The 262965-nt window shown below is 43.7% G+C and overlaps 3 protein-coding genes and 4 non-coding genes across 13 annotated transcripts; 4 read left to right on the plus strand and 3 right to left on the minus strand.

The window, feature by feature from the left end:
• Nucleotides 1-1762: 1762 nt before the first annotated feature.
• Nucleotides 1763-32125, plus strand: LOC118920853 (lipopolysaccharide-binding protein-like). The gene is made up of 15 exons (XM_036902301.2): nt 1763-2000; nt 2689-2803; nt 5046-5174; nt 5586-5741; nt 13892-13955; nt 16377-16440; nt 17518-17609; nt 19075-19251; nt 23330-23389; nt 24247-24417; nt 27475-27542; nt 29186-29231; nt 30122-30185; nt 31038-31114; nt 31992-32125. The coding sequence occupies exons 1-15, from the start codon at nt 1880-1882 to the stop codon at nt 32022-32024; spliced, it is 1437 nt and encodes a 478-aa protein (XP_036758196.2). The 5' UTR covers nt 1763-1879; the 3' UTR covers nt 32025-32125.
• Nucleotides 32126-37538: 5413 nt separating this feature from the next.
• On the minus strand, nt 37539-37672 carry LOC118920972 (small nucleolar RNA SNORA71). Its single transcript, XR_005028131.2, has one exon. It is a non-coding gene; the product is annotated as a small nucleolar RNA SNORA71 (small nucleolar RNA).
• A 1606-nt stretch (nt 37673-39278) lies between these two features.
• Nucleotides 39279-39410, minus strand: LOC118920974 (small nucleolar RNA SNORA71). Its single transcript, XR_005028133.2, has one exon. It is a non-coding gene; the product is annotated as a small nucleolar RNA SNORA71 (small nucleolar RNA).
• A 1015-nt stretch (nt 39411-40425) lies between these two features.
• Nucleotides 40426-40558, minus strand: LOC118920971 (small nucleolar RNA SNORA71). Its single transcript, XR_005028130.1, has one exon. It is a non-coding gene; the product is annotated as a small nucleolar RNA SNORA71 (small nucleolar RNA).
• A 12719-nt stretch (nt 40559-53277) lies between these two features.
• On the plus strand, nt 53278-53410 carry LOC118920973 (small nucleolar RNA SNORA71). Its single transcript, XR_005028132.1, has one exon. It is a non-coding gene; the product is annotated as a small nucleolar RNA SNORA71 (small nucleolar RNA).
• A 13381-nt stretch (nt 53411-66791) lies between these two features.
• Nucleotides 66792-175676, plus strand: RALGAPB (Ral GTPase activating protein non-catalytic subunit beta). 6 transcript variants are annotated; one of them, XM_036902295.2, is made up of 31 exons: nt 66792-67053; nt 80979-81194; nt 86811-87013; nt 90015-90178; nt 91767-91953; nt 94069-94200; nt 105941-106119; nt 107232-107380; nt 107510-107726; nt 109999-110034; nt 111274-111475; nt 114722-114889; nt 115404-115518; nt 115896-116043; nt 117913-117977; nt 119196-119325; nt 121102-121235; nt 138934-139116; nt 139896-140047; nt 145088-145275; nt 147122-147228; nt 148877-149029; nt 150710-150919; nt 154707-154865; nt 158024-158189; nt 160645-160767; nt 162281-162417; nt 165082-165190; nt 165984-166062; nt 170954-171102; nt 171585-175676. In XM_036902295.2, the coding sequence occupies exons 2-31, from the start codon at nt 81009-81011 to the stop codon at nt 171776-171778; spliced, it is 4524 nt and encodes a 1507-aa protein (XP_036758190.2). In that variant the 5' UTR covers nt 66792-67053; nt 80979-81008; the 3' UTR covers nt 171779-175676. The 6 variants fall into 6 exon arrangements, with proteins under 6 accessions (XP_036758190.2, XP_036758192.2, XP_036758193.2 ...); XM_036902297.2 differs by having other exon boundaries at nt 121114-121235; XM_057502988.1 differs by lacking the exon at nt 66792-67053 and adding an exon at nt 67070-67428.
• A 2206-nt stretch (nt 175677-177882) lies between these two features.
• Nucleotides 177883-210722, plus strand: ADIG (adipogenin). Of its 2 annotated transcripts, XM_036902294.2 has the most exons (6): nt 177883-178123; nt 181820-181952; nt 204273-204492; nt 207946-208163; nt 210163-210238; nt 210593-210722. In XM_036902294.2, the coding sequence occupies exons 1-2, from the start codon at nt 177988-177990 to the stop codon at nt 181936-181938; spliced, it is 255 nt and encodes an 84-aa protein (XP_036758189.2). In that variant the 5' UTR covers nt 177883-177987; the 3' UTR covers nt 181939-181952; nt 204273-204492; nt 207946-208163; nt 210163-210238; nt 210593-210722. The 2 variants fall into 2 exon arrangements, 1 of the variants encoding a protein (XP_036758189.2); XR_008997946.1 differs by lacking the exons at nt 177883-178123; nt 181820-181952 and adding an exon at nt 187320-187456.
• The last annotated feature ends 52243 nt before the right edge of the window (nt 210723-262965 follow it).

Genomic DNA, 262965 nt, shown 5'->3' on the forward strand with positions numbered 1-262965 from the left:
ATAATTAATTAAGATGAGTCAATAGGGCGGGCCTCTAATCCAATAATGATTGGCATCCTTATAAAAGGGGGAAATTTGGAGGCAGACGTGCACACGGGGAGACTGCCGTGTGAAGATGAAAACAGAATTCAGGGTGACACACATACGAGCCAAAGAATGCAAAGATGGTCAGCAGACCACCAGAGGTGAAGGGTAGAGGGAAACATTAAGTAGAATATGAGATTAAGGTTTTACAAGCACAGGGCCAAGTCTTAAATTAAACCAAATGTGACTGAAATGTCTGAATAAGGACTGGGATGTCATGAAGAGAGCCCCTGTCCAGGGAAAAAGGAGAATTTAACACAGCATGGGGATTATCAACTCTTGTAAAATTAAAGCTCTTCCATGTTCATACTTCCACAAGGACTAGTTAACAGGCCCTTCAGGAGGAGATGCCTGCCCGTGGCTGGGCCTCATCTCACATTCTCTCCTCCATCCCCACTCCTTCCTCTCTACTCTCCCACAATTCTCTGTGCCTTCCGGAATGTGCAGCGCTCTCTCAGGTTTCCATGCCTCGGTTCATGCTACTGTCTGCCCAGGATAACTTTCTTCTCTATGTCTGATTTGTCAAACTCCTACACATGCTTCAAAACCAAGCTCAAGCACCTCTACTGTCTTGATTGCTCCCTCTCTGTGTTAGGCCCTAGAATGTCAGCTATCAAAGCATTTTCTGTGTCTCCTGCCACTTACCACAGAAGGATTTGATGTTGATTTGATGGGGTAGAGATAGAAACTGGGAATCTGCAGAAGAGGGAGAGAGCAAGAGTGTTCACTGTGCATCCTTTTTTATTGATTGATTTTTTAAATCATGTGACTGTATTTTCTATTTGAAGAAAATTAAAAACTAATACAATGAAAGGATTGATTTAGCTACCATGCAGAGCTCTACTCCGCAATAAAAAAGAATGAATTACTGATACACAAAATAACATGGATTAATCTCAAGAACACAATGCAGCATGAAAGAAGCCAGTCAGTAAAGCATGTGTGCCATTCAGTTCCATTTATATGGAGTCCTAGAATTGGCAAAATGAATTGATGGGGATACCAAGAAGATCAGTGGTTTTCTGATAGGAGGAGTGGAGAAGGAGATTGACTGGGAAGAGGCACGAAGGAGCTTCCTAGTGTGACAGAAATCTCCATTACAATGTGGTTACAAGTGTCAAGACTCATTGAACACTGAAATGCACACTTAAAATGTGTGCATTGTATTGCACATAAATGATACCTTCATAAAGTTAATTAAAAAACAATGTAGACAAAAGATAATCCAAAAGTGTCTGGAGCCTAGAGTTGTGGTTTCCATTTGTCATATTTGTGGCCCACCTTGAGGTGGCCTTGTGTGATCTAAGTGGAAAATAGCGGATTCCAGCAGAGGGCAGGCTCCCCAGGCTGGGGTAGCGGAAAGTCTGGCTGGAGAGGTGCGTCACACCCAAGTTGTGGTGGCCTTCACTGCCGGGCTGTAAATAATGAGGAATGAATGGAGGTGTTCAGCTCGAGAGAGGTGTGTGGGGTGGGGGGGCTCCTCTAGCAGCACTGAGCAGCAGAGCTTGAAAGAGAAAGAGGTTGGAGGCTGGGGCACCACTTCCCCTACCCTCAGGCCAGAAATAAACCTCAAACAGTTTCACAAGCAACCTTTTCCCTATCCTGAGTTGCTGGAAATTGAGCTGCCCCAAAGCCTTGAGTCTTCCCCGCCCTCCCTCCCGGCCGGTTCAGTTCCTCATCCGGCCCCTGGCTTTATAAGCACCTCAGCCTCAGCTGTCACCTTCAGTAAGGAGGCTCTCACGAAGAAACTCTGATCACCTCCACCTCTGCCCAGGAAGCAGCTGAAGACAGGCTGATGGCCAGACTATACTGCATAGCTGTGGCCCTACTGCTGCTCGCAGAGGTCTCCAGGTTTGGAGAAGGGGCATCTAATCCTGGTTTTGTGGTCAGGATCACCAGAAAAGGCCTAGAATATGGTAAGGGGCGTTGGTTGGTCCTCGGGCCCCCATTGTTGCCCTCCAAAGTGGTGTGGTAAGCAGGACAGGGAATCACAGGCTGGGTTCTGCCACTGTCTGGCTTCGAAGCCCTGGATGTGTCACCATCTGCACTTCAGTTTCCTCATCTTGAATATCAGAGGCTAAGGATGGGACTAGATCAGTATTTTTCCTAGGGTGGTCTGCGGCCCATCCACCTGACAATTGTCGGGACACGTATTAAAATACAGATTCTGGAGATCCACCCAAGACCGACTGAAGCTGGGCTTGAGAATCTGCATTGTTAACATACGGCCCAAGCAGTAGCGAAAGGCCTCTGGTTTGACCAGACTGCAGTAAATGATTCCTCAAAAGCTTCACTGTATTCCATCACTGCTTCCATGTTCTTGTCAAATGAATAAATAACAAGGATTGATACTTAGCTGGCACTTTCAGTTCATGATCCAATTTAATTCTCAGGCTCAGGTTGGCATTATTATTATTATTATTATCATCATCATTTTACAGATGGGAAAACTGAGACTTGGGGAATTTAAGGGACTTGCTTGGGATTACATGAATTGTAAGTGGCAAATCCTGCGTCGAATCCTATCCTTGTGATTCCAACCCAGCCACCCAACCGGGGGGGTTCCTCCCGCCGAATGAGCTGACTCCCTCTATTTCCCCCCAGCCCGCCAGTATGGAGTAGCCATTCTGAAGAAGGAGCTGTCCACCATGGAGTTGCCCAATTTCTCAGGAAGCTACAAAGTTTCTTGGATTCTAACAGTGAGCTATGAATTTAACTGGTAAGGTTTCCATTCTCAGCCACAGCAGCAGCAGAGGAAGAAGAACAGGGACCTAGAACCTGGGGGAGGAGGATAAACATGGGATCATCACTTGGACTAAAATCGAAAGGTTCATGGCCAACTCTTGGGAAGCTTCTGGAAGATGTTATGTGTTTCTTGAATCATCACGTTGGGAGGAGACCCTTAGAAACCATTCCCCAGCCCCTAGATCAGTCCTGAAGAGACTAGCCCTGGATGTTTGCTCTCTTAGGAACCCCTGGCTTCTCTCCACATTGCCTGGAACCAGCTTGAGACATACCATCCATTCCTTCAAAGCCTGTTAGGAGTCTGTAATCAAGGACCTTAAGTCTTTCCAGAATTTATTCACATTTTATATACAGACTACCTCTTGAGGACAGCATCCGCACATACCCTCAGTGACGAATAGAGCAGAGAGCCTTCTGGTTCCTGGTAAACAGGCTCTGGTTTGTCATCTCCCTCCTGCGAGACTTAACTGACCTTGATCTCCCTCCATCTTTTACACATTTAGTCTCAGAGTCCTCACCCCTATTCTCTCTCATCCATTTCTTCATTGATTGGATTTTCCTTCTCCAGCCCCCTACATGTCCAGAATAGGTCTTTTGGGATCATTTATCCACCACTGATAAAAAAATCCTGCATCTCAGAATCCTCCCCAGGTCTAACAAGATAATTTCCTAAAATCAGTGGACAAAGAGGAGCTATCTTAAATTTGCTCATGCAATATGCAGGCCGTGGCACTTAGAAGACAGTGCCCCTTCCCCAGCCCTAGAGCACCCCTTGCACCTGGTTTTCTCCATAGGCTATAGGCTACTGTGGCCAGTAAACACATCCAGACCCACTACCAACTGTGAGTTCTTCAAGGGCAGAGACTGAGTTTTGAAACTCTGTGACCCCTGTGTCTGGAGTCAGGTCTGACAGAGCAGAATCTCAATGAGTGTTTGTTGAGTGAACTTAATGAGTGTTGATCTAACAAGAGCCACAAACTCAATGGCCGCAGATGAGTGGGTAATGCAGATGAGTATACCAGGAAGGGTGGTATTATCCGTCACGGCCCAGCCAGGAAAGCAGAACCCACACCAGAAACTTCAAGGGAGGGAATGTAATATAGGGAGTTTACTTTAGAGATGTTAGAAGAGGTGAAAAGCCAAATAGGGATGGTGAAGCAACCCAAAAATCAGCAACAAAAAGTCATTAACATTAACATCCCCAGAGCTGGGCAAAGAGGAGGCATTTCACAGAATGCAGGAGCTGGGGCCTCTATTCAAGAGCTGGGATCATGTAGGAAGGGGTTGCCTGTCTGGACCCAATGTGGGGATGTACCTACTGCCAAAGACAACTTGAGGCAGAAAGAGAAGAAGAAATATTCTGGCTTCTCCATTTTTCCTATTATTTCATCTCCCCCTACTGCTTCCATTGGTCGATCCTAACTAGAAGCCAGTTGCAAATGATCCTGGGAAATATAGTTTGCACTGGTCAGCCTCATCCAGCATGGGTCTGAGCAAGGAAAGGTCAGGGAATGGGCTTGAGAATAAAGAGGCAAATGACCAGTGAGACATTTACCTGAAGGGCACCTGCCCCATTTAAAGGGACGCAGCTGCTACTCACCTGCAGCTGATGGATGCTACAAGGGAATATGAATGTTGCCTTTTGACTTTTTCAGCAGGTTTTTTTCCTTCACATTTTAAGTTTGAAATTTCCCAGCTTTAAAATGTGGGCAACTGATTCAAATTTTGTAAAATATGATAGGAAAAGAAAAGAAAATCTATAGCGTATTTATCATACATGGCCCACAGGTCACCAGCAGGTGATCTCAGATCTAAATTGCAAGCCCTTATTTGTACCTGAGTGGGGTGGGCAGGGAAGGCTGCTTCCTGGAGAAGCCCAGGCTCCAGCTGTGGAGCCAAGACACGTAACGCAGAGCCAGCTCACGGGGGCCTCACACTGGTGACAGTCGAGTGAGAAGGATGGACAGGAACAACTAACGAGGATGGGTATCAAAGAAGAAAGGAAGGTGTTGGTCTTGGAAGGTTGGGGGAGGCTTCCTGGAGGAGGTAGAGCCTGCACAGACCTTGAAGGAAGTGAACGAGATGGTTTGACTGTCCTTTGTAACTTAGGTCAGTAAGTTTGGAAGAGTGTGAGAATCCGGAAGGGACTCCGAGGACTCATTCAGAGGACTCATGTGCCTCTAGTTTTTCTGGGCCTGATACTCTTCTTTCCCTAGGCTGAAGATAAAGCGCTTTGAACTCCGGGACACGGATTTGAGCTTACACCCAGGGCAGGGTGTCAGAGCTTCCCTGTCCAACAGCTACATGTCTGTCAGAGGAAACTGGAAGGTGAAAAAGGCTTTCATGTGAGTAGTATGTAGGTTAGAATGTCTCGCTACTTTGGGCAAAGGCATGTCCTCCCATCCTGGTCTCCCATTTCTGGTTCTTCAACATCCGATCTGTAAAGAACCTGGATCTGACTATCCCTAAGCCTGTTTCTTTTTCTGTAAAATGGAGTTAATAATAACCCACCTCATAGACTCAAATGTGGATTAAATAAAACAACAGGTGTAAGGCATTTATGTGCCTGGCACATAGCAAATAATAAATGCTTTTTAAATAAAACATTACTATTTTAGTTCATGGTAAGTTGAGGCTCAGTCAGGGTAACACTAGTTAGCAGGGAACTGGGAGACAAAACTGGATCTACATGCTTCGGCTCCTTTTCCTGGAGGTGACTGATTATTCACCATTTGCTTCTCATTTCTCCCAACCAGCACCCTAGAAGGTACTTTTGATCTGAGTGTGGATGGAATTTCCATCTCAGTTTCTCTGAACCTGGGCAAGCACCAGTCTGGGCAACCCACTGCCTCTGTGGCCCACTGCAGCAACTCCATTGGCCAAGTCAGGATTGCTATCTCTGGACACCTAAGGTAAGGGACCCCCTACACTGGCTGGAGACTGTCAGAGCTGCCTCAGCATTCAGTTCATCCAGGGGACATCCCTGATGGGGCATAAGAGCAAGAATTAAGATACACCAAGATCAGAGGTCAGTGGACTAAGACTGGACAGCCAAATCCAATCTGCCACCTGTTTTTGCAAATAAAGTTTCATTGAAACACAGCCACACTCATTTATTTACATTTTATCTACGGCTGTGTTAGTAATACAAAGGCATGGTTGAGTAGTTGTAACAGAGACCATATGGTGTGCGACGCCAAAAATATTTACTCTCTGGCCCTTTAAGAAAAAGTTGCCTGAGCCCTGGGCAAGACTGTCTTTAAGTGCAATGTAATATTCCAAAGCCACTTGCCGGGAAGCTTGGTGACTATCAAATGATGGTAATCTCCAGGGTGACCGCTTTCTCACTCTGTTTTGGTTGGCCCTGCTTCACTCAGACACTGGCAGAAAGCAGAGGGCAACTGGAAGGCTTAACTGCTAAGAATCTCCTGAAGAGAATATTAACTGGAGTGTGAGCAGGGTTAAGGGCTCCCAAAGCACCCAGAGACAAGTGACCTCAGGGACATAGTATCACTGCTAGGGTTAAAGGTAAGAGGGCAGGGAAGGATGTCCATAGCTTAGAAAAATCTGGAACCTAGCAGAAGAGGCCATGGGACAGGACTGTTGTAGCAGAGCCAGGAGGCATCTGGGTATAAATACTCCAGCTCTTCTCTCCTTCCTGCCTGTGCCTCCCAGTAGCCCAAACAACCAAAGCCAGAGAGCAAGAGAGCTTGAATCTGTAGATGTCAGCCCCCCAGGACACAGAGAAGAGCAGAATGGAACTGGTGGGGGTGGGTGGGGACAGTGGCGAACAATAAATAGCCCATTACCTCTTCGCTGGAAATTTATTCGTTGGGTGACCATGTTGAGGGAAACAAAATGTCAACAGAAACGTGGGGTCCTCTTGTCAGTTTATATTTATGTTTGGGGAAACTCAGAGACTGTTAGTTGTTCACTTATGCAACTGACAAATATTTTCTGCACAAATATAGAGGATTTGAACTTCAGGTGCCATTTGGGAAAGGAAATTTTAGTTGAGCCTATATAGCTTCAAACCATTGTGTTGTTTTAATTGGGTGGACATAATACCCCATTTCTCAGGAGCAAAGCCATGAAATTCTATATGGTTTTCATACCCAAAAAAAGTGGAAAGGGACACAGTGGGATCAGCAAAATGTTTTAGCTGTTTTGTTTCAGTGGTGATAGCTGCATGTTTGGGGTACTATTGATATGGACACAGAAAACGTGAATATACATGTTCTTCGCAAAAATGGGAAGTTAGTAGCTTTACTCATTCAAACAAATATTTATTGATGCCCTATTATTTATCAGATCCTACAAGATGATACAAAATAGAGTCCCACCTTGCTTCAATTTATATTACAGTAGGGAAAGAAAAAATATTTTAATATAAATTGAATTACCTTCAACATAGCTGTGTTAACAGGCCCAACAGAGAGTACAGATACTATGTACATAGAAGGACTTACCTCGCCTTTGAAGCAAAGACAGTTTCTTCAAGGAAACGACACCTGAAAGGAGCTTTGAATTCTAATGAAAGAGGAGGAGGAGAGAGCTTTTCTGGCTGAGGGAGAAGTATGTGCAAAGATCCTGAGGTATGAAAAGCCTCTGCTTTCCAGGAAGTAAAAGGAGGTCAGTGTACCTCGAGGAGGGTTGATTAATTAGAAGAACTGAAGGGAATAAGTGGAGCCAAAATCTAGCCTTTATCCTGAAGTTAGGCAACAGGAAGTCACTGGAGGATTTTAAGAAGGACAGTGATACAATCACACAAAAAAAATTTTGCTTTTTTTTGAAGATTATCTTCCTTTAGAAATAGTAGAGCAGGACAGAGTGGATGGAGGGAAACCAGAGAGGAGGCAGAGGCAGTTGTCTGGGAAAGACGAAACCCCAGGCACTGATGGGTAGTGGAGGTGGGGAAAGAGTACTTCTAGGCATATTTAGGACGCTGGATTGAATTTGGGCAACGAGAAGAGGAATGGGTGCAGGATGACTGTATGTAATCTGTGATGCATGGAAAGTCTCTTACTGCTTCAATCTTTTGTACTTTGACTCAGAGTTGGAAGGGTACCCATAGATGTTGAAGGGGGCAGGCTTTTTTTTTTTTTAATTGAAGGGTAGTTGACACACAGTATTACATTAGTTTCAGGTGTACAACACAGTGATTCAACATTTATATACATGAGAATTCTAGGTACCAGCTATCACCATACCAAGTTGTTACAATATTTTGACTATATTCCTTATGCTATACATTACATTCCGGTTACTTATTTATTTTACAATTGGAAGTGCGTATATATATATATATATATATATATATATTGTGTGTGTGTGTGTGTGAGGGCATCTCTCATATTTATTGATCAAATGGTTGTTGATAACAATAAAATTCTGTATAGGGGAGTCAATGCTCAATGCACAATCATTAATCCACCCCAAGCCTAATTTTCATCAGTCTCCAATCTTTTGAAGCTTAACGAACAAGTTCTTACATGGAGAACAAATTCTTACATAGTGAATAAGTTACATGGTGAACAGTACAAGGGCAGTCATCACAGAAACTTTCGGTTTTGTTCATGCATTATGAACTATAAACAGTCAGTTCAAATATGAATATTCATTTGATTTTTATACTTGATTTATATGTAGATACCACATTTCTCTCTTTATTATTATTATTTTTAATAAAATGCTGAAGTGGTAGGTAGATACAAGATAAAGGTAGAAAACATAGTTTAGTGTTGTAAGAGAGCAAATGTAGATGATCAGGTGTGTGCCTGTAGCCTATGTGTTAATCCAAGCTAGACCAGGGCAATAAAACATCCACGTATGCGGAAGATTTCTCTCAGAACAGGTGGGGGGAGGTTCTAAGCCTCACCTCTGTTGATCCCCATTTTCTCACCTGATGGCCCCCCTGCGACTGTGCCTGTCTTAGGTTGTTCCTCCCTTGAGGAATCTTACCCGTCTCTGGCTAACCAGTCATCTTCTGGGGCCATACAGGGAAATGTTAAGTTGGTAAGTGAGAGAGAAGCCTTATTGTTTGAAAAGGTTAGCTTTTTACTTCTTTGCATATTTATGCCCTGTGGCTTCTATGCCCAGTATTTGTCTTGAGGTATCTTTACCACTTGGAAGAATTATGATACTCGGTAAATTCGATATGTGGCACGAATTCTATTTAAGGGTTGTAATTAGGAAGGAAGGAGGAAAGCTATAGAAGTAGCAGGCGGAAGAAAACATGGGGAGATTGATTATTTCTTTGACATATCTTCTTGTAGAGTAACTTCAGCATATATAGTCTTTAAACTACTAAGTAAATTGTGCACACACATTAACATAATAGGAGTACAGTTATGTAACCAAAGCATACCTGTAATTACCAGCCATCTCCAGTGAAACCAAGAAAACCAGTTAGGCACCTTAGGCATTTGTGAAAACTTATCTATGATATGGTGGATATTGTCCAACTGAACTTGAACAGTCTGAGAGAATTCAGACAAATTAAAACAACCCATTCCTGGGGACTGTTCACATCCCATATGTTCTTTTAACAGTAAATAGTCTGTAGTTGTAAGATTTTGGAGTGCTACAATTTGCACTTCTCCTAATTCTTGGTTGAGTTCCAACCATATAGATCCAGTCAAATTTGTTGTTTTACTGTATGCACAGGCCAGCTTAGATATCTCCTTCTTCATTCCCATGGCAAGTCCAGGAATTGGTGGGATGAGTGCATCTACACCTGTAGCAGTGCGTGGATCTTTGTTGGGGTTTTTTTGATGATCATCTTCTGGCATGAGTCTTCCCGAGAGTGCTGATGTTGAAAGTTCTTTTTCATATCGTATCTTAGTTCATTTTTGGGGTAGCCAAAAGGGGGCAGGCTTTTATGGAAGCAACACCCTCACCACAGCTATTGGGGACCCCAGCCATGGTCTCTAGGGCAGAGTATCTCAGGCCCATCCAGGGGCCAAGGTTCAACGAGGGTATGGGTCCCTGGCTTGCTCAGGGCACAGAGTCCCAGAAAATACAAAATGCTTTTTTCAGAACCCCAGCAAACACTTGTGTCCAATTTTACCACATGAATTTAATGTGCATACATTTATAACACACATCACAATCAGCACACATCAAATGGTACAGAAAGTTTTATGGGAGAAAAAAATTTACCAGAAGTAATTCCACTAACTTAGTTCACTTACTTCCCGCACCATCTTTCCCTCACCCCCAGGTGAGAACGGTGTCTGCAGTTGGAAGGGGCTCTTTCTAGGCAGCTTTACCTGAAGTGAATTTGTCTCACACTATGAGCTCCACAAGGTTATTCACCAATGTCCCAGCAACAGCTAACTCAGTGCTTAGCCCATGGGAGGGGCTCAGCAAACATTTGTTGAATGAATGAGTGAGTGACTAATTGCTAAATGGCCAAGTAAGCTGTTTGGTGGATTTTGGAGGCTATAAAGAATAGGCCTTACTTCCTTTTTTTGAGATATAATTAACACACATTATATTAGTTTCAGGTATACAACACAATGATCTGATATTTGTAGACATCACAAAATAATAAGTCTAGTTAACATCTGTCACCAGACATTGTTATGGAATTTTTTTTTTCTTGTGATGAGAAATTTTAATATATACTCTCTCAGCAACTTTCAAATATACAAATCATCACCATGCTGTGTCACATGATATCCCCATAACTTACTTATTTTCTAACTAGAAGTTTATACCTTTTGACCACCCTTACCCATTTCATCCACCCCTATCCCCTGCCTCTGGCAACCACCCAGATGTTCTCTGTATCTATGAGCTTGTTTTGTTTTTTGTTCTGGGGTGTTTATTTTTAGCTTCACATTAAAGTGAGACCATACACTTTCTCCATCTGACATTTCGCTTAGCATAATGCCCTCAAGATCTATCCATGTTGTCACAAATGGCAAGATTTCTTCCTTTTTATGGCTGAGTAATATTCTTTTATATACACATATTTTCTTTATCCAGTTATCCACTGATGGACACTTAGATTGTTTCCATTTTGGGCCATTGTAAATAATGCTGCTATGAATGTGAGAGTGCAGATATCTTTTTGAGTCAGTGTTTTCATTTTCTTTGGAAAAATACCCAGAAGTGGGATTACAGAATCAGATAGTAGTTCTAGTTTTAAGTTTCTGAGGCAACTCCTTACTGTTTTCTGCCTTACTTCCCCTTCTTTTTTTTTTTTTTTTTTGTAGATAATTATTTTTTATTGAAGGGTAGTTGACACACAGTATTACATTACATTAGTTTCAGGTGTACAACACAGTGATTCAACATTTATATACATGATAATTCTAGGTACCAGCTATCACCATACCAAGTTGTTACAATATTTTGACTATATTCCTTATGCTATACATTACATCCCAGTTACTTATTTATTTTACAATTGGAAGTGTGTACTTTTTGTTGTTGTTGTTGTTGTTGTTGTGAGGGCATCTCTCATATTTATTGATCAAATGGTTGTTAACAACAATAAAATTCTGTATAGGGGAGTCAATGCTCAATGCACAATCATTAATCCACCCCAAGCCTAATTTTCATCAGTCTCCAATCTTCTGAAGCATAACGAACAAGTTCTTACATGGAGAACAAATTCTTACATAGTGAATAAGTTACATGGTGAACAGTACAAGGGCAGTCATCACAGAAACTTTCGGTTTTGCTCATGCATTATGAACTATAAACAGTCAGTTCAAATATGAATATTCATTTGATTTTTATACTTGATTTATATGTGGATACCACATTTCTCTCTTTATTATTTTTATTTTTAATAAAATGCTGAAGTGGTAGGTAGATACAAGATAAAGGTAGAAAACATAGTTTAGTGTTGTAAGAGAGCAAATGTAGATGATCAGGTGTGTGCCTGCAGACTATGTGTTAATCCAAGCTAGACAAGGGCAATAAAACATCCACGTATGCAGAAGATTTCTCTCAGAATGGGGGGGTGAGGTTCTAAGCCTCACCTCTGTTGATCCCCAATTTCTCACCTGATGGCCCCCCTGCGACTGTGCCTGTCTTAGGTTGTTCCTCCCTTGAGGAATCTTACCCGTCTCTGGCTAACCAGTCATCTTCCGGGGCCATACAGGGAAATGTTAAGTTGGTAAGTGAGAGAGAAGCCTTATTGTTTGAAAAGGTTAGCTTTTTACTTCTTTGCATATTTATGCCCTGTGGCTTCGATGCCCAGCATTTGTCTTGAGGTATCTTTACCACTTGGAAGAATTATGATACTCGGTAAATTTGATATGAGGCACGAATTCTATTTAAGGCTTGTAATTAGGCTTACTTCCCCTTCTTAAACCTCAAAAAAGTGTAAATGTTTTTGTGGTTAATTCATCGCATAGTTCAAAATTTCAAAAAAAAAACCTAAAAGGGTGCAGAATTAAAAAATGTCTCTCCAGTCTGGTACCCTACCAAATGGTTCTCCTTGCCGGAAGCAACCAACGGTAACAGTGTCTTACGTATCATTCCTGAGAGAGCCCGGGCCTGCACATTTAGGTATTTTATTCTTTTATTTTTCACACAAATGGTAGCATGCTACATACAGTATTATGTCCCTAACTTTCCTCACTTTTTTAAAAATATTTTCAGTGAAGCATCCCCTGGATCACATTATTTTTTTAAGATGTCACTGATATACAACCTTATGACGGTTTCTCACGAGCAACACTGTGGTTACTACATTCACTCATGTTATCAAGTCCCCCCCACACACCCCATTGCAGTGAGTGTCCATCAGCGTAGTAAGATGCTAGCTTTTCTTACTTAACAATGTATTTGTAAGCCCTTCCACACCAGAACACAAGAATTTCCTTTTCAAAGTACTCCATTATATGTAGACAGTAAAATGTATAGTTAGTCCTCAATCGTTAGACTTTTAGTTGGGAGAGTAGGGATGGTTTCTTCCAGTCTTTTGCTATTACAAACAATGTTACCAAGGATAACCTTGTACATCATATTATTTTGCATCTGGGCAAATTGTAGGATAAATTCTTAAACTAGTATGTGCATTCTGTAATTTAAATATACACTAAAAAATTGCCTTCCAAGAGGTTTAGCAGTTCCCACTTCCACTAGGAAGGTAGAAAGTCTGCTTCTTCACACTATCACCAGCACAGGGTGCTATCAAAGATTTAGCTTTTTGCCAGTCTGAACAGTGAGGGCATCTCAGGTTTAATTAGTGTTTATCTTAAGAGCCACGTATTTCATTTTCTCTAAACAGTCTAATTCATAGCTATTCCTATCCTTCTTAGTCCATTTTGCACCCTCCCCAGTCTTCAAGACTTTTGACCTCTAAATTCACCAGGCTCCTTTAAGTTGCAAGTTACAAAAATTCAATTCAGATATTTAGGCATTAAGAATGGATTTGACTGGCTCACATATATGTGAAAAGCCCATGGATGTATCCAAAGCTATGATGGGATCCAGGTGTTCGACCAATGTCACCAGGAATCTCTCTGTACCTCGGGGCTGCTTCATTCTCAGGCAGAGTTCCCCACCCTTGCAGTAGTAGACATGGTCACCGGAAGCTCTGGTCCTCCTCTGTTCTCAGGGCCCATGATCTCAGCAAGTGGGAGCAGCCTTTCCTACAGCGCCTGGGAAAACTGGGGGAAGCTCTCAGTGGGCAGTGTGGGGTCACGTGCCCATCTCTGGACCAATCTTTATGGACTCTTACTAGCTGAGCCGGAGTCTAGGACCGCCGCCCCTTAGATCCAGGAATAGAAGTTGGTTTAGTCCCACTGAACCACAAAGACTAGAAATGGGGAAGGAGTGGGTTTTAAGGAAGGAAAAGGATGCCGGAGAGGCTAAAACCACAGATATACATGATTAACACCCCAACCGTGATTTAGCCTCTCCCACTTCCATTTCTGATTCAGGAGAATACTATGGGTCACCTTCCCTTGGACTAAACTCATCTGGCTGGGTGCCTCCTTGGGTTAACATGGGGAAAGATCAGGTCCATGGGTGCCCCACCTCTTGTAAATCCTAATTAATCACAAAGTAGATCCTGACCCTCTACTCTTTTCTCCAGCTGGATCCTGAAACTCTTCCATGAAAAAATCGAAAATAGTGTCAAAAATATATTGGAACAAAAGGTAAACAGAAGGATAAGTAGATCTGTAGTTAGCACAAGTAGCTTAGCACAAGTATGCTCAGAAACGACTTTGTCTCTTAAGTACGCTGTCATTTGAATTTCCTTAGCAAGTCCTTCAATCATAGTGAAAAGGCAAACTTCAAGGCTTTCTCAGGTTTGTACGACCACATATGCTGAATGGAACTGATTTCTAGCTGTAGATAATATTAGAGTTATGGAGAAGTGACTTTAGATCCTTCCCTCACACCATACACAAAAAGCAACTCCAGATGGTCTACAGATTTAAATGCCTAAAGAGATCTAAAACTTTAAAGGAGAAAAACTAGGATAGCTTTCTCACCTTGAGTGGAGGAAACCATTTATTAAATAAGACTTCCCCACCAAAACAAAGGCACCGTACTGAGAATAGAAGTGGGGTTTGCCCTCCGTGTCTCCCATCTCTGGAAAAAGCCTTGGTCTTGGAGGCAAAGAGGTGCCTCTTCCATTTACCCTCCGTGTATCTTTGGGCAAGTGGATGCCTTCTACCCCCAGAACCTCAGTCTCTTTCTTCATTTATAAAATGGGAACAATGGCCCCTATCTTGAAGGGGGATGGCAAGGATTTGCTTAGATAACCACAGAGAGAGCCGGGTACAAGGGATATGTTCAGAGCACTTGACATTATTACCACCACAGAGTCATTTCTCAACTGGGTTTCATCTCCTTGAATCTTTACTTTTGAGCCCTGCAGACAATTAGGGTTTAAATCCCAGCTCTGTCACTTTGCGGACCATGATGCCTCAGTGACTGGCTTAATCTGTCTGACCCTTACAATTCTTGTCTATTAAAAGGAATAATCATAGCATCTACTTTGCAGGGCTGTTGTGAGGCCCGTATAACATATACACAAGCACTCCCTGGTGCCTGGTACAGAGCGAGAGGTGGGTAAATGGGGCGAGGTGATTTTCTTTGCCACGTGTGCTCCCAGTAGTCTTGTGCAGCAGCAGGCAAGTTGTGCTCTCTGCCCTACAAATACAGGAAACATAGCCCACAAAACCCTGGTACCATGTGTCCAGGGATGAATGGGGCCAGTGCTAGAGGCTGAGCCCAAGGAATGGACAGTTTCAGGGGATATGGTCACTGGCTTCAGCCTCCAAAGGGCCATGATTGCCAAGTCCCAGGTAGCTCCACAGAGAGAGGACCTCTGACCAAGGGACATGGGGTGGACGGATTCAGGCCTCAGAAGGGCGGGCTGCCTGGGTAGCACCCCTTTTACCCACTGTTCCAGGAGAGGCCAAGCCAGGCCCACCTGACACAGGCTACGGTGGCTTGGAGTTTGCACAAAACAAAGGTTCTCAAAGTGGAGAAACTTCCTCCAAATGGAGAGTTGTTTTAAGTGATGTGAAGCCTCCATATTAAACTATGCAGAATGATAGAATGAACAAGCGATTCCCTCTATAGTCTTTCTCTTTCTTCTTCATGTCAAAGGGGAAGCCTCAGCCTGGGGTTAATATACCATAGCACTTTTGTTTAACAATAAAGAGGCTTTATCTAATAGGCAACAGTATCTAGCCAGACTTCCAGAGAGTTTTTTCAATCCCTTGTATTCTTTGTCCCTGTTATATCCTGTTTATGCCAAGGGATACTGGTTTTCCCTTGACATGAGTGATACCAAATGTCCAGTGTTAATGCAATCTTTAAATGGCCACGTGGTATAAAGAAAATATTAAGTAAATTAGTAAGTGAGAAAGGCAAAGTCACAGGGATAGTGTAGGAATAGCTGAAGTTAAGAAATCACAAAACTAGAGACTTCTAAGATCTCCCAAACTGGAATTCCTGACTTGTTGAGAACATTCCTGGCTGACGGGAATACAATGCTCCAAACAACCTTCTTTCTGGCTTTGCTTTGGGGCCATCTGGTGGCTCCACTCAGTACTGCTTGCAGACCAGGCACCATGCTCCTTAGGATCCCTTATTCCCAGATGGCCAGGCATCTGAGCAGGAAGAGGCAAGGAGGCTGGGGAATGGGGCGACGGGGCCTCTGATGCCACATCTCCCTCTTGTACCTAGAAGCTCTCTGCTTTATCCCCTCTGCTCTCTAATAGATGCAGTTTTGTACTGCACTTCTTTCCACTTAGCTGCCAAGACACTGAATGGAGGGCAGTGACAGTAGAGCAGTGCCAGCCTGACTGCCATCCACTTTTAATGTGAGTTCCAGGGCAGTTAGGAATTTAAGCTGGCCCACCTGTGTGACAGTCCAGCCCCAATGGGATGGTGACCAAGTGTTGTGCGTTGTGGGGGTAGTGCTCTCTGCTCCCTTTCATCATATGCCTACCTACAGGGTGAGATATAAGCCCCAGTCCCTGGAGTGGTGGGAGGGAGGGGGCAGGGGCATTGCCAGGTGGAGGGAGGGCTCACCAGGCTTTCTCATCCACTTTCGACAGATCTGCGAAATGGTCAGGAAGTCAACAGTCTCATACTTGGAGCCCTATCTGCGGACTCTGCCAGGTTTGGAGTCCCCCTCACTTCTCTGGGTGCCATCAGGTTCCATGGTGCCCAGTTACCCAGGAGCCATCACCATCATCTCCCAAGGGCCCTGGGAGGATCTTCCCCCACTGAGTACCTCTCCATCCACCAGAGTCGGATATGGGATGACCACCTCTCTTGGAGGTCTGTTCTCTGGGGGTGGGGGAAAGTGACCAGGGCGGTGACTCAGAATCCTGCTGGGAGTATGAGGAGGGCAGAGGATGACAAATATGTAGCCGAATCAGGTGTTGGCTCTGTACTGGCTGCTACAACAAAACAGAGGAGCTCTGAGCTGCATGTGCAGTGCTGGGGTTGGGCCCTGCCAGCCCTGCCAGCCCTGCCCCTCTGGCTGCCACAGGACCTTTCACATCACACATCAGGTCAGGACCCCTCTTCTTGAAATCCACCAGAGACTCCTCTGGCTCAGAGTACAGAGCCAAGCTGCTGTGACAAGGCCTTGCATGGTCTGGTAACTTGCCCAGACACAGGTCCCTGTAGCTCCTCTAATAGACGATGCTCTGTACTCTGCAAGATCTTCGTAGATGTCATTCCCTCAGCCGGGAATGCCCCTCCTCCACATTCACCCCCTCACCCATCAACACCTACTCCTACTTCAGATCTCAGCCTGAGCAACACCTCTTCTCACCCCATCCAAATCAAGTTTCCAACCCTCACTTTACTTTACTCCGTTATATGGCTGGTGTCATCCTATGGATATATCTACCTAACAGTTGCAATTGTACATTTACTTGATTATCTTTTTCCCCTTCTGGACAGTCAGTCCATGAGGACAGGGACTTTGACTCACTCAGCTGTTCATCAGCCCCTTGCATTGTGCCTGGCATGTAGCAGGTGCTCAATAAATACTGAATGAATGAATGAGTGAATGCATGCATAAATAAATCACTTTTTGTGACTGAAGGTACTGTGGGTCAGCCCCAGGCCCATTTCCATTCAACAGTCTATGTGAAAGGAACTCCCTGAAATTGTGCAATGCACAATTGGCACAACTGTGTTTGGCTACCCTGTTCATAGCACTCTCTCTTTCCTGTTCCACAGTTACGTTGATGATCGACCAGGTTGCTGGTATTGACTACAGTTTAGTAGGAGCTCCCCAGGTGACCTCTCAATTCCTGGACACATCCTTCAAGGTAAGGGGCTATGGAGAAAGGGCCTTAGAGCTGAGGGCTGGCAGAAAATTAGTTCTGCATCCCAGAATGCACTCCCTACCCCACTTCTCCAGACATTTGCCTGTCAGTATACATGCCTGGCCAGTGCCCACAGTGGGCAGGTGTGGTACTCAGCACTGCAGAGCAAAACCAAAGACAAAGTCTCAGAACCAACACAGTAAATCTGTCTGGAGTCCAAATCCTGGCTCTACCACTTATGTACTGGGGAATCTTGTGAGAATTACTTAACCTCTCTGAGCCTTTTTTGAATTGGAATAGTAATAGCCTTATCTTATAAAGTTGCTGTAGGAGTTAAGTTAGATACATTTGAAGTGCTCAGCAAGGCCTGGCACGTAGAACCTGTATAAGGTAACACTGCTGTTACCACCCTCCTGACCCACAGAGTAGACTAAAGAATGGCTCCCTAGAATGTCCGTGTTCTAATCTTTGGAATCTGTAAATGTTACCTTACATGGCAAAACAGACTTTGCACACATCACTAGATTAAGGATCTTGAGAAGGGGAGATTATCCTGGGCTAATGGGCCAGGCTCACTGTAATCACAGGGGTCCTTATAAAAGGGAGGCAAGAGATAATGGACAGAAGGCAACGTGATGATGGAAGCAAGAGGTTGAAGTGCAGCGAGGGAACACAAGCCAAGGAGAGCAGGTGGCCCCTAGAAGGTAGAAAAATAAGGAAGCAGACTTGCCTTTGGAGCCTCTAGGGTTATAGGCTGGTGACATTTAAAATGTAGGCTTCTGACCACCAGAAATGTAAGGGAATAAATCTGGGTTGTTTCAAGCCACTAAGATGATGGGTATCTGTTACAGCAGGGATAGGAAACTCTACGGTGCCCTTTCATTCCTGTCTCTTCCACAGCTCCCCTGTGGGTTGAGCCTCCCCCTTCAATGTTATTTATTGAACCATCACTTATTTGCTTCTTACTATGTGCCAGACACTGTCCTAAGTAGCTGTACAAATATTAACTTACTGAAGATTCGTGCTTCCTCTACGAAGTAGGAACCATCAGCATCATCCTCATTTTACAGGCGAAGAGTTGAGGCACAAGCAAGTTGGAGACTTGCCCAAGACCCCAGAGCTAGTGAGTGACAGGCCAGGATTCAAACCTACACAGTCAAGCTCTGCAGCTCATGCTCTTCGCTACCGGGCTGTGCTTCCTGTCCTATCCCAGCCTGGGAGAACACAGGACATGACATACCTCCACACCCAAAGGAATGACTCTCTAATGGGGGAGTTCAGGCAGCTGTCTGGGCCTGGTTGTTGTGGGCCCAGAAGGAATCTTTCAGGACCCCTGACCCCACATTTGGGAGAGGATCTACCACCACCCAGGATACAGAAGGCCTCCCCCAGACAGGATTTAAACCCTTCTGCCTGATACCCTCTCTGGTACAAACCTTAGAAGGCTGATAGGTTCTTCTGTCTCCAGGGTGAATTCTTTGGCCAAAGCCTGCACTCCCCAGTCCTCTTCGATGCTCCGCCCATCAGGATGCCCCAGAAATATGACCACATGGTCTACTTTGCAGTCTCTGAATATGTCTTCAACACAGCCAGCCAGGTTTATTACCAGGCTGGGCGCATGAACTTTACCATAAAAAATGAACATGTAAGTAAGGGAGGGAGGAGGCTGGGGGTTCCAGGAGAAAGCCTCAAATGGGCTGTAGGCCCGCTGTGGGTGTTCTAGGGAGCCAGGGGAAGAATGTGGAATTTGGAGCCTGCCAAATATGGGTTCAGAGCCAGGCTGTGCCTCAGTTTCCCTGTTTGTGCATGTGGATCCTAACAGTGTCTGTTCCCTGGTGATTATATGAGAGATTGTGCCTGATGTACAATACCTATTAGCTATTATTGGTAGTACTTTTACAAAATAAGAGACACATCTGGTGTGTGATGTCATACAAGGTGAGGTCGTCTGAGCAGCAGATGCCAAGACAGCAGTAGGCTTGGGGGAGATGAGGGAATGCCAGGGAAGGAGAAAGGAGGGAGGAGGGAGCAGGGATGGGGAGCGCTCAGGCTGCAGGGCCGTTCTGATGCCTGTGCCGCAGAGGGGGAGGGCCGGCAGGCTGGGCAGGCAAAGTCCTGCTGTGCAGCTCTGAGAAGTCTGGGCTAAGCGGGTGAGGAGCCACAGAGCAAAGCTTGCTTCTTAGAGGAGCACCATCTGGGGCAGAAACTTGAGAGTCTGGCTCTGGGCTAAAATCCAACGTGATCTTCCAGGCCAACCACCACCTGTAGGTCACGCCAGACCAAACTTGGTACATGGCCAGGGCTTGTCAGTCCCTGGAGGAGCTGCGGTCAGGGACTCCAGGGCCTGCCTCCACCTCCACCCCATCTTACGCATAGGTGCAGTATCGGCCTAGACACTTCCGTTCGGAGGCCTCCTGAGGGACTGGGCGCATTCTGTTCAGGTGGCTCTGCGGAGACTCCTTACTGAGGGCCTCGAAGAGAGTTTTCTCCAGTCTACTCAGTACTCAGTACTTTTGTACTCTGGGCCCTTCCCCTCCCCTCCACTCCTCCCCCTGGGTCCATAAAACAGCAGGAGCCTTTTTTTTTTTAATTTTTAAATTTTTTACTTATTTATTGGAATAAAATTGATATGCAATATTATATTGGTTTTAGATGTACAACATAGTGACTTCATAATTATATATGCTACATGCTCACCATAAGTGTAGTTACCCCATTATCATACCAAGATACTAGTGTGATCGGTTATAGTCTCTGGTTTTACTTCCATTCCTATGTCTAATGTATTTTGCAGTTTGCAGTTTGTCCCTCCAAACCACTTCACCTATTTCACCCATTCCCCCACCCCACTCACATACACTCTTTTTTTGGTCATTTATTTATTTATTTATTTATTTTGAGAGGGCATCTCTCATATTTATTGATCAAATGGTTGTTAACAACAATAAAATTCTGTATAGGGGACTCAATGCACAATCATTAATCAATCCCAAGCCTAATTCTCAACAGTCTCCAATCTTCTGAAGCATAACGAACAAGTTCTTACATGGTGAACAAGTTCTTACATAGTGAATAAGTTCTTACGTGGTGAACAGTGTAAGGGCAGTCATCACAGAAACTTTCGGTTTTGATCACGCATCATGAACTATAAACAATTAAGTCAGATATGATTATTCATTTGATTTTTATACTTGATTTATATGTGAATCCCACATTTCTCCCTTATTATTATTTTTTTTAAATAAAATGCTGAAGTGGTAGGTAGATGCAAGATAAAGGTAGAAAACATATTAGTGCTGTAAGAAGGCAAATGTAGATGATCAGGTCTGTGCTTACAGACTAACTATTAATCCAAGCTAGACAAGGGCAACAAAACATCCACAGATGCAGAAGATTTCTCTCAAAACAGGGGGCTGAGGTTCTAAGCCTCACCTCTGTTGATCCCCAATTTCTCACCTGATGGACCCCTGCGACTGTGCCTGTCTTAGGTTGTTCCTCCCTTGAGGAATCTTGCCCGTCTCTGACTAACCAGTCATCTTCCAGGGCCATACAGGGAAATGTAAAGTTGGTAAGTGAGAGAGAAGCAATATTCTTTGAAAAGGTTAGCTTTTTACTTCTTTGCAGATTTATATCCTGTGGCTTCTATGCCCAGCATTTGTCTTGAGGTATCTTTACCACTTGGAAGTATTATGATACTCGGTAATTTCCTATATGAGGCACAAATTCTACTAAAGGGTTGTAATTAGGAAGGAAGAAGAAAAGCTATAGAAGTAGCAGACGGAAGAAAACATGGGAAGATTGATTATTTCTTTGACATATCTTCTTGTAGAGTAACATAAGCATGTATAGGTTTTAACAAATTACTAATTAAATTGCATACACACATTAACAGAATAGGAATACAGATACATAACAAAAGCAGACCTACAATTACCAGCCATATCCAGTGAAACCAAGAAAACCAATTAGGTACCCTAGGCATTTGTGAAAACCTATCAATGATATGATGGATATTGTCTAACTGAATTTGAATAGTTTGAGAAAAATCAGACAAATTAAAACAACACATTTCTGGGAACTGTTCACATCCCATATGTTCTTTTAACAGTAGATAGTCTATAGTCGCACGATTTTGGAGCACTGCAACTTGCACTTCTCCTAATTCTTGGTTGAGTTCCAACAGTATAGATCCAGTCAAATTTGTTGTTTTACTGTCTGCACAGGCCAGCTTAGATATCTCCTTCTTCATTCCAATGGCAAGTCCAGGAACCGGTGGGATGAATGCAGCTACAACTGCAACAGCGCCAGGATCTGTTGAAGTTTTTTGATGATCATCTTCTGGAGTGACTCTTCCAGAGGATGTTGATGTTGGAAGTTCTTCTTCATATCGTATCTTAATTCGTTTCCTGGGTAGCCAAATTAGGCTTTGATCCTCTGTATAAACACAAACAAACCCTTTGCCCACACTTTGCTATGACCTTTATACCATTGTGAAGAACCTATTGGAGATCACCACACAGGAACTGCTTTTTTTTTTTTTTTTAAGAGAAAGAAATATTATCAGAAAAATGTACTTCCATAGCTGATCATCCAATACCCACCTTCACAAGACGCTGGGTTCTTGCAGGTGTGGATGTGGTCTGGCTGTTGTCCTGTGTCTTCTGATCTCTCTTTTAGGAAGAGTTGTCTTTGTTGTATTTTCAAAAATATATGTGGTTTTGGGAGATTTCCGCCGCTCTACTCACGCCGCCATCTTGAAACAGTCTCCAGCAGGAGGCTTTTTGTTCAGGGCTCCCTTGGCAATAAGGTCCCTCACCTATCCTGGTACACTGGACCCTGCAGGTACCATGCCACTGGGGAAAACAGAACACTGTGGGGGCCAGCACCCTGTCCTGTTTGGCCTCTTGCTTCTGCTACTGCAGTCAGTGCACACAGGCTTACTTCTAAGTTTCAGTTTGGGTCATTGTCTTAATTAACCATCTCAAATCTTATCTGTGATCTGACAAAATTCTCCAGCTCTACCACCCTGGATGTGCTCAGCCAGGGGCTGGGAGCTGTCTGGGACAGTGTGGCCTCGTCATGAATGGTGCAGGGCCTGAATGTGAGGCAGCTGGGGCTGTCGCCAACTGCCCTCCTCCAGCTGATCCCCTTGAAAGGAGGTCTGAGCAGTGCACCTCCCAGCCAAGCACTAAGATAAGTGTTATAGGAATGGCCCACGTGAAGAGTGAGGATGTTGAGGGAGGAGAGATCAAGAAAGGTGGGCTACGGACAGGTGTAGGCAGGGCTCATCAGGCTGAAAAATCAGCAAGTCAAAGGTGTGGGTAGAGAATAGCACCATGAGAAATGGCTAGACAAGGAGTTTGGGGGAGGTCATACCTGAAGCACATTGAATCCCGATGGTGGTGGTTATCAGCTCTTGCTGGCACTTTAGGGCAACATCCTGAGAAATAATAATTAACAATAACAGAAACAGACATTTATTAGTACTTACTATGTTCCAGGCACTGCACTTAGCATTTCACTCATTTTTCTCTCATTTAATCCTCGCACACCCTGTACAGTGAATGCTATTATCATCACCCCCGTTTTCAGCTGCAGAACCTAACAAAGCTTGCCAAGGAGCAGTCAGCTAAGGAATGGCGGAAGCAGTATGTGAAGCCAGGCTGTCTGACCGCCAAGGCCATGCCTCTAAGTACTGTCGCCTCCTGCTTCTCTTGTCGCAGATTCCCTTGGACTCTCCAGTCCACTTGCACACCAGCTCATTCCAGACCATTGTTCCTCAGGTAAGATCTCTGCCCACTCACCAGAGGACGAGACTAGCCTAATGTGAAGATTGTATCTGGACACTGATGAACGGTGCATAGATTCTCTCCAAACAGCTTATGTAGTAGAACAGTGGATAAAGATAAAAGTTATTAAGTGAATCTTTTTGTACAAAATTCCTGGCATTGTCTGACACCTTGTGGCATAAAGATGCAGGATCTAGATTCAGACTGCCTGTGTTTGAATCCTGGGTCTGCCGTTTTCCCTCTTTGGAACTCAATCTTCTTGGGCCTCAGTTTCTTTACTTATCAAATGGAAATGACAATAGTACCTACCTCACTTGCTGGAGGATCACATAGGAGATAACAGGATTCACCCAGTGCAAATATGCAGGATCCTTCCAGGGCACAAATGGGAGCATATTAATCAGGCTAATAATCTGGGACTAGGCCAATCACCAATATGCATTTGATGCTTACATAGGGCATAGCTGACACATGGCAGAAGCAGAATGGAGAAGAGCACACAGCCTCCCCTCTCTTGAACCAGGCAGTTCAGTGCCAGCCCCAGACTGCATACTAGTCAACACGAGCTGCGTAGGAGGCAGTATGGTGGTCATCACTGTCATGGGAGCATGTCTACTGGGGTGTCTCTTCCATCCCAGACACTTTATTTGTGTGCCCTTCCTACCACAACAGGCATCTATTGGCAGGGAATTCAGAAAAATACAATTCCCTCCATCCTGAGATATTTCTACTCCTGGTTTAGGGCCTTTGGAAATTTGAGTCTTGGGGATCTGCCCATCTGGCCTTCCCTGATACAGGTCAGGGTTCCTCTGGGTCTTGTCATCCCCTGAGTCTCTGCATTCTTTCTCCAGCTGACCAGGTTGTACCCCAATATGGAGCTTGAGCTTGAGATGTCACCCGAATCAGCTCCATTCCTGATGTTCATCCCTGGAAACATGACCCTCATGCCAGTGGTAGACATCCAGGCCTTTGTCCTCCTGCCCAACCCCTCGGACCGCAAGCCACTCTTCCAGCTCAGGGTGGTAAGTCTGATCCTGGCCAGGGCAGCAAAGGGGACGTACCATGCTTTCCATGAGTGTAAGACCCTCCCTTAGCTGAAGGACTGGGAGACTACACAGCTGATAGGTGCTGGCAGCCATTTATTTCTGCCAGAGGTCTGAGTGGACCTTGCATTCCTGACCTGAACTTCCACACTTCCCAAGAGTGTAGTTAATAAAATCATACACTGTCATATTTGCAAGAAATCCTAAAAATCTTTCACTCCAGCTAAGTTGGAAGATTTTAGCTTTCTTAGTGTTACATATGCTATAAAAATTTGCTTTATTTAAGCATAACCCTATTTAAATTGTTGTAAGTAAAAATCAAATTCCCTTTTTAAAGAAGGTATAAAATTTAAAGAACTATTACAATGGCAATATTCTCCAAACTAGTTTACAGATTCAATGCAGTCCCTACCAAAATCCCAGCTGGCATTTTTGCCAGCTGACAAGGTGATCTTAAAATTCATACGTAAATTCAAGGGATCCAGAGATCCAAAACAATATTGAAAAAGAAAAATAAAGTTGTAAAACTCATACTGCCCTATATCAAAACTTACTGTAAGGCTATAGTAATCAAAATAGTGTGGTACTAGTGCAAAGATAGACATCAATGGAATAGAATTGAGAATCCAGAAATAAGTCCCCATATTTATAGTCAACTGATTTTCAACAAGGGGAACAAGATAACTCAATGGGGAAGAATAAAATTTCAAGAGACTGGATATCCACATGCAAAAGAATGAAACTGGACCCCTTCCTTATACAGACACAAAAATTAACTCCAAATGGATCAGAAACCTAAATGTGAGAGCTAAAACTATAAAAACCTCAGGAAAAACAGTCATGAATATTCATGACTCTGAGTTAGGCAAAGCCTTCTTAGATATGACTCAAAAGCCAAGCAACAAAATAGAAAATGAATAAATTGGACTTCAACAAAATGAAAAACTTTTGTGCTTCAAAGGGCCCCATTCAAGAAAGTGAGAGACAATCCACTGTATGAGAGAAAATATTTGCAAATCACATATCTGATAAGGGAATGTGTATACAGAATATATAAGGAAGTCTTATAATTCAGTAATAAAAGAAAAGACCAATAATCCAATTAAAAAATAGGCAAAGCATTTCCACTTCTGTGAAGATGTAGGGGATGCACATTTTGCTGCTAAGTACAACTAAAAACCCTGGACATTATATGTAAAACAAACATCAGAAGACTGAAAAGCAGGGAGGAGGTGGATCAGCTAGGGACCTCAGAACCTAAGGAACAGCAGATGATAAATTCCCTGGGTTTTCTTTTGCTTTGTACATTCCAATTTGGGGCTGAAGAAGTCAACAACTGAGCAATACCAACAGACACAGACAAAAAAAAAATACAGCTCCCACAGAAGCTTTCTCTCTCAAGTCAAAGGATCAGAAAAAGGGCAGCCTACTAAGAAAACTTTAGAGATAATAACTGCTCTACTGAAGCCAAACACCAGAGAAAAAACTGTGGCCCTAACCTGTGGATCTGCCAGCAAGGCTGATGAGGGAGCCCAGACTTCCCCTCTCATGAGGCTGGAGCAACGCGGGCCAGCACCCCCGCTGGGGCAGTGTCAATGGAACAGAGGAAAAATTAAGTGAACTAGAAGATAGAACAATAGGTATTACCCAATCTGAACAACAGAGAAAATAATGGACTGGGAAAGAAAAAAAAAGACCCTCAGGACGTGTGGGTCAGTAACAAATGAATCATTTTCACATTATCAGAGTCTCAGAAAAGAAGAAAGTGGGAGGGGCTGAAAAAAATACTCAGAGAAACTGTGGCAGAAAATGTCCCAAATTTAGCAAGACATAAAACTACAGCACACTCCAAATAGGATAATCCCAAAGAAATCTATGCCAAGACACATATTAAATTTCTGGAAACTAAGGACAAAGAAAAAAATCTTGAAAGCATCCAGGGGGAGATGGCACCTTATCTATAGGAGAAAAACGATTCCAATGGCAGCATGTTTTTCATCAGAAACCACGGAGTCCAAAAGAAAGTGGCACCATATTTTTCAGTTGCTGCCTTAACTCAGGTTGCCATTAACAAAATACTGTAGACTTGGGGGCTTAAACAACAGAAATTTGTTTCTCACAGTTCTGGAAGCTGTGAAATCCAAGACCAGGTCTGGAAGCAACATCACTTATGCCCACATTCCACTGACCAGAACTCATTGACATGGCCACACCTAACTGCAAAGGATGCTGGGAAATATCCACCTGGGTGGCCAGGTAATAAAGGAAATGTCTTGGTAAACACATAGCAGGACCTTCCTTGTCCATTTTCAGTACTTCTTGGTCACTGTTCCAGCTGATGTTGTTCTTGTCCATGCCTGAGTAGAAGCCAGCCTTCTGTCCTCTGATGGGATACAAATAATCCTTCCTTTTTCTCATCACAAGCCCCTGGGACATCAGTTAGGTTTCCAAGTGGAGCTGTTCAGGGATGCCACCACAAACACTCACTCAGGTGTTGCAGACAAGAACCCACCTCCTGGTAAGAGGAAGTGGACTCAGAACAATTAGTCATCATAGATGGGAATAGGGCTTTATGGAGCCTCCAGGTACAGTCACCTGGTTCAACCCCACCCTTCAACAGGCCAGGCTTCATCCTCAACTCTGCCTCAAACACAAATATGCCAGCTGGTGGTATCTTTAAAGGTCCTTAGGTATCAGGGACTCTGAACTTCCCATGGTAGCCTGCTGCACAGCTCAGTCATGTTGACAGGCAGATGATCTCCTTATTCGAATACTCTGTGTCTTTAGTTTGGGCTCATTCCTTCTTGATGCTTCCATGCGGATGGAGACCTCTTAAACCTCTGCTCACCTTTCTTTAAGTCAGCTGTGGAGTCACCAACATCCCACATCCTCAGTCCATGATCCTTGGGTAGCTATTTTTCACCTGAGTCCCACATGTGGCTGTGGTTTCCATTTCTGGAGGTTTGTCTCCTGGACTGGGAGCCAACAGGATGCCTGTGTAGGCTGAGTCTAGGTCATCCCCTTTCACTTTTCTAGAGAACCAACATCTCTGCCACCATCAGTGTGAGCTCCGGAAGGATCACTGGTTCAGTGACTACAGGAAGGTAAGAGGCCACAGGTCGGGGGGGAGATAAGGGGGCAGGATGGGGATACCCAGACAGTGGCCAGAGCATCTAGTCTGGTTCACTGGTGGGGCTGGGGTAGACCCTTGGACACAGAGACCTCCACTGGGGCTGGCTCATTCTCTAATTCAGGTATCCCTCTGGAAAAGGCATACTGACAATACCTCAGGGTAAAAGCCAGAAGCTGAGAAAAGTTGCCCAGGAGCACAGGCTACTTCAGGTCCTCTACCAGTTTGGATTTTCACTCCCCCCCACCCCCACCCCCGTCTCAGGCATCAGGAGCTGGGATTTCTACAGAGGGAGGACTTCAAAATGATAACCTAGTTGGAAGTGGGACTTGAAGCTGTGTTAGTTAAGGAATTTACATATAGATAGAAAAAAACTGTCAGTATTACACATCAAAAAGTGGAGATTTTGGATGCAGGATTAAAGGCACCCCCAAACCACTCACTTATTAGTCCACTGCCCATATAAGCAATCAATAGGCAAGACTTTATTTGACCAGTGAGTCAGTGGGGAGTCCAGGCTTTGAGCAGGAGGGACTGTACCGCCTGCTGGGACCAGCACCTGCTCTAGTGATGTCCTCTGTCCGTGCCCCACTTCTCCCCCACTCTGGGTGCGGCTCCCTGCTGAGGTACGGGCACAAAATGTTCATCAAGGAATTCATTTCTGGCCTCTAATAAAGTTAGATGCTTATGGGCTGACAGAAGGCCCTGACACCATCAAAATGAACCTCTCCTTAAGGAATCTTTAAAAAGAGAAGCAAATGGTGAGCATTTGGGGTTTTTGGAGGTCCCAGAATTTGATTTGATGCATTGACATGGCTTGGGGGCTTCTGCAATATAAGGAAGGATAGCAAAGTGAGGATTTGAGAGGATCTTTTACAATTATCTTATCAAGGAATTATCAAAGCTACTCTGACCTATGAGCAGAAACAAAGAGATCTGCCCAGGGCAATTAGAATCCGTGACCAAGGGAACTAGGTCAGCAGCCCAGAGGAAAGCCTGTTACCAGGGGCTCTGTGGGGAAGCTGGGCTTGGCTTCTACAGTGACAGCAATCGTGGTACCCTTGGTCCCTTGGCTTCCTTTACCTTCTTGGGTGCCAGCCGCCTGCCAGCAGCCTTGTGGTGCCTCTTTGTCGTGTTATTGTCTATTCCCATACTGTAAAACGAATGCATAGTCATGGCAAGAAAAAACTGGAAATTACAAAAGCATATAAAAATAAAATCACCCATAACCTTGCCTCCTAGAAACTATGACCATTAATAGTTCCATGTTTCCTACAGTTTTAATACATTTTTTACACAGCTTACATACAGTATACAAGTTTGTACATACAGTGCATCACTTTTTGGATTTCACTTTTTCCAGTTAATATTTATATCAGAATTTCTTCAAGTTATTCAAAATGCTCAGCAAACATTACTTCTAACAATGCTATTCTTCCTCATTCACAGTGCACGCTTAGAGCCTTAAACCCACAAGCACCACATTGCAGAGGAACCCTTGGGTGTCCAGCCCCCAGAAATGCCGTTGTCCCTAGGCACTGCACACCCCACTGGGGACACTGCAAGAAAGTACCAGCCATGGCTTGGGGTGACCTGATCTTCTCTTTCTCTCTACAGTAAGCTGAAACTGGAACTGAAACACTCCAATGTCCGTTTATTCAGTGTGAGTTGTTTCCTCTCAGCATTTCTTCCATGTCTCCTCCCAGCAGGACTTCAGGGGCACCAGGAAAAATGACAAGGTCCCAGATAAAGATGCATTGCAGGCTTGCAGGAAATGACACCCCATCTGAAATTTAAGCCTCCTAGGGCAGTGCCTGAGGGCTACAGGGGCGACAGGGCATGGCCAGTAAGAGCATGAGCTTTGGAGCTAGACAGACCTGGGCTCTTAGACCAGCCCTGCCCCTTGTTACTGTGTGACCTTGGGCAAATCCCTTAACCTTTCTGAGCCTGTTTCCTTAACTAAAATAGGAATGACAGCATCCATCTCAAAGGAGGGCTGTAATATGAAATGAGGCAATGAATTCAATAAGACAAAATATTTCACACATAGTGAGCTCTCAGTGTATGTTCATTATTGTATTAACAGTGGCCCAGGTGCACAATCCCTCATCCAAAGCCTTAGGACTGGTGGGTTTCAGAATTGAGAATTTTTGAGAGGTCATAGGGGGTATGTACCATGGAATGGAACTCTTCCAGCAGGATCTGGGGCAGCACTCTATAATCAAACACATTAATATTTCAACAAGTTTTTAAAACATTCACTGAAAGTGGGATAAAGAAGCACTAAATGCCCCCATGACAGTTCAGGTCATGTTTTGCCATAAAATGAGGCTGCACCCCTTACGGACAATGAATTTCAGAGATTTGGGGTTTGGGGGGTTGTGAACAAGAGCTGCTTATCTGTAATGGTGATAGTAATGGCCAACCTCCATTTTGTAAATGGGATGACACATCAATGTTCCCAGAGGTGGGGGTCAGATGTTCCTCCCTTAGACTATTGTTTTTATTCATGTTTTATTTGATCCCTTTGCTCTGGCCCCTTCCCTGCTACAGGTGCAGCTGATGGAAGCCGTCCTCAATTACTACGCACTCCACACTATATACCCCTATCTCAACGGTATGAATAGCTACTACTGATTGTCCCATGCAAAGGTTAAAGCTATCGTTTCTGTAGGATTCACAGTTCATTCAGTCATTGCATAAGTTGAACCCCTCTTCTGTGCTGGCTGGGGTACTGGCAATCCATGACCCTTGCCTCACGGAGTTCACATTTTGTTGGGAAGGCAGTTGTGTAACAGGCAATGACAACATAGTGTGATAAATGCCACAGAAGGTAGCACAGGAGGCCATGGGAACTAGGAGGCACTGAACATGACTCACAGGTCAATCTAAACTTCCAGGACGTGAGGACCAAGTTGAATCCCAAAACACAAGAAGTTGGGGCCAAGAGAGGCAGGGCATTGCAGTTGGCTCATGGAGAACACCTGGAGTCAGCACACCTGGGTTCTGGGCCAGGTCAGGTCACTGACATGCTGGGTGACCTTGATGGAAGTAGCGACTAGGACAGGGGCTGCCTGAGAACACAACAGGCCTCCTCCCATGCCACTGCCCTCTCCAAGTGGCCTCAGGATCTCCCTTTTATGACTGAGATAAGAGCAGCAGAAATGGCCTGGAAGAGAAAGTTGGGGGATGGACGGTGGTCCTTGGGATATAAACACTGCATGCCCCAGCCCTGGCCACTTGATGAGGGAAGGCTTGGAAAAGGGCTAAGGGAAGCCCAAGGCTGTCCACATCTGTCCACTCCTGCAGAGGCTGCATTCACCAGGCATTTCCCAACACATCAACCTGAATCCAATAACCTACCACATTTCCGTTGCCCCCACCCTGTCCAGCTGCAAATGCAATGGGCTACTCGTTCACCTCCCCAGTCTTCCCTGCCCAGCCCACCTCTCTGCTGTTTGTCTTCCAGCAAAGCTTGAAGCGGGCTTCCCACTCCCTCTGCCAAGGGACACCACCCTCAACAGCTTGGAGCTCCAAATCCACAAGGTCAGTGAAAAGTGGGGTCTACGATCTCCTGGGAGGGCTGCTTCTGAGCTGATGGACACTAGGGGGAGCCCCTGACTGCTACTTATATCATGGACATAATTTTTATAGAAAAAATATTTTCATTTCAAATTTTGGAGTATAAATGTCAGGTTTTGATTATCTGGAGCCTTGGCTTCATTAGAGTATCTCAGTTCCCAATACTTCACTTCAAGCACATTGAGCATCTACAATGTGCCAGGCCCATTAGCCAGACAGGGCAGGAGAGTGTGCAAAGGGGTCAGATTAGACGCACCACTTCTGGGTTGATGAGGGGCCACCTGAACAAGCGCAGATCTTCTCAGTGGTGTGGAAGCCACAGTGGGCCACCAGCCTTCCCTACAGCAGCAAGGAATGGTCCTGCAGGAAAACTGGCCAGGCCTTCAAGAGGACGACACCTGTCAGGGGCAGGAACAGGGACAATCCTAATACACTTTATGATATAAATCCAGAGTTACTGGTTTGCCAATGGCTTCACTGTTCATAAAATATTACTCCAAGGTAATCCTGGACTGCATCCTCCTAAATTGTCCTGTGAGGGGAATAAACTTAGGCAGCACCCAGGTGTGCATTGTTTTCTTGGGAAAAAAAATTTTGGAGGAAAGTGACATTTATGATGTCTTCCAGACATCTGATTGGGAAATGCAGATAAACTCCTCAGGGTAGACAGCTGATGGAACAGTGTTTTTAAAAGGCTCCAAGGCCTAAGGACTTGGTTTTTTGCACTGACCTGGTTTTTGGGTGAGGACTTGCCTCTCCCAGTAAAGGTCTCCCTTTCAGGAAGCTCCTATCCTATGCAGCTCAGAAAATGATCTCATCTGCCCTTTTGCCTTCTCTCCAGGACTTCCTGCTCTTAGGGGCCAACATTGATTAGGCTGAAGATTCAGGAGCAGCAGCTGTAGCTGGAAGGGTGGATAACACAACAGCTGGACCTGCCCCTGCCCTTATGAGGGTCCAGAAGCTGCCACTCAGCCGTGACTCCCAGTAACACCCCCTCTCCAAAGTCACCAGGGAGCCTGTGGCACCTGAAGACATGCCTGACCCTGGAACACCTTCCCCACCTTTCTTCTTTCTCCTTCCCATGTCCTTACACGCTCTCTCTGCAGCTGTCCTCAGCCTGCGGGGAGCACAACCCCGTCTCCTTGTCTGCTGCTAGAAACAACTTCAGTAAAGGAAAAAGCATGAACAGTGTCTGGGCACCACGTAGCCAAGGCATCCTGGTCAACATTACACATGTAGAGCAACTATGTTGTACATGTCATCTGATGTCATGGTTGTGGAAGCAAGTCAGACAGCAGTGGGCCCAAGCCTTGTTCTGCCACTTCCTTGGTGTGTAACACTGAGAGGGGAACACAGACCGCCCAGCCTCCACAGCTGAACAAAGGGGTTGGGGTGCCGACCCTGTGCGGTTGAAAATCTGCTTATAACATCTGCTCCCCTAGGATTTTACTAATAGCCTATAGTTGGCCAAAAGCCTTTCTGTTAACACATATTTTGAATAATACTATAAACTGTACTGTTACAATAAAGCTAGAGAAAAATTTTCGAATTGCTGCAGAGCTCCAAAAGCTTTTTCATATATTTATTGAAAAAAAATCCACATATATGTGGACCCACACAATTCAAACCCCTTTGTTCAAGAGTCAACCATATACGATTTACACATTTATTCAACAAACCTTGATTTCCATTTTCTGGGAATTTGCCTGCACTGGCTTCTGTCTCTGGGATTGGTGCTTTAGGAGGAATAGAGTTAAGAGAAAAATATATAGCCTCTGTCTTCATCAAGCTACAGCCAAAACCAGGGGCCAGCAAACATTTTCTGTAAAGGTCCAGAGAGTAAATCTTTTAGGCTTTGACACCCATTTCATCTCTGTTGAAACTATTCAACATTATCACTGTTGCAGAGAACAGCCCCCAACAGTAAATGAGTGTGGTTGCATTCCAGTAAAATTTTATTTACAAAAAGAGGCAGCAGGCCAGATCTGAGTGGTAGACCATAGTTTGCCAACACTGGTCCAAAAGAATATTCTATCAGGAACAAATAGGATTGATGCGAGTCTGGCTTACAATTAGGAAATTACTAAAATACCACACCTTGTCATAGAGTAATAAAGCGGTCTTGGGGCCAGTGATGAATCTTGCCTCTCACCCAGCTGGGTTAGACCCCAGGTTTATGACCCCAAAACTGGCCGTCTCGCACCAGCAGCAGATTGCCTCCCCAGCTTTACCCACCCCACAAACTCGTAACAGCCCTAACCTGCAGGGATGGAGCTCCAGCCCTCTTTGGACTCCTTCAAATAGCCTTTCCGGAAAGATGTCCCAGCAATGCTCTTCAAATAATTAGCCTTCAACTCCTTATCTTCTACACCAGTGCTGCCTGAGCTGCTTTCGATGATGGAAACACTCCATGTGCACCGACATAGCAGCCACCTGTGGCTATCGAGATTTGAAAAATGGCTGGTGCAGCTCAAGTCCTGGGTTTTAAAATTGTATTTAAATCAATTTAAATGGCCACTTGTGGCCCACCACAATGGACGGCAATTCTAAAGCTCTGAGGTACTCTGTTCATTTTGTTCAGAGCTGTATGCCCAACACCTACCGCAGTGGCACATGGTCCGTCAACACACAGCACAGCATCTCTATACTTAACAGTGACCACCTTGAGGACATAAACTGCCTTATTCACCACTGTATGCCTATTTCTAGCATAGTGTTTGCCTCATAAATGCTCAATACTTCCTTATGAATGAACCTTCGACCCTATTCAGCTCTCCAGGTTTGTGGGCTGATTCTGCTAAGAAATCCATCATCAGGGGTTCCATCAGGCTTTCTAGCAAACTGGCACATTTCCTGCAAGGATCAAGCCTCCTTGACCATAAGCCTGGTTCACCTTGGTTGTAAGCTCTTCGCAGATTTCCTCAGGCCCTAAAGACCTGGGACAGTCCCTGCTTCACACACTGCAGTGGAGCGAGACAGGCATAATGACCTGCCTGGTGGGGCACGGCTGGTGCTGCCAGGCACTTAAGCACTGGTCCATGTTCTACTGCAGCCCCTTCACAGCGAAGCTTCACAGCTTTCTCAAGTGGACCCTGATTCCTTCTTGTGGCATCTTTTCAGGCCGTTACAACCAGCTGACTCAAGGTGGCAAACAGAAGTCAGAGGATAGTCCTTGGGGCAAGGCAGAAAAAGGATTGTGGACTTCTGGATGCCTCTGCCCGGAACTGGCTGGCAGAGTGACCACTGTAGCCATGAAAATTGCCCAACCCTGCTGAGACCATCAAGGTGTCAAACTCATCAAGGCAGGCTTGACAGCTAAAACTGTCTCAGCTTAGCCAAGGTAGTTTCAATTTCAAATGCAGAAATTATACAGTAACTCCAGCCTTTCATCACAGCTTCTGGGACGTTATTTCCTCATACAGACTCCTCCATGTATAAAACGGAGATTAAAAAGTTCACGCATATACATCCTTAGCACATCGTCATGCTGTCGCAGTTACTGGTTTTAGCCCAATTAGCTCTAAAAAGCTGACCTTGAGGATACCACCAAGGATCACAAATGGCAGCTGCTCCACGTTCCCCCTGCTCCCACCTTTTATTCAGTTACCTGTCCTCTCAAGCTGACACCATGTGCTTTACATTCCAGGTAAGTTGACAACTTATCCTAGTTTGCCCGGGTCTTTACTGTTTTTAGCAATCAGAGGCCCATGTCCTAGGAAACCCTTCAACTCCAGGCAAACTAGGTCAGGTCACACATTTACTCTTAAGCCAGGCCCAGAACTCCAGTCCAGCCCTGCTTCTTCAATGACATCAGCACCTGTCTCACCATCACCTTCAACCCTCCCAAAGCTCTGCCCTGACTGTTCCTCAACACCCTCAACTCCCATGGGTTCTAAATCTGAGTCAACAGCAGGCACTCAGTGCCTATCCACCTGTCCTAACCGAACACCTTGAACAGCAGCCTGTGTGCCAAGCCTCAGGAGAGGCTCAAGGAGTGAACAAAGGTCCAGCTTGTGACCCACCTTCTCCATGCCCAGCCTTGCTGGCACATAGCTTATTACCGATGTAAAAGGCAGGCAGTACAAGTCTCAAAGGTTTATTGAATGGGTGGGTGGGTGGGAGGGAGGGAAAGTGATGAGCAGCCTCCAATTCAAGAGAAAAATCACTCTTGGTTATTAAATCATTCCAGACATGGCAGAAGACATGGGGCTGGCCTTCTCTGTCCATGGCCCAGAGGTGTGGAGACTCAGAGCCAGCTGAAGTGGCCCCGAGGTCCCCAGGCCCTGCGCCTTCCCTCTGCTGTCCTGTGCAGGGTGAGCAGTGGCTCCATGACGCTCCGAGCAGATGGTGGGAGGAGCCTTGGTGACGCATCACTCTTCACTCTCTGCCCCCAGGGTCCATGAACAGCCCCAAGAGAATCTAAAAGAAAGGACAGATAAGACCAATGGTTTGGAATCCCTAACAAACCAGCTCACTCTCTGGCTGTGGGTCCCCAGCTCCTGGCATTAACTCACCTGGGGGGAATTATCAGCAAACCCATATCCCAAGTCACCCTGAGGGTCACTGACCCATGGCCTTGGGACTCCCTTCAACAGTCTCTGGCTCTCAGGCTGACCTAGGAGGGAGAGGAAGCACACAAGCATTTAGTCTCCTGCATCATCTTTATCCCAAAGGACATCACTAAGAGGGTCCCAATCAACCAGGTTATGAATGCCAAACTAGATAACCACTACAACAGAAAGGGTAATAAAGGAAACACATCTTTAAAAAGTCCAGGTTTTAAAGTAAATTATTTTCTTTTAAGCGGTTCATGTTCACGGCAATTAACCAGATAAGAGCATTCCACAGGAAATCAGCAGAGTGATCACAGTCAGGGGCTCTGGCCCTGAGGTCCTGCTGTACCTTGATCACAGAGATGGACCACCATCCTCAGGGGCTCTCCCACCATATTGTCATTTCTTGTCCGACCCACTGAATATGACCCAGCCAAGAAAGACAAGTCAAAGATTAACTTCCAGCAAGACTTGTTAGGGGCCCAGTTCTTTGAAGCCCAAGACTGGCAGGTCCATTTGAAGGATAAAAATGAGAAAACATCACCAATGCCTGAGGACATTACACAAGTGCACCCCAACTCAGTTCAGAGGACTCTGTACCCAGAGGTGTGAGCTACCACATTCACATGGTTCACGTTCCCTACACATAAACTGTGTTTTCAAAATGGTCGCCACTGTTCATTAAATCCTCCCACCTGAGGAGCCCCTGGACCAGGAGCCAGGCTGTGAAACAGGACGAGCTTCTAACGCAAGAAGGGCTCAGGGCAGTTTATCAGATGGCCCTGAGTGCCAGGTGGCTCACAAACTAGTCTCACCGCCTTCTCATCCCCATGAGGTGGGAGCACGAACATCTGGGACACAGGGGCCCATCCTCAAACACGAGACACCTGAATCCAGACAGAAGAGGACTTGGGAACTAGACAGCAGCCCTCAGACTCAAAGTGGGGGATCACTGGGATGGGTACCTTGGCCTCACCTCACCTGTTCCCTGGGGGCCAAGACAAGCCTCTCAGGGGCACCGTGCTGCAGCTTCTGAGTCTACAACGTGAAGGCGCCATCACAGGATCTCTGCTGCCCATGGAACAAATCTACAGCACACAGAATGCAGGCAGGTCAGCCCACCTGCTGCTGGCTGGGCACAGACAGCGACACAATATTCTAACTTGAACCAGAAGGCAAGCCAGCATGGCTTCAGTCAACAAACACAGATTTCAAGATGCATAGACCTCAGAATTTCTTCTCTAGGAAACCTCTGGGGCCACCCCTTCCAAGAGAAGCCCCAAAGCACAGATTAGAAGTCGTGAAAGGAAGGCTACAAACTGGTTGATCGGTCGCGTACTCTTCTTACGGTGACTGACAAGAACACTCCCCAGGCTCATGGCACATCACAAATGGAGACCTTACTGATTCAGATTTGTCAGAACCCCTCTTTATCCCTTCATCTCGACTTCAACTTTATCTTCCTCTCTCCATCTGTTCAACATTACCGATGGCTCTGGAGAAGTAACACTGTGTGCTCCAGAAAGAGCAGAGGAAGCACACCAATGAGCACCTGGGTTACACTGCCCTGGACAGTGGACCCCCCTGGACCTGCCCCCACTCCTATGAGCCCACGAAGCAGAATCCACGCTCCACAATTCCCCCGTGTGCCCTTCAGCACTACCTGATCATATTCCAGTGTGAGGTCCAAACATACATGCAGACAGGATTCTGACAATATCCTTAACTTGAAAAGACTAGGTGAACCCCCACAATCAGAGGCTGGCCCAGTCACAGTAGCCCTGGGGCCAAGAAGGACCCCAGCTCTGAGGGGAACAGCAGGAGAAGAAAACTCGTGTGTGAAAGCTCCAGGGTTTGGAAGGGACAGCTGGACCCTTCAAACACGGGGAAAACTGCTTTCAGCGACTCCTCTCCCTGCACTATCGATGACCAGGGCACAGGCAGCCCACGGTCACTTTCGGATGCAGGGGCAGAAAAGATGGGAGGCTGGTGCCAGGGACCCAGGAAGTGGCCTGAGTTGGGGAGAGCAGCCCAGCCAAGCACAGAGCCCCAGCACTTCTGTTGGTCCCCGCCATGGGGAGTCAAGACACACCCAACATTTAAAAAATTGGAAATGCTTTTGATTTGGAAAAGGTCAGGACCATGTGGTCATACCAACATGAAAAAAAATTTTTAAACCTTCACATTAGCCCAGCCTTGCTTTTCAGATGAAGTGGAGGCTGAGAACAAGTCAGACAGTTAGACAGGCTCAGAGATGGGACCAGAGTCTCTAGTGCCTAAATTCACACAATTTCCAACCTAGTACACACTGCTGACACTCCAGTACTCGGAAGGGAGACGTCCCAGGGAGCCCTCTACCCACGCAGGTTTCTAGAGACGCCTCTCCTGTAGGCATATAAGGGACTGCCCCACAGCAGGGACACAAATGGGAACTCATGGGAGCCCCCTTTACCCCGCTCCCCCTTACATTATCATCCAAGCCCCAGGGAACATGCACATGACTTTACAGACACACAAAAATACAAAATTTCAAAGAATGGTCCAAAACCTTACCTCAGGGGACCCTGGTCTACTGCCTGCCTAATTGATGAGAAGACACTTCCCATGGAGCCTCTGCAGCTGCAGACCCACCTGTAAGAGACAAGCCGTGAATGGCGGCTCACAGCAGGCCCTGCTGGGCACTGAGCACCTGGCACGGGGGCTGGCAGATTTCAGATCCCACAACGCAGGCTGTTATTATAGTTAATGCCTGAAAGGCTGCACTAGTGTCTCAGGAGTAAGAGCAATTTAACTCAAGGAAGGGGTCTGCAGATGGTCTGTGACAGGAGTAACACCTGTTCTATGTGCCAACTATGGTCCATCTGCTGCTAATCAATCTGTTAATAGGATGCTGCAGCCCAGCAGTGATCAGCAAAGACCACAAAGGGTAACAGGTGGTGGGACAGCCCCACATCTTTATCATCTAGCATCTAAGGGCTGCTTACAGATATAACCTCAACTGTACTGTGCTTTGCCCAGCTAGCTTACTACTCTAGTCCCTGCCCTTCAATCTAACCACCCCTGGCGGACCACGGGACCTGCCACAGCCAGGACTAAAGGCAGACTGCACTAAGCCTACTTTTCAACGAAGAAATACCGCCGCCAGTGGGAGAAGAAAAAGAGAATGCCTCAGCCCCGGGCAGGCTGGCGTGCCCAAGGGCATCGCTCCTCCCACACAGCACAGTGGGATGAGCCCTGTCACATTAAAAGATTGTCATGAGTCATCTCCATCTCATTTTGCCTTTGTTGTCCAGGTGCCACATCAGGCACCAGGCACAATGTGAAACAAGGCGGAGGCACTGCTCTCAGCACAACACAGGAGGCAAGACAAGACAATCGCTAATTACCCAGTGTGGTAAGTGCTGAGATGGGGCTGAGGGTGCAACAGGGAAAGGGTGCGATGGGGAGGCGGAGGAGGAGGGGAACCCCTATGGTGGCTCCACCACCAGCCCATAAACAGAACCTCCGAGGCCGGGCTCTGCACAGCAAAGGGACACACGGCACCAGGTGCCAGGAACGAAACTGTTGGGAAGACGTGTAGGAAAGCTCTAGAGTTTGCAAAGGACAGGATGGGCCCTCCAAACACGGGGAAACGCTTTCAGCGACTCCTCTCCCTGCACTATCAGTGACCAGGGCACAGGCAGCCACGGTCACTTTCGGATGCAGGAGCAGAGAAGGGCAGAAGGTGAGCTGAGAAGGGAAGCCCATGCCTGGGAAATGGCCTGAACCACAGGAACAGACAGACCTGCAAGAAAGTCAATGATGACTTACAGCCTAAGATTACAGAAGCTACTCCTGATTCTCAGAAGACTAACATAAGGAGAAACCCTTGGATTTATAATACTGAACGTTTGACAGGATTCTTACTCAGGCTACAAGGGAGGCTCAGCTGGTTGCTGGATAAGAACCTAGGTTTGACTCTAAAACGCAGCCCTCTGTCCATCCAACCTGCCGATCTCCTCTCAGTGTAACAGCCGCCTTCATCAGGGGCTCTCGGGAGCAGAAAAGGGCTCAGGCCTGTGCCCACCGGCTCGGGGGAAACAAAGGTGGAGCACCAGGGAGCACCCTTCACCACACTCCCTCAGACACCCAGACACCTCTGACCTCCCAGTCTGCACTGAACTGAACCAAACCAGGCAGAACACCACTCACCCAGGCCTCACAATCCAGGCTCTCCCTGAGGATGCCGCTCACGCCCACGAACAGCCAACACACAACACTCCTGCAGGGGACAAAAAGTCAGCACGTGATCGGCCCACTTGGACCTGCTTACAACATGTTCCAGAAACAACTATGCTCAGCAGGAAATCACCAGGGGAAGCCAGGCCTTAGGAGGTGAATGCACTGACAGCCTGTCTCCCACGTCCTCAGGCCCCCTCGTGCTCGGTCACTGCCACAGTCACTAGGGCTGTCCCCTTTCAAAGGACAAGCATGGAGTCTTCTGAACATGAGGAAAACCTTGCAGCTTCTTGCCTGTATTACCAATTCCACGACACAGGCAGCCTGTCATAATCCCAACACAGCGGCAGAAAGGGACACAAGCTGCTGAAATCGCAGGCCACTGTCAGAAGACCTCGGCTGTGGCTCCACAGGAGCCCACACATTCACTGAGGCGTGTGTAGACAGCACTCAGCAAGACACGAGGGGCCACAAGGCATCTGAAGGGTGGTGGAAGAGGGCACGTGTGGGAAGGCTCCAGAGTTTGGAAGGGACGGGGTGGACCCTCCAAACACGGGGAACTGCTTTCCACAATTCCTCTCCCTGCACTATCAATGACCAGGGCACCTGCAGCCCACAGTCACTTTCGAATGCAGGAGCAGAAAAGGACAGGTGAGCCAGGAAGAGAAGCCCATGTGGGCAGCCTGCTGTCCACCCAGGCAGGGCAAAGCTGCCCAGCCAGGCCCAGAACCCCAGCACCATCACCACTTCATGTATACATTCATCTCCCTCATAAACAGGGTCCACAGGGAAACCATCTGCTGGTAAAAATGTGCAAATTGTTTCCTCATCCTACAAGGACAGACTGCGTACTGAGTATGAGGCAGACACTGTGGGTTCAGAAACAGAAAAACACAGAGCCTCTGCCCTCCCAGAGCTGTTGCAGTAAAGCTCAGGACAATGAAGGCACACCCGAGGTTTCCCAGCTGATGAGGGGCTGAGTCGGAACCTCTCTGGCCCCCAAATCCAGCCCCATCCACTACACGAGGCCTCCTCCTGCACAAGGGCTTTGCAAGGTGGTTCTCAGAACCCCCCCAAGCTCCCCGACCACCCCTCGGGTGGAAGGCAGGCCACAAGCCCCGTGCTCAAGGGGCTCACCAACAGTGCCACTTACCCAGGGAACAGCCTCACCCCAGGTCGCCGCGGGGGCGCATCAGGGCCCGGCAGGACACAAGGGGTGCCGGCTGATGCGGAGTCCGCGAAGCCGTCCAGGGAACTTTCCATCTGTCTCCAACAGGGCGCGCAGCCCGCAAGGCATAGGTAGGGAAAAGCGTGCGGAGGGGCTTCAGTGCAAAGCAGGGAGGCAGGAATCCAGACTCTGGCCCTTTGGGGTCCTGGAAAAGCCCTCAATTTAAAACTCACACAACCAACTGGTCAGTGAAATGGAGATGTTAACACTTTCCTTTAAAGGTGAGGGATGCGAAATGGGCTAAAGGTCAGAAGGGCACTGTGGGCCTCCGACGAGTGGCTTTGGGGGATTAAACGCCTGTGTCCCAGGTCGGGGAGGAAGAGGGGGTAAGGTAGGGAGTTAAAAGTTCCGATGCTCAGGCGCCCCTCGGGCCTGGGGTTACACCGGGCTCCGCACGACTCGCTGCGGGACACGGTTCCCGCCACCAAGCGGGGCGCAAGCTCCCATGTGGCTGGAGGCCCGCACCGGCCAGCTCCGCAGCAGTGGGCCGACGGCGCGGCCGGCCCCAGACCCCTCTCCGGCGGACACGAACCCCTAGAGGTCCACACCAGCGGAGAGACGGGCGCGAAACCGCGGGCAGGGCCTGGCCTCGGGGCTGACCTCCGGGCTGCTCTCCCTGAGCCCTAGGGGACTCGGTTTCCCCTTGTTGGAGAGGAGGCCGCAGATCACACGCCCAGCGCTCCTCTCAATGTAGCCACCTGGGGCGCCGCGACCGACGGCGCAGAACAGCGGAGGAGAAAGAGACGACAGCGCAGGGCGAGGCGGATGTCTGCGGATTTGGAAGACCGCACGGACCTGAGCAGCACCCACACCCCATGAGCTGCAAACGGCACTTCCCGCCAGAGCTGGCGGAAACGTACCTACGGCGCGGCCTGCGGCCTAGAGCGCCGTCTCTCCGGGACGTATCCCGCGCAAGCTGTCCCTTCGCGCCCCCTGGTGGAGTGGAGCTCACATTCGGACTCGGGAATGCTTGGGGTAATTTCCAAAAGGATTCTGGAATTTTGAAATAAACTTCCCTCGCTTGTTTTGCTTTATTCTTTGTTCTGTTTATTTTCACTGATTTGCCAACAACCTGTAGGAATGCTTACTCTTCCACGTGAGAAGCTGTTACTAGCAAAAGCTCACGTTGACTGTGTTCAGTTTGGACAATAGGGATCTGGTCTGTTTGATGGTGGTATTCATAGTACCTAATTGAGTGGCTGGAACAGTTGAACTTACGAATGAATTCTGGCCATGTATTTATTTGAACATAGCCAGAGTAAAATACTGTTTCGATGACCTGAAACTGGAACATGAAGGTGGTAAAGAGATGAGCCTGGAGAGGTGGGCAGGAGCTTCACTAAACTTTGCTAAAACTTAAAGTAAATGAGTCCTTGAAGCATAAGAGACAGATTAGCACAGTGGCAGAGAGGACAGAGCCCATACTCCCGACAGCATACTGTAGACAGACTGGAGAGGGGTCTCACAGCCCCCTAATCTCGCAAGCACTAACACTGCCTGCATCCTGGGCAAAGGGGTACCTCTAGGACCTGAAGCAACCCTGCCACTGACTCGGCCCACATTTTCAAGTGTAAACAGCCCACCCTTGTACCTGAGGAGGGTCTCCCCGTCAGATTCCTGGGGCTCACTAGGTCAGCACAGGTGGAAATCCAGGCCTGACTGCTGAACCAAGAGGGAAATGGGGATCTCTAAGGGTGAGAGCACTCCCTGCTCTGTACCTAGGGGGAGCCCCCATGGGAGCCTGAGACTGTGACAATGTTGGGGATCTCTGTCATGGGAGGGTCCATGGGATGCGGTAGCTTTGAGAATGCTGGACAAGGACGTCAGGGGCCACACAGCCCTAGTGTCCTCTCCTGCCTCCTGCTCTTGCTCTTACTGTCCATGTGACCTTGGCTAAGTGGCCTAACTTCTCTGCCCAGTCTTAGTTTTCCTTTTCTGCAAAATGGGTGGAGTCATAACACCCTGCTCCTAGCCTTGCTGTGAGAATTAAGTGAAATGATTGATATCAACAGCATAGCACAGAGCAAATTGCCAAGGCCTGATAGTTGCTATACTTCAGTAGTTCCAAGAAAGCTGAGCACTTCTGTGACTCTGAGGACACTGTGAAATTGTGAGATAGAGTGCACTGGATTTGGAAAGTCTAAGGCTGGGCTGTCCAGTAAAAATCTCATGCCAGCCACATATATAATTTAAGATTTTTTAGGAGCCACATTAAGAAGATACCAAAAAAGGTGAAATTATTATTATTTTTTTGAGCAGTGAAAAAGCTTTATTTAAAAGAACACTTAAAGGAAAGAAAGTGCAAGCAACCTCAGAGAGAAGGCATGCTGAAAGTCTGGGGGTTCCATCTTTTAAGGATTTTCAGGAATGTGACAAAGGGCCAGGGGTGATAGACTTGTAAAGTGGTCTCAAAATGCTTATCTCCAGTGAAAGACATTTTGTCTCCTCTCTTCTATTATCAGTCCTGAACTAATTCTGCAAAATAAACTTAACAGAAGAAATTGGTTGATCCTGTTCCTCCCCAGGATAGTGGCTTTCCTCTGGGAACGTATTAGTTAAGACTGCTTGCCTTGCTTTTAAGGTGCATTGAGTTACTGTCTGTTTACCAAAGAATGCAAGAGAAATCTTGCTTTTTCTTTAGAGTGGAATCTTCAGCCTTAAGATGGAATTTCTCCTGTTCTTACTATACTGTTCATATCTCAGCTTTTTGGAAAACTAATCATGATGTCTGTCTCCTGTCTCTGCCCTGTCTCAGAACTGTCACTTCATAATGCACTGGAGGTTGAGCTGGGGTCTCCTGCATGTTTAGAGAAGGTTCAGCCTCTATAGTGGCTTCTGGAGTTATGGTAAGCTCCAGGTCCAAAGGTAGAACTGTGACCTCAGCCAAGGTTGGAAGCTGAACCTGAACCTGAACCTGATCTGGATGTGGAAGTGTCACCTCAGGATAATTTGGAGGAGCTGCAGACAGCTGTAGGACTGTAGAATGGTCAACCTCCACAGCAGTTTCTGGATAAGCCCCAGGTTCAAAGGTTGGACTGTGATATTGAATGTTGGAGGATACCGAGCACAATCCTGATACAGAGTTGGAGGTTCTGGAGTTATGGTGAGCTCCAGGTCAGCAGGTTTAACAATGACATTGAACAAGTCTGAATGCTGAGCTTGATTCTGTCCTAGAGATGGAACTGTCACCTCATCGAGGACTGGAGGTTGTGCTACAACTTCAAGTGGGTCTAGAGGCCAAGCTGGAGACTCCTATTGGGTTGGAGAAGATTCTGCCCTGTTCGGTAGAGGGCTCTGGAGGCTGAGGTGGGGCTCCCTGCTGGATTGAACATACAGGGGACTCTGAAAGCTGAGAGTGGAGCTCGTGCTGTGTGGAAGGTGTCACCTCCTTTCGGGGCTCGGGAGATGTAGCTGACTCCTCTTGGGGGACTGGAGACAGAGCTGGGTCCTCCTGCTGGGTTGGAGGTGTTTTGACCTCTTCAGTGGACTTTGGAGGATAGGCTGAGACCTCCTGCTCAGTTCCACATGATTCAATGTCCTTCAGGGGTTTTAATGGCTCAGCTAGGGGTTGCTGGATTGGAGAAGGTTTCGTATTTTCAGGAGGGATGATGATCTGGAACCTCTTGCTGGACTGACAAAGGTTCCAACTGCTCAGGAGATACTGGAGGCTGTTGTTGGGATGGAGAAGGTTCAGCCTCACTAGTGAACTCTGGAGTTCTGGTAAGTGTCAGAGCCACAGGTTTAATAGTAGGCAACATCAGAAGCTGAGCTTGATCCTGACCTACAGGAGGAACTGTTACCATATGATGCTCTGGAGAGTGAGCTACACCTTCATTGGAGGGCTCTGGAGACTGATCTGGGGCTTCCTGTTGGGTTATAGAAGGTTCAACCTCTTTAGAGGCCTGTGGGTGCTGATCCAGGGCCTCCTGCTGGGGTGGAGCAGGTCCACCCCCCTCAGGGGTCTCTGATTGCTGAGCTGGGGTCTCCTGTTGTGTGGTGTCTCATGAGCAGTAGGTTCCGAAGATGGAGCTGGAGCCTCCTGTTGATCTGACAAAGGTTCAGCCTTCTCAGGGAGTTATAGAGACAGAGCTGGGGGCCTCATGCTGGGTGTAGAAGGTCCTACATTACTAAGGGGCACAGAGGGCTGAGCTGTAGCCTCATGCTGAACTGGAGAAGGGTACACCTCTGCAGTCGATTCTGTCATGGTCATCTGCACATCTGCAGCTTGGATGGGGACCTGGGGAAAGTTTGACTGCTGAGCATGATGGTGACCTGGAGACAAAACTGGAGGCTGGGCTGGGTCTTCCTGCGGTGTTGGAAAACGTTCCATCTCCCAGAAGAAGGCTCTGGAGCCTGAGCTGAATTACTCCTGTAGGATTGCAGATGGTTCTACCTTCTCTGGAAAATTAGCTGGGGTCTCCTGCTGGGTTGAAGATTCTGTTTCATTAAGGGGGCCCTGGAGGCTGAGCTGAGGCCTCCTCCTGGGTTGGAGAAGGTTCAGGTTCCCCATGAGGCTCAAAAGGCTGAGCTGGTTGTTCCTGTTCTCTTGGAGAAGGCTCAGTCTCTGCAAGAGGCTCTGAGGCTTAGCTGAGGTCTCTTGCTGAGCTGGAGAAGGTTCTGCTCCCTTGGGAGGTGGGGCCTCCTGCTGGGCTATTGGAAATTCAACAGCAGGCTCTGGAGTTATCTTAAGTTCTACATCCACAGGTTTGAATGTAACACTGGGTAAGTTTGAATGAGCTTGATACTGATCCAAAGGTCCAGCTCCCATCTCATCACTCACTGGAATTTGAGTTATGTCCCCAAGCAGGGAACTCTGGGGCTTGAGTTGGGGCTTCGTGCTGAACTGGTAAAGCTTCAACTTCTTCAGGGAGCTGTGCAGCCTGAGTGGGAACCTCCTGCTGGATTGGAGGAGGCTCGGCCTCTTCAGGGCTCTCTAGAGGCTGAGCCAGGGCCTCTTGCTGGGCTGGAGAAGGGTCAACCTCATTAGTGACCTCTGGAGTTAGGGTAACTGCCAGATGCACAGGTTTCATGGTGACACTGTGCAAGTTTGACTGTCGAGCTTCATTTTGACTTGGAGATGGGATATTTACCTCATTTTGTGCTAATGGTGGAGCTACAACCTCCTTAGGTGAATGTGGAGGCTGAGCTGGGGCTTCTTCCTGGATGGAAGGTGCCTGTGGGTTTGCAGAATTTTCATCCTCCTTAGGGGGCTCTGGAGGCTGAGATGAAGCCTCCTACTGAAATGGGAGTGGTTCTGTCTCTTCAGGGGCTCTGGAAGCTTATCCTGGGAATCTGCCTGGGGTGAGAAAGATTCAGTCTCCTCAATTTTCTGTCCACGATGAGTGGGGATTTTTTTTCTGGGAAAAAGATTCAACAACTTCAGGAGTCTCGGGAGATTGATGTGGGTCCCCCAAAAATTCTATAGGTAGCTTCTCCTCAGGAGAGAAGATATCCATACTGGGATCTAAATAATCATCCTGCAACTGTTGTTCTAAATATTTTTTTTTGCAAATTGGCCCGGAGTTCCAATAAGAACTTTGGCAAGCCATTGACGCTGAGCTAGATCTTCAGTTTTAAAGGTGAAACAAGAAACCTTGCTGGTTTTGAACTATGACTACCCAGAGGTGGAACAACTTTGGACCTTCCTTGCTAAGTAACTGAGATATTTGTGACTAATTACTTCAACTTTCCTGGCTTGAGAATTATTAACTTTCTTGCCTGAATACTTGGACATTCCAGAAAGTGATATTTGACTTCGGCTCACTTTCTGTCACCATGCTAGCTGACCACATCAGTTCTTCAGTCATAAGACCTTGGGGTTCCCTGGCCAAGGGCTTCAGACATCCCTAGCTATTTTTCTGAGACTTACAGTATAAAAATAGAAGATTACTTGTATGATTTACAAGGTATTTTCTATTTCTAGAATTCTAAGAATTTTTTAAAGTTATAAATGCAATTAATTATTATCAAATGACCATGATATGATAATTAGAAAGTATTAAAGTAGCTTACTATAAGCCAACTACTTTTGCAAAAAGCGCCTATGGTACTGCATTTCAATGTATTAGATTGCCTATATTTGAAATTTTTTATTGTGGTGAAATACACATGAAATTTACCATCTTAACCATTTTTAAATATTCAGTTCAGTGGTTTCAAGTACACTCACATTGTTGTGCAAACAATCTCCACAACACTTTTCATCTTGCAATACAAACTCTGTACCCACTAGATAACTACCCATCCCTCCCTTTCCTAGTCCCTGGCAACCCCCATTCTCCTTTTTGTCTCTGAGTTTGGCTACTCTAGTACTTCATGGAAGTGGAATCAGACAGTACTTATCCTTTTGTGTCTGGCTTATTATACTTAGCATAACGTCCTCAAGGCTCATCCATGTCAGAGGAGCAGGTGCCAGAATTTCCTTCCTTTTTTAAGGCTGAATAATATTCCATTGTACATACATGCCACATTTTGTTTTCTGTCCATCTGTCAATGGATTCTTGGGTTGCTTCCACCTTTTGGCCATTGTGAATGCTGCTGTTATGAACATGGTGGACAAATATCTCTTTAAGATCCTGCTTTCACTTGTTTCAGGTGTATACCCTAAGTGGAACTGCTGGATCATATGGTGATTCTATTTTTAATTTTTTGAACAACCACCAAACTATTTTCCATAGCAGCTCTACCATTTTGCAGTTTTTAAATCTATTTTAAAGTTGAAAAATTGAGGTTCAGAAAAATTAAGTAAGTTGCTAATACAGCTAATATGTGGTAGAGAAAAATTATAGTATGTCTGTTATATTCATTTTCTAGGGCTGTCATAACAAAGTACCACAAATTGGGTGGCTTAAAACCCCAGAAGTTTATTCTCGCACTATTCTGGAGGCTAGAAGTCCAAAATCAATGGTCAAAGGCATTCACAAGGCAGGAACATAATTCCTGCCTTCAAGGGCACTGGTGACTGCTTCCACCTAGAAATTTGCCTCTGTTTTTTTAAAGAAACATTTGCATCTACATTTACTAGTGAATTGGCCTGTAATTTACTTTTGTTTTATTGACCTTGTCTAATTTGGGGATCATGTTTATTATGTGAACTGAGAATTCCCTCTCTCTTTTTTAATCATCTGGAAGACTATAAGACTGAAAAAGTTTTGTAGAGCTTACCGATAAAGACACCCAGGTATGGTGTTTTCTTTGTGGAAAGATTGTGAACCACTGATTCAATTTTTAAAAGTATTATAAGATTATTCGGCTTTTCTATTTTTCCTTAAGGCAACTTTGTTAATTATTTTTCAGGAATGTGTCCATTTTATGTAAGTTTTAAATGTTATTGTTCTCTGACTATACTATGACCCCTTTGTCTTTCCTAAAATTGTTTGGCTATATTGCTCTAAATATGGTTATGCTCATTTCCTGCCATTTTAGTTTCTGTTCTTATCTTGTTGGTTTTACTTTATTTGGATCAATTAAGAATTTTTAAAAGTTATAAAAGTTATTACCCCATCCAGTTTCTAACTTCATCATTTACTGACTCATACATCCACTCCCCTACTCCTCATCTCTCCCCTCAGTATCCTCTTCTTCCTCTTCCTTCCTAGTCCCCCTTTCTGTGGAAGTCCTTCAAAAACCCACCAAGGCACACCACCTTTATTTGTACACTAATAGAGGGACAACTCTATTCATGGCCCCACAGCCAGCCTCCAAGCTCCTTGTAGGATCCACGCTTTCTCTCACTTTGAAATGCAAAATTAAAAAAAAAAGTATGATTGTTCCAGATTGGGTTGACATCCAACACCTTGTCAGATGAGGGCAAGACATCATAATTGACATTCCCCACAAGACAGAGTTTAACAGGAAAAGTGAATGCACAAGAAAATCAGGGAAAAACGAGTAGATAGGTCAAAACCACAGATATCTTAGCCATTCAATATCCAGATTCATATGAAAACAGGCAGTTTGTTGGTTCTAGTTTTTCTGAAAATGCTGCCAAAGTTTCACTTTGAAATATGTTGTTGGCTGGTGATGGTCTGTATCACATGATGAAAATACCCTTTTAGTCCAAGTTTCATTTACATAATATACTTTTCTAATCAGTAACAGAAATTAAATATTATAAAATATATTTTCAAGCCCCGATTAAATTGAGCTTAGATTGCTGAGTTCAAATTTTGACTCTGATACCTACTTCTAGATACCTATCAGCCATGGGCCCTGTGCCTCTAGGCACATTCTTGCGGGTTATGCCGGAATGCAAGGCCTTGACTGTTCTTTACCTGAGCCGTTTCTTAGAGCTGTGTTTTGCAGTGTCCAACCTTGAAGGATGAGAAAAAATCCCCTCCCAGACTAAACGCAGGCTGACTTCCATTTGCTATGAGAATGGTGAATCCCCCAGGATCTGTGTTCCTCTCCTGTAACACTGTGACACACTGTGTGTGGAGTCACCCATCATAGGCTCTGCACCACGCCATGGGACTTGTGAGGCATGGGAACCCACATGAACATAAAGCTCTCTCTGTTTTGCCATGGGTAATGAAGTCCTTAGATGCTGGTTCAGGAATTTCATGAACTCTGCCAGCATCCACAAAACAATGACAGACTAACTTCTTAGCTCATAAGGGTTACTGCTCAGACCATGCACAGTTCTTAACACATGTTAACTGCATGACCTTGGACAAATTAAACTTTCTGAGCTTTTGTTTCCTCATCAGCAAAATGGATAATAATACCATTTACCTTATAGGACTGTTATGACAATCAAATCGATCAAAATGCTTGAAATATTGTACGTGCTTAAAAAACATTAATCATTACTTGACATTATAATTGTACTCCTCTGAGTGTTGATGGGGGTGGAGGGGATAAACACTACAGTGACAGATATACTTTGAAAAGAATTGTTGTGCTGCCTCTGTGAACTGTACACCTTCACATTGTTTTATTTTTTATATATATCCATGAATATAATCTGCTCATCTTCTCATGATTGACTCCTTTTCCGTCAGGTTTTAGATTAAATATCATTTCCTCAGAGAGGCCTTTTCTATCCACCCTGGCTCAGTAGCTCCCCGCTCTTATTGTCTGTTATACCATCCAGCTCATTTCCTTTGTAGCATTTGTCATGATTTTTAGTTATTGAGTTTGCTGGCGTAGTTGCTTTATTCTCTCCACTAGAATATAACCAACAAAGTCAGGGGATACATTTGCCTTTGTTGTATTCCCAGTGCTTAGTCCAGTACTTGTTATGAACTAACTAGCTGCTCAGTAGATTTTCTGGATGAACAGGAGTTTAGATGAGCAGATTGATGAGAAAAAGAAAGAGAGGGAGGAAGGGGGAAGGGAGGAAGGAAGGAAGGATAAGTGGGTGGATAGATGGGTGGACGGATGAGGAAGGTGGTGTTCCATAAATGTTTTCTGGATAAATGGATGGATGGATAGGAAGATTGGAGGGATGTTTGGAGGGATGTACTTGGCGAGAACGATTTTCAGCTCCCGTCCACAAGGAAGCGCTAAGAGACTGCTTGCCGGTGTCCGCCAGGGGAGACGCCGCTCTAGGCTCAGCCTGCGCCCCAGCTGCATTTCCGCCGACGCCGGGCTGGTGGCGGGCGTGTCCTGGTTCTGTCCGCAACAGTCCCCGCACCGTCTAGCGCCGTGTTTTGGAACCAGGCGCCCGTGGTGAGACACTGCGGGCAGCGCTGCACGGAGACCCCCTTCGGTCTCCAAGGCTGGTGTGTGTCTCCCTGTCCCGACGGGAAACGAAACTGAGGCCCCGAGGGCGTGGGGAGAGCCGCGCGGAGGTCAGCCGCGAGCCCAGGCTCCGCCCGCGTTCCGAGCCCGTGCCTCCGCGGGTGTGGACCGCCCGAGCTCGTGTCCTCGGGAGAGGGGTCTCGGGACCGCCGCGTCATCGGCCCACGCTGCTGCGGAACCGGCCCGTGCGGGCGGTCAGCCGCTTGCTCCTCGCCGTGAGAGCTTGCGCCCGCTGATGGAGGGAAGCAGCGGGGTGGGGGGTCGGCAGTGAGGGGAGAGCCCGTTGTGACCACGGGCCTGAGGGGCACCTGAGCACCGGGACTTTCATTACCCCCACCTCAGACACTGGCATATAATCCCCCAAAGCCACTCGTCGGAGGCCTACAGTGCCCTTCTGACCTTTAGCCCATTTCGCATCCCTCACCTTTAAAGGAAAGTGTTAACATCTCCATTTCACTGACCAGTTGGTTGTGTGAGTTTTAAATTGAGGGCTTTTCCAGGACCCCAAAGGGCCAGAGTGGATTCCTGCCTCCCTGCTTTGCACTGAAGCCCCTCCGCACGCTTTTCCCTACCTAGAACTTGCGGGCTGCGCGGCCCTGTTGGAGATAGATGGACAGTTCCCTGGACGGCTTCGCGGGCTCCGCATCAGCCGGCACCCCTTGTGTCCTGCTGGGCCCTAATGCGTCCCCGCGGCGCCCTGGGGGCGAGGCTGTTCCCTGGGTAAGTGGCGCTGCTGGTGAGCGCCTTGAGCACGGGGCTTGTGGCCTGCCTTCCACCCGAGGGGTGGTCCTGGAACTTGCCCCATACTCGGTACACAGTCTGTACTTGTAGGGTGAGTAAGCACTTTGGGCATTTTTACCAGCAGGTGGTTTCCTTTGGACTCTGTTGATGAGGGAAATCAATGTATGCATGAAGTGATGATGGTACTGGGGGTTCTGGGCCTGGCTGGGCAGCTTTCCCCTGTCTGGTTGGACAGCAGGCTACCCACAAGGGCAGGGAAAAGAATATGGAAAGTGGCAACCCGTGTTTGGACAGTCTGCCCTGTCCCTTCCAAATCCTGGAGTTTGGAATCATGTCCTCCTTCCCACTGCCTTTTAAATACCCCTGTCACCTGATGCCCATGTCCTCATTGGTAGTGCCAGCAGAGGAAATGTGGGAAAGGCTGTCCCATGTTTAGGGGTCCACATGCTCACCTGGTTCCAGGAGCTTTCCCACCCTCCTGCTTTTCCTCTGCAGACGCCTTGGGCCTTCAGGGCCTTGGAGGCTGTTGTGTGTGCATTTGTATCATTGTTGGGCCTTTCACTTCCTGCCCTTGCTGCTGGGAGCCAGGCTATGTATGTGACTTAAGTTCCCCTCGATGCCCAGCCTAGTTACTGCCAGATAGCCATGGCACACACCCGTAAGCCTGGCCTTACCATCCTTTTCAGCTTATCACTGATTAGTTACATGTTAATCAGCACTGGCTACCGTGCCGTAAACCATACCGTCTCCCTCTTTAGAGTTAACCACTGTCCTTGTTATGAGGAAATAGTATGTCTGCTCAGGCAACTAGTCAACATTTGTGGAATGCTTGCTATCTGGTGACTGCTGTGCTAAGCCCTTTCCTGATGCCTGTGAACAGGGACTAGTCGGCGCTCATTCGTGGCTTCTTGTCTGTTGCAGGTGAGTCCACTGTGTGCAGAGGCTTCATGGGAGTTGTCATGTCAGGAACATTCTAGATCCCCATGTCTTTGAGGTAAGATCTCTGAAGGATGCCTTCTCTGAAGCTGTGGTTTCTTGAATCCAGTATGGTCATGTGCATGTTCCCAGGGGCTCTGGGTAAAGATACAGGGGAGCTGAGAGGCGGGAAGAAGATGACATGCATGAGTCCCTGGATTTGCTCTGCACCTCAGCCACAAGAAACCTAAATCACATCTGGCCCTACGCTTTCAGTGGCTGCTGACTGGAGGCCCCACTTGGGGTATGTGAGAGGTCTCTAGGGTTTCTGCCCTCCCACGCTGGAATGTGGGCAGAAGCATGTTGTAGTGGAAAGTGGGTGCAGCCAGGCAGCAGAGACTCCTGTCCCTGGGTTTGGATCCCCTTCAGCTGCTCTCTCAGTCTATTCAGAACCTTATTTGATAAACAAAGCTATGATAGAGGTGACTTCTGTGGACATTTGTGGATATGATTCCTGTCATTTCCAGCCCTAGTATTTTCCCAGTGTTTTTGCCCTGGGTGACTTCTCTTTGATCCTCCTTGGCAGGGAGATTTTCTGTGGAGCTTTTACAGGAAACAGTGGCCACTCCTGGGGTCCTGCACAGGACTGGGTGGTTTTCCCAGATTCAGCCTCTTCCACAGGCCACTGATACCTGCTCTCTTTCTGGATCTTTCTCTGCCCTGTATGAACCTGCATTCAAAGTGATCATGAGCTGTCTGTGCTCTGGTCGTTCCTAGTGCAGGGAGAGGAATTGTTGAAAGCAGTTTCCCGTGTTTGGAGGGTCCACACCTGTCCCTTTCAAATGCTGGCGCTTTCACACACCCCTTCTCTCCAGCCCTTCTGGTCTCAGGCATCGTGGGCTGCCGTGGGAGAGTCAATGACAGGAAACTTTAGGACTTAGCCCCCTGTTGCCAGAAACCAGGCTATGTCTCTGTCAAAGTTTAAATACTCTAGAGGATTTATGGAGTCAGGATGAATTACACATAATAAATAAGTGTGATACTGGGTCGTATATAGTGATCGCCGTAAGATTTTCAAAGGGAAGTGGCTTTTTGGAGGTGGTGGACGTGGGTGAGCCTTTGAAGGGGTGGGATGTGATGGGGAATGGGAAGTATTCAAGGGGAGGACTGTGAGGCTGCAGTGAGCATAAGCTCCTGGGGAGACATGCACAGGCGGGTAACAACAGTGAGGGGATGGCTGCCGTGGCGTGGCCTCCACTCCCAGCTCACTGCGGCAGGCCTCAGTGGGGGGATCCCCTGAGCTATAGCTCCCCAGCTGTCTCTCTGTCAGTTACTACATCTGCTCTGTTGCCCTGAAAAGGCCTTTTTCAGACAGTGTGCATTTTGACTTCTCTGGAGCACTGAGATTCCCCGTGAGTTGGGTTTGGAGTGAAACCAGCAGCTCACCCCTGACTGATCAGGGGCACTCCCACTGACGTCCCCTTGAAAGATGAGATAACGGGGAAGCCAAATGCTCTCGTGACCTCCTGCTCTGTGGCCTCCTTGCTGTAGGGGTGCTGTCTCACACCTGGAGATTGCTGGATACCCCAAGAGAGTGGAGGCACTGGCCCTCTCAGCATGGCGACCAGAGTGGCGGCCCCCTCGAGGCGCCTCTCCACGGTGAGTCAGTGCCAAGGGGCTCAGCCAGCCTGTGTTTCTGAGATGGAAATTCCAAGCTGCTGACCTCATTTGACTTTATCCTTTAGATGATTTGGGGTTGGCGGTGGACACTATTGTAGCAGAGTGAAGCATGATGTTGCCACATGACACAGGGCCAGACCTTCAGACCCTTTGCCTCAGCACAGTGTGGAAGGATGATCTGGGCCAGCTCATCCAGGGGCCACCATGCCCCCCTGCCTACTCCCTGTGTAACTTTTTAGAACCTAGGGTTTTCTGTTCTGTACATCCTTGTCCTCTCATCCGCCCAATAAATCTGGAAACTGCCTTGCTGTTTGGTTTTCTTCTGTTTTGATTCGTTCCGTTTGAATCAATGTCTCCACCTGCCAGCAGGGCTAGGTATAGAGAAAGGGGATTCCAGAGGCACAGCTTCTGGTTCTCACTCATTGAGACTTGCCACCTAGTCCCTGCCTAAGGTGTGCCCTGGGGGATGGGAGATGGGAAGGAGAATTTGGACTAGAAGTTGAACCATCCTGACTGAGCTGGGGGGCTCAGGTTTAGAGCAGGAAACTGCTAGAAATGAATCGGCTGAGGGACATTTGGGCCAGAGCTTAGGAAAAAAGGGTGATGATGGAGTGGACTTAGAGACAGTCGGGCTGAAGTCCTCGAGGAAGGCAGGAGCACCTGAGCTCTGGGTGGCGAAAGGCCACTGGGTGAAGTGAGGGAGGTGTTCTGAGCAGGAGCTGGGTTACAAGGAGCAGCCACCCTTTGGGAGAACTCTGGGGCTCTAGTAGGCAAAGGCCAGGTGTTGGGGTTTCAGTCACTATTACCACAAGGCGCTGAGCATGCATGGCTCCATACTCCACGGGTAGGTGTACTCTGTCCTCATTTTTCAGATACAGGCCACGTAGAGGAACTCTCCCAAAGGCTGTGGTAGAAAGGGGGGAATTGATGGTCCGTTCCTCCCATTGAAATTGAAATCAATTCAACTGGGGCCAAGGCAGAAGCCAGGTGTTCAGGCCAGCACTTTGATAGCTCCATCATCCAAAAACATTCCTGGGGCTAAAGGGCCTGCTCAGGCAGCCTTTCTGGCAGAGGTCCTCATTTCTGCCTTGCTGCTCCTCACTTCCTTCCAAGGACCGCCTGACATCTCACATTTGCTCTTGACCCAAACCCCCCACCCACTCCCCATCCCCTGCTCCTCTCTAGGCCAGTTTCATGCAACTGTGGCCTGGTCCTGTAGTGAAAAGTCAACACATTTTCCCCAACTGGGCCAAGTTTCTGCCTATCAGGGAAGTTTCACTGTTGGCTGTTGCCTTGACATTTGCAGATATTTCTGTAGCACTGACTGTCCCCATTGCTAAGCAGCCTCCCGCAGCTCTGGGTGGTGGTGTCAGTGCCCCATTCCCTCCCCTTTACTCTGTTAATTTCCTCAGTTTTCTTGAGCCCCTACCTAGTCCTATAGCCTGGAGGTCCCTGATGCATTTGGTCTGGGTTCTGTGGAGGGGATTGAGGGGCTTTGGGGAAGGAGGGAAGAGGCAGCACAGACATGGTTGGTGAAGTGGCAGACAGAGGGGTGAGGGGTGTCTCAGCTAGAGAGGCCGGGTCACTTACATGGTTTGGCCCCAGGTCACCAAAGTGTCCTCCCTAATAATCCAGTCTGGTCAATGTGTGGAGGTTTCACTCATCGTTTGCCCTGTTTCCGTGGCATCCTAGTGCAATGGCTGGACATGGAAGTCAGTGAGGTGATGTCTTGTGGCACTCAACAAAGGAAGCTCTTCCCGATCATTAACTTGTTCACTTTCAATTTGTCAATGACCCTCACCCTGGGCCCAGCCTCTTAGGCCTGCCCTCTGCCACTGTCACCCCACCTGACCCTCAGCCTCAGGACACACTTCCCATTCTCCTGGAGAGACGTGCAGGGCCTCCACACAAGCACCGGAGTCCCCAGCCAGGCTCCTAGCATGCTCTCCTTTTCCTGGCCTATGTGCCTGGAATGCGTCCTCCGTTTCGGATGCTCGCCTGACTCAGCTTGTGTCATTGGCTAAACCTCCAGCCAGACTGGATTCCCTGCTTCTCTGTTCACCTATCGAGTGTCAATTACACACACAATTCTAGTGACTGGTAAAGGAAGGCAGAGCAAATCCCTGCTTTCACAGTGCTTACATCTCAGAGGACAGAGACACTCCACAAAGTAAAAACGTGGGTAGGCTGGAGAAGGACTAAAAAAGAAATGAAGCAAGGAAACAAGACAGGAAATCTGGGGACAAGAGGGGGAGTGGAACTTGAAACTGAGTGGACAGAAGGGCCTCACCTGGAGGGGTGATTTGAGTAAAGCAAGAGGCTCTCAGCCCTGGGCACTGATGGCAGCCTCCATCACAGCATAGACCAGCCAGGTAGGAAGCTTTCCTCTGGGATCCTGCTGCAGGCCCAGGGAGCTGGAGGGCCAGGAGGCCTCTGAGGCCACTGCACTGCACCTGATGAGCTGCTGCCATGTGTTGCAGGTGGCAGCCACATCAGGTTAGGATCGGTAGTCAGACTAGGCTGTGCATTACCTTGAGGGCAGGTTCTCCACCTGTCAGCTCTGCAGCCCCTTTTATCCCCCTGCCCCAACCACAGCTTGGTAGACTAGGGAAGTGTAGTCACCCAGAGTGGGCCAACCCATGACCTTGGTCTAAGACCAAGAGCTGTGATAACCCAGCAGGCAGGTTTCCCTCTTGGGGAGTTCTGAGTATGTCAAGAGCCTGAGTAATTGGTTGCAGGAACAGAAACAGGAAGAGATGGAGGAATTGAGTCCCTTTAACAGCAGAGTCCAAAGGTACAGAGCATTGAAGTCCTGGTGCAGGCAAGAGAACCATTTCTAGAACTCTTAGAAGGGGAGGGTAATATTCCCATTTCCAAACCACGGTCATGCTCCATGAGGCCTGCTGTGAGCAACCTTCAGACTTGCCATGAGGCCTGAATTTTCTTTTTTTTAGATAATTATTTTTTATTGAAGGGTAGTTGACACACAGTATTACATTAGTTTCAGGTGTACAACACAGTGATTCAACATTTATATACATGATAATTCTAGGTACCAGCTATCACCATACCAAGTTGTTACAATATTTTGACTATATTCCTTATGCTATACATTACATCCTGGTTACTTAATTATTTTACAATTGGAAGTGTGTATATATATATATATATATATATATTTTTTTTTTTTGTGAGGGCATCTCTCATATTTATTGATCAAATGGTTGTTAACAATAAAATTCTGTATAGGGGGGTCAATGCTCAATGCACAATCATTAATCCATCCCAAGCCTAATTTCCGTCAGTCTCCAATCTTCTGAAGCATAACGAACAAGTTCTTACATAGAGAACAAATTCTTACATAGTGAATAAGTTACATGGTGAACATTACAAGGGCAGTCATCACAGAAGCTTTCGGTTTTGCTTATGCATTATGAACTATAAACAGTTCAAATATGAATACTCATTTGATTTTTATACTTGATTTATATGTGGATACCACATTTCTCTCTTTATTATTATTATTTTTAATAAAATGCTGAAGTGGTAGGTAGATACAAGATAAAGGTAGAAAACATAGTTTAGTGTTGTAAGAGAGCAAATGTAGATGATCAGGTGTGTGCCTGTAGACTATGTGTTAATCCAAGCTAGACAAGGGCCATAAAACATCCACGTATGCAGAAGATTTCTCTCAGAACAGGCGGGGGGAGGTTCTAAGCCTCACCTCGACTGGTTGATCCCCAATTTCTCACCTGATGGACCCCCTGCGACTGTGCCTGTCTTAGGTTGTTCCTCCCTTGAGGAATCTTACCCGTCCATGAGGCCTGAATTTTTATAAGGTGTGGCCAAGTGACCACAATTCCTGTCTTACAAGAGACCTTACCTTCACCACTACTGTGCCTTTGCTAGAGGGAGCTAAATGAGTGTCTGCTCCCAACAGCTTGAAAGGTGTTACTTACCAGCATAGTGATTGACACATGCAGGAACTCAGTCAGCATTTCAGGATGAGGCATGAAGCCAGTGGGGGCCTTCTTGACTGTAGCTTAGGAAGGTCCCTCTGCCCCAGTGACAATCGCCATGTCACCATGTCACCCAACTCCACCTGCATTGGGAAGCAGCCTAGTGAAATCATTAAGAGTCAGTTGAATTCTGATGTTGTCCCTTGATTGCTATGGAGCCTGGAGCACATTCTTTTGCCACCTTTAACCTCAGTTTCTGGCTCTGTAATTTGACCATCAGAATAGCACCTACCCAAATAGTAAGGATTAAGTAAGATGGTGCATGTTAAGTGCATTACACAATACCTGCCTCATTCTGAGTGCTTGATAAATGTCAGCTATTTTTATTTGATGAGCATGGCTAGCTTATTGATAGTTAAAATGAAGAACAAATATAAAATGTCATCATGACAGACTCATCTGTTAATGTAACACCATAAATACTTTCTTCTTTTTTGATTTGTAGATATCCCAGTGGGGCTAGTTAATCATTGCTACCAATGATGGAACTTTTATTAAATACCATGTACTGTACTGAGTAAGCCTGTATATATAATTACCTCATTTAATCTTTACAACAACCCAGTGAGGTAGATTTAATTATCTTCCATTTCATAAACAAGGAAACCAAGGCTCAGAGAAATGGAGGGACCTGTCTCACTTCTAATGAATGGCTTAGCCAATTTTCCATTTCTTGGTGTGGTTAGTGAAAAAATGTTACAGGCTGATTTCATAAATAGCATGAGCATATCAAGCTGTCAGATGCTTGTTTGTACTGGAAAACTAGAAATTAGGATATTTTACTATTCCCTCCATCTGCTTCAAATTATTATCCCATCTTCCTAAAATATCCCCCATCTACATCAACAATCTTGAGAATTGAACTTGTGAACATGACATTTCCAGAGACAATATAGGCATTGTTTCAGCCTATTTAAAATATCAAATGTCCCTTTCTTTACTGTTGTGTCTCAAGCAGAAGTCATCCTATGTCTTCTGAGCTTGAGGAAACCTCAGTATTATTAAGTGTTACCCAAGGACCAGGATTAGGGTCAAGAAGAGCCACGATGCTATCAGAAAGTTGCTGCCTCCTACCAGGGGCCCTGGTGTAGCAGCTGGGGGGACTTACATGGCAGAAACCAGGCACAGGAATGGAGAACAGGAAGAATGAAGGTTCATTTGTTCATTTAAAAAATATTTGTTGGACATTGTGCTGAGAATAGGGATACAGTGATAAATAAGGAAGTTTCTGCCCTCAAGGGGATCACATTCAAGAATACAGACAATAAGGTCCATTAAGCCACCCCCCAGATATTTATGGAGCAGTCACTATGTGCTGGGCCTTGCTCCAAGCTGGGCATACAGCCCTGAACAAAGCAGAGGAGGGGCCTTATGGAGCTCACAGTCCAGAACAGCACTGAACAGTAGAAACATAGTGCAACCCACAAAAGTAATTTATAATTTTCCTAGTAGCCACATTAGAGAAATAAAAACCAGATGAAAAACATTTTAGTAATGTATTTTATTTAACCTATGACAAAAGATATTGTCATTTCCACATATAACCAATATAAAAATTACTGAGATATTTTACGTTCTTTTTCCCAAAGTAAGTCTGAAAACTGGTGTAGATTTTACACGTATAGCACATCTCAGTTTAGACTAACCACATTTTGAATGCTCAGTAGCTGTGCGTGGTGGGTGACTACCTTATTGGACAGCATAGATCTAGGTGATGAGGGGTTCAAGGCTAATGCCATGAAAGAAGTGTTGCAAGGATTCCTCCTTTACAGGAAAGCTGCTGCATCTTGTAGGGGCTTAAAGAAGCTGCTCTCGCCCAGGTCACCCATGCTCTGGTATCCCTCTTCCCCATCTTGGCAGAGTGGAGCCAGGTATGTATCAGGTGTACCTGATGGAGTGTCCAGGTGAGCCTCCTGGAGGTAGGATGCCAAGTTCCTAGTGCTTCTCTAGCACAAGCCCCACCTGCTGGAGCTAACTGTAGAGTGCCCAGAGTTTGTTCAGTCAGTCACTTACTTGTTTATTGAGCAGTTACTAAGTGTCAACCTCTGCGCCAAGGAATGGGAACACACACCAGTGAACAGAGACAGTTGTTAGCACATAGTCTCCTCGTGATAAACAGATGAGAAAATCAGTAAGAAACTGTAAGAAATGCTACAGAGGAAAAATGAAAGGTGCCTGCGAAACAACACAGGAACACTTGACATCTTGGGGGTCAGAGGTGGGGTCCCTGAGGAAGTGGAATTAACTGGGAAAAGGAGTGCAAAGCATCCTGGAGGACACACGGATTGGCTGACAAGTGGCCAGTGTGGATGACAGGCAGCCCTGAGAGCAGGGTAGCAGCCTGGAGTGGGTATGCAAGCACAGGCTTCACAGTCACACAGACCTGGTCTAACCCAGCTGGCTGACTTGGGTTACAAGTTTCAGCCTCTCTGGGCTTCAGTTACCTCCTTTAGTGGAATGTGGTGAAAATTAAACAGTGATATATGAAAACTCTTGATATAGCAGATGCCTTGATTCAGTGTTAAATAATTGACCTCTATTATTTATTAAAGGTTTTTCTGCACCACATCAAGAAGACAGCTGCATTTCCTTGTGGGTTTGTTTCCTTGTCTTGGGGACTTCGGGGTTGAAGACTCCAAAGTAGAAGTTTTTAGCGCAGTAGAGACAGATCATTCCTTTTATTTTTACTTTATTTTTCCCTTTATTTTTACTAGAAGGTTTAAACAACAAAAATAACAGAAAACTTTTAAAAATAAACCTTTTATTTTGGAATAATTTTCAATTTACAGAAAGTCAAAAACCTAGTACAGAGAATTCCCATAAACCCTTTACCCAGCTTCCCCTAATAAGCACAGTACATTTGTCAAAATTAAGAAATAAATGTTGGTACACCACCACTATACTGGATTCCAGACTTTATGTGGACTTCACCAGTTTCCCCACTGATGTCCATTTTCTGTACCAGTATCCAATCCAGAATACCACATTACATGTAGTCCTCATGTCTCTTTAATCTCCTCCAATCGGAAACAGTTTCTCAGTCTTCCCTTGTTTTTCATGATCTTGACACTTTTTGAAGAATATTGCTAAGCTGTTTTGTAGAACATCTCTCAACATGGGTATTTTGGGTGTTTCCTCATGATGAGACAGGGGTTCTGGGTTTTGGGGAAGAATATACCAGAGCTGAAGTGCCCTTTGCATCACATATCAGGGGGTACATGATTCAACATGACTTAGTGATACTAACCTTGAATCACATGGTTAAGGTGGTGACTTCTAGACTTCTCCCCCATAAAGAAAGTTACTATTTTTCCCTTTTCAAAGACTCTAGTCTTTGGATATAGGCTTGATTTTAATAGATATTTTAGAAACATATTTAGGAGTCTTTGCCCAACAGTGAAAGAGCATATACTTTTTCTTAAGCACATTTGGAGCATTTACAACCATTGACCATATTGTACGCTACAAAGCAAATCTCAAATACCAATGCACCAATATCGTGTAGGCTACCATGTGTGACTACAACATCAAGTCACATAAAAATAAACTTTACAGAATCCTTAGACTTGAATGAATAGTAATACTATGTAGCAAAACTTGTGGAATGCAACCAAAACAATCCATAAAGAGAAGTTTATGATCTTGAATGCCTCATTGGTAATTTCTCACCAGTAAGGGAGCATGGGATTCATCACACAGGAGACTTACCTGCATTGACTGATGTTGATGGGGGTTCAGAGGCTTTCTTCTCAGTGTTCTGGTCTTTGGCACTCCTCCAGGACTTTAGCAGAACCCTAAGGGAATCAGAACCCCAGTAACCAACGTTGACTGCACTACTGCCTTCTGCACACCACCACTGGTGGGAAGCGTAGGAAAGGCACCTGTGAGCAGAGTAGTCCCATTCATACAAAATATGTCCATTTCTTGTTATCCATGGTTTAAGAGAGATGAGAGCACTATGTCATCATATCCATTGGAGGCAGCAAGTACATCAATGGGAAAAGTACATTGGCACTGCTCTTGGAAGTACTTGGAGGAAATAGGCATGGCCAACCCTGATGAAATAACTGCCAGCTAGGGAACGGACAGTGGAGTACCAGAGTGAAGGATGCCTGGTGCCCCTCTCCTCCATCCCTGGCTGCAGTAGGTCAGAATGGCAGTGTGGTCTGAACAGAGAGGTGTGAGACAACATGTGGGCCCACACCTGCAACTCAAGCCCAAACATCTGCAATGAACTGTTGGTGACTCAGTCTTAAACTCACTCTGGTTTCAGTGTGAGTGTGAGTCACCAAAATCAGTATACCAACACCATTTGGCAGCCCAATCTTGCACAAACTGATGAGAGAAATTCTACGTATCAGTTTGCAAGAGTGAGTTCTTTGCTAGGCTGTCTTCCTGGAATCAGAACTGTCCATGAAGCTGCAGAGTGATTCCAAATACATGTGTCCTTGGAACTCCTTAGGGCATCTGGTCAACCCCAGACATCAGTGAGAGAGAGATTGTGGTTAAGACAGTGCAGAAGGGCTCTTCAAAAAGGAGAAAAGGAGAATGAGATCATGCGGGATGGATTGGGTCTGGAGCTGGGTTGCCCTGCCTGGATGGCACTTAGGGTTCTGGCCAGTCCCAACTTCTGGAGTGAGACTTAGAGAAGTTCAGGGTAGAAATTTCTGGCTGATAGGACCCATATGGGGCCTGGTCTGGATTTGGGCACTGTGGATAAAATGAGAGTTCCTGTGGCCAGGATTCTCACCTGGCCCTGGTTGACTAGTTCACTGCACACCTGTGGGCAATACATGGCTGTTGATGCTATAAAAAGAGCTCCGCCCAGTGCTCTGCGCGCGACATGGTGGCAGGGCTGCCGGCGAGCAGAGCAGAGGCTGGAGTGGTGGCAGCACTGAGGACAGAGGCCCAGAGGATGGCTGTGCGGGATGACTGTGCAGAGAGGCCTGGAGGATGGCTGTGTAGGACAACTGTACAGACAGAGGGGCCCAGAGGCAGAGACCAGCTTGCTGCATACAGACTCACTCTGAGTGAACAGGATTTTAGTGACTGACCTGCCACCTGTAATAAAGTTGGGTATAACCCTTTCACCCCAAAGAGCGTTCTGCTGTCAATTTTCTTTGGTCACCCTGAATCCATAGTGAACTTGCCTGGGGCTGAAACCCATTGGCAAGACAGGCACTCTACCAAGATAGCAGTATTGGCCTTAGGGGCCCTTAGAAAGGTTTGAGGAATACCAGTGCAAAGCACAGTACTCCTTGAGGTACAAGATCTGGGGCAGGGACCTCTTACCTAGGTCTAATGATGGTACTACCAATAACCACTGCATGTTATTTACTAAGACTTAACAGTAGGTTCAATAATGAGCCAATTAACTTTCCATCCATTTTCCATCCAACAAATGTTCACTGAGCACCTGTACTGGACCAGTTAGTTCAGGAGAAATAGAAATGGGTCTTCCCAACCATTATTTACCCCGAGTTAGTTCTGTATAATTGAAAAGGAAGAAAAAATTGGCTACAGACAATATGCCTCTCATACAGCTGTTAACAACTTTTCTCAATTATGGCTCTTGAAAAGTGATTCAGTAACTGTGATTGCATACAATTTACCCCAAGACTTAGTGACTTAAAACAATGACAATATTTAGTTTGTTCATGAATCTGCTATTTGGGCTCAACAGGGTTAGTCTGTCTCTGCTTGGTGTCAGGTGAATCAGCTTGAAACCTGGGGACTGGGATCATCTGAAGGCTTCCTCACTCACATTATCTAGACATTTGATGTTGTCAGCTGAGACCTAGCTCAGGCTGTCAGCTGGCACACCTCCACACTGTCTCTTCATATGACCTGGCTTGCAACTTCCCCCCAACATGGGGGCTAGGTTCCAAGGGTGAGCATTGCAAAGGGAGTAAGTCAGGTGGAAGCTGTATCCTCCTTAGGACCGAGCCCCAGAAGTCACACAGCATTACTTCTGCCCCCTTGGCCAGAACAGTCACAGCCCCCAACCAGGCTCCAGGAGAAGGAACATGGATGCCATTCTTCAGTGGGAAGAGTGTTGGTTATATAGTACGAACTGTGGGATGAGCTACATATATATTGGTGTGGCCAACTTTGGTGTAAATAAAATAAAAAGGTCTGCCACAGAAGGTTAATACAGCTGCTCCATGTTTTCCTTTTTCAAGGGCTCTGCCTTTTAATACAGTAAATACATGATACAAAGTGGTATTTTGACATTACAGTCTCAGATGACACTCCCCAATTTATTCTGTTTCTACTTAGGAATTATGCTGTGGAACAAATCTGAATTGTTCAGTATTTGAAGAATCCATGTGGTTTTAGTCTATATACCATTTCATATGCTTCTTCCGTCTATTCTGTGTGCACAATTTTCCCATGGTTTCAAAGTGTTCTGATGTTTCGAGATTTTCCCCCTTCAAGGCATTTTTGGTTGCACTATAACTTTATTTTTATGTTGGTTTAAATGAAGCCCTCAAAATATTTTTTAAAAATTGGTAAAGAAAAATGTGCAGAAATACAATATCACTTGCATCTTGCCTCCACCAACCCCCATCCAACATTAAACATCTTCCCGGCCAGTAATGATCCTCATTTATACCTTATATTTTATGTAAAAGCCATATTCTTAAAATTATGTATTGCTTATGTGATTTTTATTTGCATTGTTCCATTGATATACTTTTATTAAAAACATTTAGATGTCTTGGGTTGGAATTGGACACTTTTTTCCCATTAAAATGAATAAATATATATATTATTTAATAGCTTTTCACTTATTGGCAGAATTTTCAGGAATGAATTAAAGTCACCAGGTGGGAGATAGATGTATTTCTCATCATCTCTTCAAGAGCTTTTAGATGACTTTTCAGTCCTGTTTGTCACTTTACCATTTTCATCACCAACTGCTCTTCCCATTTGTCACCCCCATTGTCAGCCCCTTACCTGGTATATTGCAGGTGTATATTATAGGTTTTCAATATTTATTATGTTAGGAATGAGTCTGTTTAAAAGTAACAGATAACCCAATAGATTGTGGTCTAAGTAAGATTTTTCACTACCTCATAAAACAGGAAGACAACCTAGAGTTTGTGCACCTGCTTGATTATATCCTAAAGAATCAGACTTCTTTTATCTTCATGTTCCACCTTTATTTAAGCACTGTCCTCCTCATGGTCTCAAGATGACTGCTGCACCTCTGGGTGTTGTGCCTTAGCTCCAAGCATGAAGTAAGGGAAATGTGAAAGGTCATGAACTTCCCTTCCCATTTTATTGTGGAAGGGAGGCTCTCCCTTCAGACATCTGCCTACGTTTTACTGGCCAGAGCTTTGTGTCATTGCTACTCCTAGCTGCAAGGAGAAAGAGAGGGAGCTGGGAACTGTATGCTTTGCTTTCCAGCCTCTGAAGTTTAGAAAGGAAAGGGTAGATGGTTGGAAGAGAAGTTGTGAGTCTCTTACAGTATTTGTCACACTGAGTTTAATGGGAATGTATTGCCTTGTTCCACAAAATGTTCTGGATTTAGCCTCATCCTTTTCTGGAACATTCCTATCCTTTATTTCTCTTCCATCCTCTAACTACTATCCTGGAGTTGGGGGAGTGGGACGAGGTAGTGAGAAAAAACACTTTTCTATTCTTTCTATTGAGGTGTCAGTTCTTAGTCACTCCTTCCTCGGAGGTCTCTTCTAAATGAAGGTGAGGAGGTAGTATTTTCTTTGCTCCCTTCTGCTCTTTTCAGACTACCATGCCTTCAGCACTACTCAATACTGATCCCTTCCTCTCTGAATATCAAAGACATCCTCAAGGCCACATCCTGTCTCTTCTCTCTCAGCCCAAGTTTCCTCATTTACACTCCAAAGGCACTTGAGCTGCACCTCTCTAATGGTATTTATTATTTTCTTCGTTGAAGCTGAAACCAAATTATTTGAAGTGGTATTGTTTACAAAATGTGTGGTGCATCGTAGGTGTTCAAACTGGTATCTCTTGCTTTTATTACTGTATCACTGCCTTTATCAGCATCAGCTCCTTAATGAGAGTCTCTGAATCTGATATCTCATTCATTTTTGTAACTTACACCTGATCTGCAATTGGGCAGTCATTGCTCGTAACTAATACTATGCCCAGGTAATAAGAGGGCAGTAGGGGCAACATTTCAAAGGAAGTGTGCTGTAATGGTGGGATGTGAGAAATTCCTAGACCTGGGTGGGAGCCAGAATCTTACAGAGAAGCCCCTTACTCCGTCTGCATCGAAACCAGGTAGAAACTGGGTTGATTCCTAGGGACGCAAGTGGAACGCCTCTTCCGCCGTAAAGCGATAGTGTAGACGCAACTTTCACTTCCCTCCTCCTCCCTCCTCTTGATCCGGAAAAGGAGGGAGGAGGAGGGAATGTGCCCCGCGCGGCGAGCTGGGATAGCTGCGCACGCGCAGCTTCCGGCTCCGTGTCTCGGGAATTATTTGATGCAGCCGTTTCAGACTTGCAGAAGTCGCTGATCAGGCGCGCTGCGCACGCGCAATGGCCCAGTCGGCTCGGGGAGCTATTTGACGCTGCCGTCCCTGGCAGTCGGAAGTTGCCTGAGCAGAGCCTAGCCGGCCGGCCCGACCTACCTTCGTCGTCCCTGGGCGCTCTCCGAGAGTCGCTGAGAAGTGGACGGACTGACCGCCTGAGGACAGCCGCAAGGCAGCTAAAGCGCCTACCCTATGGCACGAGTGGCGTGAGGCGGAAGGCCGAGTGCGGCCGGCGGCGGCGGCGGCGGCGCCCGCCCCAGCGATGCGGGCCCCGCCCGTCGCCTCAGGTAACCGGGTGGCCCTTCCCGTCGCGGCCGGACCCTCCCCTTTCCTTCCCTCCGGGCGATCCCGGAACGGCCCAACCTCGTTTCTCTGCCCCGTGCGCTCCCAGGGCCCTGCCTTCGGAAGCAAGTCTCTGCGTTTTCTTTGGGTCGGGGGGAGCTTGGCCCGGAGCGGCGGCTTCGGTCGGGTCTGTTCAAACCCGGTCTAGCCCTTGGGAGCTGCCCCTGCCGGGCGACGGACTTTTCTGGCAACCTGGGGGCGGGGGCGGGCCTGGAGCGGAGCTGGAGAACTCCGCCGAAGAATTTGGTCCGGCAGAAAGGTTGGTTGAATTGCTGCTGCCCTGTGGGGACTATGCTGCCTAATTGTACAGGGATACTCAGGTGAGGAAGAGGTAATGAGAATAAACAGCCAACCCTTGTTAAGTGCTCCCTATACTCCAGGCATTGTGCCAGGCTATTACGTTCACCACATCTAGCTTGACATCAACCCTGTAAGGTAGGATTGTTATCCCCATTTTACTGACAAGGCAACTGAGACCTGAATGGTTAGGTGACTTACTTGCTCAAGGTCACATAGCTGGTAATTTGAACCTAGGCAGACTGACTCAAGATGTAAGTTCTTAAAAATTAGGTCAGTGGCTCTCCAACTTTGCTGCACCTTAAAATCACCTTGAGCAGTTTTTAAAGATATCCTGATGCCCAGGTAGCACACCCAGAACAAGTAGATCACAATGTTTAGGGGTAGGGGTGTGGAAGCCAGACGTCAGTCTTTATTTTAAAGAGCCCTGTATGATTCCAGTGTGCAGCAAAGTTTGGGAACTGCTACAGTAGGTGATTCTGTATCTCAAAAGACATACCAGTGTTCAGTTTTAAGCGTGCAGGAGAATCGCCTGGGAGATTGTTAAAAATGCAAGTCGACCCACAAAGATCTTTTCGTTAGGCCCCCTGGCTATTACACCTTGTGAAAGTCTGTTGGGAGATGAGAGGTAACTTTCTCTGCAGGATTTTTGAGTCAGCTGGACCTCTTAAAGCATCTACATCTCATACAAAACTTGAGTTTAGAATTTCTGAATATATTAGTGTTCATGAATGTAATGACTCTAACCTTTGGGTCTTCTTTGCATTTGCTGTTCCTCTGCCTAGACTATCCACCATACTTTATCCCCACGCCAGCCAAGTGCACAACTTTTGCAGTCTCTTAATCACATGCACATATCCTTTTCTTCTGGTCTCGGCTGTATAACTCCCCAACAATCCCTTCAAGATGCCTCTGTGACTCCCAACCACCTTGGGTCATTCCTGTCTCTTCTTTAGCATCATCATAGTGGAGTTCACCAGTTGTTTTTCTGTGTTGTATTTTTTTCTCTTCTAATAGATTATGAGCAACTTGAACCACATTTTCTGCATCTCCATATTCCTCCCAGTGCTTTGAGAGACTCAAAAAGGTTTCAGTGAATGGATATTTGAGTCCCTGTTACATAGGCTTTAAGCTGTAAGCAGATCCTTCTCTATTTCCATTTTTGCAAAAGGTGTTTGGTAGTTCTGAGCCTGTAGAGTTTTGTTCTTTTTGCTTAGAAATATCCTAGTTAGGTTCAGTAATGTATTCATCCAGCAGTTGAACAAATGCATTGCATTCTTACCACTGGCAGAGCAATATTTGGGACTATGTATACTCAACATAGGTTGATTTTTTTTTTTTTGATGTCTGATTTTACCACAGTGAGATACAGTCAGTTCTGTAGTGGGAATATTTTTTATTGCCCTTAGGCCTTTGCATATGTGTCCCACCTTTCTGTCCAAAATAATGTTTAGTTGTTATCCAATAAATGTTATTGCCTTGTTGGTATGTGGTAAATACTAGTAGATGGAATTGCTATTGGTAAGAGTACATCCTGTTTACTAGGAGAGATGACATAAGAAGTACTTAATGAATATTAAGACCTCGATGTCAGAGGAATAGATAAACTTAGTGTGTGTATATATATATATATTGCAGAGTGCCTGAACTACTATTGCCCAACATATTTACAAGTTTTAAAGGCAGGCAGGCCAATAATCCAGGTAGTATTTGTTCTTGGCTGGGTTTAGAACCATGTAAGTCTTATAAAAACGTGTTGAGTATGTGTGTGAAGGTCATTATGAAGAGGTTTTTGAACAGTAAAGATTTTTTTATAGTAGTTAACATGGTGAAGTATGTGGACTGAATAAAAAATATATATTTCATATGTGACATTATTTACAGCATAAGGATTGTTATAGGAAGATTTTCTTGCTTTGGCTTTGCTGTTTTCCCAAATTTTAGGTTAAGGCTAACATAGAAACTGATGAGACAATTGATGTGAAATTCAGATACTCAAGAAACTTGTCGATCATATATGGACATAGTATCAGTTCTGGCCTCAGCACATGGAAGAAACTCAGTCTTTAAGCCTAAGGTTTAAGTCTGTGGTTGATCTCCATAGTAAAGGTGAAGAATTCCATGAGCTCAGTTAAAGACCAAAAGCGACTCTAATCATGATAGCCTGAGACCTAGAAATGGATTCCGTTTAATTTGAGATAACTGTCAGTGTTAGCAGGTGTGTTCCCTGACATGTGTAAAGATAGGATGCGTAACTTCCATGGGTGCAAGATGTTTGAAGTTTTAGAATTAAGGTACAAGTAGTGTAATTCCAAGATTTTACAGGTGAAGAAAGTTACTCACCCAAGACTACGTGGTTGGCTTCTAGCACATGTAAGCCTTTTAGAAAGCAGGCTTCCTTCCTCAAGACTCAGTATCCCCTTCTGCTCCCATTCCCCCATGTGAGAGGATATCTTTGTTGTGTGTGTGTGTGTGTTTTGGGGTTGGGGAAGTGACAGAGTAGAGTTTGCTAGGTTTGAGATACTCAATTAGATGTATTGTGAATGCTTGGTGTGTGACATGTACTTTGCTGTATAAGCTAGGGATACCAAGAGGACAGTGCCTTATCCTCAAGGAGTCTGTAGTCTAATCAGGGTTGTAATAATCATGAAAGTATAGTACCTAAGATCTGTCAAATGGAATTTTCCTCAGTGATGGAATTGTTCTATATCTGTGTTGTCCAATACAGTAACCACTAGCCACATGTGACTGTTGAGCACTTGAAATATAACTAGTATAATAAGGAACTGAGTCTCTAAATTTAAGTAGTTACATGTGGATATGGCTACTGTGCCAGACAGCAGATCTGAGGCATAAAAGATGAGAACAATGGGGGTGCTGGGGGGTGGGGCAGGAGGCAGGGTATTCATATGTATATTTTTTGATAGACTAGCAAAAACTACCTGTTCGCACTCTTAGAGGGGAACATAGGCACAACCTGTCTGTCTGTCTTGTAATTCAGGTGTTTGATTGGATCCCTAACAGCATCTGGTGCATAGGTGAATACATTCCTTTCTAGCCAAACTTGATTGATTGATATTTGCCTCGTAGAGTCAGTAGGACTACAACAGAAAAAAAAACTATATGGTCCTTTTACCTTTTTTCATCATAAAGTTGTGTAGATGACCTTGAACATACTATATACCTTAAAATCTACACAGTTCATTTATTTACTCAATGTTTTGGCACCCTGTGCCCTATTTTTCCTAATGAAAACAAGGCATGCCTGATAATGTGTACCTTGCATTGGTACATCTCAAAGTATGTTGACTTGTGTTGCTTTATTTGCTTTCTCCCAAGTCACTTTTGCTAGGTACTGCGAGTATTCTCCCTGTTTTACAGATGAGGAAACTATGACAAAGAAATGCCAAGTGACTTGTCCAAGGTCTTATGGTGAGGTATGGAGTCAGAACAAAAGGCAAGAGCAATGGACTTCGAGGCAAGAGGTGGAGTTTCTTGTCCTGGCTACTGTTACTTGATGGGACGCTGAGCAAGTCAAAGCTTTACTTTGTTTCCTCAAGTAGTGGCTAGTGACATTTGTCTTACTTAACTTTCTAGGCTTGTTATTGGAATAAAATGAAGGAACATGTGAAGACTCTTTGAAAGTGATCAATTATACAAAAGTACATTATCATCAAACAGGATCTCCAGTCGTCTTTCTGTTGTATGGTGTTGCCTTCATAATGCATCACATCAAGTATATTGAATACTATTGTACTGTGGTGTTGTCTGGGACTTCTCTTGTCCCTTGCTATGAGACCTCTTAGGTAGCCATTGTGTCTGCCCTCTTTACATCAGCGTACCTAGGATAATACCTGACACATAGTAGGTGTTTAATAAATGTTTGTTTAATGAAGTAACTGATGTCTGGGTTTACTTTATGAAGTTTTAAAAAATTGTAATGAGATTTGAAACTCCTTGGAAATAGGGAAAATATTCACTATTATATTCTCTGTGCTTGGTGTATAGAAGGAAGGTAATAAATATTGGTTGGATCAGTTAATGTAATTAATGTTAGGCTGTGGTCTTAGTGTGTCTACCACTGTATTGCTCATTTTGGTAATTTGTCAATTAGACCCAACCTTCATGTTACTCTGTGGTAGTACCTGCAAGCATAAGCTGTTACCCAACACACAGTCACCTGATAATAGAAACTTCCAGAGAGATTAACTAGAAAATGGGCACATGTAGAGTTGGGGAGAAATTAAGTGATCTGCAGGAGAGCACTGTCATCATCTTCCCATCCCTCCTATCATATTTACTTTTGGAGCATTCAAAGTGGAGACTTCTTGGCTAGCAGCTCCAGTTGGTAGCCAACAGAGCCTCTCTGGGGAGAAGACTCATAGGATCCTTAACATAGCAGTCGGAGCTCTTAATCATCTGACTTCATTTATGTCTTCATAGCTCACTGCGGTTTCCTAACCCTCCCTGCCTTGTCTCCATTCTTCCCAATGTCCCCCTCCTCAATATATTAGCCACACTAGAGTTTGCTGTTCTGTTGTCTCTTCAGCCTCTCTGGGACAGTGCCATCAAATTTCTTTAATAGCAATTTAGTTTCCTGTTGTATTATTTCTATGATAGGCTTTCATTCCCTGTCCCCAGTTTTTACTAAATTAATTAAAGATCTATTTGAAGCTGTACCATCGTTTACATAATACCTTTCTTTTCTGCTACTCTGGATTTTTAGCTTCTGGTGCTTTTGCTACTTAAAGCAAGAGTCCTTCCTCTTACATTTTTTTTCCCTTCTACCTGTCACTTCTTACCCTCACACTTAATCCACTTAAGTTTCTTATCTCTCTTAAAATTGTACCCTTCCTTCAATACCTAGTTCATATGTTCCATACATTGTAGTCTTCCTCGATCTTCCCCTATTATCCTTTCAAATAATACCCTTTTGTCCTCTGAACTTACACTTCCTGAAAGTAATGATCTTTCTGAGATCTCTGGATTTGCTGCTTTGGATAGCCTGAGCTACAATAGCAAGAGGAGGTTATTACGTCTGTGTGCTAAAGAGTAGGCTGGTCACTGACAAAACTGGGCCTGATAGAACTCACCCTGCTGAGTCTGTCACCCTACACTCCGTCTTCATCTTTTTTCCCCCCCCTAAAAGCAACAAAAATAAAACAAAATGAAGTTACAAGACTTCCACAGCTGGGTTGTTATAAGCCCAGTCTCTGGAGCTGAGGTGAGCTGGAGTGACTTCCAGGATAGTGGTAGCTCATCTGTAGTGCACATTTCCCTCAGCTTCCACAAGAATTGTGCTGATTCAGTTTCCAAAACTAGCATATGCCTTTGTCTTTGACTAGAAGCATAAACTGATCCACAGATGAGTTATTTGGCGCCCATTGTGTGTGTGTGTGTGTGTGAATTTGAATTAGGTGCCAACATTTTGAGTAGGAGACTTCATAAAAATGTCTGAATTTTCTGTGTCTCTTGAAAATTGGATTATCTGGCAACACTGGCTTTATATTCCGTTAAGGTAATAGCTAGGGCCGAGCAATGGCTATGCCCTTTAAAGAGAGCCTGTATTCTCTAGTTTGCCACAGCCCCTCCCCTCCCCTCTTCACTATGTATATTATGTGTTTGGTTCCTAGACTGGGGGTTTTCAACCTTCTCATATCTAGTATTTGCTATGACCACTTTGTTATCCTGAAGTTAGCAGATAATATGTAATCTACCAACACAGACATTTTTAAAAGTCCATGAAACTAATAAAAATTTACTACCCTTCCAGTAAAATTAGCACTTTAATAAAAATGCTTAGGCATAGCTATACTAGGGGACATAACAAAATAGTGTGATGCTTATGTCAACCTTAAGCTGAGAAGACAGTAATATGGCAGTTTTCTTTACATTGAGATTTTTTTTTCCAGTTCTATTGAGAAATAATTGATACACATCACTGTATAAGTTTAAGGTATCCAACATGATGGTTTGACATAACATGTATTATGAAATGATTACCACAGTAGCTTTACTTAACATTCATCATCTCATCTAGATACAATGAAAAGAAAAAATTATTTCTCCTTGTGATGAGAACTTGTAGGATGTACTGTCAACTTTCCTGATTATCACATAGCAGTGTTAACTATGGTCGTCATGTTGTACATTATATTCTATTACTTCATTTATCTTATAACTGCTAATTTCTACCTTTTGACCACCTTCCTCCAAGTCTTCCTTTCCCTACCCCACCTTTGGTATCCATAAATCTGATCTCTTTTTCTCTGTGTTTGGTGGGTTTGTTTGTTTTGTTTTTTTTTTGAAGATTCCACATAAGTGGGATGTTTGGCCTTCTGGCTGACTTATTTTACTTAGCATAATGCCTTCAGAGTCCATCCATGTTGTTGCAAATGGTAGGATCTCTTTTTTTTTTTTTTTTTTAATGGCTTAATAATACTCCATTGTGTGTGTGTGTATGTACTATAACTTCTTTATCCACTCATCAGCTGATGGTCACTTAAGTTGTTTCCATATCCTGGCTATTGTATTTAATGCTGCTATATAAACATGGGGGTGTGGGGGTGCAGATATCTTTTTTTTGGTTTCCTTTGGATGTTTTCCCAGAAATGGAATTGCTGGATCATGGTAGTTCTATTTTTAATTTTCTGAGGAACCACCATAGTATTCTCCATAGTGGTTGTACCAATTACATTCCCACCAACAGTGTACAAGGTTTCCCTTTTCTCCACATCCATGCCAGCATTTGTTCTTTGTTTTTGTTTTTTTAATGGTCATTCTAACAGGCATGAGTTGATATCTCATTATGGTTTTAATTTGCATTTCCCTAATGACCAGTGATATTGAGCATCTTTCCATATATCTGTTGGCCATTAGTATACCTTCTTTGGAAAAATGTCTATTCAGGTCCTTTGCTTCTTTTTTAATGGGATTGTTTGCTATTGAGTTGTATGAGTTCTTTATATATTTCAGATATTAACTCCTCATCAGATATATGGTTTGCAAATTACTTTTTTCTATTCTGTAGGTTGTCTTTTCACTTTGTTGATGGTTTCTTCCGCTGTGTAGGTTTTTAGTTTGATGTAGTCCCACTTGTTTGTTGTTTTGTTGCTTGTGCTTTAGGTGTTATTTCCAAAAAATTATTACCAAGACCCGTGTCAAAGAGCTTTTTTCTATGTTTTCTTTTAGGAATTTCATGTTTTCAGATCTTAATTTAAATTTTTAATACATTTCAAGTTAATTTTTGTGAGGTGTGTAGGATGGGGCCAGGTTTCATTATTTTACATATGACTATCTAATTTTCCCAGCACCATTTATTGAAAAGACTGTCTTTTCTTATATATTTGACATTTTGAAAGAAGGACTAAATACATACATATGTAGTTCTTGTGATTGTGTTCCTGAAGCATTGTGCGGTATTAGCAACTCGGATACCACAAGTGGCATGCCCTTTTGTGATGTGATTTTTCTGAAATGGTGAACAGTTATTGATATGGCAAGGTTCTAAACATAGAAAGGTTCAGTCTCTCCTCAGTTTACAAGATTAACTGTACTACCAGGAATTTCAGTGTACTTTAAAATAGCACAAAATATTTTGTATTTATATGTAAAATGGAGTTCAGTTTTTAGGCTTAGGCGGATGTTTGACAGTCGTGTGAAAAGTATCATAATTTTGTACTGCGCAAGACTACCTCCTGCACTGCAGGATGTCTAGATTTTCTGACGCTGCCCATCAACACCAATAGCACACCCCAATCATGTGCTAACCAAAAGTTCACTTACTATTTCCAAAATACCCCTGTAGGGGGCACTTCTTTTCTATGGAAAACCATTGTCCCAAATCCTTGAAGGTGTCCTATTGGCTTTATCTCCTAATCGGAATTGAGTTTTGATCACATTTTGCTAGTTCAATAGGTACAAAATGATACCTTAGTTGCTTAATTTGGGGTTTTTTATTTCATGTTTGTTTCCAGTGTTTATTTTCTCTTCATTGTTTTATTTAATTTGCCTATAATTATAACACATCTTTGTCTTAATGTGCTTTTGTCTGTGTATTTCATTAAATTTTAGCATGTTTTTTCTATTATGTACATTTCAATATTTTAGTTCAACTTTTTCATCGTCTCTTTCTATACCTTTCTGCTTTACATGTTTCTTGAAAGAATTTATTTCATTTTCTTGCATTTAATCATTTAAACAGTACATTTAAAGGATTAAAATTAAATTTCTTACATTTAACATTTTCTTAAAGTTTTTAAGAATTCAAGAGATATTAAACCTGTTTTGATTGGTCTTTCATAGCGTTTTTTAAAGAATGATACCCCTGTCTTGACAATTGAGAGGAATAGCAGCTGTTTCTTTAAAAAAAGAATGCAAGTTCCCAGGCAGCAACCCTGATCTACAGAATTGCAGTTTCAAGGGATAGAGCCTGGGACCCTAGATGGTTGTTATGTGTGCAATAGATTTTGAGATCTAGCTTGTCTTTTTTTTTTTTAAACCTTGAAACATTTTTTTTCCCCTCTAAAAATGTGTTAATCTGGAATGGATACTAAATAATAATTAAATATTCCTTAACTATTTGGAAGCCATCCAACTACTTTTTAAAAAAACTAATAATTGGTTTAAAATAAATGGACATTTTTCATTTTTTATTTGTATATGGCATGCAAAATTATGAACACATTTCAATGGAATAGAGTGAACACCCTCTGACATCTTTCTTTTTCCTATTGGTAAACCTTGACATTCTGAAACATTTACTAAGTATCTTTGTGTGCCAGGAACTACTAAAGATTCAGGAAGTGAGGTTTCCACTCAAGAAAGATTGTGGTGAAGATTCTTTTATACATACAGCTAACATATAAGCTAACGTGAAGCTCAATACATATAGGTTGTAACAGGCACTCAAAGCTGAGGAGGAGGGGTGATTTGAGGAGTCAAAATATTTATCAAAGAGAGGACATCTGTGCTGTGCCTTGAAGGATTAGTGCTTCATTAGGTGAATCAAGATGAGGAAAGGCAGTTCAGTCAGTGGGGGTAGCATGAGCAGTAATGTAGGGTGTGAGAACTTGTTGGTTTGAACGATCACCAGTTCTTTGTGGCCACAGCTTGGGGTATGGGGGAGTAGGAAAGTGGCAGAAGATAAGGCTGGGAAGATGGAATAAGCAATTTCTTTTTTTTTTCAATATGTTTAAAATTTTATTAAGGTATATAATTGTATGTACACATGAGAGAAAAGAGTATAGATATATACATATGAGAGAAAAGAGTGGAATACATTGTTTGAAGATTGTGATTTCCACTGCCTTCCCTTTTGTTTCTTGGGTTTTTTTTCCTTGGGATAAGCAATTTCAATTAGAATTCTAGCAAGGTTTTTTTTCTTCTTTCACTGGATAAAATAATCTTAAATTTTATATGAAAGAATGCATATATAATATAGTGGTCTGAGAATAGCCAAAAAACTTTGAAAAGAATAATAGAGGTGGAGGGGACTTTCAAGATAAGAAAATATTATATAAAGCCTCTGAATTTAAGTCATTATGGCATTGGCATAGGAATAGACAAATAGTTAAACACATTAATGAATAAATTCCTTTATTAATGAGAATTTAATATATGACAAAGTTGATATTTCAATTCAGTGGAAAAGAATGTACTTTTTATAGGTGCTGCTTACACATGACATCTAGAAGAAAATAAAATTGGACCTTTTTTACTATATAAGTAAATTCCATATGAACATAAAACAAGTGTGAACAGTTAATTATTTTGTGTGGCAATCTAGGAGACTACATACACAGTTTAAGGTTACGTTTTCAGACTTTTGGACCTAGATGTATAATGTATTTTACATTGTGACCCAGAACATGTGCCTATTTAAAAAGTGAAACAAATTTCATAGGACATTGCTTACCTTTTTTTTCCTATTTATTTATTTATTAAAGTTTCATTAATATACAATCTTATGTTGATTTCAAACATACATCATTGTGGTACAACAGTCCCTGTGATCAACTTATATTGTGATTGTGAATTATTGTGCCCTTTATCACCCCCCCAACCTCTTCACCTTGGAAACCCCTAGTCACTTCTCAGTGTCTATGAGTCTACTGCTATTTTGTTCCTTCTGTTTTGCTTTGTTTTTATATTCTACAAGTAAGGGAAATCATATGGTATTTGTCTTTCTCCACCTAGCTTATTTCAGTGAGCATAATACCCTTTAGGTCCATCCATGTTGTTGCAAATGGAAGGATTTCTTTTCTTTTTATGAATGAATAGTGTTCCATTGTGTTTATGTACCACGTCTTCTTTATCCATTCATCTATTGATGGACACTTAGGTTGCTTCCATATCTTGACTATTGCAAATAGTGTGACAATTAAACATAGGGGTACATATATCTTTTCAAATCAGGGATTTTGTTTTCTTTGGGTAAATTCCTAGGAGTGAAATTACTGGATCAAATGGTATTACTATTTTTAGTTTTTTGAGGAACCTCCATATTGCTTTCCACAGCAGTTGCACCAATTTACATTCCCACCAACAGTGTAGGAGGACTCCTATTTCTCTACATCCTCATCAACATTTGTTGTTTCTTGGCTTTTGGATAGTGGCCTTTCCAACTAGTGTGAGGTGATATCTCATTGTGGTTTTAATTTGCATTTTTCTGGTGATTAGTGATGTGGAGCATCTTTTCCTGTGCCTGTTGGTCATTTGTATTTCTTCTTTGTAGAAGTGTCTGTTCAGGTCCTCCTCCCATTTTTTAATCAGGTTATTTATTTTTTGGGTGTTGAGGTGTATGAGTTCTATGTATATTTTGGATGTTAACCCCTTGTCAGAGGAGTCATGTATGAATATATCCTCCTATGCTGTCGGATGCCTTCGGACATTGCTTACTTTTACTATGTGTGCTGCTTTTATTGTATATGCTATTTCATATAATTAAAAACATAAGTATTGCCCATTACATGTATTCTATGACCCACAGTTTGAAAAATGCTGATAGAAGGGGATGGAGGGAGAAACCACCTAAGCAGACTAAAAACTAGAAGCTATAAAATAAAGGTAAATACTTGGCTAGAACAATGAAATTTCACTCCATACCTTCCAAATTAGCAAAGAAAGAAAGAGAAAGGAAGCAAGCTCATTCCTGGCAGGAGATGGGGAATGAGAGGAGGGAAGGGCTCTCATCCATTCCTAATGTAAACGTGAGTTATTATAGCTTTTTTGGGAAGCAGTATGGCAAGACATTAATTATTAACATTAGAAATATATGTACCCTTCAGTCCAAAAGTTTCACTCCTTGGGGACTTGTTCTGTAGAAATTAAAAGGCCGCTGCTTAAGAGTATATGAACAAGCATGGTTTTTTGTGTTATTTCCTGGTGACAAAAAAATGGGAAATGAAATAAATGCATAACATGAGACTAGTTGAATAACCACAATGTGGTTATTATATTACAACCATGCCGTGGAATATTTTACAGCCATTAAAAAGAATCTGTTATTAGTTAGAAGGATATTCATGAGGTAATACTGAATGAGAAAAAGCAATATATAGAAAAGTATACTCTCTTTTTATGCAAGTATGTAAATTATTTTAAATAGTGTGGAACAAATATGAGAGGAAATGTTAGGTTGTTGATATGGGTTATCTTGTCTAAGGAGATGGAATGAAGCCAAACAAAAAGTGAAAAAGATAAGAAAGCACACTAGAACAAAAAACCCCTAAAGTATGATATCTTAGGCAGTTATGTAATATATATAGTGTATGTATGTGTGTATATATATATGCACTATATGTATATATGTGTGTTAATAAAAGAAAGTGAGAAAAAAATGTGTGGGGTAGGAATAAGATGTCATCTCATGGAGGTGGCTCCCTATCAGAGCTTCCCCTTTTCCCCTTCTGTTTTTTAGAGTGCTTATTTTGCAGGGGTAGGGGGGCACCAAGGTATCCTTGGGGAAATTCCTTATAAATCCTGAAGAAACAGAGGCAGTTTAAATAGCCGCATCCACCCTTCCTTCAAATTGTAAGTTCCTTGTTAGATTCTGGTCCATCCCTCTTGCCTTCCCATTTTCAGGGCCTCTTGATCCAGAGGAGGAGGACATTAGACCTCATAGGGGCACTGAAAGGTACCTGGGCCCAGAGTCCATTAGATTCTAAAAGAAGCTGAGAAGATTGGGTAGGATTGAGGGGGTGTGCAGAAGTGGGAAGGAAGGTGGTAGGTTCCCCTGCATGGGAAAGAGAGAAAGGTAGTTTGGGACCAGTCTGTGAATGACTTTGACTTTCATGCTGAGGAGATTGATCTTCATTCTGTAGGCCCACTAGGATTATCAAATGCTAAAACCCTCTTGAAAGATGCTGATGTTTGTTGAGCTGAAATAGGTTTTCTAATATAAAGTTAAACAATGCTAGTCTTTTCCCAGTTTGAAGAAAAATTAGCTTAAGGGATAGAACTTTTTTAAGATTAAGTACATCTATGTATTTTGCTTAAACTCTGCTGGCTGGGCAAACATTTCACAAGTAGAAAACAAGTAAAAAAGTAAAAAACCACCCTCAGTTCTCTTTATGAGTATGGCATTTATGATTGTCATACTTACATTGCATTCATACATACGTTTTCTGTGGCTACAATTTCTTGTTTGGTAGACTTAGATAGCATTTCATGAAGAATATACAACATTGGGAGAAGCAGTACATACCATGGAGAATGTATAGGAAAGAGGGAGGCAGTACATGCCATGGTGAAAAACATTGTCCCTGGAGCCCCAAAGATGTGGGTTCAAACCTAGCTGTACCACATTATAGCTCTGAAGCCTCAGGTAAGAAGCAAACCTTTCTATGCCTCAGTTTTTTCATCTGTGAAATAGAGATAATGTTACTTAATATTAATAGAATTTTGATGCTTGCATGAGTAGCATGTAGTAAATTGTCAGTAGGTGGCAGCTGTTAATACTTTATCTGGTAAACATGGTGACTTCCAGGTTTTCTGTTACTGGGAGTTTGTATGCCACTGCTGAGGGAATGAAGTATTCTCAGAGAATTTTATGTCTGATTTGAGGACACTGGTGGGAAATTGCAGGGGTATGTTTCTAGCATGTAATAGGTGCTCAGAAATTGTTGATTGAAAAATCTAGATCTTAGAGTAAATTCTTTCCTTTGTCTTCCTTTCTTACTTAGAGTACTCCATTCTTTCTTTTTCTGTCCTGGAGCATAGAATGGGAAAGATTCTCTTATGCTGTGAGTGTGTCAAATCTGATCATTTTGTCATTTTAACACTGCACAATGGCCGTCTATTCCAGCTCCACTGCAGGCTTCTGAGGGCTCTTTTTGGGGAGTTGCTCAGATAGCTGCTTCCCCGAGTCTGCCTTCCTACCTGATGTCACCATGAAGCTATTTTTGGACATTCTCAAAACATTTAGATGTGTTTTTTTTCTCAGTCTTGTTGACAGCATGTTTGCAAGTCCTTTATCTTGCCATATAGGGTAAATATGTGTATATGTGTTTTACTCATTTTTATTAATTTGCAACAGTGTAATTTGACAGTAATTTCTCTTTTATCTTTTCAGGTGCCATTTGGATAGTCCTTTAGTGGCACGATGTACTCTGAGTGGAGGTCACTGCATTTGGTGATTCAGAATGATCAGGGCCACACCAGTGTGCTGCATAGCTATCCAGAGAGTGTTGGGCGAGAGGTGGCAAATGCAGTGGTCCATCCTCTTGGGCTGGCTTTAGGTACCCCTTCAGTGACTGGTAGTGAGAGTTTATTAAAAACTGACAAAGAAGTAAGTATTTCTTTTTATTCTACTATATGAAAAATACAATTTTGTTACTGAAGAATTTACTTAATTATGTCTTTTTGATGGATTTCTGCCCAGTGTAGTGTGACTTCTCAATTTATGCCTTATTTGGGTTGAGGATTGGGGCCCGGAGTTTGTGGGAGGTTATAATTAAACAGTTGTACCATTATGCTGCTGGGACTTCCTACTAGCCAGACCTAATTCTTCATTTGAGCTGTGTGTCAAGACAGACTTGAGTGTCAGGCCTTTCCCTCTAAGCTCTAGGCTTAGTCTTCAGATTTCTACTCAGAGTATGTTTGGAAGGTGTTCCTTGCTATCTCTAGATGGCCTCTGACTAAAAGCCTATCTTGAGTTAAGTTTTCAGACTACACATACATGCTGAACTTGAAGTTCTCCTGTGTCTCCATCCCTGCCTACTTTTAGCTGACTTCCAGAGTTAAGAGTGCTGCAGAACAGAGAAGACAAGTAATGACTGTAGCATCTTACTACGCTGATGGACAGTGATTGCAATGGGGTGGGGGGGACTTGATAGTATGGGTGAATATTGAAACCACAATGTTGCTCATGTGAAACCTTTATAAGACTGTATATCATAAAGATAAAGTGTTCTTGGGGAGCTTGTTCCTGTTGTGGGACTCAGGGTACTGGGCTGGAGGTTGTCAATGGGGAATCACAAAGGGGCTCTGAGAATGAAGTGATACAGGGCCTTGCTATTGGGAGTTCTGACTAAAATACAGGATTAGAACTTTGTTCGCTATGCTTGAGGAAGTTCATACAACCTTCAGGCCTTAACCTATTTCTCAGGCCCCCTTTTTTCCCCTTACTTTTGATTTTTCATGAAGGAGAGATTAGACTTAGTCTAGATATGAAACTAAACTAGTCTAGGTGTAAGACTATAAACCTTATAGATTTAGAGGCAGTTTTTTTACTCTCTGTAGACCATGTGTTGCTGAAAGGTAAAGCCCCTTGGTTTGCGGAGCGTTTTTCTTTCTTCAGAGTACCCTGTCTGAGACATCACTGAGGACCAGTACTTGCCCTGGCACCTTCTCCTCTTGGTGTGTCTATAATTTCTTGCTGCCTTCTCCTTGGGAAGAGATGGCATGTGAGTAGATAGACATGTTCTGGTACAGCCCTTGTTTATTCTCCTTTCCCACTCTTAACACGATATGAGAGAGTAGTCCTTGAATCCAGTGTCTTCTAGAATTACGTAATTAAACTAGTGTGTGAAGATATCACCAAAGATACCTTCTTCTGTCTTTCATCTGATGATTAGGGACTTGTAACATTTTATAATCCTATCTCTTGCATGGCTAAATCCCTGCCACCCTCCAAAATTTGTCATAGCTTCACTGTGTTGTCATAGTCTTCTTTAACATTTATTGCTGTGGTGTATATATTAATATGATACTATGTTACATTATATCGTGTTGTTGCCATTACATATTTTCTATTCTTAGTTTTTGGAGTTGTTTTTGAGCTTAAAAATTTCAATACATGTATTTATCTTCTTAGATTCAGCTTTAGTTTTAAGCTGTAGAATTCTTTTTTGAATCCTAAATTTATATCAAGTTAGCTTTCCTTCTTAGCTTTGTGATATCTAGAAATGGGCAGCATATAATTTGTTTTCCCCTTTTTTTCCAAGTTAAAATTGTAGCAGAGCTTTTGTCATCACACTGGGCACCTTCCAAAATGATCTTGGTACATTAATCCACTGTTATTCTCTCATTGGGTGTTTCCACTTGTTATAAATCCAGCAAATCTGTCGTCCTCTGGGCTGTATGTCATCTTATTCACAAGGACATTCTGTATCTGACCAAATTTCTTGCTAAATGCCAGATCCCCTTTGCTAGAGAAGGCTGTTAAAGGTATGGTAAAGATAGCTTCAGATTTCTAGTGGGAAGTCTAGGGTTCCAGTTTTCAGCTCCACTATCCATTTCCAAACCAGTGAGTTGGGCCAAATTGCCTAACTTGCTAAGCTTCAGTTTTCTTACTATAAAGTGAGGATAGTTTACCCTCTCATAGAGTGTTATTTTGATGGTTAGGTAATACTTGTGAAAGTGCTTTGTAAAAATGCCAGGATTATAGAATTGTCAGCTGCCTTTATAGTTACCTTACTAGTAAAGAATGAAGCTCATCTGGCATGACTTGTTCTTTTTTTTTGATTGAAGTATAATTAACATATAATATCCTGTTAGTTTCAGGTGTAAGTCATAGTGATTTGATTTTTTATACATTACAAATAGATCCCTATGATGTCTAGTCACCGTCTATCACCATACAAAGTTATTACAGTATTATTGACTATATTCTCTATGCTGCTCATTATCTTCATGACTTATTATTTTATAACTTGGAGTATGTACTTCTTAATTCCCTTCACCTATTTCACTGCCCACTCCTCAACACCTACCCCCCTGGTAACCAGTAGTTTGTTTCCTGTATCTATGAATCTGTTTCTGTTTTGTTTTGTTTATGTTTGTTTTTATAGATTCCAAATATAAGTGAAATCATATGGTATTTGTATTTCTCCAATTTATTTTACTTAGCCTAATACCCTTTGGTCCATCCATGTTGTCACAAATGGCAAGGTTTTATTCCTTTTTATGACTCAGTAATATTCCACGATATATATTTACATCTTTTCTACCCATTCATCTATTGATACACACTTAGGTTTCTTCCATAGCTTGGTCATTGTAAATAATGCTGTAGTGAATATAGGGGTGCATATATTTCATTGAATTGGTGTTTTTGTTTTCTTTAGATAAATACCCAGAAGTTGGAATTGCTGGATCATATTGTAGTTCTATTTTTAATTTTTTGAGGAACCTCCATACTGGTTTCTATAGTGGCTGTACCAGTTTACATTCCCACCAACAGTGTAAGAGGGTTTCCTTATCTTCACATCCTTCTGACACTTGTTTTTTTTTGTCTTTTTGATAATAGCCAATTTTTTGTCTTATGGTGATCTTATTGTGGTTTTGATTGCATTTCCCTGATGATTTATGACATTGAGCATCTTTTAATGTACCTGTTGGCTATCTGTATGTCTTTGAAATAATGTCTATTCAAGACCTGTGCCCATTTTTTAATCAGGCATTTGGTTTTTTGATGTTAAGTTATATAAATTCTTTATGTTTTTTGGATATTAGCCCATTATCAAATGTATGATCTGCAGATATCCTCTACCATTCAGTAGGTTGCCTTTTTATTTTGTTGATCTCCTCTGTGCTTTTTTAGTTTGGTGTAGTCCCACTTGTTTATTTTAGCTTTTGTTACCCTTGCTTGAGGAGACTAGGCCAAAAAATTATTGCTAAGACTGGTGTCAGAGAACTTACTCCTATGTTGTCTTCTAGGAGATTTGTAGTTTCAGGTCTTAAATTCACATCCTTAATCCATTTTGAATTTATTTGTGTATATAGTGTAATATAGTGGTCCATTCTCATTCTTCTGCATGTAGCTGTCCAGTTTTCCTAACACCATTTATCGAAGGGACTGCCTTTTCCCCATTGTATATTCTTGCCTCTCTTATCATAGATTAATTGACCATATATTCTTGGTTTGTTCCTGGGTTCTCTGTTCTATCCCATTGATCTACGTGTGTTTTCATGCCAAATCATACCATTTTAATCACTATAGATTGTCACGTAGTTTGAAATCAGGGCTGTGATGCTCCAGCTTAGTTCTTCTTTCTCAAGATTGCTTTGGCTATTCAGGATCTTGTGGTTCCACCAAATTTTAGGATTATTTGTTCTAGTTCTGTGAAAAATGCCTTTGGTGTTTTGAGGATATTGCACTGAATCTGTAGATTGCTTTGGGTAGTATGGACATTGTAATAGTATTATTTCTTCCAATCCATGAGCATGGTGTATCTTACCATTGGTTTGTGTGAAGAAATCTGTCTTAAGTTTCTTTTATCAGTGTAATATAGTTTTCAGAGTACATGTCTTTCACCTCCTTGGTTAGACTTTTTGTTTTTATCCTTTTTGATGCAGTTGTAAGTGGGATTGTTTTCTTAATTTCTCTGATAGCTCGTTTATTAATGTGTAGAAATGGCACCAATTTCTGTATGTTAATTTTGTATCCTGTAACAGCTGAATTCATTTATTAGTTCTAATAGTCTTGGTGGTTTTTTTTAGGGTTTTCTATGTATATAGTGTCAAATAATCTACAAATAGTGATAGTTTTACTTCTTTTCCAATTTAGATGCCTTTTATTTCTTATTCTTGCCTAATTGCTGTGTCCTGGACTTCCAATACTATGTTGAATAAAAGTGATGAGAGTGGGTGTCCTTGTCTTGTTCCTGATCTTAAAGGAAAAGTTTTTAGCTTTTTACCATTAAATATGATGTTAGCTATGTATGTGTCATATATGGACTTTGTTATATTGAGGTATATTCCAGCTATACCTACTTTGTTGGAAGTTTTTAATCATAAATAGCAGCTGCATTTTATTAAATGCTTTTTCTGCATCAATTGATCATATGATTTTTATCATTCATTTTGTTACTGTAGTGTATAACATTGATTTGTGGATGTTTAACCATCCTTGCATCCCTGGAATAAATCCCACTTAATTGTGGTGTATGATTCTTTTAATGTATTTTTTAATTTGGTTTGCTAATATTTTGTTGAAGATTTTTGAATATATGTTTATCAGAGATATTGTTCTGTTATTTTCTTTTTTGTGTCTTTGTGTGGTTTTGGTAGCATGACTTATTCTTTTTGAGTAGGCTGGTTCCTAGCAATCTTGTTTCCTTTTATGAGTGCTCACTGATGATCTGCTTAGTAATTTGTCTCAAAGTTCTGTCTAGAATTCACTTAAACTTTCTATTCTACACTTTCTGGAATTTAGTTTCATCTCTTTTGCAAATTGGGCTATTTTCCTTTCTCATCACACCTTATTCATTCATGACTACAGGCAGTGGTTCAGTAGTCTCTTAGGCAAGTTCTCTTAGCCTCTGGGATATATGATTCAGATGGGTAAAGAGGCTAGAACTCACTTAGAGCAGCCAAATGCCTTCTTAAGATCTTACCCAAAGTATACTAAAACACCTCAACTGTGTATGTTCTTACCTTTCCATTTTAAATACTATTTTCTTTGGCAGAGAAAATAGTCAAAAAGTAAGAGTTGAGCAGTTCATCTTCCTTCCTGTTGTTTGTTAACACTGCATAATCTGGAAATGGAATGTGATTGAATTTATGTATATGATTTTCCAAATGATACATATGCAGATTAATGGAGAAAAATATCTAAAATTTCCTGTTTCTATACCTCCAATTTCTGGAAAGTCAAGGTGACCTATATTTGCTTTTTATTTCACAGAGCAAACAGTAATAATGTATAAAAGGTAAAAGCCAACATAGGCCTTTTAGAAATAAGTAATTAATTTTTTTCTTAAATCTTTGCTTAGGAAATGTCCCAGTATGTCTTAATACATGGAAAGTGCATTTTCTGGAATAAATCGGATAAATGTGTTCAGATGAATATGCTGTCAGTTGACAGTTTTTGGCAATAAAAGAGGTTAAAATTTTAAATCAACCTACTGAGATATAGATAGGGATGTGTGATAATTCTGTATGTATATTTTCTTTTATTTAGGTAAAATGGACCATGGAAGTAATTTGCTATGGACTGACTCTTCCATTGGATGGAGAGACTGTAAAATATTGTGTTGATGTATATACAGACTGGATTATGGCTTTAGTGTTGCCGAAAGATTCTATTCCATTGCCGGTTATTAAAGAGCCTAATCTATATGTTCAAAGTATACTAAAACACCTACAAAATCTTTTTGTACCAAGGTAAGCTATGTCCATCTACTGGCCTGTTAAGATCATAACGAAATATTCATAAATGTTACTTCTTTATATTGTAGGAGCTGTTTTCATTGTTCTTTGAACAGTAACTTTCCATTACTTGTTCAGTTAAAGAGTGTGTTAGTATGAATGATAGGAGAGATGTGCTTATGTAATGTTTACTAGGAATTTTTAACAGGTGGTATTCATTTTAAAGCCTTTTGGCTTTGCTTCTGAGATCTGCTAGCTTTTAGGTACAATTGACCCCTTTCCTTTCCATTCAAAAAAACATACTTTTGCCTATCATAATTCTCATCTCCACTTAAGCTAAAGGCAACTTAAGCCCTCAACCTTAAAATGATTTTTTCCTAAGAGAGAATGAAGACATTGAAGTAAGCAGTTTGAAACTATGGGCAAATTTATAGTAGGCCAAAAGATTATCTTGACAGTTTGTAACTGATTTTTCCCATCTTCTGAGACAAAGTCCTTAAATATCATGTAATGTAGGATATGTACCTGACTTGTACCTATGTTTTTTCCCCCTAATCGAAAAGAATTATATGTCACTGTAAAGAATTTGGGAATAAAGAAAATAATGGAGAAGAAAGCATTAATTCCCTACCCATTTGTGGGGATTTCCTAAAAGAAAAATAATTTTTTAGCTTTTTTGCAAGGAAGCTTGTCTCCTTTTGGAAAAGTTCTGGTTAGACCTTTTGGTTTATTCAGAGGGACTTTGAATCAACTCTAAATTTTAGCTTTTTAAATTTAAAAGGAAAATTACTTAGGAAAATCTGAATTTAAAAAAGAAAAATCTCCGTTAAGGACTCTGTTGCATAGAATCAAGAGGTTAACTCCTTACCTTGAGTGAAATAATTGCTGTAATCTGTTCCCTAAACAGATTAACTACTACTAATTCTGCATGAGCACCGCTCCTTGGTTGGTTAGCCTCATAAACATATTCCTCTAAGGTTCCTTAAAGATCTTCCCTGTCATTTCCTTCCTCTACTCTCTCTCTTAGCTATCCACATCTCACTCTTACTGTTCTTCTTAAATTCTGCCTTGTAAAGAAGTCTTTCCTGACCTTCCAGGCCCACGGTGATTACAACTTCTCTGAACTTGATGGTACTTTCTATGTCACTCTTGTATCTCTTCACTGTTTTATTGCTTATCTTTTAAAATGTGTATGTCTCATTTTCCCATCTAACCAGCTTGAGGAGCTATATAGTGGGCTTGCACAGTGCCTGGTGCAGTACTGGTATTACTTTAGGTGTTGATTAAATGCTGGCCATACAGTGTCTATTGCAACTACTCAGTCATCTCTGTTGGTGTAGAGAAAGCCATAGTATGCAAATGAATGAGCATGGGTGTGTTCCAAAAAACTTTATTTAGAAAAACAGCAGGCCAAATTTGACCCATGGGCTTCTGTTTTAGAACAGTTTTTCTGAAGATCACAAGTTAGAGTGAGGATTATCTGGTATTTAGACCTTTCTGTTAATTTTTTAGTATCAATTACCTTGTTTCTTTTTGCCTTAAAAACTTGGACATTGCTCCTAAATTTAGGCCTTTTGAGTGAGGCTACGCCATCTAAGGAACAGGTGTTTCCTTCCTGCTACTGAGGAGGTACCTGGAAATGGCAGGCAGGCCTAGGTTACCTTTGGGAGACTTGCAGTGTTACTGCTAACTTGAAAGAATGTCAGCACCAGGTCTACTAGTGGTGTTTTTATTTCTTATTCTGGGCTTCTTCTTAAGTGGCTAGATGAGGTTTGTGGATGTTACATAATTCCTTACTTTTCTAAAAGTAGCCAGTGCAACAGACACAAGCTTGAGCCTCATGGCTTCCCATGGGCGAGATATCTCCAGCTGAACTTGGGACATCTCCCTGCTCTTGGGGACTCTTGGCTTTTCCTAGGTGAATGACTTCTTTAGAAAAAACTTAGTAATGTTACTTGTTTGCAACTCCGGAATAAGTGTGAGTTTTTCTGGGTCATGGCCCAGAAAGGAGTTGAAAGGACACTCACTTCATATTCTGGATTTCTTGAGGAGGCTTTGAGATTCCCAACTCTGATTTAGACATGGTTTACCAGTTCTTTGTGGCATGAGTCATAATGTATAGAAAATTGTTCTCAAGATTTATTTCAGTAATATTAGGTATTTGTTTTGAGTTTCACATAGGAGGTCTGGAGGCCAGCTCACCAGTTTTTAATGTGCAGGTTTCTTCCTATTCCCCAAATTCTCAGGTGGTCCAGTTTGGAAAGTGAGGATAAGAGCTGGGACTTCAACCTCTATCTTCCTTTTCAACCCTGGCCCCAATACTTTGATCTGTTTTATTTCCTTGGGGATAAAATGGTCCTGTAGGCTAAAGAGAGTTATAAAACTGTTTTAGGTTATCTTGGGAACCCTTGAAACCCCCTTCTTAGGTTAAGATGCCTTTTTTATTAGAACAGCCGTAGCAGTTGCTCATTTATGAGGCACTTGCCTCCATACTTAACAGTTTTTGGAACCTGTTAGGATATTCCACTGGGTCTGTAGGCCCTTCACTAGCAGACATTAGCTTCAAAGGGACTATCAGCACTATGAAATCATGTTCAGAATTCTTGTTAATGTGTATTTTTAAAAATGTAAAAAGAACACAAAGGCCATGTTGCTTCAGTGTAAGCAGCAGAGGTGGCTGTGGCCATTTATTCATTCATTCAGTAGAAACCTATTGAGTGCCTATTATGTACCGGGCACATTTTAGATTTAGAAAATCCAAAGGCTTGCAATCTAGTACTCACCCTCCTGCCAACCCCCAGAAGCTTTTTAATTCTCATACAAGTGATGGGTTGAGATCCCAGACTGCCAAACTATGGCAGAAGTGGCTTTAAACTGAAGAGGGTGCACTAGTTCTGTCTTAATGATGCTGTTAGAGAGTGTCACTGGACCATTGGTTGCTGTGTACGTAAGTCACCTGTCCTTAAGCTATTGCTTTCTCTCCTCAAGGCTTATCAGTGATATCTGTCTTCTTCAGACAGGAACAGGGATCCAGTCAGATCAGACTATGCTTACAGGTCCTGAGAGCCATTCAGAAACTGGCTCGTGAGTCATCCATCATGGCCCGAGAAACCTGGGAAGTCTTACTATTGTTTCTTCTACAGATTAATGATATACTTCTAGCCCCACCAACTGTTCAAGGTTTGTTTACTTTTTTCTAATTTGTTTCTGAGCTCCAAATACAGTTCATGTTTAAACTCAACGAGTAGTAGATTCAGTGGGGATTTAAATTTTCACATAACAGTTGACAAACCAAGGTTAACAATTCTTAGAATGGAGGCCCTCAAAGGCCCATATTAAGTTATTTCACCTTAAGTGATGATTTGCATAGTAGAGAGGGACTCAGTGAATTTATGCATGTTTGATAATGGTAAGAACAGTAGTTTGTTTAATATATTAGGCTAGAACCTGTATAAGAAGCAACTAACCAATTAGAGCCTGTAGGTAATGTACTTGATTACAAGGTAGTTATCAAAATAGACTGAAAACTTGTTAGCTACAGAGGATATTTTTTTCAGCAAATGAAACCTATAAAGTCTTAAAGTGTTCTGTTTGGAAGTATGCCATTCATGACTTAGCCATTAAAAGCCTCCAATTTTATAAGACTTGAGAGTATATTTTAGAAGCCCTGCTTTTTATGTTACAGCACAGTATATATATGCTATACGTTGATATTCTAATTCCAAGTTCCCTTGTTCCTTATTCATCTGTTTAGTCTCTTTACTAACACACATGTCACAGGGCTTCTGCTTTCATACAAATACAGTGTTCAGGAAACTATTTAAAGGAAATCACCGAATTTCATTGTTAAAGGGGACCCCATATTAGGAATATCTTCTCTGGTATTGACAATAGCTGGCCAGTCATTGATTCATTGGCTCTTTGCTACACACTGCCATGCCAGAGCTCTCAGCAACACAGGGCAGGCAGTTGGTCCCCTCCTGGGACTTACTATTGTTGTAACTTTGTTTTTGCTCATTTGAAATATGCATCCTTATAACTTTTCCCATGAGTCCTAAGTTTGCCTTCTAGAGCTATATAGAGTACAGCCACTGCTTTTCTCCCTAAGTTACAGGGCTCAGAACAGAGAAACAGCTCTGTTTTCTTGGTTGAGGCTATGTGCTGCACAGCACCAGTCCTTTTTGCTCCATGCTATCTCCCTTGAAGGGTGGCATTCAAACACCTGAAGCATTTTATAACAAAGTTTGGAGGTAAAAAGACTTGGGTATTTGTTCTGATTCCTTCACTTGCTGTGTGAATTTGGACAAGCTACTTAAATTTCCTGAGCTTACATTTTTTCACTTAAAAGATGAGTATAATTGGTAATAGGTAGTATAAATGCCTATCCTGCAGAATTATGTGAGGATTAAGTGAGGTCATATATATGAACCACTTGGAACAGAAACTGACTCGTAGTAGTCATTCATAATAGACATTTGTCCTTTCCCTTCTCCCCTCTGTGCTCCTGTCCCACTTGCTGGAAGATAAAGATCTTTGATAAGAACCAAGCAGGGCTATTTGAAAACTTTCAAAGTGATACTTGATTGATAAATCCATGATTTCCTTCATAGGAGCTCCTAAGAATAGTTTTTGTCCATACTATTAAATTATTATTTGAAGTCAAATGTAACATTAGTTATTTTAATTTTTTGACCAATTCTTTCAAATTCGTGAATTAAAGATTTACTTTAAAAGTATGCCAAAGGAATGTTTTCTTTTTGTTGGTAAGGTGGCATTGCTGAGAATCTAGCAGAGAAGTTGATTGGTGTTCTCTTTGAGGTTTGGTTACTAGCTTGTACTCGGTGCTTCCCAACACCTCCGTACTGGAAAACAGCCAAGGAGATGGTGGCTAACTGGAGGCACCACCCAGCAGTGGTAGAGCAGTGGAGCAAGGTCATCTGTGCACTCACGTCAAGGTAGGTTATCATCATTGACTTGCCTTCCTTCAGCTGTCAGGCCTTAGACAGCTTTCCCCTAGTTCTTTGTCTTTCTGGGATTCATGAAATACACTGTAAAGAGCCTGTATCCTGTGTCTGTAAATACTGATTGTACTTTAGATATAGAATTGAATCACTTTTAAAAAACAGATACAGCAGTTTGGCTAGTGTCTTTCTAATCTAAAACCTTTCAGATTAAGCAAGTATCTTGGGGGAACAGATCAAATCTGGGCTTTCTTCCTCCCCACCCAATCCCACTCTTACTCTGATTTTTAAAATATTCATGATCATTGTTTTAAAAATACAAACCATATAGAGAGGTATAACAGGAAAATTTAAGTTCACAAAAAATCCTATTATATGTTTATACATAATTTTGCAGAAATGGGACCATACTATAATGTGCCACATTATAACCAAAGTAGGCAATGTTTTATACAATAATTTTACCTTTTTTATCATTTGTATTTAGTATCAACACTACTCTATGAGTAAACTGTTGGACTTCATTTTTTTCAAACTTGTTTTTTCATTTCAGTCCTATGTATTTTAATAAATAACTCTAAAAGATGGTTATTTTAAAAATATAATTGTAATACCATTATCACACCTAAAAAAATGTTAACAATTCTTTAATATCAGTTAGTCGTTCAGTGTTCAAATTCCCTTGAATGTCTTAATTTGTTCTCTTTTTACAGTTAATTCCATTGAATCAGAAAACAAGGTTAAGACATTGCATTTGGTTGATTGGTTCCTTAAGCCTATTTGACACTATAGTTTCCTGCTCTCTCATTTTTATTTCTTTGCATTTTTGTTGCTGTTGAAGAACTGGGTGGTTTGTCTTACTTAGTATTTCATATTCTGGATTTTTCTATTTCCTAGATGTTGACTTGTTTCTCTGTCCCATTTATTTCTTGTCAAATGATAGTGAGATCTAGAGACTTGATTTGATTTAGGTGTGAATGGTGGCGGGTGGCAGTATGGAGGTAGGAACAATTAATTTGTAGGTGATACTTTATATATTTATAATCATTTAAACTAAAAGATAAACGTTTGGAATATTCTGTAGATTCTGTTATATCTTGGTATAGCTGATTTTTATCACATTAACTACGTGCCTTTTTTTGTTCTTAAATGGGTCTTGAGAACGTATTTTTAATGGCTTTGTATTTTTCCATTATACAAATGCTATTATAATCTATTCAATAATTTTGCTGTTGTTTTGATATTTATATTGTTCCTAGTGTTTTACTTAAAAAAATATTGCTGATATGAATGCTTCACACATAGTCTGTGTGTGTATTCTGGTTATTTCATTAAGATATAATCTCTAAATGTAGAATAATTGAGTTAAAGAGCTTTGAACAATTTTAATACATTTGGAAAATTACTATTTTATTAAGCAATTGAATTGCTTTTAAGGTACACCATAAGTTCTAAACTTCATTTAAAGTTATGAAGCAGCTGTTATGAGTAAATTACAGCTTAGTTGTGTTGAAGGAGTTTGCAGGAGGAGAAATCTTTTAAATAATTTAAATAATAATATAATTTCTTAGACTAATTATATAAATATTGCATATTGTATGATTATATAATTTAGTACTTACATTGCAATTGTTTATAAATTTTAATTTATAACTGAATTAATAATTTGTAATTTTACATTATAAACATAACATACAGTAAAATATTAAAATTTCTAATGTGAAATTTAAGTTATAAAATTATAATTTTATAAGTAATTTCATGATTTATAAAATTTAAATGATACATGAATATATAAGTACTTTAGATAAATTTATAATATAAATTATATAACTTATAAAGCAAATAAATATGTAACAGTTGAGTTATGGACAATAAGTTATTTCAAGCAGTTGTCTTTTAAAATTTCAAACATCTTTTACAAAACTAGAAATCTTTGTTTTTCTATTTTATAAACAAAGGTTTTCATTTATCTTTTTCACCTCAGTGAAATATTATGCATGTTTCATCTATTTCCTCTTACCATATTTTTTTTATATTTTAATACTTGACAATATTTTTATTCTGTTAAGAAATGAACTCAGTGGTGTGCATTTCTTTATTTTCCAGATTGCTGCGCTTTACATATGGTCCTTCATTTCCTCCATTTAAAGTTCCTGATGAAGATGCCAATCTGATCCCTCCTGAAATGGATAATGAGTGTGTTGCACAGACCTGGTTTCGCTTTTTACATATGTTAAGGTACTATTACTAATATTTTATGTGTTCTTTACCTAGCAAGTGTCTTAAGGCATAAACCATGGTGTAACTATCTTGTTGGAATTCAGAGTATGGCTGCTAAACAAGATTGTCAGATGGAGCCAATAGGACAACATGCACATCTATATCATGTACCTCCTGCTTTTCCTATCCCAGCAGGGTCAGGCTATCCTCAGCTGCTCTTCCATACTCTTTAGGAGCTTGTCCCTGTGGTAGAAGCAGCATTTGTTCCCTTGCCTACCTCTGCAGCCTGGATGATATTTCTCTAGGATTCGGTCACATACTATGGAGATTGGAGCCTGTTTTGCTTTTCTCTGTGACCTGACTGGGATGCACTGACTGGGCATCCTAGCTCTCAGGGCCCCTCCTCTAGTAGGTTTGTTGTTTAAAATGTCACTGAGGGATACACCCTAAAATTTCAGAGGGATAAATTGCTATTTCCTGTTATCTTTTTCTTTATGGTAATTCTATTCCTTTCCATTTCACTGTTCCCTTCCTTTCTCTTTGCTGGCCCCATCCTTGTGCTCGGTGAAACTTTCATTCTTTATATATGATCTTGATTCTTAAACCATTTCCTTCTGTATCTTTTTATGGTTTGACTAGCTTCATTTTTCTATTTGTATATTAGTGATTCTAAATTACTCTATATGACCTTTTATAAATTATGTTGACCATTGTATCATTTCCTTTTTCTGTTTGTGGTTTGTTCTTTTCATCTTTCAGGTTACCAGTTTTTTAGTGCCTTTTTCTGTGATCATTTTCTTTAAAATAAAAAAATGTAAATGTAAAATTAGAAATTCTGTCTGTCTTTGATCAGATATTCACCTATGATTTCTTCTGACTTTGTTTTGTGACATTGTGCCTTTTAATATATACTAGATTTTATCTTTGGGTCATGTATTCTTCCCTTAACCTCTTCATTTATTCTTTTTTTTTTTTTTTTTTAACAAGGTAAATTTTTTTTTTAAAAAGGTATCATTGATACACATTCCTATGAAGGTTTCACAAGAAAAACAGTGTGTTTGCTACATTCACCCATATTATTGAGTCTCCCCCATATTCCATTGCAGTCACTGTCCATCTGTGTAGTAAGATGACACAGAGTCACTACTTGTCTTCTCTGTGCTATACTGTCTTCCCCATGACCCCATACACACCATGTGTACTAATCATAATACCCTTCAATCCCCTTCTTCCTGTTTTCCCTACCTGCCCTCCCCCAACCCTCCCCTTTGGTAACCGCTAGTTCCTTCTTGGAGTTTGTGAGTCTGCTGCTGTTTTGTTCCTTCAGTTTTGTTTCATTGTTATACTCCACAAATGAGGGAAATCATTTGGTATTTGTCTTTCTCACTGAGCATAATACCCCTAGCTCCATCCATGTTGTTGCAAATGGTAGGATTTGTTTCTTTCTTATGGTTGAATAGTATTCCATTGTGTATATGTACCACATATTCTTTATCAGTTCATCTACTGATGGACACTTAGGTTGCTTCCATATCTTGGGTATTGTAAAAAGTGTTGCAGTAAACATATGGCTGCATACGTCTTTTTGAATCTGAGAACTTGTTTTTTTCGGGTAAATTCCTAGGAGTGGACCAAGAAGGGACTAGTGGTTATTAAAGGGGAGGGAGGTGGGTAGGGCAGGTTGGGAGGGAGGGAGAAGGGGATTGAGGGGTATTATGATTGGTACACATGGTGTGGGGGGATCATGGGGAAGACAGTGTAGCAGAGAAGGCAAATAGTCACTCTGTGGCATCTTACTACACTTATGGACAATGCAATGGGGTATGAGGAGGAACTCGATAATAAAGGGTGAATGTAGTAACCACATTGTTTTTCATGTGAAACCTTCATAAGAGTATATCAATAATACTTTAATAAAAAATAAAATAAAATATGGAATGTTACACTTTTCAAAAAAAAAAATCTCTAGGAATGGAATTCCCAGGTCAAATGGTATTTCTATTTTTAGTTTTTTGAGGAACCTACATATTGCTTTCCACAATGATTGAGCTAATTTACATTCCCACCAGCACTGTCGGAGGTTTCCCCTTTCCTCGCATCCTCGCCAGCATTTCTTCCTAGTCTTTTCGATGTTGGCCATCTTAACTGGTGTGAGGTGATATCTCATTGTGGTTTTAATTTCCATTTCCCTGATAATTAGCAATGTGGAGCATCTTTTCATGTGCCTGTTGGCCATCTGATTTCTTCTTTGGAGAATTGTCTGCTCATATCCTCTGCCCATTTTTTAATCGGGATATTTGTTTTTTTTGGGTGTTGAGGCATGCAAGTTCTTTATATATTTTGGATGTTAACCCCTTCTCAGATAAGTCATTTACAAATATATTCCTTCATACTTTTGGGTGCTTTTTTGTTCTGCTGATGGTGTCCTTTGCTGTACAGAAGCTTTTTAGCTTGATGTAGTCCCATTTGTTCATTTTTCTTTTGTTTCCCTTGCCCGAGCAGATGCATTCGGGAAAAAGTTGTTCATGCTTATATTCAAGAGATTTTTGCCTGTGTTTTCATCTAAGAGTTTTATGGTTTAATGACTTACATTCAGGTCTTAATTCCATTTTGAGTTTACTTTTGTGTCTGGGGTTAGACAGTAATCCAGTTTAATTCTCTTGCATGAAGCTGTCCAGTTTTGCCAACACCAGCTGTTGAAGAGGCTGTCATTTCCCCATTGTATGTCCATGGCTCTTTTATCATTTATTAATTGGCCATATATGTTTGGTTTATATCTGGGCTCTCTAGTCTGTTCTATTGATCTATAGATCTGTCCTTGTGCCAGTACCAAATTGTCTTGATTACTGTGGCTTTGTAGCAGAGCTTGAAGTCAGGGAGCATAGTCCCACCAGCTTTATTCTTCCTTCTCAGGATTGCTTTGGCTATTTGGGGTCTTTTGTGGGTCCATATGAATTTTAGAACTATTTGTTCCAGTTTGTTGAAGAATGCCATTGGTATTTTGATAGGGACTGCATTGAATCTGTAGATTGCTTTAGGCAGGATGGCCATTCTGAGAATATGAATTCTTCCTATCCATGAGCACGGATGTGTTTCCATTTATTAGTATCTTCTTTAATTTCTCTCATGAGTGTCTTGTATTTGTCAGGGTATAGGTCTTTCACTTCCTTGGTTAGGTTTATTCCTAGGTATTTTATTCTTTTTGATGCTACTATGAATGGAATTGTTTTCCTGATTTCTCTTTCTATTATTTCATTGTTAGTGTATAGGAAAGCCACAGATTTCTGTGTGTTAATTTTGTATCCTGCAACTTTGCTGTATTCCGATATCAGTTCTAGTAGTTTTAGAGTGGAGTCTTTAGGGTTTTTTATGTACAATATCATGTCATCTGCAAAGAGGGACAGTTTAACTTCTTCCTTGCCAATCTGGCTGCCTTTAATTTCTTTGTGTTGTCTGATTGCCGTGGCTAGGACCTCCAGAACTATGTTGAATAGAAGTGGGGAGACTGGGCATCCTTGTCTTGTTCCCAATCTTAAAGGAAAAGCTTTCAGCTTCTCGCCGTTTGTTATAATGTTGGCTGTGGGTGGGGAGACTGGGCATCCTTGTCTTATTCCCAATCTTAAAGGAAAAGCTTTCAGCTTCTCACTGTTTGGTATAATGTTGGCTGTGGGTTTATCATATATGGCCTTTATTATGTTGAGGTGCTTGCCCTCTTTACCCATTTTGTTGAGAGTTTTTATCATGAATGGATGTTGAATGCTTTTCAGCATCTATGGAGATGATCATGTGGTGTTTGTCCTTTTTGTTGATGTGGTGGATTATGTTGATGGATTTTCGAATGTTGTACCATCCTTGCATCCCTGAGATGAATCCCACTTGATCATGGTGTATGATCCTCTTGATATATTTTTGAATTCGGTTTGCTAATATTTTGTTGATTATTTTTCATCTATGTTCATCAGGGATATTGGTCTGTAGTTTTCTTTTATTGTGGTGTCTTTGCCTGGTTTTGGTATTAGAGTGATGCTGGCCTCGTAGAATGACTTTGGAAGTATTCCCTTCTCTTCTACTGTTTGGAAAACTTTAAGGAGGATGGGTATTAGGTCTTCACTAATGTTTGATAAAATTCAGCGGTGAAGCCATCTGGTGCAGGGATTTTGTTCTTTGGTAGTTTTTTGATTACCAGTTCAATTTCATTGCTGGTAATCAGTCTGTTCATATTTTCTGTTTCTTTCTGGGTCAGCCTTGGAAGGTTGTATTTTTCTAGAAAGTTGTCCATTTCTTCTAGGTTATGCAGTTTGTTAGCATATAATTTTTCATAGTATTCTCTAATAATTCTTTGTATTTCTGTGATGTCCATAGTGATTTTTCCTTTCTCACTTCTGATTCTGTTGATGTGTGTTGACTCTCTTTTTTTCTTGATAAGTCTGGCTAGGGGTTTATCTATTTTGTTTATTTTCTCGAAGAACCAGCTCTTGCTTTCATTGATTCTTTCTATTGTTTTTTTTTTCTTGATTTTATTTATTTCTGCTCTTATCTTTATTATCTCCCTCCTTCTACTGACTTCGGGCTTCATTTGTTCTTCTTTTTCTAGTTTCGTTAATTGTGAGTTTAGACTGTTCGTATGGGATTGTTCTTTCCTGAGGTAGGCCTGTATTGCAATATACTTTCCGTTTAGTACAGCCTTTACTGCGTTGTGCAGATTTTGCGGTGTTGAATTATTGTTGTCATTTGTCTCCATATATTGCTTGATCTCTGTTTTTATTTGGTTGTTTATCCATTGGTTATTTAGGAGTATGTTTGAAGCCTCCATGTGTTTTTGGGGTTTTTCATTTTCTTTGCGTAATTTATTTCTAGTTTCATACCTTTGTGGTCTGAGAAACTGGTTGGTACAATTTCAATCTTGTTGAATTTACCATGGCTCCTTTTGTGGCTTCCTTGTTTCACATACGTAGGTGCTCCTGTGTTGGGAGCATAGATATTTATAGTGGTTATATCTTTTTGTTGGATTGACCCTTCAATCATTATGTAATGTCCTTCTTTGTCTCTTGTGACTTTCTTTATTTTGAAGTCTACTTTTTCTGTTACAAGTACTGCAAACTCCTGCTTTTTTCTCCCCATTAGTTGCATGAAATATCTTTTTCCATCGCTTCACTTTTAGTCTGTGTATGTCTTTGGGTTTAAAGTGAGTCTCTTGTAAGCAGCATATAGATGGGTCTTGTTTTTTTATCCATTCAGTGACCCTATGTCTTTTGATTGGTGCATTCAGTCCATTTATATTTAGGCTGATTATCGATAGGTATGTACTTATTACTGTTGCAGGCTTTAGATTCGTGCTTACCAAAGGTTCAGTGTTAACTTCCTTACTATCTAAGAGTCTAACTTAACCCACTTAATATGCTATTACAAACACAATCTTAAGGTTCTATTTTTTTCTCCTCCTTTTTCTTCCTCCTCCATTCTTTATGTAGTAGGTCTCATATTCTGTACTGTTTGTCTATCCCTTGACTGACTTTGGGGGTAGTTGACTTGATTTTGCATCTGCTTAGTAATTAACTGGTTTCCTTTCTTTACTGTGGTTTTATTTCCTCTGGTGACAGCTATATTATATAGCTGTCTCTCCAAAATACACTGTAGAGATGGTTTGTGGGAGGTAAATTCTCTCAGCTTTTGCTTATCTGGGAATTGTTTTATCCTTCCTTCAAATTTAAATGATAATATTGCCAGGTATTCTTGGTTCTAGGCCCTTCTGCTTTATTGCATTAAATATATCATGCCACTCCCTTCTGGCCTGTAAGATTTCTGATGATAGGCTGATGGGTTTTCCTTTGTACGTGATCTTTTTTCTCTCTCTGGCTGCTTTTAATATTCTGTCCTTATTCTTGATCTTTGCCATTTTTATTATTATTTGTCTTGGTGTTGTCTTCCTTGGGTCCTTTGTGTTGGGAGATCTGTGCATCTCCATGGCCTGAGAGACTATCTCCTTCCCCAGACAGGGGAAGTTTTCAGCAATTACCTCCTCAAAGACACTTTCTATCCCTTTTTTTCTCCCTTTTTCTTCTGGTACCCCTATAATGCGAATATTGTTCTGTTTGGACTGGTCACACAATTCTCTCAATATTCTTTCATTCCTAGAGATCCTTTTTTCTCTCTCTGCCTCAGCTTTTTGGTATTTCTCTTCTCTAATTTCTATTCCATTTACTGTCTCCTCTACTTCATCTAATCTGCTTTTTAATCCCTCCATTGCATGTTTCATTTCAGATACTGTATTTCTTGATTGAATCTCACTCCTGAATTCTTCCCTGAGTTCTTGAATATTTTCCTGTACCTCCATGAGCATGTTTATCATTTTTATTTTGAAATCTCTTTCAGGAAGATTGATGAGTTCAGTTTCACTTGGCCCTCTTTCTGGTGTTTGTAGGATTTTGGTTTGAACCAGGTTCCTTTGAAGTTTTATATTTGTAGGTGTTGCACTGTAGTGCCCAGAAGCCCTATCTGTGTAGTTTCTCTGTCCCATGTCTGATGGCGGGGGTTGCTCGCAAGCAGTACTGTTGCCTCAGGTGGGGAAAGAGCTATTTCCTGCTTCCCAGCTGCAATGCCTGTCTCCACTGCCAGAACCAGTGGGCCGAGAGCATAGGTAGAAGCCTCTATGCTTTGCGATTGTAGCTGCTGTAGGTGGAGCTTTCCTCTGGCTAGCTTGGTACTAGGGCAGGGGCAGCCGGTTTGTGAGCTGGTGCTGGCTTGAGGGAAGGCACAGCAGGCTGTGTATCACTGTGGGGATCCTCAGCGCTGCATAGCCAGCCAGGGGTATGGAGCTCCTGAAAGTTTTCAGCCTGCTGTGCAGTGTGCACCTGGACAATTTTGTTCACCTGTCCTTTCTCCTGAGCAGCAAGCTCTGTGCAATCCTTGCCCCTTTAGCAGCCCTCTCACTGTTAGGAAGTCTCTTAGGTTGCCCACCTTTCTTTCGTCCCAGAGCAGCCGGATGTAGATCCCTGGTTTCCACAAGTGACTGGAATCTCAGTCTCTCTAAGTATTCCACCTGTCTTAGCATTCCAACCCCACTAATCTCTGGAGCACCATGCAATGTAGGTTCTTGCTCCCAGAGCACATCTCCAGGGCTGGGTGTTCCGCAGTCCTAGGCCTCCACCCTCTCCATTTCTCTTCCTCCCGCCGGTGAGTTGAGTTGGGGTGGGGGAAGGGCTTGGGTCCCGCCAGATCACTGCTTTGGTATGTTACCCTGTTCTGTGAGGTCTGTTCTTTTCTCCAGGTTTATGCAGTCTGGTACAGGTTTCTTTCCTGTTGCTTTTTAGGATTAGTTGTATTAACTGTATTTTCATATTATATGTGGTTTTCGGAGGAGGGCTCTGTCTCACCTCTCACACCACCATCTTTAATCCTGTCTCCTTCATTTATCCTTATATAACACTCACTTTCAATTATTTAAACTTTATAATAGTTATGTACGGTAGGACTAATGTCTTTTTCCCTTTTTCCATTTCTTAGAATTTTTAAATCTCTTCTTGCCTAACATTTCAGATTAATTTTAGAATCAGTTTGATAACAAATTACAAAACACAAGGAAATAGAAATCCCACAGAAGCTTTTAGGACTTGGATTTTGTATTCATAGGATAAGGAACTTGTCCTACTTTAGCAGAGGAACTTGAAAATCTCAGTGGCATATGCAGTAAAGGTTTCATAAAGTCTGGGGCAGGGAGTGAATCTGCTTACATAGTCATTTAGGGACCCAGTTTGGCATCTTCGACATGTGACTCTATTAAGCCTCAGCTTTGTAAGCAGGAGCCTCTGTATATGGCTAACAGATGAAGAGAGAGCAAGTAAAATTGTGTGGCAGGTGTTTATGGACCAGGCCTTGAAGTGAGGTAAATCCCTGGTACCCATATTCCATTGGCCAGAACTCACACGCATGCTTCATTGCAGAGAACATAGGAAGAACAGAAACTAGTGAACAGCTAGCCAGACTCTTCCAAAGATGGGAATTGTATTGAGCCTGTTTTTGTATTGACGAAAAGTTGATGTAATAAATTGAGTCTGCCTTTCTAAGAGTATGTATTTTTCTTTTCAAGAATCTTGAAATCTTACAGAAGTGTTCTGTAGTTTCCTTAACAAAGATCTGCATGTTTCTTTTACCATTATTCCTAGGTATTTATTGCTGATGTTGTGAAGGTTAATTTTTTCCCATTATATCTTATAAGTGGCTATTGCTGCTGTAAAGAAAATTTTTTACTTTGTTTTATATTTACATGTTTGGGTATTTAAAGGAATTCTGAATATTTCACTGATTCCTTTGAAATTTCTAAATATAATGGACACATGTCTGCAAAGAAGTGTCTTTTTTCTAGTAATTCAGACTGTGGTAATTAATTAAAAGTGCTTTGGTTGCAGTAAGACCTATTGGTTAGTTTGAGTTATACTTTTTTCTTTGTGAACTTGTGCAAGCAGTGTAGACTCTGAGCCTCAGTCTCCTTTAAATCTAGAAAATGGGGATAACAGTAGTATCTGTTTTGTTATAAGAATTGAAGAAAAAAAGCTTATAGAATAGTACAATACCAAGTGTGTGGTAGGTCCTTGAAAAGTAGCCATTAATGTTATAATTATTTCTGTATATTATTTTAATGCATTTGTCAGAACTTAGAGAACACTATTGAATTAAAATTATACTGTTGTGACAGCTTTATTCTGTTCTCATTTTCATTGGAATGCCTCTGTTTACTACATGAAAAATTTTGAGTGATATGGTGGTGGTTGATAATAGATTTTCTTTTTTATTATCCTGGTTTCCTAAGAAATTATAAAATTTAAAATTTAAAGGGGTCAATGAAATCAGGAATTGTACTGAATTTTTTTCAAATCATATTTTGGGATAGATTTAAGCAGTTATTTGGGTTTTCTTCTTTTATCTGTTGATGTGAAATACAGTATTTTTCCCAGTACTGAAACATCCTTCATTTCTGAGAGAAGAGTTCTGCTCTCAGCTCATAAAGCTGAGGCTCTAATAAACATTTTAATGTTTTTCCAAATTTTCTCTAGTTCTATTTTTTGACTAATTTATGTTTTGGTAACTTAAAAAAAAATAGGAAACTTCTTAATCCTTTTCTATGTTGTGTTTCATGAATGTGTGTTCCTTAAGAATTTGAAATGAATCACCAGTAAAACTCTATTCCTGTAATCTTTTTTAGAAGCATTTCTTGGATTATCTTTTCCCACTTCCTTAATATTAAGTAATCTCTTTGGACATTATCTTTCTTTCTTAGTTGAAAGATTTTAGAGTTTTAGTCAGGGTTCTTTAGTCAGGCTTCTTAAACAGGCACAGGTAAAACGAGGTATGATTGTATGATGATCGTCTTACTGGGCTCTAGGGAACAATGAACAGTCTTATTGGGAGGGATCAAGGCAGCCTTGGGACAAGCTGCTCTGTTATCTTTCTCTCATGGCTTTTTTACTTCTCTTGTGCCTAGTTTTGTTTCTCCAGCAGGCTTCCCCTGAGCCGGTTATCTCCTACCTTTGAGGTACACACAGCCCCGTGATAACTGCCTGGTGGTGTCAAGAGCTGTGATTCTGTGTGACTCTCCAACTCCAGCCCTTTCGATTCACTGGGTTTTCCCTTTGCTTAGATTCTCAGAAGGGATAAATTGGATCAGATTATTTTTGTTGGTTAGGCTACATCAGTTGTAGGTCCTAGAAGACATCTGGATAGTGTTTTTGGAGTTTTACCTCTTCAGTTAAATGAGCTGTGGCTGGGTGGGTCTGTGGTTACTCAGAAGCAGCTACTATGGTTATTGGGCAAGCTTCCTGGGAAGAGGGCTGAATATCAGGCACCAAAATTTTGTCTAGTATGGTAATGCTTTATCTTTTCCAGGAAAAAAAAATTTTCCCTTGATTTGAATACTACTGTTACCAAATGCTTGTCCTTTGACTTGTTTGTGCATGGCCACCTGCCCTTCAGTCCCCACCCAAGACTGTTTCAGTAAATCTAGGTGGAACCTGGATTTTCAACAGACTTTCTAAAGGTGTCAGATATACAGGGCATTGGGAGCTGTGGGAATGATCTGATCCATATCCTTTGTTACCCATTCTCATTTCAAATTTTATTTTCTTGTATTTGTTCTCTTTGAATATTTGAGTGCCTATGAAATCATTTGAGGTTTGTATCTGGAGAAGCTAGTATAAGCCTTTCTCTCCAATTTTCAGTATTAAATGGACATGAATTTAGCAGAGCTCTGCTGGACTGAGTATAGTCCATTCCAACCTTATTGCCTGGGGCTGTGTGTACCTCAAAGGCAGATGAACAGATGAACTACAACCCTTAGTAGGCAGTGCTACTAGAGACATTTTACTTCCTGTACACCACACAGTGGACCACAGTTCTATAGATAAAATGTACTAGTACTAGAAGCCCATTTTCCTTACATGTACACACTTTCCCCCAGGCTCCCTTGCATTACTTGAAATTAAGAGTCTTGAGTGGATGGAAAAATGAGACTTAAAAGGGAAGAACATCTATAAACCACTGATTTGTATTTCTCAGCCTGGTTCTTTTGGTCTCGTAGCTAGTGGAAATTTTTTCCAGGTGCTGGCTATAGATTGATTAACAATATTACTTTGAGTTCAAGAAGTTTAATGGATAACTATAAGCAGACAGTTTTGAGTGGAAATCTAAATTTATTTATTTCATTTATTTTTTTTTGAGAGGGCATCTCTCATATTTATTGATCAAATGGTTGTTAACAACAATAACATTCTGTATAGGGGACTCAATGCACAATCATTAATCAACCTCAAGCCTGATTCTCAACAGTCTCCAGTCTTCTGAAGCATAACGAACAAGTTCTTACATGGTGAACAAGTTCTTACATAGTGAATAAGTTCTTACATGGTGAACAGTGCAAGGGCAGTCATATCACAGAAACTTTTGGTTTTGGTCATGCATCATGAACTATAAACAATCAAGTCATATGATTATTCATTTGATTTTTATACTTGATTTATATGTGAATCCCACATTTCTCCCTTATTTTTTTTTTTTTTAAATAAAATGCTGAAGTGGTAGGTAGATGCAAGATAAAGGTCAAAAACATAATTTAGTGCTGTAAGAGGGCAAATGTAGATGATCAGGTCTGTGTCTATAGACTAAGTATTAATCCAAGCTAGACAAGGGCAACAAAACATCCATGGATGCAGAAGATTTCTCTCAAAACAGGGGGGGTGAGGTTCTAAGCCTCACCTCTGTCTAAATTTATTTTTTAATGGAAACATTTAAAATTGTTTATACATCAAATGCAACTCAAGCCCAAATACATTGTTTTGAAATGTTTGGCTTTTGTACATACACATGAACACAAACAGTAATCCTGATTTTCAATAGTTTTTTAAAAAATTGTAAATATTAATATTAAAGTAGAATTTTCTCCTTGGGGTTCTTGTTGATTTATTTATATAGTTTTATTCTATTGCTTAATTCTAAATATAGTAGAAAAATATCCATGTATACTCTTAAAAATTAAAAACTTCCAGGCTTATTTTGATTTTCATTCTCTAATAGGCAGAGTAAGTTATGTAAATATACTGCAGATCTTTTGTAAAGAAAGTGTTGATGTTCGAATCCCTAGCCTATTAAATACAGATCATTCTCCTTTATGAATCAGAGAGACACAATCAGCTCTGTTCTTAGATTGCATGCATTTTATTGTTAAAAAAACTTATAAATGTATAATTAATTCTTCTCTCTCTTTTGCTAGTAATCCTGTGGATTTGAGTAACCCAGCCATTATAAGCTCTACTCCCAAATTTCAGGAACAGTTCTTGAATGTGAGCGGAATGCCACAAGAATTGAATCAGTATCCCTGCCTTAAACATCTGCCTCAGATATTTTTTCGTGCCATGCGTGGAATCAGCTGTCTGGTGGATGCATTCTTAGGTGAATTTTGTGTATGTTGCTAGGTGTTTGAAGAGTACATGTAAATAACTTGAGAGTCTAGTTTTAGAAATTATGGCAATTGCAGAGAAAAAAATTGAACAGGTTTGATCATAAATCAAAAATTTATATTTGATTATAAATAACAAAGTAGGAAAAATTATTTGCAAGAAATGTATAACTAGAGGGTTTGTTGTCTTTATATAAGTAGATCAAACAGTGATAGGAAAACAAATAAGACATGGTAGATAAATGGACAAAAGATATGAATAAATGATTTGCTAAAGAGAAAGGTGTTCATTCTCACTAATAATCCAAGAAAATACAGATTAAATGCATTAGGTATCATTCTTATGTGCATCATTAGGAAATAAACTATACCTTTTCTGAACTATGGTTTCAAACTGTTTTTCACATTTTAGAAATATGAAAAGTCAGAATTTTTTTAACCTGTTGAAAGACAGTGATATTTAATATCTATCATTTTCTAAAACATTTGTTATGTGCACTTGTTAATACATTATAGCTAATATATTCGTTCAGATTAAGTTTGACTGCCACATAACAACCAAAAATACCAGTGGATTAAATAAGATAGTTTATTTTCATACATGTTAAGTCCAGGGCTAGGCAATATAGGGCTACTGTAATAGTTCTACCATTGTCAGGGACCCAAGGCCCTCCCATCTTGCAGCTGTCCATTCTGTGTTCACTGTCTCATGGGCCATGTTGGTTACATGAATTCCAGCTATACTGTTTAGGAATTAGGAAGGAATTGATTGGTCTTTTTAAGGAGATTTCTTGGAAGACCCACCCAGCAACCACCCATTTCTCTATGGTCAGAACATGGCCACATATTTTTTAAGGGAAGCTTGAAAATTTAGTTTTTTATTCTGGGTAGCCATGTACAACTAAATTATGCATTCTCTAACTCAGGAAGAAAGGGTGAGTGGATATTGAGAGGCAGTTCAGGAAGAAAGGGTGAATGGATATTGGGAGGCAGTTCTTAGTTTTTGCTGTGGTCTGTCCTCCTGAGCCTTCACTAGTGTTGCTTGGGGAAGATATTCTGACCATATATTTTGAACTTTGAAGAGTACATTTGTCTCTTTTTAAAGGCATTTCTAGACCCCGATCAGATAGTGCTCCTCCAACACCTGTGAATAGATTAAGTATGCCTCAGAGCACTGCTGTCAATACCACCCCACCACATAACCGGAGGCACCGGGCTGTTACTGTGAATAAGGTCACCATGAAGACAAGCGCAGTAAGAGTTTTTGTCAACATCATTATTCTGTATAAATTTGGCTTTTTAATCTGACGTCCTTCTTAAAAAAACCTGCTATTTTCATAAACTTTTCATGAGTGTGGATATATACTTGTGTTCTCCTAATAGGTTAGTACTGCTCATGCCTCAAAAGTTCAGCACCAGACATCTTCAACCTCTCCTCTCTCAAGTCCGAATCAGACTAGTTCAGAACCCCGACCACTGCCTGCCCCTCGGAGACCAAAGGTTAACAGCATCTTGAATCTGTTTGGATCATGGTTATTTGATGCAGCATTTGTTCACTGTAAACTTCATAATGGGATAAACAGAGACAGCAGCATGACTGGTAAATATTGCTCAAGAAATATGTTATCGTTTTTTTCCTTTTCTTTTTTTTCTTTTTAATCTTTCCTACCTGCAAGATTAATATGTATCTTAAAAAGCTCTCTGTCTCTGACCAAGCAATGTCTTGCGCTTAACCCCTTCCAGCTGAAGTAGCAGAATTTTTTGGAAGTTTTCTTACTTGTCCTTTTTAGGTATGTTCTGTGAGGTTTGGCTTTTGTCTGGTTTTATTAGACACATTTCAGGTTAGCCACTTTTTGTTGAATCATTCCTTTTAGTAGGTGACCTGGAAGTTCCCTTCATGTCAGCCAGGATAATAATATCAATACAAAGAATTAAAGATCTTGATCAGAAATTTATTCATAAGTGTTTTCTTAGATTTTGACAGCTATCCACTCGTTAATACATGTAAGTACTAGAAGATTTCTGCTTCACAGACGATTATAACTTCTCAAGTTTTAGTCTAGAGAACTTTATTCCATGGGTATACTTGTCAAAAATATCATTTGCTCTAGAACTAAATAAGACTCATGGAGAATTAATTACTCAACCATGATACTTTCATTTAAATTTTATTACAGAAATGAACTGTCTGAATAAAATCTGATTTATTTTTGTCATCTTGCTGTTATACTTGAGAAAGTAGTAGCATAGGATGCAGGATAGGAGAATAGAATAATACAGAATGTACGGGATATTACAACATGTCTCATAGAACTGAACAGTAATAATGGCTAGCATTTATTGAGCTGCAATTACTGTGTGCCACGAAGCACTGTGCTGTATGCATTAATGAGTGTATTGATTGTTTGGTAAGAAAGCACTTTTCCACTGGGGTTGGAAATAGATTGAGATAAATGGATGCCTAATTGCATTAGTTTATGTATCTCTAAGGAGCAGTGTTAATTCCAAGGGTAAAACTAATATAATGGCCATAAGAGTCTCTACTTTCTCCCAGAAACACATTTTTATGTATCATCTCAGAACTAGGGTCTATGTTTGTGAGCATTATACATAGAATTATTTTGGATGTTCTTACAAGTCTTTTAAACAATTTAGAAGAGTTGTGAATATAAAGACATTTTCAGGAATATAATTTGTGATTACATAGTTGAGTTTTGGGGTTCCTTTGTTTATTTTGTTCAAATTCAGACACTTTATAGCCTACCATTTCCGTAGTATATTTTATTTACAAATGTGAAATTAGTGCTTGCTTATATATAAATAAATGTACTTATGATAACTAAATGAAAGCTTTTAAAAACCATTTGGCTTGTTTTCTGATGTTCATGTGCTTTATATTTTGAGTTTTCTGAACCATTTTTATATTTATTAATTTTAAAAATATTTATATATATATGCTTACATAAAACTTTTATATTTATATAAAAGTTTATACTAACTAGGATGAGCACATATTTTTATTTTTACTAAGATACAATTCTTAACGATACACCTTTTTGGTGTCAAGCTGTTGACACTAAATCCCTGAATCCAGAATGTCTCAGCCTGCCGCCTTCTTGGTAGGCTTGCTTTAAGGGGAACTCACAAATATTTCCATTCTCTAGGGAATTTATAAGTTTTGCTTACTTTTTGTGCCATAAGGTAGAAACCAGAATTCATATCTCAAGTGAACAACAAATTCTTACTTTTAACTCAACATTTTCTTCGGTAGGGAAAGGATAGAAACTCCTCTTCTGCTTCTTGTGTTCAGAGATGAGAAAGGCTGTTACATTACCCAGAAGATAGGAGGTGTCCTGATAGTTGAATGGGTTAGAGTGCTGCTGGGTTGCCACCCTTGAGGTCTTGGGGGTGGTGGGAGGTACGGGAACACTAACACTGTTAATCTGTTTTCTAAATACTGGCTGCCATCAAGGAATTCTGCCATGTAGTTCACCTCTAACTTAAAATGTTTGCTTCTGTGAACTTGTTAGCTTTAGATCTGTGACAGTACACTGTGCTTTGTAAAAGTAACATTGAGCTGGGAAGGGTTAATGAACTAAAATTTTAATGCACGTTATGGGCTGTTCAAAACCTCAATTCTTTGTAGTTGTGTAATTTTCTTCGTTCATTGTTTTGCATGATACAAAAATCATAATTTTGATCTGAATGCACAATTTCCTGTTTTTGAACTAGCTTGTGGTATCATAAAGCTTTTAATCTTAACTTTTTAAAAGAGAAAAAGCTTAACTTACTGTAAAATTTCACCATCTTTAAAGTATTTATAATTACTGCTGTCCTTTGATTTGTTTCCATTTATTTCTATTATCTTGCAGCATCTTTTATCCAAATTCTTCTTTCTTATAAATCTTGTAAGTAGGAACCAGAAGCTTCTCCTTAATTGCAGTCATGTTTTTATTTTTTTTCATAATTCCATTAAAATTTTTGATTGTCATTGTCTCTTGTAGTTTTTGCACTTGGGAAGAAAAATACTTTTCTGTGTTTTGAATGGGGAAGATTGTTGGCAAAAGCAAATTAATCTGCCTGAATCAATCCCATTATTTCTGTACACTAGTCTGGTCATGTCATGAATTCCAGGACTTTGCACTAACTGTGTTTTGGCTTTTTTATTTTAAAGCTTTAAGCTTATTTTTATACAGATTTAGTGTTTGATTTGTATGCATTCTGCATGTAGTGTTTTTCCAATGTACTATTGCTGGATAGCTTATTCAGGATTAAAAATGGCTCATGGGAAGTTGCATAAAGATTTATGCTTGACTCTGCATTGTGTTAAATCTATTAATACAAAATAATTTAAAGATTTCATGAAGAATAATAAAAGATTTCAGAGTAATTTTGAATACACTGTGAAATCTTTTTTAAAAATAAAAGCAACTTTCAAAGGGCTCCTGTTTCAGTGACAACGAATGACCATGAGAATCTTTTACCAATCTGATTTTCTGATTTATCAACCTCAAGTTAGCTGCTGTCTGTGGTTGTTAAAATTCATTCTCATTTTGCTTGGTTGGGCGATTCTTTGGTGTGTGTTTTGGAGTTGGGTGGGGAGTGGGAATGCTCTCTCTTCTTCCCTACCCATTTCTCATCCTTTCTTTGCCCTCTCCCTAAAATACACAAACTGGCATAGGATTTCCCATTTAATTATGTCCATTTGGAGTAAGGTATAAATTTTAAAAATTGAAAAATTCTTATTATTTAAGCATCATTCTATAGAGGGAAGAAAAAACAGAATAAATAATAGAAAAGCCAAATTCTGTATATCTGTATATAAATACAGGTACATGTATACATATATATACATATATATGTATATATATAAATATACTCTGCTGATCAAAAGTTCAGTTGAGAAATGCTTCCTGTAGAATTTATTAAACTGACAGTACCACTGTACATTATTTGTTACCCTTTTTTAAAGATTTCAGAGAGCCCCCTTTAAAAACAAAATAAGACATATTTGCTAAACAAGAGCATTATTGGATTCTGTTCAAGTAGCTCTTTAATGACACCAGTATTTGATCTTTGTGTCCAGGGTCCCATGAGCCTGTTTCCATATTGACAAATGTAATAAAACCCTCCTTTTCTCTCCCCAGCCATTACAACACAAGCTAGCATGGAGTTTCGACGGAAAGGGTCACAAATGTCCACAGACACCATGGTTTCCAATCCTATGTTTGATGCAAGTGAATTTCCTGATAACTATGAAGCAGGAAGAGCTGAGGCTTGTGGGACACTGTGTAGGATTTTTTGTAGCAAGAAGACTGGAGAAGAGATTCTGCCAGCTTATTTATCCAGGTCTTAGAACTTTTTTGTTTATTTCTTCTTTTATGTAGTTTTTGTAGTGAAACTCTATGGTAGCATGGCTTGGTAGGCTGAATTGACAAGTAAATGTTGGCCTGAAATACCTGCAAATGTCTGTAAGTAATTGAAATTTTTGCTTAAATTCTTCTCTTTTCCTGCCTCTTCATATTTGGTAAAGATCCCTGAGATGCTTTTTATTTTAGAGTTATTATCCTATCATATTTGATTTTTATTAATTATGGGGAGATTTGAAAGGACCATACTGATCTTTAAATTAATTTTTAGCATAGTATTAGGCACTGTAGATGGTCCAGAAATGTTAGCTGTGTAAATTTGGCCTCTGAAGAGCTTATTTTCTTGAGTGAGCAAAGCCATGTGCACACATAACAATGATCTAATAGCAATAGGAAGTTGGTGGGAGAAGGCGCAGATAAAGTGCTGGGGGCATTCAGAGGAAGAAGCGGCACGCATTTACGCTAGGAGTTAAGGAAAGAGTTACAGAAGATTGGGTGATTGTGCTAGACGTATAAAGGATGGGTTGTATCTAGACTATGTTAGCAAGTTCAGTAGGGTCATTTTACCCAAATCTGTGATTTCAGCCATCTTTGTGAATGGCTCTGCTGTCCATTCACTTGCTCAGGCTAGAAAACTAGGAGACATTTTAGACTCCTTTCCCTCTGTATCTTTAGTTGATCAACCAACCCTTGTCTGCTACTTAACCCTCCTCCTAATCTCTCCACTCTGATCCACCATGACCCTTCAGGCTTTGTCTCTTTTTTCCTAAATAAACTGGTAATGGCCTCCTATTTCTCTTGACTATTTTGCTTTCTTCAAATGATCATTCACACAGCTGCTAAGGTGATGTTAGTATCAACAAGAGCATTCAGGTGTCTGTGTACCTGCTAGGTTCTCAGAAGAGAAAATTAAACTGACTCATATGGAACCAAGTCCAGAAGCATATGGCATGAAACAGAATGGTACATGCAGGGAACTAATCAAAGGTATCTTAATAGGCTTTTGGTTTTAAGTAACAGGAAACCTCAGTGTGACTTCGGCAAAGGGGGAATGAATTGTGAAAACTAGTGGTATTTAGTACATTCTAAAGTCAAGATGTGCAGCAGGGCAGGAACCAAAGACTGAAAAGCACTCAAAGACCAAAACACTTTCTTTCAGTTTCTCTGTCTTCACGGTATCCCAGAATTGCTTCATTCTTCTCTTCTCTGCAGATCATTTTCCAATGTTGTAATATGCTTCTAAGTTCTCAATTTCCATGGTCGTGGTTTAGGTGGCCAGCAGGGCCAATTAGCATCTCTGAATACTAATTTCACATTCCTGGGAAAGAGAATCTGATTAATCAGGTGTCTACCCTCTAGTCTAGTCAGTATGGCTTTGAGGGTGGGTCACATGGAGTGCTGAAGTTATCCCTTGTGGTGAGGGTACATTTCTCTGGAGGGAGACCATATATTAGAGAGATACCCCAAATGATATCAATAGCAGCAAAGGAGAAGGCTATGATCCTGAGCTTTTTGTCTGGCCCATTAAGACTATAGGCAGTAGTATGATCAACCAAAAGAACAGATTTGTGAGAAGACGAATGATGAATTTAGTTTTGAACCTGTTGACTTCTAGGTATATGGAGTATGTTTTTCAATTCATTTATTAAGTTCCTACTTTGTGGCAGATACTGTGTACCAGGAATACTGGAGTAATCAATGCCCTCAAGTACCCAATGTACTTTTTTTGGCTAATAGATTTAAAACTCAATTGAGAGGTCTGGGCTAGAGACTGACTTGATTATATTGAGTGGCTTAGGTAGTGTTTAAAACCAGGCTAGTGGAAGTGATAGTGTAGAGAACTGAGGTTGGCAGCCTGGAGAACACCAATATTAGGTGGCAAGTGGACCAAGAGGATCTGGTGAAGGAAATTGCCACACAGGCCAGAAAAGAGTAAGGAGAGAAGGAGGGAATACTTTAAAAAGACAGAGTTAGACTTAGACATGTCTTCTGTAATTAACAATTGAGAGGCCATTTGTTTTTTGTTTTGTTTTGTTTTTTGTTTTTATTTTGTTATCATTAATCTACAATTACATGAGCAACATTGTGGTTACTAGACTCCCCCCATCATCAAGTCCCCCCAACATACCCCATTACAGTCACTGTCCATCAGCATAGTAAGATACTATAGAATCACTACTTGTCTTCTCTGTGTTGTACAGCCCTCCCTGTGCCCCCTCACTACATTATATCTGCTAATAGTAATGCCCCTTTCCCCCCTTGTCCCTCCCTTCCCACCCATCCTCCCCAGCCCCTTTCCCTTTGGTAACCATTAGTCCATTCTTGGGTTCTGTGAGTCTGCTGCTGTTTTGTTCCTTCAGCTTTTTTCTTTGTTCTTATACTCCACATATGAGTGAAATCATTTGATACTTGTCTTTTTCCGCCTGGCTTATTTCACTGAGCATAATACCCTCTAGCTCCATCCATGTTGTTGCAAATGGTAGGATTTGTTGCCATTTGTTATTTTGTTAGTATGGTTTTAATAGAGTTCTAGGGAGAGAGAATAGATTAAAATGGGTTGCACAGTGACCAGGAGGTGAAGATGTTGTTTCTGAAGAGTACTGCAGAGAAGAGAAAAATGCCTTATGGTAACAGAAGAGTTTACCATATAGTTGCTTTAGAAAGATGGGAGATTGAATACTCAGTTGATTGGGGGTTAGGGAAGGAGGTTGAAAGTAAGATATACTTGGGCATATTTCTAAAAGGAGTCTTATTCAGAAGTAACCTTTATATCATGATGAATGCAGGGTTGAATGAGCTATTTTCTTTCATTGTTCCCCTAGAAATAATGGGGATGGAGAAAAGAGAAAAGTTTTTTCCTAGGAATTAGGAAATGCTGCAGAATTTTACTTGGCATGAGTTCAGTTCAGTAATTCCACCAATTATAATCACTGCAGCCATTGGTTTTATTTTGTTTTGGTTGCTTCATTGACAGGCACCTATAATTTTGAGTTGCAAAGCTTAAAACTTCAGAAAGATTCAGACATGAATCTTTTTTTTTTTAATTAGGAAAGACCATTTTGTTCTTAGTGTATTTGATGCTGAAATGTCCTAACTCCAGTAATACTTTTTAAAGGATAGAAGTAATAAAGAGTAGAAATAGACTTTCAGATGATCATGTAGAAAATAATAATTATGAAAATGATTGATCAGCAGTTTGTTTAAAATATTTTTCTTGCTTTCCCAGATTTTACATGCTTTTAATTCAAGGTTTGCAGATAAATGATTATGTGTGCCATCCTGTCTTGGCCAGCGTTATTCTAAACTCCCCTCCTTTGTTCTGCTGTGACTTGAAAGGAATTGATGTTGTGGTTCCTTACTTTATTTCAGCTCTTGAAACCATTTTGCCTGACAGGTAAGCTATCATTCTGTACTAGTATATTACTTGTCGGGTTTGGCCTGGTCTGTTTTGGTGCTTCCTCCCCACTTTCCTCATTTATTCTGTCTTCGTAGCCCAAGAGAACTCAGGCCACATTAAATGAGTATAAAGCATCCTGACCCACCTTATCCATGAACTTCTGTTCTGATTTGTCCATGTGTGTGTTGAATCCTTTTTGGCCTGGACTAGAGGGCTAACAGCAGAGGTCCTAGTTTTGTAGAGTAGGCCTTACATTTAAAATCAATCAGTCAGATTTTGTTTAATTCTGTTAACAGTTTTACATAGAAATTCTCACACACACAGACACACACAGAAATTGTAGTCCTACAAACTCAATAAAAAGTAGTTACTTGCATTCTTTGTAAAGCCAAGCCCAGTGTTTGTATTGTGAAAATTGACATAAATGTATATTTGGCAATAGTTGAAAAAACATTTTGGTTTGGAAATCCTAATAGCTTTTTTTTTTTTTTTTTTTTTTTGGTGGGGGCAGAGAACTCTCAAAATTCAAAAGCTATGTAAATCCAACAGAATTGAGAAGATCTTCCATTAATATCCTGCTTTCTTTATTGCCTCTCCCTCATCACTTTGGCACAGTCAAATCTGAGGTAATGTTTCATTAAATATTTTTATATTCTATATTCTGTTTTGTGTGCTAGTTCAAGTAAATTATATTTTAAAAATGGAACAGGGACTTTTTAGAAAAAATTTTATATAATTTTCAGGTGAATCAACAAAATGATTTGTTGTGGTATTTTTTCTGTTAGCCAGGGGCATATCTTGGTCTGCCATTTCAAGTGGTGATAGGCTGGTAACATCTGGGAATGTATGTTGTGTGAGTTAGTGATAGATACTTAGCACAGTGGCTACTATTAGACTGAAATCTTTGCTTATTAGACTGATCTTACCTTTGTCCACTGTAGCAGTTCCTATAAGGGCACAGTGTACCACAACAGTTGATGTTAAATATTTATTTCTTCTGTAGGTGGTCCTGGAAGGAAAGTTTAGTAATGATGACAACTCTTCTTACGATAAACCAATAACTTTTTTGTCCCTGAAGTTGAGACTTGTGAATATTCTAATAGGTGCCTTGCAAACGGAAACGGACTCCAACAACACTCAAATGATACTAGGTTTGTGTTCACACATTTTCTGGTAAGCAAAAACCCAGGCACTGTTGACCCCAGGCTTGCTGAGGCAGCAGTGGTCAGTCATGGCAGCCTAAGCTCTGTTTATTCTGAATCAGAGGCAGAATTTGTTTGCTTTCATATTTAAAAACATTTAAAGGGGTCAGGTGAGAGAAGGAAAGCATTACAGTTGTATTGTTGGGTCATTTTTGCTTAGTTCTGTCTGTGTTTTTTGTTTTTCTTTCCCTTCCTCTCTCCTGTTCTTTCCTTTCCTCCCTTCTTTTCTCTTCTCTTTCCTTTGCTCCCTCCTTATGCCTGCCTTCTCCCCTTTCTTTTGCCTATTATGTACATGTGAAAAATCTTGATTTGGGTGTAATTCTGCAAGCCAATTGGAACCCTACCAAAAGGAAATTGAGGAGTAGCTGCCAGGGAAGATTGGTGTGCTTCCTTCCTTTTCCCTTTTCATTTCTTGTTGGTCTCCTAATCATACTGATTTTCAGTCTTAAATGGCTCCTCATCATTATGGCCACTGCCGTATTTTAGGCCCTTGTGACTTCTCAACTTGGTTGCTGCAGCTGTCTCTTAATGTACTTCTGACTTTTCATCAAAGCCAAGGGCGTGGTCGTAGGTGCAGGTACTCTGTGGGGCATACGAATGAACTGAATGGCATGGCTTTTCTCCCTTGAGCAAGTCTCATTGCAGAGAATGGAGTACCTTCACAGAGCAGTCAGATGACAGCAGAAAGCAGTGCTGATTGCATGTCATATTGAGTATCTTCATATTGAGAAAGAAGAAACCAAAAGAGAAAGGAAGATTTCATAGGGGTAGAGGCAAGTTATAAATTGGATCTTGTAGGGCAAGATTTGAATAGGTAGAAGTGAGATTAGGATTTCATTACAGGAGGGAAAATGATGAAGCCAAAGAACTGGTGACGGCAGTGTGGGTGGAATGGGTGCTCAGGAAAGATAGTATGTTATGCAGTGAGAAGGTAGAATAAACAGGGAAGAGTAAATCCTTTCATTTTGGAAAGAAGTTGCAGGAACCACTAAGTCGAAATGAGAGAGCCTACAAGTTGTAGTGTTTTCGGTTATTCAAATAATGTATCATTTGAAATGAGATGATTTCTATAGTTGGTTAGATATTTAGTTGTGCTGTATGCTTGTTCTGAAGAGTTTCCTCTACCCTCCAAAGAAGAGTCAGCTGTTGCTCTTGCCATAGACTGGCAAAGCTGTGTCTGTTTTCTCTCTGTTCATTGTGAACAAGAGTACTCCCCCACTAGGATGGCTCACCATTTTGTTTCTGTCCTAGGCTTTTGGCACTATGAGTTCCTTGATAATAAATACATGCAGCTTGCCTTCAGAATATGCAGCTGTGGGAGAGCCCTGAACCATGTGGTTTTAATCATTCTTGAAAAGCAGTCTGGTCAAAAAGATAGACCTGTAATTTTTATTTTGTTACTTTTATTTTTGAAAGATCAGAATCTGGTTTTGAAAGTATTCCACAATATTTTTCTTAGTTTGTATTACCTTGATGTTGAGATGTTTACATCTGGTCTTTCACACCAATTAAATTTAAGGTATGGTCATCTTTTTATATAAAGTTTATTCAAATAACATATCACTTGAAATGAGATCATTTCTTTTAGATCACTTCAAATTTATTTTAGAAAAATGTGGTTTTGAAACTGGGGGCAGAACTAGGGCATTTCTAAAGATTATCTTTTCTAACCAATCAGTGGATTTATTAGGAATTTTATGGAAACTTCAGGGATACTCACAAAAATCAAATTATTATCTTTGCTATTAATTGGGTATGTTAATTGTTTAAATACTCTTGTCATGCTTTTAAGTAAAATGCATTGTTTTACTGTTGCAGGGGCAATGTTAAATATTGTTCAAGATTCAGCACTTTTGGAAGCCATTGGTTGCCAAATGGAGATGGTAAGAAGCATACCACTTGCGCTTCTGATTTTATGTACACTACATTCCAAAATGCCCATCCTTGTGATTTTTAAGGCATTTTTTTTGTAAATTCAGGTCATTGATTCAGAAGGTTCCTATTTTAAAATACATATTTTGAGGTTTCAGTGCCTCATCAGCTATAAACTAGGTCCCTGAGAGATTCCGCAAGAAATTCCAGCTAAATGTTTGTCCTTTTTCCTGGACAGTGTCTACTTAAGGCTCTTAACTCTTTTGCTGTGCTAGTGAACTGACTTGAATAATCTAGGAAAGCTGCCTACTCCATAATTCCTTCCATTCCTAGTAGATCTAGAGCTGGCTCAAAGCAAGCATCTTTTCCATCTCATCAGCTCTTTCTAGCCCCTCTAGACCAGAGTTTGAAGGTCCCCCAAAGCACCAGTTCTTCCAAATCAGAAAAGCTTCCCAGAGACTCCCAATGCCCTCTGCTTCTGTCTTCAAGATATGTGATTCCTATAGCTGGAGTAGAGGCAGAGGAGTAGAGAAATTTAGGTAGAGTATCTTGGAGTGAGCTGGGTAGCTGTAGGGTGATTATCAAGTTATTATTATTAAGGAAATTATATTCATGTCCCAGTGACAGTTAATAAAAATCAACTGATCTGGATATAATGAATTTATATGGGATATGATGTCTATGTTATACCTGTTTATGGGGGAAAAATGAGGGAAATTTTTAACAGATACCTTTGTTAGCCCCTGTTCATATAGAAGTTAATCTTTACACTAACCACATAGTATTTTATTGTTTGTGTTTCACAAAGTAACTATATTTGAAAGTCACTGTTGTTTGTTTATCTCTGTTTTTGTTATTTTGAGATTGTATTCTTGTTCTCAAGTTTTGCTTGGCAGTCACTAGGGTATTTCTCTAAGGACCCAAAGTCATTGGCTAGTGAAGGCTAGTGAAAATGGAAAAAGTCCTGGGTTGGCCCTTTATGAACAGCAGCAAAGAAGACCTCGGAATGGTGCCTATGATATCAGGCCCTTCATACCCTCCAGTAGATGGTTTATGCAAAAACACCACAGCAGTTTTAATTCCTTGTCTGTTTTTATCTATGTATCGATTTGTGCTGTTTAGTTGACACATTCTATTTTATCAACATGCCTTTTAACACTTGACCTCTGTCTATTTTTGTAAAGTATAGATGTAGCCCTCAAATGTTGGATTCATTTTTGTTTGACTAGGGTGGTGGAGAAAATAACCTGAAGAGTCATAGTCGCACTAATAGTGGTATTAGTTCAGCAAGTGGTGGAAGCACAGAGCCCACAACTCCTGATAGTGAAAGACCTGCTCAAGCTCTTCTAAGGGATTATGGTAAGCCTTGTTTGTTTCTTTGAAATCCAAAGTTTATAGAAAACTTTTAATGTCCACATGTACAAAACAAGCAAAAAAAATTTTTTAACAAAGTTTTAATGTTTGTGATTTTTAAAATATATTATAGTAGAAAGTCTATTGGTCTAAGAGATTAAAAAAAGAAATAAAATCTTTTAAATTTAGCTCTAGCTTTTAGTAGTTAGATTTTTGGATAGCTTATTAGGTTTTATAAGTGATTATAATGGCTGGCCAAGGAAACATTTCTGGATTTTGTAGCAGGTGCTGGTCATCCAGAGTCAAATAAGATGTGAGCTGTGCCTTAGAGTCTAATGGCAGGGTTGTCTAGTACATCAGTTATTGCAATGTGGTAAGTGGGGGAGATGGGATATGCATTAGATGGGAACCCGGAGGGTCTTTTTGTTTAAAACCTATATACACTACTATATCTGATGGGATTCTTCAGTAACACGTGTTAAGTAAGAGTAAGGAAACATTTGCCAGCAGAACATCCTAGTCAATGATGTCCTTTACCCTGGGCAATTACTTTATGGGTTCTGTGAGATTGTGAGTGCCTTTATATTTTTATACACAAATACTAATAGTATATTGAATCTGTAATCTAACTGGATTAGCATGAAATCTAGATCCTTAGATGTGAATTCAGTTTCTTAATCACCTAGAGAGTTCATGAGCCTAGTAGTCAGGCATGTTTCCGTGGTTTAAGTTTGCTAAAAGTATTCTTGAATATGTCAAATACATAAGGTCATTAGGTGGATATTCAAGACATTTGTACTTATAAAGAAGTTATTTAAATTGTTTTCTCATGTTCTTGGGTTTAAGTATCCTGTAGGTGAAAATTGTTTATTCTCATGCTTTCTAAGACTTTTAAACTGAGGAAATTTTTGCATTGTTTGTGTTCTAATATAAATGTTTGAAGTGACTATTGTTTGTTTCAGTATTTGGAACTGGTGTTAGTGAGTTCTGCTTGTAATGTCGTAAAATATCTTGTATTAAGAAATCCAGATTTGTGTTAGTGTTGCATGAATGTCTCTCTTTAATGATCATTCCTTTTTCTGTTGTCACTGCCCTCTTTCTGATAGGATTGACAGGTATAATGTCCCTAAAGCTTCCTTTATAAATTCAATTTCATATGTCCTAATTTATTATTAGCTAAGTAATAATTACATTTAAATATAGAAGTGGAGGCCAAATAAAGACACAGTGACTTGATTAAAATTTTCTAGAAGTAGTCTTGGAGAGTTAAATATTAAAATATGTTTAAAAAGGTATTGCATGTGACTTTTTATGGTTTAAACCCTGAAAATAATTTCAACAGATGCTTTAGGCTAATTCCCAGCATCTGAAGAGATTCTAAAATTTGAATTCTTTCCTCTACAAAATTTGAAGGAAATAATTGATAGCCTTTTCATTGTTTTTTTTTTAATGTAACTCTCCTTATGAATGAATTTTGAAATTTTAAGATTTATATTGTTTAAAAATGATATTGCAACTTTCAAATTCCAGTGAATGTCTGGATAAAAGTACCTGAGCTGGGAGCTAGAAGCTGCTCTGGTCCTGTGTGTTGTGCCCCATGCACTGTTGTTCAGTCAGGCTTGACGCTTAGGCCAGTGGGGTGGGAAGCATAGTGCTGTGTGGGTGCCCTTCGTGCTCACGGTGGCTGCTGTGGTCTGTGCCTGGTGGAATGCTGTGCTTCTTGTTACTAATGCTTAGTTGTTTTCCCTCCCTGTGGGATGTGGCATCGGGGTTATATCCTAGCTCTTAATACAGATTCAGCTGCTGGGCTCCTGATTCGCAGCATTCATCTCGTCACACAAAGACTCAACTCCCAGTGGCGGCAAGATATGAGCATATCACTGGCAGCTTTAGAGCTCCTCTCTGGCCTGGCAAAGGTGAGAAGCCCGTTCCTTTGATTTTAGCTCAGGAGCCTCAGACCATGGCTGTTTTTTTCTCTATCTCCTGACCTCTTGGTATGGGTATTGCCATGCTTGTTGTACACAAACTTAGTTTATATCCAAGGTGTACAAAGACGTGCCCTCAAATGAAATTTTACAAGGTGGATTTTATTTTAATAGGTTCCAAGAGTCTGAATGATATTTTTGCTGTTAAATTACAGGAAATGTTTCAATATTTGCTGTTGATTTGCACATAATAGTAGAATGCCTATTGATTTGTATTTACTTACATTTCTTCATGGCATTTTGTGCTATTATAGGATCATCTAATTTTAATAAATAAATACAGATTTGATAATGGAAAAAAAGGGGCTCTTTTTATAAAGAGTAATTATCCCAAAATATGCCATTTGGGACTATCTGTGACTCTTCCATCTTCTATCATCAGAGAAAAGTGAAAATTGGCTATCTTTTCTAATTTCTTTCATAGTTGTTATTTCAGTTTGGTGCAACCTGAGAGCTAAGTGGCCATTTGTACTCCTCTAAGTACAAAATTTGAAAGTGAACAGTTCAGCGGCTATTAGTATTTCACAGTGTACAACCACCACCTCCATCTAGTTCCAAAACATGTTCACCCCAAAAAAGAAACCCTGTACTCATTAAGCAGTTGAATACTGGTCTTCCATCCCCCAACCTGACAACCACCAATCTGTGTTCTGTCTCTGTGGATTTACCTATTCTGGTTGTAGTGAACATGCATGTACATATATTTGTTTGAATACCAATTTTCAGTTCTTTTGGGTATGTATCTGAGAGTGGAATTACAGGGTCATATGGTAATAGTTTAACTTTTTGAGGAGTTACCAGTATTTCCCAAAGTGACTGAATCACTTTACATTCCCACCACTGATGTATGAGAGTTCCAATTTCACCACATCCTGACTAACATCTTAGTGTTTTCTTATTTGTATGATGGGCAGGATTATCTCGTGTAAAAACTTGGTGTTGTGAGAATCAAATGAAATGAAATATGGGGGAAGCCTCAGGATGATGGAGTAGGAAGGCAAGATGGAAATCTCTTCGCCCCCACACACAAAGGAAGCAAGTACAGCAAATACAACTAAACTTGAAAATGAACTGAAAACTGCAGAACACACCATCTACACACGGGGAAGAAGAGAAGACCACACAGAAAAGGGTAAAGAGGCAGAGCCGAGACTAAGTGGGACCACAGCTCTTCCCCTATCTCAGCCCACAGGCAGGAAGAAGTGAATGGAGTGGAGAGGGGATAGGTGCTCAGGAACTCTGCACACCTGGCCCTGAAGATCTGCTACAGGAAGACAATTCCACATTGCACTGGGTTCTAGTGATTAGTGGGACTGGACACCAGGGAAAGATGGAACGCTCTGGGGGACTGAGACACCAGCTGCCTGTGGAGGACAGGCATGCTCCACTGGTCCCACAGAGACCCAGTACAGAGGCAGCAGTTTGAAAGACTTGCCAGCAGTAGGAGGGGAGCCAGGTGGGCAAGGGTTGGATGGGGCTGTCTCTTCAGGAGAAAGAACAGGTGGACGATACTTCCCCGCACTCCCTCAGCCCAGCGGGTCAAGCACTCAGAGGCCCCAGGTGCTTCATCCCCCTCACTGGCAGCTCAGCCCCAAGGTGCTTCCCTCCATGCCACAACGTGCCAGCCCACTCAGTCCAGTAGGCCTAGGGAGAATCTCCCAGCTTTCATGGCCCTGTTCTAGCCCAGCTGGAGAGGCACCTGCAGGAGCCAGCTCCGGGAGCTTCCTCCCCACAGGGGGCCAAGCTTCTCTCTGCCTTGTTGCTTCATGCCTTATTGCTGCTAGGGGGCTCCCACGGGACTTGCTGTTGCAGCAGCTGTGTGTCACTGTAGCACAACTAGCTGCCTCCACCACTGGTGGGCCTCCTACCACCTAACTCATTATGGCCACTCACCCGCACACTCCCACAGTGCACATTGAGCCACCACTGCAAGCCTGTGGGCCCTTCCATTGTACCAGTCACTGCCTCCGTGGACCCAGGTGTCCTCCTATCACATGGTTCACTGCTGCCTCCACTGTGCATGCCCTACTGCTGCTGTGTGCCCACTGCGCTCTTCAATGGCATGGCTTGCCACCACTGCTATGCTCCCAAAGGCTTTGCAGCTAGGTGACTTGCCACTGCCTCAAGTCCATGCACTTTGCCATTGTACAACTCACCCTGCGACTACTCTGCCACCTTGTTGATCCAGCAACCCTGCCATTGCTACAGGGCAGGCGGAGGGCAGCCCTGCCCACAACAGTCCCAGCAGAAACCACTGCTCTGATCACATAGGCTGAGCTAAGGCAAACCACCGGCCTCAGCAGACTGAGATAAACCACTGCTGACAAACGTACAAAAAGGCAACCCTGCCCATTGCCCACCAGCAGCAACTGGGGTTTCACAGCAAAGGAGAAACAGGCACTGGAGAGGAAGGAGTCTTGAGCTTCTGGGCCCCACAGGATGCCTTCTTCATAAAGACATTGCTCTCTAGATCAGGAAGCGTAGCAGATCCATCTAATACAAAGGAAGAAACACAGATACCCTGACAAAATGAGGAGGCAGAGGTATATATATATATTCCAAACAAAACTACAGGATAGGACACCACAAAGAGGGCTAAATGAAATGGAGATCAACCAATCTTTCTGATAAAGATTTCAAAATTAAAGTAATAAATATGCTCACTGATCTGCAGAAATATATTAAAGATCTCAGGGAGGACTTCAGCAAAGAGATGGAAGAGCTGAAGAATACAGTATCTAAAATGAAACATACAGTGGAGGGATTTAAGAGTAGATCATTGCAGGTAGAGGAGACAGTCAATGAGATGAAAGCTGGAGAACAGGAACACAATGAAGCTAAGGAATAGAGAGAAAAAAGGATCTCTAGGAATGAAAGAAAGACAAGAGAGCTGTGTGACCAATCCAAATGGAACAATATTTACATAATGGGGGTACCAGAAGGAGAAAAGAGACAAAGGGATAGAAAATCTCTTTGAGGAAATAACTGAAAACATCCGCAATCTGGGGAATGAAATAGATACTCAGGTCATGGAGGTACAGAGAGCCCCTAACAAAAGGAATCCCTGTAAGACAACATCAAGACATATAATTAAAATGGCAAAGATTAAGGATAAGGAGAGAGTATTTAAAGTAGCAAGATAGAGAAAAAAAAATTACTTACAAAAGAAACCCCACCTGCTATCAGCAGACTTCTCAGCAGAAACTTTACAGGGCCAGAAGGGAGTGACATGAAATATTTAATGTACTGAAACAAAAAGACCTTCAACCAAGAATCCTCTTCCCAGCAAGATTATCATGTGAATTTGAAGCAGGATTAAATAATTTCAGATAAATGAAGACTTAAAGAATTTATAGCAACAAAACCAGCATTATAGGATATGTTAAAGAAATTGCTGTAGATGTAAATGTTTCTAAGGCTAAGTAGTTTTGATTATGGCATCTAATAATAAAGTGTGGAGAAGGAGGAAGAAGAAAAAAGGACTCTTGGATTGTCTTTGAAATAGAACAATCAGCAACTTAATATAGACTATTATATAGTTAGGAAGCTATCCTTGAACCTTTGATAACCACAAACCTGAAGTTTTCAATAGATATGCAAGAAATAAAAAAGGAGAACTCCAATTACAACCCTAAAGAAAAACATCAAATAACAAGAGGAATATAAAAGAGAAAGAAAGGAACAGAGAGGAGCTATAAAAACAAACAGAAAAAAATAAAATGGCAATAAGTACATACCTATCAATAATTACCTTAAATGTAAATGGACTGAGTTCACCAATGAAAACACACATAGAGCGGCAGAATGGAAAAAGAAACAAGACCCATCTATATGCTTCCTACAGGAGACTCATTTCACACCCAAAGACAAACCCAGGCTAAAAGTGAAGGTATGAAAGAAATTTAATGCAAACAATAGGGAGAAAAAAGTGGGAGTAGCAGTATTTGTATCAGACAAAATTGATTTCAAAACAAAGAAAGTAATGAGAGAAAAAAGACATGACATAGTGGCACACAGATCAGCCCAACAATAGGATATTACCATTATAAGTATTTATGCACCCAACAGAGGTGCACCTAAATATGTAAAGCAAACACTAACAGAATTAAAGGGGGAAATAGACTAGAGCGCATTCATTTTAGGAGATTTAATACACCACTCACTTCAATAGATCAACCAGACAGAAAATAAGGAAACAGAGACATTCCACATTAGATCATGTGGACCTAACAAACATCTGTAGAACAGTCCAGCAAAAGCATCAGGATACACATTTTCCTCAAGTGTACATGGAACATTCTCTGGAATAGATCACATACTAAGCTACAAGAAGAGCCTCAATAAATTAAAAAAGATGGATATTGTATCAAGCAACTTCTCAGACCACAATGGTATAAAACTAGAAATAAATTACACAAAGAAAATAAAAAGCCAACAAACACATAGAAGCTAAACATGCTTCTAAATAATCAGTGAGTCAATGACCAAATTGAAACAGAAATAAAGCAATACGTGGAGACAAATGAAAACAAAAATAAAACAGTTCCATATTTATGGGACACCACAAAGACCTTTCTAACAGGGAAGTACATAGCAATATAGGCTTAATTCAAGAAAGCAAGAACAATCCCAGATAAACAGTCTAAACTCATAAAGAAACTAGAAAAAGAAGAACATATGAAACCTAAAGTTAGTAAAAGGACATAAAAAAATCAGAGCAGAAATAAATAATATAGAGATGAAAACAATAGAAAAAAATTAATGAAACTAAGAGCTGATTCTTTGAGAAAATAATAAAATAGATAAACCCCTAGCCAGCCTTATCAAGAAAAAAAGAGTACACAAATAAACAAAATCAGAAATAAGGAATAGTCTTAACAGATACCACAGAAATACAAAGAATTATTAGAGAATACTAAGAAAAATTACATGCCAATAAATTGGACAACTTAGAAGAAACAGACAACTTCCTAGAACAATACAGTCTTCTAACATTGACCAAATAAAAAATAGAAAATTTGAACAGACTAATTGCCCTCAGTGAAATTGAACTGGTAATAAAAAAACTCCCCAAAATACAAAATTCCAGGACCATATGGCTTCACAGCCAAATTCTACCAAACATTTAAGAAGACTAATACCCATCCTTTTTAAAGTATTCCAAAAAGTAGAAGAGGAGGGAACACTTCAAACTCATTCTATGATGCCAGCATCACTGTAATACCAAAACCAGGGAAAGACACTACAAAGAAAGAAAATTATAGACCGATAACCCTGATGAACATCTATGAAGAGTCCTCAACAAAATACTAGCAAACTGAATTCAGAAACACATCAAAAGGCTCATCCATCACGACCAAGTGGAGTTTATGGTAGAGATGCAAACATGGTATAATAGTTGTAAATCAATATCATACACCACATTAACAAAAAGGACAAAAATCACATGATCATCTCAGTAGATGCTGAAAAAGCATTTGACAAAATCCAACATTCATCGTGATAAAAAGTCAACAAAATAGGCATAGAGGGTACATACCTCAACATAATAAAGGCTGTATATGACAAGCCCACAGCTAACATCATACTTATTGGTGAAAAGCTGAAAGCTTTTCCGCTAAGATTAGGAACAAGACAAGGATGTCCACTCTTACCACTTTTATTCACGATAATACTAGAGGTCCTAGCCAAAGCAATCAGACAACAAAGAGAGATAAAAGGCATTCAGATTGGCAAAGAAGAAGCTAATCTGTCACTATTTGCAGATGACATTATATTATACATAGAAAACCCTAAAAACTCCACCAAAAAAATGTTAGGACTAATAGCTGGATTCAGCAAAGTTGCAGAATACAAAATTAATACACAGAAATCTGTTGCATTCCTATATACTAACAATGAACTAGTAGAGAGAAATGAGGAAAACAATTCTATTTACAATTGCATCAAAAAGAATTAAATACATAGGAATAAACCTAACCAAGGAAGTGAAACACATATATTCTTAAAACAGTGAAACTCTCATGAGAGAAATTAAAGAAGACACAAATAAGTGGAAATCTATCCCATGCTTATGGATAGGAACAATATTGTCAAAATGGCCATTCTGCCCAAAGCAATTTACAGATGGAATGCAATCCCTATCAAAATTCCAGCAGCATTTTTCAGTGAACTAGAACAAATAGTTCTAAAGTTCATATGGAATCACAAAAGACCCTGAATAGCCAAAACAACCTGAGAAAGAACAAAGCTGCGGGGTGATTATGCTCCCTGACTTCGAGCTCTACTACAATGCAACAGTAATCAAAACAGTATGTCACTGGCACACAAATAGACCCATATATCAATGGAACAGAATAGAGAGCCCAGATATAAACCCACAAATATATGGCCAATTAATACACAATAAAGGAGCCATGAGTATACACACAGAGGGGAAAAGACAACCTCTTCAATAACTGGTGTTGGGAAAACTAGACAGCTACATGCAAGAGAATGAAACAGGATTACTGCCTAACTCCATACACAAAAGTAAATTCAGAGTGAAGCAAAGACCTCAATGTAAGACATGAAACCATAAAACTCTTAGAAGAAGACATGGGCGAAAATCTTTTGAACATAAAGATGAGCAATATTTTCCTGGACACATCTCTTTGGGCAAGGTAAACAATAAAAAATGAACAAGTGGGACTATGTCAAATTAAAAAGCTTCTGTACAGCAAAGGACACCATTGGCAGGAAAAAAAACTTACAGTATGAGAGAATATACTGTAATTGATTTATCTGATAAGGGGATAACATCCAAAATACATACAGAGCTCATACACCTCAACACCAAAAAACAATAACTAAATTAAAAAATGGGCTGAGGACCTGAACAGACATTTCTCCAAAGAAGTGCAGATGTCCAACAAGCACATGAAAGGGTGCTCCACATTGCTAATCATCAGGAAAATGCAAATCAAAACCACAGTGAGATATCACCTCACACCAGTCAGAATGACCACTATCCAAAAGACAAGAAATAACAAGTGTTGGTAAGGATGTGGAGAAAAGGGAATCCTCCTACACTGTTGGTGGGAATGTCAGTTGGTGCAGCCACAGTGGAAAGCAGTAAGGAGGTTCCTTTCAAAATCAAAAAATAGAAATAACATTCAACCCAGCAATTCCACGTCTAGGAATTTACCCAAAGAAAACAAATCCCTGATCTGAAAAGATATATGCACCCCTGTGTTTACTGCTGCATTATTTACAAAAGCCAAGATATGGAAGCTATCTAAGTGTCTATTAGTAGGTGAATGGATAAAAAAGAGGTGGTACATACACAGAAAGGAATATTATTCAGCCATAAAAAGAAATACTGCTATTTGTAACAACATGGGTGGATCTAGAGGCTGTTATGCTCAGTGAAATAAGTCAAGTGGGAAAAAAAAATAACATGATTTCACTTATTTGTGGAATATAAATGCAAAGCAAAACAGAAGGAACAAAACATCAGTAAACTCATAGACACTGAGAAGGGACTGGGGGTTGCCATGGGGGAGAGATTGGGCTGGGGGGTGGGGAGGAGTAGGGAAATAAAGGGGCACAAAACTTCTCAATCATAATGTAGGTTGGTCACAGGGATAGTGTACAGCATGGAGGATATAGCCAATGATTCTGTAACATCTTCCTCTGTTGGCAGATAGTAACTGTACTAGTGGGGGTGAGGATTTAATATGGGTAACTGCTGAACCACTGTGTTATATATTTGAAACTAAAATAAGATATATATCAATAAAAAAAGTGAAATACATAAAACACTTTGTGAACACAAAGGTGTAGTATATACACATAATATGGTATTGTGTAAGATGATGAAGTCCAAACCCTTGTTTTACAGATGTGGGAACAGGTGAAGAAGAGACTGTCATTTAACACTCATGATAGACAAAATAATCAAGTAAACCTAAGATGTTCTTACAAGCACTTAAAGCTTACCTCAGAGACTGAGGATAAGTGTAATGGTCATAGTTTTGTGAGTAGCAGTTACTGATGCAGAAAGTAAGAACAGCTATCTATGAGACATGGAAGGCCATGCTGTATTTGAGAGCAAGGTACTGTTTCCTGAGACCTTCAGTACACTCTCAGTAGTGAGGAGTAATTAGCCTTAGGTGGAGTGCTGCTCTCAGTCATGAAGGATTAGTACTACCTGATATGAAGAATTACTGTAAAGCTATATATAAAGAAACCAAAACAATCTAGTATTGGAATAGAGTTGGACAAATAGATCAGTAGAATGGTATAGGGTATCCAGAAATAGATCCACACATGCTTGGACATCTAATTTTTGACAAAGATGGAATGGTATTTCAAAAGAGAAAGAACAGTCTTTACAGCAGATAGTGCTGGGACATTCTGATGTTTATATAAAAAAAGAACTTTGATTCATACCTTGTACTGTGTACAAAAATTAACTGAAAATGGATTGTAGACCTAAATGTAAAACCTAAACTTTAAAACTTCTGGAAGAAAGTATGGCAGAAAATCTTTGTTGCTTATACAGGGACTTCTTAGATATTATATTATAGAAGAACAAACTATTAAATTGGACTAAACTGAAATTAAAAATACTGTTTTTCAGAAAACACTGTTACGAGAATGAGATGACAAGTCACACATTGGGAGATCTTTACAAAGCATCTCTCTGATGAAGGACTTATATCCAGATTATGTGGCAAATTCTCAAAAACTCAGTAATAAACCTTTCTTTTGGTGGTACACAGCCACAATATTGTGGTGCTGACTTACAATAAGAGGAAGTTTGTCATTAATGGCATTTTTAGAGCTGAACTGAGTGAGTTCCTAACTCAGAGTCTTGCTGAAGATGGCTACTCTGGAGGTGAAGTCTAAATTAAAGCAACCAGGACAGAAGTCATTATCTTGGCCTCTAGGATGCACAGTGTTCTCGGTGAAAAAACCAGTGGATCTGATAACTGAGTGATGCAGTTTAGAAGTTTTGCTTCCCTGAGGGCTGTGTAGAGGTTTATGTTGAAAAGGTGGCTAGAAGGGGTGTGCCATTGCCCAGAGTCTGCATCACAAACTCCCAGGATGGCTGTTGTCATGCAGAGAGCATGCTCTGGGGTGCTGCAGTTCATTATGGTGATGGGGCCACGGTCATTGTGTCAGGGAAACTCCAGGACAGAGGGCTGAATCCATGAAGTTTGTGGATGATGTGATGATCCACAGTGATGATCCACAATAGTTAAAAAATGTTGATTATTTTATAGATACTGCCATGTACCATGTGGTGCTCAGAGAGGGCGTGCTGGGCATCAAGGTCTCTGGGTCCCAAGAGGTAAAATTGGCTCTAAGAAGCCTTTACCTGACCATTTACCTGACCATGTGACCATTGTGGACTCTCCAGGTGAGATACAATCCACCATCTTCATCTTGGGACAGACAGGGAGCCATAGCAGCCTGCCATTCTCTAGCCAGTCCATACGGCATACCAGGGCCTTCTTGGCAGCTGGATCTGGAGTCTGGATATTACTTTGTAAAGACCTTTAGTAAAATATTTTAAAAAGACAAATAACAAATTAAAGATGGCATGAGAGGTGAGCCTCCTCCCAAAACCACATAATATGAAAATATAATACAACTAATCCTGAAAGAGCAATAGGAAAGAAGGCTGCGCCAGACTGCATATACCTGGAGAAAAGAACAGATCTCAAAGAACAGGGTAACGTACCAAAGCGGTGATCCGGTGGGACTCAAGCCGTTCACCCACCCCAACTCACTGGCGGGAGGAAGAGAAATGGAGTGAGGAGGGGTTGGAGGCCTAGGACTGCAGAACACCCAGCCCTGGAGATCTGCTCTGGGAGCAACAACGTACATTTCATGGTGCTCTGGAGATTAGTAGGGTTGGAAAGCTAAAACAGGTGGAATGCTCGACAGACTGAGATTCCAGCCACTTGTGGAAAACAGGGATCCACATCCGGCTGCTCTGCAACAAAAGAAAGGCGGGCAGTCTGAGAGACTTCCTAACAGTGAGAGGGCTGCTAGAGGAGCAAAGATTGTAAAGAGCTTGCTGCTCAGGAGAAAGGACAGGTGGACAAAATTGTCCGTGTGCTCTCTGCCCACCAGGTGGGAACTTTCAGGAGCTTCAGGCGCTACATCCTCCTGGTTGGCTACACAGTTCCGAGGCCCCAACAGTGATAGACAGCCTGCTGCACCATCGTCCCAGCCAGCACTGGCTTGCTAACTGACTGCCCCTGCCCTAGTGGCAGGCCAGCTAGAGGGAGGCTGCGCCTACAGCAGCTACAATTGCAAAGCATAGAAGCTTATACCTGTGCACTTGACCTACTGGTTCTGGCAGTGGAGACAGGCACTGCAGCTGGGAAGCAGGAAACAGCTCTTTGCTCCCCCAGGCACCAGAACTGCTCGTCTGTGCTGGCAAAGACATATACAGACTAAAAGTGAAGAGATGGAAAAAGATATCTCATGCAACTAATAGGGAGAAAGAGCAGGAATTGCAGTACTTGTATCAGACAAAATAGACTTCAAAACCCCTGCCATCACACCAGGGGCTGAGTAGCTTGAGAGTACACCTTCTGGACACTAGAGGATGCCACCTACAAATATGAAACGTCAAAGGAACCTGGTTCAAAACAAAATCCTACAAACACTAGAAAGAGGGCCAAGTGAAACTGAACTCATCAATCTTCCTGAAAGAGATTTCAAAATAAAAATGATAAACATGCTCATGGAGGTACAGGAAAATATTCAAGAACTCAGGGAAGAATTCAGGAGTGAGATTCAATCAAGAAATACAGTATCTGAAATGAAACGTACAATGGAGGGATTTAAAAGATTAGATGAAGTAGAGGAGACAGTAAATGAAACAGAAATTAGAGAAGAGGAATACAAAGAAGCTGAGGCAGAGAGAGAAAAAAGGATCTCTAGGAATGAAAGAATATTGAGAGAACTGTGTGACCAGTCCAAACAGAACAATATTCGCATTATAGGGGTACCAGAAGAAAAAGGGAGAAAAAAAAGGGATAGAAAGTGTCTTTGAGGAGGTAATTGCTGAAAACTTCCCCTGTCTGGGGAAGGAGATAGTCTCTCAGGCCATGGAGATGCACAGATCTCCCAACACAAAGGACCCAAGGAAGACAACACCAAGACAAATAATAATAAAAATGGCAAAGATCAAGAATAAGGACAGAATATTAAAAGCAGCCAGAGAGAGAAAAAAGGTCATGTACAAAGGAAAACCCATCAGCCTATCATCAGAAATCTTACAGGCCAGAAGGGAGTGGCATGATATATTTAATGCAATAAAGCAGAAGGGCCTAGAACCAAGAATACCTGGCAAGATTATCATTTAAATTTGAAGGAAGGATAAAACAATTCCCAGATAAGCAAAAGCTGAGAGAATTTACCTCCCACAAACCATCTCTACAGTGTATTTTGGAGAGACAGCTATATAATATAGCTGTCACCAGAGAAAATAAAACCACAGTAAAGAAAGGAAACCAGTTAATTACTAAGCAGATGCAAAATCAAATCAACTATCCCCAAACTCAGTCAAGAGATAGATAGACAGTACAGAATATGAGACCTACTACATAAAGAATGGAGGAGGAAGAAAAAGGAGGAGAAAAAAAAAGAACCTTAAGATTGTGTTTTAATAGCGTATTAAGTGAGTTAAGACTCTTAGATAGTAAGAAAGTTAACATTAAACCTTTGGTAAGCACGAATCTAAAGCCTGCAACAGTAATAAGTACATACCTATTGATAATCAGCCTAAATGTAAATGGACTGAATGCACCAATTAAAAGACATAGGGTCACTGAATGGATAAAAAAAACAAGACCCATCTATATGCTGCTTACAAGAGACTCACTTTAAACCCAAAGACATACACAGACTAAAAGTGAAGCGATGGAAAAAGATATTTCATGCAACTAATGGGGAGAAAAAAGCAGGAGTTTGCAGTACTTGTAACAGAAAAAGTAGACTTCAAAATAAAGAAAGTCACAAGAGACAAAGAAGGACATTACATAATGATTGAAGGGTCAATCCAACAAAAAGATATAACCGCTATAAATATCTATGTGCCCAACACAGGAGCACCTACATATGTGAAACAAATACTAACAGAATTAAAAGGGGAAATAGAATGCAATAAATTCATTCTAGGAGACTTCAACACTCCACTCACTCTGAAGGACAGATCAACCAGACAGAAAATAAGTAAGGAGACAGAGGCACTGAACATTAGAACAGATGTACCTAAGAGACATCTACAGAACACTCCACCCAAAAGCAGCAGGAAACACATTCTTCTCAAGTACACATGGAACATTTTCAAGAATAGATCATATACTAGGCCACAAAAAGAGCCATGGTAAATTCAACAAGATTGAAATTGTACCAACCAGTTTCTCAGACCACAAAGGTATGAAACTAGAAATACGCAAAGAGAATGAAAAGTCCCACAAACACATGGAGGCTTCAGACATACTCCTAAATAACCGATGGATAAACGACAAAATAAAAACAGAGGTCAAGCAATATATGGAGACAAATGACAACAATAATTCAACACTGCAAAATCTGCGCAATGCAGTGAAGGCTATGCTAAGAGGGAAGTATATTGCAATACAGGCCTACCTCAGGAAAGAACAATCCCTTTTGAACAATCTAAACTCAAAATTAATGAAACTTAAAAAAGAAGAACAAATGAGGCCCAATGTCAGTAGGAGGGACATAATAAAGATAAGAGCAGAAATAAATAAAATTGAGAAGAATAAAACAATAGAATCAATGAAAGCAGGAGGTGGTTCTTTGAGAAAATAAACAAAATAGATAAACCCCTAGCCAGACTTATCAAGAAAAAAAGAATCTATACACATAAACAGAATCAGAAAGAGCAAGGAAAAATCACTCCAGATACCACAAAAATACAAAGAATAATTAGAGAATACTATGAAAAATTACATGCTAACAAACTGGATAACCTAGAAGAAATGCACAACTTTCTAGAAAAATACAGCTTTCCAAAACTGACCCAGAAAGAAACAGAAAATCTGGCCAGAACAATTACCAGCAATGAAATTGAATTGGTAATCAAAAAACTATCTAAGAACAAAACCCCTGGACTGCTGAATTTTATCAAACATTTAGTGAAGACCTAATACACATCCTCCTTAAAGTTTTCCAAAAAGTAGAAAAGTAGGGAATCCTTCCAAACTCATTCAATGAGGCCAGCATCACTCTAATACCAAAACCAGGCAAAGACACCACAATAAAAAGAAAGTTACAGACTGATATCCCTGATGAACATAGATGCAAAAATCCTCAACAAAATATTAGTAAACTGAATTCAAAAATACATCAAAAAGATCATCCATCATGATCAAGTAGGATTTATTCCAGGGAGCAAGGGTAGCACAATATTCGAAAATCCATCAACATTATCCCCCGCATCAACAAAAAAGACAAAAACCACATGATCATCTCCATAGATGGTGAAAAAGCATTTGACAAAATTCAACATCCATTCATGATAAAAACTCTCAACAAAATGGGTATAGAGGGCAAGTACCCTCAACATAATAAAGGCCATATACAACAAACCCACAGCCAACATCATACTTACCAGCAAGAAACTGAAAGCCTTTCCTTTAAGATTGGAAACAAGACAAGGATGCCCACTCTCCCCACTTTTATTCAACATAGTTCTGGAGGTCCTAGCCACGGCAATCAGACAACACAAAGAAATTAAAGGCAGCCAGGTTGGCAATAAGGAAGTTAAACTGTCCCTGTTTGCAGATGACATGTTATTATACATTAAAAAACCCTTAAGAATCTGCTCCAAAACTACTGGATCTCATATCTGAATTCATCAAAGTTGCAGGATACAAAATTAATACATAGAAATCTGTGGCATTCCAATACACTAACAATGAACTATCAGAGAAATCAGGAAAACAATTCCATTCACAAATGCATCAAAAAGAATAAAATACCTAGGAATAAACCTAACCAAGGAAGTGAAAGACCTATCCTATGAAAACTACAAGACACTGGTGAGAGAAATCAAAGAAGATACCAATACATGGAAACACATCCCGTGCTCATGGATAGGAAGAATTAATATTGTCAAAATGGCCATCCTGCCTAAAGCAATCTATAGATTCAATGCAATCCCTATCAAAATACCAACAGCATTCTTCAACGAACTGGAACAAATAGTTCTAAAATTCATATGGACCCACAAAAGACCCCAAATAGCCAAACCAATCCTGAGAAGGAAGAATAAAGTGGGGGTGTTGGGGGATGATTACTCTCCCTGACTTTTAGCTCTACTACAAAGCCATAGTTATAGTGGCCCCACATTGGGCGCCAGATGTAGTGTGCCGCACGTTTTCTTTGGGTGACATGTGAGAACAAATAACACAGACAACACAGACAGACAGACAATGGCTGCAGCCCTGATGTGGTGCAGCACCTTTATTTTTATACTGCCTTTCTCGGACCTCAGCCAAGTGCTATACTTATCTTTCCCTTCTCAGAGGGGGCAGGCCAGAGCACTTTGTTGATTTTCTTAGAAGGTGTATAGTAAGCAGGGGTGATGTTTTCACACATCCTCAAGGTCTCCCTATTTTCAGAGTGAGGCGTCTTGGCTCGTCTTTGATGACAAGATATGTTTTTGTGGACAGATAACTTCCAAGGACTGCACCAGTTGTTCCCAAGCTGGTGCTTTCCCATGCTGCATTCAGACATGGGGGAAGATGCTTTCCCATTCTGCCTTCAAACATGTGAGAAGACAAAGGCCATCCCCTACAACAGTAATCAAGACAATTTGGTACTGGCACAAGAACAGAACAATAGACCAATGGAACAGACTAGAGAGCCCATATATAAACCCAAGTGTGTATGTTCAATTAGTATGTGATAAAGGAGCCATGGACATACAATGGGGAAATGACAGCTTCTTCAACAGCTGGTGTTGGCAAAACTGGACAGGTACATGCATGAGAATGAAACTGGATTATTGTCTAACCCCACACACAAAAGTAAACTCGAAATGGATCAAAGACCTGAATGTAAGCCATTAAACCATAAAACTCTTAGAAGAAAACATAGTCAAGAATCTCTTGAATATAAACATGAGCAACTTTTTCCTGAATGCATCTCCTCGGACAAGGGAAACAAAAGCAAATACGAACAAATGGGACTACATCAATCTAAAAAGCTTCTGTACAGAAAAGGACACCATCATCAGAACAAAAATGCATCTTACAGTATGGAAGAATATATTTGTAAATGACATATCCAACAAGGGGTTAACATCCAAAATATATAAAGAACTCATATGCGTCAATACCCAATAGGCAAATAACCCTATTAAAAAATGGGCAGAGTATATGAACAGATACATCTCCAAAGAAGAAATTCAGGTGGCCAATAGGCACATGAAAAGATGCTCCACATTGCTAATTATCAGGGAAATGCAAATTAGAACCACAACGAGATAACACCTCACACCAGTTAGGATGACCAACATAGAGAAGACTAGGAACAACAAATGTTGGCGAGGTTGTGGAGAAAGAGGAACCCTCCTACACTGCTGGTGGGAGTGTAAGCTAGTTCAACCATTGTGGAAAGCAATATGGAGTTTCCTCAAAAAACTAAAAATAGAAATACTGTTTGACCCAGAAATTCCACTCCTAGGAATTTACCCAAAAAAAACAAGTTCTCAGATTCAAAAAGACATATGCACCCCTATGTTTATTGCAGCACTATTTACAGTAACCAAGATATGGAAGGGTCCATCAGTAGATGAATGGATAAAGAAGAGGTGGTACATATACCCAATGGGCTACTATTCAGCCATAAGAAAGAAACAATTCCTACCCTTTGCAACAACATGGATGGAGCTGGAGGACATTATGCTCAGTGAAATGAGCCAGGTGGAGAAAGACAAGTACCAAATAATTTTCCTCATTTGTGGTGTATAACAACGAAGCAAAATTGAAGGAACAAAATAGCATCAGACTCACAGACTCCAACAAGGGACTAGCAGTTACCAAAGGGGTGGGGTGGTGGAGGACATGTGGGAAGGGTGGGAGAAGGGGATTGAGGGGTATTATGATTGGCACACATGGTGTGGGGCGCCATGGGGATGACAGTGTATCACAGAGAAGACAAGTAGTGACTCTGTGGCATCTTGCTACACTGATAGACAGTGACTGCTCTGGGGTGTGGGGAGGACTAGATAATATGGGTGAATGTAGTAACCATAGTGTTTTTCATGTGAAACCTTCATAAGAGTGTATATCAACGATACCATAATAAAAAAAAAAAAGAACAATAACAACAGAAGCCTTCAGTAATACAACAAATAACCCAAAAGATTTGAACACTTTACCCAAGCAGACATACAGATGGCAAATAGGCATATGAAAAGATGTTCAGTATTATTAGTTATTGGAGAAATGTAATTAAAACCACAATGGGAGGATAGCTAAAACTTAAAAGACTGACCATATCAAACATTGGCGAGGATACGTATCCTCTGACCATATCAAACAGTGGAAGCCTGGAACTCTCATACACTTTTGATGGGAATTTAAATAGTAGAACCATTCTAGAAAAGAGCTTTTCAGTTCCTTTAAGAGTTAACCATAGGTGCTGGTGAGGGGTGGGGTTCAGGGGCCAGGGCTAAGCCTGATTCCAAGGAGGTACGAGAGCATATATACATGCAAAGACTTATACATGAGTGTTCATAGCAACTTTATTAGTAATATCCAGAAGCTGGATATAAGCCAAATGTCCATCAACAGATGACTGGATAGATATATGGTAATATATCCATGCAGTGGAATACTATTCAGAAATAAAAAGCAGTGAATAATTGATACAAAAATGTGGATAGATCTCAAAATAATTACACTGAGTATAAAAGCTACCCCACTCCACCAAAAAAAAAAAAAGGGTGTGATACTGTATGATTTTTATTTATATAAAACTCTGAAAAATGACAGTTAAGCTATAGTGACAGAACAGATTATCAATAACCTAGGGAAGGTACAAAAAGGAGTGGGGAGAAGGATTACAAAGTTGTATGAGGGAGTTTTGAGGGGGTGATGGGTATGTTCATTATCTTCATTGTGCTGATAGTTAACAGGTGTATACTTTTGCCAAAATTTACCAAATTGTACACTTTATGTGCAGCTGTGCACTTCTGTATGTTAATTATACCTATGAGTAGCTACATAGAACTTTGTAGCCCATAGGGCTTCACTGTGGGTTGGGTTAGGGGGCTTAAAAAATGTGCACATGTTCTATTGCCAGCTATTCTTTCAATCTCTGATAATGTTGAGTAGGAGTATAGGCTTTAGGCCATGAAAAACTATGCTAAAATGAAATGCTGTTTTAGAGTTAGAAAAATGGCCTCTGTGTTTAGAGAGTATTGTATGATAGTACATCTGAAGTATTCTATTCCTCTATATAAATAATATTTTAAAAAACAAGGATTCCTGTGTCATTTTCAGAAAGGCTGGGCGTCAGTGCAGATGCTTTGAAATTTTATGGTGGTTGCTTTGGCTAACTGTGTTCTTCCTGTGAACATGCTCAGGTGAAGGTGATGGTTGACTCAGGAGACCGGAAGCGAGCCATCAGTTCCGTGTGCAGCTACATCGTGTACCAGTGTAGTCGTCCAGCTCCTCTTCACTCTCGGGATCTGCACTCCATGATAGTAGCAGCCTTTCAGTGTCTCTGTGTCTGGCTGACAGAACACCCTGATATGCTTGATGAAAAGGTTAGTTTACTAGATCTAACACAGTAAGTGGAAACAAAAATGTATGTTGGGGAAATGCCTTTTACAAGAGAATATTTAAATGTAGTATTTCATATTTCATAAAGCACAGTTTGTAGATGTTGCTTATATCTAACAATTACATTTCACACACGTTTCCACTTTCAAATAGGCATGAATGTCTAGGCTGGTTTCCCTGCATGGTTGAATGTAATCCCTTCCTTATAGGGAGGCAGGCAGTTATAAAGAATTCACAGTATAAATTTTAAAAAGACGTACCAGGTTCATTGAAGATTTATCGAGAGCTTTATATAGTTTTTAAAATAATACTGTTGATTAGATCTTAGTCATTGTCACTGTGGCTTCTAAAGTTAATGATACCAGAAATTGCTTTAAAGTGTCGGTAATTAATGAGCTTCCATTTGGATAATCTGATGTGTCTCAGACCACCCCGGGTTTGCCTGAATTAATGTTATATCTCTTAAACTTGGGCTTTCATGATTTACAGTCTGTGGTAATTTTACAAGAATTGTGACTGATAAAATTGAATTTATCATTATGTATTATCTAACTCTCTGAACACACAAGTTTAGTTCTTTAAAGAAAAATTGGGAGGCAAAGTTTATTATATTATGGAATTAATACATGCCTATTAAAGAAAATGAGAAAGAGACTGGAGTGCAACCACCAAAACACAACCACTATTAACATTTTGATGTATTTTCTTGTTTTCTCTTAAGATAGATGTATTACAAAAACTGATCTGCCTTTCTCGTGTCTAGGATTGTCTTAAGGAAGTATTGGAGATCGTGGAGCTGGGTATTTCAGGAAGTAAGTCCAAGAACAGTGAGCAAGAGGTCAAGTACAAAGGCGATAAGGAGCCAAACCCTGCGTCTATGAGGGTAAAGGATGCTGCTGAGGCCACCCTAACATGGTATGAAAGTGACCACACAGAGACTGTGCCTAAGGATTAGAAGGGGTTAGCTGTGATCCGTATTACTTAGTCTCCTCCCCGACTGTTCAACTTTTAAGTGAAGCAATTCCTTTAGGATAGTTTTTCTCCTGAAGAAAAATGAAAGGCAAAACTCTTGTTTTGGGGGACCAAAATAAACCAGGAACTTAGGGTTGAGAGTTTGGGTCCTTGTTTTCCTGTGCTTGTTGATGTTAATTCAAGTCGTATCATGTTAGAGCTGGAAAGGGTCTTGGAGAATCTTACTCTGCCCTCTCACTTTGATTCCTGAGTCTAGAGATGGGATCTGCCTGTGGTCACACTATTAGGTCTTCGGCCTAGCTTAATGTCCATATTCTCTGCTACACCTTTATAGTACATATTGTCAGTTCATTCAGCCAAGATTGATGAATTCCCTCTTATTAACTGGTAATAGGATCATAAAGATTAATCAGATTCAGTCACCAAAGAGCTTCTTGTCCAATAGGAAAGCTGTGAACACAAATAGCTATATTAGGTGGAAAACAAGTACTCCAAGAGGAGAACTACAAATGAAATGCTGAAAAGAGGAAATTAATACTTCTAGATAAGGGAAAATCAAGGTAATATTTCTAGGGAAAATGGCATTGGATCTGACTCTTAAGAGGACAGGTAAAATTTCATTTATAAGCCAGGTTACAGAGTGGTTAAGAAGGCAGCAAAAGAAGATTCCTGTTTTAAGCATTCTGGTAGTGAAAGGATGAAGACAGGTTGGTCTCTTGAAAAAATTGCAGAGAGCATTGAGAGAGTTTGTTTTGGCTGCCAAGTGAGGGGAGTGGAAGGATGGAAGGAAGGCAGTTTAAAGCACATTTATGGACAGCAGGAAAGAATTTAGTGGAGAAAATGAGGTAAAACTGTAGTATAGATGGAAGGATGGAACTTATGAAAGGTAAGTGTGGGTGAACACCCAGAAAAACAAAAGCATGAAGGAGGGATGTCAAGTCAGTCTGGGTTGGCTTGTTTGGTTTTCTTAATAGTGGACAGCAAGACTGCTTGAATATTTGTATGTAAATCAGCCCTTACCAAGATCTCAGAATCTTTTCTGAGTTCAGTGGTTTGTTGACAACTTGTGGCATGCACAGTAAAGTTGGATTTATTTCACTTGCTCATGGACTTAGGTCATTCTGTACGTTTTTAGAGACATGCTTGCTTTAATTTAGTCCTGTTCACTGTGCTAATGCTGGGCTTTGAGTGACCTTGTGAAGGTTTGGCTGCGAGCTAGAAAATCAGAAAAATATGAATGCAACTATTTACACATGTACCTACACAAGTAATGAGTACTAGAAACAATAAATTTCAGATAGAAGACCGCACTGGGGCTGGAGTAAACTTAAAAGCATTATAAAAGGACTAAGACTTGATGTGTGCTTTAATGTGCCATCCCAATCTCGATGCGGGTTCCTAGGAGAGTTTGATTGGCAGTTAGGATTGGATATGTGCTCAGAATGAGTGGAGAGCCCTGGGACGTTGCCTTGAAACCTAGCCAGTAGTTACCTAGATGGTTCATCTGCTTTATCTGCAGCTGACTTTTCTCTGCTGGCCACTCCACAAATGGTGTCTCCAGTTTCCAGTCTTGAAGAGTGCCTTGAAGAGTACTGTCATCATGAAACCTGTTGAAAACAAATTTCTCTGTTCCTTCAGAAGTACAGCTTTATGTCAGTATCACTGTTGTTTTCTAGTTACACAAACACAGACCTTTGGCTTTTTTCAGATTTATCTCTGCTTTATATATCCATTTCATATCCACTGTCATTTTTCTATATGAGGCCAGTGACAGTCAAGTAGACTTTATTCTTGAAAGTATTTCGTCCATTCCCTGTAACTTCAGCATCCTAGTCCAGGTCCTTCTCACTTGCCTGATTCCCCTGCTTTCATCTCTCCTGTTCTTGTTGCATTCTATTGTTGAACTCATCTTCCTTAGGTGCTAATTTACTTCTGGAGTGATTGAAAACTAAATAGATCTGTTCCCTGCCACATGGTCTGAAGTCACTGGTCTGGTTTTCAATTTCCTTCTTCTGTCCTCACGTGAACTGTCTGATATTCCTCAGCACAATACTTCTGCCATAGTAGGGCCTGGCAGGCCACTTGCATCTGTAAACTGAGCATGCTCAGACTTGTTTGTGTACCTTCCTGGGTTTCAGTACCTCCCTCTTTTCCCCTGGGCCACACACTCCACTGTTCAGTGTTCACATCAAATCTAGCTACCTCCATTGGACCTTTTTAGATATTCTGCTTCTGAGTGACGACTCTTCTGCACCTCTGTGCTCATTCAGTGAGATCCTGCCACACAGCGTGGGATTCTTTACTGTCATGATTGTACCTGGTTATGTTTGATAACATGCCAGTGTTGTCTCCCCAACCCGGGTAGAGGCCATATTTCCCTCTTTAAACACCCCTCACAGTGTTGAGCACAGTTACAGAGTGCAGATTGGCTTGTTGGGCTCTTTTCCTTGGTGTACTAATACAAATTCAGAATTGGGACTCTTCCAGGTCATTTCAGCAACTGTTTAAGTTACCTGTAAAATACATTTACGAAGTTATTTAGCCTCTAATTTTGGGATAATCTAACCCTCAAGTTTGCCCATTTCATTTTAATTGCTAAAAGCTTAATGTTTACATTGAGTTGAAATCTCTCCCCCTTTAGCTTACCCATTGGCTCTCATTCAAACTACTGACAGTGAAATCCTTTTTCCAAGCGGTAGTAAGGCCTAAAGACAGTGCATGTGTTGTATCTTATTCATTTCTGCTGGTATCTTCAGCTCTTTCATGACAGGGATTCAAGAATTTTTGTCATCCTGGTCATTAGCCTCTCAGTATTATAACTTTCACTATGCATGTCTTAAAAATGATTTACTGAGTACAATATTCCAGATGTAGCCTGATGACCTTTAAGCTATAGAACATTATACTTTCATTAAAATGTACTTGGAAACTGTTTTTGGATTTTTGAGAGCCTGGTGATTTGCATTAAGTCAACTAAAATCTTTTTAGTCTTTTTTCACACATTTACCTTTTGTCTGTTTTTCTCATCATGTACTAACTTGGGGATATTGAATATAATGTACAAAACATCACCCTTAAATCTGAAATTTCTCCATGTAAGATTTACCTAATTATTTTTAGTCTTTTAGGACTCTTGGATTCCAATGCATTCTGATATATTAACTCTGCACCTCAGCTTTTGATCAAGTGCAGATTTAATGAGCCTGCCTTGTGTGTCCTAATCAAAGAAACTGATAGAAATATTGACCTCTAAAGAGCTAGACTTGCATAGCACATCATCAGAGATTTCCCTTCAGGTCCACAGGATTTTGTCTACAAGGATCTTGTCTACAAGTTTATCATGACACACTGTCAACTACTTGCATGTCTTCATTTCAGGGTTAGTTTTCCACCTTCCAGTTTAGTTACTATCAAGAAGAGAAAGTGTGGTTAGGCTGGTATAATCTGATCTTAGTGACCTATTCCCTTGCCAGCAGCCCATATAATAATGTCTTTGAATCTTGTGCGGAGTGTAAGCTCACACGGTCCAAATGCTGATTGACACCCGTCTCTGTCCTGTTTGAGAAAATGAAAGCCACATTTTCCCATTATTGGTTTCCTGGTATTCACCTATTTTTCCTAAATCCTTAGAGGGCTGAACTCATCAAATTCTCCTGGTCTTTGAAATTCTTACAAAGTCTTCTTCCTAGGAGGAGAGGAAATGGAAGGAAAATGCCTGTTGAGTTATGTTGCCAAATATTATCAAATATTTTAGATTCAAGCATTAGAATGAAAAAGAAAAGGAGAGGCCACTCAAGTTGGGAATTGAGATAATAAAAATGGTGTTGGGGAATATTATGTTTTCCAGATGCATATGAAGGATCAGGTGACATTAGGACCACAGGATCAAATCTTTATGTTTTCATTGCTAAATTCTCTCTTCTGTGCTTCAGTTTCTTCATTACAAAGTGGGAATAATAATAGTACCTATCCCATAGGATTGTTAGGATGACTAAATAAAATAATGTGCCTGGTGGATGGTGTGCTTTATATAAATTGTTATTATTCATTGAGTACATGCAGAATTCTCTATAGACATAGACATTTCTGATTGTTAAGGCTTGGTCAATTGAATTCTGGTTTACAAAGCATTTTTTCCTAATATATTCTCATTTAATAATTATAACGGTTCTGTGAGATGTAACCATTAGTACCTCAAATTCCTAACCTGCAAAACGAGGGTACTGTCTACTCATGGCCACACAGTGAGGAGGAAGCAAGCCCTGTTTCTTATCTCTTAAAGATCACTTATCACATCTGAGCCTGAATTTCCTCATCTGAAAAATTGAGGGGGGTTGGCTGATCTTTGGGTCCTTTCTAGGTCTTGAGTGCTGTGGCTAGTATAATCCTGACACCTAGAGCATATAACATTTTTAAATACATCTTCAGGTGCTTCATGATTTGGAAGTGTGTTTAGTCAGGTTCCCTAGGTTGAACTCTTGAGAGAGAGATTTTCCCTGCAAGTTCATTGGAAAGTGCCCTCATGATCAAAGGAAGCAGGTCTGAGCAGAAGGAAGAAGTAAACTGTGATGCGGTTGCCACAAAGAGCTCTGTAGCTGGGTTTGCCCGTCAAGAGTTTCCCCAGGGTGGGGCTTGAGAGTTGAAACTTTATACCCATGCATCAGCCATTCAGTGGATGTGGGCTGTCTTAGGAGGAAGCTTTGATCTTGGGTGAGGTGGTTCTCATTGATCAAGAACAAGTCATAGAGAGGGACTCCGCTGGAAGCTGTCGCGTCATCTCCCTACTTCTGGAGGAAAGGCTCTTGTCTTGGAAGGGGAATCTGGACAGTGTACCACAGCATCTACCACAGGGAGTAAATCAGACCTCCACAGAGGCAGCTTGGCAGTGGTCAGTTGAAATCAAAAGAGCAGAACACATTGATGCATAAGGAAACCTGAGATTTTGCTTTGGGACTTAACTGTTATCTTTTGCATTCTTCCTAGTATTATGCAGTTGCTTGGTGCATTTCCTTCACCCAGTGGTCCTGCCTCTCCTTGTAGTCTGGTGAATGAGACCACTTTGATCAAATACTCCAGGCTACCAACCATAAACAGGCATAGCTTTCGATACTTTGTCTTGGATAACAGCGTCATCCTGGCAATGCTGGAGCAACCTCTTGGAAATGAACAGAGTAAGTTTCAGCACTTTGGGCCTTCTCCACTGCTACATCTACATGTTCATCAGTATTAGCAAGCTTTGTTTCCAGGATCAGGGAAGGAAAGACTGCAAATTCTAAGTAATTCTGCATTTGTCAAAAAGACTTCTAGCTGTGGGATTTTAGCAACAGAAAATAGAGGGTCAGAAATGGAATATATACATGTAATATAGAATCTTTGTATCAGAAATACCAGAAAAGAACTCTCTGGTTTTATAAGAAGTTTGTTTTAATGGAGTTGAAGTGTTTTCTGACATTACTCTATAAAAATCATTACTCATCTTCCCTCCTTGAACTTTGGATTCTGCCCCTCTCCTTTCCTGCCCCTCACTCCACATTGTTCTATTTCAGTTATTGGTGCCTTGCAAACAGGCTGGAAATGTGAGGAGTCATCTTTGCCTTCTCCTTCCTGTTACTCTTGTATAATTGGTTTCCAAGTTTTCACCTTCCCAGAGACTCTTGAATCTTTCCTTTACCCTGCGTCCCTCCCACTATACCCAAATGCAGGGCCTTATTGTTTCTTACCCAGATTATTGCAGTTGCTTCCTACCTAGTCTGATCCTTCTTCCATCTGGTTCCAAAGTTTGTTACCCTTACCTCCTTCCTGCTTGCTGCCACCATCATATTCATCCTCAGATACAGATCTGACCATGCCAGTGCTCTCCTGAAAACCCTTTAGTGGTTTTCCACTGAGACAACGCACTGTTTTCCTCCTCTCCCTTCTTCACCCCATGATAAACCGTCTCAAGGTATGCGCTTACCACTCTAACCCAGACTAGTCAAAGTACATTTTTTTCCTGATGGTAATTGGAATCAGCTAAAATAAAAGCATTGTTATGAAGCATGTTCTCAGAGACCTGTATGGCTGGGAAGGTGAAGGAAAGTGATGGTTACAGAATCTATGGGCATTCAGAGACCCAGGGAATCACCCCGTGTATAATTCCCTCATTCACAGGTGAAGAAACTGAGGCTCAGAGAGAGTATGTAACTTGTCCAGGGTTACTTCAGAGGTATATGGTATGACTAGGACTAGAATCCAGATTTTCTAACCTCATTCTGTCCCTTTCTGTTATCATTGCCCCATAGTGATAGGATTTTCTCAATAGTTAAAAATTTTTCAGTACAGCTTAATAGTTCATTATAATTAATAACAGAAGAAGGGAGAGAGAGAAGTTTGAAGAGGTTTGACCCCCACACCAGGGGCAAAAGGTAGTAAGAACAAGGATCTGGGCACTCAGGAAGTCTATCCTGAGTTCTTTTCTCACCTTTTTCTGTGCTTCCCTTGGGATGGAAGGGTGCCTGCTTGTGTTAGACAGTGGTACACAAAGGCATGGGTGAAGGTAACATCAGCACTGTAGGCAGCCAGTCTGTCTTCTTGCACGTAGGTCGTTGCCATCACTGGGCTTTGAGAGTATTGGCTAGGACAGTGTCTCCCAAAACTGTGTAGGGGTACCACAGGAGGCATATGAGATGATGTTAGCAGATATGTTGGTGAACATTATTTTATGTATTTTTAAACGTGTTTAAAAAATGCATAATGACCTTACTAAAATTCATGATTTTGCATTTAAAGTAAAAATATACAATTTCCTTTTAAAATAAAATTTTAAAGTTAAAAAAGAAAGTGGTTGAAACAAAGTAAGATAATAGTACTTAAAGTGCATTGATAATGCAGAAACCACAGAGTGGTAACAAAAGAGTGAACGTTTGGGAAACACTGTGCTAGGGCTTTGATTATTAAAAGCTCTGCAGTTGATAACAGGTTGTATTTTAAATGGTTGTTGTCTGTAGTATAAACTTTTATACCAACATTTTATTCTAGATGATTTTTTCCCCTCTGTTACTGTGCTGGTCCGGGGAATGTCTGGAAGACTTGCTTGGGCACAACAGCTTTGCCTTTTGCCCAGAGGAGCAAAAGCAAATCAGAAGGTATCCATCAGAAGTTACAGGGAAGTGATTAGGAGTGCGTGTGTGTGCGCGCGCGCGCGCGTGTGTGTGTGTGTGTGTGTGTGTGTGTGTGTGAGCGCATGTGCATGTTATGATTTAAAGATAAAATAGCATTCTAACAGAAATCACAGATAAAATAAATATTTCTTATCCTAGCCAGGATCTGTCAGTGGGTCACATCAGAATCATCCTAGGAGCCTAGAATACCAGATCCACTGAATTAACTCTTTAAAGACATGCACAGGGCAAATGTATCTTCAAAAAGCTTTCCAGATGATTCTGGTGTCCATTCAGGATTATGAACTACTGTTCTGAACAATAGCCCCAGTTTTTTTCATGCAGTGTTAAATATAATAAAACTCAGGCACATACCATGTATGAAAAAAATTTGGCCAGACCCTTGACCTCTCTGGCTATAGGATTTAGTTTAAATTGTTTTTATATGTATTATTCCTGTATAGTTGGTAATATACTCTATAATTTTAAAAAATACGCTATATAATTTAATGAAATCTTATTTTGGGGTGGCACAATTTATTTTCTTTGTAACACTTGTAATTTTGTGAATAAAGTTTGCACATGGGAGACATTTGAAAATTCAGATGATGAAGAAGAAATTTGCAATCACCCATACTCTCACCTCTCCGGAAGTAGATAGGCTCTGTTAATATTTTAGTGGATTTCCTTCCAGTCTTTTTGTGTACACAGTAGCAAGCAGAATTTGAGTCATTTTTGTATACTGCTCTTTTCATTTAGCACATTGTTAGCTTTTACTTATGTTACTAAAAGTTCTTTAAAACATGACTTAGTAAAATTTCTCCAGCATTTAAGAGAGACACCCACAAAATTAGAGCATGTGTCTAAAATCATTTAACATCCTAGATGTCTCTGTTAGATGAGGTATATTTCTCACCCTGTGAGGAGCACACCCTCATTTTCTCTTGGAGGCATTGTGTAGACCACATTCTGTCAGTAGTACTGTAAGCCACTACATTAGCTTTAAAGGCTGCTGAGGAAGATTGGGAAAGAAGCTAAAATTTGTTGATGCTTTAATATGTGCCATACACATTTTTATTTAATCTTTGCAACAGTCTTGTAATGGGTTATTTCCATTTTTTAGATGTGAAAATGGAAATCACATAGCTAATGTATTGAAGCAGGGATTTGGAGCCACGAGGACCTAGATTTGGTGCCCATACTCTTCATTTAGGCCATGTTAAGGTTCAACTTGAACTCACTGTGTAGAGATACCCAGTGGACTTAAACCTGTGCATTATTATATGGAATGATTTGAGAGCCCGTAGGGAAGAAGGGAGTTTGAGTCTTAAGCTCTGGAACACCTTATCCGTTGGCTTACCACTGAATGTGGGAGGTTCTGGCTTAGGGCAGTAGAGGTCACAATCCATTTACTAGTCAAAAAACCTATTAAGTTGGTGAACAGCTTCATAAAAATAAACACTTGGACCAGGCTGTATACCTTTACTGTTAGCAGTAGTATTTGCAGATTCTTACTGAGTCCAGTGTTACATGATCCCAGGGAAACACAAGCATCAAAATGACCAGGGAAATACATGTCATTACAGATGGCACCAATATAATAAGCATAATGTTACTTGTTTCATTTCAACAGCTTTTTGTGCCTGAACTTCGTCCAGTTCCTAAAAATGATGTTGGATTTAAATACACCGTAAAACATCGACCATTTCCTGAAGAGGTGGATAAGATTCCTTTTGTGAAGGCAGATCTGAGCATTCCGGATTTGCATGAAATTGTCACTGAAGAAGTAAGATAAATTATTGTCAGCTCTTGTTAAGGGAATGACTGTAAACATTCTTAAACAATTGCTATGGTCAAGACACTGCCTTTTTTTAGTGTAACTGGAGGTGATTCATAAAATGACCTGGATCTCTGTCATCCAGTAGGTTACCATGTAGTAAGACAAGTACATATTGTGGCTAACTGAAAGGAACTGGATGTCTGTTAGAGAGAGGTGTCATTGGGCTGCCTGAGCTGGTCTGTGGTAGGTGTCTATAGTATGGTGACGTGACCAGACTCTAGTGGAGGATATTTTGAGAAGGTAAACCAGTTCAGAGACTATTATGAGAGTCCAGGTAGGGGAAAGGAAAGACTACCTCACTGATAGTGGAAGTTTAAATATATGGAATTTATTGAAGATCCAAACAGTCTTGGATTGATGTTGGAAGGAAAGGAGTCAAAGAACTTTAGGTTTTGAGCTTGAGCAACAACAAGGTATTACTGCCATTTACAGCAATATGATTAGTTAGGAAGAGGACAATTTTGGAAAGGCAAGATAAATTCATTTGGTTTTAGATTAATTTAGATTTTCAATTAGATTAAGTAATTCATATTTTAGATCAAGGGGGAAGAATTTTTAAGAAGTGGGGACAGAGGTGTGTCAGGGCATAAGAGAATAGAAGGGCAGGAATGGAGGTGCCCTGCACTGTCAAGTGCTGGAGAGATGAGAGAGAAGGAACACTAAGAAGAGGCCCCTGGATTGTTGCATGAAACTGTAGGTGACCTTTGAGAGCTGATTCAAAGCAGTGTTAAAGTAGGGACACTGTAGGGCTGGGGAGGAAATGGTTAATGAGAGGCAGTGAATAGAAACTATGCAGTTTTAAATTCAAGGATGGAAGGAATATGAACATGCTTAGAGGTTGAAAGGATGGAAGCAGTGGAAAAGGTTCAGCATCTGCTACCTCTGTAAGATGGACTGAAGAAATGATAATAATAGAGTAAGGCCCTGGAGGCAGTAGGGTCAAGAATTTGTATGACTGTGTCTAGAAAAGGCATATACTTTTGGTAAGATGGGGGAAGAGAGAATAGGTGAAGGTTGAGGCATTTAGAGGTCTTCCACGTTAGTAATGGAGGGAAATTGAAGGAACTTAGGTTAAGTTTAATCTTAGTTCTTATCAATGAAATAGGGAGTCAAAGATGGCTCTTAAGATTGCCAGGCAGCCCAGCAGAGGTTAAGTAACATTATCTGTAGTGAAGTCCCTCTACTGGCTTTCTTCAAAAGTCTTTGGGATCTAGAGGCATAAGTAAAAAAACTTGAGTGGTGTGGAGATTGATGGTTGAGAATATGGAACAACACAGCCATTTATATGCTTAAGAGAAGGGAATTAAGATGTTAGATTTGGGGGCTTAGTTGGGAAATAGATTAAGCCAGGATGCTAATGGCTTGTGAAGGAGGGATTGAATGCCTGTCAGTTATGGGAAGGCATGGCTTGGGGAGTAAAGGTGTGGGAGAGCTGCATGAAGTCAGCTTATGATTAGAGAAGGGAATTTGAGAATTGTAGCTCTTCAAAGTACAGCACATCTGAGGTACAGAGTGCGCTCATGGATGGCCAGAGTTGTGAAGGTCGGGGAGGTTGTAGAAGTAAAAGCCAGATTGCTAGGAGGATTTTTCTTAGTTTCAAAAATTTAAATAATTGGTTTATTTCAGTTAGAAGAAAGACATGAAAAATTAAGGAATGGCATGGCCCAGCAGATTGCTTATGAAATTCACCTTGAACAACAAAGTGAGGAAGAATTGCAGAAGAGAAGTTTTCCTGATCCGGTTACAGATTGTAAACCCCCACCTCCTGCCCAGGAATTCCAAACAGCACGCCTTTTCCTTTCACACTTTGGATTTTTGTCCTTAGAAGCATTGAAGGTAATTTTCTAAATTTCTGTGACTATAAATATATTGATCAATTAACATCAGTTGATGATAGCTAAAGCATTTTTATGAGGATAGAAGGAATTTTTTTTTTAAGTTAAGTCTTGCCCTGTATGGAGTAAATGAAATTCTGTGGTGCTGTTTAGTCTAAGTTCATCCCAGGAATGCTTTCAGAGTTCTGTCTGAGGGGACTGCTTTACTAATACATCCAGTTCTCAATTTCCTGGCTAATATAGGATCCACATCACATACATAAATGAAATCTATAGATAATTAGAAAAGAATGTTAAAAGTCTTCCTCTAGTAAGTAAAATTTATTACCAAAAGTATAGGCTATAATTGACTTCACTGTTTCATGCCACTTTTGGGAAGAAACAAATCCTTGTGAGCCAAGCACTTATTAATGTTTGGCAGTTTCTAAGATAGGACTGCCCAGGTTTACCCTGGCATCACTACTTGCCAGCTATGTGGTCTTGAGCAAGTTGCCCAGCTTCTCTGAGTCTTATAGTTGCTCATCTATAAAATAGGGAGGATAAAATTATCCATCTCATTGTGGTCGTATAAGATGCTTCATGTAATACTTAGCACAAAGTAAGCCAGCCTGTAAGGTAAATTTAGCAGTATTCTTAATTCCATTATCCTTAAAACAATTTTACAAGGAAAGTGATACTATCTCTGTTTTATAGATGTGGAAACAGAGGTTCAAAAATATGAAGTAGCTTGTGTATGGTGGATTTGCAGTTTGTACTAAGGCCTCTGTTTTGAAAAGCACAACTAAAGACTGCAGGGCAAAAAGTTGCTTATTGCACAAGTTGTCCCTTGCGCGTACTCCCTAGCAGCTACTTGGTTAAAGACCATTTCACTTTTTAAGAAAGCAGAGGAACACTGCTATAGCACATAGATGGAAAATACTCACACTGTAGAAAGGTGAGTTGGCAATGGGAAATGTGAACATAAGAACTCCTTTAAAAAGCAGAAGAGGAAGGAGATGAAAATAATGAGAAATACAGGGGCAAATATGGAAGGCAAGGAACAAAGATACAACCTACAAATGATTAGTGATATTCCTAACAGAGAAAATTGAACAGAGTAGAAACAGTAAATCAAAATATACTAGAATAAAATTATTACATCCTATTGACTGAAGGGAGATAAGAAGAGCCCTAATAAGAGGCAGTGTGTGTCTGAGCTTGTAATTTTCTATTCATGTTGTCCTAGTTGAAATTTTAAGCTTTCAAGAAAATAGCTTTTAAGCTCTCTCATGCTTTCTCATCCATGTCAGAACATACATAAAAGAAAGTTGTCTGGTTTACTTTCTGAATCTTACCATATCTCTCATTACTTAAACCTGGCAGCACATACATACAGAAAGCTATAAAACAATTTTATGTATGAATATATGTACTAAAGTATTAAGGAGAATGCTAGTAAAAGTGAGTTCAACAGCATGATAAGCAAATTACCTTCCACAATCAAGTAAGATTTATTCTAGGAACAAAAAGAGAGTTAGTTATTGAGGAATATTAGGAAAGCTATTAAGGAATATTTTGATCTTATTAGCAGATCAATCAATAAAATAGTTAATATATTCAGTGGAACAATATTCATTCTGATTTGAAACAAAAGAAACAAACAAACACTTAAGCAGGACTATAAATGTAGATCTTTCTAAATGGCCGCCCGTAAGAAACTTGAAGCACCCTTTGTTAAAGTCAGAGGTAAAGGATATCTACCTTGACCACTAACACTGAGAATTTTTTAATCCATGAAATTTTTTATTTTAAAATAATACAAATTAACAAAGCTACCAAAAAAGAAAACCCTCTGCCCCAGGTTTTCCTTATGGTAACATCTTATGTAACTGTAATACAATATCAGAACCAAGCAAGTCAGTGAAATATTAAAAGAAACCAAATAAGAGGTAAAAAAAACCATTGGGAAGACAGTTCACAGGCAATATGACTTCGAATTAGACAACCGTAAGATAATCAAAAATGTTTAAAATGAATAAGAGAGTTAAGATCATGCACAAAAAAGTACAGAAATTAATGACTATAGCTGTAATATCCAGTTAAAAATATAATGTCAAATTCAAATATTCAATTTATAGCTGTGATACTGACAGAAGTTACCCAACAGACTATATAGAAGACCTAGAGGAAAAAACTTAAAAGTTATTAAAAGATACAAATGTGTACATGCTGTATTCCTGGATTAGAAGGTCATTCAGAGAACAAGCTGATGAAATAACTTACTTAAAAAAAAAGGAATTTGGAGGCTTTGCCCTACAGGGTATTTTACAGCACATGACAGATCCATAATTCCTTATCCATAATTTCAAAGAAAAATGTAGAAACCAGAATTTTTTATATATATTTGTAGCAAATTCATTTAGGGGCAGGATCTGACACAAGGCTATTTGTAGTCTTTACTTATTTCACTTAGTGTGAATATTCTTCTGTTTGCAGAAATAATGTCTTTGGTTTTGGGTGTTGCCCTAGCCCTTCTTGGAATGTTACATATAGACTAGAAGACCAGGCTTTACAATCCTTGCTGATGTAGAAAAGAGTTATCCTTGCCATCTCTGGGGGATACTTTCCTGAAAAATACATTGGGTGGCAAGACCTTGTTGAGCAAGATCAAGATCTCAAAGAAGATAAGGAATTAAGGAGAAAACAAAACAAAAAATGCATTAAAAAAATTAATAGACTTAATTTTTTTAGAGCAGTTTTTGGTTCTCAGAACAATTGAGCAGAAAGTAGAAAGATCCCATATATTCTAACATGCTCCGCCCTGCGCCCCTCTGCCCCAGGTTTTCCTTATTATTAACATCTAACATCTTGCATTGGTGTGGTACATTTGTTAAAATTGATGAACTAATAACCATGCATTCTTAACTGAAGTCTGTAGTTTACATTAGGTTTCACTCAGTTGTACAGTTCTATGGGTTTTGACAAATGCATAACATGTCCACCACTACTTGATTATACAGAATAGTTTCACTGCCCTAAAAATCTACTGTACTCTGCCTATTCATCCCTCTCTCCCCGCCTTCCCATACCACTGATGTTTTTACTGTCTCCACGGTTTGGCTTCTTCAGAATGTTATCTAGTAGGAATCATATAGTATGTAGCCTTTTCAGATTGGCTTCTTTCACTTAGCAATCAATGTGTATTTAAGATTCCTCCACGTCTTTTTGTGACTTGATAGGCTTATTTCTTTCATCACGTTTATTTATCCATTCACTTATAGAAAAACATCTTGGTTTTTTCCAAGTTTTGGTAATTGTAAATAAAGCTGCTGTAAACATTTGTGCACAGGTTCTTGTTCCACATTCGTTTTTAATTCATTTGGGTAAATACCAAGGTGTGTGATTGCTTTGTTGTATGGTAAGACTATAGTTATCTTTGCAAGAAACCACCAAACTGTCTTCCAAAGTATCTATACCATTTTGCATTTCCACCAGCAATGAATGAGAAAAAAATGCAAAAAAGAAAAAGAAAGAAAAGATTTCCAGGAAGTATGAAATATTATAGAGAAAATCAGATCAAAAATTACAACTTAGTATGATCTCAGTTGTCTTTTACCAAAAGAGGCAAGTGAAAGAAATGTAAAGAAATACACAAGAATGTTGGTTTCTTTAGTTTAGGATTATGGTTGTGCTTATTCCTGCCACTTTATGATTTTTTTACCTTATTAAACCATTAGTATATATAATGCTGTTTAGTATAATTAATAGTAAAAGAGATAATAACTTCTCCTTTCTTCGCTTGGTGGTAGGAACCTGCAAATAGTCGTCTACCTCCTCACCTTATTGCACTTGACTCCATGATACCTGGATTTTTTGATGACATTGGGTATCTGGATCTCTTGCCATGTCGTCCCTTCGACACAGTTTTTATTTTCTATATGAAACCAGGTCAGAAAACAAACCAGGAGGTAAGATTTCTGAATTTTTGGGTAATTTTTTATGCTATAAAAATTTATACGCTGTAAATGTAAAAAATTTTGCACAGCTTGCACTTATCCATGGTAAGAGGTGAGTTGTATAAAGACTTGTTATGAACCAGTTCAGAAACTGAATTAGTAAAAACTATGATGCTTACAGACTCCAAGAAGGGACTAGCGGTTACCAAAGAGGAGGGGTGGAGGAGGGTGGGTGGGAAGGGAGAGAGAAGGGGATTGAGGGGTATTATGATTGGCACATATGGTGTGGGGGGATCATGGGGAAGACAGTGTAGTACAGAGAAGACAAGTAATGACTCTGTGGCATCTTACTACACTGGTGGGCAGTGACTGCAATGGGGTATGAGGGGGACACGAAAATATGAGTGAGTGTAGTAACCACATTGTTTTTCATGTGAAACCATCATAAGAGTGTATATCAATGATACCTTAAGAAGAAAAAAAAAACCTGATGCTTAGAGTTCTGAGTCTTTTGACTCTCAATTGATATAATTTAGAGAGCTATAGTATGTCTTTCTTCCCCTTAAGAAATTCAGATTCATAAGAAAAAAGTAGTTAAAATAACAGCAGGTTAACCATTAAAAGCTAAAGCTAGGCCTAATTGCTTAAGAAGAGTAAAATGATATTTTTTGTTGTTTAAAAACAATAACAGCAACAGTTATTTACTGAAATCTTCCATGTGGCTTGTGCCAGGGTATAAAAGTGAGTAACAGTCTTTCCTCTTAAGGAGCTCACGTTCCGGGTAATTTCATGAGCAAATAATTTCAGTTGAGGCATGCAGTCTATGCAGTGGGGAAAACACCTGAAATCAAGTAAAGGATAAAAACAGAAGACTAAGTAAAATACAGTTGGATACTTGTAAGTATGAAGAAAAGGATGAAGAAAAGGGCAAGCTAGGTTAGAATGGAAAACAGTGCAGATGGAAGAGTTGCAACATGGCATAGGCAGATGGTTACCAATTGTGACTAGGAAAGGGCCAATGGAAGATTTATGAAATATACTATTCAGATGTGTAGGGCACTGTGACTATACAATCCAGGAATTTTACTGTAATCATTGTAAGAACATTAGATAATCAAATTGAGCACATATTAAATTTACCAAAGTCACAAAATGTTTGTTTATACTTGAAGCACTATTTCAGATTATTGGTAAGCTGCTAGAAAAGGAGATTGATTTATGAGAAAGTTCTTCTCATTCATGTATATTGATTGAGTAAACATCTATTAAGTGTTTGCTTTTAGGTAGGTGCCGTGGTTATATCAGTGAACAAGGTTTCTAGTCTCCGAGAACTACCATCTAAAGGGGAAGAGACATGATGGAACAACTATAGTAAGGTGTGCTTATAGGAGCTGTAATAGCAAAACCTGACCTGGTTTAAAGAAAGTATCCTGGAAGAAAAGACATCTAAGTTGGTGTTTGAGGTACACATTGGCAGTAGGTGAAAAGTAGAAGCAGGTTATTACTATAAAGTAATAGCATGTGTAAAAACCATGGACGTAAGAGAGAATTACATCTCAGAATTCATTATTGGGTTCAGTATTCTTGGAGCTTGGGAGAATGTGGGCTCATGGTAGATGAGGATAGGACTGGTAGACTCAAGTTGTTTGAAGAACCTCAGTATAAAAACAGGGGACTAATTACAGGGGTTGGAGATTTATTTTGAAGGAAATCTAATGCATGGTTCATATGAGAATAATGGGGCCATTTTTTTCCTGTTTATAAAAGAAGACATAAACCCTTGAGGTAAATCTTGAACCAATTCAGTTTCCTTAGCTTTCAAGGGACTGAGTGGACTAGGAAACAACAAATACTATCTGAGGCCTCCTTTAAAATTCCTGAAACCTGCCTTCCCTGGCCATAGGGCAGATTTAGATTAATTTCCTGCTGCCAGCCAATGGCCTACAAGTTGAAGTGAAGGGATATGGGTGAACTCAATAGGCAACTTCTAAAGAGAAGTGTTGAAGAGATGATGGGCTGGCAGTGGTGCCCAGTGGGTTGAGAAGTAGAAGATGTAATATGCCATATTTTGCCTTTTTACACCTCTGGATGGTCTTGACATAGATGAGCATTGATGAACTACATCAGTGATCCGTGGACTGGCTGCATCACTGTCATTTGGGGGAGCTCTTAACAGTGATTTCAGGATCCTACCTCTGCTGATTCTTTAGGAGGTCTGGAGTGTGCTAAGAGAATCTTATGGTTAAGAAATTCCCCAGGTGATTTTAATACACTATTCCGCCCCACTTCATTTTTAATTTGTAGAGTATTTCTCATTTTCCTTCCTTTAGCATGGAGTTGTCAACAGATGCACTATTGCTATTTTGGGCCAGATAATTCTTTGTTATGGGAGCTGTCCTATAAATAGACATTTAGCATCTTTGGCCTCTACCCAATAGATACCACTAGCAGCCCACCATTGGTGCTAACAAAAATGTCTCCAGACATTGCCAAATGTCCCTTGGAGGGCAAAATCACCCCTATGAGAACCACTGTTTTAGAACAAGGGACTTTTCTTGTTGAGGCCAATAAAAAGCCCAGGTATTAAATTTGGTAATTAGTGAGGAGGAAAGAACCTTCTGGTCAGATGATTTTTTTCTGGAATGGCTGTATTCTCTTCTTAAGAGAAGGATATTTTCACTTTCATTTATTAATTATACCTAATTTTTATTTCATTTTTTTAAAGGTTTGTACTTTTTATACCATTTGTAATTAAAAAATCACATACTTATCTAATGTCTCTCACTAACCAGACAGTAAACTCTGACACAGTGTTTTCTGTTTACTTTCAGTAAACAAATGTAGTTTAATAATTGTTTTGCTAGGGAGGGAGCTAAGGGCTTTACTTGGATTATCTCACTCATCACAACCATCATGATTATCCCTACTTTATAGATGAAGAAACTGAAACAGTGAGGTTGAGAAATTTGTCCAAGGCCCAGGCAGGATTTGAACCCAAATCTGTCTAACTTGAAAGTGTGGATTTTAACTGCAGTGACTTATTCCCAAGTTTATTCTGAGCCTGAACTTGATTTTTCAGACACTTCAAAGCTAACTGATTTTTCTGAAGATTTATTTTGAAATGACCTTTTGTTTCCTTCATTATAGCTAATGATTAGTATGTATTTCAGATTTTGAAGAATGTGGAATCTTCCAGAAATGTTCAGCCACATTTCCTGGAATTTTTGCTCTCCCTTGGCTGGTCAGTAGATGTGGGCAAACACCCTGGTTGGACTGGGCATGTTTCTACCAGTTGGTCTATTAACAATTGCAATGACAGTGAAGGATCCGAACAAGGTAAAATTCGTGATCGTCATTTATTTTTTCTTGTTTTTGTTGCTCTTGAATTTTCCCCTTTACTATACTATGAGTTTGTAGCTTTATTAAATACACAAACAAACAGAGATATAAAATGGAAAAGTCTCCTTTCCCTAATCCTAGTGCTCACAGATCACTTAGTAATAGTTCTTGGTATGTTCTTCTAGATATTTTCTGTGTATGTGGAAAAAAATTTTAAATATGTATATACATAAAAATTGTATACGTATATAAATGTTATATACATATGTGAGAGTTAATATAAAATTAATGGCTGAATTATCATAGGCCAGTAAGTTCCTTTTTTATGATGTTAAGTAAATTCCATTTTCTATAATAATATAATAATAAATTTAGGTTATCTATTGCAAACAATACAATTACCTAACAAGTATATTTTATCAAATAAATAGTTTTCTATTAACAGGTATATTTTATAGACTTTAAAGCTATGAATAAAGGTTCCATTCTCAGGATAGTAGATAAAAACCTTTGTAGTGAACAGCTGACTATCTCTGAGAGATTCATTCCTATCTCTACAAATCCTGCTGAGGAACTATAATCAGGATAACAAGTACCACAGCGAGTATGAATTCACACTTAAGACTTTGCCCCACCTAGCTACTGTTCTTTGTTCTGAGGGCTCCTGAAGTCCCTGGAAAATTAGTATTATCTCTCTGAAGTAGGTAATGCCTGAATCCAGGGCTTTAAGTTAACAGAGTTCTTCTGTAACAAAATTAGACTCTCAAAGTTTCCTGTTAAGTACTGTTGTGACTTGCGACTGGTAGTTTTTTAAAATATCAACCAAAATCAAATCAAAGTGTTTGGGGATTTATAATATTAAATGTTCTAATTTAATTTCCATATATCCTTTAATATGTGCTTGAATATATTTATAGACTAAATCCCTGTAAGTATATAATTGATAAATATGTGCACATTTTTTCAATTTGATAAATGTATTAGTTGGATCCTTATGGTTCGGTAACAGAAAACCTGATAAACTGGCTCAGATTTTGAAGGTCATTTATTGCCTCATTAACTGAAAGTTCTAGAGATTAGTATACATTTTTGTTGTCATCTCATCAGCACTCTTGTTCAGTTTCTCTTCCTTTTCCATGTGTTGGCTTTGTCCCCGGCTTAGCTTTTCTCATAGTGCACAAAGGCAGTTCCAGGCTTTATATTCACATACCACATTAGCTTGAAGTGGAGAGATTAGTTGGGTCTCAGAACCTCCCTACTCTCAAAATCCTGAGATACACAGTGATTGAGCCACCCTGAACCTGTCATGGTGACAAGAGAGATGGGATGACCCTGATAGAGAGGTACAGACAAGGTAGAGCTGGTGTGAAGGGTGAATCCCATTCACCATTCGTGCCTGCTACAGAGTTGAGGGTGAAGTGTGTTGGAGCAGGACCACAGCCATCTACTGCAGTAGATACAAAGTGCCTTCCCACTTTAAACTAGGAGTCAGCAAACTACAGCCCATGCCTGTCTTTGTCTTTTTTTTATTGGAACTCAGCACACTCTTTTATGTGTTGTCTATGATTGCTTTTGTGCTACAATGGCGGACTTGAGTAGTCATGGCAGAGACCACATGGCCTGTAAAGCCTTTTTACTCTCTGAGCCTTTATAGAAAAAGTTTGCTAACTTCTGGTCTAAACTTCATATCTGTTGCATTGTTACCATTAGATATCTTCCAATCTGTTACGTGAGAAGTTTTCTATGATTAATTATGATTGAGTTTCAGCATCTTTTCCTATTTTCATTTCTTTCCTGAGAACTACTTGTTCGTTTCCTCTTCCCAATCTTTTGTCAGGTTGTTGGTCTTTTGTATATTTCTAGTACAACATGGTTTTCATTTTAACTGAGTACTATATTAGCTCTCAGGACTGTTAATTTTGTTAATTCAATCTTGCTGACTTAAAACAGATACTATTATAAAACTGCCTGTACCTTTTCATGTTATGTCACTGACCATTGGGGAAGGTGGAGCAGGAGCAGAGCTAAGGAGTAGTAGAGAGAGACAAAGGTCAGAAACACCTTGAGAGCAAGAATACACACACACAGGTACCTGCCCCAGCTCCCTTCAGACGGACTGTCATGGTAGTCTTCCTTTTGATTATTACCTCTTCCAAAAAGACTGTTCCCTTAACCTGCCACAGGTAGATGAGCCAGAGGCCCTGCTAATCAGAAGTGGTCTGATTTAGAGTGGTTTCAGAAACTATGAAATTAAGATTTTATAATTTAAAGTTAGTGTAATGGTACTTAATGAGTGCTTACAGGTTATTCCTCTTACACACTAATTGATTCTTCTTGGAAACATACCTTCTACTTATTATCACTTTATTAACCAGTGAAAATTTTATGAAGCAGGATGATAGTGAATTTTTCATAATTTTTAGAGCAGTAATGTAGTGTTTTTCGTTTCTAGATGAAGTGATTCCCTGCGAAGACATTGGGGCCAGCATTTTCAATGGACAGAAGAAGGTGCTGTATTATGCTGATGCCCTTACGGAAATAGCTTTTGTAGTCCCTTCTCCTGTGGAGTCCTTAAGTAAGATGATTTTCTGTATGATGTTGTAGAAGATATTTTTGTATTCCCTGGTTTAGCATTATTGCATTGGGAGAAATTCTGAAGTCATCTAAGGTATTCTTCAGCTTCTAAGGCATGATAGCTTTTAGGTTATGCAAAGGTATGGGGTTAAGGAGCTTAAGGAAAATAGTTAAAGAAAGCAGAGCTAACCCTCCAATAATAATTTTCAAATAGCTAAGGAGACCCACATCAACTCCTTTGTTTTTAATTTAATCAATCTGTAGAAATCCTGTTTTCTAGTTTATTCATTTCTTTCTCTAATTATGAGTGAGCCCCCACCCACTTACCTATTTCCATATGAAAGCTTTATGTAGAACCCCAGAGAATCCTGCATTTGAAAGTTTTTCACAGTAGCATCTGGCTGATCTTCTAACACCAAGTAGAAGAAACTTCAGCAGCCTAGAAAAGATGGCGATCAAGCCTGTTGTCCTTAAGGATCAGGAGTGATTATTACTTCTGAGTCTAAACTCACAGCCTTATTTTGCCTAGAATATTGCTTCTTGCCAATTAAGCCTGTTTCTTTGTACCTGACAAGGCAGTAAGTAGAAAACCTCACTTTATTCATTCATATCACCCAGAGAATGGGATGTTACACATCACACTTACAGTCTCATCTCCTGGCTAATGACCAGGAGCCTTATACTTGGACCCTTGATTTCCATCTCATACTGCAGGGCCAGTTGTGTTCCTGACAAGAGGGACCTTCCCTGGTCTAAGTCAGTATCCTAGCAGCTGTTTGCTTCTGTGTCAAGGATGTGATCTACCCCAATTCCAGAAGCCAGGTCACATTTGTCCTCTGTGGGCTGAATCTCCCTGCCTGGTGTCTCTCGTCCCACTTTCTTGCACCAGCCCAGTTCTCCCAGAGCTAGATCCTTGTTCCTGCACTGTGATTCCCACAGTTGGGTCTTTACTCCCTGTCATGAAATCTCCTCTGTGCCAATTTTGCCCTGCTGCAAAGCTCAGTCTCCTCCTGTTTCTTGAGATTTGTCTTTGTTTTTGGTTTTTATACCTCTTTCTGTGCTTGTCTCCAACAAGGTGATTGCTTACTCACTGAGACCAGGTCCTTTGTAGCTTGGGGATGCCATGCTACATGATTGAAGATGTAAGCAAAATGATTCAGAGAATAACAGGTGGCCTTTATTGTATCCTACATCTGCAAAATCAAATATTTTCTAGTCCCACTTGTCCTGTGAGCAGGAGCTGGCAGACTGTGGCATACAGGTCAAATTCAGAACATGAAGAATGGTTTTTACATTTTTAAAGGGTTGTGAATAAAACACAAAGAAGAATATGCAGTGGAGCCAGCAAAGCCTAAGATATTTACTACCTGATCCTTTACAGAAAAAATTTGCCAACTTACTCTAGAAACAAGCTTTGCTTAAGTGACTTGAGCCTGTTAGTATAATTAGTGTAAATACCTATGTTCCAAAGGTATAGTAAGTGCTATAATTGATTTTTTGTCTTTACTCCATAGCTGATTCATTGGAAAGTAACATCTCAGATCAAGATAGTGATTCAAATATGGATCTCATGCCAGGAATTCTGAAACAGCCATCCCTGACACTTGAGCTTTTCCCTAATCATACAGATAACCTTAACTCCTCACAGAGGGTAAGTCACTTTGTGAATATATCTCCAAAAATTTGTAGTACAATGGGAGTAATACTGGATGAAAAGCTTTTACTTTATCCTAGAGAGTAGTTATAGCAGTACTGACTGGTTAGTATGTAGTATTTTAAAATCATATTCTCACAATTTTATTTTTCTTTTCAGCTTGCAACAGATAGGTTATTTTAAGACAGCTTCTGTTGTTTTCCTTAATTTAGCCATCCTGGTACCATGCTTGGTTCTCTTACCCATTCCTTCTCAAGCCTAGGTTTTTATTTGGTCCCTGAAATAGCCACTAAAGCTGTATAGCCATGGCTATACATTCCACATCTTTAATCATGTAACATTGAACTGAAACAAGTCTGACTGTATACAAAAGATAGCATTTTGGAGAATAGCCCAGTGTATGAATAAACACAGTGAGACACATAGCAGCTACTGCAAGAAGAGAGCATCTTGCTTTTATGCTTTTCTCTTATTTTATCATTAGATGTTAGGTCTTTATCTGTGTTTTCCCCTCATGTTATCTCTTAATCTTTACTGGAAAGTGACTTAGTGAGTGATAGCAAGAGTATAGGATCAGTTCATAAATGTGAGATGATGATTCACAACATATAGTAAGAAAGATGAAGTGTAAACCTGACAGAAGCTATTCTTTCTTTGTACAGAATTTTAATTTGGCTCCTTCCATGGTGAAAATTGTTTTTAACATGTTAAATATACACTTAAAAGGGAATACAGGAGAGGTTTACACCTTTGAAATTGATTTAGGAAAAAAATCAAGTTGTAGAAGACCCTTGGAAGTAGACTGATTTTGAAAATCAGGAGTTGCTATATTTAAAAAGGTTTCACAGAGTACAGTTTGGTATCGGAGATGAACAAACCAGTGTTGGATGGTGATGCAGGATTTTAGCCAGATCTGATAGCGGTGATTAGCTGCCGCTGCAGTAATTTTCTGAATACCAACATACGTATCCCTTAAAATCCAAAAACTCTTAGAGCACCTTGTTTTTATTTATCACTTATTCTTTGCAGACTACTAAGAAATTTAAAAAAGGAAAATAATACCATTATTTCAATAGATGCAAAAAAAGCAATTGACAGAAGTTCAACATTTCATTCACCAGAAAAACTTTCAGCAAACTGAATAGGAAGGAACTTCCTCAACCCAAAACAGAGCTCTACTGGAAACCTACAGCTAACATTATACGTATACCTCATTCTTGAATGCTTTCCCCCTGAATGGAGGATGAAGCAAGGACGTCTACTCTGGCCATTTCTTTTCAACGTTGTAGTGGAGGCCCAATACAGAGAAATAAAATGAGAAAAAGAAATAATGCATAAATATTGGAAAGGAAGAAATGAAGCTATGTATTTGCAGATGACATGAGTTTGTATGTAGAAAACCCTGAGGAACCTATTTTTAAAAATCTATTAGATTCATTGAGTGAGTTTATCAAGGTTGCAGGAAAAAATCATCACTGTGTTAGATAGAATTGTAAGTGACCCCCACTGACTTTTGCCCTTGTGTAATGTCCTCCTCTTGCATGTGGGTAGAACTTGTGAATATGACAAGCTATCCTGTGATTATGTTACCTTATCTGGGTAAAATTAAGGTTCCTTTGAGTTAATGGGGAGATAACCAATTAGGTTTGACCTAATCACAGGAGCCCTTTAAATCTACAGCTGGAAATCAGAGATGGAGAAAGTTAGAGACTCAAAGCTGATTAGGAGTCATGATGCCAAGAAAATAGTCTCTGGGTTGTGTGGCGGGGTGTTGCCAGTAGTTTAGGGAAGATTTCTTGTTGACAGTCATTTTTATGAATGCTGAAATGGAAATAGAAACAAGAATCTGGGGGAGTTGCCATGGTCTCTGGTCATCTGGTAAAGACAAGTATATTTCTGTGTTAATAAGGCAGTCTTATTTTTAAAAATTCACAAGTATGGGGTTCTCCATTCTCTACACATAGTTTTGCTTAGGGCATTAGCATAAACTCAACCCTGTTGCATGCCCTAAAAATTGTGGGGCTCAGAGGGTCAGTTTGCTAAAGGGGAGCCATTTAGTCCTGCTAGCCTTTCAAAGAGACATAAAGCCAATTTGGTGGACAGGGGAGCCAAAAGCAAACTGTGCTTGATAGCAGAGACCTAAGTCACTCTTTTTTGCTTTCTGCTGACAAGAGAAAGGAATTTTTTTGGCCTAGATTGCAGTGGGAAACATTTGGTCTGAGAACTAAGAATAACTTGCTGATGGGACATTTTAGAGATTAGGATCTCCAAGTAAATCGGTGATGTTGCAGTAATGCAGAAAGCATACTTACTGGCCATTGAGATAGGCTCAAATCCTTTTAAGCCCTCATTAAGACATTGCCTGAAAGTTTTATTCTAAAATTAATGTAATGTAAATTATAATAATTCAGTATTCTTTACCTTTTTTCTTTTTAAAATTTAAGGCCTTCATGCCTTTGTTCTAGGTTGAGACTTGATAAACAGAAGAGCCAAAGAAGAGCTTGTTTGCAAATGTAGTTCACACTTTTTTTCTTACGTGATTTCCCATGACCTGATATTTACACTGGACAGTTTGATGAATGTGTGTTTGGATAGTTTTATTAAGCCTGTTCTTTTTTTTTGGTCTTCTCTCTTCTCTGCTTTTCTCTCTGCCTGGTATAGCTCAGTCCCAGTTCCAGAATGAAGAAGCTGCCTCAGGGTCGCTCCGTGCCTCCCCTTGGACCGGAGACAAGAGTTTCTGTGGTCTGGGTGGAACGTTATGATGATATAGGTACTACGTTAAGACTTTATCTGTAACTAAAATTATAATAGAATGACAGTGACTTGCTAAATGTCTAAAGGAAGGGGCAGCATAGGCATGGTGTGGTGGCCAGGAGCTGGGATTGGAGTTCAGCAAGCCTGGGTTTGCATCTCACCAGCTCCACCACTCTTTAGGCCCTAGATTGCTCACTGGTGAAATGGAGACACTCATGGTATTTATTTCATAGTTGTGAAGATTTGATGAGATAAGTAGATATAAAGCCTTTAGCTATTCTTGGTATCCTAATTAATGGTTCAGAACCAGTTGGTCCCACTGCACATAGCTCCTAGTCACCCCAGGGCTCCTGAAAAGGCAAAGGAAGAGTACTTCCCTTGCCTTCTCTCCACTCTCCCTACTGTCTAGTTTTAGTGTAAAGATTAATTTGTCCTGAGGAATTCTGCTATGGATAAGTTTCTCATGATTGTTATGTAAGCAACATAAGAGCATTAGAAATGCATACTTAGCCCAAAATCTCAGCCTCAGGTGTTTGTGGGAAAATGTTATAGTTACTTTCCAAACAAACTGTCAAAGAACATAGATCATGTTTCCTACATACTCTCTGCTTAGATGAACTTAGCTAAAGTATGTATTGAGGGAGAATTTTTTTAATTTTGTAAGGAATTGTTAGGATTATATATTTTAAGATAGCACAATCCATATATTTGTTGCAAACTTCTTAAAAGAGATTAGGAAAGTAGATATCCTATAATTTATTTGGGAAAGGTGGAGAGATGTTCATTGTAATGCTGTTATTTTCTTCCAGAAAATTTTCCCCTCTCAGACCTGATGACAGAGATTAGTACTGGTGTGGAAACTACTGCAAATAGTAGCACGTCTCTGAGGTACAAACATTTTTTGTTGCTTGAAGTTTGTTAGCTTCTCTTTAAGCATAGAGAAACCTGTTTGTTATAATATGTTGATTGCAGTTTAATAAAAGAAACAAAGACATAGTGAAACAAAAGAGTTGAAGGCAATAAGAAAAAAACAATTATGGAAAAACATCAAATAAGTTGGTAAATAAATACACAGAGTAATCAAGTTACCAAGGATATTTAAATGGCATAATTAATTGCTCTTTTACATTTATCTGCAGCAAAAAGAAAAATGTAGTAGAGGTAATTAAGCATTAATGTAGACTGATAATAGAGTAGCAATATTAGAAATAATGGAGTTAAATTGGTCAGAACATTCTGGATAGATAGCAGTTAAAAAGTCCTAATAACATGAGCTATTTCGAAAAATATTTCTAAATAAAATGTAATGCTAACTTTGTTACAGTGTTAAGATTTTGTATTTTAAGCTGCCCATGCACAAAAAGGATAAAAGAGGGTAATACAATTCTAAGAACAGTAACAGTGTATCTGTATAGACTGTAGTTTCAAGGCTTTTGCTTGCTGTTTCTGGTTTAAACAAATACTTTAAAATAGTTCCAAGAAGTACAATTGTCATGTCCATTTTTAAAATGGGATGAAACAGGTTTATGGAGGTTATTCCTCAGCATCACATATCTATTAAATGAAGGAGAAAGTGTTCTGAACCCAGGCCTCTGACCTCAAATTGGGACCTCATCTTACACATCCCAGAACTACCCTTGATATCAAGCTAAACTTGATATATTAACTTTGAGTGAATTCCTTCTATTTGTGTGATTTGATTTGTATTCCATGTAAGATGAATTTATTATAACACTTAGATTATTGTTGTAGAAATGAAGTGAGTAAAGATGGTTTGACATTGCCATTTTTAAATTCTACAAGAGATTTCATTCTTAAAACTTACGTGTTTTTTATGCCAAAATATGTTAAAGCAAATTACAGATATCCTAACATACTTTATACACTACATATGCATCTCTAAAACTTAGGAACACTTTTCAACTAGATAACTATCACAATAATAAAATCAGTAACAATCCCTTAATTTCATCTAAAAACCAGTTTATATTAAAATTTCTCCATTTTCTCTAAAATACCCTTTACATAACGCTAGTTTGTTCAAACAAGATTGCACTGCAGGATCTCACTTCTGGTGTAAATTCTTTCAGTCTCTTTTAATCCAGTATCCTTTTTTTGTTCTTTTTTCCTCCATGACACTGACTTGCTGAAGAGACTAAAGTAGTCTTCATGAGGTAGACTTTTCAAGAACTAGTTTGGAGGAGAATTTTTAAGTGTCTTGTACTGTTTCTTGCTGTTTAATCTTTTTAGGTCAAAAGTGCTAATATAACTAGACTTTAAAATTTGTGTTTAATTGCTAGATTAGCAAAGTTTAGAATTTATCTTAGGTACAGAATTACTGTAGGATTGATTTTTATTTAATGTATTGAAAATTTACTCAGTGTTGCTTGGCCAGTACCACTTTACCTGTATAAAAAGAAAGCTCATTGTGTTGCAAAAAACACCTCCAAAAACAAAGCATGACAAGTAGCACCACAGAGTAACATGGGTACCTCTAGACGCATTGGCATATCCCAGACACATGATGTGTAACTCAGTCTTCTAAAGGTGTAGTTACAACCTTAGCACCCATTACCTGTTCAGAAGGCTTTTGGCCCTGCCAAGATAGGGCCATTTATCATCTCTGCTGAGGACTATACTTGCAGCTGCCCCAGACTAATGGCCACCTCAACGTCCTCCCACCTCTCCTGAAAAAAAATTCTATCAGGGTTCCCCGTAATGGGTCTAAGTTGTATTCGCACGTCTGCTCTGAGGTGCCAGCTTTGACTGCAGTGGAATTCCCTGCATTCTGAGCAGCCCCACTTTTGTTCCCTATATGAAGGAAGAATTAAGTGAAAGTCCCATAGCAAGTTGCTAGATTCATAGCTCTCCACAATAGATTTCTTTGGCCTTCCCTTCCACCCTATGTTCCTATTGATTTTCTAAGCATATTTTTTTAATCGAAGTATAGTTGATATGCAATATTATATTGGTTTCAGGTGTGCTATACAGTGACTCAACAATTACATACATTTCTAAATGCTCACTACAATAGTGTAGTTACCATCTGTCAACATATGAAGATACTACAGTATTACTGACTGTATTTCCTACGTTGTTGTATCTCTGTGACTAATTTATTTTATAACTGGAAGTTTGTCCAATTTTATCTTCATCTATTTGCCCATCCCTTACCAACATCCACCTATGTCCACCACCAGTCTGTTCTCTGTGTTTATGAGTCTGTGTCTGTTTTGTTTGTTCGTTCATTTGCTTTGTTTCTTAGATTTCCCCATATAAATGAAATCATATATTTGTCTTTCTTTATCTGACTTATTTCATCAGCATAATACCCTCTAGATCCCTCCACATTGTCACAAATGGCAGGCTTTCATTCTTTTTAAAGACTGAGTAATATTCCGTTGTATATATGTTGCTGCATCTTCTTTATTTATTCATCTATCAATGGATACTTAGGTTGCTTCCAGATTTTAGCTATTTTAAATAATGCTGCAAGAAACATAGGGGTGCATGTATCTTTTCAAAGTAGTGATTTTGTTTTCAGGTGAATTCCCAGAAGTGGAATTACTGGGCCATACAGTATTTCTGTTTTTAGCTTTTTGAGAAATTTCCATCCTGCTTTCCATAGTGGCTTTATCAGTTTATATTACCACCAACAGTCAACAAAGGTTCCCTTTTTTCCACATTCTCACCAACACTTGTTATTTCTTGTTATTGCATGTAGCTGTCGAGTTTTCCCAACACCGTTTACTAAAGAGACTCTTTCTCCATTGTATAGTATATTCTTGCCTCCTTTGCAAGATTTATTTCTGGCCTCTCTATTCTGTTCCATTGATCTATGGTGTCTGTTTTTGTGCCAGTACCAGTGCTGATTTTGTAGTATAGTTTGAAATCAGGGTGTGTGATACCTCCACCTTTGTTTTTCTTTCTGAAGATTGTTTTTGACTGTTTGGGGTCTTTTGTGCTTCCACATAAATTTAGGGATTATTTGCACTAGTTATGTGAAAAATGCCACTGGTATTTGATAGGGATAACATTAAATCTGTAGATTGCTTTGGGTAATGTGGCCATATTAACAACAATAATGTTTCCTAGCTATGAGCATGGAAAATCTTCCCATTTATTTGTGTTGTCTTCAACTTCTTTCAACAATGTCTTTGAGTTTTCAGAGTACAGGTCTTTTCACCTTCTTGGTTAATTTATTCCTAGGTATTTTATTCTTTTTGAGGCAATTGTAAATGGGATTGTCTTCTCAATTTCTGTTAGTTCATTATTGTATATAGAAATGCAACAGATTTCTGTACATTGATTTTGTGTCGTACAACTTTCCTGAATCCATTAATTAATTCTAATAGTTTTCATCATGTCATCTGCAAATAGTGACAGTTCTACTTCTTCCTTACCAATTTGGATGCCTTTTATTTCTTGTCTGATTGCTGTGGCTAGGGCTTACAGTACTGTGTTGAATAACAGTGGTGAGAACAGGCACCCTTGTCTCATTCCTGATTTGAGAGGAAAAGCTTCCAGCTTTTCACCACTTAGTATAATGTTAGCTATGTGTTTGTTGTGTATGGCCTTTATTATGTTGAGATACTTTCCCTCTATACCCACTGTTGAGAGTTTGTATCATGAATGGGTGTTGAATTTTGTCAAATGCTTTTCCAGCATCTGTTGAGATGATCGTATCGTTTTTTAATCTTTCCATTTGTTAATGTGGTATATCACATTGCAGATTTTTAACCATCCTTGCATCCCTAGACTAAATCCCACTTGGTTGTGGAAAATGATCCTTTTAGTGTAATTTTTAATTTGATTTGTTAATATTTTTTGAGGATTTTTGCATCTGTTCATTTAGGATATTGGTCTAGAATTTTTTTTTTTTGTCATGTCTTTGTCTGGTTTTGGTCTCAGTATGATGCTGACCTTGCAGTATGATTTTGGAAGCTTTTCTTCCTCTTCAGTTTTTTGGAATAGTTTGAGAAGGATAGGTGTTAACTCTTTAAATATTTGGTGGAGTTATTCTGTAAAGCCATCTGGAGTGTTTTGATTACTTATTCAATTTTGTTACTAGTAATCAGTTTGTTCAGATTTTCAGTTTCTTCCTGGTTCAGTCTTAGATAATTGCATCGTTCTAGGAATGTATCCATTTCTTCTATGTCATTCAGTTTGTTGGCATATATTTTTTTCATAGTAACCTATAATCATTTGTATTTCTGTGGTATCAGTTGTAACCTCTCTTCTTTTCATTTTGGTTTTTATTTATTTGCATCCTCTGTCTTTATTTCTTGATGAGTCTAGCTGAAGGTTTTCCAGTTGTGTTTATCTTTTCAAAGAGCCAGGTCTTAGTTTCATTGATTTTTTGTTTTTTTAGTCTCTAGTTGGTTTATTTTTGCTGTGATCTTTATTATTTCCTTCCCCCTACTAACTTGGGTCCTCGTTTATTCTTTTTCTAGTTCTTTTAGGTATAGGGTTAATTGCTTATTTGAGATATTTCTTGTGTATTAAGATAGGCCTGTATTGCTATAAGCTTCCCTCTTAGAACTTTCTAAGCACATTTCTTAGCCCTTTTTCTTGGCTTAAAAGCCCAACCTCAGTGATGAATATTTAGGGCCAGGTGATGGGGGCAGCAACCTTGACTCCTAGAAAGAGAATTTGAAGAGGTAGCTCTTCTCAAACCACTGCCCAGCAACAAGTCCCTTGATATTCTTACTTTACACATGGCAGGCTTCAACTCATATACATCTATGTGAGGTAAAGAGTTTTTTCTTCTTTTCCTAAGATCTACCACTCTTGAAAAAGAAGTTCCTGTCATCTTTATCCACCCTTTAAACACTGGATTATTCCGGATAAAAATTCAAGGAGCCACTGGAAAATTTAACATGGTCATCCCTCTCGTGGATGGAATGATTGTCAGCAGGCGAGCACTTGGTAAGGTCTTCATATGTGGCTGAAGGGTTAAGGTTTCTTTCTTTCTTTTTCCTTAACATTTTTATGGATCAAAAAGAAGTAGAAATTAGATGGTGATATTACTTAATATGTCCCACATGTAGAAAACACTATGGCTCTTGTTAAAAAGAAAGCATGTTTTGTTCTGTTTTGAATTACATTTAATCTAGAAAGTATGAATAAAACTGTAATTCACAAACTTCCAGTATTGGAAGATGCAGATAGCTGTAATCCAGGGCAGGAATTGGGTTGTCAAACCAGACTTTGATTCTGTTCTTTCTTGTCATTGTATGTTTCTTCTGATAGTTTTATCTTAATAAAGCTCTTTCTGTCTTTGTGGGTATGAGGAGTTTTGCAAATGGAATAAAATAGTTTGAGTTTGCAGAAAGTAGTTAACTTGAATACTGATAGTTCACCTAGTTGACTAGCTATTCACATTGATTTTAAAACCCTCTGTTTTCAAGGTTTTCTGGTGAGACAGACTGTAATTAATATCTGTAGAAGAAAGAGATTGGAGAGTGACTCCTACAGTCCACCACATGTTCGCCGGAAACAGAAAATCACCGATATTGTCAACAAGTACCGGAATAAGCAGTTGGAGCCAGAGTTTTATACTTCACTTTTCCAGGAGGTTGGACTCAAGAACTGCAGTTCTTAGACCAGTGTCTGTCTAGGATTATTGAACTCCAGTTTGGGACTATAATATCAAATCAAAACAATTTGATAGGTAATCACTGTAAAAATAAAAACAAATCACTCCCCAAGAGCTTACTGTTTAACTAACAGAGTAGAAGAAATACATTATAAATCCATTTGGTAGAAGACTTTTGTCTTTCTAGTGAATGGGCTCCCAGACACAATCATATTCCTGCTGGTAATAATGATACACATTTTAGCCATAAACTTTCTTTTAAAAGTGACAATTTTAGTCAAATATAAGCCTTTTGAGGAGAAGGCTTTTATGCATCTTAGTTAAACACATGCATTGATAGTATCAAATTTGCAAATTAGACACTGATGATAGTTTTATACCTCACTTTTTTAGGAGGTTGTGTTCAAATTAAAATCTGTCTCAGAATCTTCCAGAACATTTAAAGACTCATATTAAAGATAGCATGGAGGAGAAGGAAAGAAATCTCAACTTTCTGTTCATTCATAGGTCTGTCCATTTGTCATCTAATTGTCATCTGTCTGTCAAACTGACATAAAGAACATAAATGCTCTTTGTCAGATAAGTCTGACATTAAAATACTTTATATTTTCTCTCCACATTCCAAAAAGTTACCAATCTCATCACTGTACAGATCTGTCTGAAGGCCTTAGTTTTGGGCAGCCCAGGAACAGATCTAAGATAGAGGCATGGCCCTGTCCATTAACAAGGATACAAATGGAGTTTGTGGAGTTAAAAGTTGGGAGATAGCAGCAATGCCTCCACCCTCTCCATTACTATCTAGCTTGGTGACATAATGACAGGTTAAACATTCTTAATTCCTTGGTTAAATATTGAGAAATATAAATCCACAGCAAGGGTTGAAAATTATCTGGTTTTATCCATTGTCTTTTATTTTAGGACCAATCAGGAACCTGTAGTAGTTTATGAACAGTTCTAATTTGGGGTTCAGGAAATAGCCTTTCAGTGCTACTAATTCAGATCTCTCCCAGAGAATCACTGAATTTCATCATAAGTAACAACATTAGTGACCACCTCCTTGGGTGGCTGCTTTTAAAATTGGCTGTTGTCCTGTTTTTTGGACTTTGCCAGCTAATGGCACAAGTCCCTGCCCAGGTTGTGGAAATACTTGTGTTACTCGCTGCTACTTTTCCACCAGGGAGAAATGTTTTGAGGTGGCTAGACCCAGAACATCCTTACAAGGATTCCTGTTATAATGCTAGAGTATACACTGCTCATTTCTATTTTTATGTGTTTCTTCTCTATTAAGATTATTTTGTGTTAAGAAAATAAGTGACATTTAAAATCCAAAGAGAAGGGATCACAGTTGTATAAGGAATTATTTCCCACTTGAACTCTGATGTCAGTAGATTCTGTAGGTCAGGGGTATAGTGGTCTATTTGGTTTGATGTGTTGTTAGTTTAATTAAGGCATGGGGGTAGTGTAGGATCTAATCCCTGTGCATATACTTTCCGGAATATAAATATTCCGGAAGTACGTATTTTGTTATCTATGATCAAGAAATGTGGGCATGGCAGGTCTTGGCTTTGTTTGCCATACCCTTTTCTTCATGTCTGCTTTAAGCTCAGGTAAAGTTAAGCTCCTCCTTCTACAACGCCATTTTCCATTCAGGGTATAATATTATTCAGTCATTGATATTCTTTTTAATCTGGGCAATAAACTGATTTACTTTCAAATAGTAGTATGGGGTAGGGGGATGTATGATAAAGATTAGCAAGTTCTACTCTAAAAATACTTTAGTAGCTCAGCAGGTATAAGGTGAAGTTTAACAACTTCCATGGAAATTCCAGATTGACATTTCAAGAGAAAAATGGGCCCTTGCTCTAGTGAACGTGAAACAAAAAACTTAAAATTGATGTGCAACTTTAAACACTCCAGAGGTTAAAAAGAACTGATGCAGGTGTACTTCCTCAGTGTGGTTCTTCAGATAAAACTTTTATCTTTGTCATGGTTTTACTGTCAACAGGATGTACTGTGGTGTGTGTTGGGAGTAGGTTTCCTGATCCTTCAATTTGCTCTAATTATTGGCAAGCCTTTTGTAATTCAAATGGCTTTGATAAGTGAACGGCTTTGTTGAATGCAGTTTGTGATCTGGAAGACTTTGTGGTCTCCCAGGGAAGGAGGGATGGATTCAGGACTGTTCATGTAGCCCCCAAAGGCATGAAACCCCAGTGTGCATAGCACAAACAGAATATGGGATGCATATACCTCATCAGGTGCTGGTTCTTCTGCTCAAAATAACATTTACCTAAAACAGGAGTGTGGTAAGAACCTTTGGACCTTTCACTACTACGGGTTTGAGTTCATGGTCACTAAGTTCACCCAACTGCCTTTATTAAAAATCACTTTGAGTACAGTTATGCCAAAAGAGCATATTTTGTCCCTAATAAATAATCTTAAGTAGAGCCTAGTTGATAAATTTGCTAGCATATGTTCATAACCTTTGGGGGGAAGCCAGGACCGCTAAGGTCTGTAGCTTAAACAGTTAAGTTGCTGCACGTGATGCGGTACTGGAGGTGGGTGGATGTGGCATTTCTGATGAAGAAAGCACTATCCAGGGGATAGAGGCAGGTAGCCCTTCAGAGTCCCTTATTGCATTTGGAAGACAGGGGCTTTCATCTTCCTCTCTGGTTGGGAACAGTGAGGAAGAGATGAGGGCTTTTGCCTTTTCTTGTTCAACCAAGCTCTCCCTTTTGTCCAGTACGTCATCCTGAGACCTCCTCTTGTCCATTGGCTCTTTGAAAGGAACAGTTACAAGGTCGGTTGCCCTCCTCCTGCCATGGACATACACATATACACACACGCGTGCACACACACATGCATGCTGTCCTCCATTTCCATGTCCTCTTTTTCAGGGTATCCCCTTCTCTGGACTCATAAATAAAAAATACCTACATCTTTGGCAGGCTGTATATCTGAGACCTTCATGAATAGTTACTTTCTATATAATCTGGGAAAGCATTTGTCAGGCTCTGCAGAGTGATTTTTAGAGAGGCAGAGTCTTCAGAGTGTTTAGTGATACTGGAAGGTGGGATTTCAGCCAAAGTGGGAGTCATCCTTGCTCAGACATGTTCTGTGGTAGATGGTGAAAAATGTACTGGAGGTAATTTGACACTCCTGCTAGCAGTGGCTCCCCACTAATACCCATTGAGGTTATATCTTCCTGAAAAGAATTGACTTACATGTTTACATGAGACAGTAAGTTGAGTTAGATGATCTGTTTTAAGGATTTCCATGACAGCTTCTTTTCCTGAGATGGAGAGATTGGAGGTAATCCACCTGTTTAATGTGGAATCAAACTGTGGGGTTCTTGGTAGCTAAAGAAGCCTTGTACTGTATAGTGTTTTTCTCAGAGTATCAACTCATCTTCTTCAGATGCTTTTCTTTTTTTAATGGTGAGGGAAAAGGTATAATTTGGGATTCCACAGTGCCTTGCATATAATAGGCGCCCAATAAATATTTGTTGAAGCAAACCAAGTTTCCCAAGTCCTTGTCCCTTACAGTGAACAAGAACATCTTTCTCCTCTGAAGGGCTTGGCAGTTATGACTAAAAAATAAGCAGTATCATTATTTGCTTGAAATCATATATACAGTTTGTATGAATTTCAGTATGTTGCCAAGACATGATCTTTTTCTTATTGTATTTTCTGTAAATATTTCTGGCACTGAATTGTAAAGGCGAATGTAAATACGAAGGTGTACCCATGTCCCCTTGCCTCCTGTGTTCTCTCTTCGTTGGTTAGGGACGAAGGCCCAGAGGCTTGTTTGGTATTTATGCCACTCCTTTGTCCAGAAGAAACCCATGGAATATTGAATGTACTACATTTAGTCAATTAAATTTTAAGAAGATTCTTATGTAATTACATCACGTGTGCTTTTGGTTCCATCCTGGGGGGTTGGCTCCTACGCACGTATTCCTAGTTTACTCTTTCTAGTGGGGTCTGCTGTGCTTTGTCTGCCCTCTCATAATTTAGATCTGTGGGTTTTCACCCAGGTTTTGTAGATTCTCATGTACTGAAAATTAGATTAATTTTAAAAGAAAAATATTTGGCCCATGCTGGGAGGAGCTTGTATAAAAGCACTGCCAACAGAAGCCTTCCAGAGGCTGGCAGTCACTGATAGGCTGGCTGGGTCTCTGTGTTTTGGAACATGGAAGTGGCCAGTTCCATGTCTCTGCCTGCAGAAAGTCTGAGCTCTGGCAGGGCTGGGCAGTCAGCAAAGGGGAGCAACTCAGAGGAGGTCACCCCCCCGACCACCCGCTACCCCTTTGAATAGGGTTGCCTGTAAGGGTTCCATGGGACAGATTCACATCTTTATACCTAAATCACACATGTGGGGTGGTTGTACCACTTGTCAAAACAGTGATGAGAATGGTTATGGTGCATGCCTCTGCCAGGAGCCACCTTCTCCTGGTTGGCACTGACTCAACATAATGTTAGTATGCAACCCCACTGAACTGCTCCTGGGAGCCAGGGCTTGGAGATGCCTCCCTTCAGTTGTGTGTCCACACCTGCTCTGTCCAAAGGACCTCCAGCTGGGCCCTGGTGACCAGGGAAGCTTCCGTTTGGGCTGACTGCACAGTGACCTTGTTTTGGGATTTGGCAAGAAAATTGTATGGTCAAGCCTTTCCCACTGGCCCTGCCCAGCCCTTTCTGACCCAGCCCCTTCAGAACTGTGTCAGGAAATCACCCCCATCCCCCATCCGGACCATCCAGCTCCTGGTCCTGGCTCTGGGCCCTGAGTGGCACAGCCTGCCAGGGCACTGCCCTTCTTGCACTCACATTCTATTACCACCTGCCCCAGCCTTCTCTTCTGGGGACTCGTCACCCCACAACTGGGCTAAAATTCCCTCTAATCCGCTGTTCCCTTTCCTTCCTAATTGTACTATGACCGCCCCTATTTGCCTTTCTTCCAGGGCCAGTGTCTTCCTATAAGGGAAACTTCCACCCCATGTCTCCTTAAGCCTAGAACTGGGTCTGCCTAACTTTCCAACCTGTATTCCATGAGATGCCGTGGTCTCAAGATCAAGTCTACAGCAAACTGGTTGCTCATTAATGTGTTGAGTCCTGAGCCTCACCGGGAGTTCTGACTCAGTAGAGCAGGGTGAGCACAGGATTCAGCATGTTTCATAAGTACCCTTCAGCCCCACTTACCTGCCGGCAGTGACCGGAACAGGTGGTCCAAAGACCTTTTGGAGAATATGGTGTTTCTGCATCGCTCCTCTCCTGAGCTTCCTGCACCCGTCGGGTTCTTAGCCTGCCCAGTCTCCCTCCAGCTCAGGGATGTCAGGCCCAGGAGGTCTAGAGCCTCTTTCCTGCCACAGGGCCTGGCATATGGAGGTATGCTGCCCACTTGGGAGGTAGAGGAACAAGGTGAAAGCCTTAGAGGCTCCTCACTGAAAACCCTAATAAGAGGTGGAAAAGCTTCCAGATTAGATAATCATTTATTGAGGGCCTCCTAAGTGTTAGAAAGTTTTTAAATGGCAGCACAGCGACCACTCTGGCCTGGCCTACTGATTTTGTTTAACCTAGAATGTTTTAAGTCAACTTTTTAAATTGGGAGATTTCACATAAAAGTCCAGATTTTTTGGTTCTCTTGGAAAAGTCGGGAGGTCTGGAATATGGAACCTGTGTTTCCCGCAGAGCAGTTACTGGCTGGAGCTACACCGGCTCCCTGTCTTGGATGCAGCAAGCTCCATGCAGTTCACGGCAGTCCCCACCACTCCCAGAGAGTAAACAGGGCCCATGGAGCCACAAGTCCAGGACCTGGGGCCTGACTGGCCCCTGACGGAACCTGTGATGACCTCAAATACATGACACTCACCTGGAGGCACTGCTTATCCCATCATTTATATTTTCTAACTTTTAGCAGCTTGGTGAGATAAATATTATTTCTGTCCTTACAAGAGGATCCAGGCAGGTGTCACATGAACCTAATAGCATCTTAGTAGGGATTCAAACCTAAACCTGCCTCCCTGGAAGCCTGGGCTTTGGTTTTGGCCAAATTGTCTCCAACTCCTGCCCATTCATCCAAAACAGCTCTCCCTCCGCTGAAGGACACTCTGACTTTCTTGTTACATCACCAGCCCAGTCACAGTTGTGCTGAGAGCAGAGTATGGCCCAGCCCAGCAGGTCTCCAGGGCAGCCCTGCCAGCCTGGCTGGCTGAGTTGAGCCACATGTGCTCCATGAAGTACCTTCTGGTGCCGCTGATGAATGAACTCATGTTTTCTTTCCTGGTGTTCTGGCTCTGCCTGCCTGTAGGTTTGCGGCTGTTCTTGTTGATTGTCTGGCTACGCTTCTTACTTAGCCAAGGTGAGTCTCCCGGGTGGGCCCTAATCCTGGAGCTGGGCAGGGGTCTAATAGGGCAGGGGGGCCTGAAAAGCCTGTAGAGATGGGTTTCCTGCAGGTGTTTTAACTGCTGGCTCAAAGATAAGTGCTCACCTGTAATAGAAAAGGGTTGATTTAGTAGTGTAGTGTTTCTTAACCCAGAGTCTGAGACTGAATCCCCGAGTTTGACTGGTAAGCAGTATGTATGTGTGCACATGTGTATCCCCTCAGGGCCACTGCTAGCACCTAAGGTCTTTGGTACAAATTGGAAAGAGGTGGCCGCTCTGGATAGATGAACTAATAAAAGGTGCCCCTTCTGCGCATTCACAAGGGTCGGTGAGCAGAACATGGGCTGGATTTCTGCCCCTGCTACCCGTCAGCTCAGTGCTTTTGGGCAGTAAGCAGCTTGCACAATGGGACACTGTAGCCTTAGGCGTTTTATCAGGTGTCCAGAGGCCACTCACACTACTTTCTGCCCAGACTGTACGTCAGAGAGGATATGGGTTTCTTGGGGGTGCAAGATCACAGAAGCCAATGGACGTTGGTCTTGAGGTCAGCATGCCACCAAGAGGAACACGAGGTGGGCAGAGCTGGCCATAAGGGAAGCTGGGGGCCAGCGGGCTCAGTGCAGCCTGGCCCCATGGCAGAAATGACACTCTGCTTCTCAGGTGCCCTGTCTTGCTAGGCACTCCCTTCACCAAGGGGTCTCTCCTGGGGACTGGAGCAAAGGCCCAGCCGAGCCTGGCTGGGAGGGGATACTGCTTCTCAGGTCCACGACCCTGGGCCAGCTGGGCAGGGAGGTCTCGATGAGTGTGCTGCCAGCTCTAGTCAGATGGCATTGACAGGGTGAGCAGTTAACTCCCCAGTCTGCCCCATGAGCTCAAATGGGAGGGTGGGTTATGGTGTAATTATTGGGAGTTCCTGTCAGGAGCGTCCAGAAAATACTTGTTTGAAGGATGTTTTCGTATTCCTAGGGTGGACCAGAGCCCTCCCTGAGGAGTGCAACTCCGGCTTTGGGCTGGGGGGCTGGTGGAAGTCAGAGCCCTTGACTTTGCATAGTGGCTGTAAAATCCATCTCTCCAGAATCTAGGGGATGTGGACCCAGATTTCAGCCTTGCCCCTTAGTAGTTCATAATAATAGCTGGCCTCTTATGAATACTGTACTAGGCCTTGTGCTAAACACAATGTGCACTATTTCATGCAAATCTCAGAAAAACCCTGTGTAGTAATCCTTCTCGTATAATTGAGGAAACTTAAGCTTGGAGAGAGCAACCTGGCCAAGGTCACCCATCTGTGAAGTACTTAAGTAAACCGGTTGTCTGGTCAAATCCTGGCTCTGCCATCTACCAGCTGTGACTTAAGGCAAGTCCTCTCTGAGCCTACTTTTCTCATCTACAAAAATGGAGATAATAATCCCTACCCTTTGGGGCTGTGCAGAGATGCATGTCAAGGGCAGGGCACACAGTATGTGTACACAGGGCACATAGTAGGTGCTTGTAGGCTGAGAAATAATCCAGTTGGTATTGGCTTTTTTCAAGGTAAGAGGAAGTGTAGTAGTAGCTTCAAATGGCTTCTCTGGAGGGAAGACACCTAAGGTCCAAGGCGCTTATCTCCAGTGATTCATTCTTGGACACCCTGCTCCCAAACCATCTACAACCTGCCCTACCTTCACCCTTCTCAGAATTTCTCCTGAGAGACTGTTTACCCTCCAGCATCTCACATGGCCCTTTGAAATAAGTCCTTCTGGTAATTTTACGGTGAAGAGAAACTGTCCTTAAAGTGAGGTGAGCAGTCCTCCCTCAGGGGCCCTTCTTGGAACTCTCAGATTACTGTGTCTGTTCTACCCTTGTGCTGGGAACTGGCCCAAACCCAGGGTCTGGGCCTGCCAGGGCTTGGAGGGCTGGTTCTTAGGACCCCTGGCCCATGGTTTTCCATTGTGCTGTGGATTTCTTTTTTGGAATCAGTTTGGCCTGGAATCCAGTATGAAAAGCAGACAAGAGCAGCTCTGATTCCTTCTCCCGACCCTGCCTGGATGGGCTCAGCAGGGCAGTTTCAGGGCTCAGAAGGCAGAGGGTTGAGCAGCAAGTACCACGTGGCCCATGAGGATACACTTTCCTAAGTTGGAAAGAGTAAGGGGCTGCCTGGGGAGACTGGCAGCTGAGTCCTGGGGACAATGCTAATCCCCAGCAGTGACATAAGGAGAGAGGATGAAGCCACACATGCCCTTCTGGGGAAAGATGCTTTGCTAAGGATGTTCCCTTGGTGACTGGAAATGAATTTACAGAAGGAAGAAGGGAAACCTGAGAGATGGAATGAGGGCTGAAACAGAGGAGCGGGCTCAACAGGCCTTGCTTGCTGAGGGTCCTGCCACCCTCACGGTGGTCCTTGGAGCAATATGTTACATTCAAAGCCACCCTTGACGTACCTGACTTTAAACAAGTGCACCCAGTGTACAGTGGAGCCGGGAGGCTGACTCAAGTCCAGCACTCCCACTTCCTGGCTGTGAGCCTGGACGTTTCACCCTCTGAGCCCTCTTCATCTGCCAAATATGAATAATACTAACAGTTGCCTTCAAGAAGTTGTTAACAGGATCAAGTGAGAAAATGCATTTAAGCCACCTAGCACATAATAACGTGTTCAAAAGACAATCACTCTTTAGTGAAAAATAGTCACCTTATGCCATCACACTGATTTCTAAAACCATAATAACTACCAACATTGTTGAATGCCTGTTTTACATGTCTTACTTCAGTTAACCCTCAGCATTGAAGAGCATATTATTACACCCATTTTACAGATGCAGTAATTGAGGCTTAGCCTTTTCTGTCTTGTGCTCTTGGTCTGCAATTGAAGGGCTCTCTGCAGCTCCTTTGCTTCTCTGCAACCAGTGAAACAACTTAAGACTATAGTATGAAAAAAAAATTCCCCATCCCTCTCCTTTCTCCCCTTGCCTATCCAAGGTAAGCCATGTTGGCAAGCTCATACACCTATTTAATAGCATGTGTAGATTTCCATTAAATGGAGGGGGGTGTGTGTCTTTTTTTTTTTAAGGACCCTACCATGCACATTTCTCTGCAACTTTGCTTGTATTATATCATAGACATGAAAGTTGAGAGATACAGACCTAATGCAATCATTTTAACAGCTTCATAACATGCCATTGGGCAGGTGGGCCAGGTCTCCATATGGTGTGAGTTTGCCACACTTCAGTCAACCAGACCTCTCATGGACACACACACATGGTTTCCGGGGTGTTTCCTCACAAAACTCTGCTGCAGTGAAAATTATTTATGTATGTACTCAGGTATTTGTTAATGAATGTGTAATGGTAGTAAATGGCTGGATATTCGATGTTTAGTGTGTGTGTCTCCTCAATGCCTGCTCCTGGACCATGCCCAGTTCAGGTAGGTCATTTGCTTACCTAAAGGGCCCTTCCCTCTGTAGTAGGTGGATATGGCCACTTTCTGAATCACAGGACAACATTCTTTCACAGTCCCTAGATGCCATTCAAGGTCCTGAAATATTCCTGAGGTCTCAGGACTGTCCCATTTGTTATGACTGCCTTGGGCCCCTGGTCTCAGACAAGGCTGCTGGGATGCCCAGGCCTGGCAGGGGGCTCCTTTTGGGTCAGGGGTAGAAGACAGGATGTGACCCAAGAGGCCTTGTCTTATACCTCCACAGATTCAGAGGAAAATGACTCAGATCTATGCTTTGATTGGGAGCCCTGGAGCAAAGGCCCAGCCGAGCCTGGCTGGGAGGGGACACTCCACAGCCAAGAGCGGGAGAAGCCCTGCTGGTGAGCCTGTTCTGCCAGGTGAGGCCCTCCTTGGGGGTTGCCGGGTGGGAAGGGGAAACCTTGGCCTGCCCAAAGCCTAGGGCAGCTGTCATGTTGGATGTCTGCTCCCTCCACCATGCTGGAGGACCTTCTGCCTCATCGTGTTGGAGAACCATGTTTGCATGTTGGAGGACCAGCTACCTCTGCCATGAAGAGTTCCTTTATGAAGGTCCCCCCTACCCTTTACGTCTGGGACCTCACCTCCCACCACTCTCTTTAGGCTCTTTGCAGTGGCTTTTCCTTCTGCCTGGAATCCTCCATCCTCAGATATGCACCTGGCACACTCCCCCATTTCTGATATTTTGCTCAAATGTTGCTTTCTCAGCAGGGCTTCCCAACCACCCTCTACCCACGCCATGACCCCCGCTTCCTTACATTTTCTTTGACCAGAGCAGTTACCACCTTCTGACATGCTTGATAATTAATGTACCCAAAGCACCCACAGCAATGCCTGACCCATGATGGGGGCTCAGTAGGCATTTTAGAAGGAATGGCATGATGATGATGATGGCTGACATTCACTGGGTGCTTAATAGGGACCAGGGCCTGTGCTAGGCATTTCCCTTTCACAGTCTCACTTACTGAATTCCACAAAGGGGATATCATTCTTATCTCCATTTATGAGAATTCTTGAGTGCAATACAGTTGAGTAATTTGCCCAAAATAACAGCTCTCGCATCCATTCAACCTCGGGAGACCTCTTCTATTCCGTGGCTTCAACGGCCATCTCTATCCAATGACCCCAGGATGTGTGTATCTCTAATCAGCCTTCTGAGCTCGATTATCTGCTTGACACCTTTTCATTGTCTGGAATGGGATTCTTGATTGCCTTGGCTACCTAACAAAAATACAAACACCTGATCTGCTAGCTTGTCTCATCTCCATGAACAGCACCACTGCTGGCGGGTCTGGTTGCCTGAGCCACAGACTCGGGAGTCAGCCTTCCTGTTGGCTTTTCCTCCCACCCCACATCCCGTCCATTAAGTCCTAAACTCCATTTTTCGTGTGTCTTCTTCTCTCTTTCCCTGCGGCCACCATGGCCTGCCCTGCTCCAAAGCCTGCCCATGCAACATGTCACTAACTTCTCACTCTGCCACCGTGGGTCACAATTTGGAGCCCTTGACTGTCTGGGGGGAGGAAGGAGGTGGTGGAGGCAGGGACCCTCAGTTAACCTCAGTTACTCTGATTCTTAACCTTTCTAGGTCATGACCTCAACAGTCAAGGGCCCTCTCCCCCCAAAAATGCACACATGTGCATGCACTCAGTTTTGTGTTTAGGGCCAGCTTCACAGTTGTGCCTGTGTGGCCCCCCAAGGTCTCATGTTTAGAAGAACCCCATCCCTGGTTTAATATTCTGCTGTCACTGTCTTGAAATCCTTAATTTTTAAACAAAGGCCCTGCATGTTCATTTTTTTAATGGGCCACATTGTCGCTGTTTGTGTTCAATTAGTAGGGTGAGAAAAGATTTCAAGACTGCTCAAGAATCCTGCCCCATTTACATGGAGCCCTTCCATCTCTTACTCTTTCATTGCATTGTCATCCCTCTATCCAACCTTCCATTTGTTTCCAGCTTGGTTTTCCCAGAGTCAGCAGGGCGGTGGCCGCATTAGATGGGAGACATTCACTGGGTTGGGAAGAGGAGGTGAGCTGCTTTCCTGGGACCCCCAACTTGTCTTCTCCACTGATGGACACACAAAAGCCTCCCAAGGACCCAGCTATCCTCCCTTACAGACCACCTCCCAAGCCCCCAGAGAGGAGCCCCAGTCTGTGAAGACAGGATGATCAGGCACATGGGGAGAAGTTGGCCAACTGAATTCAGGGGAGGGCCTACAGCATGGCTGGGCCAGAAGCTTTGGGTCCATATTAAAGAAACAAGGGGCTTCCTGTGTTCAGAGGACCCCTAAGAAACCTGCTTGACTTGACCAAGTTCATTCATTTAACAAGCTGTGGGGTTTCCCCAGCTCTGCTTTTTCTGCCCTGTTGGAACAATCCATCCAAAGCACAAATTGGAACATGTCCTTCCCCATACTTAAGCCCTCTGTGACTCCCCAGTGTCCCTGGACTAAAGTCCAAATTCCTTGTGTGGTGTAGAGAGCTGCCCTTTGGAATCTGAACCCTGCCAAATTTGTGGGACAAGGTTCTTAACAATGAGGCCACAGTGAACATGCATACCTTGGCATACAGGTGTGCTTGCTTCTAGCTAGAGGATGAATTCCAAAAGGAGAAATGGTTGAACTTACAATCTATACATTTATATTTTGCAGATATTGCCAAGTTGCCCACCAAACAGTGGCACCAATGGTGTACGTGAAAGTGCCTCTTTCCCCAGGCGTTTGACATACTGTACGCACTCCCTTAGGCGCACACACACACGCTCACACAGCCTCTCTTACATATTCTCTCCCTGCCCCTTTCTCTTTCTCTCTCTCTCACATGCAGACACACACACACATCCCTTTCTCCACACATGCTTTCTTCTGGCTGATGATGAAATCATCACGACACCCCTCACCCGCCTGTCATCATGCCTGTGAGTCTCAGTGTCGTCACTATATTAGTTTCCTGTGGCTGCCACAAAGTGTGACAAACTGGGTGGCTTAGAACAACAGTAATTTATCATCTTATAGTGCTAGAGGCTGGACGTCCCAAAGGTGCTGGCAGGACACCCTTCCTCTGAAACTGCTGGGGAAGACCCCTTGCCTCTGTCTTCACATGGCATCTCCATATTGTCTTTCCCTCTATGTGTCTGTCTCTCTGTGTCCCAATTTCCCCTTTTTATAAGGACATCAGCCATTAGATGAGGGCTCACCCTGAAGACTGCATTTTAACTCTATTACCTCTGTTGAGAGCCTGTTTCTAAATAAGGTCGTATTCCAAATAAGGTCCTGGGTGTTAAGACTTACACATACATTTTTTTTCTTTTTTGGTATCATTAATCTACAATTACATGAGAAACATTATGTTTACTAGACTCTCCCCTTTGCACATACGTTTTTGCAGGACACAATTCAATCCCTAACACCCTTCTTATGAGGACTGAATGTGGTAATCATGTAAAGCACTGAGCCCAGGGCTTGGCTGGAACTTTGTAAATGCTCCATAAATTGCTGTCAAAAGAAAGAACCTAGAAATAAGGTCTTGGTGTACATCATGTGCCAGGCACAGTTTGGGTGCTTGGCATGTATTATCCCGCCATATCCTCACAACCACCCCTCAAGACAGGCAAGATTGTCGTTTGAATGATGAGGAAGCTGTGACTCAGAAAGGTTAAGGCACTTGCTTGAAGTCACACAGCCTAAATGGCAGAACTGAGGATCTGCCCCAGCCTGTGAGGCTCCACTACCTCACGTGGCATGGGACACACCCACAGTGGGGAGTGGTTGCTGCTGGGAAGGTTAGAAGGCAGGGTAAATGCTGAGCACACGGCATGCAGCCCTGGGGAGCTTTGTGGGTCTGAAGGACGTGGAAAAGCATCTCAATGACAGTGAGTGGGTGGGCTCAGTCAGGCTGCCCAGAGGGGCTGGCAGATTGCCAGGGTGCAGGGCTGCCACGGCTGAGTCTTTCCGCTGTGACCTACCTGGCCTGGCCGATACTCCAGGTCCGGGGCCGGGCCTAGTGCAGCTGAGGAATGTTGCCCAAATCATGTGCACTTCTTTCCATTCTGAATACACATGGCTCTCCAGGAAGCCAGGAGAGGATGCTTCCTTAAAGAAGCTTGAAAGCACAGCTTCCTCAACATCCAGGCCACTCTCTCCTCCTCCTTGCTTTCTTTCCAGGACTTCCCTACACCTAAGTGAAGAGGTAATGTTAGGTTTCTGTTCTTTACTCAAGTACTGACTGACTTACTCAAGCATTTATTCATTCACTCATTTACTTACTCACCCATTCACCTAATGGCTCACTGATTCATTCATTCATTCACTCACTCATGCTCTCATACATTCATGCACCCAGCCATTCACTCTTCTACATATCCATCTGTCATCCATTCTCATCCATCCATCATCCATCCATACCTCATCCATCCATCCATCCATCCTCATCCACCTTTATTAAGCACCTACCATACAGAGCTCCTTGCAGCTTCCAAAGTACTTTTCACCACTTCCACTGCTACTTCAACTTACATATTGGGAGGGAGGGCCTCTGCACCAGTGGGACCCCCAGAGTCTCCTCCTCAGAAGCAAGCTTGGGGAAAATGGGCAGCCATTCATCTGCATTGCCCAGTCTGCATGTGACAGCCAGCAACAGCTGCCTAAGCCTTGGGGCTCTTAAGGGCCTTTTGTGCTGTGGAGCCCTTCCTATCTTTCAGTGCTGGGGCCATGCATAGTCCTGGGTGCTGTGGCTCCAGTGGGGTGGTGTTTCCAGTTATTAGGCCCCATTTCTTGCTTCTCCTAAGCCAGAGCAGGCTGTGGTGACCCAGGGACTTGACCCATGACCCTTCCCTACTTGGGAAGCCCCCTGGGCCACACTTCTTAAGGTAAAGGCAAATAGGGCACCTGGGAGGATCACTGATACTCAGAGTCTTAGACGAGGGCAATTTGTGGGAAGACCATGGCATTCTGTTCTGGCCAGAGAGTAAGAGGGGGACTCCTGGTTCATAACAGATATGGGGGGTAGGACGCAAACCAGGGGAGCTGGGAGGAATGTCCCCTACTTGTCCTAACACCCCAATCCTATGCCTTTGCACATGCCCAGCTCCTATTCCTTCCATTCCAGGCAAAATGTCAACTTCCAGGGAGGCTCTTCTGGCCCCAACACTCTGTCTCTCCTTTCTCCTGCTCCTGTAACCCCCTCCCTGCCCCTTTCACAGCCTCAGCACACTCCTGCTTGCTTGCTTCCCTGGTTCCTGGCAAATGTGACCCTCTCCACTTCACAGAGAAGGAAACCAAGGCACAGAGAAGGTGGGTGATCTGCTCAGAGGTACAGAGGGTGTGGCCAGGCCAGGATGAGGGCCCCTGGGTCATAGCTGTTTTTTTATAGCCACATTAGTCATTAACTTTATTAATACAGTTTTATTTAAAAATGGGTGACTGGTGACTGTAGTGACAACAATGGCAATACAAGTATCATGACTGTTTTCTGAAGGTGTCAGTTTCACTTCACTGTTGCAGTACAGGCGAGTGGGTGAAACTTGTATGTGTGTGTGTGTGTGTCTCTGTTTGTGTGTGCATGCATGCATGCGTGTGCCTGTCGGTAGCCCTGGCTGAACCAGCCCCACCCAGGAGGAGGCTAGACATTTGTCCCGGGTGGGGATACCTGGGAAGTGGGTGTGCCACAGAGGCCCTGCGGTCTCCCTCCTCCTGCACTGCCGGCTGAGTCAGCCCATGACAGCAACCAGTGACAGAGCCTACGCATCCCCTGCAGCCCTGGTGGAGAGGCTGGCCCTGCAGCTCTGGCCTTGCCATGTCTCTGCATTCGGAGCGCCTGCATCTCCAGGCAGCTGCGGCGCTGTGCCCAGTGCCGGGTGGACCTGGGCTGCAGGTACAGGCATCGTGGGAGGGGAGATGGGTGGCTTGGGCTCAGGGCCAGGCCTGAGGGGTAAAGACACCAAGTCAAGAACCTACTGTGTGTGTTAGGGGGCATATGGCACCTCACTCAGTCCTCACAACCGCCTGTGAATCAAGAATTCCCCTCCCATCCTACAGATGAGGAAACAGGCTCTGAGAGGTCAAGTAAATGGCCCAAGGTTCCCAGCTGCCAAGTGGTAGATCTGTATTGGTCCGTGGACTCCCGACCCAGACCCTCCCCAGGACACTCTGCCCTGGGCTCCTGCTGCTGGCACCCTGCAGGCATCGCTGATTCTCAGCTTCCTGGAGATATGAATGACCCCACTGTGTGCCGTTTCCCCTTCCTCTGGATGTAGAGGGTATTAGGAACCCCAGGGACTACCGGGGGTCCAGGATTCTGGACCCTAAGCTGTGGAGTCTCAGCTGGGTCAGTGTGGCTGTGTGGTCACCTTAGCTGAGAACTGCGTCACCCCTCCTTCCTGCTCAGCCTGCCTCTGACAGCCAGGCCAGAACTTTTAAAAAGTCGTTTTTCTCCAACTATGATTACAGCATATTACGATATAATTGTTATAAAAATTCAAACAGCACAGAAGTATATAAGCCCATTCCCAGAACTGACTATTGTTTAAGTTTTGGCAGATAAGTTGGGAGAGTTTTTTGACATATATAAACCTACACTTGTATAGTTTTACACACATAGGATTGTGTCACCTATGCTATCTCTTAATAATATGGACACCTTTACATGTCAGTAACATAAAGATCTAACTCATTCATTTTAATGGCTTCCCAGAATCCAACGGAATGGATGTCCTTTGATTAATCTGAACCAGTCCTGGGCTAATGGACATTTGTGTTGGGTCCAATTTGTAACCATTTTAAATAATACTGCAATGAATAACCCTGAGGATTTGTGTGGGTAAAGCTCATTCCTAGAAATGTATCTGCATGTTTAAAGGGAACAGCTAGAATCTTGGTAGATCCTGCTCATTTGCCCTCCAAAATGCTCTAGTTCAGAGCACACCTACAGCAGGGAAGCCCCTTAGCCCACTCATTTCCACCCCAGGATATGAAGACTGACTATGGCCTGGATGCAGAGAGCAGATTCGGGGAGTAAGGGATCCTGCTTTTAGAGCAACAAAGCCCACAGAATTCATTGAGGAAGAAACTTTTAGGCCCGGGGAAGGGAGGGGACACTCAGGGAGATCATTTCATTCTAGAGCACATTCATTGAGCTCCTATGTTGTGGGGGAAGCTCCATCCCATCCCAGGCCAAAATTACTCAGGACGTGTACTCCTACTGAGACTCCATCTTATTATTAAGCCAAAGACATTTCTGTCTGTCTGTCTGTCATCTCCTTATCTAGCTAGTTTTTCTCTATTGCTGCTATAGCAAATGACCACAAGCTTAGTGGCTTAGTACAACACAAATTTATTATCTTATAGGTCTAGAAATCCTAAAAACAGGGCTGTCCTCCTTCTGGGGGCTCCAGGGGAGAATCTGTTTCCTTGTCTTTTCCAGCATCCAGAGGCTGCCCACATTCCCTGGCTTGTGGCCCTCTTCCATCTTCAAGGCCAGCAGTGTAACATCTTCAAATCTCTGACTCTGACTTCCACTGCCATCATCACATCCTCTGACTCTGACCCTTCTGTCCCCCTTTCACTTTTAAGGACCCACATGAGTACACTGGAGTCATGCAGATGACCCAGGATATTCTCTCCATCTCAAGATCCTTAACTTAGTCACGTCTGTAAAGTCCCTTTTGCCACGTGAGGTCATATATTCATAGGTTTTGGAAATTAGGATGTGGATATCTTTGTGGGGGGCTATTCAGCCTATCACTCTGTCTATCTATCTATCTATCTATCTATCTATCTATCTATCTATCTATCTATCTATCTATCTATCTGTCTGTCTGTCTGTCTGTCTGTCTGTCTATCTATCTATCTATCTATCTGTCTGTCTATGTATCTATCTAACCATCTAACCATCTATCTATCTATCTAATCTATCCAACCATCTATCCATACATACGTACATACATATATCTACCTACCTACCAACCTACCTATTCTGGCTGTTTGCCTACCCTCCCCCTACCCTCCCTTAATCTCTGGGTTCCTTGTGATCCCCAAGACTGTTAATACCAAATTCAGTATGAGTGCCTGACCTGAACATTCAATGTGCCCAATACTTAGCAGTTGAGTGAGCAGATGAATGTTGTTGCATTCCCTTTGTTAGGTAAAATAAAACAAAGAAACAACACTCTTACTTCCAGAACAGTAATTTTTCAAACTCCAGAGTTCTATAAATATTTTATTTGAATTTAATCTTTATTATATTCTTGAGTTTTAAAAACAAGGAACGACATCACACACAATCAAGTGTATTACTTCCCAAATATTTTTTGTCCATCAAATTATATAGATTGTATGATCTGTCAGTGCTTTAAATGGAACTTACAAAATGAGTTCACAATAGTGTCTTTGTTCTCTCTTGTTCATTGAGAAGAGATTCCACTGCCAAAAAATGTGAAAATGTGCAAACCACATCCTTGGACCAGCGCTGGTTTGTCTGCTCTAGGCTAATGCTCTTGTGCATCAGTTCACAAAGTTACTGGGTCAGTTCTCCCTACCCTCTTTGTTTGTTCATCTCAGTGGCCACTCATTCAGTTGTCATTTACTTACTCAACAAATTCCAGTGGGACTATAAGCTCCCAGATGCCAGACAAGGGTTTATTCTCTTGACACATGTGTCTGTAGCACCCATTGTGGGCTGGCTCAATATAGGTGCTCATGAAATATTTGCTCAGTGAAAGAAATGCTCACTGCCTCACTGATGGGCACAGGGGTATCTCAGCCCTTGGGGTGTCCACAGAGACTGGTCCAGGAGGAAGACACAGGGCTGGTCCACCACATTATGTTGCACTAACGCTGATGGGAAAGGTCTGAGTGGGGGTGACTGGAGTCAGTGTTGTTTTTGAATAAAGCTCCCCACAAAGTGAATGGGACAGAGTTTGCTCTCTCTGTGAACTGAAGCTTAAAATCATATGTGTTGGCCTTGTGAGAAGGCTAATGACCCAATCCTAGCAAGATAGCTCTGTTGGAACTCCCTCCCTCCTCCTAAATATTTTTCTGTTAATTCATGATTGTATAAAAAGTGCAAAAAATTGCACATGAAATCCACCTTTCCCTCCTATCTCCAATCCACAAGAATAGTATTGTGAGCAGTTTGGGATATATGCTGTAAAATTTTATGCTTCATAAATATATATGGACAACATATATATGATCTAATTCATTTATATAGTAATGCATATACTACCTGTAGCATTTTATAGGAGACCTTTCTCACTTGATAATATCTGTTCATGGAAACATAGTGATCTATATTGTTCTCTGCAGGCTGTATGATATTTCATTTTGTGAGCAAACTGCACTTTAACCAGCCTCCTATGACGGACTTTTTCTTTTTCCTTTCTTTCCTCTTTTTGTCTGCTCTCCTAAACTATACTGCATTGTCTTGGAAAAATTGTGCACTTATGCTGAAGATAACCCCCCAGATTAAGAAACATCCAGTCCAAAGGTATGTACATTGAAAATTTGGAGCCATATTGCCCAGTGGTTTCCCAGGAAGGTCGTACCCAGTCACTCAGCAGCTGCCGGTTTGTTTCCTGATGCTGACATTCTTGGCTGGGAGCTATTGCTCTTTTTAGTCTTTACTAGTGTCTTTACTTGATTTAACTCACCCATCTTTTACTATTAGGGCAGTTGAGTATCTTTTTTCACATGCTGAGTGTCTGATGGATCAGAGAGGCTGGAGGACCTCTTTTGAGTCTAGTGTAACAGATCCCTTTCATCACAGTGGCCAACTGCACACGGATAGCTTGTGGAATAAGTCATTTTTACAAATTTTATATATATTTTGCTCTTGGGTAGCTCTGAGATCTCTGCCATAAGAGTTAATGTCAAACAACCTCTCTGGATACCAAACACCTGTAAACCCCTAGGCACATGCCCCCATATTGAACCCAAGCTCCAAATGGATCACCCCCACACAGTTTAAATGTATCTGTGGTAGAAAAATAGCCTGAATCTCAAAGCCCAGCTTCACAACTTACCAGCTGTGGGACCCTGGGGAAGTTACATAACTTCTCCAAGCCTCAGTTTCCTTTTCTGACCTGCGCATGCCCATGGTAGCGGTCCAAGGGAAGGCTCGTGGAGCTGACTCAGACAGGTTTGCTTTCATGTGATAGGTAAAGTCAGGCCTCCTGACTCCTTGGAGTGGTAGAAAGATTGGCATTTGATCCTACATCTCTCACTTGGTGCATCTCTCTGAGCTATTCCTTTATTTGCAAAATAAGTGTCATTCTAATATTTGCTGTTGTCCACACACACCTCTTCCCAGACCTCCACCACTAACTGCCACCTCAGTGCTACAATCCCTGGGACCAGGCTGCAGTCCTGATGCTTCCCACCACCTCTGCAGCCAAAGCGCTTGCAGACAAATTCTCTCCAGGGCTCAGCAGCAGGAGGGACCCAACTGACTCTTGCTTGCAAACCAGCAATGGGCAGGTCCCTTCTGGCAGGGCTACAGATTTCCTCTCTTGCTTCACAACAAAGCAGAAGGAGAAGGCTCTCATGGCGCTGAGGGCCCTCCACAACTCTGGGATTCTCCACCCTCACCCTCCCCTCCCATCAGGCATTGCCAGCCCCTCCCAGGTTGTCCAGCAGATGCTCATAGAATATGAGAATATCTTTTTCTTGATACTTGCCAACCCTGGGTGATAGCAATCTTTTTTGGTATTTGCCAATCTGACAGGTGAAAATATTTCATCACTTTAATTTTCGTTTCCTTAATTACTTGTGAGGGTCAATGTCTTTTCATATTGAGCATTGACATTTTATCCTCAGTGGCTGTTGATTCTTATCTGCTGTCTACTTTTCTATCAGACACAGTTTTGGGGGTGTTTTTTCCTCATCGATTTCTAGGAACTCTCTATATAGACTAAGTGATAAATCCGTATCATTTGTTGCAAATATTTCTTCTCAGCTGATCACTAACTTTGTTTATGGAGCTTTTGTTATACAGAAGTTTTCAATTTTGATGTAATCCAACCTCAGGTGTTTTCATTATGGCTTCTGGATTTTATTTTGCTTGGGGAGATGTTCCCCACCATCCCTTATTTCTTCTCAACTTTTTTCTCATCAAACCCTAATGCATGCTCCTATCTACCCAGAGAAATTCCTTTGTACTTAGCAGCATAATAACCTACTGGGAGCTTTGCAAACCTCATTCTCTCCCTGGTGCGTACTCACTGTTTCTTTAAAACTGAGTTCCAACATCACCTCCCCCAGGAAGTCTTCTCTCCTCAGCCCTATCCCACTCTGGTCACTGCTCTGTCCCTTGGGGCTGTTCACCCATCTTAGGTGGTTTGTAGGCTGCCCTTTGGTGGAACACAGTTTTGCTTTGAAATATTTGTTGGAGCACTTATCATAGGCCAAATATTTTGCATACATTACTTTATCCTCCCAACCCTATGTGTTCTGTTATCATCACCATCACCCCAATTTTTCAGGGGAGCAGGAAGATTGAGATATTTTCCCATGGTCCCCCATCGAGAGGACAGCCCCAGACCCAGACAGGCTGACTCCAGAGCCTCAGGCCCTCAGCCACTGTGCTAGATGTCTCCTGCTGCTGCCATAACAAATTGCCACAAATTTCATGGCTTATGCAACACCAATTTATTATTTTAGAGGTCTGGAAGCGAGAGGCCAAAACAGTGTCCCTAGGCTAAAATCAAGCAATTGGCAGGGCTATATTCTCTTCTGGAAGCTCGAGGGGAGAACCCACCTTCCAGCTTCTGGAGGCCACCCGGCTTCCTCAGCAATCGGGCCCCTTCCAACCTCAAAGCCGACGGTGGCCAGCTGGGACTTTCCCATGCTGCCATCTCTCTGGTTTTCACCCTTCTGCCTCTCTCTTTGCCAGCTGAGGACCTTCGGGATGACACTGGGCCCACCCAGGTCACCCAGGATAACCTCCCCAACTGGAGGTCAGCTGACTGGCAATGTTAATCCAATTTTAATCCCCTCTTGCCTTGAAAAGGAACATATTCACAGATTCTGGGGATTAGGACCTGGACACCTTTTTGTGGGGAGGACAGTATTCTTCTATGCTGCTTCTCCAAACCGTAGTCGCCTGCCTCTACCCCCAGGGGTCCATCCCTGCTTCAGCCCCTCGGGAGCTGTGGCTTACACAGGTACATCAGGATCGCCCAGGAGGCTTAAAGCCCAGATGGCTTCTCCCCACCCCAGAGCTTCTAATTCAGTACTTCCCGGTCTAGCACTGAGAATGGGCAGCACAGATTCACGTATCCACATTTTCTAGTTACTAAATCAAGCATCCAGTTTTAAATGCAAATCTGTTAGAATTAAATCAAATTAAACTTTCAGTTCCTCATTTACACTAATCACATTTCAATGGCTCAGTAGCCACACGTGGCAAGTAATTACTGTATTGGCCAACACAGTTCTATTTGTCACCCAGGGAAATATAAAGTTATATATATATTATACAAAGTAATTTGATTAAGTGACTCGGGCAGGGACAAGCTACTGTCTACAACCTTGTTCAAAGGGAGGATCAAACCTCAAACCCCTGCAAACTTGCAGGACCTCTCTGGCGTGTGGCCAACAGTCATCTTCCAATTGTTGTCACTTAGGGCTCCAGGATTATCATCACTTCTGATTCTTTTTTTTTCCGAGAGAAATTGAAATTAGAGAATTTTAAAATGTGAGACCTCCTCATGTTCAAATAATGGCAAGCTATGTTAAATGCGTTCAAATCCAGTGGGGATGGCCACTCGGCCGCTTCAGAGGGAGACTGGTCGAGCCTGATCTTCTGGCTGGGAACATTCATCTCAGAGGTCATGGACAGTTTGTTCTTCTCCCCTAGCCATCTCAAAAATGCAGGCTGCCACTCCCAGGAGGGCTATGTGACAATTTCAAGGCAATACACCCATTCCCACCCCAATCTTGGAATTCTCTGGGCCATTCCCTGAATCCCAGTAGCATAAAGATGCTCCCAGCAGGGCTGCCCAGACCTGGCTGCACCATGAAATCACCTGGGAAACTTCCAACAGTACTGATGCCCAGGTCCTCTTTCCAGTGCCTTTGGTGCAGCTGGCCTGAAGTACGGCCTGGGCATTGGGACTTTGAAAGGCTGCCTGGGTGATTTCAAGGCACAGTCAGGATTGACAACTACTGGTCTGTGGGCTTGGTCTCCACACCTAGAATGCAGCTCCTCGGCCCCAGGGGTCTCCTAGTTCTCTTGCTCTTGCCCACCTTGACCAGCTGAAGGGCACACTCCTAGCTGGACCTTTCTCTGTCTCCTGGCTCACACTCAGATCTGATTCAAGAAGATAAATAGTATTGATTATATCTCAAAATGTTTTTATTCTTGTTGTCCATAGCACAAAATAGTTATGCTTGCAATTTTTACAATGCAGAGATCAGCTCTAGCAGAATTCTGATGTGGGAGAAATGAGAGCATCACTGAACAATTCAAAGAATAAGCACACTGGTTGGAATGAGCCAGTCTTGTCTTAAGGGGACAGTTAAATGCCTTACAGGGATTTTAGGAGCTCAGTTAAGGTGATACCCAAAAATGCAGTATCTCAGAGCTGCCCTGCTCCCATCCTGTCCCCACAGAAATTGCTTCCTAGATGGCAGTGTTGCTGAGTACTGATGTTCAGGTTGTGCACTGCATAAGAATGCTACATCCAAAGAGGCCCCATCCACAGTGTAGTGATGTACTAAGTTATGTGAGAGTACCTGCGTGGATGTGGAGAAGCCAGACCTTCTGGCAAGACCTAAAGCAGCAGAGCCCACGCTGGCACATAAGGCCATGTACATGTTCATGGGAGGGTATGGACCTACAAGTTCCTGGCATATCTGTGTGCACATGGTTATGCCCTGAGATTGCCATTCAATCTGCTCTCTGAGGCCTGATTCCCTTTCTTTAACTCAGAACCTGATGTGTCATTTCAGCTGGGGGTTGAGGTAGGGTGTGACCAGGTGTGTTCATGCGGCGTATGTACCTAGCATCTGGGAATGTGTATGAGTGGGAGAGATGGGCCCATTGTTCCTCTTCAAGCTGTTGAGGTTGTTCGGTAAGACACTAACTGCTATCCCTGTGTGACAAACAATCCCCAAATTGAACTGTAAAAATATCATTCATTAAAGCAGTGCTCATTATTCATGCCATGCATCTGCTGGACAGCTGAGGGTTAGCTGGTCTGACCTAGATTCTTCTGGGTGGCTCCACTTCAAGCTGTAGGTCTGGCTGAACTTGCTCCTGCTGACGGTTTGGCTCTGGCCTGTGCCGTGTGTGTTCTTTCTGGGACCTAGGCTGCAGCCATCCACGGATAGCTCTTCCTGCAGTGGGAAGTGCAAGAGGGCCACCCCACCATTAAGGCACATTCAGTCCTTGGTAACATTCCATTGGCCAAAGCATGTCACATGCCCAAAGCCCAAGTCAATGGATGGTGTGTGTGTGTGTGTGTGTGTGTGTGTGTGTGTGTGTGTGTGTCAGGAGCCTCTGCGTGGAGTAGGAGGAACTGCAAAGCCACATGATAAAGGCCATAAGTGGAGGCAGGGATAATGAATAGAGAGCAGTAATTCAATCTACACAATACTAACTTATATGACAGAGAGACAACACAGGCTGCACACTTAGGATGTTTTTAGAGGAAGACATTTTCAAGCATTGTAAAATATAGCAGTAGGACCAAAAATAATTGAGTTCTACCAAAAACCTCCTGCATCCCAGGGTCCAAACCACGGAAATGCCAGCTTTCCCTCCTTGTGTCTTTGCTGTGCCCTCTTCATAGTCAGGGATGGTTGTGACTGGGTGTGTCTGATTCCTCTGAGCATTCAGCATTCCTGTGTCCTCATCCCACGCTGAACCATAGGCTGATGTCCACATTCTTCACATTGCCTGTAAAACAGTCCAATTCCTGAGGCATTGGCTGGTGATGTTGATTTCCTGGATGTTTGGAGAGAAGATGAAAGACAGGGTCCCATCACACACCATTCCTCCATGGTGCCCACTCCTGGCAAGCCATTCATTCCCCTCTGTCCCTCCTTTGACTTCACCCCTGCTTCTTACTCACTCAACCAAGTAAAGCTTGGCATTTCCCCAACAGTGACCACCTGTTGTTCCTCCAGCATGCCCTGTTAGGGATTTATCTCAATCCATCTCGCTATGATGTATCATCATCCAATGATAATCATGAGATGGGGGAATCTGCAAAACAGAGCAGTTGATACAAGGCAGAGCTGGGGCTGAGTCCAGGCCACTGGTGTTCCCTCCCTGACCACATGCTGCATCTGGCCGGGGCGGGGTGGCGGGGGGTGGAGAAAGTCACAATTAAGGGGAAAAGTTGCACAAAGGCTTATTGAATAGTGGTTGAGGACATGGCTATGGAGCATAGAGGGAGAGTGAGCTCATGTGTGTGGAGAGAGGGCTTTGCATTCCAGAAAGCTCTGAGCAGGTGAGAGGGCTGGCCTGGCCATCTGACCCCGTAGGGTATTTTGTCCACAGGCTGGCCCCATAAACCTCTGGCCACTCGCTGCAGGACAGGATCTAGATGCAGCTCACAGGCTGAGCAGGCTTGGGCAAATCGCTTGTCTGTCTGAATGGCAGGTGGGAAGTGCCCAGGAGCAACACATATTTACTGAAGCAGCATTTGTTGAGAACTTCCTGTTCTAGACTCTTGTGTATGTTAGCTTCTAGGAACTGGCCACAGTCAGGGCTCAATAAACATTCACTATCTGAATGAAGTAGCTCTTAGACCAAATGAGGCAGTCTCGTATGAAGATGAGGAAGCCCAGGATTGCCAGGTTCACAAGCTCCCAAAGACCCTGTCACTAATAAATGACAGATCTAAGGATTCAAAGTAAGTCTTGTCTGACACTTGAGCCAAAGTTCTTAACTTCCAAACAAATGGGTCTGGTTATCTATTGCTTAGTGGGCACGTAGTCAGTGCTCAGTAAATGCCTCAAAACATTATAAGTGGAGACAACTAATCGTGCCGCATTCTTAGGATCTGTGCGCTTTTCTGCCCACACATGCACCAACGAAACATTGAAAACAAAACAAAAAAGTCAGCTGTGTCTGTAAAGCTCAGAACAGATTTTGCGGATGTGCTGAGGGCCTGTTCTTTCGCCAACAGGGGGACTGGTTGTTTCACGGCAACTGTGATCTTGGAACTTGACACCTTTAGAACTCCTCGGGTTTTATTTCATTTCTGCTCTTTCCTGCATCCCTGTCTGACCTCCTCAAAAAGTTCACCCAAAGAAATGATTGCTCCCCTCTCACCGCTTTGCTGTCAAAATGGTGACACAGTGGACAGCCTTCTGTTTTTGTTTTGTCACCACAGTTTTCAAACTGTCACGAAAACACACAGATGTGGGTAATTTCAAAGTGAATCACAAAGCAACTAAGGAAACCGAACTGGGAGCCAGCATGGGGTACCAAACAGATTCACAGGAGGTGCGCTGACTAGCAGCTTTCTTGAAAAGCGTAAACAGAGCAGAACAGCCAATTTTATAATTAACTGGGAATCAGCCTCCAGTTAAGCTTCTGCTTAGTGAAAATGGCCAAGCTGTTGCCCAGGGAGAGCTGGTGCCCTGCCTCTTCCTTCAGGCACTGGCAGACCTGAGCTTCCTTAGCTTTTAGCTTTACCATATTTGAGTATGTTTCAGGATGTCAGCGTCTGTAGCTCAGAGTAGAGATCACTGGGAAAAAGGCACAGGCCAGGGTCTTAGGGTAAGGACAGGCTGTGTGCATAATGAACAAGGGGGCCCTTGTTCAAAAATTATTTAGAATTTCATGATGATGGTAGCAGAGCATTAAACCAAGCAGGAGGCCCTTCTATGCCTGGGCCCTGTGTAGTGCTCAGGTCATACATCCATGACGCTGGGCCCGGTACCGGGTCACACCTCCACCTCCAGAGCTGGGAGACATCGAAGGGTGGGCTCTCAAGCTGTGGGCAAAACACAGCCTCAGGGACTCCAGGGCACAAGATCACAGAAAAAGGAGGCCAGGTATGCAGCAGGAACAAAATCAGCAAGTCCTGGCTGGAAAACAACAAATTCAATAGAGCAATCCTTTTGGGAAGGCAATTTGGTAAGAGGTGTCACAAGTTTGATTCAGTGATTCTTCTAGCTCGTTCTACTGTTATCTCTGCACAAAGGAACAAGATGATAAATCTGAGGGTGCTTATTACAGTGTTACTTGTGATATTGACGAATGAAAACAACTGGAACATCTGTCAAAGGGGGATGGGTTACAAACCATGCTGTCTCCCCTGCTGAGGGCATTTCAAGTCAAACGCGCTGGGTGGGTGACCCTCTTGTGATTCAGCTGCTCAACGATATCGTCTAGGACCCAGTTCTTAAAATTTCTGTTTATTGCTGTATGTGGCATCCACTTTGTTTTAAGCCTGGATTCCCGTCCTGTGACTGCCAACTCCTTGAGGCTACTTACTATTCATCCATGTCTAGAGCAAGTTGTCTAGACCCCAGAATCCCCAACAGAAGTCCTGAGTGTTACCTTCCTTGAATCAATTCCTGTGACTGGAGGAATGCATATAATGAGTCTTTTTCTTTTTTTTTTAAATATTAGCTTATTGAGGTATAATTCATATACCATGTAATTCACCCATTTGAAGTTTTTTGGATATTCACAGGGTTGTGCAACCACTATCACAATTGATCTTAGAACATCTCATTACCCCAAAAGAAATGCAGTATTCATTAGCAGGCATTCACACAGTGGCCTAATCAAAGTTCACCTGAACCTGCTTCTGCGACTAGGCTGGGAGGAGGTCATGGCTGCCACATAATGGCAGGGGTGCGGGGCATGAATGGAAAGAATGTTGGAAAGGTGACCACAATGTCCCACTTGCCTGTGCTCCACTCACTCGTGACGTTGTGACATCCCTTTATCCTCCTCTTCCCCATGATGCTGATGGCCCCCTGCAAAGTGCCTGACAGAGACTCACCTTCCCTACCCGACACCAAGTTCTAATTTTGAGATTGGCTCTCATGCAACAAGAAAGGGCAAGATCTCATATAAAAGGGAGGCAATGGCCAGGATGGGGGAGGCCCAGCCTTGGCAGAGGGGACAAATTATGCAAAGACATGGAGGTCTGAGAGAGACTGGAGAGCTCAAAAATTTGTAACTAGAAAGCAAAGTTCATGCAGGGAAATGGCAAATGATGAGGCTCATGTGTTTTGTCAAGCTCACATTTCTAGCAGTCTCCTCTATATTTTTTCTCTGCTATTCAATGCATAAAAGTTCCTAAATTCCATAGGTCCTTCGTAGATTTTTCTCTCGCCCCACCCCACAGAATGCTTCTTAATCTGAATACAATATTGATGTCTTTATCCTTTTTGTTAGCATTTATTCAGTATTTGTTCATCTGTTTTACTTTGAACCTTTGCTCTTTTACATTACGTGTGCTTTTCCCCTCAGCCTCACTGAGATATACTTGACATATAACACCTTGTAAATTTAAGGTGTGCAATATATACAAATATATTGTAAATGATTACAATAAGGTTAGTTCATATCTCCACCACCTCACATAATTACCTTTTGTGGGTGTGTGCATCTAGTGAGAACATTTCGGATCTTCTTTCTTAGCAACTTGCAAGAATAACAGTATTAACAGTATTGATAACTGTAGCCATCATGCCGTACATTAGATTCCCAGAACTTATTCATCTTATAACTGGAAGTTTGTGCCCTTTGACCAACATCTGCATGTTTCCCCAACCTCCAAGTTCCTGGCAACCACCTCTGTTTTTATGAGTTCAACTTTTTTAGACTCCACACACCAAGTGAGATCATACAGAATTTGTCTTTCTCTATCCAACTTATTTCACTTAGCGTAATGCCCTCAAGGTCAATCCATGTTGTTGCAAATGGTGGGATTGCCCGTTCATGTGCCTGACAACCCCTCAGTCTCGGTTCAACACCTTGAGAGAATCCGATGGGCTCATTGCTCTGTAGATGTTGGCCTGTTCAGATCTGGCTGGAGGAGGGGAGGGTACAAGGTGGTCACATGTTATAAACAGAAAACTAGGGCTATGGAAGTCAGATGTCAGATTCATAGATGAGGGGTGGAGGGGTGGGGGAGTGTAGACACTTTGGGTAACTGTCTGGTGGGGTGAGTCAGGGGCTTCCCTGCCATTTCCTCACGTGTCTTGGTGTTTAATTCCCTTGTATTAATGTTCGCTCTGCCATATGTGTGTCAGAGATTGTTCACCTTGCCCAAGAAGTAGAAAGCAGCAGAGCCATCTGGCCCCTCTCCATCCTCTTCAGCATTATTTATTCCCAAGTGCTTCAAAAGGGGCCATGGGTGAACGGGTCCATGTGCAGAGACTAATCTCATGTCTGGCACTCCCAAGAGTCATGCTTGGGAAGCTCGCCCAGCTTCCAGAGGTGCCAGGCAGATTCCTGGAGAAGCACAGAGCCTTGGGCAGACCCCATCATGGGCAGGGCTTTGTCTGACTTCCCTCCTCCCTCCCGGTTTGCCGCCACCTGGGCCCCTCCTTGGGCCGAGTGACTCAGTTTTCCCAGGAACCCCCCCTGTGAGCTCCCTGTCAAGTGCTCTGGCTCCCAGCCGTCTTCGGCGGGGAGCTGGCCCATAATGGCTTTTGACTGGAGGTGGAGAGGACACAGCAGAGGGATGAGCGGAAAGAAGCGGATGGCAGTGGGGGCGAAGGCCGTCTCCCAGAGGGTGAGGGTCCCCAGCTGGGCCTGCTGGGTGGGAGGGAAGGCCGTGAGAGACAGTCTGCACGTGAGCCGGAGCGTCAAAGGGCTGGGCCCCCCGCCCGGGCCAATGCAGGGCCCTCATCCCTGGTCTCCCTGCTCAGTCCTTGCTCCCTGCACTGTGCCATCAGTTCTCCACAAAACACTCAAACTGGTCCTTTAATGACATAAATTAGATTTATATCCTCCTTAGATTGATTCTTTCAACAAATATTTATGAATGCCTATATTTGCCAGGTACTGTTTTAGGTGCTGGGGTTACAGCAGTGAACACAAAACAAAGTCTGTGCCCTTAGTGATATTTGAGTGGAATGCCAAGTCCTCTGCTCAAAATTCCTGAATGTCTGCCCATCTCTCCCAGATAACAGGCAACCACGCGTCCCCATTATCCATTACTGCCAGAGAAACCCCCCCAAACTTAGCAGTAGGAAGCAACTACTATTATTACTATTATCAGTCTCACTGTTCAGGGTCTGGAAGGGCTCAGCTAAGCAGTTCTCATTCGGGGACGCTTGCACTTCCCGTCAGATGGTGGCAGGCTGGTGTCGTCTCAGAGGTTTTGTCACTAGCATGTCTGGCAGTAGACGTGACTGTCAGTGGGCCTTACCTGGGATTCTCGCCTGAAATACCTACAGTTGGACAAGAGTCCCGAGAGAGACAGAGAAGAGGCAGAGAGACAAAGAGTGAGCACACCAGCAAGGAAAGCTGTCTCCTGCCTATGTTGTCTTTGGAGGAAAGACAGCCTCCGTTCTGGGCCTTCTGTTTCCCTGACTCCAGCCCTTACTCGGGGAGGATAATTTGACTCCTCTTGATGGGGTGAGAGTCCAACAATCGCGGGACATGCAAAGCGATATCATTGCTTACGAGGCTTTACAGAGGCAGCCCTGGGCCCCTCCTCCTCGTCCCCTCCCGCGGCATCTGTCACTTCATTTCCGCCACCCCAGCCTTCTTGCTGTTCCTCGGCCATGGCCGCACCCCTGCCCCAGAGCCTTTGCTGTGCTGTCCCCTCTGCCAGGGGTGCTCTTCCCCACGGGGTCTCCATGGCTTGTCTCTCCCATCAGAACTGGGCTCGGCTGCCACCCTCTCAGAAGGAGCCTCACCAGCGTCCCTATGTAAAAGCGCCCTGCCCCCGGCACCCTCTAACCCTTTCCCTGCTTTGTGTACCAGTAGAGCACTTGCCACCCCCTGACACGTAGTGCCCTTCTGTGTGCATTCGTCTGTGTCCGCTGCTAGGATGTAAGCTCCCCGAGGCCAGGAACATTGGCCTCTTCACCACTGTGACTCCAGTGCCTGGAACAGAGCCAGCACATTCTCATACTCCATCCTCACTTGCTCAGTGAGCGAGGGGATGAAAAGGCGTCCACATGGAGACTCCCTGGGTTTGGCGTGTAAGTCAGCCCTGCTAGCCGGTGTTTATGAAATGTATGGTCGTCTGGGAGACTCAGATCCCCTAAGGGCCTGATGGCCCACGGCCGTGTCCCCAGTGTGGAATGCAGTCTCCAGTGACACGGAGGTGGCTTTAGGAGACACCCTCCACTGCAGGCAGTCTGCCCGGCACCATGATAAGGCCAGCAATCTAATTTCATACAAAATGGAGGGATTGGGGTCGGGCTGTTTGGACAACTAAATAAAAACAGGAACTTCTTTTGACCCTCGCTCAGGGCGGTGGGAGCCTCTGGGTGGCGTGGAGCCGAGAATGTTAATGTTTCCCACTAACTTCTGCTTACGGCAGGTGATGGTGGATGGTCCGTTTATGGTTGTGGATATTGTTTGCTTTTAAAATAGATTTATTTAAGCAAAAACGTGACCCGTGATTAGGAAAAAATATTTAGTAAATAATTGTACAGGACTCATTACATAGGGGTAACAATTATACAGGTGGTAGGTGAACGTCTGCATTTCAGGGAAACACTAGCTTACTGAAAATATCCTGCGCAGATGGCCCTGTGGTTAGCAGAAGGGGCAAAAGGTCCTGCCATTACAGCAGGACCAGTGCGTCCACCAGTTGGCACAAGCTGGGGGAAGACCCGCAAAATCATGGCTGCCCCGGGGGCATTGGTTTGGTTCCCAAGTACAGGAGAGATGTTGGGAAAAGAATTATGTGGCTGGCTTACTTGTACAACTCAGGCTGCTATAAAAGCAGTTTGGGTTTTTAAACCACCAACGCCTGGTTGACTAACTTGGTCAATACTGGACACGGCTGTTTACTCCCCACCAATCCGCTCATACATGTGGAGGACTCTCTTCTCCAGCTCTCATCTGCTTCCGTCATAATAAGGAAGGAGCCCACCAGGCTGGTGTTCCTTGAGTGTGATCTGAAGACCCCGTTGCATTCAACTAGCCTGGGAAGGATGTTCCAAGGGCAGAGTCCCAGGCCCTGGGCTCGAGCTCCTGGGGCAGGATCTCTGGAGATGGGGTGCAGGAACCTGCAGTCACAACATGTCCCTGTGATTTGGATGGATAGTTTTGCTGTAAGACCATGGCACTTTTCTTATGAAGCACAGTTGAAAGGACAATTCCAACATACATAAGGTCTGGAATAGAGTGTGACTTCTAGGGCACACCCACAGCTTGCCCACACTCTCCATGGCTGGGCCCACGTGGCCCTGTGGTGGTCTCTCCCAGATTTGGGAGGGGTGGTGAGTCCATGGCTATACTGCAGAATCAGAGCACACAGGCGCCTTCCCTCAGCCTGCTCTGTGTCCTAGGGAATGCAGGGCCATAGGTTTAGGTACAGACACTGGTTAATGCATTAGGGTCCCTCGGATTCTCAGGGGTCGTGTTAGATCTCCCCCACTGAAAAGTGGTTGGTGTTAGTGGGTCTTAGGATCAGGTACATGGGTGCTCCTTGCATCCCCATGACTGTGTCTCTCCATGTCTCTGGTTACTGCACGTGGCTGAGAGTGCACCTGTGTGTGCTCAGCGGGTGTTCTCCCTGTGTTGGCAGGCAGAGAAACTGAATCCCAGTGGCTGCAGGACACAGGCCTGTCAGGCCTCTCTGGTGACCTGGGCCTAGACGGTGAACAGCGGGGACTCCTGTGCACCCATACACAGACCAGGTGACCCCTGTGTGCCACTGGCTGGACATCTATGCCTGGTCAATCTGAAGACGACATAAGGCACCTGTCAGAGATGTCACAGACATCTTCGGGGTCTTCAGTTCAGTGGTAAGTAAGTGGCTTAAGGGTAAGTGAAGGCCCAGTCTGCCTTGGGCCTCTGTGATGTCCCCACGTCCTGAGTGGAGCAGTGGCTCTGCTGCAGGGCTGTGTGGATGGCTGCATGCCTGCTTGCATGGCTCTGGGTCCCCAGGGTGCATGTGAGTTTGTCTGCTGCATCTGTCAGTGTCTATATGCCTCTTGCCACCATGGGGCCTGGGTGGGCCTGAAAACTTCGGTTCTTTCTCTGTTACTAGTACAATCAGAATACTTTTTATTCCCATTTGTCTATCCTGCTGGTTTGAAACCTGACAGGCTGTGGACATCCTCTTTCTTGGAATAGACTTGAAAAGGTATGACACAGTGATTAAAATGACAGCACTGAAAGCAGACAGACCTGGGGCCCGGGGCCTGCTCCCCACTTAGCAGCTGGGGATCTCCAGCAAGATCACTGAGCTTCAGCTGCTGTCAGTGGAGGGATCAAGAAAAGTCCCTGTTTCCCAGGGCTGTGTCTGTCATCTTGCTTCCTGCCCGAGTGGGAACTGTCTATGCTCTGTGTGGGATGTGTCTTCTGAGAAGGGGCACTCGGGTACGAAAGGGACCCAGCTCAGTTCCGGGGCTTCTAAGTCTCCTCCAGGTGAGTGGTCTTTATTCCCCAGGGCCCTGGGACTCCTGCAGGCTGCACAGAGGGGCTGCTCTGTGAAGAGACGGTGCACACCTCTCAGATTTTCCTCTTCCTGTTGGTTCCTTGCCTTCCCTGCGTGATGGAAAAACTTGGGCCCTTGAGTGGGCCTTTCCATCAGGCCCATGGGCCTCAGCCGGGAAAATCACCTTCTGGGTCAGTGGGCCTCAGCTAGAAAATCACTTCCTGGGCATTGGGCCTGAGCCGGAAGCTATTGATTTGGTCCTGGGGCTTTGAGCTTTGAACCTGAGAAATCACTTCTTGGGCAGGAAACTGCCCCCTGAGGCTCTGGCCTTGGAGGAGGCAGGGAGGCAGCTGGTCCCGACTGCCTCTCTGTACTGCATCCCACAGCAGCAGGGGCTGAGGGGCAGCAGGCGCAGGCTAGGAGGGAGGAAGCCTTCCACATGGACTCTGCCAACTTGGAGCAAGCCGTGCTGCTCCTGCAGAGGGGCAGGCAGCCCCCAGGAGTCACCTGTGCCTGGGGCAAGGGTTTCCTGTGGGTGAGGATGCTGCCCAAGGCACTGGTGGCCCATCCTCGGGCACCAGTACATCCCGCAGCACCCACCTCACTCCTTCCTTTCTGCCGGGCCCACAGCATGACAGTTGTGGAATCACTCATTCATTTAATTCAAACCACAAATATTTACTGAGTGACTGCCCATGTCAGGGACCAGAGAGCAGGGAGCTACAGTCCTTTATATTCTTATTTTCATTTATGCTCTTCTTTGCTTTTATGCTTAGGAAGTCCCCTCATCCAGCAACCCGATAATGGTCTACCTCCACGTGTTTTTCCAGTTATTGTTTAATTTTGGTGTCTGGTATGAGAGAGACACAACTTCTTAGTTTTTTTCCTTCCAAATTTAGGTTTTTAAGACAGAAATGACTCGTGGTAAAGTGCACAAATATTTAGCATGTGCAACTCAGTGTGTGTATCTGTGTAACTCCCACCAGATCAAGAAAGACATAGAACACTTCCTACCCCCTGCAGGCTCCCCCCCCCCCCCGAGGCCCTTCCCTAGTTTGTCCCTCTCCCCACTCCAGGCAACCACTACTCTGAGCCCTCTCATCAGGTAGTTATTTTCCCAGGTCCCATAAAAGGAAGAGGTTCTTCACTGACCACATTTCAATTGATTGGATAATCCTAGGCAAACGAGCCCCAGACATTGTTCCAGAGGCTTCACCCACACTGGCTTGTCTCCTTGTCTCTCCCTAGGAGATGGGTGTTGCCATTGCGGCCCCACTGTCCTCCTGGGAAAATGAGAAGTGAAGCTCAGAGAGAAAAGCTGGCTGATACTAGGCCAGGACCGAGCCCCCAGCAGCCTGACCCAGACCCTTCCCAGCTGACCATGGCTCTCTACTGCTAAGGAAGTTTGCCTCCATCTCCACAGTAACCCCTATTCCAGTGTGAAAGTGCTTTCATTCACTCAGATAGAATTTTTCTTTTTCTTTGGAAATAATTTTAGGCTCCCAAGAACTTGCAAAAATAGTAGAGTTCCCATGTCTCTACCTAGTTTCTCCCAGTGATAATATCTTATGTAACCACAGTACATCAAATAAAGTGTTAAATAATTACTTTCTACTTCTAAAGCGTCAGAGATAATTCATACTCAACCTTATCTTTTAGCCTTGATGATTTGATTTCCCCCACTGAAGCTATGAATGATAATAATTGATAGTCTAAAGATATCATATATTGACCTTTTACCATGGCTCAGGCATTATACCAAACACTTCATATACATGACTTAACTTCATTCTGTTACACTGACCATAATTGTCTGTGTAAAGAAAACTAAAAAATAGTAATAGTTATAATTATTGAGTATTCAACAGGTGCCAGGCACTGTTTTATATGCTTTGTCTACTTTTATCTCTCCAGCAAACTTGTGAAGTAGATCCTGTTATTAGTCCTATTTTACAAATGATAAAACTGACACACATAAAGGTAAAATTATTTACCCAAACTCATAGGTAAAATTAAAATTTGAACCCAGAAAGTATAATTCCTTAGCCCATAGAGCAAGCACTAGGCTGTATTACAGCCATAGCAGTATTACAACCACAGCCTGCTTCCTTTCCCTTCTTTGAGCACTGGAATGAGGCCCTGGAGAATAATCTGGTCAAGTCCTCCAAAACTAACCAAATCTGTCCTTCCCTGGCCATTGCTGTTCTTCACATCCGGGCAGCAGGAATGCCAGGTGCTGCCTGCAGAGCCCCACTGTGGCCTCCAGATGGCGCAGTCAAGCATCATTTATTTTTCAATTAATGCTCTGTCATTAATCAGAGTAAGGAAGAGGAGCATAGGCGCCATGGATGGCCCTGCCAAGAGTCGAGACAGATGGGGTGAGGGGGAGCAACAAAGAACCAGGGTAGAAGCAAAAAATAAGAGGCCTGTGGGGTGATGCCTGTCCTCCAGCAACTCCTGTTGGAATGCAGGTAATAAAAACAGCTTCCTCTTCCTGGGGCCTTGCTATGTGCTTGGCATTCTAAGCACTGTACACCCCTTAGCCCACTTTACCCTCATAAAAACCCTATGAGGCAGGAGCTATTTCATGGTTACACAGACAGGGAATTAGAGGCTCAGGATGTGAACCAGTTGGCCAGAGGCAGAGCTTGGCCTTGAGCCTGGGACGAATCCCGAGTCTGGGACGAATCCCGAGTCCCTGCTCCCATCCTCTGCTCTTCCTCCACCTAACAGCCTGGGGAGGGGGTGGGGGGACGCGGGACCCCAGCACACATGCCTGACGACTGGCTTGAGCAGTTATCTTTCCCTCTCTCCCTAGAAGTTTAGGATCCCCAAAGGCAGACTTGGCTTCAGGAGAACAGGAGACTTGCCCTCGCAGGACGGGAAGAAGATTCCTGCCTTGGCCGTCAAGAAGCTGACCGCGCTCTGTGACGTCCTGGGCTTGGACTGAAGAGGAGCGAGGTGGGAAAGTGGAAGGCAACGGGTCAGCAGTGCGGGCCGGCGGCTAAAGTACTGGCTGTCTCATCCAGGGAGCCGGTGAGGAATCCTTCAGCAAAACATGCTTAGCTTCCCTAGTTCTTTCTGTCATATATATTTTTCTGCATATAAAAACAATTCCTGCTCTTCACAGAGAAAAAGACAAAAAGGGAAAATATAACTCAGATATAAGCACTATTAACTTCTAGAGTATCATCTTCTCTGTGTGTATGTGTGTGTGTGTGTGTGTGTGTGTTTTCCTTTTTTCACTATATATTATAGAATTATGGATATTTCTCATTGTATCATTCAGATGTTGCTACAAAAATGTTACATAACAAGCAACCCCAAAACTTGTGACTTAAAATAACAATTATTTTCTGCTGCTCATGTGTTTGTGGGTGAGCTGGAAGTTAGTTGGCTGATCTAGGCTGCACTTGGATTAAGCTGTTGACGGGGTCTGGTTTGGCTTCACATGTCTCTCACCCGCCTGGGACCAGCAGGCCACCTGAAGCCTGTCCTTAGAGCAATGGCAGAAGCACAAGAAGGCAAACCCTACCACACAATGCATTTTAAACCTCTGTATGTGTCATGGAGTCTACTGCTACATTGGGCAAAACTATCACCTGGCTGACTAGCCAGGAGTGGGGGAGTAGTTTCTGCATCGTTAGTGGGAAGAATTGCAGATTCACCTGTCAAAGGGTGTGGCTACAAGGAGGGGTAATGAACTTGGAACAATAGCATCACTTACCATAACTATTAAACATTCTTTGAAAACATGATTTTTCATCAGCACACTGTTTTCCTCCTTATGGATATATCCTAATTTATTTAACCATTTCCCTATTGGTGAACTTTATTATTTCCATGTTTTTCCTATTATGAAACACAATCACTATTGCTGCACACCGAACTCTGAATGCATCTTAGATTATTTTACAATATACTTAAGTTCTTGGTTTATATTACTCTTAAATGGTGTATGAGAGTGTTCATCTCACTGCATCACTGTCAGCTTTACACATTATGATTTTTTGTTTGTTTCTTTAAAGACAAGATAGTGGTGGATAAGAAAGGCCAAAGGGAGGGGGTTAGCTGAGAAAGTATAGGTAAGTGAAGGGAGGATGAGGGAAATTGCTGAGTAGATTTGGAAGGAGAAGTTTTCCCCAGAAGACTGTGAGGCAGGATGGATGAGAAAACCAGGCAAATGCATTTCTTAGGAACTCAGCCCATCCCTGCAGGTCTAGACCCTCTACCCCAGACATTACATATCATACAGCAGCAGCGCATTTTCTTTCTACCACCTCTTTGTTCAGCTGAGATTTTCTACTCTGTGATGTATCCAACATTTTCATTATTGCTGAGACTAAATGTTCTGCTCCAGAGATATGGAGAAGTTTGAGCTCACCCATTCTCCAGACAGTTCAGTCCTCAAACACAGAAGGGATTCTGAGTCTAGTCATCCAGGAGATCTTGTGGGTTGGAGCCCACTTACTCCAGGAAGTGAAACACCCCTTCTGCTCCTTTGACTTCCAGCAGAATCTCGCCTTTTTGCTGTGCCCCTTGATGCCCTGCTCGAAGCTGACTGCAAAGCCCTCCCCAGCACCCAGGTCCTGCTGGTACTTCAAGCTCTAAGTTGGCCCCAGCTTGGCTTATTTAGCTGTAAGAAAGCTGTCTCTGGCCGCCACAATGGGAGACATCTAGCCTGGGGGATGACAGTGTGGACTTTGGAACCAGGAGACCTGGGTTCAAATTCTAAGCGATGCTTGCCAGCTGAGAGACTTGGGATGAATTTTTGAACCTCCTTGAGTCCCCCTTTCAGTATGTGTGCGGTTAAAACAGTATCTTCCTTTTATGAAGGATAAAGTGAGGAACATGCACGTGAAGCCCTCCCAGCAGGGGCTGGCTTCCGGGCTGTAGGCGGGAAAGCTGTTAATTCTTCCTTTCCAAGGCCCTTCAAGCATGCTGCTCTTCTGGTCTCCACGGGAGACAGACGTACCTGTTTGATCCCCACTTTTCAATGCTTGCTGGTTTAAACATTGGTTTCTTTCTCTCATAGCTGCTGTCCTGTTGGAAAAGAGAGGGCTGGACGTGGAAGGCATCCCAGGGGCTCTGGATCACAGGCTCAGGTCAAGGTAACCATGTGGCTTCCCCCACTCCACCTCAGCACCCTCCCATGTGCACTGAGCCAGGGGAGAATCAGTGCACAGCTTGTCATGTTCTGTCTTGGTCTCTGTTTGACAGGGTGGAGATGGTACAATATGGCCCAGGGGTTGTGGGTGTGGATCCCGGGGTCAGACTGCCAACATTTATTGAGTGAAACCCTGTGCTAACACACATTAAGCTATTTGATCCTCATATCAACCTTATCATACCAAAGTGGGTGCTATTATTGTCCCCACTTTGCAGATGAGGAAATTGAGTCCCAGAGATGGGGTACATGGTAGATCCTTGGGCCAACTTCTCATTAGTGACTCTTCTTTCTTCAGGGGCTGGAACAAAAGCTGGAGACAGATTTCCACACTGGCTTTTTTAGCTGGGATGAGGTTTACCACAGTGACGCATCTGATTTGCTCAAAAGGTTCATCAGAGAGCTGCCAGCACCTCGGCTCACTGCTGAGTGCCTCCTCACCTCACTTCACGTCGTGCCCAGTGAGTGTGCCCCAGCCCTTTATGTTTGCAGAGAAGAGCATTTGATGCCACTGGCCTTGTTTGATTAGGGGACATGGTGGTGATTGCTGACCCGCTGCATTTCTAATCCTGGCTATAGCTCTCAGACTGCACATCTGGGTGTGTGTGCACATATGTTTACATACATGCACACTTGTGTGTTACTTTTTACTCACACAGTATAGAGAGTGAGCTCCGTGACCAGCACTGGCTGGGGTTCTGTCTGAACTGACACTAGCCCAGGAAACAGTTCTAGGCCTTAGGAAAAAGGGTTTCCTGGCTGTCCTGGATTTTCCAACTCTGGACTCTCCCCTTAACAACAAGGGGCCTCCAGGCCAGGTGAGGGCAAGTCTCTGAGTCGCCACAGACTGTGGTTCTCCCTCTTCCCTCAGACATCCTGGACCTGAAGCAGCGCCTGCAGGCTCTTCACCTGCTCATCCTGCTCCTCCCAGAACCCAACAGAAATGCCCTGAAGATAGAAGTTTCCAGAGCTGCCTCCCTCCATTCTATCACCTCAACCCAGAGCCACAATAACAGCTCCAAATGTGCTCATTCATTCATTCATTCATTCATTCATTCAACAACTACCCCAGGGACTGGGTGCAGTCAGTGGAGACCAACAGTGGTGGCCACGCCTTTCCTGAGACTTTCTCCTGGAGGAAGCAGAGAGGAAGCAGCGCTTGCTGGAGTGGGCCCTGCCCAGCATCTCCTCTGTGCGGTGCTAACAGGTGTTACAGGGGAAATGGTTATGTGTCCAAATAAGATCCGGCAACACTGAGGTAGTGAAACAAGGTTAAGGATCACTCTTTCCAACAAGACCTCTCAAAGCCTTTGAGGTGCTGAGGCTTTATGAGTCTCCAAGTGGGACTGGAGTATGTAGCATATTCCCAACCTGGTTAGTCATGGACCCCTTTTGCTGTGAAAAGCATTGCACAGCACTGGTGTTCTGCGGGGCACCAATTTGGGAAACACTCCCAGGGAACTCCCACTGTATGTCTGGCAGTGGGTGCTTAGAGCTGGGGACTGGGGCCAGGACTCAGCCTCTGCTTGGCCTCCAGCACCCTCCTGGCTGTACTTGGGTCGAGCCCAAGATGTACCTCTAGGGTGAGGCAGTGAGGAGGCCCCAGGTGCACTGCAGTCCTTGTCTGACATGGACACAGGAGGCCCCAAGGAAGTAACCAGATAGAGCTGGGCTCGGGGGGCCTCGGCTCCTTGTGCCTCAGCTTTGGTTGAAGAGACAGCCTCTTTGAATTTCTGCTTCCTTTTCATGGAACTGAAGATAATAGTAGCATCTTGTGTGAATCTCAAAAGCTAACACATGAGGAATCACAGAGTAGAAGGCATGGTACTTTGCAAATGTTCAGTATATACTCTTCCTTTCTTTCTTCCATCTTTCCATTCATCCACCCACCCATCTATCCATCCATCAGTCCGCCCCCATCCATTATCTTTCCATCCTTCCTGTTCTTCCCCTTTCCCTTCATCCTACTGTCTATGTGGCCTTGGGCACATTCTCCAAGCCACAGTTTCCTTCTCTTTAAAATGGGTACATGTCATAGAGTTTCATGAGGATTAAATGAGATGATAAATGCACATAAGGTGCTAACCAAGGGGCCAGGAACACAAAAAATACTCAATAAATGGCAGCTCTTAGCATCTTCTCCCATTCTTCCCATTGTCTCTGCTTCCCTATTTTTTCCTTTGCCTTTGAGGCAGATCTAGACCCCCAAAAAAGGTGCTGTCCTGGGCCTCTCCCAGAACTGTGGTTCGTTTCTGCCTGGAAGTTGAGGTCAGACCCAGATGTCTCATTAACCTCTGAGAGAGGACAGCAGGGAAGGGCATGGGCCACATTTTGCAGAACAGGAAACAGACACAGAGAGGTCATGGTGGGCTGATGGCAAGCTGGAATGAAACCCCTATTCCAGCCCCTGGCTCTTTCCGAGTGCCCCCGAGTTGTGCAGTGTGGTGCTCTAGGAAAGGTGGGGAGCACCAGGCTGCGCCAAGATATGAGGGAGGTCCTGTCCTTTCCCCAGGCACTCCTGGAATTCCTCAAGACAGTGGTGGCCCAGGAGCCAAGCAACAAGATGACACTGTGGAACATTTCCATGGTGATGGCCCCTAATTTCCTCCTGCACCGAGGGCAGTCCCCTAAACTCTCCAAGGGCAGGGAGAACAGCTGGCAGAGGGGCAGCCAAGGTGGTGCAAACGATGGTACACTGCCAGGACCTGCTCTGGACGGTGAGCGCTGTGGGCCACGAGGGGAGGGGCGGGGTGTCTGTCTGGGGAGCAGGACAGGCCCCTGCCCTCCTCGGGTACGGCTGCGCTGATGCCCCTGCCATCCAGGACTGTGGGTCCTGTGCTCTCCAGTCCCTAGTTACGTCTCTTCCGGGACTTGTGTCAGATGCCACGTGAAGGCCAGTGTCTTCCTCCTCTCCCGCCCTGGTGTAGACCAAGAAGAGTCTACACTGTCTCCACCTCCACACTTCCCAGTCCCCTGCCATCTAGTCTACCCAGATTATGGGTGTTCCCTGAGCTCCCACAAAGAATCCTTCACATGGAGGTTTTAGTGATACTGAAAAGCCCCGCCCGTGAGGCCCAGGAGCACAGGGCCTGCCCAGGTGGAGCTGGAGCCAGGTGACTGAGACAGTTCCTGCCCCAGCGCGGGCCTTGCCCTGAGTAACAGTTAGAAGCAAGGGTGAGGGGCCAGGGGAGGGAGACTCCTCTGTGGCATGGGCACACGGCCTGCTCAAAGCTGAGGGCAGGGCAGGCGCACTGAGACCAGTGGCTCTCTGTGCCCCCAGCACAAGGTCGTACTGCCCACCACAGCTGCCAGGCTACTTCACTTAGACATGTGCAGCCTCTTCACCCATCTCTTCTTTCATCCGGCCACCCGTCAGTCCCGCATCATCCACCCACTCCCCTCTCCTCCCTCCCCCGCTCTTCCTTCTCTCCCTCTCTCTACCCTTCCTCCATCCATAAAGTCATTAAGAAAGTCTTTTTATTCCAGAAGCCAGCCAGTGAAGCCCTCTGACTCTTCCCAGTTTCCACCACACCTTGGTGTTCTCATCACACCAAACGCCAGCTGCTTCTCCAAACTCATCCTGTGCTTCACACTCCTGAGCATTTGCTTATGCTGTTCACTCTGCCTGGAATTCCCTTCCGTTTTTATAAAGAGCAGGCGCCCGGTGCCCTCTGCTCATTCCTCAAGACCTAGTTCGAGCATCAGCTGCTCCGCCAACAGCCCCTGCCCCTCGCCCAAAAGGTACAGGTCCGCGCCCCGTAGCTCCTCTCTCCTCTGTGTTCCTTCAGCTCTCTGAGGTAATGTGACTGTTAAAATACATTAGATTAGAATACTTTTTACTGCAAGGAGTTTTAAAACGTCAAGAAATGCGTAAATGTCTTGTTAAAGTTTCAGGCGCAGATGCAGGTAAAGTACATGGAAGCGCCCCCCCCCTTTCCCCCGCGTGTATCATCTCGTTTAAGTGTCCCACAGCCGGAAGTCAGGAAGCCCGGAATGGTACCCGGTTGTCAGACCTCAGGGCACACGCTCGTTATTATCAGGGGCCGTGGAGTCCGGATTCTGTCTGCTGGGTTCTGATTGGATAGAGGGGCGGGGCTTGACCAGGGGCCCTTTGGGAATTGGCGGCGCCCGGGTGGCTGGGGTTCTCAGAGCCTGAGCCCTCTCCGGGGATGCCCCTGCCTGAGTGAGCCAGTGTGCCGCTGGCCCAGGCTCAGGAGCAGGAGCAGGGCACTCCAGCCTCTGTCCGGGGGACGGCTGTCACTGAGCCCGAGGGTGGGCTCTGCTCCCACAGTCCCTACTGCATTCCCTCTTAGGGGCGAAAAGCCTCCCCTCCTCCCACTGAACTAGTGCTGCAGCCCCAAGTTCAACAAATTTGAACATGTCAAATTCAAGAAGTTCACGTCTTGCCAAGCCCTGCGTGGGTGCTGGGACAGGGAAGAGGCCAGTCCCTGGCCGACTGCTGTCACCCCAGCAGCCCCATGCCCCTGTTAAGACTTGATTCTTTCTGACCAGGTCGCCTCTTTGTTGGTCGCCCAGGTGCAAAAACAGTGAGAGCAGTGGCCGTCGATCCCAGCTCTCCGACCGAAGCCTCAAGACCTGGCTACGAAGGATACACGCAGACAGGGCCAAGGCGGGGGTTGGCCCCTAGGCGGTGAGTTCCGCCCGCCTAGGGGGCTGAAGGAAGGAAGGGTCGGGCGGCTGGAGGGCACCTGCAGCGGGGAGCAACGCATGCATCAGCCAGCAATACTCGCTACCGGCTTGTCCGGGACGGCGCTGCCGACGATAGCCACTAGGGGGCGCGCCAGCCCCACGCAGCGAGCGGGGAGGCAGAGTCAGAAAGGAGGGAGATGACGCCTCTGGTCAATTCTGCTGTCTGCATGATACATGTTTGTATAAACCTATATGCATGCGTTTGTAGGTGCATTGTATGCAACTCTGTTGTGTGTACAAGTGTGAACACGTGCACACGTATATTTCTATGCCCGTGTTTGTGCACGCACACTTCAGAGGATGTTACGTATGTGGACACATGATCTGTGCACAAGTACCTGTTGTGTTGTGTGTGTGTGTGTGCTTCCTGTGTATTTAGCGTGGGTATTTGTGTAAGTGCACGTGTACGTGTGCTTATGCACACACATTTGAATTCCAGGCATCTTTCTCTGCAGATTCCCAAAGTGGCAAAAATCCAGGCAGCCTGGTCTACCAAAGATCCCCTGGAAGTGCCCCTGATCCCCCACACCAAAGTGGCCCATGTTCTCAGGCAGTTCATAGGGCACCTCAGCCCTGGTTCACAGAGTCAGGAAAGCAGTGAGGACAAAGACAGCCTCTTTCAACTGTAAGGGACACCTCCCTGAGATAGGAGCCTCACCCCTGCAGGGAGCAGGAGTGGGTGCAAGGTGAAGTCACCCCTCAGAGCTGAAGGCTGTTGAGGGCAGCTGTACATGCCACTAGGCTTTCTCTCTCTGGGATAGTCAGAACAGGGTTCTCCAGCCTTCTTAGAGCGCTTCTTGGCTCCAAATAATAATGATAGCTACCATTCATTCATTCATTCATTCATTTATTCATTTAATGGGTATTTAATGAATGTCTACTACAGACCAGGTACCAATTAGAGTGCTAGAATCACAATGAAAAGAACAGAGGCCCTGGTCTTACAAGCTCACAGCCCTGAGGCAGAGAGGAACATGAATCAAATTAGCCACCAAGGAAATGTTCAAGTTACAAATTGTATTAGGTTTTATAAGAAATACAGGGAACAATGTAAATGTAAAATAAGCCACCTGGTATAGTCTGGTGAGTGAGGCAGGGCTACCAGGAACAGAAAACTGCATGTGCAAAGGTCCTAAGGAAGCATGGTCAAGGGGCTGAGAGAGAGATCAGTGGGACTGATATGCAAATGTCATTCCAGGATGCAAGAAACAGCTTGAGCTCTGTGATGTAGTTGGCACAAAGGACTCTTGGACTTAGCAGGTGTCTAGTTCAGCTCCTCCTTGAACAGACGGGAAAACTAAGGTCCAGAGAGGGGAAGGGGCTTGACCAGGGCCACACAGCAGATTGGGGCAATTCTAATATTGAACTCAGGGTATCACATATCAATTATATGATACCTATGTGATAATTTTAGCTTCCATACATAATCATACAATATCCATAAGACATCTTGATTCAGAATTTGCCCCTCACAGCAGGCTCCTGTCCCCATCTGTTACCCCTCACCCTATCACCCTCACAGCCTGCATTCTGATGCTCAGCAGATCGGGGCCTTGTTGTTCGGGGGGCCCATGGCTGGCCCTCCCCAAATGCCATACAACTGCCTCTTCCCTGCCTCTGGGCTCTTTCCTGGGCTCCAGCTCTCTCAGGAGAGTCCTGTATCTCATCTCTCACCTGGGACCAGAAATCAGAGGATCGCCCCTCCCAGGCCTGGAGCCATAAACAGGTGTGGTCACATTGCCTCCAGCACAAGGGGTGAGCTGTTTTTCTCTCTGCCTTGCAGCAGGTTCCCAAAATCAGCCAACATCCTCCTCTGCAAAGTTGGAAGGAGTATCAGGAAGTTTCTGGTGGGGAATGGGTCCAAGCCAGGTCCCCGGGAAGTCTGTGGCCTGTACTGCTCACCAGATCCCTCTGGGGGGGCCACCCCAGGATAAGCCTTCCCCTCGGGCCTCTGTCTCCCATGAAACCAGGTGGAACCCTGCTGTGAGGTCAAGGTCAGCCTGGGCCACATCCTGGAGTGTGGGGTTGGCCTGGAGCTGCCCTTAGGCATAAAGAGGGCAGCCTTTTTTGTTCAGTGTGACAGGTGTCAGTACCACCAGTGAAATTGATGCCTCTGGACCACCCTAGCTGAAGCAGGCCGCCTCCTGGGCCAAGGCCATGGACTCCTTAGGGAATTCTGCAAACACATGCCCAGCTCCAAGTGCCCCAGCTTTGTGGGAACCAAGGATGGGCAGCCATCCTCAGCTGCATTCTCTAGAGCAATGATTCGCAGCCTTCAGCAGTGCCTCAGAGTCACCTGGAGGGCTATTCAGACACAGGTGGCTGGGCCCCGAGAATCTGCATTTCTCACAAGTTCCTAGGCGATGCGATGTTGCTGGTCCAGGGATCACACTTTGAGACACTGGCCAAGTTGCAGAGGCTAAAGCAAGGCTTCAGCAGTAGTGAAGGAGGGAGTGAGTAGGGGTGAAGTCTGGCCTTGGCCACACTGTGGCTCTGGAGGCAAGTTGTAGCCCAGTAGTTCCCTTTAGAGGGAGGCTGGTCTTTCTACTTCTGTATCAGTCAGTCACTGGCTGTGGACTGCCCAGAGGGGCTGGGCATACCTACGCAAGCAAAGCATCTGCCATCTGGGGAGGTCCGTTTTCCAGAGAAAAGGGTAGCTGTGGGCCATAGCCGCCAAGACTCAAACAGCTTGCGGGCAGCGCAATGCCAGCAGCATTTCCTCAGCCACCACCCTCAGCCCTACCCCCATGCCTGCTTCCCACAGGTGAGTGTCACCTGGACCCATTTGCTGGCCTCTTAGATCTGTCCTGCGCCAACCCCCACAGTGAGTGGGTCATTAAACAGAGCCCCACCTAAGGCCTGGGACTCTAGGGAGCAGCCCTGATGCCACATCCCTGGCCCCCGGGGGCTCTGGGTACCCAGCATGGAAACGCAGCTGCTTGAAGGGAAGGTCTGGACATTCCTCCAAGGCATCCTTCTCTGAAATGCCTCTCAGATCCCACAGAGGACTCGGGTCTGGGGCTCTCTCCTCCCCGCAGAACCACACACAGAGCCCTCTGTAGGCTAGCTGGCTCCGACACCACACTTAGTGCATGACCACACCCCCCGGGGGACCTGGATCCCCATGTATTTTAGTCTGGGATTCCCAGCCCCAGGGAAAATAAAACATGCAGCACGTTTATCAAGAAGCAGTTGCTTTATCCAGGAAAAACTGCTTTGAAAGTGTCCCTACTATATATAGTGTGGCAGTGCTGGGGAGAAGCCAGAAGAGCTCTGTGGCCTTGGGCAGGCATCCTGCCCTCTCTGAGCCGCTTTGATAGATGAGGGTTCAGGCCTCAGGGATGGGGAGCAAACACCGTGGCCAGGAACAGCCCTGGGAGAATTAGAAAGAGGAAAACCCTCCCTTTACAGCTCTTGTGTTTTAAATATTGCTTTGTACAATCTTGTCATTTTCCAATATGATATTTAAATTCTATTTGAACATTAAAGGCACAAGTTAAATATCACTTTTACTTCATTCAGGGTCTTTTTCTCCCCAGCCCAGTTCCTAGTGGGTGATGTCCTCGCAGCGAGTTAGCATGGAAGCTTGGTGATGAGAACGTCTTACCGTGTTTCTCAGGGGGCTCTGGCCTCAGCGTGAACCTGTAGCCAAGAAGAGAACTCAGAAAGGGAGGGGTGGAGTCGTGGTAACAGTTGCAGAAAGGGGTGGTCCTGCAAGGACAGCTTCTCTGGGGTCCTTTCCCTACCCCTCTCATCTCCAACTCTCCTGGGTCTCTCGCCTCCCCCTTTACCCTTTCCAGAGTCTGTCTGGCTTCAGGTGAAGTGTCCTTCACCCATTCACTCAACAATGAATTGAGTAAGCGCAAGAGCTTTATATATTTAATCTTCACAATAGTCCAGTGTCTCAGTTTGGGATCCCTGAGAAGTACACCCTGAGACCATGATTCCAGTGCAAACAGTGACCCCAAGAAAAGAGGGAAGGGGAAGGTGGAAAGGGGAGGCAGCCCATAAGAGGGTGCATCATCAAGCAAGTTACCCTCGGGCAACCAGAGCTTAATTCTCCTAGGGAACTCTGAGAAACAATGGAGGAGATACTCATCAGCATTATCCCCACCCAAAGGGCACAGAAACTGGGCATTTATTCACCAACTCCTGTGAGTCATTGGTTGAGGGCTGCTCCTGAGGATGGTGGGCGTTTTTTCCCTGGCACATCTTGCCTGCATGAGCGCAGGTGAGGTCGGCTCCAGGAGCCAGAGAAAGCACTCAGGTGAAGACATAGAGATGCTGGCAGTTAGAAGCCGGCCTTCGTGCCCTGAAATGGTGAGTGCGGAAGGGACACTGGTGGTGCACTGACAGCACCTGCTGCACCCTGTCAGGTGGTGGTGGTGGTGATGATGGGGATGGTGGTACAGATGGTGATGATGATGAAGGTAATGATGGTGCAGATGGTGGTGATGACGGTGGTGGTGCAAAGTCTCAATGCTTCAATGCTTCAAGCATTGAATCTATCCTCAATTGAATTGAAACAAAAAAAATTCAATTCTAATGAAAGGCATCTTCTGAAAACCTTCCGGAGGGGTCCTATACTACTTAGAATAGTATCCAAACTCCTTATCCTGGCCTGTGAGATCCATCTAATGTTTCTGATGCCTCTTCACTCATATTCCCCCTCACTTTGCAAAGCCAGCCACATGAGCCTCCTTTCAATTTCTCAGACATACCAAGTTCCTTCCTGCTGTTGGGCTTTTAAACTGACTGTTCTCTCTGCCTAAACACTCTTACCCCAGTTATTCCAGGGACAGCTCCATTCACGTCTGAGTCTCAGCTCAGACGCCCCTTCTTTACAGAGGCCTTCGCCGACCATCCCCCTGATGTTGCTCCCTCTCCTACTCTCTCACCACCTTAACTTTCTTCCTGGTACTTACCATACCTGAACTTATCTTAGTATTTTAATCATCTGTCTGCCCAACTAGGAGGTAGCCCCATGAAAGCAGAGGCCATGTGTGTTTTTGTTCACCTTTGTGGATATAATGGTACACAGTAGGTGCTCAACAAAAATCTGTTGGACGAATGAATGAATAAGTGCATCCCTCTTTTCCCCTCTGTCTGTTTCTTCTAGAAACTGTTGCCCTCACCACCTGATTTAACTCTGACCTCCCTGTTTCGATGTGTAAAGATGAGAAAATGCACCTGGAATACCTCTACAGAGTGCTCATTATTATTATTATTATTAATTATTAACAAGAGCCAGGCAGTCTGAATGGTGACCACTGATATTATCTCCCCACGGTTCCCAGCACCCGCACGGGTCCCACCGCATCCTCACTCCTTCATTGACAGGGCTAGCATGACTGGAAGCTCTGTGTTTGGAGGGACAATCCTTTGACCTTGGCAGGAGGATGGGTGGGTGCCTCAGTGGGTGCCAGGAGCCCAGGCCTGGCTGTGCTAACTTTTGCACTCAGAGGGCCACCAGCCATCAGCAGTGGATCCCTGTTTAATCACATGTCAGTTTCCCCATTCATCTTCAGTGCTATCTGAGGGCTCATCGTTTTCTACCCTGTGGCACCACGGTGATTGATGATCCTGCGCCAGCCCCTCTGCTGGGTTAGCACAGCTCACAGTGGGTGCCTAGCTTCTCCAGGCTCTTCGCAGTCTGGGGCTGATTTTGGCTGGGATCATGTTCAAGAAGTCCTGTTACAGACTGCACTGTGTCACCCTCTCCAGATTTGTATATTGAAGCCCTAGCCCCCAAGGTGACTGTATTTGGAGGTAGGGCTTTTAAGGAGGTGATCAATGTTAACCAAGGTCAGAAGGGTGGGGCCCTAATCCCCTTGACATCCCCTTTGGTCCCAACATTTTCTGAACTTACTCGGTCCTCCCTGCCTCAGAGTCTTTGCTGATGCTGTTCCCTCTTCTGAGAATGCTCTCCCACCTGGTTTCTGTCTGCTGAAAATTTTCAACGTGCAATCAACAAAAATTCCTGTTGAGAGCCAGGTACTGGGGATGGAGCACTGAATCAACACAGACTTTCCTTTAGGGGTTTACAGCCCTGGGAAGGAAGAAAGACATTAACTCACCACACAAAATGCTGTATAATTAGCCTCCCAGGAGGCTTCTGCAGGGAGTGATTTCTAAGCTGAACTTGAATAATGAACAGGTGAGATGTGGAAGGGCATTCCAGGCAGAAGGAACAGTATGTGTTAGGCCCGGAGCAAAGAAGGAACTGGTGTGGAGGAGACAGGGAAAGGCTGGTGTGGCTCAAGTTGAGAGAGGACACATGGGCAGTGGCCAGACTAGGCAGGGACTAGAAATGGATCCTAAGAGGTTTGGGAAAGCTAGAAGGGTTTAAATCTACCAAATCACCCGGCCTGAGAATTCTGAGACCGCCCCCAGGTTTGCCCTTAACAACCCTAAATATGATCCCCACAAGCCCCTGCATGAGACTGCCCTACTGTCTGCTCTGGGGTCCTCACTGCCCCGGGCCCTTCAAAGGGGTCTCAGACAGTGATGTCCCTCCTCTGAGAAGCCTTCTAGGGAACCCGGAACCGCTGCACTCCCTCAGTCTCAGCATTTCTGTCTTGGGAATCTGAGGGGCACTGGGATGGAGGTGAACATTCCTCAGGCTGCCTCTGCAGGCAGGGCAGCCCAGGCTCTGGCCAGGGGTGGGATGGCAGGGTGCTGCCTGGTACCTGGCTATGGGCAGGGGGCTCCCCCACCATGTCCAAGGATCCACTCACATCTGCAGGCCACAAGATAATGTGCAATTGGAGTACTAACGTGCAATTAAGGGACCTCTAAGGGACTTCATCCACAGACTTTGGGGAGTCCCCTGTCTTGGTTTTAGGCCTGGATGGGGAACAGGTAAATGTCACCTGTGTGCTTTGCAAGTCCAAGAAGCAAGGCTGGGGTGGTATAAAGGGAACCGATGCCCGGCACACGCATCATGCTGTCCCCTGCCCCTCTGGGAGTGATGTGGGGGGAGAGGCCTTCTACTGAGAGCCCCTCACCCCACCCCAGCCACTTTGCCTTCCGTGGGAGGGGAATGGGAGCCACTTGTCATTGTCCCTGAATACCCACTGGCAGGAGGCCCAGGGAGGGGGCTCCCCAATAGGGAATCTGCAGCTGCTTGTCTTTAAGGTAAAATTACCGTAATTACCCCAATTACCAAATCCATCAAGAGCTTTGGACTGAGGAGACTGGAAAACAATTGGATCTGAGGAGTGCATCATGGGGTGGGGGTGCAAAGCATAGGGGGAGGGGGCGGCAGTTGGTGTTGGACCAGGCTCATAATTGGGGTGGGGGTGGGAAGTGCAGAGAACTCATCATTAGCCAAGACCCCCTCTGCCCCCTCAGTGAGTCTTCTCTCCTATATTGGAAAGAAATTTTTTAAAAAGCAAAAACCTCTCCTTGGCTTCTTCTCCTTTCACCGAATCCCACACCCTAGGCCAGCTGACTTGGACCCTCTGTAGCAACTATGAGAGTTAAAGGTGGAAACACCAAGAACACGGGCTGGCATCTCCCTGGCTCTTGCTCTGTGATGCTCTGTGCCAGGCCCCGTGCACACGGCTTCTCAAGCTTCATCCCTTCCAACCCTGCGGAGCAGGCTCAGTCCCACTTTATAGATGGGGCATTGCGCCTTCCTCCGGGCCTGCATGCTCAGGAGACCGGCCCCTGGCCCTGGCTTGCCTCTGCGCCCCTCGCCCCTGCCCCGCCCCCTAACCTGCACTGTGCACACTCACGAGGTATTTGGTGAAGGAGATGAAGTGCTGGGTGTATCACAGCTGAAGTCTGGGGTTAGGATGATGAGCAAACCTGGTTATAAACCTGGCCTCTGGGAGGCAGGCGTCCCTCCCAGGTCCTCCGTCCGTCCTGAGGGGCTGAAGGCCAGAAGCCCTCCGAGCCCAGACCTGGAGGCAGCATCTCAGCCTTAGCAGGAATGCTTCTTGGTGAGCTGGCCCAGGGCCCTCATCCCTTCTCTTCCCTGGGCCTCAGTTTCTCATCTGTGACATGGGGGCAATCCCTCTCCTTTCCCAGCCTCACTGATGTGGCAAAACGGCGCTCTTTTTGACTCTCTTCCTCTTTTTCCTCTCCCTTCAGTGAAATTAGCAAAGCAGGATTATCAAGCCCATTTTGCTGATAAGCAGACCGAGGCTCGGCCAGTCTGGCATCTGCTCTGCTGAGCCTTCTGCACCAGGGCCTTTAAATGGATGTGCTCTCCTGCCCCCAGTCCTCCTCAGCCTGCCAGGCACTGACCACTCCTCCTCCTAGGCTCCTGCAGAAGGTTGCGCTGTGTGAGGGCAAAGGCCAAAGGCCTCCCCTCCCAGTTACTTGCTTACTCCTACCTTGCCCACCCCCTGGCTTCCAGTGGGGGCAGGCAGATTCCAGCTCCGCCTCTGCTCGCTTTCATGCAAAACAACCATTTGGTGCTACTTTCCCACCCACCCAGCTGGAACACAGACTCCACAATCCCTTGGACCTGGATTTAGTTCCTAGCTGGTGCGTGGGACTTCAGGCAAGTCGCTGGGTGTCTCTGGGTCTGCGTTTCCTCATCTATAAAACTGCTCCCACCATAGAGGAGCAAACTGTGCTCACTTAATGGACTATGACTGTATTATCAGCTCCGGCTGCCATAACACACACCACCAATGGCAGGCTTACACAACAAAAATTTATTCTTCACAGTGCAGGAGGCTGGAAGTCCAAGATCAAAGTGTCAGCGGGTTTGGTTTCTCCCCAGGCCTCTATCCTTGCCTTGCAGACGGCCACCTTCTTGCTGTGTCTTCCCACGACCCTTCCTCTGCGTGCACATCTTTGGTGTCTCCTCTTCTTATAAGGATATCAGTCCAGTAGGATTAGGGTGACCCCTTTATGACCTAATTTAACCTTATTTACCTCCTTAAGGGCCCTATCTCCAAAGAGAGTCACACTGGGGCTTAGGCTTCAGTCTATGAATTTTGGAGGGGGCCTACGGAGGGCCTGCAATTCAGTCCTGAACAACTACTGAGCAATTGAAAGGAAGTCAGACAAAATGGATACACTGTGTGATTTCAATGGTAGAAAAGTCAAAAGGTATCTAACATGACAAGAAGTACATCTGTGGCACCTGGGGCTGGGGGAGGCTGGCTGGGAGAACCAGGTGGGCATCAGCCATGGAGCATCGTGAGCAAATTTTCCAGTGTGATTAAAATATTGTCTCTTGATTGTAGTGGTGGCTGCCTGGATGTGTTCATTTATCAAAACTTGTTGAACTATACACTGAAAATGGGTGCATTTTATTGTGTGCAAATTGCACCTCAATATAATAAATACTTAAAGCCTTAAAGAGTTAAAAATAAGGTTCGAGTTAGGTCGTTGTTCCGAGTAAATGAGTTAATGCCTGCAAAGTGTGTCAATTGCGGTCTGGCACAGACTAAGTGTGCAAGTAAATGGTAACCACGGTAACCTGAAAACAGGACTTCTGCTCAGTAAATGGGGCAAGAGAGAGAAATAAACACAGAGGCGCACATGGGGACAGGGACGAGGAGGCGTGTGAGGGGAGAGGAGCCGCAGACAGGCAGGGGCTGTGAACTTAGTTTCCAGGGGTCATCCACTCTCCCTTGGCTTGGGGGAGGAGCCCCCATGACGTGTCAGCATCTTCCGAGCTGTGGACTGGCCCCTGGCAACCTGCTCAGTCCCGATCCTGGTTTTCTTCATTCATTCATTCACTGACCATGCACAATGGACCACCACCCAGTACAACAAAGGACATCAGTAGCTGCTTCTGTGTACAGAGTGCAGGGCACTGCTCACTGCTTGTCATTTTAGGTTGAACCAATGAAAGAGCTGATATTCAAGCAGTTTCCACTCACCAAAACAGCAGTTTCCTACAGCTCAGCCACATTTATGATTGCTTTCACTCTGATGACAGATCTGTGGAGATGTGATTCTTCTTCTTTCTGTGGCCAAGACCACTGATGCTCAGGAAGATGAAGTGGCCGGCCCAAAGTCCCACAGCTAAAGGAGGCTGGATTTGAATGCAGGCCTGACTCTGAAACCTGTATGTTCCACATTCCCTGCCCTTCAAGAGTCAGTCTAGTGAGGAGATGAACACATTAGCTATGTCTCCTCACAGCACCTCCTGAGTCCCCAGACAGGCTGCCCTCAGCTATTCCGACTCTGGCTATGAGAGTCCTTGGCCTCCCCAGGATGCTCAGTCGTGCCACCCCTCACATGGCTCTCCTGCCTGCCTGGGCGTCCCACCCCTGCCTGGCATGCCTCCTCCTGGCCTTGGGGGGCTTGTTGTCCAGGCAAGACTTACTGGGCTTTGGTCAGGGCTGCATTAGTGCTTCTCTGTTGCCCCAGGAGCTGGCCTCATTCTGCCCATCTTGTCTGGACCCTGGGCCAGCCCCTCACCAGCTTTGCTTTCCTGAAAGCCTCCCTTCCAGTTCAGGTTTGTCTTTAATTCACAGCTCATTAGCAGATCAAAGGAAATGGAGACGCCCTGCATCTCAGAGACCCTCGGGCAGTCCCCTCCTCACCCTCGTCAAGGTGACCCCCTTGGCATGAGGCAAGGGACTCCCCCATGGTTGTTCTTTGTGAAGCAGGAGAGGGGCCGGGACTGGCTCCAGACTCCTCCATCCATAACTGGGCCAGAGATGCAGCTGCCGGGGGGTGGGGGTGGGGGGGCTGAGACCGAAGCGCTGGAAGCAGCAGCAGCCCCCCCCTTCCAGAGCCTGAGCAGGACAAGGACAGTTAATTCCTCTGGTGTTATCAGCTGGGCACAGGCGCGGGTTGCATAGCAACCCAGATTGCTCTCTGTCTCCAGTGCTCCAAAAAAAAAAAAAAATCAGCATTTTCTCCAACCCCACATCAATGAGATGGAAATGGGCCCCAGGCAGCCCAGACTCCTTGCCCCCTAGTGTGGCTTGTTTGCAGGAAGCCTCCACCTATACCCCTTGGTGGGTCTCCACTCCTAAGGTCTGCATCTGCCTCTTGTCTCCCACGTGCCAGACTAGGGGCAGGAATTCAGTAATCATCCTACGGCTGCAGGGTGGAGCTGGATCAGGAGCTAGGTCTGGGTTTGTGCAAGGAAATGCTGAGCAGGCCTAGGATCTGGGTGACGGGGCATGAACTGGGGGAGCCCCGGGCAGTCCTGGCAATGGGGAATTGACGTATTCATTCATTAAGAAATATTTAATAAGCACCTATGGGTGCTATAACTCTAAGCACCCCAGATTTGGTGGGTTAAAGATGACAATTTGGTGGGTTAAAGATGCTGCCCTTGCCACGGAAATAGAAATTTGGGGGCCTCACTCTAAACCTACAGAATCAGAAATACCAGGGGTGGTGTGGAACTTGTGTTGTAACAGTCATTCGGCTGGTTCTCACGCATGCTCAAGTTTGAGAGGCACTGGCTAGAGGAGTGGGGGGAGGCACGGGGGTTGCCCTGAGGGTAAGATGTGTGACATGGAGGCATTCCAGGTGCTTTGCGGTCTCGGAGTTCCACTAGCTGCTGCCAATGTCCCCCTCCTTCATGCACACCCTTGACAAGAGGGCATGTGAGGAGGAAGGGCTGCCCTTTCCTCAGGTTCTCTCGGCAGCACCTGACTCTAATGGCTGTCCTTATCTCTCCCTCCCACTCAAGAACCCTTTTGCCATGATTTCAGCATCTGTCAAATGACAGAATCATGGGTAATTGTGGGCAATTCCCTTATTCATGTGCGTGTTGTGTACGAGAGTCATGTCACCCGTTCCTGCAGGTCAGCCCCCAAGTCCTAATGCGTGTAAGGACTGGAGTGGACTCTGCCCAGCACCATTAGATTTGCCGATAGGACAATGTTGGAGAAGGAATTCCCTGGAAGTGTCCCCCACCCTTCACCCTAGTTTTATATGACTAATTCATACTCACCCCTGGCTTCCCTGTGGTGCCACTTCTTCCGTGAAGCCTTCCCTGCCTGCCACTCTGCCCTCCACCATCTGGATTATGGCTCCCTCCCTCATCACCATGAACACACAGCCCCTTTGACCTGCCCCATTATAGCACCTCTCATGCTGTTCTCTAACGGCTTAACTCCTCTGTCTCCACAGAAGGGAGGGCCCTTGTGCATCTCATTCAGCATGACACCTCCAGCACCTTGCCCAATGTCACCAACATTCCAGCAGTTCCTCATTCAGACAGCATGCCAAGGCTTGCAGGCACTGTCATTCAAACCTGATTACTGCCCCATGAGATGAGTGCTAATGTTTTCATCCCCATTTTATAGATGAGGAGACTGAGACACAGGAAGTAAGTAAAATCCAGTGTCCAAACCCCATGGCTGGGGAGTCACAGGCAGCCTGCCTGTAATAGATAAACGCACTTTGTATTTTTGTTACTATTGTTTTTATTGTTTGAGGGAGGGAAAAACAAGAAATTTTCTTGAGTGTCTTAGTCGCCCCTGGAGTGTGCACCTGCCTCCTGACCGCTGGCTTGGAGGCCTAGCTACAAGCCCTTTACTCTGAGAGACACTGACTAAGGATCTGGCATCCCTGAGTCCTGTTCAGGAGCAGGCTGCTATGTTTTGGGTACCAGAAGCCGGTGTCTCTGCTGTGATTTGGTGGTGGTCCAGGGCTCTCTAGGGAACCGTCCCTGCAGGGCCCTGACTGGCAGCTCCTGCCAGCTCTGCCATTCAGCTCCGCATCACTCCAAGATGCAGCCATTAGCGCTGCAAATTAGCATCGTAATTGCCTTTTTAACTATTCATAGCTTGCGCCCGAGAGCAGGCTGGCCCCGCCCCTCCCTGTCCCTCTCCCTGCTCAGAGAGTCCTTGGCCTCCCTCCCTGCCAGGAACACCCCGTGCTCATTCTCCCAGGAAGGATCTTCACAACGTTGGGTCTCAGTTTCTCTGCCGCGTGAATGAGGATGCTGCTCCAAACCTCAAAGGCTTACTGTGATGCTTGTAAAACGCCTGGAGCGGTCCAGGGCACATTGTGGGTGTTTGTGGTTCTTGTGTTGTTGTACTTGGGGACCCGAGAATATCAGCATCAGGGCCAGGCTGGCACTCGGGTCGTCATGACTCTGAGCTCAGGGCTCTCTCTGCCCCACTGTGACAATCCTTAAATTTACCTTTCCCTGCCAACAATGACTAGATGATTTGTAATCCTGGGAGCAGACGGTAAACAAGACCTCGCCTAAAGACGTTCAACTTTCTCATCCTAATTAGAAGATTTTTGCTCTAAGCCAATCAGGGCTTAATTAAGAGAGGGGACTTAACCCAACTATGTTGCAACTACTGGGTCACCTAATTTGTCCGTTAGAGATGTTAAGCTGCAGCAGAGTAGTGGGTAATGGGCTGCTGCTGAAGCCCAGTTGCTTACGTTCAAGACCAGTTCTGCCAGTCCTCACAGTGTGACCTGGGGTCAGTTACTTAATCTCTCTGTGTTTTAGTTCCTCACTGCAAAATGAGGATGGTGATAACAATGTCTTTCTTGCAGGGTTGTTGTGGGGTATAAATCAGTCAATATCTGTGCAGTGGCTAGAATCGTGCTGAGATTTAGTAAGTACTTAGTCTGTGCTCTTATTTCTCGGGCTTATTTGTTTACTTGCTTGTGTGGCTTCTAAACTGCATTCTAAGCTGGGGAGGGAGCTTCTGCAGTGGTAACCAGCAAGATGCTCGTAGGCCAGTCACCACCACATGCACTGGGGACAAAGCGCTTTCTTGACCTTGGTTTCCACCTGGATCTGAGTCAGGGTAGGAGGCAGTCCCAGGCTTGCCTTGTTTACAGATGGGAAACTGAGACTCAGGATGGTTAAGCGACTTTTCCAAGGTCACACAGACTGTAAATTGGGCAGTGTGGTCTTGAATTCCATGGAGCCTCCCATACTCAGAGCCAAATGGCCACAGCCTTCAGCAGGCCGTGCATCTTCTCAGCTTTCCTGATAGTCTCTGTCATCTCCATGTGGGATGCAAACACCATATCCTTCCTTGATATCAGGCAATGTGGTTAGCAGCACAGATAAGCTGAGGTTCATGCAAGGATTAAATTAACTAATATTTAGAGTGACAGCACAGTGCCAGGCATGTGGTAAGTGCTCAAAAAGTAAACTCTATTATTATAACCATTATTATTATTATTATTATTATTTAGCTCAGAAAGTCAGCCTGTAATGACCTCACTTGCTCTTATGACTTCCAGGCCTGGGTTTTAAATCCCCTACACAAATTGTGCTACGTCCTGGCTTTAAATATGTAAATCCTGCTGTGAGAAAGACATTCTCTTTTTAGTTATATTTCAATTCTGGTTAAGCAGAGAAGAAAACATCAAGTTGGTGCTGATATGTCTTTAACTCCCTGCATACTTATTTTTCTAAGGGGAAAGCAGGCAGCCTTGCCTGGCTAGACTTCAGGAGCACTGTAGTACTTTCACTGTGTCTCTCTTTATAGGCATTTTACATTAATGGCCAGAGATACTTGTTTCCCATTTATGGAAGTTGATATGATTTTCCTTTTAAATAAATGTAAAAATAGTAAATAGTAATAGTAATAGTTGAAATTTAGTAAAGTAGTTGAAAAATAGTAAAATAGTTGAGTCAATTTAAAGACAAATATAAAGCAGGTAACAGTGTGGTTGGCACAGGGATAAAGCATAAGTTTTGGTGGTGATTTGTAAATGATTAATGTAGGAAAGCTGCCCCAATCCAGAGGTAAGAAGGTTGAGCTTTCAGAGAGAGGCCTGGAGGACACTGGGGGCCGTGGGTGGCCCTCAAGAGCCATGGAACCCAAGACGGGTCAGCCAGGCCACTGCTTACTTCCCCTATGTGTCCTTTGTCAAAGATAAAGCCAGACACTGGTTTAAAGTGGTAAAGACAGATTTTAATCAGTAATAACTATTGCAGTAGGGAGAAGAGTCCAGTGTGAATTGAACTCCACTTTGATTTCAGCAGAGGTGACTGGGAATTTTAAGGGAAGAATGAGGAATCAGGGAAGTGGGGGGAGCAGGGCTCAGTGAGTCAGAGAAGTGAAATTTACAAAATCAGGAAGGAGGCTGTTCCCTGTGAAACCCACCTGCAACCGCTGCTTCCCTCCCTTAGAGCCTGGGGAACAGGGGCCTAACTTCAGGTGTTGGCTGGAAGAAATGGTCAGTTCTTTTGTTTGCCTTGAGTTTTCTCAGGCAGGCACTTTAAGGGAGGTAGGATCATCCCAGGGAGGACCTGAGCAGTTAGAAACTATGTTAGTGTTTGTCCAAGTCTTCATAGGGCAAGGTTGAGGCCTCCCTGAGAAGAGGGCTCAGAGAAGCCCAGCTAGAGTTTGCTCACCTCCGAGAGGATCTCAGGCTAGCCACCTGTGCTCTGCTTGGAGTATGTGGCTGCAGGCACTGTCCCCAGCTCCCATGGGTCCTCATTCAGTCTCCACTGTGTTTGTGGAAGTTCCTCTGGGAGCCCAGAGATTGAGGGTGGGGGTAAGATGGAGGGAGTGGAGTCATCCCCTAAGATGACCTGCAGAGTGTTTTAAATAATAGAATGATGCCAGCAATTATCTATGAGGGCTCACTGTGTCAAGAGCCAGCCACACATCATTTAATCCTTCAAATAATATAATGATATTACCGATGTTTCACGGATGGGGAACTGAGGCTCAGAGAGGTAAAGTGACTTGTCCAGGGCATGCAGTGGATGTGCGGTAGAGCCAGTTTGGACCCAGATCTTCGTAATCCCAGAGTGCTTTTACTTGGGTGGCAGTGAGCCAAAGGATACTGTGGTGGCTTTAAAACGTGCCTGAACATTCTTTGACCCTCAAGGGTAGACTTTAATCCTGTCCCCTTGAATATGGCTGGCTAGTAGCTGAGGGGCAAATCAAAGGATAAATCAGGTGCTCTCTTCAGCACTGTCCAAAGGAAATATCCTGCAGGTCACTGTGAGCCACATATGACATTTTACATTTTCTAGTAGCCATACTTTTAAAAAGTATTGAGACAGGGGAAGTTAATTTTAGTAATATATTTTATTTAACCTAATGTATCCAAAATATTATGATTATAACAAAGAATCAATATGAAGTTGCTAATGATTTATTTTACATTCATTTCTTCATATTAAGTCTTCAAAGTTCAGTCTGTATTTTATTTTACACTTGCTGCACGTTTCAAGTGGGACATTGCCACACATTTCACATGGTCAGTAGCAACATGTGGCTACCATATAGGTCAGCGCATCCCACACAGTGGCAGGTGCTCAGATCCTGAGGCTGGATTTGGGGTGGGCACTTCAGGAGCCAAGTCAGAGAAAGGCTTGTCCACATTGAGCACTCACATTTCCTGACAGCACCTGCCAAGGGGATGTCCTTTTCAGTCGGTCTACCCTGTCACCTCTTCCATCAAGTCTGCCCTGATGGGGAGGGGGAGAGAGGAGGGATAGAGAAGCGGAAGGAGAAGAACCTAAGACATGCCAGGCCCTCAGCTGGGTACTTGAGAAAGGGGGTAGTGAACAAGAAAGAGGCAGCCCCTGTTCTTATGAAGCTTTAAATAAATAAATGTCTAATTACAAAACGTGATAGCATGCCTTGAAAAGCAAAGGAAATGAACAGGGTAATATAGGGACTAACAGAGGGGTGTGAATTCTACTTCTGAAAGTACGGTCAGGGAGGGCTTCTGGGCGTCAAGGAGCCTGTCATGCAAAGAGTAGTTCAACAACTTTCCAGGCAGACTGAAAAACATGTGCAAAGACCCAGGGACAGGAAAGCGATAGGCTTGTGGGAGGAACAGAAAGGACACTGAATGTGTGGGGCACATTAAAGGGCACCATGGTAGGGATGGGCTGGAGCAGGGGCAGGGGCCAGATCACACGCGGTCTTATGGGCCATGGGGAGGAGTCAGTTTTATTCAGCCCTGGGAGTCAGAAAGGATGGCCCAACCCCGATGCTCTGACTGGACACTGTACTTCGGGACACACTCCAAACCGGACCAAGTCTGGCAGGGCCCTGCCTGTGGGACCCCCAGGCCGCGCCCCTTTCTTGGGTCGCGGGTCCTTTAGCTCCCCTCCCTCTCCGCTCCCTAACCGAGGCCCCCATCGGCTTCCTGGCCGCTTCCCGCCATTGTTCAGTCGCAGTGCTCTCGTTTTCTAGGCAACAGACGATTTTCTGCTCGGCTCCGCGCCGGCAGAGGCAATGTGGCTGCGACTCTTCGGCTAATGACCGCGGAGCAAGCGCCGGCTCAGTGACCGGGATCGCAACCGCGGGCCGGGCAGACACCTGCAGCCCGCGCCCAGGCCCCGCCCCCAAAGCCCTCCTAGGCCGAGACCCCGCCCCCGACCCGTCCGCCGCGAGCGCCGGCCCAGCGCAGGCGCAGAGAAGGAGGCTGCGCCCCCGGCGCTGGGGGTGAAGCCGCGGCGGCCTTAGCAGCCCTTTGTTCTCCAGCTCTGGGCCCGGGTCAGTAACGCGCGCTAGACGTGCAGGTGGTCGCTGGCCGTGAGCTCCCGCCCCGAGACCTTTCCCGTCCAGGGTGGCGGACGGGAAGGGAATTTTAAGTTGAGCTCTACTCAGTCCCATACCAAGCCCTCGGACCCGGGTGTCCCGACGCCCCAGCCCGCTCCTTCAGTTCCTCATTCAGTGCAGACATCCGTATTCAAGATCGCGGAGGTGTTCTCAAACTCTGGGAGCCTCAGAGCAGAGCCCCCCCAGACCCAGCCTGTGGAGTCCGGGAAGACCTCCTGGAGGCGGCGAGTCCACAAAGCCCGGAGCAGGTGTGGGTGGGTTAGGCCTTGGAGGGCCTTGGATTCCTTAAGGCCCAGATTACTTAAGGCCACACAGGCAAAAAGACCCAGGGGGCTTCACCTAAGGGCAGCAGGGATCCGCAGGGAGACTGGAGGTGGAGGTGGTGGGGGTCTTTATAACATTTGTGTTCTAGAAAGATTGCTCTGGCTTTGGGAGCTGGATGGGCGTGGAGGTGAGCCTGGAGGCCAGGGCACCAGTGGGGAGGCCACTGCTGCGGTCCAGGTAAGAAACACTGTTGTGAACCTCAGAGGGGTGGGGCTAGGGGACAGAAAGAAGAAGACTTGACGGACTGTTTAGGAAGTGAAATGTACAGAACTAGTGGACACCTTGGAATTGTACTGTGACTTGAGTAACCACATGGAAGGTGGCACCACGGAGAAGCAGAGAAGGAGCAAAGTGTTGCTGTTCGCAGTAAGACTCTCCCCATAGGTCCCCATGCCCTTCCCCTGCCTGCTGATTCTCCACAATAATGACTACCTGAACTTTGAGATTTGTCCGTTGGTTTCCTGTCTGTCTCATTAGACTATGAGGTCCCTGAGGTCAGGCTTCCTTCTGTTCTCTGCACTATCCCCAGATCCTGTGGCAGCGCTGGGTGATATTTGTTGAAGGAATGACATAGGGCAGGCACCAGGCCTTGCAGGTTTATCACTGGACCCCAACCCAGCTCTCAATAACAATTTCTTCTATAAATGCACTAATGAATGGATTCAACACCTAGCAGATAAAATCTACAATGTAGGAAGTGGTACCATGAGATTGGGATATGGATGAAAAACAGCTGGTGTTTATGGAGTGCTTTCTTCATCAAGGGCTGTCCCATCTGCTGTAATGGGTTATCTCATTTAGTCCTCACATTGGCCCTATGACGTAAGGACTGTTGGGGGTCCCATTACACAGATGAGAAAACAGGCTTAGAGAGTTGAAATAATGTGTCCAAATTCACATTACTAAAGAAAGGCAGGGACAGGATCCAGGCCTAAGACGTCCACTGCAGAGGCTACACTATTACCAAGCCCCATGGCTTGTTGGAAAGGGTCGAAGGCATCCTCACAGCCACAAGCAAGGCTCCTCCCAGTTACAAGGTCCCTTCCCAAGGGATACAGAGGCCCCATGTTGTCCCCAGCCAGGCCCAGAAAGGCAGCACAGGTCTGAGTGAGTGGAAACACTGGCATCAGGTCAGCCAGCTGTCCAGTGGGACCATCCCTCCACCTTGTGTGTGTGACAGCATTGAATCTTCACAACAGACTCAGTGAAACTCCCACTGTGATCATTATCCCCATTTTCCAGACAGAAAAAGTGAGGTATAGTAAGGTTAACCAGCTTACTTAAGGCCACACAGCTATTAACGGGAGAGCTGGCTTCCAGACCTAGGCAGGCTGACTTCAGGTTCATGCTCTGTGATTCCTCTGCATTGACCACAGCCGGGGGTTCAGTGCAGCCAGCCCAGCCCAGCCAGCCACTCTCTCTGCCAGGTGTGGCTGGGATGGTTAATTAATTACTCTGCGGCCACCTTCTTTCTGCCCAGTGACGAGGCAGCCGCTGGGAGCATCATAAACCCAGCAGAGGCTGAACTGAGATAGCAATCCTCGTCCTCCATCCCGTCACTGGACATCCTGTATTCAATCACCCACATATTCATTTCTTTTAATCATTCTCTTCTAGACTCTGATAAAGTCATTTTTATAGCGCTGAGAACGTGCGTTTCATTTGAATTAAGTGTGCTGGAGTCCATTGGTTTTGTAGGAGAATCAGGCCGATAAAGGAAGACATATTTCAGTGGTTGCCTTTTAACTGATTGTTCTCCAGGACACTATTATAAATATCTCATTCGGGGTGTGTGTGTATGCGACAATCTGCTTGCCCACTTCTAGAACTCTAGGATGCTAAAGAAGTCCTCCTAGAAACCTGTCTATAGGGAGGACATTGAGGTTTTCAGACCCGGTATGAGTGCTTGCATTTGTGCCTTGTATTCAGGCCTCAGAACCACTTGTCTTCAATAACTGTATGAGTTTGGACCAGGGGGAATGGAAAATGAGAGGATTCTCTCCAAGTGAACTGCTCTGACCTTGTGACCTTAATTCAACTGGCAGAGATGGAGATGAGAGGAAGAAAACTCAGTTATGACTAGTGGCTTCAACTCATTTTCATCTTGACCACTGTCATGCAGAGGAGTCCATAGGGATATAGGGATCCCCACCACTGCTGAAGTCAGGAGACAGTGAATACCCTGGCTTCTCCCCACTCTAGACATAGCTGGGATAAAAGAGGGACCTCCCCCAAATCATCAATGGAAGGATCGCAGTAAGAATGAGAACTGTGTTAGAGTGTCCCTACCAGCAGATCAGTGGCAGGCACCAGGAGCTGTCCAGGTTTCTGATTCTTCTTTTAATAGGGGAGCCCAATACCATTCTCTACACCCGGCCCCTCCTGCCCCAGGGTCACCATATTCAACTCCTACCCTAGGTTTATCAACATCTTTTAAAATGAAATGTAAGTAGAACATTTGCATCTTCACCCTCCCTTCTCCCTTCAACCCTCCCTCTCAGAAACCATCTGTTATAATAAAAATCCAGCTTTATGTAAATACTCTATCCTCCAAGTAATAAATGCCATTAGCTGAGCCTATCTGAGCAACCGCAGGCTTTTAAACATCCGTTTGAAGATCTTTGAAAGCTCTCTTGAGGCTCTTGCTCATAATTCACTAAGTGGGAGTTGGTAATAATGGTGTTAAATGGCCAGGCCCAGCAACTCACAGGAGGTGTGTCTGTTTGTGTGTTGGGTCCGGGGGAGGGTTGGTGCTCTGGGAAGAGAATGCCTTTCCTTCCATGCTGATCGGTTACTTATTTTTAAGAGTCCCCCTGGGGACTCACAGTCCTTTGATGAGCTACTAATGAAAGAGCAAGATCTGACAATTAATTTCCCTAGAGTTATTATTTGTTGTTTTGGCAACAATTCTCTGAATAGCCTTACTACTCACCTGGATTCCCAGTGCTTGAGGGGAACCATGAGTTGAGGGGAGAAATGGATTCTATTTGTTTATTTAATAGTCATGTATTGAGCACCTACTGTGTGCCAGGCACTGCATTAGATCAAGTTACACCCCCTGCCTTCAGGGATCTCTCACTCCGGTGGGGAGAGTAAGACGGGCAAGTGAATAGGAAGTTACAATACAGTGTGATACATACTATGGAGGGGACAATGTAAGGGTTTATGGGAGGAGGGGGGTGGACACATAACCTAGGTAAAAGGAGTCAGGAAAGGCTCCCAGGAGGAAGAGTCCTTAGGGACCACCTAGAGTTAGCAAGATAAGTAATAAAATAGGGAAAAAGAGTGGTCTAGGAAGAAGCATCAGCATGGATTCAAAGGCTGAGGAGAGAGTATTGATAAAATTCTGGTGAGAGGGTAGGGGCCTAAGAATTCTCAGTCACTGATGGTGGGAATGTAAATTGGTATTTTTAAGAAAACAGGTGTTATCTAGCAAAGTTGACAATACACAAGCCCTTCAACTCAGGAAGTCAACGTGTTTCTAGAGACACTGTGTACGTGACTTTAGGAGACATACACAATGATCATAGCGGCGTGGTTCATAGTGGCCATTAACTGAAAACTATCAACAATAGATACCCATCTACTGATCAATAGAATGATTAAAATGATTAATTGTGGTGTAATCATACAGCAGAGTATTTACAGCAGTAAAAATGAATGAACACAGATAAATTGCAACATGGATGAATCTTACATTGCCACCAAATAATACATACAATATGAGTCCAATTATATTAAATTCAAAGAAGGCAAAGCTAAAAGACGGTTTTGGGTGCATCCAAAGATGGTAAAACTATAAAAAGACAGCAAAGCAATGACTGACCATCGCAGGTGGAATCGTGATTTATTCTAGGGGGAAGATGAGGGCATGACTGGAAAGGATCACGTGCGGAGTTTCATGCGGTGTTCTATATCTTGATCTGAGTGGTAGTTACAGGTGTTTACTTTAGAATTATGAACTAGGTGTGTAAACTCATGTCATTTTTCTAGATGTGCCTATACTTCATAATTGTTGTTAAAGAATCAAAAGAGCATCACTACAGCCTCAGTCTCTGGGTCTCTACTCTGGTCACATCCATGAGAAGCCTGGCATGCCGATGGGAGGGCTGGAGGAGGCTCTAAGGGACTAGAGTTGTGTGTGTGTGTGCACAGTCCATAGGCAACTCTCATAATGGTGGTACCAGGGGCTTGCTGGGACCTGAAGTCCTTGGGAGCCCCCCCCTTAAATCATCTCTAACATATATATCATGGCTCAATTTCCAGAGAACCCCAGGTGGGCTCAGGTGTGAATTTCACAGGTTTGAAAGGAGCCAGGTGATGCCCTGGGAGAACCTAGGGAGATACAGTGCATTGCTTTGTGTTTTCACTTAAGTTCCCAGATGGGCTAGGGTCTGAAGGTGCAATTTAGTCACAAAATCCAGCTGCAGGAGCCCGGGTCTCTCTGACATGGACTCTGACGTTGGTGTACTAGAATGGACATCGCTATGAGGATATGGTGGGTTCTGGGCCGCTCTAAATCCTTGACATAAATGGACCTTGATGCAGCGTGGAGGAAGGAGATGGTTCAGAGCTAGAAGGGATCTATGTGATCCTTGAGTGTTGCCCATAATACTTTTTAGCTCTTGATTAGGGCTAAAGTCAACTTTATAATTATTCACTTATAAAAGTAATATATTCTTTTGGAACAAACCACAGAATATGGTAGTGAGTAAAGAAAGTATTATAGTTTCCCCAACCCCCAAATAATCTCATTCCGTGCAGAAATCAATGTTAATAGACTGGTGTATTCTCTTCCACATGTCATGCCAAACTCATACACATATACCCAAACATATTCTGGGGCTTTCTTCTTTTTCTTTTTCAAAAATGGGATCATAGTATATTATTACTCTGTAACTTGACATTTCACATTGCAATATATCATGAATGTCATTCAGGATCAGCTCCTCCAGAACTAATAGATTTTTTTTTCAATAGCTGTGGAATATTCTTCAGTTTAGATGTAGCATAATTTACCCACCCAGTCCTTTTTTGATAGACTTTTAAGTGATTTCCTATTTTTGTCACTAATGATAACATTCAATAAGTACCCATTGCTAATACCTATATGTCCTGATAAATTTTTTTTCTGTAAGATAGATTCTCAAAGACAGATTGCTGAGTGAAAAAATACACTTCAAAATTTTTAATAAATCCTGACATTACTTTCTTGAAATGTTGTAGACATTCACACTTTCACTGATGATATAGGGGAATTCTCATTTCTCCATTCCCTTTCCAATGCTGGCTGTAATCAGTTCACAGCTTTTCCTCCCTACAATATGATGAGCAAATGAGCAAAAGAAGAAAAAAGCAAATCAAAACAAACAGTACCAAAGAAATCCCTTACTGTTATTTTGATTTACACTTACCTGGTCATAATAAGGTTGATTATCTTCTCAAATGTTTGTTCATCATTTGTATTTTCTTCTCTAAGAAATGTCTGTTCATATCACTTACCTATCTTTGTATCAGATGTTTGCTCTTTTTGTTACTGATGTGCAGAAGATCTTTGCATATTAAAAGTATTAACACATCGCCTACCACGTAATTACTTAGGAAGATAGATAAGTGGTAACAGAGGGGACGTGAGTTGCCCAAGGACACCAGAACACAAATGTCAGAGCTGGACATGGCCACACTTCTGGATTCCTTGCACAGGGTTTCATCCCTGGCCCACTCCATAGCTTATATCCTTGTGGTAAATTTTCTAGAAATTGCTAGAACAGATTTTCTCAGACTATGATCTTCCTTCAGAATCATGTGGTGCTTCACTAAAATTCAGATTCTGGGGCCATACCCAAAACTTACTGAATCAGAATCTCTAAAAGTGAACCCAAGGAATGCTAAGAGAGCTTTTAATGCTTTTCTTGTATTCACTAAAGTTAGAGAACCACTACCCTAAAAGCTCAAAATCCTTGCATAAATACAAAGGGCACAGTCTGGGAAGACAGGGCTTGAGGAGTCAGTGGGAAAATGGCATAGTAACTTTCCCCCACCTCAGCACCAGCAGCTGGAGAGAGAGGCTTTAAGGCTGAAGCATCAAAACAGAGCCATCACCAGGGACCTGCTGGCCTCATGCTGCCCTTAAGCCGAAAGCAAGCTTTTGTGGCAATAGGGGTGAATCTAATATATCACTTTCTTGCTGGTATAAAGGTGTAAATGTCAATTTCTTTTCATTTTTGTGGAGATTTGACAAAGCACTTAGAGCAGCACCTATTTTAATCAACAAAGCAGCCGGAAAGATCACAGGGTGGCAAATGTGCCATATCCTATTTGAGCTTTAGGTGGATTTGAAATTTGCACTTTTAATTAAAATTGGCATTTCTGAAGCTTGGGTTGGAGCTCGCCGTTTTGCTGGGGAATTGCAGACAGGCAAACAATCTGAGAGGAAGTTTAAATACGCAAAAAGGAAGGCTTGTGTATGAACAAGAGGTGCTTGTTTAAATAATGAAGTGGAGAAAAGATAATGTAAAAATGCCTTTGTCTCTGTTTAGATAGGTTTCCTCGGAGACCTGTGTGAGTATAGCTGAGCTGTCCGTGGTGCTGATGGCTGGTTGAGAGGCAAGTTTGCCAAAGGTAAATGCCTGATGTATGCTTGTCAGTCCATCAAGTTTGGCCTCTATCATCGGTTTCTTTCTGGTCAGTGACAAACACACTGCCAGGTGTTATGCTACAATATCATTCATTCATTCAATCCACAAAAGTCCACTGACCACCAACTGTGTAGTCGGTGGTGCTTGGAAGAATGGAAACAAAATGTCAGCCCAGAATCCTTGGATCCTCTTCTGTAGAAGTTGCTGTGAACAACAAAGTAAGTGATGGACACCTACCTTAGTGACCACTCCCTGCCAGGCTTGCGAAGTTTTAAACAAATTAATGAAACTTACTTACCGTCTTTCATGGCAAAGTATAAGGAGGGAGACAGCCTGGACCTTGGCGTAATACTGGCCTGGGATTGAATCACAAGTCTACCAAGTAATGTGTGACCTTGGAAAATAATGTGTCTTCTCAGAGCTCAGTCACTTCATTTGTAGAATGGGAATTCTAATAGTACCTGCCTTGGAAAGCTGTTGTAAAGACTAAATGAAGTACTGTATGTAATACTCTTGGCATAGTACCTGATATGTTAGCTGTTAGTGGTAGTACTGTGAGTTTCAGGGACCCTCCCTGTATGTCAGCTCCACAGAATTCCTGGGGAAGTTCCTTCTTTAAGGAAGATGAAGGGAATCTGTGAAATCATTTGCCATGAGAACAAAATTATCTCACCTGCCTCCCCCCGACCCCCACCTCCTGCCACTGACCTAGAGGTACCCCAGAGCCTGCATGGTCTCATTTCTCTGCATGAGCTGCTGCAATCAATGTCCAAGGCAGTGAGTGAGGCAGGGAAGGGGCTGTACAGGAGCGAGAAGATGAAGAAATCGAGAAGCCAACTCAGCAGTGACAGGATCTCATTGACTCCTTTTCCCCAAGGGCCAGCTCAGCCAGCTGGGGAGGCCTGTCATTAACTCTCTTTATTGTCTACATTTTCTGCCTCACTGGCTCATCTGAGAAGGCACATGGAACTGGCTTTAAGTCACTTGCCTCATGGACACTGTTTCATTGGCTTATGGAACTGGGAGGAGCTGGAATCACTGAAAACACTGCCCAGGAAGCATTCAAATGTTTGAGCTGGGGAACCAGCTGTGCATGTAACTTGGGGTTTGTCTGGGAGCTCATGCTAAAAGGATCGTGGTAGTTTCCATCCAGCCATGCCTGCTTCTGAGCCCAGAGTCTCTTACCACCGCCACATGGCGGGTCAGCCTTGTCCTTCCCGGCTGGATCCATGCATCTTACCCTTGCGTTTGAACATTCCTGTGGCATTCCCTCACAAAGGTAGAGGCAGTGTGGCATGGACCTTGTAGGCATGGGTGTGCTGCTTTCTAGCCATGAGACATTAGACTCTCTGAGCCTCAGTCTCCTAGTCTTGTCAAATGAGGATGATTACACCTTCCCTGAAGTGCTGAGTAAGGTTAATAGCATTATCCTCTGTTTTGAGTGTTTCCACAGCTTAAGTGCTTGACCAGAAGTACCTCCATCCAATCCTCAAAAAAATCCTATGAGGTAGGTACTATTATCATTCCCATTGTGAGGATGAGGAAACTGAGACACAAAGAGGTTAAGCAACTTGTCCAAAATAGCACATCTGTCTCTCAGTCTCCACCAAGACTCATTCATTCCCATGGCTTTTAGCATCACCTTTAGATAATGGATCCTATGTTTATTTTTACAGCCCCATCCTCACTTTTGAGGTCCAGCCTTGTATAGCCAGTGGCCTGCTTGACTTGTCAACTTGGAGGTTAAACATTCTCCCAAACTTAACTGCCTCTAGACAGGTGAAGACCCTCTTCTTACCTTCCTGCCTTCCCTCCACTCTTAGTGGATAACCTCACAATGTGCTGTCCTCAGTGCTGACTTATTTTTCTCCCTTGTTCAGCTGGGGAAGGAAACTATGCAAATGAAAAGATCAGTAATGCCACAGAGCTAGCAAGTATGAAGCTGGGGACATTCCCCAAGCTAAGTTATGTGCCTTTGGTGTGGCAAAGGCTGCTACAGTGTCCCCAGAAAGATGCCTGGAGATGCTGACCTGGACCGGAGGGGCCAGCCTGGGTGTAGCCCCTCCTCACAGCCATTGACTTTGGATGGTGGGGCACAAACAGCTAGTGCCTTATCTAGGTACCCCAGGGACTGCTCCTGGCACAGTGGTGGCTCCACTGGGATGTGAATGTGAGCCCAAGCAGGATACACACGCTGGAGATAAGAGCAAGAACAGATTCCCTTTGGCGCTCAGGTGCTGTTCATCAGAAATCGACAGCCCCACAGCCCTGACTGGTGACAAGCACAGGGTGATAACAATGCCTTGTGATCAGCAACCTTGGAAGACAGGCTGTCACTGGCTTCCAGAGATAAGGGAACAATGAGCAGCCCCTCCACGTATGGAGCCTACAGGGCAAAGCATCAGGAGCTGAAGCTTATCTCTAATCCACTATACCCTCCCAGGGCCCCCTCTTCCCAGTAGGCCCCCAGAGTTCCCTCCTGTCACCTAGGAACTTGGGGCCCCTCACGCACCTTCTCTTCTGATTTATGTGCTCTGGAGTTAATCATGTTATCTTTACAGCATAGATGTTAACGATATCAGACAAGCAGTTTCCTTCTCACCTCCCTGCCCTACAGGGGCAGCTGAGGGAGGGGAATGGGAAGTGGGGGGACAGAGCTTCTTGTAGATGGTTTACTCAGGCCCTGGACTCCACATTAACAACCTCTCCCCATGATCAGATCCCTGAAGTCAACCTCACAAGGAAACCTAAGGCCAACCTAGGACTTGAGGAACAAGCAGGTTGTGCGTGGGAGGCTCCAAACAGCGTTTTCCAGCATTTCTTTTGCTACAAATGCAGGTATGTAAGTTATCACTATGTCAGGGGTAATGATAACAGCCTACCCTTATGTAGCTGTTACTATGTGCCGGGCATGTCCTAAGCACTTTACATATATTAGCTAATTTAACCATCAGAAAACCCCATGAGGCAGAAGTTATCATTGCCCCCATTTTATAGATGAGGAAGTGAGGCACACAAAAGCAAAGGCCAAGGCCTCACAGCATGTACCAATGTAAGGGGCTGAACCTAGGCAATCCAGGGAGTATGTGCTCTTAACCACTACACTTGACCACCAGCTTAAGGGGCAGTAGATGGCATGGGCTGTGGGATTTCCTAGGTTCTCCTGGGAGTCAGTGACTGAGTAGTAGGGAGCACCAAGATGTAAGGGTGAAGAGGGTCTTTGGAGGGGGCAAGCTACCAGGCAGGAAAAGGAGCCAGAAATGGGTGTAATCTGGGAGTCAGACCTGGGAGGAGAGAAATTGGCCAGAAGTCGCACAGGCCCTCAGTGGTTGTAGAGAATGAGGATTAGAAGCCCTGGATGAAGCAGTTTGGGAGAGGTGTGTGGCAACTGAGTACAGCGGGTTGGGAGTGGATGGGAAGTGGCAGTAACTGGACACTGTTCTTAGAAGAGGCTGGCTGCAGGGAGAGAGGGAGAAGGGCCACCCCAGGGCAACGTGAGGGGTCCATGACAGATCCCAGCCTGGGCCCCCTTCTCCTGCTAGCCAAGCTGAGCAGAATCTGCCTGGCAAACGCTTGTTTGCCATCCCAGAAGGAAATCCCTATCCCAGTGAGAGCCAAGTGAGGCCTGAAGAGGCAAATATTTGCTCGGCTTCTGCCCATCTTGCTCGGTGGGGCAGTGCTTTGGGATGGAGTTTGGCTGCCCTGGCAAAGAAGTGAGAAATCAGTGAAGGGGGAAGATTATGAAGGAGCAGCAATTGCTCTTGGGGCCACTAATGAATCCCCCAGGCTTCAGAGCTACTGGAATCCATCAGCTCATCAAAGCAGCTAAGTAACACCCCTGCTCCTTTGCAAGACATCTGTTCAAACAAAGCCAACCTTTCCCCTCATGTCAGTCTCCACTGCACCCCCTTGCCCGCTTTGCTGTGACTGTGGCTGAAGCAGTCGAGTTGGGTTGTGTGTTAGTCTTTCTGTATACTGGGCTCTAACATGGTGCATTACTTCAATGAGGTGTGTTGTTACATTATGACCATGACCATGTTCTTCCCTGGGATTGTGCCTTGTATGTGTGTGCTGCTGTAGACTTAGTGTGTGTGTGTGTGTTTGCAACACTATCTTGCTGTGCAACTGTGTTGTTTAATGTGTGGCTATGTTACCATTAAGACTCTAAAGTGTTTTTTTTCCAAGCTGTGACAATTTGTGTGCTGTGTGTCATGGTGAGATGGTAAGTTACTGTGAGAGACTTGGTGGTTCACTGTGAGACCTCTCCTCTGTGTGTATGTGTTTGTGTGTGCACACACTGTATCCTGACACTGAGTTCTTACAGGGCTGTATTATGCTGTCTGGTTATGTGCAAAGGTACTTGAACAATAGTGTGACTGTGTAAATCTGTGAATGGGCCATTATGTGAAGTCGTGTGCCACTGTGGGACAGTGTTTTATTAGGATGCCTTACTATGACTGCTGGTGTGAACAGGACTTAAATCTCTGGCTTCCTTTCCCAGGACCACTCTGAGGAGTGTCTGGCCAGATGTGGCAGGTGTGCATGGATGGTAGATGGGATGGGGCACTGCCTCTCCTTGACTGCTGGATGAAAGTCCAAGCCCTAAATCCTGGGAAGGGTCAGTCAAGGGCAGTGGCAGCACCCAAGAAGGAGCCAGCCCAGTGGCTGGATGAGAGAAGGAACAGGACAGAAACAAGGTAGTCAGACATTGGCAGCCAAGCCAAAGGAGAAAGATGGTCAGGTGGGGGCAAGGGCAGGGCCTGAAGATTCCAGAACTGACCAGCAAAGGACTGACAAGTCCCCCAGAGGGACTGATGTAGTGGGGTTGGACTGGCAGCTTCCACATGCATCAGAATTTGTTTATTTGTTTAAATGTAGGTTCTGAGGCCCATAACCAAAGGTTCTGATTTTATAGTGATGCCAGGGTTCTTGTTTGCAGAGTCGAAGAATGAACTTAGCAAACACTCAAGGTAGGTGAGCCAGGGAGAGGATTTTTTTTGTTTGTTATCATTAATCTACAATTACATGAAGAACATTATGTTTACTAGGGTCCCCCCTTCACCAAGTCCCCCCCACAAACCCCATTACAGTCACTGTCCATCAGCATAGTAAGGTGCTGTAGAATCACTACTTGTCTTCTCTGTGTTGCACAGCCCTCCCCGTGCCCCCCTAACATTATACATGCTAATCGTAATGCCCCCTTTCTTCTTCCCCACCCTTATCCCTCCCTTCCCTCTCATTCTCCCCAGTCCCTTTCCCTTTGGTAACTGTTAGTCCATTCTTGGGTTCTGTGATTCTGCTGCTGTTTTGTTCCTTCAGTTTTCCTTTGTTCTTATACTCCACATATGAGTGAAATCATTTGGTACTTGTCTTTCTCTGCTTGGCTTATTTCACTGAGCATAATACCCTCTAGCTCCATCCATGCTGTTGTAAATGGTAGGATTTGTTTTCTTCTTAAGGCTGAATAATATTCCATTGTGTATATGTACCACATCTTCTTTATCCATTCATCTACTGACGGACACTTAGGTTGCTTACATTTCTTGGCTATTGTAAATAGTGCTGCGATAAACATAGGGGTGCATCTGTCTTTTTCAAACTGGGCTGCTGCATTCTTAGGGTAAATCCCAAGAAGTGGAATTCCTGGGTCAAATGGTATGTCTATTGTGAGCGTTTTGAGGAACCTCCATACTGCTTTCCACAATGGTTGAACTAATTTGCATTCCCACAAGCAGTGGGGAGAGGCTTTTTTTGAGAGAGAAAGTGAGGACAGAGCTCCTGGCTCACACCAGGAGGGGACAAGAGAGCCTGTAGTTGTGCATTGTCTAGGGGTTTTATAGGCAGTTGAGGATTTTTGGGAATGTGAGAAAGGGCTTAGGGGTATGGACTTGGTAAGTGGTCCCTGAATATTTAAAATTAACACAAAAAATTTACTGCTCTGATTTCTCTCTGAGATAGCAGCGTCTTGGTCTGGGACCATATCAAACACTGCCTGCCCAGCCCCCAAGGTGGGCTGAGCTATTGTCTGTTTGCTAAAAAGTTAAGAATCTTACTTCTTAACTTCCTGGGTTTTTAAAATGCAGTTTTATCTTTAAGATGGAATCCTTCCTGTTTTTTACTATGTTGTTTACGGCTGGGCTTGCTTGCCATTATTAATTGCCCAGATTGGAAATCACTTTATCAGGTTGAAGGAAGAAAAACAGCATATAGGCCTGGGCCTTTTAGCATGCTAAAGTGAATCTTACACGTGATTACAAATGGTTAGCATAATAAAAAACATGGGCTACTTTCCTTTATCTGGGGAATATTAACTCATCTGACTGAAGAATGACTCTAGAGCGTAATGTTTAACACAGAGTCTTGGTAGGTGGTTTCCTTGCATGTAGTTACATTGCTCTGACTGCAATTATCCTGCCTTCCTTTTTCCGGAGGCCCTCACCCTACTTTGACTACATGCATGGTCCCTGTCTCAATAGTGCAGGGGCCAGGCCCTGGTGTCTACATTTTTAACAAGAATCCTAGGTAGTCAAGGGACCACTCTTAAAGAAACACTGGATTTCAAGACCCCTGGAAAAGTACTGAGAACATGAGGCACAGTAAGGATCTGGAGGTGAAGAGGGAGAAAGGAGAAAGGGGAGAAAAGATGGAGAAGTGGTGTAGCAGATGTCATTGGTGCCCTGCACATGCCTCCTGACCTCTCCCCACTCTAGTTTGTGCCCTGTGAGCCTGCACATGGGGCAGCCTGAGGTGTCTGGGAGCTAATCCCCCACTCTGAGCAGCCCTCAGCTGGTGATGCTTGGGATTGGAAAATAAATGCTGGCCCCCTCATTCTCCAGGTCGCACAATTGGAAGTGAGTTCTGGGCTATCTCCTAGAGGTCCCAGAGGGACTGAATTCCAGTTGCCCACACAAAACCTGCTCAGTAACCACCACCCCCATTTATGTTGGGGCTCTCCTTCCTTCCCTTTTCCTCTCTCACTTGCTCTTCCACTGTTGTTCCTGGAATCACCTGCTGTCTCAATTACCAGTACCCATGTCCTTGTCTCAGAGTTGGCCCCTCAGGGATCCCACCTACGAAGGTGAGGAGAAAGCCCAAAGCTGGATGGAACTGGCCAGGTGGAAGAAGTCCTAGGCTCCTCCTCCCATTGGCTGTTTCAGACCCTCCCCTACATTTGCATGGGGTGGGGGTGCTACAGCAGTCTGCTCATGCCCCCAGAGAAATAAGTGTACCTACTTCCTCTCTGGTCTTTGAGATGCCTGATCAATTTGCTTGATCCTTGGGAGTCTCCACTTCCAAACTGCTGTCCTTGAAGCCACAGGGTGTGGCCCCCAGGTCTGGCAGTCAGTAGTTCCACTCAACAGGCACCTTCCAGGTCCGCCCTCTTAGCCCCTGGCCTGCAGAGGCTGCAGCAGATCTACTGAAACCTCCAGCAGCTCCCATTCCAGAGGCTTCCTTGGGGCTCCATCTGGGTGGAATTCCTCTGCTCAGGCTGTTTGGAAGCAGCGTCTGTGCTGTCGGATGCTGCTGCTCTTTGGTAAAGCCTGTCTCCCTTGGGCAGCCCTGCCATCTGCTCTGGCAATTTCCTGCAGAAATGCACTGCATGCAAAAAGCCCCCCTATGATGAGACCCAGCTGCCCAGGGGTCAGCATCTCAGAGCACAGAGAGTGGGCTTTGTTTTGGAGTCATTTCATTGGCCATCACTTCTCAGTACACACAGCCCCATTCCAGCCTTTCCCCCCGTGCTGGGAAGCGGGGGCTCTGCCTGTGATCCATGGGCCCGTGGGTCTTCCCTAGAAGAGCAAATGCGTTTCATTTCAAATGCCACCCTGATGAATGGATGGCTGCTCAGGGCCCCGTGATGAGAGGGACTTGGAAGCTGTGGCTGGACTCGGTCGTGGAGCAGACTGGTGATGGCCTGGAGTGGGGAACGGTAGCAAACCATTGGTGGCCCACTGCACACTCCCTTGGCCTCCCACATGCTCACATTCAGTGTCGGTGGACAGTTCCAGGGCCCACTGGCAGCTTCCCATCTCACATGCCTGGCTCACTCTTCTCAGCCCAAAGGCTTGTACCACAAGAGTTAGCCAAGCCAGGAGTGCTGGGGTGGGCACTGCCCGAGGCGGGTGCGGAGAGTGGGCGACCTTCCATCTGTGAGGATAGGAGCCCTCGGATCGGCACTGCAGCTTCCCGTCTCCAGGTGGGACAGTCTGAGGCACATTCTACACGGTTCCCTACATGGTCTCCAACGGGGTTGAGCCCCAGTTGCTCACAACAGCAACCCACTTATCACCATACCCTTCCTGCACTGGCTTTCTCTCTCCTGCCCCCTCACCTGCTTCCTGGGTCACCTCGCAAATACACCACCTGCTCCAAAGTCCTTGCTTGTGGGGGGACCCCAACTAGAACAAAAGTAATGGCAAATATGTCCACCCCCAAGCTGTAATACGGCCGTGGCAACAACACGCATGGCATCAGTCCTTTGCCAGCACCAGGAGCTGGAGATGGAGGGCAGGGACAGAGGCAGACAGGCCAGACCCATAGCTTTGGAAGGCCCAGTGTGTCAGGACTGGTGGACACTGAAGATGTCACATCAGTGATGGACTCAGTAATACAAAATGAGGCATGCACTAGGAGGAGGCATTTGTCTCTGCATGAAAAGGCCAGCCAGAGCTTTATGGAAGAGGGAATGTGCAAGCTGCGCATTAGGGTGAGCATTAGTTCTTGTCTTCCGTGTTCACGATATAGTGCAGCTCTGCTTCCAGGAGGACTGTCCTACTATCTCTTACTTCCCTGACTGGCTCCCATCCCCCTGGTGCTGGCTGTCAGCACTGAACCTCTCCACAGCACAGAGCCGTTTGACTGTTATTTGACCAAATGTCTGGCTCCCTCAGTAGAAGGCTAGCCCCACGAGGGCAGAGACTAGAGGCTTGTCATTCCCCGGCCTGGAGGGTGCCTCTCCGCTTGCCTCAGGTCCGCCTTCATTGTCTCTCTCCTGGATGACTGTGCCTGCTTCCTCCAAGCCTTTGAGGCGGCTCCCACTCCACCTCAAGGCCCCCACACCGCCGCTGGCCTCAGCCTCTGCTTCCCCAGCACTCAGCAGCTACTGCGGGTCACCGTCTCCCAGGCAAGGGGCCAATTCAGACCCTGATGGAATGGGTTGGGGAATCCCACCACTTCTAGTGAGACCAGAATGTAGGGGCTGGGATTACCTCTACTGCTTGAATTGTTCACAGAACCCAGGTAGGTCCTGGACACGCACCCACTGAGCCAAGCCTTGCCCTGAGAGTGCCCCAGTGTACAAATCTGCCCCAGGTAAACTGAGGCCAAACCCCTTCCTTTTAATCTTGCAGAACTGTTGGATTTCTTTTCCTCCTCGAAGCCTTCCCTAACCTGGTCCCCAGGAGCCAAGTTAGGTGTCTCCTTGGCACCTCGGTCCCCCGGGCTTTCCTCTAGCATGGCCCTCACCACGCAGCATACTTCATTCATTCAACAAATATTTACCGAGCCTCTGCTATGTGAGAAGCAGAGTTCTAGGAGCTGGGATACAGCGGTGCACATAGAAAAAAATCCCTGCCTCATGGAGCTTCATTCTAGTGGGCAAGACTGATAACAAGATAAATAATGTTAATATGCATTAGATCAGTGGTAATAAGTGCCATGGAGAAAAAGAAATCCAAGACAAGCAATAGAAAGTACGGGTGCCTGTGACAATTTTAAAAGACCAGGGGTGGAAGGGCTACACCGAGAAGGTGGCATTTGAGGAGAAGGACTGAAGGAGAAGAGGGAGGGAGCCACGTGGCTGCTGCAGAAGAGGGGGTCCAGGAAGGAGAGCCAGTTGGTGCAAACTCCGGAGGCGGCTCACTGGAGAGAGAAGTGGCCACTGCGACTGCAAGTGAGATGAGAGCCACAGGGGTGTGAGCAGAGGGGGCCTGGATCACCTGGGCTTGGATGCTGAGACTGCAGCAGGGACAGGGACAAAGCAGGCAGCCCGGGTGGGTGGCTTCCACGATAAGCCAGCTAAGAGATGCTGGGCTTGCCCGCGGGTGCAGTGACATACAATCTCCAGCGCAGACTCATTGAGCAAGGAAGGCTGCTTTCCCAGTTTGCCTTCCCAGGCTCTACTGGGTCTGGATCCCTGCTACAAGCCCAGTTAGCCCAGCCCTATCCAGGCCCCCTCTTGCCCGAGGGGCTGCCTCCTTTGGCACCCCCACCCTCTTGCGCGCCCCCTGTGGGGGAGCCATGGCACTGCCACTCCTCACAGACTCCTGCTGTCATCCTGTCTCCCGGTGGACTCCTAGGGCCCCGAGCCCCAATCCGTCAGTCCCCTCCCACTGAGATGTTTGGCTCTGCACCTGATCAGCTCCTCAGGCCCAGACCCTCCTCGTCTTCATCAGCCCAAGCTGCTTGACCCCCCTGCATGTACTGAGGGCCCTGCTTCCCTCTCCAAATCTGTTCCCTACTCCAACCTCCAAAGTGCTTGCAGTTCCCCAAATGCACTGGCCTTCCCCATCTCTGGATTTGTTGGAATACTTTTCCCCTCCGCTCTTCAACTAGATAACTCCTTCCATCCCCACAGGGTTCAACCCAGGTGTCACCTCTTCCAGGAACCCTTCTGAGAATGCTCTCAAGCTAGGACACCCCTTTCCCCCATGCTCCTTGTCACAAGACTCTTGCTTTGGGAGGTGACCTCTCCTTGCCATTACACCTAAGTGACTAGGTAAGCAAAAGAGTGGCCCAGCATGTCCCCAGGGCCACCTCGGCAGGTGAACTGTATGGAGAGGGGCAGGCTGGGTGTTCAGACAATGGGCGATGAGAACCGAGGCCCATGCATAGGCTTGAGATGAGGCTGGCACTGCCCCCGTGCTCCTAGGAATATGGGGAAAGACAGTCCTGGGGTTGAAACAGATGCGCCACATCCTAGCTGTTTGACCTAGGGCAGTCGACTTCAGCTCTCTTGAGTCTTGGTTTTCTCCTTTGTAAATTGAAATATGAATCCCTACTTACAGAGCTGCTGCAAGACTCCTGTGAAATAATGAATGCAAAGTGTAGGCGTGTGCCTGATACGCAGAGCATCAACGAACTGTAATGACTGTCATGAGATGAGTCGGGTAGGAAGCCTCCACCACAGCCAGAGCAGTGACAGGTACTGGGCTTTTTCCTCAGGCCCGACAGTGCCTGGCTTATGAAGATTCAGGATCCTCCAGACTCAACTATAGGCGGATCAGGACAAGCCAGATGCAGTGTGGGGATTTGTGCTGATGGAACTCTGGCAGTGATGAGACTGTTTTTCTCTGTGGCCCAAGGTGGCACCATGGGGATTCTGTCTGCAGGGTTGCAGAGGGGAAGCCTCCAGCCCCAGCCTTCTTCTTGGGTGTCTTCATCAGAGCTGTTCTTAATGGCGGAATTTCTAGGCCATATATCCTGACCAAAATGCAAGCTCCAAGGTGAGGGTGGAGGATGAGACATCCATCAGCCAGCAGAGAGACAGGGCAGCTGGGCCACCACCTGGGCCAGAGTGGGGCTCAGCCGCAGCCCCCCAAGGCCCAGACACCTCCAGTCTTCCAGCCAGCACTTCTGCCCAGGGCCAGTCCACATCTTGAGAACCTAGCAGCTTCTTGGGGGCTTTCAGCTTTCCTCTCAATTCCAGGACAGTCTTCCCATTTTTGGTGCAAGGAGGCCTCCCACAGCTCTTGGGTTTGACAAGACAAACTCCTCTCTGTATCCTGTAGGTCCTTTTCTGGTCTCTAGGTTAAGGTCCTGCATTTGTTTATAATACCAGAGATGTCACTTAACCTTGAGCATTCATCTCCAATCCAGGAGGGCCGAATAATGCGTGACCAATACATAGCACTGTCCCCTCCTATACCCAGGCGGACATCAATAATTAATCAGATAGCCCTTCTCACTGAGGACACACTTAGCCTCCGAACCCACTGCTAAGTGACTGGGAAACCCATTTGCGGTGGAGCAAAGGTCTTGGGGCCCTGGTGACAGCAATGATACTGGTGATGATGATGATAGTGATGGTGATAATCTTTTTCACAGATGTACCTTGTGCCTGAAGGCTTGCAAACTACTATCAGAGCTACATTACTTCCATAGCTTACCCCTACCACCTCCAAAGATGTGTCACTGTATTATTCAGGCCTCTTTAGGTTGTAACAAAGGATTTTTTTCTCAAACATGCTTGAAAAACACCCCTTGGAGAATGCTGATGCCTAGGCCTGAGTCACAGCTCTGTCCCTGGGGGCTGTATACTGAGGACTAGTATGAAATGGGGAGGGAAACAGGTGATTCTCTGAGAGAATGGAGGTGCAAAAAGCCCAAACCCACAGGAATATGATTGCCAATCCCCACCATTTTCCAGCAGAGGAAGGCAGTTGCTTAGAGGTGGCAGGCCCCTTGCCCAAAGTTACAGAAGCAGTGGGTGGAAATGCCAGGATGAAAACCCAGGGTCCTAAAACTCTGGGTCCTGGATGCTTTTCCCATCACTGGAGCCACTTCTCAGAGGCTGAAGCAAAGTGTCTCTTACTCACCTCAAGAAAGCCCCCAAAACAGAGACCCTGAAGCAGTCTCTGGTGTCCCCAGCCAGGACCATAAGGTCTTTTTAATCGAAGTGGACAGAAGAGGCATTTACTCTGCCACAGTCCCTCCCCACATGGCCTGGGCATGGATTCAGAGGGGACAGTGCAGGCAGGACCCTTCCCCCCCCCCCCCCCCCCGCAGTCAGCTGGCCCAGGGTGAGCTGTTCTGCGTCCCCCTTCCAGGCGACAGCAGGAGTCCGAATAGGCAATTAATTACTGCCTAGCGGCCGCTGGCTCCCCTTCCTCTCTGCTCAGCCAAGTGTGTAATGGAAATGGGACCAAAACAGACTCCCCTGCCCAGAGGGACCCTGGCCTGTTCAGCAGAGGATGAGCCCCCGGGGAGCCAGGGAAGGGGGCCGGGACGCAGGGGTGAGTTTATTAAAACAATGAGCTTCTCCTGGCACCTCATCCCTCACCTGTTCCTGACTCTTGGCTGCAGGTACAGTCTGCTCAGGACCCTGCTCAGAACTAGTCCTTTCCTGGCAGCCTGAGTAGAGCAGTATTTCTGCTGACAAGCTTAGATGATACTAATGGCAGCATATTGAGCAGCATCGTCCCTACTTGACAAGCGATCTCTCTCTAAATCCTCAAGTCAGACCTTTTATGTAATTTTCTCATCCCTTTCTTACAGATGAGAAAGGTGGAGGCCTGGAGAAGTGAAATAGGCTCTCGGAGGTTAGTATAACATAGTGGTTGCATACAGATCCATTTATGTCCCTTACTACTCATTTGGCCTACATGATGAGTGCCTAAGTTTCCCCTCCTACAAAGTGGCAGTGATGGTCATACCCACCTCATGGGGTTGCCAGGACAATCGTCTGTGTGAAACATTCAATAGATGGTAGCCATGTGGCTTTAGAGGGGAGGCACTGTTATGTTCTTGCTGTACAGTGACTTCACAATAGTAAATACACTAGTTACATAAAGTGGGTCATAACACATACTGTTAGCACCCTACACATAAGACAGACTCCACAGATGACTAAGGAACTTTTCATTCACAAAACTCTGGGCACATTCTGAATCTTTTCACTCTGCCTTCTCTACCTCTCACCAGCCACCACCTCCGTTGGGTACCATTTTGTGTGCTTTGTATTAAGAATATAATGGGAATTTTTGTTTGTTCCCAGATGAGCCAGGTACAATGATTAATATGCCTTTAGAAAACTCAGATACCGACACCCCTGTTAGAGATTCTTAGAAATCCCCCAACCTAGTCGAAAAATTGTTGCCTCATAATAGGGGTAACTGATTCCCCAGACATCCAGATGGGCAGACTGGCCAGTGTGTGGCCACAGGGAAGAAAAGAGGAAAACCCAGTTCAGACCAATGGCACAAAAAAGACAAGTCATACATAACTCAAGTGAGCCAGGTTCGCCCCTTACCCACTCACCGCTCACTGGGGGCACCTTGGCTCCCCCAGCCTTGGACCCCTGGGGAAGGGGGCTGGGCTAATTCATTTCTGGAGCCCCAAAGTCCTGTGTCAGTGAACACTTCAATAAGGGAATGAATGAGTGAATGAATGGTGTATCTATTTGGGGGAAGATGTAGAGAATAAGGAAGAGAGGGTCGGAGAAATAGCTGTGCCATCTATTCCCAGCTCCTTTAGAATACTGAATAATCCCTATATTCTGATGTGAAAGTTCTTCTAAGATAAATTAGTGAAACATACCAGAGTGCACAAGGAGTAGAATGTGCTACCTTGTGTATGCAGAAAAGGAAGAGGCTAGTAAGGACACAAATTTGTATCTGTTTATATGTTTGTACTTGTTAGGACAAATGCAAGGCTACTTAAGAAACCAGTAACAGTGGTTTGGAAGAATCTGGAAGTAGGTGGATGGAAAACAGGAGTTAGAGGGGGATTTTTTACTATTTACATTTCACATACTTAAAAAATTTCTGAACCATATGAAATAAAAAAATAAATCAAGAAAAGGGGCCAAAAAATAGGACATATCTGCTCCAAGAAAAGACTGAGTAAGAGTCACCCCCTTGTTTGATGGCAGTGGAGAGAAAGGAATGCTTGGTTAATACCTAGTTCCAGCTCATCTTCCCAAGGACTTAGTTTAATGAAGGGCTTAGAGATCTCCTAACCTATTGATCTTGGGCCAGAAAGCATTAGGTGAATTCCCAGGAGCCCCAACCTTTCTGAAACTGTTTCCCTGAACTCCACATCTCTCTTGCAGTAGCCTCTGCATGCACCCAGGGTGACAGAGAGGTAGTGCCGGCAGTGGACACTGGGGTACGGATGGCAGGAAGGAACTCTCAGAGGGGAGGGAGGCTGTCCTGGAGAAGGGGACGGGAAGAGGAGAAGCTCAAAGCCTTGAACACAGAGGCAGAGGAGCAAAGAGCGAAGCATCGTCGCGTCCTGCAATGCACTCCCTGCGCACACCCACCTGCTGAGAAACATTGGAAGATCCTCCATCTTGGAGACGGACTTCCACCAGCCATGGAGCTGGGGTGTGGCAGTCTTCTCCAAGGTGTGCAGGGCAGGGAGCGCCCCATGGTGGCAGGGTCACATCCGTGACAACCCAGGGTGGAGGTAACACGGACGCTTTATGGAGCATCCGACACAAGGGGCAGGGGACAGGGAGACAGGAGGGATGGGCTGCAGCACCTGCACCTGAGGTCAGAGTGACTCAGGAGCCAAAGGGAGGGGGCCAGCGGCTGCGTCTGGCTGGTCCAACTCTCAGGGGCTTGGGCGCAGTCCAGGCACCAGGATCTTTTTGTCTATGGGATCTAGACTCAGAGACCCGACAGAGAGGATCTCCTGCCTCAAGGAGGCCTGTAGCCTACACTGAGGGACACCTTCTATATGAGATCCTTTGGTGAATGCATTCCTTTGGCTTTTACATCTTTCCACGGAGGAGGCCTTCACATGGAGGAGTCTCTCCTTTGCTGATTTTCTTATTGATAAAGTGGCCCAGGCTGGGAGTCCCAAGAGGAAAACCCCGCCTTGGTCTGCAGCTGCAAGGATCCGAGCCAGAGGAAGGCCTCCAGCAGGCTTGTAGAGGGCTCGATCCTTTGAGCTCTGCCCTGGTGCTTAATCTTACCCCGCTGGGGCGACAGCCTGGGTCTGGGACATAGTCTCCTGCGTGAGCAAATGCTCTTTTCAGAACTGTGTAGAATAAAAAATAATCAAGAAAAGGAACAAAAAATAGGACATATCTGCTCCAAGAAAATGTTGAATAAGAGTTACTCCCTTGCTTGATGGCAGTGGAGAGAAAGCAATGCTTGGTTAATACCTAGCTCCGGTTCATTTTCCCAAGGGCTTAGGTTAATGAATGAGGGTTTGTCCACCCTTGGAACAAACCCATATCTTATGAGCTGCAGCCTCACAGATGCACCTCTGAGTGCCACATCCTCTTAGGCTGAACCTGGTCAAAGCTGGGACGAATCCTACTACCCACAGCATTAATCACAGCTGCCACTTACTGAGTCTGTACTGAAAGGCACAGGACTGTGTGCACATTGCCTCACTCATCCTTCCAACAACCCTCCCTACGAGGAAGGTAGGCGCTTGACTCCAGCTGCTTGGACTTTTCAAGCCAAGCTTAAGGTAGACAGCTAGTCCCACTCTGGTAGTGACAGCTATGACACGGGAGGTGTGAGAGCTGTTGGCAGTCACCTTTCCCTCAGCTGTGAACTGAAAAAGTCAGTCCACAGCTGAAGAAAACGGAGATGACATGCTGAGGAAGCAGAAGCGGGAGACGGGGGGCATCCCCGATCCCAGCTCTCCTGAGCTCACGCTGCTTCCTGCCCTGCCCGCAATTGCCTGAGACCCCCGCACCCTTCCAGGAACGCCACTTTGTACCTAAGCTAGCGGCTAAGACTGAGGATAAATGAGACAATACAATTAATGAGAAAATACATTTAGCACATTAGATGGAAAAAATAAGTCCTCAATAAGTGGTAGCCATTATTACTATTATCAAGAGAGCACAGACTCAGCTTGTAAGTGCGTCCTGAGAGGCAGGCTGTGGTACGGCAGAGGGCAAATCCTATTTTTTGTACACCCCTGTGAGCAGAAGGCCTCTTGGACAAGACAGGCTTGGGAGGTCAGCAGGAAGGCAGAGGGTGTCCAGGGCCAGAGCAGGGGTGGTCTGGACAGTAGCCCAGAGGCTGGAATGAGGAGACGGGTCCTGCTGAAGAATAGAGCTGAGTGGCTTGGGGGCTCAACCCCACCTCCTCTGGACCAGGCCCTTGGAGTGAGGGGTGCTTGGCATCTTCACCTGGTCCTGGCTCTCAGCAGTGTTTTGTCCAGAAGTTTCCTCCACGGCAAGCACTGTGCTGAGCTCCAGAGGAGAAAGACACAGGTCACACCTGCATGTACATGCAACAGGCCAGGGGCAAAGCAGAGGGGAGCAGGAATGCTTAGGAGGGGCATACCCTGGACTCAGGGAATCAAAGAGGGCTTCCTGGGGGAGGTGATGTCTGAGCAGTGACCTAAGAATATATATTAATACTAGCTAATAACCATGAAGGATGCATTACATGTGAGATCTTTTAGGTGCTTTAAATCTTCTCTGCCACCCTGGGAGGGAGGTCTGATCATATCCGTCATTCCAACAGATGAACATACTGAGGCTCTGTTGGGTGAAGTGAGTCTGAGTCTCCTGGCCACTTAGCTACAAAGTGGTGGAGAATGGATCTGAACTTGGCCCTGCCTACCTTTCAGTGTGGGTTCTGAACCACTGAAATGAGAGTAAATGAGGGTGGGAGTGGAAGCAATTCCCCCTTGTATCTTCCACAATGCAGTAACTCCTTTCCGGTTCCCAGACCCAATTCCAATGTGTGTGTGGTGGGGCAGGGGAGGGGGTCTTCCGTGCACACCACCAGGCGATTCTCAAACACCAGCAGGCTGTCCGAGAACTAAATTCTGATGCTACCTGCCCGGAGACAGCACCAGATTCCCAAGGTTAAGGGCCCTGTCCTACAAGACTGCCCTCCACCCACCATTCGAGACACCAGCCGCAAGTCCCAGGCTGTTAGCTGTGCTTCTAACCAACCGGCTACAGATTGGAGGCTTCAACAGCCTCCCCCTTAGGTTCGATACATTTGCTAGAGCGGCTCACAGAACTCAGGAAGACACATTTATCAGTTCAATAAAGGATGCCGTAAAGGATACAGATTAACAGCCAGAGGGAGAGGTACACAGGGCAAGGTCCCAGATAAAGGAGCTGCTGTCCTCATGGAACTGGGGGCCTGGCTCGGTGGCACATGGGAGCTTTCCGGTTCCTCAAATGTAGAAACTCTCCCACAGAGAAGCGGGATGCAAGAGAGAGAGAGGCTCTTCCCCTAGGGTTTTGTGCGGGCTTCACTGCATGGTCCCCATTGACTAAATCATTGGCCATTGGCTGATTGAGCCTCCAGCCCCGCCCATGAGTGGGTCCAACAGTCTTTCATTAACATGACAGAACACCCACGTCTCCAGGAACTGTGGATGAAGACCAAATATAACTGAGAAATACATATTTGGTCATCTAAATGACCAAATGGGTATGTCTCATAACATTACATGGTACCCCCCAGAGTGGAGCAAAGAGAGCCAGTCGAGCTGCTGGACAGGAGGCTGCTGAAGCGGGCTGGGGTCAGGACGCAGGGCCTTGCAGGCTGTGAGTGGCGGGGAGGAGCGTGGACTTCATCGGGAGGGCACCTGGATGATAGAGAAGGCCAGACCCGGCTTCAGGCCCCTTCCAGGTAAGCACCATGCCCACAGAAGCGGCCTGCAGTGGCTGCGGAAGCCAGCGCATAGGCCCAGGGTGCCAGCGCCTCCCTGCAAGACGGTCTCCTGAGCCCCACGTGCCGCTCACGAACTCCCTGGGAACTGGAGAGAAGGAGTCCAGGGACTGGGTTTCCAGACGTTTTGTTCAGACCTCTTCATCTGGAGTGAAGAGCAAGCTGGGGTTTCTCAGCCAATCACCAAGCCCACCCTAAATGAGCCGTAATGGCTCCTGATTGCTCCTCTGTCGCTGGGCTGGCTGTCCTCACCACTTCCATCTGAGGCTGTCGGGAAGAGGAAATGGCCATCCAGAACATTGTGTGCTGCCTGTTTCCTATTTTAGGATAAACACATGTGGTTGGGGGCTGAGCCCTCCCTGGGTTCTCAGATCCAAGTGCCAGGCAAAGATGAGTGGGGGTGGGTGGAGGTGAATATAAGCAGTGCCCACAAGGACAGGACTTTACAGTTGGCAAGGCATATCTCTGACAGTGGGGCAGGATCATATCCCTAATATCTCATTAATCCTCCCACCAACACTGTTAAGTAGAGAGATGCAGATGCTTATACAGGGCAGGAAGTGTTTCTCTCGTCTCCATCCTGGAGTTGGCATATGCCGAAGATGGTACACAAATAGGGGCATTTGGAGAGAACAGGGACTGAGGGGCTGAGGAAGTAAGAGAGGGAACGATGGGAAGGGGTGACCTCAAGAGGGATGCCCATGTGGCAGAATAATAATCCATAGCCCACCTCTTCTTCCCACTGCTGGGACATAGTTCCAGAACTATCATTTTTGTTCCCATTTAACAGATGAGTAAACTGAATCTGAGAGACCCTGAGCCACCTGCCCAGGGCCACTCAACCAGAAGTGGCAGAGTTAAGTCCACACTGAGCTCTGAGCCCACATGCCCCTCAGGCTGTCCCAGGGCCCTTGGGCGGTGAGGCCAGCCTGGCGGTGGATGCAATCTGCCTCACCCTCACAGTAAAACAGCAAGCCCCTCCCCTCTGTCCTCCCCTCTTCCCCCACAGCCCAGCAAAGCTCAGAGCTATTAACCAGGTCACACTGGCTTGTCCCAGTCCAATAGTTCCCTTAATTGCCTTTTTATAGCACGTCGTACAACTGTTCATTACACTGTCATATTTCCCCTCGAAGGCAGCAGTGGGGGAGCTGAGCTGAGGACGGGGACCCATCCAGGTGGCAGGAGCTGTGTGTGGGGCACCAATGTGTGAAGCTTATTTTCTACTTGATCAGAATGAATTAAACTCGTGCTTCTCACACTTGAGTAATACATAAGCCAGTTTAAAAGGAAAAAAAACCACAGCCCCTTCCCAACAATTGACAAATTATCTTTATTACAATTTTACTGAAATAAGTACAAACATAAAGCTAGATATAAATGCTTACCCTTTTATTTGGCTATGCAGTTGGAAAAGCTAAGATGAAGTACCAATGTGATACAAAGCTGCAAAAGCAGAAATTTCAAAATAACACGATTAATTTCATGTGATGGATGATACGTTGCTGAAATTAAATCGCCACTTGCACAGGGAAGATGGTTCTGTATGCTTCAGCATTTAGCCCCCCTGTTCTTTTGTCATGAGGCCAATGACAGTTTAAGCAGTATTTGGACAGCCAGGAGATCTAGAATCTGCTGGTACATTTTTTAGATATAAAATAATATAAAATTAACCAATTTTTGGTAAGTGCTCACATACCCCAGGTTAGGGAACAATGGATGCCCCAGGAGCCTCTGTCCGCTGTGTTGAGCTAAGCCATCCTGTGGGAAGAAGCCATGTGCTCTCGGGTCTGGAAAGTCTGGGACACAAGGCCCACACCTCTGAGGCCAGACTGCACCCAGACTTCACATAAATCTACAAGATCTTCTGAGCACCTGCTATATGCCTGCCCTAGGCCTCCCCACCTTCTTGTGCCAGAGGTGTTGCCCTTGTAGTCGGGAAGAAGAGGAGGGTGGCCAGAACAGACCTACACCCCAGTGGGTGCCAGGAGAGTGCCCAAGAGTAAACATGGAGATCTGTTTGGCCAGTGGGAGCCAAATCTGGAGGCAGCCCCTCCCTGGAGCCCAGTGCCCAAGTCCTTCCTGGCAGACTCACCTAGAATGCTGAGGTTATAAAGATAGCTCTGATCCACTAGCTGTGAAACCTTGGGCAAGTTGCTTAACCTCTCTGGGCTCCAGGGTCCTCATCATTGAAACCAGCCCAAGCTCACAGGAATGCCGAAAGGCAGTAATGAGAGAGCACATGCAAAGCACTTATCTCACAACCTGGCATAGAATAAGCATTTCTTAAATATCAATGACGTCTCACCTGGCTCCTGCTCTTAGCAGAATAGGAACAGAAAGAAACTTCTAGTTGGGCTCTAAGTCTGGAGGCCCTGGTCACCATGGGCAGACTGTACAGGATTTGAAACTCTGTGCAGCATTTGCAGCATTTTGTGTGTGCCAGATGTCCAGGGAAGGTGACCTAGAAAAATCTTTGGCCATTGAGCCAGTGCTGGTTGAGTTTGGCAGAGGCACTCAGTGTCTTAGGCAGCTAAGGCACCATAACAAAACACCCCAAACTGGGTGACTTATACACAGTCATTTATTTTCTCACAGTTCTGGAGGCTGGTGAGAGTCCCAGATCTAGGGCCTGCAGGGTCAGTTTCTGGTGAGAGCGCTCCTCCTGGCCTGTGGATGGCCCCCTTCTCACCCTCTCCTCGCATGGCACCGAGAGAGCGAGTGTCCTTCTTAAGAGGACACTAATCCTACTGGATCAGGCCCCACCTTATGACCTCATTTAACCCTAATTATGCCCTTAGAGGCCTTCCAAATAAAGTCACACTGGGGCTTTAACAGAATGAATTTGCAAGGGATACAATTTGTCCCAAAGCACTCAGAGAGATAGCCTAGGCTAGATCTGGGTGAGGGAAGGTTTTGACCAGTAAAGGCTAACCATCCTTCTAAGCAAAGGTCACCTCCAGCTTCCCTGGCCCCCCAAATCCAACACCTCCCATTCCCCATCCTCTTCCATCCAACCTTCCCTTTCCCACTGCCTGTGCCCATCCCACCTGATCTCCTCATGTCCTGTCCTGCAGTCCCTGCCTACAGCCTAAGATGACAGTGCACCGAGGACTGTGGGAATCTATGGGAATATAAGGAAATCCCCAGAGTGCTTTCAACAGCGCCTGGCACACTAATTTCTCTGAGTAAAGATTAGCTCTGCACCAACAGGTCTGAGGGTTGCAGAGGTCAGATCCCAGCCCCTTTGCACTCCTGGAGTCCAGGGCCCTTGTGGTAGGGCTCACTGGAGTCAGAGCCTTCCCCACGACTGCTCTTCCAGTTGCTATAGCTGGTGACCCACAGACTCCTAAGGGTGCTGGGTGGCCTTGCAAGGACTCCCTGAATCTGGGTGTGCACCCCACTCCTGCTCTGAACAAAAATCACATCTTATGCATCTATTACTGGCTTTCAACTGTGTAGTGATGTGAGCATAAAAGACAAATCCATTTAGAAGAGCTATGGAACTCAGAATTCAGAACTGGATTTTGGCCATTGTATGTGTGTTTCCTTGACCAATTACACTAAAAGTTCATGGGGGAAAGTGGTTTTGTGACATTGATTGAATTCAACCCCAGGAATGTTTATTGTATGTCTACTGTGTACTGGGGACCCAGTGGGGAATGAGGTCCTCATGCTCCCACCATAATAGGAGGCTGGGTTCTCAGAAAATGGCAGAGACCATTGGTCTAGCCCACCAAGTCTGGTCCACAGCTCCTCTTTCAGTTCTAGACAGCCTCTCCTGTTTCCAGACCTGGGTTCCCATGTTCCCCTCTTCCTGGCCTCTTCTTCAGCCACATGCATGCAAGGCTTGAACCTGGAAGCCCAGAAGTCATGAGATCCAGCCTCCCTTGCCCTAAGGTAGTCCTCCCCTGGACTGTCTGTGACAGGACATCCAACCTCTGCCTGCAGGCCTGGGGAGAGGGGATGCTCACTATTTCAGCAAGAAAAACTGCTAATGTTTTCAAAGTCATTAATGTATTTGAATATTAATGAACCAGCAGAGGCTGCACCTACACCTTCCATGGTCCCACTTGATTTGTCCCGTTGAAGGCAGAAGAATCAGGGTCTTGTTCCAGGCATGAGCTGCCCACTTGGAGTCCGCAGCCTTGCTACCCCCTCTTCTCCCTGTGCCCATAGGCACAGCATCAGGAAATTGGACTGTGGTTTGGAGCAAGTGGGCTTGGTTCTCTCAGCTGTAGGGAAACCTCACCAATACCACAGCTTGTGGGGGAGAGGGTGATTTATAGAGCCAGTGTCTACCCCTCAGCAGGAAAAGGCTCACAGACAGAACTTGCTCTGGAAAAGGAAGAGGAGGGGCTCTGTCTGTGATCATTCAGCCCCGAAATGATACTCATGATGTTGGCTTTCCAGGCCATTAATGCAGGGGCTCCATGCCCCACCCCCCATGCTGCTGCCTGCTCAGGGAGATAAGCCCAGTTCTGTTTAACCCTATTTATTCCCCCCAAATGGCCTCCATCTCCTTATCTAGGCTTTTAACCCCTTGGGTGCTGAAGGTATCAAAAATAGACATTGATCTCATGTTGGGAGAGGGGTGTGCATTTCACCTGGGCCCAGGCTGCAGGACGATGGATCCAGAAGACAGTTCTTGCCTCATGGGGTTTGGCAGGAGTCCTGGGGGCCTTTTGCCCACTCCCTCTCAGGCAACCCAGGCCTCCCAGACTGGGGACCTTACCTGGCCCCCACTCCAGGCTTGGGCAACAGGAGCAGCTCCTGCTCCCTCCCCACTCGTCCTCCCAGTCCCCACTTAGTCACAGATCTGGGCTCTTGACATGGGCCAAAAGGAAGGCTGTGGCATCTCTGCCTGTCGTGTCCACTGATGACCAGTGCTGCTGCCCAGCACGTCCTGCTCTGTCTCCCTGCTGCCCTCTGCTCGTGTGTTCATCTTTGTGCCTCCTCTGCCCCTCTCCTCCCTTTGTTCTCTCCTCTTTTCCCCTTCAGTGATCACGGAGGGGTATTCTTGCCTGTGTAGGTGCCTCACTATTGTCCTCAGTGCAAATCTGTGTGTGCATTCCTGTGTCTGGGTGTCTGTTGGTATATATGTTTGTCCTGTCCTGCTGTGTGTCTAGGCCTGTTATGGGGTGACTCTCCCCATGATGTTGGATCCAAGGGTGTCTGTGCTGGCTTCTTAGTGCGGCAGGCAGCCTTGGTACAAATCTTGTGTGTCTGCCT

Source organism: Manis pentadactyla, chromosome 5, assembly GCF_030020395.1.
Source record: "Manis pentadactyla isolate mManPen7 chromosome 5, mManPen7.hap1, whole genome shotgun sequence".
Lineage (NCBI taxonomy): Eukaryota > Metazoa > Chordata > Mammalia > Pholidota > Manidae > Manis > Manis pentadactyla.

Bases quoted from the DNA above. Each gene is read 5' to 3' on its own strand.
- LOC118920853 (XM_036902301.2), top strand. From the start codon at position 1,880: ATGGCCAGACTATACTGCATAGCTGTGGCCCTACTGCTGCTCGCAGAG. The intron at 2,804-5,045 runs GTAAGGTTTCCA...TTCTTTCCCTAG, and splicing joins GTGAGCTATGAATTTAACTG to GCTGAAGATAAAGCGCTTTG. The intron at 29,232-30,121 runs GTGAGTTGTTTC...TCCCTGCTACAG, and splicing joins CCAATGTCCGTTTATTCAGT to GTGCAGCTGATGGAAGCCGT.
- ADIG (XM_036902294.2), top strand. From the start codon at position 177,988: ATGTGCTCCATGAAGTACCTTCTGGTGCCGCTGATGAATGAACTCATG. The intron at 178,124-181,819 runs GTGAGTCTCCCG...ATACCTCCACAG, and splicing joins ACGCTTCTTACTTAGCCAAG to ATTCAGAGGAAAATGACTCA.
- RALGAPB (XM_036902295.2), top strand. From the start codon at position 81,009: ATGTACTCTGAGTGGAGGTCACTGCATTTGGTGATTCAGAATGATCAG. The intron at 107,381-107,509 runs GTAAGAGTTTTT...TTCTCCTAATAG, and splicing joins TCACCATGAAGACAAGCGCA to GTTAGTACTGCTCATGCCTC. The intron at 117,978-119,195 runs GTAAGAAGCATA...TTGTTTGACTAG, and splicing joins TTGGTTGCCAAATGGAGATG to GGTGGTGGAGAAAATAACCT.